This window comes from Sphaerodactylus townsendi, linkage group LG01 (genome assembly GCF_021028975.2).
Source record: "Sphaerodactylus townsendi isolate TG3544 linkage group LG01, MPM_Stown_v2.3, whole genome shotgun sequence".
NCBI classification, from domain to species: domain Eukaryota; kingdom Metazoa; phylum Chordata; class Lepidosauria; order Squamata; family Sphaerodactylidae; genus Sphaerodactylus; species Sphaerodactylus townsendi.
Genome location: NC_059425.1, coordinates 94,377,730 through 94,666,087, shown reverse-complemented (window position 1 = coordinate 94,666,087; position 288,358 = coordinate 94,377,730). Strand labels below are relative to the sequence as shown.

Sequence of the window (288,358 nt, the reverse complement as noted above, 5' to 3'; positions counted from 1 at the left end):
TCAGGGTATCATCTGTTAACTATTCTTATGATTGCCACCCAGGTTTGGTGAAGTTATGTTCAGGGGGACCAAAGTTATGGTCCCTCAAATGGGTAGCCCCCATCTCAGGTTAGCTCCCATTGAAAACAATGGGGATGGGGGCATTCCATTTGGGCGTCCATAACTTTGCTGCCCCTGAACCAAACATCACCAAACTCAGGTGGTATCATCAGGACAGTCTCTGGATGATGCCCTGAAATCATGGTGCCACTAGCTTTAAAAATGCGCTCCCTGCAGGCCGAAAAAACCCAAAAAATACCCCCCAAAACCCCAAATACCTTGCATTCGCATTTGTTCATATTTGGGCAGGACATAATCGGACAATTTTTGTCCAAATGTGCCCAAATTTGCCCAGATTCCAGCCAAATCTGCTATTTGTTTCATCTGAATCTCCAACCCTCAAAAGTGATGCTGTTTCAGGGTGGGGGAGAATCCACCCCCAAACAACATCACTTTCAATTTTGTTTTAACCGGGGACCCCAGATTCTCCCTTTAAGGTAGATTTAAAAGAAGAATCTGACCTAGTTTAAACACCATTGAAAGTGATGCTGTTTGGGGGTGGATTCCACTGGAGGTGTTTTGTGAGAGATGATGCTGACATTTGTTTGGTAAATGTTTTCCTGGGGCTGATTTGTGAGAGATTTACATGCTTAATACCCACTTGCACTGGCTTGGAGTTGTTTCTCAGGCTAACAACCTACCTCATAGGGTTGTTGTGATTAGGAAATTAGGAAAAGAGTTGGTGGGGAGAGAGCCATGTATGTTTTGCTGGGAGTGGGAGGTGTTTTGTGAGCTGGTACAAAAAATCATTGTTTGGTCATGGTGGGGGAGGGTGGCCGCCCATACGCCGGGCGGGGGGGTGGGGCGCCAAACTCAGGTTTTGTCCCCGGGCACCAGTTTGCCTAGGTACGCCCCTGCACAAGTGCGTAAATGAACAGTCAAACCAATAATTGAAAAATTGAAAAATTAGCTCCCTGTTTGCAACTAATGAACAGAATGTGAGCCAAACCAGAATGTGTTTAAGCATCCCTAACTGTGATAGGATCAAAGCCCATTATTTCCTGCATTTAAATATATATATATTTAAATATTTATTTATATATATACTCCTTATAGTGCAATTTTCATATGGACTCCAAGAAATAGAAAAGAAGTGAGGTGTTGTACTGGTTCTTATTCTCTAAAGAAATTTTGTGAAAGAGAATAATCGCTATTGGAAATCTCCAAAGCAATGATGCATTTGGCACTCTGGAGTATTTTTGTGTTTTAGCATGTAAAGGAATGCTGTGTGAAATGCATATTACATTTCAAGAACTGATAATACTGCCACCCTGCAGTTTTCTGCTTGTGTTTTTTTATTTCTACTCAATCAACAAAAACATATTCAACTTCTTTCTTATCTTGTTTTCCATAATACATGTTTCACAACCCATGTTCTGCTCTAATAATGTGTTAGATGATTTACTTTCTTGACTTGTATTATTTTCTCACCTTTTTAAAAAAGTTCTGCTTTTTTAATTTAAGCAACTGTTTTAAGCAAGGCCACCCCTCCCGCAAAGGACCTAAAAGATCCCATGACTTGGTTGCCAGAGGCCTGGATTGGTCCAGAGTAAAAATCCCTGAACTAACAGGAATTTCCAAATGATACTCTCACATGATAGACCACCAGCTGGAATGCTCTAAAGAGCAGGTTGATCAAAGGCCTTTTATCTAAGGCCTTCAGAACCTTCCTCAACCCTACAGACAAGAGTAATTGATTCAAGTTTACTGGACAATAACCTGAGAGGAATTATCCCCCCCCCAACCTTAGTTTGACACAAGGAAATGGCGGCGGGGGAGGGGGGAGTTCTTTTTCTCCTCACAGTGGTGTTCCAAGTCCATTAAGGCTTTCCTTTATTTTTTAAAAATTCATTCCCTGTGGCAGTGGGAAATCCAAACTGTTTGAGGGGAATCTAGACCCAACTTATTCAAAACACAAATATGTATGTAACCCATGCCATTTTAATATTTGTGTTTTGTTTGGATCTTTGGGCCCAGAGAATAAGTGTTCAATGAGCATGTGCAGTTGGTAAGCTTGCTTACTTATTACTTCAAGAGCCCCATCCTCCTCAGTTGATCTGGCCTGCAACAGGAGGCCTACAGCTCAATTGAGGGAATTACTTTTTTTTTTTACAGGTATGTGTTGCTCCCAATAAGAAAGAGTGTAAGGGAAGGGTGTATTAGTGATACCCGCTACAAAAATGAAATAATTGTTTTTGTTGTTATTGTATGCTAAGTATTTACTAGTTAGACATGTTTAACGTTAGTTAGGATTGTTGAACACAACTCCATTGTGTACATGACTGCTGGTGGCCTCCAGAAGCTATCAGATGAGTCACATCTCTCCCTCCAGCAGCAAGAATCAGCAATCTATCACATCCTCAACTACTTTGGATCTTCAAGACAAAAGACTTGAATGGACTCCTTGCCAGGTGATGGACTCTCTGCTCTGTCATCATACACACTCAGGACACCAAGTGCCCACCTTTGTGTGAGCTGCATAAATGGTCGAGGCGAGCGCCCCAGGCTGTGGGGTTTGCCCACCTCAGGATTCCACCCTTTGTTCTCCCCAGAGACTAGCCTTCCGTACCCTGATAAGAGTCTTCAGCTGGTGCGAAATTTCAGGACAGCATCCTGTCACGAGATTTCGCTTTCATTCATGGTTTTCTTAAAAGGTTTGCTTAAGCAATCTTTGGAGCATTGCTCTTTTAAGAAAACCATAGAGACGGGCTGCCCAAGCAGCAGCTTCCCTGAAGCCGAGTCTCAGAGCCTGCAGGGAAAGGAAAGAAAGGGTGAGTTAGTGAGGGGAACAAGCCACTGCATTCTCTGCTTCACTCTCTCCTGCCTTCTTCTCTGCTGCCCCCCTTTCAGCCACTTTCTCTGCCTTGTTCTCCTCTGCCTTCTCCTCCATCACCTCCCGTCCCGTCCCGTTCACACTCCACGGCCCCCAGCTTCTTTCCTCGGACCCACGTGCGCCGGCATCGCCCCTCCTTAGAAAGCCTCCCAAAGGCTTCTGGGGCACTTCTTTCCCCCAACTGCGGCTCCTTTGCTGGCTCAGTGCCCTACCTCCCAATGGACCTTTCCCACCCTCGACTTATACTCAATAAGGTTTCCTAGTTCTTCAAGGTAAAATTAGGTGCCTTGACTTATATGCAGGTCGACTTATACGTGAGTATATACGGGTATTTTAGGACAGTGCTAGGCAGATAGTCATTCCTTGTCAAAAATACATTTATTTTCCTTTTCCCCCTAAAATGTTTATTGTTTATTCCTTTGCTATTTAACTTCTGCATTTTTTCTTTTGTGAACATCTGCTTTGTTTACTTCCTTGTTTCTCTTTTCATTTTTAGTTGTAAAGATGTACACAAGCCCCCTGATGTTTTGCAGTCCAAGATTATTACTGCTATTCTCAAAGTTTATATTTACATTAGAGGAATGATTTTTCCCCTCTCCCAAAAAAGCTATGAAAATAATAACTGAGGTTCATCTAGGGCACCGTTATGTTTTCTCACGGTCCCTGAAAGGGGGAACCCCATGGATATAATTGATGGGAAAAGGATATTTCCCACATTTTAGGGCTAATCTGCAATTTCGTAGGGTGAGCTGGAGGCATGGGAAACATCTAAGTCTATTGAGCATTGCCACATTTTGGAAAACAAATGAAAAGGCAGAATGAGAAAAAACAAAACAGATGAGCATCAGCACAGCCATATTACCTCTCCAGAGTAACTTTTCCATGATTTGCAGAGCTGAATGCTGCTGGCCATGACGGCTGGCCATGCCATAAGCGTGGCACTGCTAGACCTCTCCCTACAGGGTTTGATAACATGGTTGCCAGCAGAAAGAAGAATCAGTAGCTGGCTTTCAATGAGTGCAACTGTGTCAGAGTTCTCAGCAACCATGCTCTACACTCCTTGAAGTGGTGTTGTGAGGTAGTGGAGCATGACTGACAGATCAGGCAGACTAGCATGGAAGCCATGCCAAGCACCCATCATAGCCCATGGTGAAGAGGAGCATGGCCAGGGATGCTGGCTGATTGTCAGCAGCATCCCCCACCCCACTTAAAGAATCCAACTTTCATTATAAGTCCATGGGCTTCTGCCAGTGTTTGCACGATTCCAAGGCAGCTCCCTTCCCACAAAGAGCGCTGGTACCAACATCTCAGAAGGGGGAAGGAAAGATGTTGTGGGCAGTCTATGCAGTTTTGGGTGGCCTGCATTCACTGTTGACTGCGCTTTCCAGTGGGACAGCCATACTACAAAGGGCACATCCACACAATCCTCTGTTCCACCCCTGCTGGTGGTAGAGCTGGAGGGGGCCCACCAGGGCAGGGTGGTGTTTGGGGTGGAACAGTGCCACCAGCAGTGCCACCAGCAGGTCACCCAACAATTTCTTGATGACCAGGGGTTGCATTTTAGATCAAAACAGCTTCACCAGTTGAAATGCTGCCTGCAGGAGATAGACCATCTCCTTAGAGTGAAAACACCTGGTGCTGATATAATGAAGGTCAGATAAGCAGAAAGGAAAGAAGGAGAGGTAGCTCTTTTTTTGGTCACTCGTTAACTAAATTGGGGCAAATAGCCCTTATTTTCTTCAGTACACTGAAAAGGTTTTTTCTAATCAGTTGTGGAGCTATTTGGAGGATTGTTTTCTTCTCTTGTTTTTTTTAACTGCTGCAAATAAAAGGTTTTGGACTTTGGTATTGCCAGCAGTCAGGCTTGCTAACTTTCCTCCATGCTCTCAAAAGCGAAAGCATTTTACAGAGAAGGTTGCTTCGGAGGAGGCGAGAGGAGAGCCTTCTGGAGAAGCTCGTGAGCCGCTTGTTGTCCAGCTTGCAAGATTGCAGGGATGCCAGAATAGACGGTCTGGGCTCATACAGCATCTCTCCGTCCTCTCCATTCCTTGTGACAATAAACAGTCCCTTCAGGTGCCCTGCTGCTGCCAACACAGTTGCCATATGCTGCTGACCTTCGAACAAGGCTTCTTGCCACTCTTGGCATTTCTCCAGCCCCTCCCACTTGATTGCTGCTCACATGGACAAGAGTGTGGGGGGATGGTCTGAGCTGGGCACAGACCCTGGGCCTGTTCCCAGGGCACAGGGCCCAGGCAAGGCAAGGAGCCGAAATCCCTGACATCACCAGGAGCATCAGATTCTGCAGGATGACAAAGCTGAGAGACATTTATCCACACAAGCAGCTATGCATCCTTTGGTGAGTGCTGATATGCCCGTTAGGGCTCACCTGAGACTCTACTTGGGCTCCATGAGGTGGTACTCTGGCAAAACAGGACACCCCCCCCCCCCAAGGAAGAGGATGGTGCCATCCAAAATACCCTCACCTATGCAACGTACATCTCCAGAACAATGGCAAATGCTGGATCCTCCTTGGCACCTGCTCCCCAGGGGATGAATGTGCTCCTACAAGGGGATGAATGTAAGTTTTGTGTGGTTACTCACTCTACTCAGCTTAGTGGGGCTCTGCTGGAGGGTGTACTTCAGCCCAAGGGTGTAGCTTACTAAATTAGCGTGTGTGTGTGTGTCCCACAGCCTGTTTGCTGCTGGCCGGGTCCTGGCTGGAAGCTTGCAGTTTAAAGCTGGCCCCAAGCCTTACTGAGGCCAGCAGAAAACTGAACCCCAAAGCTCTGTTGTTGGCTCTACCACCCAAGCTCCACCTGACTGGAGGTGGAGCAGCATCAGTTGCATTGAGGGAGGCCAAGCCATGGCCTATGTTGGGACTCAAAAAGGCCACCAGGATTGTGTTTACACTGCTACCTTGGTCAAGTGGCCACTGTTATGGCTTTTCCAAAGGCCCCTAGGTAAGTCTACATATTATCTATGGGAGCCATTTTGGGTATATAGAAAGGGATGACCCCTGCCTCTTTTTCAGTCTGGCTGCCTGCAAGTGGGTGATCATTAAGGAGTGGATCAGCTCCTGGATCCATTAATCTTGGACCACCTGTTACTTCTCCATAACCTCCATAATTAAAGACAGAAGCAGGAAATGGGTGGAGCAGCCACGGTGTGCATCCTGGGCACCACTTCAAGGGGGTGCCCTCAGCCACACAACTTCCTCCCCGCCAAGAACTTTGTTCTGCCCTGGACAGGTTCAGCTTTAAAATGTGGGCTCTGTTTCTGAAGTCCATGTGGACTTTGGAGGCAGAGTCCACAGTTTAAAGCTGGACCCAGCCAGGCTGAGTCCAGCATCAAACTGTGGACCTGGCCTGGCTGGGTCCAGCTTTATAGTACTGGCACCGCCTCTGAAGCTCCACCTCCAAAGTCACATGAACTTTGGGGCTAGAACCAGCAGTATAAATCTGGTCTGGTCAGGCTGCAGGAGAGAGAGGGAAGAGGGCTTTTCAGTGCTTGCTGCAGACAATGTTTTCCAAAGTTACGCCCCTGGAAAAAGGGAGGAGGCTTTGGGGGCTTTCCAGAAAGGAAAAGAGTGAATAGTGGGGAAGGGGAATGTGAGATCACTCACCTCACAATCCTGGAGGGTTCCTTACTATGTGGGTAGGCCTGGCTCAATGGCAAGCACAATTGGGCCATAGGTTTCCTATGTAGACGCTGCTGGGGAGAGTGAGGGAAAGCTGAAGACAGAGGAGCAAATACAGAGGTGGGATCCAGCAGGTTCTCACCAGTTCCCGAGTATGGGTTGCTAATTATTTGTGTGTGCCGAGAGGGGGTTACTAATTGGGACCCTTTTCCATCTCCATGCCCTCGCCTCCTCGAGAGGCATACTGCCTTTGAATGTGAAGGTTCCATGTAGCAATTGCGACTAATAATCTAACTCCCTGAACTGGGTTAATCCCTTTCAGGCATTGCAATTCATTGATTCTCAGCCTTTCGTACCTTTTATCTCACCAGTCTCTATCAAAGAACCTGCGTGTTTCACCACTGCTGTGTTCAGATTTGTGAGTTGGGGCATATTCTATAATGTGATGATGATTTAGAAATGACCTGGTGCAAAAAATTTTGGGGGGGTCATGGTGGGGTGGCTGCCCATGGGGGGGGCATCCAACTCAGGTTTTGCCCAGGGCTCAGGTTTGCCTAGGTATGCCTCTGCCCCCTTTGCTGAAGGGGGGCTGGCGAGGGAACCTGTTACTAAAAATTTTGGATCCCACCACTGGGCAAATATATGTAGGTTGGCTGTTGGGCTGGAAAGAAAGAAAGGAGGCAAGAAAAGGGAGAGACTATGCAGACTTTCAGGAAAGGGAAAGAACAGATAGTTGGGGGTGGAGGGGAGAGAGAAGATGCTTCCTGCAAGACTTTGCAGATTCCCACTTGTGTACATTAATTTATCAAGTTATGTTAGTTTTCCATTGCTACAGTGATAGCTTTTATACATTGGAAATGAGGGAGAGAGAAGCTTTGCGGAATGTTATGGAGTAGTGCCTTTTCTTAATTTCTGCCTGCCATGTGCCACCCAAGTGTTGCACTTACTACTACCGTCAACAAGTGATGGTTTAGTTGCATGCTTTGGGCTTGAGTTCTAGACTGAACTGATCAAAAGAAATAATTCAGCAAAAGTGTCTGAAGAATTACAGTTAACTATTTCATTGCTTTGCATTAATAACCTTATTAACCATACAGGATAAGTAGCAGTAATATGTGCAATAATTTTAATTTTGGAATAAGTGAGGAACAACAATATCCCTCAAGAGCAGATGGACTCTGAAACAAATAAACAAGATAATGAAAGGGGGAAAATATAAAATCAAACATTATCAGCTCCTGTTATCCATTAACTAAACAGTTATATCCTGAATCTCATGGGGGCAGAATGAATTTCTATCTCCTGAAGCTACTCTAATTCTAGTAGAAAGGACAACAGTGTTAGGAGGGATTTTTCTGGTAAGAAAGCAACAATGTCATTTTTACAAAGAAAACATTTTTCATTTTTCTTTTTCAGTCCTCTCTTTCCTCAGATTCTTTTCTTTATTGAAAGCCATATTCAAATTGACCTTTACCTAAATATTCTGAGCTCTCAGCTCCTCCCATTCAGAAAAACTGAAATTCTGCGCTTGTAGTGCCTTACTGAAGTAGTGCCTTACTGAAGGACTGATTTTTAGACGAAATATCTGTAATGCAGCTGTCTACACTCTTAGGTTTTGATCACGTCCGTGAAGAGTTAACTGTTTTGATTACATAATCACTCATTCTGGATAGATAGGAGGTATATGACCTTCTTCTGGGGCTGTATGTTTGCCAACGTTCTGGTGAAATTCTAGTGAAACCGTGTATAAACTTTGTGCCAATCCACAGTATAACATTCTGTGGGAGTAGCTTTGCTCTGTCCCAGCAATGCTTATGTTACTTGATTACATGCATGTGGGCTAAGGAGAGGGGGAGTGTGTGTGTGTGTATGAGAGAGAGAGAGAGAGGGAGGGAGAGGGAGAGAAAGAGGAAGAAAACACATGCAAGAGTTATAGGAAGTACAACCAGTGGTTACAGAGTTTGAGAGCTGTAACGCTGCCACCTCTTGGATTCAGCTGATTTAAAAAAAATACTGTCTACAATGCCGTCTTTTGATGCTGTTTTAAAAGAGGCAGGGGAATTTGGAAGTTTTCAAAAGAGGACTTTCCTTCTCCTTTCCCAAACTGGCATAACGTTTTCATTTTTATTTGTCGGAATTGTATTTCTTGGGCCGAAGCCAGAGAACTTCACATGCAAGCTCCCCTATGCAGCTGAAATTAGTGACCGTTGTGGATGGACCCTTGAAGAGGAGTATAATTTTACCCATCTTGTTGGAAACCTGGTGAATAGTACTTATGGTCATCAATGCCAGAGTTATGGCATAAAATGGAATACCACCTCTGTTAGCTGTGCCAGTCTGCTGGCTCATCTTGCCAATAACAGCTTGGGCAGTGTGCCACTTACTGCGTGCCAGAATGGCTGGCTATATGAACAGCCTCATTCAACTATTGCCAGTGAGGTAAGAGAATTCAAATCATCCAGCACATATTTTTACTGTTTGGACGAGACTGTAATATGCATAGGAGTATATGGCTAGAATGCAATATTCAGAGAGTTGACATATTTGATAAAAACTGTTTGATAAAAATATCTTGGATAAAAACTTTGATAAAAACATAGGAACAGCAGTGGTGTAGGAAGTTAAGAGCTGCTGTATCTAATCTGGAGGAACTAGGTTTGATTCTCCGCTCTGCCACCTGAGCTGTGGAGGCTTATCTGGGGAATTCAGGTTAGCCTGTGCACTCCCACACACGCCAGCGGGTGATCTTGGGCTAGTCACAGCTTCTCGGAGCTCTCTCAGCCACACCTACCTCACAGGGTGTTTGTTGTGAGGGGGGGAAGGGCAAGGAGATTGTAAGCCACTTTGAGTCTCCTACAGGAGAGAAAGGGGGGATATAAATCCAAAAAAACCCTCTTCTTCTTTCTATGCTCTGTTTTTGTTCCATTAGCAACTGGACAGGACCATAGGTATTCTTAAAAGGCTCTGCCCATGCTGAATGTGCTTAATAAATGAGGTAATGCCAAAAGTGTTCCCATTGTACTAACACTGAGATGGGAATAATAGGAGAAATAAGGCATTGTAGATATTGAATGTACAAACATGTGAACAAAAGATCCCAACTTAAAACTGAAGCAACCTGGTGGTGACATGTTCCATCTTACTGAGACGATCTCAAAGATAGCATGTTTGTATTAGTTATCTGGATGAGTTTGATGTAATTTCCCATTTGGCAATTCAGAATTTAACCTAGGTCAGTGGTGGCGAACCTTTGGCACTCCAGATGTTATGGACTACAATTCCCATCAGCCCCTGCCAGCATGGCCAATTGGCCATGCTGGGTGGGCTGATGGGAATTGTAGTCCATAACATCTGGAGTGCCAAAGGTTCGCCACCCCCCCCCCCCCCCACCCCCCCCCCCCCCCACCCCCCCCCCCCCCCACCCCCCCCCCCCCCCACCCCCCCCCCCCCCCACCCCCCCCCCCCCCCACCCCCCCCCCCCCCCACCCCCCCCCCCCCCCACCCCCCCCCCCCCCCACCCCCCCCCCCCCCCACCCCCCCCCCCCCCCACCCCCCCCCCCCCCCACCCCCCCCCCCCCCCACCCCCCCCCCCCCCCACCCCCCCCCCCCCCCACCCCCCCCCCCCCCCACCCCCCCCCCCCCCCACCCCCCCCCCCCCCCACCCCCCCCCCCCCCCACCCCCCCCCCCCCCCACCCCCCCCCCCCCCCACCCCCCCCCCCCCCCACCCCCCCCCCCCCCCACCCCCCCCCCCCCCCACCCCCCCCCCCCCCCACCCCCCCCCCCCCCCACCCCCCCCCCCCCCCACCCCCCCCCCCCCCCACCCCCCCCCCCCCCCACCCCCCCCCCCCCCCACCCCCCCCCCCCCCCACCCCCCCCCCCCCCCACCCCCCCCCCCCCCCACCCCCCCCCCCCCCCACCCCCCCCCCCCCCCACCCCCCCCCCCCCCCACCCCCCCCCCCCCCCACCCCCCCCCCCCCCCACCCCCCCCCCCCCCCACCCCCCCCCCCCCCCACCCCCCCCCCCCCCCACCCCCCCCCCCCCCCACCCCCCCCCCCCCCCACCCCCCCCCCCCCCCACCCCCCCCCCCCCCCACCCCCCCCCCCCCCCACCCCCCCCCCCCCCCACCCCCCCCCCCCCCCACCCCCCCCCCCCCCCACCCCCCCCCCCCCCCACCCCCCCCCCCCCCCACCCCCCCCCCCCCCCACCCCCCCCCCCCCCCACCCCCCCCCCCCCCCACCCCCCCCCCCCCCCACCCCCCCCCCCCCCCACCCCCCCCCCCCCCCACCCCCCCCCCCCCCCACCCCCCCCCCCCCCCACCCCCCCCCCCCCCCACCCCCCCCCCCCCCCACCCCCCCCCCCCCCCACCCCCCCCCCCCCCCACCCCCCCCCCCCCCCACCCCCCCCCCCCCCCACCCCCCCCCCCCCCCACCCCCCCCCCCCCCCACCCCCCCCCCCCCCCACCCCCCCCCCCCCCCACCCCCCCCCCCCCCCACCCCCCCCCCCCCCCACCCCCCCCCCCCCCCACCCCCCCCCCCCCCCACCCCCCCCCCCCCCCACCCCCCCCCCCCCCCACCCCCCCCCCCCCCCACCCCCCCCCCCCCCCACCCCCCCCCCCCCCCACCCCCCCCCCCCCCCACCCCCCCCCCCCCCCACCCCCCCCCCCCCCCACCCCCCCCCCCCCCCACCCCCCCCCCCCCCCACCCCCCCCCCCCCCCACCCCCCCCCCCCCCCACCCCCCCCCCCCCCCACCCCCCCCCCCCCCCACCCCCCCCCCCCCCCACCCCCCCCCCCCCCCACCCCCCCCCCCCCCCACCCCCCCCCCCCCCCACCCCCCCCCCCCCCCACCCCCCCCCCCCCCCACCCCCCCCCCCCCCCACCCCCCCCCCCCCCCACCCCCCCCCCCCCCCACCCCCCCCCCCCCCCACCCCCCCCCCCCCCCACCCCCCCCCCCCCCCACCCCCCCCCCCCCCCACCCCCCCCCCCCCCCACCCCCCCCCCCCCCCACCCCCCCCCCCCCCCACCCCCCCCCCCCCCCACCCCCCCCCCCCCCCACCCCCCCCCCCCCCCACCCCCCCCCCCCCCCACCCCCCCCCCCCCCCACCCCCCCCCCCCCCCACCCCCCCCCCCCCCCACCCCCCCCCCCCCCCACCCCCCCCCCCCCCCACCCCCCCCCCCCCCCACCCCCCCCCCCCCCCACCCCCCCCCCCCCCCACCCCCCCCCCCCCCCACCCCCCCCCCCCCCCACCCCCCCCCCCCCCCACCCCCCCCCCCCCCCACCCCCCCCCCCCCCCACCCCCCCCCCCCCCCACCCCCCCCCCCCCCCACCCCCCCCCCCCCCCACCCCCCCCCCCCCCCACCCCCCCCCCCCCCCACCCCCCCCCCCCCCCACCCCCCCCCCCCCCCACCCCCCCCCCCCCCCACCCCCCCCCCCCCCCACCCCCCCCCCCCCCCACCCCCCCCCCCCCCCACCCCCCCCCCCCCCCACCCCCCCCCCCCCCCACCCCCCCCCCCCCCCACCCCCCCCCCCCCCCACCCCCCCCCCCCCCCACCCCCCCCCCCCCCCACCCCCCCCCCCCCCCACCCCCCCCCCCCCCCACCCCCCCCCCCCCCCACCCCCCCCCCCCCCCACCCCCCCCCCCCCCCACCCCCCCCCCCCCCCACCCCCCCCCCCCCCCACCCCCCCCCCCCCCCACCCCCCCCCCCCCCCACCCCCCCCCCCCCCCACCCCCCCCCCCCCCCACCCCCCCCCCCCCCCACCCCCCCCCCCCCCCACCCCCCCCCCCCCCCACCCCCCCCCCCCCCCACCCCCCCCCCCCCCCACCCCCCCCCCCCCCCACCCCCCCCCCCCCCCACCCCCCCCCCCCCCCACCCCCCCCCCCCCCCACCCCCCCCCCCCCCCACCCCCCCCCCCCCCCACCCCCCCCCCCCCCCACCCCCCCCCCCCCCCACCCCCCCCCCCCCCCACCCCCCCCCCCCCCCACCCCCCCCCCCCCCCACCCCCCCCCCCCCCCACCCCCCCCCCCCCCCACCCCCCCCCCCCCCCACCCCCCCCCCCCCCCACCCCCCCCCCCCCCCACCCCCCCCCCCCCCCACCCCCCCCCCCCCCCACCCCCCCCCCCCCCCACCCCCCCCCCCCCCCACCCCCCCCCCCCCCCACCCCCCCCCCCCCCCACCCCCCCCCCCCCCCACCCCCCCCCCCCCCCACCCCCCCCCCCCCCCACCCCCCCCCCCCCCCACCCCCCCCCCCCCCCACCCCCCCCCCCCCCCACCCCCCCCCCCCCCCACCCCCCCCCCCCCCCACCCCCCCCCCCCCCCACCCCCCCCCCCCCCCACCCCCCCCCCCCCCCACCCCCCCCCCCCCCCACCCCCCCCCCCCCCCACCCCCCCCCCCCCCCACCCCCCCCCCCCCCCACCCCCCCCCCCCCCCACCCCCCCCCCCCCCCACCCCCCCCCCCCCCCACCCCCCCCCCCCCCCACCCCCCCCCCCCCCCACCCCCCCCCCCCCCCACCCCCCCCCCCCCCCACCCCCCCCCCCCCCCACCCCCCCCCCCCCCCACCCCCCCCCCCCCCCACCCCCCCCCCCCCCCACCCCCCCCCCCCCCCACCCCCCCCCCCCCCCACCCCCCCCCCCCCCCACCCCCCCCCCCCCCCACCCCCCCCCCCCCCCACCCCCCCCCCCCCCCACCCCCCCCCCCCCCCACCCCCCCCCCCCCCCACCCCCCCCCCCCCCCACCCCCCCCCCCCCCCACCCCCCCCCCCCCCCACCCCCCCCCCCCCCCACCCCCCCCCCCCCCCACCCCCCCCCCCCCCCACCCCCCCCCCCCCCCACCCCCCCCCCCCCCCACCCCCCCCCCCCCCCACCCCCCCCCCCCCCCACCCCCCCCCCCCCCCACCCCCCCCCCCCCCCACCCCCCCCCCCCCCCACCCCCCCCCCCCCCCACCCCCCCCCCCCCCCACCCCCCCCCCCCCCCACCCCCCCCCCCCCCCACCCCCCCCCCCCCCCACCCCCCCCCCCCCCCACCCCCCCCCCCCCCCACCCCCCCCCCCCCCCACCCCCCCCCCCCCCCACCCCCCCCCCCCCCCACCCCCCCCCCCCCCCACCCCCCCCCCCCCCCACCCCCCCCCCCCCCCACCCCCCCCCCCCCCCACCCCCCCCCCCCCCCACCCCCCCCCCCCCCCACCCCCCCCCCCCCCCACCCCCCCCCCCCCCCACCCCCCCCCCCCCCCACCCCCCCCCCCCCCCACCCCCCCCCCCCCCCACCCCCCCCCCCCCCCACCCCCCCCCCCCCCCACCCCCCCCCCCCCCCACCCCCCCCCCCCCCCACCCCCCCCCCCCCCCACCCCCCCCCCCCCCCACCCCCCCCCCCCCCCACCCCCCCCCCCCCCCACCCCCCCCCCCCCCCACCCCCCCCCCCCCCCACCCCCCCCCCCCCCCACCCCCCCCCCCCCCCACCCCCCCCCCCCCCCACCCCCCCCCCCCCCCACCCCCCCCCCCCCCCACCCCCCCCCCCCCCCACCCCCCCCCCCCCCCACCCCCCCCCCCCCCCACCCCCCCCCCCCCCCACCCCCCCCCCCCCCCACCCCCCCCCCCCCCCACCCCCCCCCCCCCCCACCCCCCCCCCCCCCCACCCCCCCCCCCCCCCACCCCCCCCCCCCCCCACCCCCCCCCCCCCCCACCCCCCCCCCCCCCCACCCCCCCCCCCCCCCACCCCCCCCCCCCCCCACCCCCCCCCCCCCCCACCCCCCCCCCCCCCCACCCCCCCCCCCCCCCACCCCCCCCCCCCCCCACCCCCCCCCCCCCCCACCCCCCCCCCCCCCCACCCCCCCCCCCCCCCACCCCCCCCCCCCCCCACCCCCCCCCCCCCCCACCCCCCCCCCCCCCCACCCCCCCCCCCCCCCACCCCCCCCCCCCCCCACCCCCCCCCCCCCCCACCCCCCCCCCCCCCCACCCCCCCCCCCCCCCACCCCCCCCCCCCCCCACCCCCCCCCCCCCCCACCCCCCCCCCCCCCCACCCCCCCCCCCCCCCACCCCCCCCCCCCCCCACCCCCCCCCCCCCCCACCCCCCCCCCCCCCCACCCCCCCCCCCCCCCACCCCCCCCCCCCCCCACCCCCCCCCCCCCCCACCCCCCCCCCCCCCCACCCCCCCCCCCCCCCACCCCCCCCCCCCCCCACCCCCCCCCCCCCCCACCCCCCCCCCCCCCCACCCCCCCCCCCCCCCACCCCCCCCCCCCCCCACCCCCCCCCCCCCCCACCCCCCCCCCCCCCCATCCCCCCCCCCCCCCACCCCCCCCCCCCCCCACCCCCCCCCCCCCCCACCCCCCCCCCCCCCCACCCCCCCCCCCCCCCACCCCCCCCCCCCCCCACCAGGCCCTTAGACTATTTACTAATACCATGAGTCCCCCAGGAAACATGATGTAATGTTAGGAGCCAGGAGGCTTTTCTGACCTGCATGGCCAAATTAGACATTATGGCAGCCATGGATCTTATTTGTCACCCCTGAAGAAAAGAAGAATTTGGCTATTTAAAAATCCTACACAGGCCCATGGTTCAGCGGGAACCAGGTGATCTTATCAGCCCCCCCCAACACTTTTTCAAGTCTTGAAACAGTCTAAAAAGGCAGGTGAAGGGAAGAACAAGATCACCTCATCAAGCTGCACCAGGAGGTCCTCACACTATTTTTAAGTGGCCAAATTTTCTCTAAAGTAAAATGAGCAGCCATGGGTAGGATCCATGGCTTCCATAACATCTGATTTGGCTTGTTGGCTCAGAAATCCCTCCTGAGCCGTATGTCACAAACACAGGGAACTGCAGGATGATGAGCAAAATGTGTTTGCTCCTTCTTCCTGCATTCTCTGGTGCTGCATGGCTTTTTGTTCAGGGGGTCCTAAATGGAGGGGGGGGGATACAGTGGGTAACTGCTGGAGGGGAAAGACTAAGAATATCTTTTTTGTGTAAGTTTGAATTTTACACATGTCAAATGATCAGTACTCTGATTACCCCTTGAAATTGTGCTAATTATCTCTTACAGATTTTGCTTGTTTGGAAAATTGCATCAAGGAAAATAATCAAAAGCTCATTCCTGTCATTTTTTAAAACCTTTGTATGGGGAAAAAATATTACCTTGCACAGATTTAACCTTTTCAGGAAGTGAGTCACCTTTCAGTAATATTCTCTCACTACCTAGAACCTCCTTAGTTCCATTTGGAGAAAGGACAGGTATTTTAAGATTTAAAAATACAAATAAGTATATTTATATTATCTTCCTATAGATATTGAAGTTTTTCCTTCCAGAAACTCATATCAATGAATTCTTTAGATACATTGAATAATAGTACTTTTACTGGAATGTAGCCGGGGGTCAGGGGTTGCCATTTAGAGGACAATGAAGAATGATATCTCTGATAGAATCCTGCTTTGCTTCTGTTCAGTAACATTTAGTTAATCATTAAAGCTCAGATAAGGCAGCAACATTTTCTTCAGACGAGAAGGATGGACCAGAGTCTCTGTAGCTATGTCTTCACAAGAAAAACAAGGAGGATTTTGTTAACATAGACTAATTCTGGTAAAATAGATACCAGAATTCAGGGTAGATAGCAGCAGCTGGATACCCTGGAGCCAAATCCAGTCTCCTGAGCATTGATACTAGCTCTGCAAAAGAGTTTTATGTGGAAGAAGCAGAGATGATGGCAACAATTCCTGTTGGTCATCCACCTGGGGAGTGAATGTGAGGGGGGCGGAGACATTAGCTTACTGCACTATATACATTCTTTAGAATTGTCATTCTATAAATCTTTGTGGTGCTCCATTTTGTAGAGTAATAAAAGAGCTGCGGTCATATGCAACTCAGTTTTTGATTAACTTTTTACACTTCAGTTTCAGAATGTGCTTTTTACCTTTAGTTTACCTATAGCAATGGTTACCTATACCTATGTAATTGTACTATGTCTGTTTTAATTTGTTTGTTGCCTTGGTGGCCCTTATAGGGCAGAAAGACCGGATAATGTAAAATAAACATTTAAATAGTTATTATATTATTAGCTTGGTAGTCATGTGGAAATCTGCCTTAAGCATTGATGCTACTGGGTTAAAGTATTCAGACAAGGATCTGAAATTGGCCCCAAGGGACTGACTAAAGGGGGAGCCATCCAAGACACAAATAATCAGGAATTATTTATACAGGAATTCCTCAAATCCTAATTCATTATTTTCATCAATGACCAGGATGAAGATTCTATAAGTGTGCTGATGAAATGTGTTGCCTTTGCATTGACTAGCTGTAGTTTGGTTATGTCTATGAGTTTCCCATATCCATATCTAGCTGTCTTGAAAAATCAATATTCAATAAGCTATTTATTATTACATCAGCAATGTAGCAGGAGATGTAGCAGCACAAAGACAGACAATAGTTAATCTGCACATTTATGTGATCAGTGCTTTAATTTGTTACCATATTCAAGTAGATACAGTTGTACTAAATGTTCTAACAACTTTTCTATGGACTAATTTCAACTTCGTTTCTAGTAAATATATTGTTATTGTTACCACCAGGAAAGTATAAAAAATATTTTCCTAAGACTATCACTAGACTACACTGGCTAAGGACCAGAGCAAAGAGACCAGTGTTGTCTAAAATTCTCCATAGAGTCTGGAAAGGACGTGTATATGTGGCTGTGCCAATGTTTCACATGGTTTTCTTCCTGCGTCTATTTCTTCTAAGACTTAGTGTAAGCCCCTCAGTGTTAGATTTATTGTTTACCTAATGTTTAAGTTTATGTCTTAGCTAGATTTTCCAGTCGATTCAAGGTTTATTAATGTTAGTTTAGGATATTCTTGTTCATACTGTAAGTTCTTTAGGATTGCATCTAACGTTTAAATTAGAAATGTTACTTTAGATATTTGTATCTGTTAGTAAAAGCAATAGCTTGTAGCAGCGAATATTAAGACCCAAGGAAGTTAGTCCTGGAATTCAGTTTGAGCCAACACCCGGTAAATCTCTTTAGCAAAAACAAAGACCCTTTTGGAATTACAAATTGAATCGGATGACGGCACCCCAGATATTCCAGCCGTTGAAGAATGCGCCAAGACCACCATTGGACCATTTGAACTTTCTTTTGTTGCGGGACTGAGGCCGGGAGCCTCAGGACATAACTCAAGGAAGCACCCCATCTGATAACCAGATACCTGGGTGCGTTAACAGCCTCACCCAGTTTTATGAATGAACACTCTCCGCTTCCTGTTCCTGCGCTCTTGTAAAGTTTCGCGGGAAGATGCTTGACAGCAAGTTCTCATGGTTCCATTCACAAAGTTGTAACTTTACCTTTCTTTGATGTGTTGATGTTTCGTTATTGTTGCAAGGTAAGGGGCCTGCCCCCTTACCTGCCCCCTTTCCCTCTTTTGATCTTTGTGTATAAAAGGTCTTGCGCTTGGCTACGGTGGCGCGATTCCCCTGCCTGAGCTGTATCAATTACTTTTGAATAAAATATTCTGCTTTCGAAGAGCACCGGCTTCCTGCACCTCACTACGTTGCCTGGACTAAGATCGCTTAATGTTACCCGAGCAGCAGCAGTAACATTATCATTAGGGTGTTGTGGATTTAGTGCATCTGAATGCACATAGGGGCAAAAAATCCAAACTTCACATACATGCTACAGGGGTCAGTGCTATCAGTCACAGACCAGGAAAGGGATTTGGGCGTCTTAGTTGATAGTTCCATGGGAATGTCAACTCAATGTATGGCAGCTGTGAAAAAGGCAAACTCTATGCTGGGGATAGTGGGAAGAATTGGAGAATAAAACTGCAAAGATTGTCGTACCCTTATATAAAGCTGTAGATGCGACCGCGCGAATTACTGTGTTCAGTTCTGGTCGCCACATCTCAAGGATATTGAAGAGAGATAGAAAAGAGAGATTGCAGAGAGTGACGAGGATGATTGAGGGACACCTTTTCTTCTTATGAGGAAGGCTGCAGCGTTTGGAGACTCTTTAAGTTTTGGGAAGGGAGACGTCTGAGGGGGGGGGATATGATTGAAGTCTATAAATTATGCATGGGGTAGAAAATGTTGACAGAGAGAAATTTTCTCTCTTTCTCACAATACTAGAACCAGGGGGCATTCATTGAAAATGCTGGGGAATTAGGACTAATAAAGGAAACACTTCTTCACGCAACGTGTGATTGGTGTTTGGAATATGCTACCACAGGAGGTGGTGATATTACTAACCTGGATAGCTTTAAAGGGGCTTGGACAGATTTATGGAGGAGAAGTCGATTTATGGCTACCAATCTTGATCCTCCTTGATCTGAGATTGCAAATGCCTTAACAGTCCAGGTGCTCGGGAGCAACAGCCACAGAAGGCCATTGCTTTCACATCCTACATGTGAACTCCCAAAGGCACCTGGTGGGCCACTGCGAGTAGCAGAGAGCTGGACTAGATGGACTCTGGTCTGATCCAGCTGGCTTGTTCTTATGTTCTTATGTTCTTATGTTCTTATGATTTTCCAGGTTGTATGGCTGCGTTCCTGGAAAACCCACAATTCCCTAGTGATTCTGGTTGTGAAAGCCTTCGACAATATATTGTTATCTGCTGTGAATTTATTAGCCAAGGAGTATCTGGATTCTTGAGATGATAAAAGAACACTCCATGTGATGAAACTATATAGAAAGCAGTGCCATTCCATGAAGTCAGTATTGATTGGAAATTAGAATTCTATTTCTGCTCACCAAAGGACTAGTTCTGGAGTTATCTTATAAAAGAAGCTAGAAAAGCAAATTGTGTTTTTTTTTTCATTTTTGACACTGTTCTGATGCCTAAGGTTTGGCTTCTAGGTTTGGGAATTGGTTTTTTGTAAACTGAAGGACTTGTCAAGTGTTTTAGCTTTCCTGTAAGTTATCAAGTAGTGAAATATAATAGAGCTCCTACTAACACTTGTATCACTGGCAGTCTGTAAAAATGAAAGGCAAATCATACCTTTAAGCACATGAACCACACATGACTACCAACATGCTTTAAATAGCTTGCTTTACTAGGAGCCCAGTATGTACCTGGGATAAAAAAAAAAATTACAATTCAAGATGAACATTGCATTAAAATGCTTGATCTCTGTAACCTCTTTTTAGAAATCTGGACTTCATTGTTGAGTAAAAACTCCAGCTCATCTATAAATCTTACTGTATTTTTTGTTTCTTTCCACAGTACAACCTTGTTTGTGCCAAGGATTGGCTGGTAGATTTGACACAGTCTATTCTCAATTTGGGATTCCTAGTAGGAGCATTCACCCTAGGCTATGCTGCAGACAGGTACAGTTTGCTTATGGATCTTATTCTTTTTAGCTGCTGCTAAGGGTTAGACATGATAACGGACATGATACCGGCAGTTCTGCGAATGCAGCTTTCATTATTTTTCACTTCTAAAAATCAGATGTACCATTTTGTTTTTTTAGATTGTGACTGTGGCATGAGGAGTGAGGTTAAGCCCTTGGGCTGTTTTCCAAATCTAAAACGGCCTCAGAGAGCTGCTATTTGCCCACTGCAGCAGAAACTTTAAGGTTGCCATTTATCTATTTCTAAGCTCCAGGTCTTGCTGGGCCTCTTTCCTCTTGTGGGAACAAATGGTGGATGGTGATACCATAATGTCACTTCGTTTGAACCTGGAAGTGACATAACAATTATCTACGAATTTGCACATCTCTATGACAAAAACCCTAGACTGACATGAAAATGATATAATGACATTGTGTGTCCTGTGAAATTTCTCTCCATCACCCCAAACTGGAAACTCTAGGAAACTTACATATATTAATACAGGTATCTTTATTTTCCCTTCAACAAGGCAAATCGTAGGCCTTTATGAATGCAACAATTGAAGAGAGCCTGCAACTTATGTTGGACTGTTGCACAGGGTGTGGACTCTAGACCCAGTCTGTATAATTGGTTAAAGAGTGCTAAATGCATTTTCTAATATCTGCCTCTTTTGCCCTCTTACACCAGGGGAGGGGACAAACATGCCAGTGTGGCCCTTTAGTGCATCTGAATGGTGATTGGCCCCGTCTGTTTTGGCTGCAAGAGGCTTACATGTAAACCAAGTTTCAGTAATAATAATCAACCCCTTCACATTGATGATTAAGAAGGAGATGGTAGAACTTTCTGAGAAGCACTTGTTAAATATTATTATAAATTAGCACAAGCAATGCTGAAATATCTACTCCCCTCCCTGAGAATGGTACCTTCCTGGACAACTGGTTCAAAATCTTTTCAGTGTAGAAGGGTAATTGTCCATATTTTCAAAACAACTTTTTGTTCTTTTCTTGACAGATATGGCAGAATCTTCACTTATCTCTTCTCCTGCTTTGGAGCAGGCCTTTGTGGTCTCATAGTGGCCTTTGCACCAAACTTTCCAGTATTTATGATATTTCGCTTTCTGCAAGGTGTATTTGGGAAGGGAACCTGGATGACAAGTTTTGTAATTGGTAAGGCCCATATGTTGTTCTTTCTCTACAGAGGGGGAAGCTGGAATGGCACATGGCCTGGTAGAACTGGATTACATTACAGGAATGTACAGTATGAAGTCAATGGGCTGCGTTGTGAATGCTGCTTGGTTAGAAGAGTGTAAAATAAGAAAGAGAAATTGCATGCAAAGGGCTAGTTCATGCAAGGGCAAAATATTCTATTATTGTAAGGGACATATGCATTAATATAACATACTATCTGTTTTTCTTGTGACACCCATCATTATAGTTTATCAGCATGATATACTGTTAAGCATGATGGCTGTAATAGCATGTTTTGATGTGTATTGAGTAACAACATACAAAAGGCCCTCCATGTAAAAGAAGAAATGTTGAAAGGTGGTTCTATACTGTTGCAGTGCAATGAACAGCATCTACAGAAATTCTTCCACCCGCACCACTTGTAAGTAACTGGTCAGCCGTGACTATGGACTACAACTGGAACACATTCAGTGCTGTTCTGCAGACTGTTCTTCAGACTGGGGTTCTGGGAATCCTTGAAGTCCAGTGGGTCCACAAGAGTACTTTAGTGAATCTGCAAATCCTTTGAAGGAACAGAGGGTGAGCCCCTCTGATGTTATCTTGCTAAGGTGAAAATGAAGTTCTAGGGATGGGGCCAGGAACTCTCTGCCTCAGGGGCATTGGATGAAATCAGCTTCCCACTCTTCAGAAGGGAGGGTAATCTTGGATCTGCCACCACTCACAGTCACCTAGTTCTCCGATAACTTCAGTAAACTAATAAAAAAAACATGATGAGTCCAATTACTAGCCCTATAATTTATTGACTGAGAGCCTACAATCCTTCTAGGCCATTGGTGGATTCCACACAGCATAAATATTATGTCTTTAGGACCTTATAAAAATATTTGTTTTGGCTCAGGAGAATGGATCATTTTTTCCTGCTTGCTGCACGAAGTTCTTGTCAGTTTCACAGTGGCGCCTGCCTTTTTGTGTGCTCCAGAAGATTAATTGTGAAGATTCCCCACAGAGGTTTCCTCTGCTTGCAGCTTATCTGTTCGCTATTTCACTGTAAAAAGTAGATGAATAAAGTTTGTTTAGCCTAGCCATCCCGTGCACATGTTGTTTTTCCTTTTTTCGTTTTGAGGGAGATGTCTGCGAAGCTAGAGTGACAGAAATATATGCATATTGCAGCTTCTCTAATCATGTTTCTATAGCTTTGCAGACATCCCCCTCAAAACCGCACTTGGAGTACTGTGTTCAGTTCTGAGTCTGTGGAATGTCTTCCAAACTCTCATTCTCAGTCTGCTGGCATGGTGGTTGCTCTCAGGACGGCCCTTTCCCAGGTGTGATGGCTCCTCCCAGCTGGTGTAATTGGATCTCCTGGGGCATTCTCCCAGGTGACTCTCTTGGGGTGGCTCTCTCACATCCCCCCTCTCTGTTCTCACATAGCCGGTGTGTTGATTTCTCTCACGTTGGTGCTCTTACCACCCCTGATTTTCACACCGACAGAGTATTGATTTCTCCCAGGTGGTTCTCTCACCACCACCACCCCACACTTGCAGAGTTTGTATAGTAGTCCTTCCCAGAGTAGCTCTCTCACTGCTCCCCAGTTTCCTTGCAACAGGCGTAATGGTGGCAGTCCTTCCTGGGGCAACTCCCTCTCTCTCCAACTCCAACTTGGAACCTCCACCATTGTCCCCAGCATAACCTAGCCATTGGCGAGCTCAGCGTTTAGGGAGCATAAACGTATGTCCCTTTCTGCACAGCAAATGTATAACGGGTTGCAGTTGGGATAAAGTAACCGTTTTCCTGTTTTCACTTTCACATGCATCCATGCAGGCAGCAACTGGAGCCCATGGAAACAATCTGGGTTGCTGTCACACCTTTGCACGGAGATGTGTCTATTTTTTAATTTACTTCCCACTGATGTGTAGCTACCCAGGCATGCACAAATGAACTCGCACAGCCATGCAGATGTCTCACAATATGATCATCTGCACCTGCGTAGCTACGCAGATGTAAGCTTCAAAATTAAAAAAGGAAAACGGGGGCAAATAATTTGCCTGCTGCCAGCTGTTCGCTTGCGAATGGTTGCAACCTGGGTTTTTAAAAAAGACTCTCTAATAGTATGATTCTCAAAAAACTCAGTTCGGGGAAAATAATACGGGGCAGACTTGTTTTAGGGGCGGGTTCTTTATGAAGTCCCCCCCCCCAATGTATTTTTTACCATCCTTCACCCGTGTTTGTTGGCATGTTGAAGGAACCTAAGACATGTTGGCTTTTTCTGCACAAGTCATTTAAAACGTTTCCGGGATTTAATAAAATATTTCCTCCATGGTTCCATACTTCATTTCCCCCTAGTTGTCCTATTCCTTTTTTAATTCATAGTGTTTGAAAACTTTTTTATGATGATTCTTTTGGCTGAAATGATTCCAGGCTGGCTTCCCTTGCATGCATATTCTTGAAATGTTTTAAATTTCCTGCCGGAAAGCCAGCCAGTTTCTCAAGCCCCTGTGCCCTCACTCAACTTCTCCTTCAGAGCCTGGGTCACCATTCTCTTGTGTCCCTTGTCTCACTCCTTTTCCCTTCACCTCTTGGTTTTTATGATTTCATGCATTTTATATGTTTTTCTCACTCTTCTCACCTGCATTTTCTGTTATGTGTGGGTAAATTTCCTCATGAGTAAACCCATGATTACATGAAGCAATGATTCAACTGCTTGACAGGGCATCGAATCAATGGATCAGCAAAAGAATGAAGCATTTTGGAGTGAGTAAGGACAAACATCATGGTAAATGTGTGTGTGTAGCGGGGGGGGGGGGGATCAAAAACGTTCTGGAGACATTCCAAATGATTTGTGCAGAAAGGGCCAGTAAGGCTAAAACAGGGTATAGGACTGATGCTATTACTAGGCCTCAGATTTTGTGTGTCTCTCCCCTTCCCACTTAACATATTATGGAGGCTCAAAATCACTGAGCCCTAAAATCTAACAGGTCTATAAAATATCTGAGCAACAAACTGTCCTAAAACCAGTTTATTGGGTCTCTTTCTCTCTGTTAAGTTCTGTCAAGTCACTTCTGACTTATGGCAACCCAATGAATCAATGTCCTCTAAAATGTCCTATTGTTAACAGCTTTGCTCAGGTCTTGCAAACTGAGGGCCAACTGAGTCTCTAGTGGGCCTCCAAAGATGAAATCTACTTTTCACAGCATTAACTGATTCCAACTTTCACTGAACTTTGCTTTAAAAATTCTAAGGATAGATATGAGTGGAGCAGTGAGCATAATAAAATAAGCGTTCACCATATTTTTTTAATGTTATGTTTTGTCCCAAATGGAACTCAAGGAACATTGATTCTGAAAAGCATAAATTGGCTAGAACAGTTAACATCACTAAACCACCTCCTCCTGCCTCCCCAAGGCCTTTTTTTTTCATAGAAAAAAGATTCTGCATTTTTCTGAGGGGACAAATATTTTAACCAAGATAAAAAGGCAGATAGGCCACTTAAAGCATGGAAGAAAAACCAAGCCTGTGGATTTGCCATATTTTCCCCCCAAACAATAAAAAATGGTCTTTTTTAAAGTATATTTTACTGGTAGAAGCTGATTAAACTATATAAACACTTTTGTACTGGCAATAATATATATAGCAAACCACCAAGCATGAATTTAATAGGTGAATGAAAGCCAAACTACATGTTACATTTTATATGAGTTCTCAACTGGACTTTGGGTTGCCAACCTCCAGGTGGGACCTTGAGAGTTCAACAAATTGTATCTGAACTTTAGATTACAGAAGTCAGTTCACCTGGACAAAATGGCTGATTTGGGGTGGATTCTGTGGTTTTATATCCTGCTGAAATCCTTCCCCTCCTCAAACCCCACCCTCCTCAGTTGTGCCTCTCCAAATCTCCAGGAATTTCCCAACCCGGAGCTGGCAACCCTAACTTGCCACCATATTGTAGAAGTATGTCCCTGGTGGCAACTCTGCATAAAAGTACCACAGGAGGCTGATTCAGATCAAGACTATGGCACAAAAGGAGGGGCTCTTTCTTTCTCCCCACTGCATCATTTTTCAGATCCCAAATGGCCTCGTGTTTTCAGTTCAGCGCTGTGATAGGACGCGTAACAGTCCCTTGGCAGTTTCAGTTCTGAAAAATAGCATGGGGGAAGACAACAGCTCCTACTCCCCCATATAGTGGTCAGGTTGCTGTGGTACTTTTAAGTGAATTTGCTGCTGGGGGCTTGCAGCTTCGGTATGATTACAAATCCCATGGCAAATGTGTAAAATGTAAAGTGTAGTTCAGCACTTAAGTTCTAGCAGATCAAACACATATGACACATAGCTCTCATCTGGTAACTTTTATAATTGAGACAAGTAAGATAAAGGCAAAATATCTCATGAGTAGCACACAAGAGTGAAAAGCTATCACTTGACTACGGTAATTATTTCAATAGTGAATTGGTTGTTTCCTTTCAATGCATTCTGTTTGTTTTTTAATTAATTCAGTGACAGAGATAGTTGGTTCAAAACAGCGAAGGATTGTTGGAATTGTAATTCAGATGTTCTTCACTCTTGGAGTTGTGATTCTTCCTGGAATTGCTTATTTAATTCCCACATGGCAGGGGATTCAGCTGGCCACAACGCTCCCCAACTTCATTTTCCTGTTGTATTACTGGTAACTTTGTTGTTACTTTTCTTCTGTGATAATGAATCTTATTTCACAACACCTTAGTTTTTAGTATAAGGGTTTGCAATATATATTGAGACCAAATTTTGTGTTATGATTAAGAAAAGTCCCTTTTTCTTGCCTCTGCCATGAACTCACTAGGTGGTCTTATGCCTGCAGAGAGAAAAAATGTAAACAAAGGATTCTTTCCAGCTGAACTATCAACAGGAGAATGTTAAAGGTCCTGGCTTTTCCTTTCATGTTTGCTATAAAAAATAGCTCTTGTTGATATAACATAGATTATAATATAACAATAACTTGTAAAATGACAGTCTCTAGGTCCAGCTTTGTTTATTTGAGTGATTCTTTGGGCCTGGTGAATTGTAGGGATAGACTCTATTTCAGGTGAGATGGTAGGAAAAAAGATGTACAGAAAAACAAAATTCAATTCATGAATCCATTAAATAAAAGATTTTGGAGAACACTAAAACATTAGGGCGTATACCAGCTACACACATCCTAATTCTCCTTTGTTCAGTCCACAAGTTCCTTCTACACCGGGAATCATGGGCTTAATTTTCCAATGATATTCTATTCTTCTTGGTTGTAGAGATGCATTAAAAGCGTGTGATGGCAGACTGGCCAGGTCGCTTTGGGGGTCTGAAAAGCAAAGCAGTCCACCTGTTTGATTTTGTTATTTTTATATTCTCATCTGGCACAATGTCTCTAATCTTGGGGCTTCAATAGCAATTTAAAGCACAATCTAGGAATCTATAAAAGCTCATTTGAATCCTTTGTTTTACTTGAAATCATAGCAAATGCACTGTTATAGCAACAGACTACTTGCTATGTTCTCCAGGGTTAAAATGAGTTAAAATGAGTGACTGAATTCCGAGAATTCCCTTGCATGTGGATTAGTGAGTTCCCTCTTTTGTGTGTGTCTGTTTTAAATGTGTGAGAAGGGGGCCCAGAATGAGTTTTTTGTGAAAGGATTTTGAAAGCCCTGCTGACAGGAACCAGTTGCCCGTCTGGTACGCGGAAGCCCTGCTGACAGGAACCAGTTGCCCGTCTGGTACGCGGAAGTTTTCATGAACAGTAATATAAAGCATTCAACTGGTATTATACTGACAGAGGTGTGTCCTATGATTATTGTCGATCCTGGGTCCCCGGCCATGCACGTAGGTAAGGGGAGGGGGGGTTCTCGGGTTTGAAACCCCCCCCATTCATGTCCAAAACTCCGCCCACCCGTTTGTGGGTTTTTAAAACATTTTAGTGCTTTTCGGTTTTTGGCCTGTAGGGGGCGCATTGTTTGGGCTAGCAGCACCAAACTTTCAGGGATTGTTTGGGGGACTCTCCTGATGATACTACCCGGGTGAGGTTTGGTTCAGGGGGTCCAAAGTTATGGACTCCCAAAGTGAGTGTCCCCATCCTCCATTGTTTCCAATGGGAGCTAATAGAAGATGGGGGCTACACCTTTGAGGGTCCATAACTTTGGACCCCCTGAACCAAACTTCACCAAACCTGGGTGGTATCATTAGGAGATACTTTTATAGATACCCTGAAAGTTTGGTGCTTCTAGCTTAACCATTGCACCCCTGACAGCAGGCACCCCCCAAATTTCCCCAGATTCTCCTTTTAAATCCACCCCCTTCGGCATGGATTTAAAGGGAGAATCTGAGGTCCTCAGTTTAGAAGAAGAAGAAGAGTTTGGATTTATATCCCCCCTTTCTCTCCTGTAGGAGACTCAAAGGGGCTTACAATCTCCTTGCCCTTGCTCCCTCACAACAAACACCCTGTGAGGTGGGTGGGGCTGAGAGAGCTCCGAAAAGCTGTGACTAGCCCAAGGTCACCCAGCTGGTGTTTGTGGGAGTGCACAGGCTAATCTGAATTCCCCAGATAAGCCTCCACAGCTCAAGCGGCAGAGCAGGGAATCAAATCCGGTTCCTCCAGATTAGGCTGCACCTGCTCTTAACCACTACGCCACACTGAAAGTGATGCTGTTTCAGGGTGGGGGATAACCCACCCCCAAACAGCATCACTTTCAATGTTGTTTAACTAGGGACCCCAGATTCTCCCTTTAAGGTGGATTTAAAAGGAGAATTTGGGCTCTCTAGTTTAAACACCATTGAAAGTGATGCTGTTTGGGGGTGGATTCCAGCATCACAGCAGCTGCCGGGGGTGGGGGGGGGCTCAGATTTTGCACCAGGCTCCATTTTCCCTCTATGCCTCTGCCCAGAGGGGAGGGGCAGGGGAGTGTGCCATTCCCGACCTCGGAGAGCTGCTTTTATAAGCGCTAGGCCAGGGGCGGGGCTTGGCTAGGCGTGACCATGCCCTAGGGGCGGGTGGGGGTGTGGCCCCCCCGAACCTTCCCCATAAAAAATCTATACCTACGTCCCTGTCCCCGGCTTTTTTGAGCCTGCGGGCACCTTTGGAATTCTGACACAGCACCGTGGGCACAGCCACAAAATCAGTTTGTTTCTCTCTCTTAAAAAGGCTTAATGGAGCATTAAAGAATTTCTAGCTTACCAGGAAATACTTGGCAGACACAATAATTCTCAGAGAGGTTGAAGAACTTGCATTTGGTATGTATTGTCAAAAGCTTTCACAGCCGGATTCAACTGGTTGTTGTGCGTTTTCCAGGCTGTGTGACCGTGGTCTGGTGGATCTTGTTCCTAACATTTCACCTGCATCTGTGGCTGGCATCTTCAGAGGTGTATCACAGAGAGAAGTCTGTTTCACACTGTGTCCAGACTTCCCTCTGTGTAACAGTCTTCTCTCTGTGATACACCTCTGAAGATGCCGGCCACAGATGCAGGCGAAACATTAGGAACAAGATCTACCAGACCACGGCCACACAGCCCAGAAAACCGACCACAACCAGTTGCATTTGGTATGTTTGGTAGGGTTGCCATTCTTCAGGTAGAGGCTGGATACCTCTTGGAATAGAACTGATCTCCAGACTATACAGATCATTTGGTTTGTTGGGCAACCCTGGGCAGGCAGTAAATTGCCACTGTTTTCTGAATGTCATAAACAAAAAAATCCTTACTGTCTTCTCTCTATTGGTAGGGTAGTACCTGAATCTCCGCGGTGGCTACTGTCTCGCAAGGAAGGAGACAAGGCCATGAAGGCTATGCACTCCATCGCCAAACAGAATGGGAAATGTCTTTCTCCACATTATTCAGAGGTACCTGCCATACATGGACAGTGAATAATATAATTTGTATGTTGAATGGCAAATTTCATGACTCTATTAATACAGGCCTGCTATACTCCATACAATGGAACTCCATGATGCCAGCAAAGCTGGTGCAGTTTATGTTGTTAAAGGATTCGTGTCAGTATGTATTTTTCCCACTAGTTCTTTATCAAGAAGGAATATTTTTCATGCTGCTGCTGTGGTTGTCTGGATCGTAGCAGAAGTTTCAAAGATCCAGCAGTGTAAACATGCCTTGAGATTTCATTCAGCTGAAACCCATGAATAGATTGATGCTCCTTTCCTCTTAGGTTTTGTAAAAATATATGAACTGTGGCACCAAACTGTATATGGGTTACTTTTGCATGCTGCCTGTGCTAAAATGACACTTCACCCAAATATTGATTTAAAAAGTACACTTTGCTTTGTGAATGTTGAATCCTCTGTGAATTCTCTAAGGTTAGACTCAAACTGCCCTTACAGGTAGTGTGCTAGTGTTACCGCGCTGCCTGGGTAACTTTTACTCTCCCAGATCAACCAGCTCTCAGCAGCGCAGAGGAACAGAAACAGGACCCAACACAGCGAGTATAGTAAAATAGAAATGAGTTTATTGAGATGCTGACCTACATGTCAGCACCTCCACACCACGGCAACTGCGCTGCCTAGCAGCTTTACAACAACTTTCATACATGATCTCCCACCCGGGAGTCCAGGGGAGTACCGGACAACCTACAATCATTCATTCACAAAATACACAGGAACCAATAATTCATCTACAAGCACATAGGAACCAATTAGAGTCCAGTGGGCAGTCCCTTCTTGAATTTCGCGGCAGAAGCAGGGTGAGGCGATGACGTAGGCACAGGCGGGAAAAACACAAAAGAGTCCTTTGGGTGCTTGGGGTCAGGAAACGAAACCTAACGACAACAGCACCCTTAACTGCCTGCTGGTGGGATTAAGGGAGCTTTAGGCACTTCTTCCAGGGTCCCTTTTGTCAATATCCATTCAGGGTTTTTACAAATGAAAGGGACATGCCCAGGTGGAGCAGGGGTGGATTCCTACCTTGAGCCAAGGAGGTTCCATGCAGTCACAAATATAAAATATAGCTACAATTCCTACTTTCTGCCTAATTTGTTCCTACCTAACTTATGCAGAAATAAAACTTAGTTCCATCTTTATTTGAAAGCAAGATCAGAAATGGAATAAATCATTTCTGACTCCACTATCACTAGTAGCTGTCCTTTCCTTTCTCAGCTCTTCTGCATTCCAGCCTACAGAGTTTGGTCAATAAAGTCATTACTATGATAATGAAGGCAGCTGAGGGATGGGATGACAGAGCTGCTGTACATATGTATTCCAACCTCAGTGACAAAATTGCTGAAGCCTTTTCCTTTCCTGGGGAAAGAGGATGCATTTACAGCCATTTCATTTCTTGCAGCTTTTGCTATTCAGCTACTTGCTTTCACTTGCTATATTTACAGACTGCTGTTAAGGTAAAACTTTCTCCTTCTGAAACAGGAATAAGCATCGTAGATATGAAAAAAACCCTCATGCTTTGAGGTGTAAGAGAGAGACCAGGAGAGCCTGCCTGGCTGGAAATACCTCTTAACTAGTGAGATTTCCGAAGGTTCCCCCTTGTGGCTGGATACAAGGAGTGTATTCAAAATCTGAATAGAGAGTATGACCACAGACCATCAAACTCAGTTCAATTAGTAACTTGCTGATGGCAACAGAGAGCAAGCCTGATTTGTGGAAGGGAATGAGGGGCATAAAGCTAGAGAGGTGAACTCATTGTTGGTGTCTAGCAACTTGAGATCTGGACTAGCTAAGTAAATCCCTCATAAAAGCAAGGGCTTGTGGGTGGATCATTCTACCACACTGCCCTATGAAAAACAATGCATTGAAAGTAGAAAACTTACACCGGGGACATGGGAAGGTTGGGTGTGAAGTCTTCTCTCCTAGCTGTGCTAGTTTTCTACTTTCAGGAGTTTGTTGTTGTTTTTAAATTGGGGAACATTTGGAAACATGGTTGCCCACCCATGAGCTCAAGTGGTACAGTCACTTCTGTACCTCAGGCTCGAGTCACCTTATTCTGTTGGCTATATGGACTTATTTATTGAAAAGGTCTACATAAACTAGGACTCACCCTCTTGGATTTCAAGCTTGCAACCAGAGCTTGCATTTATTTCAATTTTATGTACTGAACTGAGTTCCAGTAGTCATTATGGGACTTTTGTTATTTTAATCAATTTACTTGTTATTGCAAAATAGAAGATGTATGTGTTACAGGACAATGTTTCCATCAGTTTTTTCAAGCATTCGATGCTACTAAAGGTACTAAATGTGAAAACACATTAGGTCATTACACAGAGGTAGTGCAGTACTTTTGTAACAACTTTAACAGCAGAGTTTAAAAGAGTTTCTTTTGATGTGTGTGTGTGTGTGTATATATATATATATATATATATATATATGCTGCATTTACTGTGAAGATCATATTTTTTGAACTCAGATTAACTCTAGAGGACAAGTGGATCTGTGTACTACAGATGTCCATCTGTTCAGACTCTTCAGTTTGTTCATAAGAACATAAGAACATAAAAACTAGCCTGCTGGATCAGACCAGAGTCTATCTAGTCCAGCATTCTGCTACTCGCAGTGGCCCACCAGATGCCTTTGGGAGCTCACATGCAGGATGTGAAAGCAATGGCCTTCTGCTGCTGCTGCTCCTGAGCACCTGGTCTGCTAAGGCATTTGCAATCTGAGATCAAGGAGGATCAAGATTGGTAGCCATAGATCAGGCCATAGATCATGCCAATTGGCCATGCTGGTAGGGGCTGATGGGAATTGTAGTTCCTGAACATCTGGAGAGCCGCAGGTTCCCTACCCCTGCCATAGATCGACTTCTCCTCCATAAATCTGTCCAAGCCCTTTTTAAAGCTATCCAGGTTAGTGGCCATCACCACCTCCTGTGGCAGCATATTCCAAACACCAATCACACGTTGTGTGAAGAAGTGTTTTCTTTTATTAGTCCTAATTCTTCCCCCCAGCATTTTCAATGAATGCCCCCTGGTTTTAGTATTGTGAGAAAGAGAGAAAAATTTCTCTCTGTCAACATTTTCTACCCCATGCATAATTTTATAGACTTCAATCATATCCCCCCTCAGACGTCTCCTCTCCAAACTAAAGAGTCCCAAACGCTGCAACCTCTCCTCATAAGGAAGTTGCTCCAATCCTTCAATCATCCTCGTTGCCCTTCTCTGCACTTTTTCTATCTCTTCAATATCCTTTTTGAGATGTGGCGACCAGAACTGAACACAGTACTCCAAGTGCGGTCGCACCATGGCTTTATATAAGGGCATGACAATCCTTGCAGTTTTATTATCAACTCCTTTCCTAATTATCCCCAGCATAGAGTTTGATGGCCTCCCTATAAGAGTGTCTGTAATGTCTGAAAGGGACTGTGATCTTGAATTAGAAAGAACATTACTTTGAATTATTCAAGGTCTGAAACCCTTTCAGGCACATTTGGGGAGGCAGATTTGGTGCAAAATATTAGCCCCTGTAACTAGAGAGCAGCATGAGGCCCAGAATTAGTCAGGACAGATCAAAAAGCTACGAACCTGGCTTTCTGTTGTAACCTGGTAAACAGAGTGGCACATGCTGTATATTAAGCCCAGGATCAACCTCTAAACTCTGACAACAGATTGCAGGAACTCTGGGTTGGGGAAGTTGCTGTCCTGCCCTAAGGTACTGCAGTGGTATTACAATGCTATTTCTGAAAAACTGAGGGCTAGTTGACCAGCAATGGCACAAGCTCTACTTCCCTTTCCTTTGGCCAGTACACACTGCTGAAAGTAATTAGTAGTTTCTGACTGAAAGTCATGTCCTGTCTTCTTCTCTTCTCCTGCTTCCCATCTCGTTATTTTTAGAACCTTGACCTTGGCTTGTATTACTTTTCCCAAATCAGGTCCAAAGAACTTAACCTAAAATTTTAAGAACTATTTACAGTCATGACCTTGATGTATTTACATCTGCAGTCAGTAGTATTGAAGGTTTCTAGATACTTTTCCAGATTTATTCCAGAGAACTTTTGGTTACACAAGTTCTGTTGTTCTTGGTTCTGTGCCCAGTCAAGAGCATAATGCTCCTAAAAATGTGATAGCAGATGATCAAGTGCATTTCACATGATGTACTCACAAGATAGTTCCTTCCCAAAATATGTAGCTCTGTTTTTCCAAGTAAAGTGGGGAATATAAGAGAATTGACTACCCTGTAACTCTCATGAGGCACCTCAAACAGAGACAGTCCTCTTAGAATGGTTAATGGCAGTATAAGTATATAACTGTAGAACTATTGCTATGGCCCCTTCCGCACACGCAAAATAATGCGTTTTCAAACCACTTTCACAACTGTTTGCAAGTGGATTTTGCCATTCCGCACAGCTTCAAAGAGCACTGAAAGCAGTTTGAAAGTGCATTATTCTGCATGTGCGGAATGAGCCTATGAGTCATTTCTTTAGTTCTCTATGTGGTATAAAAAAGAATAAAAGGAATTGTTAATATTTATTGAAATGTGTTACAGATTTCTTGTACATATGTAAATTTCACATCCTCTCCTTGTGGGAAGGTTTGTGCGTACCTATTGGAAAAGGGCACCATTGACCAAGAGGATGTCTAACACAGAAGGAATTCTTAACCATTGTTTTTCTGGATTGTTAGCATATTTGGATTCTTTTCTTATTAACATTTTAAGACAATAGTTTTAAATAGAAAGATTCAACTAGAATTTTTTGTTATTTGTGGCTCTTAACACTGTAATTTAAAACCAATATAATAAAATCCTAAATACTTCCTTCCCCTCAAATATGCCACATTAAAAGCCCTAGCAAATGAAGTAGCATTGCACCCCACAAAGACCACCTCGCATGAACATCTCACCACGCAAACAAACCTGCACTCCCTAGTCATCCCTACAACACATGCACACATCACAAACAAACGTTGTCTCCACTTGCCCACCACACTCCCCCAACACTTCATCAGGTTCAGTGTACACACACACACCCGAATTACAGAGATCAAAAAGTAAAAAAAGGACACAATACTTATACAGTTCATCAGTAATTGTACTATCTTTTCTCTTTTTCTTTTCTACATTTCGCTTTTGTCAATTATATATGACAAAATTAATAAAAAATATTATTTAAAAAGTCAAAAAGGACAAAGAAAGCCTTTAAAAGCCTTTATCTCCAAAGAAACTCCCAAAAAAATCCCCACTAGGGGCCAAATTATCACACTTACAGGGTTAGACTTAGGAGTTGAACCCTGGATTTTCTTCCTGAATTCCCCCCTCCCCCTTATACCACATCACAAGCAACTCTTTAAAAACAGAAGACTTAAAAATCCTCTTACATTTCTTGAAGACAGTTGCAGGTTGGTAGAAGAGCAAGATCTGAATACAGCAGCACCTTACAGACCACTTAATGTCAATTGAAGGGAGCTCTGACTCTCAAATGCTTATACACTGGAAATCATGTTGGTCTTCAAGGTACCGCTGGACTCAAAACTTCTATTTGTTGGAGTTCAGGAAAGACTCTGCTTTTGTGCAGGAATGACCTTAACTTCTTTGCTTCTGGAAGGGAAATGCTATTGGCACCTCCCTTACCTGCTCTGTTCAGCCTGCGTAGGCATATGACTCAATGGTGTCTTCATCAACTCAAACATCAGGCAAGGGGTGGCTGTGGCAGCAACAATGGTATAGAAAAGGGAGAGATCTAGGTGCCTCTGGAATAGCAGTACTGGTTTGTATTTAGATAGGACTGAAATTCTAGAAAAACCTTAGACACACGAAACCCAAGGAAGGGGACAGTGGGTCCCCTATAGCCATTTCTGCTTGTGAAAATGGTGTGGGAGAGAAGTTGAAATGCCCCTTTGCAGCATTTGGAGCCATGTGGAGCAGATCAGTGCTCTCTGAGTGAGGTACACCAATTCTTCGTCAACAAGTCAGGATGAGCACTTGTGTGTCACATGCTTTATATATTTTGATCCTAACAGAGTGATCTGGGAAGACTTCTGTTCAAATCTCATCCAGCCATCAGTGTCTGTGGTTAAGCTATTATTTCTTGGACTCTGATTTTTTTCCTGGTGTTTGTGAATGTTTCAGCAGATTCCACCTGAGACCAAAAATCTACTTGTAATGGACCTATATTTTCATCAGTTTACTAATTCACATTTATTTATATAACCTGTACATAGTTCATGATTCTGATTTAGATGCTGATATCTGCTTCTCTTACCTAGATAGTAGTTACTGATGAAGAAGTTAGTAATCCTTCCTGTCTTGACCTTGTCAGAACTCCACAGATGAGAAAATTCACTCTTATTCTAATGTATGCCTGGTAAGTCCTAACTATGCCTGCTTGTGTCTATGCGATTTTTTTTGCTCAGTTAAGTATTTTTTGCTCTACTGAGTCTTTACTTCTCAAACTGGTCTGCTTTGAATTCTTTGGAAGTCTTATTTTTGTTCTGCTTTTTAAGGTTCACAAGTGCAGTGGTTTACCAAGGACTTGTCTTGCGCCTGGGAATTATTGAAGGAAACATTTATTTAGAGTTCTTTGTCACAGCAATAATGGAATTGCCTGCAGCTCTTTTAATCTTACTGATGATTGACCGGATTGGTCGGCGCCTCCCCTTTGTGATCAGCACCATTGTGGCAGGCATTTCCTGCTTAATTACTGCATTGTTGCCAAAAGGTAAGCTATTTATTCATTTGATTACTAGACTACCCTGTCTTTTGCTACAGACAATTTAATTATGCAAAGATTTTAAAAATATTTCAAAACAGCTAAAAAGATCCACATCCTTGAAAACTTCCTTAAATTGAATTCTGTATTGTTTGAAAATAATGGATCATATATTGGCAGCACTCAAACCTATCCAGTTCTCCTCTTCACTAAAGCCCCAGTGTCCCATGTGGCTTTTGTACATCCAGGTCCCATGGTCTTCAGCATAGCCTTTTGTGGGAGTGGTCAAAAGAGAATCTTTCTTTTTTCACCAGCAGAAAAGCTGGTTGGATCCAACCCAATAGAGACATTCAAGATAAAGACGTAAAGAGTCAGAAGTAACCACCAAGAGTGCCTTTGTGTGTGCTTGACGGTCCTTGGTTAAACATGTGAAAGGATTACCCTCAACTGTGTGCCACCACCCTACTGACCCTTTAACAAAGGGTTATTTTTCTGCTATTTACTGTGTAGTGTTATTGACTTCCGTGCTATGAAAAGCTTCAGCTGCCTATTTTTACATATCAAGCCTCTGCAAAAAGGACAAAGTATTTTTGCTAGCAACCCTACTGAGCTGTTAATAATATTATGATAGAATACAGGGAGAGTAAGGCTCCAAGGTTATAATGTCTGCCAGTATTCATTATTTCAATCTTGTCTGGATTCACTTTCCATTGACTCATCTGAATTCATTCTCCAAGAATAAGAAACACTATGTAAGCACTGCAGGATATCATTAAGGTCGAAAAGTAGCTTGTCATCAGTAATCAACCATCACCACCTTCTCAGACCTCTTGATTAACAATGTTTGCAGCCACTGAAAGATCTAACAGGATCAATAGGGTGAAATTACCTCTGTTGCACAAAATATTGCAGAACAGCCAGTCATTCAACAACTAGGTAACACTGGGGAAGAGATTGTGACTTCTCAGGTCTGCATAGTGTCATCCAAAGCAGTTCCAGTAATATTTGCTAAGTGTCAAAACTGTGTTATGACATTTCTTGATCAATGCTATCAAAAGCAGCTGAAAGATTAAACAGGAAACAAGAAGATAAAGTGCAAGTATATTAAGGCTATGGGTTTCTCTCTTCTCCTCCTTCTTATAGAGAAAAAGTAAGACTTGCTCTCATTCTGTTCTCAAATTGGGAATTTTCATTGGAACTCAATACCTTTAAAAAGCCCATAGATAAGAAGACCAATTTATTTTAAAGAGAGCTGTAATTTGGGAAAATGCCCAACTGTTTACAAATAATGATCTTATTACTCTTACCAGCTATGAAAACTAACAAAAACAGTTAAGGAAACCAAACTGTGGCATTATCCTATTGCCAAGATTTTAAAAATTAATTGCAAACTACAGCAAAACTAGGTTACTGTTGCTGAATTTGTATTTGGATCATCTATGTGTGTTCTTGTACTGTATTTGGATTTGGATTATCTATGTACTGGTTATACAAGTTTTTCTGTTTTACTGATAGCAGTTAGAGAATCTCATAGCATTTGGCCCAGTTCTCTGACTCAGTGAACCAGGTGCTTTGACAAACAAATTCAGATTCCTGAAAACTTTAGACTTTTGTCGTTGGACAAAAGGACAAAGACAAACCTAATTATCAGGCAACATTATCCATAATGCCATGTGCAATGATACCAAATATTCAGGACCTTGACTGAGTGGATTCAAAGTGAATTCTGTTGGACTGCATTCATTTGAACACACAATCTCATTAGCCACTCAGGTAAAAACCACATTTTTTTTCTGAAACAGGATGTGAGATTAGGGAGGATGCTCTATTTAAACAGGCATGGTATAAACCAGTTAATTAGTTCTGTCTCTCTAGGGTGAGTTAGCAATAAATAGCACAGCAATGCTATCAAAAGCATTTGCATTTGCAGTGCTGTCCTAAGTAGATGTACTCAGAATCTTACCTAGGTCTATTCAGTGGAGCTCACTCCCAGGAAAGTTCTTAGGACTTTGTAATTTGTGAAGCAACAGTAGCATAATGAAACCTTACAAAACAGTGAGCAATCTGTTGAATTCGTTAGTCCACGGCTTAGACTAGAAGTTAGGTGAAACAACAGTGAACAAAAAGGATGTGGGGAGAAGATTTTCTGAAAAACCCCAGACTGCAGTGGCAATTGGGACATAATCTTTGCCTTCTCCTCCCTTTGAAATTAAGAAAGCCAGCAACTAATCAGGTCTTGTCTAGCACTAATCAGAAGACCTGGATTTCTTTTAAGGGATGAAGCAGAAGTTAGCAAAATGTAGAATTTATATTGGCAAATTTCTGGATGATGTATTGTGGAAGGCCTGATAACTTTCAAGAGACCTGATTGTTGTTACCAGGATCAAAACCAGGTCTGAATACCTGTCAGCTTTTATATTTGAGCCCTTATTTCTTTGTCACAATTGCCTGTGGTGGATCTTTTTATGTACCTAGAAAAATCTTACCTAATCAGTTCTGTTTACTGTCTGGATTATGCCCAACAGCAACTAAGGACTTTCCCCCTTGTGTTCAGCAATGTAGTTTTCACTTGCAACTTGAAGAACCCCAAAATAAAAGAACTGTGCTGTTGTTACTTCCAAGTGTTTATTTTTGATGGACCAATACAGCTGCCTGGTTTTTTTTTTATATCATGAAATTAATTTTCTGTCTTTCAAAGCTATGTTTGCTTGTATGTCCAAAGCAATCTTTTAGTGCTACCTACAGGTGACTGTGAGTAATGCTGCTATGTATTTTCAAATCCAGAGATCATATTTTTGGTGGTCTTATTTTTTAAATTCATACCCCTGTCTAGCTGTTCCCTCAGTTCAAAGATGGGAAACAATAAAATCAGAATGTGAACATTTAATATTTCTTTAATTTTCCATTTTGCTTGTACCAAATTTTATTTATTTTATTTATTTATTGGATTTTATAGACCGCCTCACCCTCAAAGGGCTTGAGGCTGCTCACAGTCATAACTATTTGATGATTCTTCACTTCTGTTGGAAAGGTGTTAGTATCTTGTTCACTAATTAATCTGTGAAAAGGTTTCTTTCGCATAAGAAATGCTTGAAAGCTGTATAAAGTCCTAAATAAACAGAATCTAGAACAGTGGTTCTCAACCTTCCTAATGCCATGACCCTTTAATACAATTCCTCATGTTGTGGTGACCCCCAACCATAAAATTATTTTCGTTGCTTAGGCGACCCCTGTGAAAGGGTCATTCGACCCCCAAAGGGGTCGCAACCCACAGGTTGAGAACCGCTGCTCTAGAATATGATCTAGATACTTTGTTCCTATTGTTTAGTAAAATCTTTTCATGTTTCATTTGAATGTATCTAATTAACAGACATCTTATGGTTAAAAACATCAGTCTCCATCTTGGCAAGAGTAGCAATCACCATGTCTTTTGAACTTGTGTATCTTGTGAATTCTGAACTGTATCCTACCACACTAAGGTAAGTGGAACACTTAAGTCATCTGAAAATTTCTCAGAGGGCTCAAAAGAGGTTCAGTACTAGATCAGAAAGCATGTCACAAGTGACAGATTGCATGACCAAACAATGAAGTGCTTCACAGAGTATGAGTTCCTTTGAAGAAGGTTCACACATCCCATCTGCTGGATATGCTGTAAAAAAGAGAAGTGAAGCATCATCAGTTTGCTGGTGATATCCAACTCTGCCTCTCCTTTCATTTTAACTTAAGGGAAACAGTGATCATCTCACGCCAACATTTAAGAGCAATAAAAGGCTAGGTATGGGAGAATAAATGGAAACCTCATGCAGACAAAACTAATGTTCTATATATTCCCTGGTCAGCTTTGCTACCAGGACATAGACCATTAGTTTTGTCTGGATTAGGTTTCTCTGGATTAGTTTTGTCTGGAAGATTAGTTTTGTCTGGATATATATACATACAGTCTATTCTGGATGGGATTGTATTTCCAGTGAAAGATCAGGTGCGTGTTTGGAGATGCTTTTGGATTCATCTTTGTTGCAAGGCACTTTGTCACAAAGGCACTTCAGGAGAGCTTTTTACTGACATAGGCTGGATTTCCAGCTGCAGCCTTTTCCAGCCATGGGCATGCATGCCTTGGTGTCATCTGCATTGGACAGCTGGAATACACTCAAAGGCTGATTCCACACAGCAAATGTATAATGAGTTGCAGTCATGATAAAGGAACCCATTTTCCTATTAATCCATTCACATGCATTCAGTGATTAGAACCCATGGAAACAATCTGGGTTGCTTTCGTACTTTGAACAGAGATGCTTCTCTCTTTTAAAAAAATTCCTGCTACACATGCGTAGCTACGCAGGCATGCAGAGATAAATGCCCACAGTCATGCCAATCATCCCATGATGTGACTGGCTGCACCTGTGTAGCTACGCAGATGCTGCCCACACAATTTTTTTAAAGGGGGCCTCCCTGGAACAGTTAGGCAATGGCAGGCAGTTTTTCCCTCAATGTGGAGGGCGCAGTGGAAGAGAGGCAAATAAAGCGTTTCCTGCCTGCCGTTTGCTCAGAAGCGGCTCCAACCTGGGATTTTTCATAATAATAATAATAATGATAATGATGATGATGATGATGATGATAATAATGATAATAATAATGATAATAATAATACCTAATTAATCCCCTCCCTCCCCACCCTTGCATGCCAGCCCTCCCTCCCCTCCCTCCCCTTGCATGCCACCCTTCCCCCTCCCCCTCCCTCCGCTAGGGTGGGTGGGCCATGTCCAAATGCCGGGTCTCCTTCCTCCCCTCCCTTGCATGCCACCCTCCCTCCCTCCCTCCCTCCCTCCCTCCCTCACTCACTCACTCCCTCACTCACTCCCCTCCCCCACTCCCTTTCCTTGCACACCGCCCAGAGCCCTTGGGGATAGGGCGGTATAAAAATCCAAAGAATAAATAAATAAATAAATAAATTCCAGCTCTCCCTCTCCTCCCTCTCCCTCTGCTAGGGTGGGTGGGCCATGTCCAGATGTCCAGAGGATGGTCCCTGTGGTCTCTTCCAACTCTATGAGATCTTGGTTCAAATTTCCCACTGTGGAGCATGACACAAATGCCTTACAACCAATCAGAATCTTGTCAGTTCAGAAATCTTAGTTTTCTTTTCAGTTTTTGTATTCTGAAATATATGCATATCATTCCATGTGGCTTACATAACAGTTAACAGTTGGCTGAAGTAGGCTGTGCAGCCTGCAAACAGCAGCTCAACAGCCACGAATCTGTCAGTGTCTTGAAGGAGCCTTCTAAAGCTCAGTCCAACCATATGTGTAAGAGCACTCTGATGGACCTATGAACTAGGATCCCTGATTTCCTGACATCAGTCACAATATTCACATAAAGAAAACATGACCAAAGTAGGTATGGGGAGGAAGTAAGTGTTTAAAAGTAAACATATGCTTATGGGCAATCTTTTGTGTGTACATTTGTGTATCTTGATTAATACGTTTTCTTTTTTCCCTGTAGAAACTTTGGTGTTGCAATATGTTCAGGTTTATGTGATATAGGGGGCATTGTAGCCCCATTTCTGCTCTACCGACTAGCCGACATCTGGGTGGAACTGCCTCTCATTATCTACTGTAAGACATTTAACTGACGACTTTGAAAATCTTCCTCCTCTTACTTTTTTCCTCCTTGAAAGTGGACAATTTTTCTCTACTCACCTGTAGCCAGTGGTGGGATTCAGCAGATTCGCACCACTTTGGCAGAACCGGTTGTTCAAATGGTGCTTGTAAACAACCAGTTGTTAAATTATTTGAATCCCACCACTGCCTGTAGCCAGTGTTTCAAAAATCTTCCAGTGGTGTTGCAAGGGGAAAAAATATAGTGGAAAAGATATCTCGAGCACTCGGATTGGCAGGAAGGGAACACGGCTCATTGTTATACTGTTTAATCGGGGGAGGCTGTCCATAAGAGGCAGAGAGCCCCCCCCCTTTGGATGCAACCAGCGTGTACTTTGGAGATGCTCTTCTAGGTGGGTGGGGAGGAGGATCCAGGCATGACAAGCTAGGGGCTGGAATAGAAGGGAGGGTAAATCAGAATCACCATGATAGTTAATAACCCCAGTGATCCCAGGGGGAGGCTGTCCATAAGAGGCAGAGAGCCCCCTCTTTGGATGCAACCAGCGTATACTTTGGAGATGCTCTTCTAGATGGGGGGAGGAGGATCCAGGCATGACAAGCTAGGGGCTGGAATAGAAGGGAGGGTATATCAGAATCACCAAGATAGTTAATAACCCCAGTGAAGTGAGAATACTACAGCTTGTTTTTAAAGTGCAGGCACCAGCTCTGTATTCTGTTGTGTAACTCTGTATTCTGTTATTTTCATTAGTCTTGCAACAGACAGAATTTCATCTCAAAAAAAAAAGCCATGTCCTTGTTGCTTTTTCCAAAGACACATTCCAGCCAAGGATGTCTTGTGCTCAGTTGTGGAGAGCCACTCCATTGTAAATTAAAAAGAACTCTGTACATGCTTTTGGGTTGCCAACTGATCTGCTAGAAAATGTCCTTTTTTAAAAAAAAGTCAAGGCTTAATGTGTGGGAATGCGGAGCACAAGCGCACGATAGCCAATTGGAAGGAAGGTTTCTGAGATCTCGTTATACCCCCGCGAGAAAGCATGAGATAACGGTAGCCAATAGGAAGACAGGAGTGTCATCTTCTCATTGCCATGTCACGTGGCAACGCGTTTGAAAAGTGTCGCCCCAGCAGTGCACAATGGCCAATCAGGACATCGAGGACAATTTCATTGTGCGGTAGTGTATAAATGTCGGCTTTCTGGAATCAGATATCGGATACCTGCCATAGAATGTGGGTCAAGTGTGTAAGAAAAATCTGCGACGAAAAGTTTTGGTTGCTGCTCCACATAGCATTAATCCACATCTGCTGTACATTTTTTGCCAGTGTGGAAAGGCCCTAGGAGACACAGAGCCCTGGCCATGTGGACTCTTGCCAACCAAGGACCAGAATTTACTTTCAGCTGGTTTTGATCTCTCATTGAATTCTTATTGAGTAAACAAATGAAAGATGAATGAATTAACAAGGTTAAAAATGTTGGCAACCCATTCATAGAAATAGTTTCTTATGTGCTAACTCACAGAAATATGATCCCATGGAGATTTGGCACAGCCACTTCAGTCTTGTTTCTCATTGCCTAAAAATGAAATGTATGTTTTTATCACTTTTTCACAGGTCTGTTTTGTGTTCTATGTGGGATTCTCCTGATACTTTTACCTGAAACAAAGGGACTTTCTCTTCCAGAGACAGTGGAAGATGTAGAACAATTACAAAGGTACTTGTTGTGCATCCTTTTATGTTTCCATATGCTTTCTTGATAAATTCAAGCTTTTGAATCACAGGATTTTCAGGCTCTATTTCAGCAGCTGTTACTAGCTTAGGAAAGAATTACCCATTACCTTTAGTTCCATGATCATCTGAAGACTTTCCAGATGCAGATTTTGGGGGTGTTTCTCAGAGGCCCCTTCCACACATGCAGAATAATGCACTTTCAATCCACTTTCACAATTGTTTGCAAATGGATTTTGCTATTCTGCGCAGTAAAATCCATCTGCAAAGTGGATTGAAAGTGGATTTAAAGTGTAGTATTTTGCATGTGCAAAAGGGACCAGAGAGAAGAACAGCATGGGGAAGATGGGATCTTTAATCTTTTCTCTCCACACCTACCTCCCCTGCCTCTTCTCCACCCCAGCAATACTTTTATTCTTTCTGGAAAAAATGTATTTTTATTTTTTCCCCAGTAGGGGCAAAAAGAACTCTACTGAAAAGCAGTCTCAGTGTTTGTATCAGGGAAAGAAAATACATTTTTTAAATTTACCACAAAACTGGATGAAAAGTTTTCACCTTAGATATCAAGAGCTACAGGATCTGAAAAGCTACACATTTCTACTTCAAATAAGACAAAGTTTGTCCCAGGATTAAAGCAAAACTTTTTTTCTCCTTTTTTACCACAGTTTCAGTAATTGTGAGGAATGCAAACACCGGGAAATCAACTCATACATTTGATCTTTTACCAAAAGTTGGCATTGTTGAGCATTGTCAAGCATTGGGTTCTCCAATGGATGCCATTATCATGTGGCTGAAGGAAATCAATCTGAGCCATAAACAACTGTAAAATGTTTATTTAAGATATAAAGACACTCAAAATAAATAGTCTTTTTCTATGACTTTGAAAAGATGAGCATATTTTTGAGCCAATTGTTTCCAGATTGGGAACTGTTCTGTGTGACTCTTATAGAAAAAGTAATTGTTTCCTTTCAACAAACTGCTTCATCAGGCTGTTGGTTCTTGTTACTTGCTAGGCCTTTTGGTCATTCCTCCTCTTCTTTAATTAGGAAAAACAGTTTCGTCAAATTGCTGCTGAATTTTATAAAATTAAAATGGTCCACCATGTTGGAATGTAATTATTTATTTATTTTTATTTATTTATTTTTTAGATTTTTAAACCGCCCCATCCCCTAGGGGCTCTGGGCGGTGCCTAGGGGCTCTGGGGCTCTCATAGATTTGATGAAAACAAACCATAGTGATCTCATTGTGGGTGTCTATTACAGACACCCCCCCCCCCGAGCCAGACTGAACAGTTGAATGATGCCTTCGTGGAGCAGATGACCAAACTTTCACAAAGAAGAGAAATAGTAGAAATTGAAGATTTCAATTATCCAGATATTTGTTGGGAGTCAAACTCTGCCAAGACTACCAGGTCCAACAATTTCTTCACTTACCTTGTAGACAATTTCATGGTCCAGAATGTGGATGAGGCAACAAGGGAATCGGCTATTTTGGATCTGCTCCTAACCAACAATAACTTGATTTACGGGGTGGAGGTGGTAGGGTCCTTAGGTGGGAGTGACCATGTTCTCCTGGAATTCATTATACAACGGAAAGGGGATGCCAAGTCTAGTCGGACACGTGTTCTAGACTTTAAGAAAGCTGATTTCAGTAAACTTGAGAAACTACTGGGTGTGATCCCATGGTTAGGAATACTAAAAGAGAAGGGAGTACAAGATGGGAGTTTCTTAAAAATGAAATTTTGAAGGCACAATTTCAAACAGTTCCAATGAGGAGAAAAATGGGAGGTGTCTAAAGAAACCAGGATGGATGTCTGAAGAACTCTCAAGTGAGCTAAGATATAAAAGGGACATGTACAAGAAATGGAAAAGGGGGGAAATTACTAAAGAGGAATTCAAACAAATAGCCAAGACATATAGGGAGAAAGTCAGAAAAGCTAAAGCTCACAATGAGCTCAGACTTGCTAGAGATGATAAAAAGAATAAAAAGGGCTTTTTCGGTAATATCTGTAGCAAAAGGAAGAAGAAGGATATGATAGGGTCACTGTGTGGAGAAGATAGTGAAATTCTAACAGGGGACAGAAAAAAGGCAGAACTACTCTACACCTTCTTAGCCTCATTTTTTCCCCAAAAGAAAAACAGGAAATGAATTAGAAGATACAGTAGGGGAAATTCAGCACAGAATAAAGAGCTAGTACAGCAATACCTGAATACTTTAAATGAATTCAAATCTCCAGGCCTGATGAACTGTATCCCAGGGTATTAAAAGAACTGGCAGAAGCAATCTCAGAACTGCTTTCTATAATCGTTGAGAACTCCTGGAGAACAGGAGAAGTTCCAGCAGACTGGAGGAGAGCTAATGTTGTCCCCAACTCCAAAAAGGGGGAAAAAGAGGACCCAAACAACTACTGCTCAGTCAGCCTGACATCAATACCAGGAAAGATTCTAGAGCAGATAATTAAGGAGACAGTTTGTAAGCACTTGGAAGGGATTAATGTGATCACTGAAAATCAACATGGGTTTCTCAAAAACAAGTCATTCCAGACTGATCTTATCTCTCTTTTTTGATAGAGTGACAAACTTGGTAGATGAAGGGAATGCTGTGGATGTAGCACAGCTTGATTTTAGTAAGGCCTTTGACAAGGTGCCCCACAATATTCTTGCGAGTAAGCTGGAAAGATGTGGACTAGAATGCAACTGTTAGATGGATTTGTAATTGATTGACTGGCCAAACGCAAAGAGTGCTCATCAATGGCTCATTTTCATCTTGGAGAGAAGTGAGCAGTGGAGTGCCACAGGGTTCTGTCCTGGGCCCAGTGCTATTCAATATTTGAATTAGAGAGCATGTTAATCAAATTTGCAGATGATACTAAATTAGGAGGGGTAGCTAATACCCTGGATGTCAGGGGCAGGATTCAAAATTCTCTGTACAGATTAGAGAGCTGGGCCAAAAATAACAAAATTAATTTCAACAGAGATAAATGTAAGATTCTACATGTAGGCAGAAAAAAATGAAATGCACAGATATAGGATGGGTGACATCTGGCTTGACAACTACACGTGAAAAGGATCTAGGAGTCTTAGTAGACCACAAATTGAACATGAGTCAGTAGTGTGATATGGCAGCCAAGAAAGCCAATGCAATTCTGGGAAGTATCAATAAGAGGATAGTGGCTAGATCAAGGGAAGTGATTGTACCACTCTACTCTGTGTTGGTCAGACCTCACCTAGAGTACTGTGTTCAGTTTTGGGCACCACAATTTAAGAAGGGTATTGACAAGCTGGAACATGTCCAGAGGAGGGCAACCAAGTGGTAAAAGGGCTGGAATCCATGCCCTACAAAGAGAGACTTAGGGAGCTGGGAATATTTAGTCTAGAGACGCGAAGGTTAAGGGGGGACATAATAGCTATATTTAAATATATGAAGGGATGCCATGTCGAAGAGGGAGCAAGTTTCTTTTCTGCTGTCTTAGAGATTAGGACACAGAGTAATGGATTCAAGGTGCATGAAAAGAGATTCCACCTAAACATTAGGAAGAACTTTCTGACTGTCACGACTGTTCAACAGTGGAATTCACTGCCTTGGAGAGTGGTGGAGTCTCCTCCTTTAGAGTTTTTTAAACAGAGGCTGGATGAACATGTCAGGAGTGCTTTGATTGTGTGTTTCTGCATGGCAGGGGGTTGGACTTGATGGCATTCGTGGTCTCTTCCAGTTCTATGATTCTGTGGTTCATAGCAGAATGGATAAAGAGCAGTCCTTGTTTCAAACATACAGAAAATTGTAAATATTGATATTTTCAGATCAGCGTGGGGGGGGGGGGTGTTGTCACATTCTATCTTCACAACAATCTTGCATGATAAAATAGGCTAGAATGAGAGATGATTATTTGCCAAAGCCGTACACTGACCATCACTGTTGTGCAGAAATTTGAATCCAGTTTTTAAACTGTTATAGCATATTTACCCTGACGGGTGTGCAAAGATCTAGGTTGTACTTGATATCATAATCCCAACTCTATAGATATAATTGTGAACTGGACCTCTGCTCAGCCTGTGGCTATACAAAAGCAAAGATTCAGGAATTCTGGAGGGGCTTTACACACACCCTGAAGCAACAGTTCACACTCTTACTAGTTCCTGGATGCTTCATTACATGTATTTCTCAGGTGCAGTACTAGGGACCTGTTCTAAAACTCTTTTATTTTATTGTATTTTTATTATAATGTATTTTTATTATTATGTATTTTTATATTGTTGTTTTATTGTATTTAAATAATGTACACTGTTCCAAGCCTGCATAGCAGGGGAGAATGGTTTAAAAATCCAGGAGAGAGAGAGAGAGAGAGAGTCCTCCCCTCAAGCAGAGTAGGGATTTAGGATTTTCATTTATTTATTTGGTGCATTTGTATCCTGCCATATCTCCAAAGGCTCAGATCTCACTACAGATTTCATTTCTGCCCCCAAGCATTTCCCCTCTGCTCTAATCAAGGGGGTCACACTATACATTGTACCTTTGAATTCTTTACAAGCATTATTTATAATATCCCTCCTACCTTCTGAATAGTATAAAAGGACTTAGATCCACATTTCTGTTCTACTGTATCAAAGGAGCTTTGACTCTCAAAAGCTGACACCCTGAAACTTTTCTTGGTCTCTAAGGTGCTATTGGACTCAAATGTAACAGAGCTTATTTCAACACTTGCCAGTTTGCCATGATGTCTTAACAGGACATACATCATCCAGTTAGAGTTTGTTTTCTCTTATAAGACTGGATTATAAAGTGGAACATCTAGAGGCAGAGAGAGTTAGAAGTGAGGAGAATGTATGAGGATAGCAAAGAAGCTGTCACTGTGCGTGACAGTGACAAATCTCAAACAGTTTGTTGTGCCATCTGAATGCAGCCACTGTCGGCCAATGCCTTTATGAAGATAAGCAGAAGGCAAAATACTGCTCTCTTCTCCAAAATGAAACTGGAGAATGGAAGGAAATTGTTTGTGAGAGTTGAAATGCAATCCTGAGCATACTAATTAGAAAACAAGTCCTCTTGAACGTGCTGGGACTTGCTTCCAAGTACTGGATTGCGCTGTGATTTTGCTGAGAGCAAGGAGATACAATAGCATTGCGCTTCCCTTATTCTTGGCGGATGGCATGAAATGCTTGCACTGTCTTTCCACATTGCCTGTGCTGTGACTTACCTATATAAAAAGAACAAAATTAGAGTTATATGAGATATGCGAGAGTACTGATTTCTTATGTATAAATACATTGAAGCTCTCTCTTTTTTGAATAAGGGGAAATTCATAATAATATTTTGTGGCTCAGAGAGACAAGCAGGTGCCAGGCAGGTGCAAATTGTCGTATTGTGGTATTGTGATACGTCAGTATAGCTGTGGAGTTAATTTGTGCATGCCTAGTAGCTACACGTTGGTGGAAGGTAAATAAAAAAAATAGATATACCTCAGTGCAAAGGCACAACAGCAACCCACATTGCTTCAGTGGGCTCCAATAGCTGCCTGCACGGATGCATGAGAATGCGAAAACAGGAAAGCGGGTTACTTTATCCCGTCTGCAATACATTTGCTGTGAAGAAGGGGCCTGGGTTTTCCTGCTGTAGTGGTCCTTTGCAGCTTGGAGAGCTTACAAAGACATCAGCACAGCATCAATCTCCGGCTAAAATCATCTTTTGAGATTCACAAGGGTGTGCATGCCCATCCAGAACCATAGCCAAATTAGATCTGATTAATAACTGAAACACAAGCCCTATTATTTGCCTTTTGCTAAGATTATTATTAGTCTTAGTATTAAAGTATGAGCAAGAATGAATTTTATTGTTTCTTGTATTTGTGTTCTGTTTTCTCTGAATGAATGTTTCCTTTTGTTTAAAATACATTTTGCAGAGTTTCTTTGTGTACCATTTTCAACATTGAAATGATTTCAATCAGTACTACGTGGTTAATAGTCTTTCAACCCAATGCAGACCATGGAGGCTGCTGGGAACGGTGCTGCTGCCACGTTGCCCCACTGCCCCCAGAGGGCTTTCGGAAGGCATGGGAAGGGAGAAAACCACAAAAATCCACCGCACTTCGAGAAAGCCCCCCTTGGGGTCAATGGACTTATGCCTCCCATAAAGGTGGCAGAGGTTCAAAGCCAGGGATGTGGTACAACTGGCCACAAACACTGAGTGGGAGCCAACTAAAGTTGGCTCAGCACCTGGAAATGCTGCAGCTCACCCTATCCCCATGCCAGCATTCACTTTAGACGCAGCGCAATCCCACCACGGCTGGAACTTGCAACTTTTGCAATGACAGGGCTGAGGGGCGCCTGACTGCTGAAGGATTGGACTGGCGCATTTGCCCCTTGCACCAGCACGGTGGGCACCTGCACCAGTGCAAGGCTGCGCTGCCTCCACAAGTGAGTCCACCAACCCTCCCAGATTGGGCTGCTCAGGAGATTAGAAAACCCTTTATTAAATGAGAAGAGAGTGCACATGCTACATGTCTGCTTCAAGTTTCACACTCAGAAAATGTATTTGCTGCTTTTCAGAGACCTGGTCTAGGTGGCATATATATTTTCAAAAGTTTGTGCTAATCAGCATTCTTAGTTTATCTGAATATAAATATGTGGTACAGTGATGGACCTATCCTCATGTCAGTGTTGAATCCTCACCCAGTACACCAAAATCTACCCCACCCGCAAATTGAATCTGAGTAAAAGGCCCAAATGGAAGAAACTTGCTCCTGTCTTCTTGTATCGTTGCCAATGGATGTGAAGACACTGATGCAATTTAATTTTAAATTAAATTGTTTTATTATTATTTAATACAATTACCATTTAGATGTTCACAGACCCTTAAGTACCCTAAGTTTTTCTCAACATTTCTGGCTGCAGATCTGTTTGGAGAATACACAGATAACAGCAGCAATTTCAAAGATTATGGTCACTAGAAAAATAAGACATATTTGTGTACAGCCAAGTTCACACTAATAGTTCTTTATCCCACTGAAGCCAAGCATGTAACTGAGCATACAGTTCAAAAGCCAAAGAGAAAATCACTAGCTGAAGGCACTTGTCAACCCACAGGATAATTACTTTTTAAGTTAGACATAAGTCTGATGGATCAGAAACAGTAAATAAAAACAATTTATTTTATTGGTTACGTCTCTCAATCAAATGGTGAAATGTGAGTTTCAGCTAAAACAAAGCAGGATGTCACCCAACAAGCTCAAGCTTCTTGCTAACGAGATGCGCATGTTTTGAAGAATACAAAACATGCCAAAAGGAGGCACCGAAAACAAGGCTTTCTGGTTGAGGGTTTTACATATTTATTTTCCTTTCATGTAATTTTTTTTAATAACATTGCAACCAGAATCTCTCTTTTTGTACATGTTGCCTCCAACAGGAAATCATGAGTTTTCATTCATTATTCTTTCAATCCATGGAATAAACCGAGATACTCGAACATAAACTCCAGGTTTCATGGGCTGGGCACAGCCAAGGCCCCAAGAGGTAACTCCCTGCAGGATATATTTTCCGTGCTCTTCACAGACTAGAGGCCCTCCACTGTCACCCTAAAAAAAGAAAGAAAGGAAACAAATGAAGGAAGTTAATGTAATCCAATACATAGATTTTATTGCTTAACTCAGGTAGCATATCCTGTTCTTCCACACAGATAATCAGGCACAAGAGTTATGGACACTGTGAGATCTCTAAGGGATTGAACTGTCAAGACAATGATCCACTTTTTTGCATCCATAACATCAGCTAATGCAGCCGCAACTTGCCTTGGGGCCACACAGGAAAGGAAGGGTGGTTAACTCTTCAAACTCCTCCCAGTTTCACTGTTCAGAATCAGGGTTCCTTCTTTATTAGCATTAAACAGCAGAATGCAGATCTTTTATCCTTTAAAAAGCTGTTCCTTAAAATCCTGATTCTCAAACTGAAAAGAAGCTGATACTGTTCCTGAGCTATGAGGCTCTTCTACCTTCCAATGGACTTAGCCTTTCCTGATCTCTATTATGAAGAATGAAAATCATTCTGCATACAAAGGATCAATCTGCCTAAGAGGGGAGTGAGACTAGGTGTACTAGCTCTGCCCATCAACAAGCATATTGCCCCTGCTTCCTGCCTATACACATTCATTGCTGCTACAAACATGGTAAGGATTAGAGGTACGTTATGAGAAGTTACACATATGCAATAGTTGCCCATACAGAGTAGTCTATGCCAGTGGTGTCCAACCATTCCAGACTTTAACATCCCGGGTGGTAGAATGTGACCATCTGACCACATAATAGGAAAGTTCATGACAAAGAAACCGGAGACTCTGAACTAGTCAGGACTAAAAAAGGAATTGTCTTTACAACAGAATGACTTTGCCATGCTATCCTGCATGTGGAGACAGACATGAACCACAACACCCTTGCTCTCTGCTCATGTACATCAACAAAATGCAGGAAAAATGGAGGCTCTAAACAGGATTCATGATTCAACAGGTGGGACTCTGTGACCCAATTAAAGGTCTTGATCCATTAATTGGTTTAATTTAATATGGCCAATACAGAGTTTCCTCTCATTTGAATTCAATTAAAGCATGTACAGCACAAAAGAGAAAAGGAGAATGTAAATATGACTATAACGGAAAACAATAGTATGTCTTTCTGATAGATACCAAAAATGAGATAGCTTCTCTGTTACAATTTTGAATCCCAACTCATTTAACCAAACAAAATGCAAGGTTAACATCTACTTTCCAGTAGGTGTTCTTGATCCTTGTGCTGTTTGGAATGCTTAGCTGCCCAGACTCATATGAAGCCTTTCTAAGTAACACCCAAAACTAGTTCTTTTATGTATAAAATCAATCCTGATGTGATCAGGCATCCTTACTGTTGGAGACAGTGACTCAGCATGCCTGGACACGTGTGTGTGCGTGCATGTGTGCGCTAATCTCTCTAAGTGTATAAGTGTTATTTCTTGGTATAGTCCTGTCTTTGTCTGCACCTGGGAACTGCCCCCTGACCCTTCCTCCTTCTCTCTCCCCTCTCAGTAACCATTGCTTTTTGTCTCTCTCCACATGGGTGGATTCTACACAGTACAAATAAAACAGGTCGAAGAAGGAAAATATCCCTTTTGGGGACAAATTTCACACAGGTCTCTTCCCCAAAACAGGCTCAGCCCGTTATATTTATTTCAACCCAGGTTTATTTCAACATGTATCCTGGGAAGGAAAAAAAATCCCTGTCTGAAGGACCTGCAGTGTTTCTGCTATTTCCTGAATGGGTAAGCTTCTCATGTTTGAAGGGGGAGAGGGGGAAAGGAGTACATTAATAAAGGTTGATTCCGCACTTGCATTATCGACCTAGGTTCAACCTAAGTTTGACCTAGGTACTCCGCACAACCACTGGGTTCGGCGTGGGTTCTTTCCAGTGTTGCCCTGTTTCACCGTCAAATTTCCGACTCCACCAGGGAGGTACACTTTTTTCGGGAACCATAGTCGAAATCAGGTTGAATCCATGTGAGTGGGGAATCTCGGTGCCAGGAGTCTCCCATTCAGCCAATCACAGCTAAGTGCTTCGGGCATGCGCACAGCTGGAGACTCGCTGCGGCGAAAAGCGTGCCCTTTTTTTCCTTCTGCTGTTTGAAGCGACTGCTGGGCACACAAACAGTGTGTCGTACTATTTCCGCGTTTCAAACGGCCAATCACCCACCACCTCCCTCCCTCCATTCTTGTGGCTTCAATGTGTTGGGGCATAGAAGCAAGATGGCAGCAGACATGGCTGGTTCAGAAAGCTCTGGTAACACAGACAGAAACGCTCAGATCAAGCACTACAACAGAAATGGCGACTCGTGCCAAATTTCAGACAAGAGGCAGGATCTATGCAAATCTTGCTCTCATCTGTACAGCACTTTGTGGCATCGCCTCCACAGGGAAGCTCCTACATATCTTTTTTTTTTAAGCGGGATGCAGGGTCACGTTTCCTGCCGTAAAACAGTAGCCAATTGGGACAGAGGCACTGAGATGATCCCGTCCTCTGAGCTGGGATCCAGCTAGATGACTTCAGTTGCAGTGGGGAACAACAATGGCTTCGACCTAGGTCAGTACCCTTCTCAGGGAACCGGGTCGAACCTTTTACACTCATGTGCGGAATTAGCCAATGAGTTACACTAATTATGAATGAGTTGTGTGAAATGCACCATGGACTTGCATGGAGGCAGACGCTTCTACAGGTTCTTCCTGTGGAAGCAAACACCCCATACTTTGCACTCAAATACCCCATACTTTGCACTCACATGATGCCGCAATAGGTGGCCACTTGTATAGGGGGTTTATTCTTCAGATTAGGATTTCTAACTTTCTTTCAACTGAACAGAATCTACTTTAATAAATGCAAGTTTTACCTTTTGCAATTTTCTTCGTGGAAAGATTTGTTTTCCTTGACTCAGCATCGTGCTTCCATGACTGGGCAAAACTCAGCTATATTAACCAATATACCCAGCGCTTACCTGACAACTATCAGTACCGCCATCAATATTGCCAGCACAGAGTTCCGTGGTTCTGACTCTCCCATTCAGAAATTCAGGCCGATTACACACTTTATTTTCAATGACAGGGAAGCCAGTCTCCTTCAGAAGGCCATCTCCACCAGTCCCTTTGCAAGCAAGGCAAGAATGCACAATTACATGGAATGAACAACGTACACTTTATGTGCCAATAAGCAGGGCAAGAGTCAATTCCCCTCCTTATTTCAGCTTTATACATGGAGGCATTTATTTATTTATTTGGTTCAATTTATATGCCGCCTACCCCAAAAGGGCTCAGGGCAGTGGTGGCAAACCTTTGGTACTCCAGATGTTGGTACTCCATAACATCTGGAGTGCCAAAGGTTCGCCACCACGTGCTCAGGGTGACTTACAATAATAAAACATAACACAGTAAAACTCAATTTAGTAAACAATTAAAACTGCTGTTAATAATTAAAATCGTCCAAAACTAATTAAAATACAACTAAAATTAGAATCTACTTAAAACTCAAATCTTTAAACCAGAATTAGGGCCAGCAGCAGGTATAATTGTATAGGTTTCAACCAAAGGCCCGGCAGAACAACTCTGACTTACAGGCCCTGCGGAACTGCATGAAATCCCACATGGTCTTGATGTTAGGTGGCAGAACATTCCACCAGGTAGGGACCAGGGCCGAAAAAGCCCTGGCCCTGGTTGAGACCAATCTAATAGTAGAAGGGCCGGGGACCACCGGGAGGTTTGCATTTGCTGACCTCAAACTTCTCTGCGAGAAAAATGGGGTAATGCGGTTTCAGAAGTATGCAGGTCCCAGGCCGCTCATGGCCTTAAAGGTCAAAGCAAACACCTTAAACCTGATCTGGAATTCCACTGGTAGCCAATGTGGTTCACAGGTGATGTGCTACCTCACCGATGTCCCAACAAGGAGCCTTGCGGCTGCATTTTATACCAGCTTCAGTTTCCGAATCAGAGCTAAGAGCAGGCCAGCATAGAACAAATGACAGTAATCTAGCCTGGAGGTGATTGTTGCATGGATCACAGTGGCTAGATCAGATCAGATTGGGAGAGGTACGAAGCCAGCTGTCAAGCTTGGCGAAGTCCTCTGTGGGGTGGAGGAAATGATGGATGCAGAGAATCTGAGGCTAAGAAATGATACTGCATACCTTCTTGTCTACACAATGTACACAGGTACTGTGCTATAATTTTTCAAAAAACAGAGTCAAGTTAGGTTTGGGAAAGATCACACCAAGACAGATGGTTGATGATTAGCAGATAACATTGTCTAGATAATTTTAAAAAATTCTCCATATGGAAGCAAGACAAACCCTCCATATGGAAGCAAGACAAATCAGAAATATGAAAATAAAAATCATAGGATGGAATGAAGAGGAAATGCAAAATTTTGCTTAGGTATATTGGATTATACAATTAATTTACCTTTTGTTTCACCCCATCCTGTGACAAAACATTCTGCTCTGTCTGCTACCACGGTATTGACGGGAGGCAAGCATATAGGAATTACTTCATTGGTGAGCTGAACAGGACTGAAAGAAACATTTTTATGAGGTTTGACTTCAGCTGCATTTTTAATACTATTATAATTATCCTGAGTGGAATCATATTCTTTTGTTTTGCCATGTGGCTCTTTGGACAGCAACTTTTTTTAAAGCAAGGCATTTCTAGAACTCTTAATATACTCTAGTATATCTGTCTTATCAAAAATACCATATATGCTGCTTCCAGCATATGTAGGTGGTAAGACCTCAGAACCCTGGCACTGAGCATTACCCAGTTCTTATTTGCATTGTCTTGGAGCCTGATCACATGCATGCTTTTTCCAAAGTAAGCCCAACTTCTCAGGAAATATAAATAAAATGGGTAGCCCCATCCAAAGCAGCAGTGGCGTAGTGGCTCAGTGGCTAAGAGCAGGTGCATTCTGATCTGGAGGAACCGGGTTTGATTCCCAGCTCTGCCGCTTGAGTTGTGGAGGCTTATCTGGGGAATTCAGATTAGCCTGTACACTCCCACACACGCCAGCTGGGTGACCTTGGGCTAGTCACAGCTCTACGGAGCTCTCTCAGCCCCACTTACCTCCCCGGGTTTTTGTTGTGAGGGGGGAAGGGCAAGGAGACTGTAAGCCCCTTGCTTACAGTCCTACAAGAGAGAAAGGGGAGATATAAATCCAAACTCTTCTTCTTCTTCTTTGCAGGAGGACACAGTGCTGCTGCAAAGCTGCCCTGCCCCACTACTTCCAAGAAGGTTTTCCAGTGGGAAGCAAAAAATGCAAAAACAGTCCCCCCCACACACACACTGCCACCACCAGAAAGCCCCCCAAAGCGCTTGAGTGGCATAAGTATAAGTGTATAAGTATAAGGGCTGGGGCATCGCACTCCTGGCCCTAAACCCTGGAAGAGAGCCGACTAATGTCAGCTCCACCCCTGGGAACACTCTGACCCACCTCCCATGCTGCTGTCTGATTGGGTCACAAGTGCAGCCTGGACTTACAAGTTTTGCAGTGGCAGGGCTGAGGGGTGTGCAGCTGCCAAGAGTGTCTGCCTCCTCCGCTGGGGTAAATACCCTAGGGAGGGCAAATATGTTGGCACAAGGCCACACCGCTCCCTCAAGCCCTTTAGTTTGCTCCTCTGGATGAGTTAATAAAGACATAATGGTTTTAAAACAATGAAGCTGACCTGGAAGCACCCATACTGTGTTCTATGCAAATGTACCTTTTCCTCTCCCAAGTTATACACGTTTGCAGCAAAAGCTAGCTGTGGAGAATACCAGTACATGAAGCCTCTTTCGACTAAATTAGACCACTGGTCTATCAGAGTTAGTACTGTCCACTCAGATTGGCAGTGGGTCTCTAGGGTCACTGGCAGACGTCTTGTACATCATCTCCTACCTGAGTCTTTTAACTGATGCTGCCAGGAATTGAACCTGGAGCCTTCTGCATTCCAAGCAGATACTCTACCACTGAGCTGCAGCCTCTCTCCAAAGCACCTATGCTATTGCTTTGAAAACTTCTATTTGATGCTTTTATGAGGATAGCCTGCTAGAGATATGAAAGAAGAAGAAGACTGATGGCTGACTAAGCATTCACATTTTCTGATGCACACATGTGAAAAGCGTTGAAGCTGGCATCTCCCTACAGGTAGGCGACTTGCTGTATGCACTGCTGAAATGTTTTGCTGTCTTCACTGATACACCCCAAAGCTGTAATTATGGGAACATTTTGCTCCCATATTATTTCTACATTCAGTGGAAGTGTGCTTGGACAGAAACCGAGATGTGTTTGCTTCATACAAATCACTACTTACACCATCCCTAGGTATGTACATAATATAAAACATGTTGCAAACTGATTATTATTGCTCCAGAAAAAAGAACTGTGTAAATATTGTATCACAAGGAATGCTGCTTGCATAAGGCAGTAATTCAGCGCAGTTATTTGAATCACACCAAGCCAATACTGCCCTCCTGGTTTGACCAGACTGTTAGAACAACACTGGGAGTCCTTTCCCCATGCTGAAAACTACCCAGTCACTTATTTTCCTGGCCCTAAACCCTGTAAGAGAGCCGACTAATGTCAGCTCCACCCCTGGGAACACTCTGAACCACCCCCCATGCTGCCATCTGATGGGGACGGCAATAAACAGAATAAAAACTATGGCTCAAAGATACCTGCTCAGCTTCAGCAAGGCAATGTCTGCTCCACTTGGTTCCTTGAACATTCTTTCAACATTACGAGTTTGTACTGACTGCTCTGTAGCTCTCTCCCTGTGTAATCCAAGTACCACTTTGTAAGCAGAAGGTCTTGGGGACCTGGAAGAGAGAGATTTGTTGGGTACAAGCATATTCAGACAACCAGGACCCCTGTCTATTTATATGGCTGAAGAGGACAAGAGCCCCCTGAAAGGTGTTAGAGGTGATGTTGATTCATCTTTTGCTTTGTTTTTTGACACTTCAGCCCTCTCCAAATGGTCCAAGTTTTGTAAACTGCTAAATATTTTCTTTTTAAGTAAAAAACCCCCAAATGAACTGTAGGCAGCCAGCATCTCCATAAGGTCTTCATTTCCATTAGTTCTCCAAAGTCTACAGGCAATGAAAATACAGCCAAGTTGAGATAACTATTTATATGCTACTTTCATTTTACCTTCTATCCCTTTCTTCAAAAGCTTCATTTAGTGTGACTCATTTCCACCCTGCCCCCACCTCCACCCACTTATCACTCTGTCACCTGCATACATTTTTCTTTCGGAGGTAGCTCCTTTTATTAGGTTTACCCTACTAGCACATACGAGGAACTGAAACACATACTGTAACAGACCAAAAAACTCTATGTTCACTCCACAGTGAGCTGCTGGCTCACAAATCTTATAAAACACACCTGTAATTAATGTTTGGAATTCACTGCCCAAAAATGTAGTCAGGGCCACAAACTGTGGTCTATCAACTTTTATGATGTTTAAATAAAAGCCCTGTTGGTCAGCTTCATGGAGGCAGCTGACAGGATACAGAAACATAATGTTGGACGAGATGAACTCTTGGGTTGGCTCCAGCTCGTCTTCTTTTTAAAGCTCTGTTCTTCTTGTGATCTCAGCCAACAGATGCATTTGTGACTTGCAAAAAATGTCCGTTTCAGAATCCACATGGAATTATTCCCAACCAATAAATTTCAGCAACAGTAGAAAAGGGGTTAGGAATCTCTAACAAAGAATTTTCATAAAGTTGCAGTGGCCAGAGATTTTCATAAAGCTGCAATTGCCAGGACAGCCATGTTGGTCTGCAACAGAACAGCTAGATTCAAGTCCACTGGTATCTTAGAGACCAACAGAAATATTGTTGGTCTTTAAAGTGCTACTGGATTTGAAACTAACAGTTAACTCACTTTGTTCAAAATGTATAGTATGTATTATAAATGTTAGTGCATTAATGTACTCAGGAATTGTTCATAACAACATGCTAAGTTTGGCAGAAAAATTCTTATGTTTCTCTCAAGAGGCCATAGCCACTAATGTCAGAAAGGCTTACCGATCTAAGCAGTGAGTGGCTGTCAGAACCCACTGGGGATCTATCAAAGTGCCTCCACAGAAGTGCAAATTGAAGCTGAAAGGCCAAGGAAAGGAAGATGATTAATTACAGATGAAACAGTTCACACATCATAGTGCTCAGAGATGATGTTAGTCAAATATCTATTAATCAATTCTCTTGTTTATAGGCACTCAGTGCAGGCACACAGAAGCAATCAGTGCATCTTTTTTGAGATTGGTTTGTTCTTAATAGACCTTCTCTGGTGTTCTACAGAATGATGATGCAGCAATACGGTGCATAGAACTTAACTACATGTACATAGTTCCACACAGACGTATCCCGTGTTCCTTGCAGGGGCAGTATTTGGATAGTGCTGTTCAGCCTGATCTTTTACATTTTTACATTTTGAAGCAATTTTAGGGAAACCCTAAGTCATTTCTTTAGGAGCTTTCACTCCAAACTTACTTTCCCTCAGACACAAAAACATGCCACATCCATTCCCTAAAAACTCAGATAAAGACACTTGAAAGGTACATTGTACTGCAATGAAATGTAGTATTTAAATACCTTGTTCTGAGACTGATCTGCCATGGCCAAGAATGAGGTTTTGAAACACATCCACCAACAATCCTTGCAAAACACCGATTTGGTTCATATTTAGCTTTCCCACATTGAAACTGAGGAGAAGCTGTAGAATTAAACAGATTATGAAGCATCTCAATAATAGGTAAAAGTATTTGTAACTTTTAAAATGTCCCCTTTTGCCAGTTTCCCTACTGAACCAGTCCAAACTTGATTTCCTTAACCAGTCTTCTAAACTTCCAGATTTATTTATTTATTATATTTATAAGCCGCCTCATACTAGTGTCTCTAGGAGGCTTACAAAGGTTAAAAAACAATAAAAACCATAATAAAACATCATGAATAAAATATAGCAATTAAAACAGCAATGAAAATCACATTACAATAACTCCAACCCACACTATCACACTCATCGACCAGCAGCTGTAGACGGGGTCTCCAGGTAACCAAATGTCTGGGTAAAGAGGAAGGTCTTTGTCATGCGACTAAACCCATACAGGTTGGCATATAGCAAATCTCTGTGCGGAGGCTATTCCAGAGCCTGGGGGAAATCACAGAAAAAGCCCTCCTGTGTGCCCCTACCCACCACACCTTTGCAGGGGAAGGTACCCCCCCCCCCCATGATATCGTGAAATTGTGTGTTTCTCTACTCCCAGGAACAGTTAATAATATGGAGCTTGGAAAAAGATGATTGCATTCATATTTCTGTAACTCCAGATTGTGGGGGAAAGAGACAACACCTGCCACAAGGCTAGCACTTGTCATTTCCAGCAAAATCTCCCTGTTGATCATCAGGCCTAGTTTCAGCCTGAGACTGTGCTTCAAATGGAAACTTGCTTAAAATGCAATACGGCAAAATTGATAATTCTTAAAAGCATATTTACGGCAACTTGGGATGTCACAGTAGTCCCATGTTTTTCCAGGGTCTGTGGTATAGCACCAAGGACCGTTAATATCAGCATCTGGATTTCTGCAGTACTAGAGAGACACACAAATACAAAAAAATTAACAACAGAACATAATGATATTTGTATTTTGTGACTCATCATTTATCAATTTTTCCATTTCTATATCTCTTTTTTGCGGCCTTTGTTGTTTATTATTTTTAATATGAAACTGCAACACCTCTACCCTGACCTGGATGGCTCAGACTAACCTGATCTTTTCAGATCTCAGAGGTTAGGCAGGGTCAGCCCTGGTTAATACTTGGATGGGAGATCACCAAAGAATACCAGGGTTGTTATGCAGAAGTGGGCAAGGGCAAACCACCTCCATTCCTCTCTTGCCTTGAAAACCATATTGGGATGCCATGAGTCAGCTCAGACTTGATGGCTGTTTACACACAATCTATGTTATACCCTGCTGTGTTTTCTTTTACTGTTATATTTATTACTGCCTGGGCAGTTATTTTTCCTATATTATTATGTCCTTTGGCCTTACAGAATAAATTTTACCTACTCCCACAAACAAAAGTTGTGTGAACATAATTGTGAACCATATTAAAGCTGTTAATTAATACTGATGTAACACTGATTCTGTAACACTGATTTCTGTTCAGAAATACCCCAAGAGGAACTAGAGCCCAGGCCAGAGATAAGCAATGTTTGTGTCTGTGCAAAGTGCCACCAAACTGCAGACAAATTAGGGTGACCCTATAGGATTTTCAGGTGAAGAAGCAAACACAGATGGTTTGCTATTTCCTTTGCATAGCAACCCTGGTATTCCTTGGTGATTTCCCACCCAAGTACTAATCAGGGTTGACCCTACTAGATTTCAAAAACTGATGAGATTGGGCGAGAGTTGGCTATCCTGGGCAGGGCAGAGGTAAGCAATACAGTGGACAAAAATAGTTATGGAAAGTAAGCATCCTTTATTTTGTTTGGTGGCTGTCCAGAGATTGCATCCGCTACCACCCCAGACTTCACTACACCCTGCCCAAAGCCTCCCCAACCAAGTCCGGCTGCCCAACATGCCCCCCACTTCTTCCCACTTCACTGAAGGCATTGGAGCAGCCTGGGACAAAAACACCAGACAGAAGAATGCGTCCGCAGCCGGGTCAGCTCCCATCAGAATACTTTTGGAACAGGGAGGCTGGGAAAAAGTTGCAGCTGATGGCCACTCAAGCAGGCAGCACCCATGAGGGCCATGTCCTTCAACAGCAGGCAGACTGTGCCTGGTCTGTGGAGGGGCAGACATGCCTCACTGTGCCCACACCTAAAAGGGAAAGAGGGACAGGGAATTGGCTGGCCATCAGAGCTTCAGCAGGGCCAGACAGTCAGCCTGTGGGCCTATGGGAAAGTGGGGGAGGGAAAGGATATAAAAGGTGGGAAGGAGACAGACAGGGTGGCAGTAGTAGAGGAGGAGGGATGGATATGAGGAAGAGAGACACAGAGACATAATCAGTGAGATAGAGAGGGAAAGAGGAGGAGGAGCAGGAAAGCAAAGAGGGGAACAGCAGGCAACCCTCACTGCCAGGGCCAGAGAGACCTGGCCTGGGCTACCTCAGGGCAACAGGGCTAGTGGCCTGCCAGACACATCATGCCAGGCCACAGGGCTCACACCTGTGGCTCTGTAGACTAGGAAGCTGCACCACCTGCTTCCCGGCCAACAGGAGCAAGGATGGGCCAGGAGAGGGAAGAGCTCCACAGCTACTACTTGGATTATAGTGCAATACAAAGAAGAGATTCCTGGGAGTAAGCCCCAATGAATAACCCTGAGTAGAATTCTGAGAAGACCTGTTTAGGATTGCCTTCATAGTCTGTTAAAAGAAAGATACAATTATTTAACTTGAGTCTGGTTTGTGGTCTCTGTGGCAGCTCATGAGCCAAGGCATTTCATGTTCTTTCTCTCTTATTTATTATATTTCTAACCTATCTTCTATTTATCAGGGACTTGGCAGCTTACATAAGTTTTCCAGTAGGCTACCACTCCAAGCACTGACCTAAAGTTGTTACAGCCCAATCCAGATGGGGTGGGGGCAGAATGGGCTGTGGAAGTGGTGCAACGCCTACTGATATGTTTGCCCATCCCACTAGTGTCAGTGGCAGGCAGGCAGGCACTGTGGAGTTACATGAAACCTGACCCAGAATAGGTTTCCACCATCAGAGCTGTGTTGGCATAAACAAGGACACTGGTGTGGCTGAGGTTGCTACAGGTGTTCTCGGGGATGGAGCTGACCCAGATATGGCCCTAGCTTCAGGTCTGTAACTTATGCAACAAAAACATGTGGTGTAAATAACTTTTTTTCCAATTGAGTTTTCTGGGTTGCAGTGTGCCCCCCCCCCCTCCACTGCTTGCTGCACTGCCTAAAGCTCCATTGAAGGTGGTGTGGTACCACCTTCTCCACACCATCCCCGATCGCTGTGGAGGTCAACCCCCCCCCCCACACACACACGCACACCTGGATTGGGTTGTTTGGGTTGCTAATTCCAAGTTGGGAAATTTCTCAAAATTTTCCTGAGTAGGGCAGAGTTGGGGAGAGGAGGGAGCTCAGTTGGACGTGATATCATACAGCCCATGCTCCAAAATGGCCATTTTCTCCAGGGAAATGTATTGCTGTAGTCTAGAGATCAGTTGTATTTCTGGGAGAACACCAACCCCCACCTGGAAGTTGGCAACCTACACTGTCTGGACCCAAAATGGCTTGGTTTCAACAAGGAGCCTTTGGGGAGGGCGGTATATAAATATAATAAATAAAATATAAGGATGCACTCAAACTGTATCTTGGGACCATAAGAGCTATCTCATTTCCATGCAGTCCACTATTGTATGTTTCTTTCTGTTTCTTAATACATATTATTTGGTTCTGCTTTAGTGATACTTACATTTTTTTCCAGTCCTGAACTGGGATGAGTTTGTGGTGTGAAATCCCGATGCCTATGAGGTGTCTGTGAACTCCATTCTTGGCAAGGTTTACCTCTTGCTGTTTCTGCAATCTTTCCACGGTACTCTTTACCATTACCAGTTTTGCAGTCTTCAAAGGGAGATAGATAGATATGTTTTATGCATAAGTTAACTATTCTTTCAAACTGGTGTCACAGTCATTCCTTTTTGCTAAGAAACCTGGAATTCATGCTTCTATGGGTGAGGAGAAAGAACAGTAAGTAGAAGTAGATTATTACAGTACAGTAAAAGATGCACAATAAGTGGGGCTAGAGCCAAGTGGCCATGCTGGCAGGGGCTGATGGGAATTGTAGTCCATAACATCTGGAGTGCCAAAGGTTCGCCACCACTGGGCTAGACGCTTTGCTTTTTAAAGGCAGATTATACACTGTTGCTCAGCCTCGCGTTGAATGGAGATCCTCTTCGGGGCAGAGCTTTTGTTACAAATGCCTTTTCTCCACGCTCTCTGCAGATTCCACAATCTCTGCTGTTTGTGAGTGGCAAAGAGCAACCTTTCCCTCTACTTTGCAAGGCCCTGCATTATTCTTTGCTTTGGGCTTTTTGGTTCCACCTCACCTCCCTAACTCCACTTCTCCTACCCTGATGATCGGGAGAGCTTTGTAAGACTTTATTTCAATTTCAAGCATTTGTACCATATTAGATCTATTGAAATAATGATAGATCTAATACAGAAACATTGAAATTCCAAGGAATATAGAAATAACAATCCTCCATCTTTTCCTGCAGCAGGAGTAGCGCCAAAGTGTGTGTATGTAGCAGGGCGAGAGGGGAGGGGGGAGAGAATATCAGTTCTAGGACATAGTCCCCTTCTTCAGCACAGTATGGTTCAGGGAACTCCTGTGCCTCTTTTATTTTTATTTTTTTTGGGGGGGGAGGGCAGGATTGCCTTTTGTTATGAGCAAGCAGTAAGGTTGTACACTAAATGCAGGTGGAGTGGATTTCAGTGGATTTCAGTGACATGACTTCAAAAATTTAAGTCCATACCCTTGGAGCTTATTGTTTAAGGAATGGAGGACATGAGAGGAATTGTGAGGAGGACATAATGATGAGAATAAGGAGAGAAAGAATAAAGACATTTGCTACAAGTGAAAGCTTAAAGGAGAATCCATATGGACCAGAAATCTTAAGAAAAGGGGAAACATGAAAGATTGTGAGGAGGATAAGCAAGCAGCAGAACAAAGGAAAAACAGAATGTTTCAAAATAATCTAGACAACAGTATCACACATTAGTGTCCAGGGCCAGGGTTTGGCCTGTCCTTAGCCAAGATGCCTAAAGCAAAACTGGGGACTCCCACAACACTACAGCAGCTGAGCCAAACCCACCCACTTCTCTCATACCTCAGGCAGCCATCATTGATTCAGCCAGAACTCACAAGACAGGAAAACCCTGGGCAGCAGGTAGCTGCAGCAACTACCTCCCTCCTGGGTCCCAGAGCTTTGGGCGTTGGCTGCTAGCATCACCGTCTAATGCCAGGACAACAAAACAGATGCTGGGGAAGAGCAAGCCTCAGAGTCCAATCAGGTCAGCCATCTAAGCACAGAGGCAGCCAGCAGTACTCCAACCATGATTTATTTATTTGATTTATATCCCGGCCTTCTCCAACAATGTCAGGCTCAGGGCAGCGTACAACATGTTTAAAACAATACACTAATACACAAAAGGTTACAACTATACAAGTTCTTAATAAAATAAAATATAAAATGGCGAGCAATCAATGATGGCCTGGGGAGGAGCCAGGCAGGCAGTTCCCAGGAACAGGCCAGCAAGAGAAGGAGGGCAGCAAAGATGGAGGAGACTGGGGGAAGTGGGGCTCCATCCCCTGACTCAGATAATGGAGTGATTTTCCACTGAAGCACTGATCAGCTTAGATTCAGCAAAGTTGCTGCCTCATGTGCTAACAGACATAAAAGAAGAATTCTGGGAATGTTCCAAAGCTGGAAACAAGATTTGGGCAGAGTGTTTATCACTTCACCTAGATCATGAGCAGAATTAATAGAAGGAATAATAGTAAAACCACTAAAAGGAAAAGAGTTCATCATGCAGCCAGATCCCATACATGGCACTCAGTTCATTAAGACTTGAAGATCAAGTTTGCAGGCAGCCTTAGAAAGTTTTTGTTTGTGAAAGGAAAAAAAACTCCACTGAGAAACTGAAAATAGACAAAATGATTAGATGATGATGTAGATGAAAGATTAGAGTAGAGAAATAAAATCTTTTTGTGTAGAAACAATAATGGCTTTTTGGCACAGATCATTTTGGCACAGAATCAGTCCCTTTTTCCAGGTACAAAACACACACAAAAATATTCATCCCTTTCACCGAAATAATATTTTAAGGCCTTGCAGCTGATTTCATAATTACCAGCTCTGAAGTCAAAGCACTCTAAACACCTATCACCTTACGTGTTTCACTGCCCTTATGCACAAGCCCTATAGAATTTAATGCATAACGAGCAATCACATATTATAAAATGTTACAGAGAAAATGATAATTTGGCTGCAGATTTCTAAACAATAGCTGGATAACTGAAATCTAGTGAAGAATTTCATTTCTCTATGACATTCTACAATATTTCAGAGCAATTAAGATGTTATTTTTAATTCTGTAGCACATCTGCATAAGGGGTTTACTTTTTGCTTGTTACCTGCATTGAGGGAAGAAGCCATACCAAGGTTTGGTGTCATTGTTGTCTGAAGTTGTAGCTGTCCTGGACTGGTACATTTTTGTAAGTTGCAGAACTCCCATCTGGTACTGGGATCAGTAGTGTAACACCAGGGTGCTTTATCAGCATCTGGATTTCTGCAATAGTTTCTCCTCAGGTCACTATAAACATAGATATAAGGTCACAGCACCATACAAACAACTGTTGAAAATAACCTGCTTGAAAACAGGAGCGGAGATGTCATTGAACAATTCCCTACCAAGGGACAGTTCCCTCCAATGAAAACATGGAGCGATTCCATAGGAGCTGATTGGTACTTCATTATACACTGACTGGATTCTGAACTGCTGCTTGTTCATGGTACGGCATCTTACTAGTAAGTTGCATTATTAATAATAATTTGCACAGGAATCATTCTTATGTTTTTATAACATTACCCAGACACTTAACCCTGAACTACTGAGTATGAATACAAAACCAGTCAATTGAGCCCCATATAGTATAAGATCCTCAACACAATTTGGCTTGTAATAATTAATGCTTGGAATGAAGACATCAGCTTTGTGGCTAATTGTAACTGTTGTATGAGATGTGTGTGTGTTCAGTGCTGTCAAGTCACTTCTGATTCATGGTGGCCCTATGGATGAGGTTTAGCAGATGTCCAACGAACCAGTAATAAGTATCTGATGTGATCCACTCTACCTGAAGATACAATTATCCTAGGCATTCAGTTGACCTTAATTAAAAGATGGGAATCTTACCAAAAGAAGCTTTTTTAGCATTACTGCTATTAAAGCATTACTGTGTACTCTATCCATGGAAAACAACTGCAAACAATTTGTGAAGAAGGCTAAGTTAAACATACGCTTGTGGAAATGCAGATGGTGTTTTAGTGTGACGATGAGGCCTCATAGAGCTCCATGTTTGACACTTCTTTCCTGTGATGGTTGATGACATTGTACCCCGGTAATTTGTGCCAATACCTTCATAGCAGTCTTCAACAACTGCAGCTTGTTCAGGAACAACAACGGGAGTTATTTCTGTATTTAAAAAACAAAACAAAACAAACACATATTTACAAGTGCAGAACTGAGTAGAAAACTAAGCTGCCCTTAGTTTTTCTGTGCAGTAGGAAAAAAACTTGTCAGTCCCCAGAGGGTAGGTCACCCCAATGCTTTTCAGTGGGCAGCAGACCTGTCTTCCAATCAGCTAAGATTCTCTTATGTATGTCTGCGTAGCTACAAAGATAGCTCCTTGAATTTTTTTAAAAAGGTAACTATATATTGCTGGAATTGGCAGGACCAGCTGAGTACAACTATGTACTTTTTGGGCTGAAAAGGCACCTAGGATCAAAGCATGCAGAGCAAACGTCCTTCAGCAAATGGTGGCAGGGAGAATTCCTTTAGCTGCACACAAAATGTCAGGCTCAAGCTAAGGGTGAAACTGACCAAGAGCAAAACTGTCAGGCGGGAAACATAAGATGCCTCCTGAGTGCTGCATTCTGCACTGCCAGGCAGGAGAAGTCTTGCAGGTGGCTTAGGGGGAAAAGGTGACATTGAAGCTTTTTTAAAAAAAGAAATTTTGAACAGAAATAAAGCATCCTAAGGATGTCTTGGGAAAAAGGCTTTGTGGAGTGCCTTCCCAGGACGCCTTTATTTGTGTCCTTGGGACATCTTATTTCAGCTGTGTGGAACTGTCCCCGGTAAGTTTTCCTTGAGAGATAAGAGGGGGGTGGGTTGGATTTATACCTCATCTTTCTCTCGTGTAAGGAAACTCAAGGTGGCTTACAAGCTCCTTTCCCTTCCTCTCCCCACAACAGACACTTTGGCTGTTTCCGCATGGCCAAGGCAGCGGCTCTCCACCGGCTTAAAGTAAGCCAGTGGCTTAAAGTAAGCCGGTGGCTTAAAGTAAGCCGGTGGAGCATCAGGAACTGCTCGAACGATCCCACTAGTTGACGCATGCTGTCACCAGGTACTGCTATGTTGACGATGGTCACTTTCTTGTAACACTGTGATATCAGGTGTATTATGTGCCAATACTTTGTCTGTTTAGATTCGAAAGTCCCACAGGATCCTGACCTTCTCATTTTCCCTGACTTTCTCTGGACAATGTTCCCACTGGTTTTTATCTGTCCTAATGTTGTAACTGTTCTTTCTTTTGATGTTACAGTTAATTTCTTTTCATAATTTTTCTGGATTTCTTCCAGTTGTATCTCTGTAAACACTTTATTTTGTATGATGAATCACCTTTGATCTGCCAGTCTTTGCTCAGTGACATTTGAATCCTGATATTGCTTCCACAGTACATTCGCTTTGAGTATCCTCTTTTTTCTGGCTCTGAGTTGTAATAACAGCCCATGATGGCACGATTTTCTTGCTCACTATACTTCTTTCTTTGTGATGGATGGTCCACTTGTAGCCCACTAGTTGACGCATGCCCAGGGACCCCAGCATGCGACATGGCCCTTGTGAACCCAAACAACAACTGATGTGGTACAGTATTTTTTGTATTTGTTTTACCATGTCATATGGGTTGGTGGACACTCATAATCTGGTTTCTCAGTTGAGACCTATCTGGCTTGGAAGGCCCTTCTGGTAGTGTACACTACCTCCAGCAATGTCATCAAAGCATGCAAGCCCCTTCCCCACGAAAAGAGGGTGTCCATGAGTGGATTATTATTATTACTACTTAACTTTCTTTAATATCACAGCTGCCAGTTATTTAGCTGGTTGTTGGCCTTTCGTTACAATTCAAGCCTCACCCAGAGGCCAAGGACGGTGTAATATATCAGCATAATATTTGTGTGGATCCCATTAGGGCTGCCTTCTAAATCTGACAGATGTTGATTTTGTTGATTTGAAGATGTTTCAAGTGCCACCCTAATGTTTTTGGAATGGTGCCCAGGGTGCCTATTATCACTGGGATGACCTCAGCTGGTTTGTGTCATAGTCATGTGGTATTTAGTGACCTTCTCATGTACTTTTTCAATGACCCTACTGTCACAAGGTATTGCTATGTTGCTGATGATAACTTTCTTGTCAGCGTTGTCGTTGTCGTTGTCACCACCACCACCACCACCACCACCGTCATCATCATTATTATTATTCCAGATATCAAAGTTGGATGATGGACATTATTTAAACTGTTTAACTCCCAGAATGGTTCATTCTGTTCATACATCAAAGGTGTACACAAACAGTTTTTCTTACCAGTATGTGCTACTGTGCTGTGACACTTAGGAATAGTGCAGTATTCCCATCGCTTGCTTGGATTTGTAGTGTAGCACCAAGGCATGGTCTCTCCATCAGGGTTTCTACAGTAGTTTTCATCTAAACTTCTAAAACAGAAATAAAACCACTCACATTGTAACACTTTCTTGATGCACATGTTCTGTTTAATGATACCAGGAACAACTTAAAACACACTGTGATGTGCTATCTGCCTTGATGATTGAAATATCAGTAAGGAAAAAAATGGTACACATGGCTTCCAAGTAAAAAAAAAGTAAAAAATCTACTGACCATCATAATAAACCAGAAAATTGTATATACAGAATATTCAGTAAACACAAAAAAGTATGTCGTTTTTAACAAAATGCCTCTTGATTTTGTTACATGCTTACATTAAGAAGTAACTGAGATAACTTCTGAGCTAAGTGGACTTTGAACCCAAGTCTCCCAGTGTTATTACAATACTTTACTTGTTACATGACACTGATTTTCCAACCTCTGGCACACACATTTGTGTAACATAATTATCTGTTTGAGATTCAAATACCAGCTTGACCCGCATACGTAATTTAAGGGGCCTGTCAAATTTTCAGAAAGTAACTCCTTGTTAGGAATTTTACATCAACTGTTGAATGAGTGCGTTCAAAATTTTATGTTACTGACTGCTGAGGAAGGCCGCAATGACCAAAATGTATATGATTTTGTTGGTCATTTAGTATTTTCATCAATTATATGTGCAACAACACCTGAGTGTATACTGGAGGTTTGAGTGCAATATATGTTGGGATCTGGTTTCTACAGCCCTTGCTTTTAATTATTCATCTTCGTTGTATATAATGCGTACTCTTATTAAAAACTTATTTTGATTATAAAGTGTTCAAGTTAGTTGGACCCTTATAGAATTATTGATATACTTGGGGTTGAGCTCCCCCCCACCACTTTTCCTGTATATCTACATACTGTAGCAGCATACAGACATTAATGGCTATTGCCCTATCATTGCAACTAGATTTTCTAGACAATCCAGTTGTGAATGACTGCTGCAAAACAATGATACTGCAATATCCAAAGATGTGTGGAGGCAGCCTGTAATGTGAGATCTCCTTTGATATTAAAATGAAAGGTGGTTGGTGCATTTGCAACATAATTCTGTGATAGAAAACATGTGCAGCTGGCAGAACTGTTTCCCATTGGGAGAGGAAAATATTTATGTATTTATTTATTTTATTCGACTTGTGCGCTGCCCTTCCCACAAGGGCTCAGAGCAGCTTACAGTAGTGAATGACATAAAATTTTATTAAATAAACAATTAAAACAATTAAGAAGAAGAAGAAGAAGAAGAAGAAGAAGAAGAAGAAGAAGAAGAAGAAGAAGAAGAGGAAGAGGAGGAGGAGGAGGAGGAGGAGGAGGAGTTTGGATTTATATCCCCCCTTTCTCTCCTGTAGGAGACTCAAAGGGGCTTACAATCTCCTTGCCCTTCCCCACTCACAAAACACCCTGTGAGATAGGTGGGGCTGAGAGAGCTCCGGAAAGCTGTGACTAGCCCAAGGTCACCCAGCTGGTGTGTGTGGGAGTGGATATACTAATCTGAATTCCCCAGATAAGCCTCCACAGCTCAGGCGGCAGAGCGGGGAATCAAAGCCCGTTCCTCCAGATTAGAATGCACCTTCTCTTAGCCACTACACCATTGCTGCTTAAAACAGTTTAAAACAGTTATAGTAGTTAAAATCCAATCTAATCTACTTAAAACAATTTAAAACAGTTATACATTTAAAATACAGAATGGGTTATGTGATATGCTGTACCTTGTTAGTTATCATAAACAACATTCAAAAAGACTCAAATGATAATGGGTCTGTTTAACTTACTTGCAAGGATAGTTCTCAGGAGTTCTACTATGTTTTTGAGGTTCTTGGGCACTCCAGGATTGGCACGGAGTTCCTGATACTGTAACAGCTATTGTGCCTCGATAGTCTTCCCCTTTTCCCTCTAGGCACTGACGGCCTGGGCCAGATGTTGGTGGGGGTGTAGCTATATCAGAAACCAGAAAGCAAAACAACAACAACAATACCCTCTTCAAAAGACATAAAAATAAGCATATCTTCAGTAAAATTTCATTCCTGACTTGTTCTGTAGACATTATAAATTTTATAATTTCTGTAGACATTATAAATTTTATAACATGATAAAAGCAATTATAAATTTTAAGACACAGAATGGAATTCCCTTAAGTTGGAGGGCAATGTTGTAGCTTTCAAAGAAAACTAACTCCAGCAAAATTCATGGATTTACCACCACAAACTGCAATAAATAATTCAAATAAGTCAAACTTACTGCAGCGTGGAATGTTACAATATTCCCAACGCTTAGTCACACTGGTGGTGAAGCACCAAGGACGAGGCTCACCATCGGGATTACGGCAATAATTCTTCTTCAGATCCTTGTCTGGAAAACTAAACATTATATGTCAGAGCTGAAATCTGTTAGTTGATGTTTATGCTCACTCAAGGACAAATTAGATTTGCACATACCTAAAACATGCCCAACAAGTGGTAGTTTTTAGACACAGCATGCCCCCCAGAACTTAAGAGTTGCATACTCAGAGGACTCTTGCATAGCTTCCATTTATTTTAGTGACATGACTCACGTTGAAGCATAATATCCATGAGAGTGAGGTTCCTGAGAATCCCAGGCTTGGCATTCAATTCCAGATTCAGTTTGGGAGATTTTGCCTTGATAGTTTCCCCCACTGCAGTGCATACACGTCTCTGTGAACACAAGCACCTCTGAGTCATTCAATTTCATCTTATGATTAGTCCTACAAGCTCTAAGTGTGACGAATCTTCAACCTTCTTGCTCTATACTAATGATACACTATACTAAGAATCAGTGACTGATGTTATATGGGTGCTACACTGCTGGAAAATTTATCATTCAGTTCATATCAGCACTCCATCATTGAATATCTTTCAGCTAAATCAGAGGAAATGTACACATTAATCTATTTCTATTTCCTCCTGAATGTTTAAGTAGAACAGAATTGTCTGCTCCAGATTGGGAAATACTTGGAGATTTTAAAGATGGAGCTTGAGGAAGGGGTGGGGGGTTGGGGTGGGTGGGACATCAATTGGGTATAATGTCATAGAGACCACTTTCCAAAGTGGTCATTTTCTCAGGGGAACTGATCTCTGGAGATTAGTTGTAACGGAGGGATATCTCCAGCCATTGCCTGGAAGTTGGCAACCCTAGTGTCAAATGGTATAGTACAGCCCAATTTTGTCTAATCTCAGAAGCTGAGATGGGTTGATGCTTGTAAAGCCAGTAAAAGATCAGTAAAAATATGCTGATACAAGCACATGCACAAAACACTTAGTATATGGAACTGTTTTACTTTCATACTGCATTTTTTAACAATGTAGTTTCTGTATTTGGTTGTATATATCTTATTATTGTAATTGTCTTTCAGTTTCTGATTCATGTCTCTGATTAGCCAGCCAAAACAAACCAACCAACTAATCAGCTCTTTCCACCCCCAGCATATGCTAGTGGAACAAGTAGAATTTCCAAGAAAATTCCAGGATGGAATTATGATTCAGTAATAGAAGCTAATGTTTTCTAGCAGTTTAGTATGCACACTCTAGAATTTTTGGGGTATTAGATTTAAAATCATTTATGCAGCACAGTTGGTGGCCAGAGTGAATATTTTGATTATTCACTTTGTTAGTGTTGTCTTCATTTCTAACTACACATCATTGTCAATATTCTGAAAAAATTCAAGCATTTAAAAAATCCCAACCCTCCCCATCAAGTCTGATCAGTGGTGTAGCTAGGAAAAATGGAGCCCGGGACAAAATCTGAGTTTTGCGCCCCCCCCCCCAATATGGGCAGCGTCCCTCCCCCACCACGACCAAACAACATTTTTTTGCACCAGGTCATCTCAAAGTCACCATCACATTATAGAACATGCCCCAACACACAAATCTGAACACCCCCAGGGCTCCCTAGTTTAAACAAGATGGAAAGTGATGCTATTTTTTGAAGGGGGGGAATCCACCCTGAAACAGCATCACTTAATGTTGTTTGAACTAGAGAGCCCAGATTCTCCTTTTAAATCCACCTTAAAGAGAGACTCTGGGCTCTCTAGTTTAAACAACATTGAAAGTGATGCTGTTTCAGGGTAGTTTTTCCACCCATCCACCCCAAACAGCATCATTGTCAATGTTGGTTGTTGTGGGTTTTCTGGGCTGCGTGGCTGTGGTCTGGTAGATCTTGTTCCTAATGTTTCACCTGCATCTGTGGCTGGTATCTTCAGAGGTGTATCACAGAGAGAAGTCTGTTATACACTGGGTCCAGACTTCTCTTATAACAGACTTCTCTCTGTGATGCACCTCTGAAGATGCCACACAGCCTGTAAAACCCACAACAACCAGTTGAATCTGGTTGTGAAAGCCTTCAACAATACTCTCAATGTTTTTTTTAATCTAGGAAGCCCAGATTCTCCCTTTAAATCCACTCCAAAGGGGGTGGATTTAAAGAGACAACCTGGGGAAAATTTGAGGGTGCCTGTCAGGAGAGCAATGTTTAAGCTAACATTACCAAAATTTTAGGCCATCTTTAGGAGACTATCCTGATTATACCACCCAGGTTTAGTGAAGTTTGGTTCAGGGGGTCCAAAGTTATGACCCTTCAAAAGGGTAGCCCCATCTACCATTAGCTCCCATTGGAAACAATGGGGGATGGAGCACCTCTTTTGGGGGTCCATAACCTTGGACCCCCTGAACCAACCTTCACCAAGCCTGGATGGTATCAGCAGGAGACTATCCTTATGATACCACCTAGGTTTAGTGAAGTTTGATTCAGAGGGTCCAAAGTTATGGACCCTCAAAATGATAGCCTCATCTACTATTAGCTCCCATTGGAAACAATGGAGGATGGGGTCACCCCCTTTGGGGGTCCATAACTTTGGACCCCCTGAACAAACTTCACCAAACTTGGCTGGTATCATCAGGAGAGTCACCTGACGATAGCCTGAAATTTTGGTGCCACTAGCCTGAACACTGCGCCCCCTGCAGGCCAAAATTGAAAATAATACAGTTAAAAATACAGAAAGCCACAAACGAACCTGCAATTTTTGCACCCACCACAAGGTGGCGCCCGGGGCACTTGTCCCCGGATGTCCCCATGGTAGCTACGCCTGTGAGTCTGATCTAAGATCACACTCAACAGATGTTATCAGTATATCCAATAAGAACATGTAGATTATGAAAGCAGCAAAACTTGGCCACCCACAGCTACAATAGCAGATTTTACACATTTAGGAGATATCTCAGGTATGTAGAAGGATGCAACATTGTAAATTAACAAAAGGAGAACTAGAAAGAAAGCCCTCCCCTAAATAGCTTGATGATGACTGAGCATGCTATGTAAGTGCTGAGAGCCAGTAAAAAATGGCAGGATGGGAGGGGAGCCTGCTGAAAATCTTGAGAACTTATACAATCCTGGAGGACACTGTAGCTAGAGAATAGAATTGGGAGACAAATCTGCGTAGCTGTTTACATAAAGCACATCCAATTTTTGGATCTACAACTCAGGATAATGTTGTCCCAAAGTCTTAAAGATTTAATATCTTTTTAAAAATAAAACTGGTTGGAAAAATATAATGCAAAGTTGATTAGAGCCTGGAAGTTACATGAGCCAAGTCATCCTTTGTTTGAATCCCAAGTCCTAGTCTGATTCTATAACTCACACAGACCTACTTCTGAAGTCAAGAATTTGCAATACTATTTAAAGACAGTTCTTTTTAAAATGTTGGCTATACTGAAGGACTGAAGATTAAGAAGAGGTCCCTGTGGAAATATTTAATTAAAAAAATGGTACTACAATGCATCTCCCAAGTCTTATGTGGAGAGCTGGACAAAAAAGGGCTAGTATATTATTTACTTATTTATTTTATTTAGAATATTTCTATGCCACTGCTTCAGCTTGAGGTGGCTTACAATAAAGAAGAGCTTAGGCTCATTCCGCACATGCAGAATAATGCACTTTCAAACTGCTTTCAGTGCTCTTTGAAGCTGTGCGGAATGGCAAAATCCACTTGCAAACAGTTGTGAAAATGGTTTGAAAACACATTATTTTGCGTGTGCAGAAGGGGCCTTAGATTTATGCCCCCCTTTCTCTCCTGTAGGGAGACTCAAAGGGACTTACAATCTCCTTTTCCCTTCTTCTCCCCACAACAGACACCTTGTGAAGTAGGCGGGACTTAGAGAATTCTGAAGAACCGTGACTAGCCCAAGGTCACCCAGCAGGAATGTGTAGGAGTGCAGAAACAAATCTGGTTCACCAGATAAGACTCTGGAGCACATGTGAAAGAGTGGGGAATCAAACCCAGTTCTCCAGATTAGAGTCTACCTGCTCTCAACCACTGCACCATAACGTTACAATGCTTAAATAAAACTATTAGAAACGAGCTACTGGAGATACACAGCATAAAATCACTATGAATAAAACAGAATTAGACAATTAAATGGCTGGATATAAACCCCCTAATTAAAAGTCTGGATAAAAATCTGTGATTTGGCCTGCCATCAAAAAGAATGTAAAGTAGGCATCAAGTGAATCTCAAAGGGAAGGGCATCTCAGAGGCAAGGTGCCACCTATCTCTACCTGCCCTTTACTTCACAGAGCAAGGCTTCAGAGACAAAACTCTGAACTCTGATAGTATAGGTGGAGGTGGCCTTCAGGTACCCTAGTCCTAACACACTTGTTTGTTTGTTTAATTCAATTATACTCCATCGTTCTGCCCACTGGGGACCCAAAATGACTTACATCATTCTCCTTTACTCCATTTTATCCTTACAACAGTGCTATGAGATAGTTTGGTCTGAGCAAGTGTCACTGACTCAAGACCACCCAGTAAACTTCCATGGCATGAGTGAGGATTCGTACCTAGGGGCTTACAGGAAGAAATCAGCACTTTAAATTATTCCCAGAAACAAATGGGAAACTAGTGTAGATCTTTCAGCACAAGGGTGATACCGTCAGTGGTGGGATTCAGCAGTTTCGCACCACTTTGGCAGAACTAGTTGTTAAAATGGTGTTTGTAAACAACCAGTTGTTAAATTATTTGAATCCCACCACTGGTACAGTCCCCGCAACCACAATTGCCTGACCATTGCAGTTTGGACCAACTGAAATTTCCAGATCATTTTCAAAGGCTGCTCCACATAGATTGCATTATAATAATCTAATGTGGCTGTCATCAGAGAGTGAATTTCCATGGGTAGAAAATACTTTTGGGGGAACAGATGTAGATGGTGAGCCAGCCAGAGTTAGAATACCAGTAGAATACCTGAGCCTCTAACTAAGGCCAAGACCCGGTAGCATCCCTAGCTACAAACATGCTCCTTCAGGAGAAGTGTTTACCCCTCCAGGAAAGGCTGATTCTGCAGTCCCTGACCAGCTTCTCCACTGGCCCACAGCACTTCAGTCTTGTCTGGACTCAGCTGGGATTAATATCATGTTATTATGAATCTTGCGGCATAACACATAAAGATGATTTATTTCTTATTAAAAATATTACTAGCTGGGTATTTAAATAGCCACACAAAACTAAAATTCTGGCAAGTACAACCACACCTTCACATTCTGGGATGTTACAATAATCAAATCTGGTTCTGTGGTCTGTTGTGTAGCACCAGGGACCTTTCTCATCATTATCAGGATTTCTGCAGTAGTTTTGCTCCAACCCAGCTCCAGGGTTAGCAGTCGGTGAATAACTGAAAGGGGAGGAGGAGGAGGCAAAGTCAGATTTTTTTGTAGGTCACACATTCCCCAGGGATTTCAATTATATTGTACTAAACATATCCATTGGATTATTTGGCCCATATCCAGCTAAATTTACATCTGATTAAATGCTGTTTCTCCTGAAAATAGTGGAAGAAGTTCTAGCTGTAATTAAATTAAGTGCCTTTACTTTCAATGGGACTTTAGTCACAACTAACTTTACCACTAAGCTATGGTACCTCCCAGTTCAGATTGAGTATACATTTAGCACACAGTTCAATCACCAGCAGTGACTGTTGCCATCTGAGCCTTCCTTTCATTTGTTTCTATCCGTTCTATAGCAGATTTAGTGAAGGCACAGCTACATAAGATATTTTCTTCAGCTTTGTCCTGAGTCTGCACAATCAAATCTGTATTGTGTATTCTCTGATAGGAACTTAATTCCTGGACATAAATTGGCCTGATTTGGATCAGAACCATGGCATGTGAGGTAAAATGCCCCTGGAAAGCACTATTTTCCTCACTGGGGAAATATATGTGTACCCCAACAGTACATGCAGTTCCTTCCCCCAAAACATTTTCATAGGGAATACAAACTGTGCTAACTAAACTGTGCTATCAGCCATTTCAATCAATGTGGCAGATGACGGATTCAACCTCTCTTCAATGTCTAATGCAACTATGACAAACTCAGCAATGAGAAAACTCAGCAATGAAGGAATAAGAGGGGAAGTCCTCCTATGGATTAAAAACTGGATTGAGAAACAGGAAGCAAAGGGTGGGTGTAAATGGGAAATTCTCGCAATGGAGAGATGTGGGGAGTGGTGTCCCCCAAGGATTCGTTTTGGGACCAGTGCTCTTTAACCTATTCATAAATGACCTGGAAGTAGGGGTGGGTAGCATGGTGGCCAAGTTTGCGGATGATACCAAATTATGTAGGGTGGTGAGAACCGCAAAGGATTGCGAAGAGCTCCAAGCGGACCTTGATAAATTAGGTGAGTGGGCTAAGAAATGGCAAATGCAGTTCATTGAAGCAAAATGTATAGTGATGCACATGGGGCGAAAAATCCAAACTTCACATACATGCTACAAGGGTCAGTGCTATCAGTCACAGACCAGGAAAGGGATTTGGGCGTCTTAGTTGATAGTTCCATGAGAATGTCAACTCAATACATGGCAGCTGTGAAAAAGGCTCTATGCTGGGGATCATTAGGAAAGGAATTGATAATAAAACGGCAAAGATTGTCATGCTCTCATATAAAGCAATGATGTGACTGCACTTGGAGTACTGTGTTCAGTTCTGGTCGCCACATCTCAAAAAGGATATCGAAGAGATAGAAAAAGTGCAGAGAAGGGCAACAAGGATGATTGAGGGATTGGAGCACCTTCCTTATGAGGAGAGGCTGCAGCGTTTGGGACTCTTTAGTTTGGAGAGGATACGTCTGAGGGGGGGATATGATTGAAGTCTATAAAATTAAGCATGGGATAGAAAATGTTGACAGAGAGACATTTTTCTCTCTTTCTCACAATACTAGAACCAGGGGGCATATATTGAAAATGCTGGGGGGAAAGAATAAGGATTAATAAAAGGAAACACTTCTTCACACAACGTGTGATTGGTGTTTGGAATATGCTGCCACAGGAGGTGGTGATGACCACTAACCTGGATAGCTTGAAAAGGGGCTTGGACAGATTTATGGAGGAGAAGTCGATCTATGGCTACCAATCTTGATCCTCTTTGATCTGAGATTGCAAATGCCTTAGCAGACCAGGTGCCTGGGAGCAGCAGCAGCAGCAGCAGGCCATTGCTTTCACATCCTGCATGTGAGCTCCCAAAGGCACCTGGTGGGTCACTGTGAGTAACAGGGTGCTGGACTAGATGGACTCTGGTCTGATCCAGCAGGCTCGTTCTTATGTTCTTATGACATTGCTCATCGGATGTCCCACTCCTGTTGATTTAATTGTCTTGCACTGTGTAAGTCTCAGAGAGAAAGGCAGACTATAAATAAATAAGCTGCTGCTCTGGGGGTGGAGATGAGGGAGCAGGAGTTAGGGTTATTTTAATGTGATTTTTATTGTTGTTTTAATTGTTATATTTTATTTATGATGTTTTCCTTGTGGTCTTTTTATTGTTCTTAACCACTGTAAGCTGCTGGCATGAGGTGAGCTATAAATATTATAACATAAATAAATAAATAAATAAATACAAATCTGTAATATTTAGTCACTGAGAGTTTTATCTTCAGGGCAGGTTCTGGTCAGTCTTTCTGTTGCTCATCCCTGCCATTGTCATTAGGGAGTACATCAATGCTAACTGGCATGAGTTCGGGTTTTTTCATCACTTGTACAGCTGTGAGACACATTTTTACTCTTAGAAAGAAGAGAAAATGAGTAAAAGGCAGTTGCCTATCCCCACCCACCCCCACCCCCTAGAGCTAACAGCAACTTAAGGGGGGCAATTTCAATAGAGATACTAAGCAGGAGTTAAAAGGAAAACTACCCTGTTTGCCTCCCCAGCCCACCCTGATTGGAACTGGGGCTGTATACACCAGAAATTTGCTTTTAAAAGAGGCCAGAGGACCTGTGATCATTGCCTAAAGCTGCAATCCTATGGGTCCTTTCCTAGAAAAAAATTCCACTGAATTTTTGGAATTTACTACCTATGGAATAAACCATTTACTCCTATACATGTTCATCCAGAAGTAGGTCCACAGACCTCCAACAGACTTATTGCCAAGTAAGCAAGTGTATAAGCATAGTCATGATGACTAGCTTTTGATGAATTGTGCCTTCTGTGTTTTACCACAACAAATTGTGGCAATACCACAGGAAGTGGGAAGTAGACATCATATAGATGGAAAAGGATCCTACTTGGGTATGTGAGGGCTCCTCTCTGCCCATTTTTGGCATGTTATATTGTTTCGAGTTTTGGATTCAGTTCCTCTGTAGTCTTGTCCACGTCCAGTCTGACATTCAAGAAGGTAAACTAAAAAGAAATTATGATTATTATTGCTGTTACATATCATGACTACCAAGATAAAATAACCAATGTATACATACACACAAAGCCTTGACTGCTTGAATGTTTGTTTATTAATTTGTTTGTTTGTTTGTTTGTTTGTTTACCGCCCTCCCCTTGAAGTTCTCAGGGAGGTGTCCAACAATCAAATACAGACATTTAAAATCCATTAAAAGCAATCAATCACCACTAAAATAAGGAACCATACATACATAATTTACATAATTTCAGACGGCATTTAAAAGTTCTCCACCCCTTCCTTGTGTTCACGGGAGGCCAGATGTTCATTATAGCAGATTTTCAATGTTATCCCGGCTGGCCAAATGCCTGGCGGAACAGGTCCATTTTACAGGCCCTGCGGAAACTCTGTATGTCCCGCAGGGCCCTGATCTCACCTGGAAGCCTGTTCCACCAGGTAGGGGCCAGGGCTGCAAAAGCCCTGGCCCTTGTAGAGGCCAATCGGATCGCTTTGGGGCCAGGGATCACCAGGAGGCCCACCTTTGAGGAGCGGAGGGGCCTAACGGGGTGATATAGGGAGAGATGGTCCCGTAGATATGCTGGTCCAAGGCCATGAATGGCTTTAAAGGTCAAAACCAAAACTTTAAGCATGACCCGGTACACAATCGGCAGCCAGTGTAGCTGATACAGGACCGGTGTGATCTGGTCCCTAACAGATGTTCCTGAAAGGAGCCTGGTTGCTGCATTTTGCAAGAGTTTTAATTTCCGGATCATGGCTAAAGGTAAGCGTGCGTATAGCGAGTTACAGTAGTCCAACCTGGAGGTGACCGTGGCATGGATCACAGTGGCATATGAATGCTTGAATACTCCCCAATTCACTTAACTGGAGGGGACAGCTCTGCATGTCCATAAATCTTTGACATGACTCTGCTTTCTCTTCATTGAAGTGAGAACAAAAGAAGTTTCATGTACATTAATCAGGGACTCCAAACCCACAGATCACTGTTAGCGCTGAGCAATAGTATTATTTTTCCTCCATGATTATTACTGCTCCAAAGATAGATGTATGTTTTAGGTAGGCAATATCATAATTTCTGAAGACACCTATGTACCTAGTTTTAAAATAACTGTGGTCAGACTGATTCATTAGGTTGAAGCCAAGCAGCTTTTCCACTTATGAAAAGGGGAGGGAGGGATCTACAGTGATCATGAAAAGGATTATGCTGGGGATAACAGAATCTGCATAAGCAAAAGTCATGTGAGATAGAGACTACAGTCAGAAAAGGAATCAAGTGAGAGTGAGTGAAAATTTGACTGGCTCCAATCCACAGTGTTGTGTCTGTGTAAACTGGACATTTTCTGCTTCCCGGAATGTAGTACCTTTTATCAAAAACACATGTGCTTGCTAAGGGCACATTCCTATGCTAGACAAAATGTATGACTGGTTCTGGTGGGTTTTCCTGGCTGTGTGGCCATGGTCTACTTATTTCTTTTTTCTTTGTTGGCCACACAGCCGGAAAACCCACCAGAACCAGTTGCATCTGACCGTGAAAGCCTTTGACAATAAAATGCATAACTTTTTCCCTAGCTGTGTTCATTTATTTATTTGTTTTCTAGACTATATCTAGAGCTATATCTAGACTACCTTTCCAGTGTACAAGACAATCAATAATGATGGCATAAACTACAGTGGTTCTAACTGGATGTCATAAATAAACCAAAATTTATGAAATGAACGAGCCTTGAATTGTTGGACTTGAACATTAACCGCATTACATTTAATACATACGTTTCTATCATGCCTTTCCTCTAAGAAGCCCCTTGGAGAAATATATCATTATTGCCGCCTCCATTTTATTCCTGCAAAAACTCTGTAAGGTAGGTTAGGCTAAGTGATTGGCCCAAATCTACCCAATGAGCTTCTTGGCAGAAGTAGCTATGAAAGATCAATCTGAGGCAATTTACTTACTTCTTTTTTCAAAGAGAACTACATCTGACCTTCTGAACATCACTGTTGTTTTGCTGTTGTCAGCTAATGTAATGCACTGTTTTTCTTTGTTGGCAAATAAAAAAGACCTGTTCAAATGGCAAGATGTAAAACAGGTATTAATTTTATCTTAATAATTGACATTTCGGCTATTATTTCATCTTCTTTTGAATAATACAACAGCAGGACATGGGAAAATTCATGGAGGAGAGGAAATCCCATTCTTTCTTGCTGGCTGCTATTTCCAGCTCTACTTTCCCCATTCTTTGATTCTCCTTACTAACAACTTTCTCACTCTTTCTTGCTCCCTAGTCTATTTGCCCCATCTCCCCCCTGCCACCCATTTGACTATTTGCACAGTCTTACCTTCCCTTCCTCCCTGTTAACTTTTCTCTCCAACTTAACAGTAGAGAGGGGGGGGGGAGGGTACAGCAGCGGGCATGTGAGGGAAGAAAACCAGAGCTAGCACTAGATTCTATTTATTGCCTGTTCTCAAGATATCCAACATTTCTGGTATAATTTGTGGGGCTGTGGTTCCCCCATAGTTTACAAAAATCAGATTTTTCTGCAAATCTGGGGGTTCCCCTGTGAATCTACCCCAGGGAGGGCTCACTGTGTAATGATCAGCATGGCATCCACTGTGGCTAAGGATTGAATACACACAACAAAACATATTTACAATGTATGTGAAGGCAGGATTTGCTGTTATTATGAAAGTGGGGAAATACCTAGGAAGCCATGCTGGCTGTCAGAGCTGTATTAAACTCATAGGCCCCTTCCGCACACGCAAAATAATGCATTTTCAAACCACTTTCACAACTGTTTGCAAGTGGATTTTGCTATTCCGCACAGCTTCAAAGAGCACTGAAAGCAGTTTGAAAGTGCATTATTCTGCATGTGCGGAATGAGCCATAGTGAATATGTGGCTGTATCAAACTTCCCTATTTATTTCTCTTGAAAACATGTAATCACACCTTAGCTGTACTTCTGAATGTAGCTCTTACTATAGGCAATTACACTTAGCACATTATATCAAGCGTATATACGAGCATTATACATAAGTATAGGCAGGATTCAGCAGGTTCAGCAGCAGGTTCTTTCTGTACTTATAGCCATGCTTGGCCATAGTTAAACTTCAGTAGATGTGTCAGCTAAGGAAGGACAAAAACAGTGCCAGTTTGAATAGGAATGGTTCCTGCATGTAAAACTGGTGCTGGTTTCACTCTGTGTCATCATCACACCCAGTCTTGTCTGAATGGTAGGTAGATGAGGGCAACAGGCAACATAATGCAATTCGCACAAGGACAACACACACTGAATCATTTGATTTTTGCTGGCTAAATGTGGAGACCTTATAACAAAGGGGTTGCTACACAAAACCCAGATTCCTTCTAGTCATCTCATGCTCCCCTGGAGTAGAGTTCTCACACAGTTTATTTTTCCTATTACAGCATTGTAGACACTTAGCACATAGAACCATGTGAGCGTCTCACCCAACATTAAACCCTGCAGGCATTCTTTGCAGAATATAACAAGGGACACTGACCTGCAGATGAATTTTTGTTCAGCTTCACATTTCTCAGCACATTCTTCTCTGTTGAGTGTTGGGTAGAACTGGTTTTTCTGACCCAATATCCAAGCACCATCAGTTCTCACATAGTTATCCAGTATATCTCCTTGAACTAAAAGCAAATTAGCAAACATGAGACATTTTAAAAAGTGATAATGCTGTCATTAATAGAACATCATCTCCTAAATCTCAAGTGACTACTCACCAGCAACAATGACTCACCCAGGGAAGATAGAGAGCCAGAGACTAGACTCTGCAACATACCTCAATTTGAGCTCTGTCCCACATCAACTCAAGTGACCCTCCTCGCAGGATCCAATATGATCAACAGCTCGTTCACCTACACATTCTTTAATCTGAACCCAGGTATTAAAAATGAAAATCTCCAAAAACCAGCAGGGCGGCATTTCAGCTTCCTTGGACATTAAGTAATTCACTTAAAGGGTGCAGGAAAAGTTTCAAGAGAATGCCAGTGAGAAGCTGTTGAGACGGAATTCCTACGTTGATTTGTTATTAAAGGGCTTTGACTCAACAGGGGAATTTGTTCACAGTAGAAAAAAATGTCCTTCCTTAGAGCTTTATGTAAACTATTCAGATTCATCGGCAGTTGGGAGTGGTGCACACACACTCAGAGTAGATAATTTATTCACGCTTGACTAGATCTTTATCTCTGCTTTGATATTCATCTGATGTAACTAACATACCTGTGTCCTGTGAAAGTGGACCTTCTGGTCTATGTAAACTGCTTTTCCTGTTTGTTTTGCTGTTCATAGCTTAGGGAAAACATATAGATGCTAAATGGATATAAAACGTACTGGCTTATGAATGTTATGCCACAAAAATATGTTAACTGTCTGTGTTCTTTTGGCTGAAGCAGACTAACACAGCTACCTTCTGGAATTTACCATTTGCTTTGTAGTAATGATTGAGAAATTTCTATTCCTCATGTTCTTAAGGGTGGGTGGGACTCACTACAAATTGAGTTTTCCGGATAATTTTCATATAGTAAGGCAGTTTTTTGAGATGCTCCTCCAATGTTTAACAGTTTGTAACAGTTTGACTGAAGGATGGGACGGGACCAAAATGCACCCCCCACGTTACCCAGATGAATGGCACCTGGGTTGTTTGCCGCCTCTGCAAATCCACCGATAAAGGAATCTGCTGTCTCCACAACTCCCCCCACCGACTGGGCTGTAAAACATTGTAGACTGCTTATTAAACACTGTGCAAAAGGGAAACATGAGGAGATATAGGACATCTGCTTCCATACTGGCTATACTGCATACTGGCCATAATACCAGTCTTAGCTAAAAGTGACAACTACATTTACTCAAGGATTTCAATCCAAAATGATTCATCTAATCCAATCTCCAGCAACAACCACTTGCTACTTCATTTTATTATCAATTTAATGTTTAGTGAGAAGCAGCAAAAGTCAGTGACCAATACACAAACTACACAAAAGAATGTCACAACAGGCATAATAATTGTCTAAGCAGGAAAAGTTAGTGATCAATACACAAACTACATTTAAGGATGTCACAACAGCCATAAAAATTGTTTTAATAGTCCCTCTCCCCAAATCTAATTTGATTGAGGTTGCTCATTAACAATTCAAACAGAACCATAAACATTTCAACAGATAAAATCTTGGGCCTGCAGAAAACTAGTCACAAAGGAAATTTTTTTCAACACTAGATAAATGCAGCACAAGCAGAAACCCAGACATACCGGTACTTATTGGGTGTGGGTGTGTGTGGAATCTATCCATGGCATGAAATGCATCATCTAGATGGATCTAGCATACAAGTAACAGATTTCTTTCAGTCTGATAGCAGTTAAACATGACTTGGCTGGCTCACTAAAACATATATTCCTAGTACCATGATGTGAAAGAGACTCACTCAGAAAAAGTAATTTGTATCAGATTGAATGGGACTTGCTTGAACATGGATTACAGCATATGTTCCCTATCTTTTTACTAAAATAGCAACATAGTGCTATGTATTATTTTGCAAATCATAATTCAGCCGTCAATATAGTCATTATCTTTTGAACAGTGCATATAAGCTATAATCTAAGAGCTGATTTGAGTTTTGTATTGGATGGTAGACATGCATTGTTCTCACACTATTAATTAAGTCTGGAATAGCAATACTTCATTCACTCAACTTTATGGGAAAACCAGATAATGTCAAAAACAACTGTTTACATCCTGATATTTTACCTATGACCTTCCCTTTTTTCCAGGCTTGCACTGCAAGAATTGTATGGAAATATAATATATTTTATGGAAATATAATATCCTATTTAAGTATTGCATAGAACGCCTGCTTCAGTTCTGGATGCTCATAACTGCATAAGAAGAAAGGCTAAGGAACACAAAGTATTGTAGAATGGAAGCGGCCATTATGAGTTCAGTTGCAAGCTTACTGCAGCCCTTTTCAGTCATGTTTTGCTAAGAAGACGGGGAGAATGTGCTACACGCAATCCTCCCAATATGCACAATTGCCATTTTCTCATAAAGAGACAACCTGCATGTTTTCATCTTCAGCACACATATACCCAGAACCATGGTAATCTAGGGTTCTGGTTCAAGTGAAAATATGTGGAATTCACTGACAATATATGCATTACACTTTTGACCACATGGTGATCATGCATGTGGCAAGGAATGCATGTAGTACATCCTCTTCATACACCTAAAAACATAATAACTGAAAAGGGCTATTAACAGATCCTTAGTTTGTATTTGTTTCAGTCAGTATCAGCTAATACCTGTCTGCATTACCCTATACCAGGGGTAGGGAACCTGCGGCTCTCCAGATGTTCAGGAACTACAATTCCCATCAGCCTCTATCAGCATGGCCAATTGGCCATGCTGGTAGGGGCTGATGGGAATTGTAGTTCCTGAACATCTGGAGAGCCGCAGGTTCCCTACCCCTGCCCTATACCCATATGCCCCTGACCATGATGCAAGCAACATTGTAATCTTACTACCAATATCACAGGCAACCCTATAACTCATATTGTCTTCAAAGCAACTTAAAATTATCATATCAAAAGATCTGAAATGTAAAAACTGTAAATTAAATGCTAAGCGGAAAAAGAGAAAGCAAGAACATCCGGAACATACCAAATGGTTTCAAAATTCCAACTTATCTCCATAGGGACAAATATACTCTGGAACATCATTATTCCTGTCATTTTGCGAAAGGCAAGGAGAGAGTTGACCTAACTATAGAAATATGTCTATTATTATTTTATATTTGTTGATGATCTTCGACGCTGAGATTTTACTCCTGAAACCCTCTATCGTTTGTTCCAGTTCTCTACAGAAACTGCAGACCTTAATGGAATAAATCTATTTTACAGAGATTTAGCATACAGTCAAGCATTTTTAAATAAATCTTCTTACGCATTTTTGGAAAAGTAATCTTCTAGTGTCTAGACAACTGCAGATTAAAATTTTAATCTGTTGGAAATGATGTTTTGCCCTGTGTCAACCAGTAGTGAGAAAGCTTTCAGAGGCAGCCAGCCACTGAAAGCAGAAACATTGTCTATATGACTGAATATTTTGAGTTTGAGCTTTGAAATGAAAGGCTGGGCAGGGAGCTGTGCAATAACTTAGTATACACTTTGTATGAGATCAGGTTTGATCAATATCACCTTTAAACTGAAAGATCTCAAAAACAAGAAAGATTTACTGGCCAGGATTAGACTGACCCTTGGCCAGTTCAGTATAGGAAAATTCAGTACAGATATACAATATCTGTCGAAACCAAATAGTTGCAAGATATTTGGCAGTGATTTTTCTGGATAATTTGTTGAACCAAACTCAAAGTGCAACAACACTTTTTTTTATGACTGTAAGAGCTTTTGAATCAAAGTAAACATTTTCAAAGTGATAAACAGCTGTAGCGGCCTATGGGTCTTAGAAGAAAATGTGCACACTCAGCTTGTTGTAAAGATCATGCCTCTTCTTCCATTTTTAAATGAACATACATAAATTGAGATATTAAGAAATTAAGATACATAAATAAACTCATATTCCAGTAAGGGTGAAAAAAACCTCTAAAATTAAGCACATAGTAAAATCTCTTGTTGCACATTATTTAACACAACAGGAGGACCTACAAGGACTAGTAGGTAGCATCTCATTTCCCCCTCCACCACTATGTCATTTTAGTTCACATAGCCTCTCCCCTTTTCTTGCCTCCTTCTATTCCCACTCACCAACAAACTTACCTTTATCTACTCTTCTGTCTTCAGTTGGCCCTCATTCCCTACCATCACCAGCTTCTTCCCAGGAAAACTCTATCCCAGTTGTGTGGTGCCAGCTGAGCTGGAACCATTTGCACTGGAGGAGGGGGGGGAACCTGCAAGGACTTGTGGGGCACATCACTTTCTCCTACATCTCCCTATACTATTTCCTCTTTCCCCCTTCCTAGCAACTCCCATATCCTCATCTTTCCCTACTTCCTTCTCTGTTTCACACCCACCCACCAATCCACATTTTATATGTTCCACATTTTATTTGCTTACTTCATTTATCCTTTCTCCTCAATGAGGACCAATGAAGCTTATATCATTTTTCTCTCCATTTTATCCTCCCAACAACTCTGTAAAGTAGATTAGGCTAAGAATGTGTAACTGGTCCAAGGTCACCCAATTAGTTTCCATGGCAGAATGGAGATTTCCAAGCCTGTAACTCTAACCACTACATTGAACTGCCCTTATTGGGGTGGATGTTGCTGAACAATAGCAACCAGCAAGGCATGGGTGAGTCAAGCAATTTGGGTTGAACTTGTAACAAGTTGTCTGGCGGTTGCTGCAGGGCCTGGCTGCAATGAGCTCTCCCTTGAAGCCCAAAACAATCCCCTCCCCTGCCTTTTACTGACAGAAACCAAGCACATACTAAGCCTGAAATGCTGACCAAGCTGTTATGCTGACCAAACAATAGCCCCTGAGGGCCACTGCGGGCCTCTGTTTATTAAAGTTACAGGTACTCCTTTTATAATTTGGGTTTTTTAAAAAGATTTTTCTCTAAACCTGAGGCATTGGGGGTGGGTGGGTTGTCACAACATCCATCTTATCCATTCACCATTCCATTCTCTGGATTTAAGTAACCTCCTCTAGATTTAACTATCCTCTTCTGGATTTAACTATCCTCAGATTTGGCCAGTTTCGCTATTGGAATGTACAAATGGGAACCCTCAAGGACTTGAGGGAGGCATCTCATTTCCCACTTCCTCGGTATTTCCTCTTTTCTTTTCCTGAAAGCCCTGACAGCCTGTCCCCTTTTCCTGCTCCCTTCCCTCCTTCCCACCCATCAGCCAACCTACATACATCTGCCCCTTAGACTTCCACTTTCCTTCCCCCACAGTAGACTCTACCTAAGAAAAGTATGGTCTAGTTGTATAGTGGTAGCCAGGTCCACTTGCATGATAGGGAATCCTCAAGGTCTTGACGTAGGGGGGAGATGACTTCACTTTCCCCTGTATACCCTCCCCACACTATTTCTTCATTTCCTCCTCCTGGCAATCCCCATATCCTCTTCCCCTTCCCTGCTTCATTCTCTCCTCTCAGCCATTCACCAACCAATCTTAAGAAGAGGAAGAGGAGGAGGAGTTTGGATTTGTATCCTGCCTTTCTTTCCTATCAGGACTGTAAAAATGACTTACAAGCTCTTTCCCTTCCTTTCCTTACAACAGACACCTTGTAAAGTAGCTGGGACTGAGAGTTTGACTAGGCCAAGGTCACCCAGCAGACTTCATGTGTAGCAGCAGGGAAACAAATCTAGCTCACCAGATAAGAGCTCACTGTTCATGTACAAGAGTGGGGAACCTAACTCGGTTCTCCAAATTCACCAGCTCTTAGCCTCTACACTCTGTTGGCTCTCGATCTGCATCCATCTTCAGTAATATTTATTTATTTCATTTCTACCTCATCTTTCGCCACAAAGAGGAACCATAGCAGCTTACATCATTCTCTTCTCTTTTTTATCCTCACAACATTCCTATGAAATAGGTTAGGCTGAGAGTATGTGACTGGTCCAAAATCAACCACTGAGTTGCCACAGCAAGATCAGGATTTGAACTTGGTTGTCCCAGAGCTACTCTGAAGCTCTAACTCAGTGATGGCGAACCTTTTTGAGACCGAGTGCCTAAACTGCAACTCAAAACCCACTTATGTATCGCAAAGTGCCAACACGACAATTTAACCTGAATACTGAGGTTTTCGGTTAGAAAAAATGGTTGGCTTACTCGGGAGTAAGCTTGGTGGTAGAAGGTGGCTCTGCTTTGAAGCAACCATGCAACTCTTCGAACGGGTGAATCACAACCCTAGGAGGGTTTACTGAGAAGCAAGCCACATTGCCAGCAACCGAGCTTACTCTCAGGTCTTTGTATTTAGTTCACGCTTTAGTTCTTCGCATGAAAATCATTGGGGTTTAACAACACTTAACAGGGTTACTTACACTGCTTCTCCAAAACTAGGTCTTAGGTTTAATGCTAATAATCGAGCCCAGTGGCCTAGGCCAGCCTAGATGTGGGGGGCGGCAATTTTCCCCCCACATGATGAACTCTGTTTGTGCTTGCCCACAGAGAGGGCTCTGAGTGCCACCTATGGCACCCCTGCCATAGGTTCGCCATCACTGCTCTAACTGCTGCACCACACTGACTTTCATAGGAACAGCAGCAAGCAGCAAGCAGCAAGGCCTAGTGAAGCTGTACAAATCAAGTGGTATCAAGTCACTCAGTGGCTGCTTCCATGGCTAGGGTTGTCAACCTCTAGGTGGGACATGGAATTCTCCAGGAATTACAACTGAATTCCAGACAACAGAGAACTGTCCCCTTGGAGAAAATGGCTGCTTTAGAGGGTGGACTCTATGGCAATATATTTGGCTGAGGCCTCTACCTCCCCCAAAACCATGCCCTCCTCAGACCACCAGAAAATTTCCAGGAACTTTCTTCAGCAACAAGCCTCTCTTCCTTTATATTTAATCCCACTAAGTAATATCAAATTATTCACTGAAACTGGTACAACCAAGTTTCCAGCAACAAAATATTAGTGCTTTTATTTGTCATAGCCATAAATGTGACAACAACTTACACAAGAGGGCATACACACATAGACAAATTACATTTTGCAAAATAAATGGTCTCCAGCATTCATACAGCAATGGCTGTACAAAACATGTTATGGATTAAATGAACTCATACTGTGTATCTGGATACTTCTTAGTGATTCTGAACTTTACAATTTATGCTTGATTCTGCATACCATGTTGGCGCCTCACATAATGAGGGAAGCCACAACACTGAAACCTTTGCATATCAGATATCTCAGCTAATATGAAAGATTTATCACCTGTTCCGACTATAATATATATAATATTGAACAGAGGGTGGTCTGAAGGCGCTTGGATTTAGGGCTACTACTGAAGTTAAGCAAGTCTGACAATGTACACTATATGAATAGGTAACCCGAGCTCTTTGGAGGTTGGAGGTTTTACAGATAAGTATAAAGATTACAAAAAATTATGGAAATGATACAATGAGTTAATCATGAATGCCGAGTAAAACAGGGTGACCTGATTAAAAATTAGCTCATGTGCCTTGGACATTATTATACATCACAGTTTGCGAACCTGAGTCTCAGTAAAAATGGCCTAATGTACATTAAATGTGGCTACAGAACTACTAAGTCACCCCTTTAGTACCATAGTTCTAGGGGGTTGCACAACCATTTGGAAAATCCAATGTGATTACAGTACAACCTTTTCTAAAATAAGAGATTTTGGTCTCCAGCATTTAACAGATAGCATCTGTATAACAACACAAGCTATTCCTGTGGTTCAGCCTATTTCAGGTCATGTCAGTATAAATTGGTTTGAGGATTAGTTATACAAAGTTCTTCCATAAGTTCAGTTTCCTTTTTAAAAGTAATGTAAAAGAAGCCTTACCTGAATGGATAAATAAAAGTAACACAAATATATCTTTGCTAGCCCCCATTTTGGACTGGCAGGCTGTGTGCTGAAAGCTCAGTGTCTCTTTGGACAGTTGTATTGACAGAGTTAGACAACATCAAGCAAACAAGATATCCCCTATCAAGTAAATCATTCTCTCAGTACCCTGGCCCCTCCACTCTAAATGTTCAAACAGTACCTTGAGTTCAAAATCTTGCAAAATAACCTTTAAATGTTTGACTTAGATGGTAGGAAAAGGTGAGAGACCTTTCCCGGCATGTGTAAGGAGTATAATTCTTAGCTTTCTTTGATAAAACACTTTTATGAAACACAAAAGTGGGAATCTTGAGGATTCGGGGGGGCATGTCATTCCCCCTCCCTGGATTCCCTCTCCATGCTATTTTCTCTTTCCACCCCCCTAGAAGCCCCCAGGGGAGGGAAGGCAACATGGTATAGCCTGATCTGGTCAGAACTTGGAAGCTAAACAGGGTTAGTACTTGGATGGGAGACCAGGAGGCTCTGCACAGGAAGGCAATGGCAAACCACCTCTGCTTCTCACTTGTCTTGAAAGCCCCTTGTTGGAGCTTTTAGAAGTTGGGTGTGACTTAGCACATAATACATAGAAGCTCCCATAACCTCTCTACTTCACTGCATCTTTCTCCCTCTCTCACTCACTAACCTTTATCTGACCACCAAGTCTTCTGATTTCCCTCTTACCCTTCCCCAGTCAGACTCTCCATTTTTCTTGTCTTCTATGCATTTAAGGTTGCCATTTAAGGTTGCCATCTCTAGAGAGGGCAGGGTTCGGACTAGGGGGAGACTTCAGTAGTATAAGGCTGAACACCACTCAAAGTCAACTTAAACAGAAGAACTTTATTGATTTGGGTCACCCTAGCTACAGGGTGCTGGAACTGAGGATTCTTGTCCTCAGTTCCAGTATTTATTCTATTTACAAAAACAGACAGCAACCAATCAGCTTTCCTCCTCCCCCCAGTTCCTGGTCTCTCATTGGTGCTGACGGAGCTACATAGTTTCGCTTTGCTGTAGCTCCCCAGCCCTGTTTCCCGCTCCAACGCAAAAAGGCGGGAACTGGTGATTGCTGGGAATTGCAGTCCTGACAAGTAGGGTATAATGCTACAGAACCCACCTTCCAAAGCATCTATTTTCTTCAGGTGAACTGATATCTGTTGCCTGGAGATTGTAGTAGCATGCGATCTCCAGCCATCACCTGGGCATTAGCAACCCTACTCGCACCAGTCATTTTCTGCTCTCTCCACTTTTGCTTCTTCTCATTCTCTCCCTCTTTCTGCCCTTTACCTTTCTTAGACTCCCTGCCTGGCTCATCTCCGACTGAAACAAACCAAGGCTTTGAAGGCTCAGCAATATTATTGTGTTTGTTTAGTAACCCCCTAATGGCCACTGAAATCTCATGAGATATCAGTGTGTACTCATCTCTTAAAGCAACAGATGTTTTTTCCTATTATTTTAGGATTTTTAAAAAAAAAAACACACCACAATGTGTGATTTTTTTTAGGTTTTTGTTTTTTCTGCAAAAATATCTAGGGCTACCTCAGGTCCCACCCCACCCTCACCCCAACGGGCATCCCTGGTTCCACATTCTAGAGCCCAGTTCAGAATCTGAAATAATGATGTCTCCGGCTAAAAAAGAAACTAGTCTAACAACCGATTCAAAATGTGACTGCCACAGAAAAAAACGTAGTTCACATTGACCTGTAGTGGCTTCAGACACTGATAAAGTAACTACATGCAGCTATGTGCTGTATTTGGCATTTGGCACAGTACCAGTCACCACTCTGAATGTCAGTGAGCAGTGCTGCACCAAAGGCCACATCCAGCATGTGGCAGTAGATATGCATAACCAATTTGTTATTATTACTATTATTTAATTTTGTTTAATAACACAGCTGTCAGTTCTTTGGTTGTTGGCCTTTCATTACAATTCAAACCTCACCCAGAGGCCTAAGATGTCGTAACGTATTGGCATGGTATTTGTGTGGATCCTAGCAGGGCTGCCTTCCGACAGAAGTTGATTTTGTCGATTTGAAGATGTTTTAAGTGCTGCCGTAGTGTTTTTGGAATTACTCCCAGTGTGCTGATTACCACTGGGATGACCTCAGCTGATTTGTATCGTAGTCACTGAATCTTGATTTTCAAATCATGATCTTTAGTGGCCTTCTCATGTTCTTTTTCAATGACCCTGCTGAGATCAGGTACCTCTATGTTGACAATGGTCACTTTCTTGTCCTCGATCACTGTGATATCTGGTGTATTATGTGCCAATACTTTGTCCATTTGAATTAAAAAATCCCACAAGATCTTGACCTCATTTTCTATGCCTTTCACTGGGCAATGTTCCCACCTGTTTTTAGCTGTCCTAATGTTGTAATTCTTGCATAAATTCCAGTGGATCATCTTGGCCACTGAGTTGTGCCTCTGTACTCAGTCTGGGCGATCTTTATGTAGCTGCTGAGTATATGATCTACAATTAAAAGATCACCAGACTGAGTACAAACAGAGGCAAAACTCAATGGCCAAGATGATCCACTGGAATTTATGCAAGAATTACATTAGCACAGTTCTGTTATTAATCTGTTATTATTATTGTTTTTGTTAATTTTATATTATTTTTGAACTGGTCTTCTCTTGTCAGCAGTGGCCAAGTCTGTTGCTAAAACCATTGACTTTAGCTTTCACTTACATGAGCAATCCTAAACTTGCCTAAACATAAGCTGCTTTCACATGGAGATGATTCTAATATGTAACTCACACCACTGCTGCCACAGCTGAAGTATGGCAAAAGTGCATTCACAAGACAGTTTTCCTCAGCCCCCTGTGGCTACCATCACTCCCTCCCTCCACAACATCACCAGATGGCTTTTCTAGGCATTTTTTAAAAAGTGACAATTGACTTATTGCCATGAAGTATGCCCACAATGAAAAGGGCTAGACTACAGGCGTGGCTCAACCTATGAGCCATACAGAATAAACATCAGATCTTTGGGAACCACAAGACTTGAACAAATATTACACATGTCTTTATCATTATGCACATGCACACTTTGTTACAAACCTTTATATAAATATTAAGAAATACACCTATGTCATAATAATAATTCATGTGTGTAATTTTTATTAACATTAAATAAGACAGCCAAAAATAAAAACAGAAAGGTAAAAACAGATATTGCTAATGCTCATTATTTGTTTATCTAAAGTGTTCTTAACCTTCCTAATGCCGCAACCCTTTAATACAGTTCCTCATGTTGTGATGACCCCCAACCCTAACATTTATCCATTTTACAGATGGAGAGCACTGATGCAGAAAGTCTTAGGCGACCCCTGTGAAAGGGTTGTTCGACCCCCAAAGGGGTTGCGACCCACAGGTTGAGAAACAAATAATAATCTGGTTTATGGAGAAAAATATGTAAATTAGAGATAGTTACTAGCTATTACTGCTAGTAGAAATATTGTGAGTCTCCATCTTTGTTGAGTTGTTTACAATCTGGCTGATATGTTGTCAAGATTGTATAAATTAACTCCATCAGTTTTCAATTTGTAAGGATTGTATGATGCTTCGACTTCCACTTAATAAACTTCATTACAGAATACAACGGTCTTTTAATAAGAAAAGAAAGGAGGAAAAGAAAAACCTGTGAGTAAGCTGAGAGTGGGGGAGAACCAAGAGTTGCATACTCTGTGGCAAAAAGCCGGATGCAGCTCCTGAATTGCCATTTGGCCACCCCAGCCTACTTAGACATAGTTCCACCTGTGCAACTGGGCACATTGGGCAAGAAGCGATCTCCAACAATTTTGTTGGCTGTGACGAGTTCAACTTCGTCACATGAGATGTGGACCTCATTAAGGTCTTATTTGAAGGTCTGGCACCATGTCTTCCATGGTCTACCTTGCTTTTGCTTTCCTCCAGATGGTACCCATCACATCATGGTTTTCGGGTGATGGTAACCTGGTAGGTGTAGGATGTGCCCAGCAAGATGCAATTGTCGCTCTGTCCCAATGTCTTCAGCCTCCATATACCATTTCTGCTGAGAATTTCCTTGTTTGTAATGCGGTCACGGTAAGTGACTCCAAGAATCTTGCAAAGGCACCGCTGCTGGAACAAATTCAGCTTTTGGGCTATTCTTGTGGTGATCTTCCAAGTTTCACTGGTGTAAATTGCAGTTGGCATGGTAATGATGCTGAAGGGTCCTATTTTCAACCTAGTACTGATAGTAGATATTGACCAGATTTGGCACAGACTACAGAGTAACCAACACAACACAACACACTTGATCATGAAACAAATTACACATCAGCATAACAATTATTTCACTGTTCTCAGTAACAAAATACTGGATCTCCAGTTTGCTTCCACCATAACTTTGTACCCATGCTGCCTGTTGGAAGACCAACTCTGAATGTATACACTCTACTGGGTGGCATTTGTTGCACTGTCAGATAATAATAGATAACTTTTTCAGTTTGTTTCTTCTTTCAAGGCTTGTGTGTCATTTTCACCTTGAGCGGACAGTTTTCAGCACTTGAAGGATGCTTTCCTTTTATGAGCATGTCATGTATCTCGTTTAAATCCCATCCCTCTTTCTGCAGCAATGTTGATCTGTTCATGTTTGCCCTCTTGTTTGACATTCTCAGGCTTACCTAAATAAGAATTTTTATCTAAGGTGAATGAGAATTGGGGTACTTTAGTTAGTACAGTGGTTAAACAATAATCAGCTCCAAGGCACCTATGAAATAGCAGTTAATCATTCAAGTTAATTTACTTTAAGGTAAGAATCTCACATTACAGTGAAATACTAAAACAATCACCCTAATTTGGTCATTTGTGTGTATTGATTTAGTTTTATTTAAAAATGGCAGGAATCCCTAAAAACTGGGGAAAATCACAAAATTGCAGCCTTAAGGTCATGTACTAAGCATAGCTGTAGAGGCTAAAGTTCATGTGTTTCAAGGTTAATCCTCAGATATGGAGGTGGCTGGGCGAGAACTGATATGCAGCAAATGGGAACAACGCCAAACTTGGGAAAGTCCATAGAGTAAAGGTGAATTTATGGTAACTGTACTGGGAAAGTATTGAATAAGACCAGGGATAGTTTGAGAAGTCAAAGTTTGGTTTATTAATTCCATCACAATTAGGAAAGGAAAGCAAATGAGCAAGTTTTTGGAGAGGGAAAGAGAAAATGCACAAAATTAAAAATTACTGAAAGCAGGATAAAGGAAATTTTACAAAATAGGTATACTTTATGTGCATGGAAGATATTATGACTTGCAGAATAGCCAGAGAATGATTTTCAGTGTCACAAAACACACTTGTAAGTATGATATAATCTTTTCATGGTAAGCTTGTAAACCTGTTGGCTTTAAAATTCTGTGCAGTTCTTGGCACATTTAGACATTTATAGACATATTAAATTATGACAATTTCTGAGCTTTCTTGCCTTCAGAAAGTCTGAGAACTTCTTTAGAAATAAGATTACTATTCACCTGACAAATTCTGTATTTTCAGTATGTACTTAATATATTCTTCTCACAAATGATAAAACTGATGCAGTGTATTGTAAGTGTAATAATTGCTTGTTGTAAAACAATAACGAGAAATTGAAAGTTTAAACAGTAGTTCCATTTTGTTTTGATGCATTTTGTCCATCATTGTTCCAACATTGCTCCTTGATCATTTCCAAAATCTCACATATAAATCTCTTTTATGTAGGCTGTTCTATGAGTTGACACTATTTTGAATGGGATATATGTTTAATGCATGTATGCATACAGCAATAGGTGGCCAAAGAGAGAGAGGGTGGGGCAAGAGAGGAGAAGAAAAAAAAGAAAGTGAAAGACAGATCTTACGTAGATACTAGTGTATTAGATTTGACAGTTACATATACCACCAGCTCCCCAAAAGCAAGGAATAAAAAGGAAACGCAGAGAAAGTTTATATTTGTAGAGGTGCCTGAATAGGAAAACATCTACAAATCAGGTTTTTTTAAAAAAAACTAATGGGGAAAATGTTCTTATTAAGGATTACCAAAATACTTGGTTCTGTTATAAAAGTATGAATATTAAGTAGAATGCCATCTAAGTACCTCAGAATTCAAGAGTGGATTCCAGACATGTTTAAAGGACAGTTAGTGAAGACACTGATCTCTCACTTGTTGGAGGTCTGCCAACCTTGCAATGTGGCAAGACCTAGGCCTTTTCCTCACGTTGATCACTACAGATTTTGCTGTCGAATGCTATTTTTTTTCCTTTGAATTCTGCACAATTTTCCTGCATTTGTTTCTGGAAACATTTTTCCTTCATTTTTTTCCAAGCACTTTTACTGCAATATTTTAATCTGTTTCCAAGCCAGCTTCCTTTGAGCATGTGATCATGTTGACAACAGTCTTTATTTCTCCACCCCACCAAACACCGGGCCCTTATCCATACCCGTGTAGTTCCCCAACCTTCCATCAGCCATGTTCTCCTCCTCCTCCTCCTCCATTTTTGAAGAATTTTAAAAATATTTTTCTCTTTGTCATAAGGAACTAGCAATGTAATGCTGAGGCAGAGATGAGAATTACAGGTGATGGGACTGTTAATTTAATTTAAACCTTGTAATGTTAACATTCAGACACAGATGCAAAATAGAGGTGACTGGATCAGGGGAAAAGGAGATGTACAGAATGATTTCACAGAAAAGATTGTGGCTCCCAACTTAAGGAATGGACTGTCTAAGAAGGTCAGGAAAGCTCCCACTTTCCTGCAAATTATGCAAAACTGAATTCTTCAAGAAAGCTTTTCTGTGCAGATGATAGGTTAGAACAAAAGGCCTCACAAAATTAGTTGGAAAAATGATTCAAGAGCGTGGTCTATTCTTTGCCTCAGACTCACTCAATCCTCACAACTCCAACTACAAATCTGTCTCTCTAGCTGTCAGCCACTCAGAAGGTGCTGAGATTAATTCCTTGTTACACTTAACAAAGTCTTGGAATCTGTCACACTCTTCTTGTAAATGAAAAGCTGTGTGTTTGAACCAGCTTGTCTTTGTTGAATGGACCTGAGAACCAGTGCATAAGTACTCTAGTCTAGGGGATACTACAAAAATCACCTGTCTAAACACAGTCCTGTGATAAAAACAAGAAAACCACTGGAGGATTTAAAGTTACTGATGAACACAAGTTTCATTTGAATCCAGAAGTCACTTTGTTTGTAAATAGGGTTGACATCCTCCAGGTGGGGCCTGGAGATATCCTGGAATTACAACTGATCTCCAGATTGTACAGATCTTTTCCCCTGGAGAAAATGGCTGCTTTGGAAGATGGATTCTATGGCATTATACCCTGCTGAGGGCCCTCCTTTCCCCAAGTCCTCCCCTCCTCCCCGGCTCCACCTTTGAATCCCTAGGAATTTTCCAACACAGTGTTGAGGACCCTAGCCCAGCCTAAGCTCTTTACAGATGTGGTACTATTATTATTATTATTATTATTATTATTATTATTATTATTAATAATAATAATAATAATAATAATAATAATAATAATAATAATAATAATAATAATAATAGGATTTACTATACCGCCCTATCCCAGAAGGGCTCAGTCAATAGTCATGTAACCCTGAGGCAGAATTCTTAAGCTCAGTCAATAGTCATTTTTAATGTGGCAGCAGTTTGTATTCAGATTGCAAAATAACTTATGGAATGATACTATTACTTGCTTGGAGGGCATGCAATTATTGTATTTGACTCAAGTTAACTGTCTTTTTTGTGATTTATAATCAAATAAATATCATTATTTATGTGCCATGTGGATTGACCACTTTTGAAATGTGGATTAAGACACTACTATAATTATATATTGCATAAATATAATGTAGAGGAGTATGACATTATGGAGGTATCCGTGCTTTGGGAAATTTGACATATCTTTTAATTTCTGGACTTGTTTGTTTTTTCAAAAAATTAACACTGGTAGGGCACTTCACTCCCTTCTTTATAAACAAACAACAATAATATTATTTACTGTCAGCCTAATAACATATCACTGGGCTGAGAAAGTAGCACCCACAATCCACATTTTGCCTTCTACACTTCAAATCCTTGATTTGCATCATGGTGAGTTTTTGTTGATTGAGAGCCAAGAAATAATTTAAATTCATCAGAGGAACAACATGGATTTTTTTTCCTTCTCAACCCAAGCAGTATTATAGTGACAACCTTTAGTGGTTGAAGAATGCAGAAGAAAGTCATTCCAATCTGCAATTTAAAAGATGTCACCAGAAGAAAATTAATGGGCATTACGTTTCATTTGCATTGAGGTCTGCCACTTCTGGGTGGAATGCCACTATTTCTCACATAGTCTATATACACTTGAACAAAGAAAGCAGTTGTCAACTGACCTTTCCTTTCACTAGGCTTAGTTGATTGCCAGTCTTGCTTCTCTGTTATTCCTTTATTTCATTCTGTTTCAAGTAACAGAAATAAATGCCATCCAGCTGAAAGAAAGATGGTGTAAGAGGACAAAAGGAAACAAAATTTCTTAGTTCCACTTTGCAATAAATGCTCATCATTTTGCATCCTCAGCCACAAATGAAAATAGGATAACATAAATATTTCCTCCTAGTTGGACTGTGTGTGATTTACACACACACACACACACACACACACACACACACACACACACACACACTTATACATACGTTTGTGTATGTGTGTGTGTGTGCGTGTGTGTGTGTGTGTGTGAGAGAGAGAGAGAGAGAGAGAGAGAGAGAGAGTGCTAATGGGTTATGAATAATATTGCATCATATCCTCCGGAGTTCCCAAACCACTTCTGAATGTCTTTTGCCTTGAAAACCTTGTGGAATCACCATAAGTCAGACTTGATGGCACACACACAAAAAGGAACTACAGTTAATTGGGAATCAGCTTACTAAAGAGCATCCTTGATTCTGAAACTTTCATATCAGGAGGTAGGAAGTTAGAAGAAGAGTTAGTTTTTGTACCACACTATTATCTACTGTCAGGAGTCTCAAAGTGGCTTACAAACTCTCTCCCCATAACAGGCACCTTGTAAGGTAGGTGGGGCTGAGAGAGTCCTGAGAGAACTCTGACTAGCAGCCCAAGGTCACCCAGCAGACTTCCTGTGTAGGACTGGGGATCCAAACCTGGTTCTCCAGATCAGAGTCTACTGCTCCTAACCACTACACCATGCTGGATCTCAGAATAAGGACTTACTGTGGATAACATGGTGCAGATCTACTTAATTTTAGTGCTGCTGCCTATAACTCTTAAGATGCATACATGAAAACCTTTGTTCAACAGCCTCTGTGATACTTAATACAAACAAGCTCTATATTCAAATGCAACAGTATTAGAACTACATTGCCCTAAATTCAGCTGATATATTAGCTGCAAATGCATATGCTGAAATTAAATGAAAGCCAAGTAAATGTCAGCTAAAACATTTATGATTTTGAATTGGCAAGATAGTTTTCTTGATTATCATCTCATTCAGTGGTTCTCAAATGTTTTGAAGTGAATGTAAGTCTTAGGAACAGCATCCAAATTTAAGAATATAAGCAGAACCTGCTAGATCAGACCAAGGAGCCTACCACAGGACCCCCCCCCCTTACTACCAGATAGAAAACTGTTATTTGCTCTCATATAAAGTCTGTTTTGTGACAAATTGCTCCACTGAGGTTTGCAAACAACAGGTTTCTACAGCTGGCAGAAGACACTTCAAAGAGGAGCAGTTTTGCTGGCAAGAGAGAGAGCAAGGCTTGTCGTGTGTGAAAAGGCAAAATAAAGGTTCTCTCCTGACAAGTAAATGTCCTCTTTGGGCCAAGCCAGATGTCAGGCTGGGGGAATCATGAGTGGGTCTTTACTGTATTTTTAAAAGGGGGAATAGTTGTCAAGTGGAGCCCCAATTTGGAAAGAGAGAAGGGTTTACAGAGTTTCACCAGTTGGTTTCAATGGACTGAGTTTAGGATTGCACTGTAAAGAAATTTATCCTATGGAGTTATGAACTTTGCAGGTAACCCCAAGTGTTTTATTTAGCTTTCACTGTACATGTTGTACTTCATATCTGCATAACTCTTTTCCTGCAGTTGCCTGCAGATATAAGAGCAGACGTCATGTTATTTAAAGACACCAAAATGGGGTTTTTTTTGCAGTGGGGGCACCATGGCAACTGAAATTTTGGTGGTCATTTTGAATCTCAAGTTTCTAATCTTTCAGTGGAAAAATCCTGTTATAACATCAGTGCTCAGGAGAGGGCAGCAGCTTAGAAGAATCTCTTGCCTATAGAACAACTGGCCTTTGAGATGTTTCACAGCTGGTAGAGGCTTGTCTCTGAGCCCATCTCTGTGTGTGTATGCTTGAGTACTTTCTTTGACACCTCTTTGCTCAGTCATCTTGGATGTTACAACCCAGTCCTTCCTCCCAGCCAAGAAGTAGAAAGAGGCAAGTCCTACAAACTGGTATTTCTCCTTGTGATAGATACAGTGGAAGGATACAGCTGTTTTCATTGCTACAAAGGCAGCTTGGAAACACTATCAGTGACCCACCCCATTTATTCTCCAGAATTTCCAAAGCCAGAAGAATATGGGAGTAATGTGGACACATTATTTTTCCAGCAGTTATTCTGATCTTCTGTGACAAACTGGATAAGAAACCAGCACTAGGAACAAAATTAAATTCATTTTGATGAATCACAGATGATTTATGATGACTCCAGCAAGAGGCTTTCAAGGGAAGTGAGAGGCAGAGGTGATTTGCCATTGCCTTTCTCTGCTGAGCCTTCCTTGGTGGTCTCCCTTCCAAGTACTCAGCCTGCTTAGCTTTTGAGTTCTGATGAGATCAGGCTATACTATGCTGCCTTCTTTCTCACCCCCTCCCCACAATGACTTCTTTTTTTATCCTCCACAAATGTTAGATTGCTTATTACAACTTCGCTTCCATAAGTAACAGTTGTGAACAGATACTTCTCTTATATACCTCTGAGTTTTGCATAGAAATGTCACAAACTGTGGCAATGTATTATGGGGGGTGTGCTCTGTTCGCTGGCACTCAACTGCACCCCTGGAGAATTTCCTGGAGTTCAAGACAGGGTGCAGTTGTAAGGGGGGTGCTGCTCCACTGTATATCCCTAGAACAGGGGTAGGGAACCTGCGGCTCAAGAGCCGCATGCGGCTCATCTGCCCTTGCACTGTGGCTCCACGAGCCGAGCCGCCAGCCCCATCCTTGCCCGCCTTCAGGCAGCAGGGCAGGTGCACCAACTGCCCACGGTTGGCTGGGCTGCGCAGCGGGCTTTCCTGGTGGGCGGCGAGGCTGAGCCGCTGGCTTCATCCTTGCGCGTCTTAGAATGAGCGGAGTAAAAGGTAAAAAAACCCCTACATATAGTGTTATCTTTATTTTAAATGTCAAAAATTATTTGCGGCTCCAAGTGTTTTCTTTTCCCGTGGAAAACAGGTCCAAATGGCTCTTTGAGTGTTAAAGGTTCCCTACCCCTGCCCTAGAAAGTGGTGCCCAGGGCTCTAGCCCGCCCCCCCCCCCACTCCTAGCTGTGCTACTGCTGATTCTTCAATAAATCTGCTATCCCTCATTCCTTTTTTTCCTGCAAAACATATTATCTATAAAGTGTGTCATACATATTTTGGTTTGAAATAGTTGCACTTAGAAATTTAAAGTAGATAAGATTATACATTACTGAATAAGCTTAGTAAATCTATATAGATTTACCCTAAAACACTTGATCTTAAAATCTTCTGCAATTTTACTAGGACACTCAGTGGCTTTTCTTGTGAGTAAGTATAAGATTGTAGCTTCTCTCAGGGTTTAGTCAGATGTAAGTCCCTTGATTTCAGTGAAATTTACTTCCAAGTAAACATGCATTGCCCTGACCTTGATGGCCCAGGTTAGGCCAATCTTGGGCTTTTGTGCCAGAGGCGTAGCCAGGGAAAATGGAGCCCATGGCAAAATCTGAGTCCTGAGGGATGGGAGGGTTGGCAAAGTGAGGCTGGGGCAGGGGAGCGTTAGAAGGTAAGGCCTGGGGTGGGGAGGATTGGAAGGTGTGACTAGGGGGAGGTGGAAATATTAGGATTGGGGTGGGGGAGGGTGGAAAGTGGTTGGGGGGTTGAACTCAGCATTCTCTGCCGATTTCAGCAGAGTGTCCTTTCCCTGAGACTTTTATTTGTTTGTTTTAAGTCAGGTATCTTTGAAGCTTTGAATACTCGATATGAGAATCAGCAGGGATTCTCATATTGAGTTAAATGTGCACTTACATCTATGGACATGCATTATTTTGGCAATACTTTAGATAAGTAAGGTTAACATTTCAGAATTCAAACTGGCTATAGTAATTTTCACAGAAGCGTTACAAGGTATGTCATTATTATTGCCTTCATTTGACAAATAAGGGACTGAGTAATAGTAGTTTGTCTAAAGAGCAACCTAGTAGGTTCATGGAAGGCGAAAGATTTGACCCAGATACTTCCAAGTCCAGTATGCTAGGAGCTTGCGTTACATCCCATAAAATGGGAGGAAAGTTGCAGCTGAGCAAGATGTCTCCTTTCAATGCACAATGAAAAGCATATCTGCCAACTGGCAGCTCTGAGACTTATGCATTTAAAAACAATTTTCCATTCTTTCCAGAACTGGCTGGCATTTATTCCACTGATAGGAAAGAATCCTACACTTAACAAGCTACTTTGTAGAAGGGAGAAGGGGAAATATCAAAGGGAATTTTGTGAATGGAGAAATTGTGCATTTATTGCTATAAAGACAAGACAGATTTCAATTCCCCTTAATATCCTTTGGCTCAGATGCGATATAAGTTATGGTCCTTTTATGTATTCTTTTCATGCTTACAAGCATTTTGACTTCGATTGAACAATATGTTACATTGATAACTGGGTCACTGCTGAATGTTACTTCCTTATCCAATGCAATAAAAAAATTGTTTTGCTGTTCCAGGTTATTTTTTTTTCTCTGACATGTTTCCATAGATTGAAACTCAAGCACCCAATATTGCCATGCCCTTGTATAAAGCTACAGTCTGAACTCATTTGGAATACTGTATGCAGTTCTGGTTGCCATATTCCCAAAAGGATATTGCAGAGATGGAAAATGTACAAAGGTGGGCAAAGAATGTGATTAGAAGGTTGGAACACTTTTCCAAAGAGGAAAGTCTGGACAGTCTGGGATTTTTCAGTCTGGAGAGGGCAGCTAAGGGAAGACATGACAAAGGACTATAAAGTAGGCATGAGGTGGAGAAAGTGGGTGAACAGAAATTCTTATCCGTCATCCATAATAATAATACTCAAGGGCACACAATGAAGTCGTAGGGGAAAAGGCTCAGGACAGACACAAGGAAATACTTTACAAACAAGTCTTTAAATTATGGCATTCACTGTCAGTGGAGACAGTGATGGCCACAAACATAGACAGCCTTAAAAGGTAGATTCATGGGGAAGAAGTCAATTAATGGCTACTAGCCATGGTGAGTAAATGGAACCTCCATATTCAGAGGCAGTAAGGGAAGTCCTGGTTCCGTGCCACAGCTGGTTGAAACTCCAGGCAACTGGTTGGCTGCTGCATGAAAACAGTAAGCTGGACTAGATGGACCATTGGTCTGATCAGCAAGGGCCCTTATGTTTTTCTGTTTATATGCACAGAGGTATTCATGCCTCTGCAAATTTCTGCACATGGTCTAGGCCAGGCAGATCCTAACAATGAAAACTCGCCATGATGAGATGTGACTACAATCACACCAGTCACACTTCAGATCCTCTGAAGATGCCAGCCACAGATGCAGGTGAAACGTCAGGAGAGAATGCTGCTAGAACACGGCCATACAGCCTGGAAACCCCACAGCACCCCAATCACACCTTACTTTAGTCATGCCAAAAGGATATTACTTTTTAATATTGTTATTTACATTTTAAATCCCGGTCCTGATCATGAATTTAAAATAGGTTTGAGTATCCTGAAGACACTGACTGTTGTGGGTTTTCCAGCCTGTGAGGCCATGGTCTGGTTGTTTTAGCTACCAACATTCCACCTGCATCTGTGGCTGGGATGTTCAGCAGCATGTCATGGTAAGGTGTGTGTCTCAAAATGCACATAACCATGACATGCCGCTGAAGATGCTAGCCACAGATGCGGGTGGAATGTTAGGAACTAAAGCCACCAGACCACGACCACACAGCCTGGAAAACCCACAACAATCAGTTGATTCCAGCCATGAAAGTCTTCAACAATACATTACTTATTGCAGAATGTGAATTTTGTTTGTCAAATTAAAACAAAAATGTTGGGCATGTTCCCTTTCCCTCTTCCATAGCAGTAGTTTTTCACAATTATATTTAGCTTTTTAATTTTAAAATGATCAAAATATGGACTCTGAGGACATAGTGTTACTTAATGGGAAAAGTGAACATGTTTGTTTATATCTGTGTATTTTAGAAACTGGATTAATAATCCACTTGGCATATAAAACATGTATCTGAAGCAGTTTAGAATGTGTTTGCTAACAGGTTTCATCGCCCCTTATGTAGCACAATTACTGTATCTTTAGAGCTTACAGTTTAAACTTTAGAGTTTGGAACTGAGCAGCTTCTCTTCAAGAACTGATTAAAAGGTTAGTGTGGCTAAACTTAGGATGACTCAAATTTAAAATACCTAATTACGGAGCTGGATGATAAATAGTTTTATGACCTCATGCAGGCAAGACACAGTTATGTAACTTCAGGACAGGACTCTGTAACCAACAACTGCTTTTGATTGAGTAGATATACTTGTCAGTATTCCCATGCCTGCTGGAAGAAAGTACTCCCATTAAAAATGATTCATGAATTTATGACTACCAATTATTTTGAATAATTATCTATTGATTTTTTTTAGCGTTGGTGGTGAGATTTGCTAGGGTTACATGTAAGGTTTTATTCATTTCAATTCTCCATCTTCTGTATTCATCAATTTATTCATTTTTGTCATTTTTATACTTTCCTTTTACAAGCTTTCAAAAGCAGTTTACAGAGCTAACGCTATTATGATTTATCTGCTAGCTTTCATTTTAAAAACATCTAGTCCTTTTTATTGCAGAGATGCACCTGTCCCCAAATGTATATATATCAAAGAGGGCTAGAGAATTGTTTTTTTTAAGCTGTGAATTCAGGGAACTAGAACGGAGATCATTATAATGTTGTAATGCAGTATCACTATATCAATAGCTGATTTCTTTTTAAAAAATCCTGTAAAGGCTTTCTGATTATTTGAGGCAGGGCAATGATAGGTGAGCCAAATGTTATGAGGAGACTCCCAGATGGATACTCCATATTGCCACTCTGAATGCAGAAAGTTACACAGAAAATCATAGCATTGTGGAAGCAGCCTTAAGCAGAAGGGAGCTTTTTGGTAGGGTTGATGAGGGTCACCACAGCCCCTTCTCAGAATCTTTAAACTATGTTTAAGTTTTAGGTATGTTTTTAAGAATTTCTATTTTATCGTAATGTGAAAAGCATTTTTAGATTGTTGCAACCCACCCTGGGATGCATTTGAAGGGCTGGATAGAAACCAAATCAATCAATCAATAAACAAATAAAGTTACATGAGGCGTAATACTTGTGGCTTTTTCAGTTGTTGCTAATTGTGAATGTGGCTTTCTTTGCACCATGAAGTTACTACCACTGCTCAAAATAGACAAAAAATGTAAGAAGTAGTGTTAAGTCCATAGGAAAAAAAATCCAGAAACAACAGTAGTGCAATACCTTTTCGAAGGATGGACAAAGATTCACAGTTAGCAAAATTTTGTGTTCTGGCCTGGGCAGCCCAATTCAGATGGAGGGGCAAATCTGCAGAGGAAATGGTGGAGGGCTGTGCCAATGCAATTGCCCCTTCCACTGTGTCAGGAGCAGCACAGGGAGCAAACAGCATAGGTGTAAAGGATTCAATGGTGTTGATGAGAAGGGCAGCCGCCTGGCCTTGAGTACATTCCACAGCCCGGGCGATGGGCCAGCTTCTCCGGCGGAGACCTTATCTCTGCGAGGGAGATGAGACCTCCGTTCCCATGGGAATCCGAGAGGGGGGATGGGATGGACAGAGTTATAACCTGTGTTTCTGGCGGGAGATCTTATTCCTGCCACTGCGTGTACTTGAGCTTTCTAAGATGTCTGAATAAACGGTCTTTTTACACCAAAGAGCCTTTTATTTCTGCTTCTATGGAATTCCTTACATTGTGGCAGGAATCCTAAATCATCTATATTCCTAGTGCAGTGGACCTCTGGTGCCTCGGCATGGAGAGGTTGGATGTTTCTGGGGAAGGTGCGGTAGCCCCCAAAGAGGGCTCCGACCTGTCCCTTCTGGATCTGGAGGAACCGGCGGGAGAACGGGTCTCGCTGGTGACTCTTTCCCGTCCTCGTATCAGCACGAGTCTTCCCTTACTGCGCTGGAACGAGGGACGTGAAGACGACCATGGGGACTTACATGAGTCGTTTGGGGCGCTGTCTATGGATCGAGCGCCTGTGGATCGGATATCTACCCGTTTTCGTATGGATTACAAACCTCAGATGCAACCTGTCACGGAGGAGGCGGGCCTGACCACCTTTCATGCGGCAACCCAGGAGTCCATTGAACGATTCCTGGCCGCGTATTTTGGTGTTGCTCCCAAAGATCCACCGTGGCAGAGGACTGGGGCCCGGCCGAAGGCCGCCGGTGACACTGGGAGTATAGCGGGGAGTGGGAGGGGTATCCGTGCCGTCTTCCGATCGGACCCCTGATCCCGGAGCAGCGGCTGCACCTGAGATGCCCCGTGGAGCCACCGGTGGAGCGCGATGCCTCGCTGGTCCAGGCGACGAAGGAGTCCGAGAAAGCCTGCCCTCCCAGCGGATCTGTTCCCTCTCCCATCGAAGAGAGCGGGGATGAGGAAGTGGGCCGACTGCGAGATGCCCAAGAAGCATGCGCCCGTGAGCGCCAGTTATGGGAAGAGGAACGGGAACAGCTGCGGCAAGAGCGTGAAAACCTGCAGAGAGACTGGGAGCAGCAGCGCAAAGAAATCCAACTCGAATTGGACCGTGCCAAGGATGCGCTCCAACGGCAATATGCGCAGAATCTATCAGTCCATGATAAAGTCCTGGAACACTCCAAACTGAACTTACAGCGTCAACGTGAGAGTGTTCAGGCCTTGCGCACTCAAAGTGAACTTACTGCAGCTGTTCAGCGGGACGAACTGGCTAAATTGGAACGAGAGAAAGCAGCTTTACATGCGCACCAGGATGCATTGACTCGCAAGGAGAGAGAGCTGTCTGCCTTGGAGAGGGGATCTGAGGAAGCAGCAGACCAGGGCAACCCAAGTTGGAGTCGCTGTCACGGGTACAGCCGGCGCCCGAGGCGGCGCTGCTGGGTCCAGCCACCTTCCAAGGACCGGCTCCCACTGGAACACCAGCGGCACCGGCGTTGATACCTCCACCGATTCCGGCCCCCCCTGCGCAACCGCTGCCTCCAGCCCGCTCAACCTGCGCAACCGCGCCCTCTGCAGCCGCCAAGGGCCGTGGAAAGGGGTTACTACAGACCTCAATACCGCCCGTTTCGATGGGACCGCTTCCAAACTTCCCTACTTCATCTTGCAACTCGATGCCCACATGGAGGACTATGATGATTTATACCGGTCTGAGCGCCGAAAAAATACGGGACATCGGCTCAGTCCTGGATGGGGCAGCAACCCGACTGGTTTGTGACTCTTTTGAACCTGCAAGATGAAGATTCTCGCGACGGGTGCCCGCGATTCCTCCAAGCCTTGAGGGCTCGCTTCCAAGATCCAGGTCGCGGAAAATGAAGCTATCCGCACCATCAAAACTATTCAGCAAGGCAACGCTTCGTTTGCAGAATTTGCCCGTGAATTTCGTGCGGCGGCTGCTCGACTCCCTCCTGAGTGGCCTGAGCGCATGAAATGCGAATACTTCTCAGATGCTGTCGGCGGCAAGCTGCGTCGAAACGGTGTTTTTAATTCGGGTCCCTCGCACTATTGCTGATTGGATTGCATTGGGATCCCAAGTGGCGTCTCAGCAGATGCGCTTCGTGCCGGAGGCATACGCCCGAAGCCGACCACTGCGTCCACCAAGCCAAGCCCAGCGCCCCTACCGAGACCACCTCCGAGCGCCGTCGCCGGCTGGGATTGTGTCTTTACTGCGGAGGTCCCGGTCACCTAGCCGCCAACTGCCGAAAAACAGAAGCCAACCACTCCGGCCGCGCGCACCCCATCTGCCAAGCCACCGCGCAAATCTGGAGCCACCCCAACGGGCTCATCTAAAGCAGTCATCGAAGGCGACCCGGAGGAGGGGGAAGCAGCAGTTTGCCTTTCTTCAGCCCCAATGGACATGGGTTCGACTCCAGATGCGGTGAGTGAAGGCAGCGCTCCCATTACAATCCAAGCGTTTCTGGCCAACCCCGCTAAGCATACTCGTATTATAGCCTCAGCCCTTGTGGATTCTGGCTGCTCCCATTGTTTAATGCGGCCCCAGGTGGCGGAGGAGCTAGGTCTAGACCAAATCCCCCTGGCTAAGCCCATACCCTTCACCCAAATGGACGGCAGTCCTCTCGGGAGCGAAGGACCAGCCCAGTTTAAAACGCAACCGGTTCTCCTCCGCTGCGCCGACCACTGGGAGAAAATTAGTTTTATTCTGGCGCCAGTGGCCAAACACTCCATAGTTCTGGGCATGCCATGGTTGTTGTTACATGAACCAAAATTCCTTTGGAAAGAAAGGATCTTGGAATTCACTGACCCTCCCTGCGGGGAACACATGAATTGGGGGGAAAACTCGACTTCTCCTGACACACACCCTCCCCTGGCTTCATCAGCGATTGCTCCCGATTCTACCGGCATCCCACCGGCGTACCAAGATCTAGCCAGGGTGTTTCAGGAGCGAGAATGCGATCAGTTGCCACCCCATAGAGACACTGACTGCAAAATCGTAATACAGCCAGGGGCGCAACTGCCCAAAGGTAGAATCTACCATATGAGTCCCAATGAGGAGAAGGAACTTCGTGCCTTCTTAGACAAGAACCTCGCTCGCGGGTTCATACGGCGGGCTACCAAACACACACACGCTGCTCCTGTTTTGTTTGTAAAAAAGAAAGATGGGTCTTTACGGCTCTGCACAGATTACCGAGGTCTCAATGCAGTCTCCCTGTCCAATAAATACCCTTTGCCTTTGATCAAGGACCTTTTAGACGCATTGGGCAAAGGACGCATCTTTACTAAGTTGGACTTGAGAGAAGCTTACTACAGGGTCAGAATTGCTGAAGGCTATGAACACTTGACTGCATTTAACACAAAGTTTGGACAGTTTGAATACTTAATAATGCCATTCGGGTTAAGTGGGGCCCCCGGGGCTTTTATGGCCCTTATCAACGAAGTTCTCCATGATTTATTGTACAAGGGAGTAGTGGTATACTTAGATGACGTTTTGATTTATTCACAAACCATGGAAGAGCATGAAGCATTGGTTGAAGTATTGAAACGCTTGCTCACAACTCCCTCTTTGCCAAACTTTCCAAGTGCTGTTTCCACCAAACCTCTATTGACTATTTGGGTTACCGAATCTCGCCGAGGGCCTAAAATGGATCCTGCTAAGATTGATGCGGTCCTCCAATGGCGGCCCCCACCAACCGAAAGGAACTCCAATCTTTTCTAGGTTTTGCTAATTTCTATCGTGACTTTATACCCCAATTAAGCTGAACTGACTCTCCCTCTCACAGACCTCTTACGCACTAAGGGTAAAGATCCACTGTCCGCCAAGCCCGGGGCCCCCCTTTCCTGGTCTGAAGAATGTCAAACAGCCTTTCAGCTCTTAAAGTCTGCTTTTACCACCGAACCTATCCTAAAGCACCCTGACCCAGATCTCCTGTTTGTGGTTCACGTGGATGCCTCGGACAAAGCGCTTGGGGCAGCCCTGTTGCAGAGAAATAAAGATGGTAGGCTGGTTCCGTGTGCTTATTTATCAAAGAAATTCTCCGGTGCTGAACTCAACTGGACTGTGGGGATAAAGAGACTGCGGCCATTAAAGTAGCCCTCTCCACTTGGCGCCACTGGCTGGAGGGGGGCTAAACACCCTTTTCAAGTTTGGTCGGATCACAAGAACTTGGCCGCCTCTCCACCCCTCAAGATGTCCGCAAAGCAACTTCGTTGGGCCGATTTCTTTTCTCGTTTCTCTTTCACGGTCCATTTTTTCCCCGGAAAAACCAATAAACTGGCTGATGCGCTCTCGCGCCTACCCGGGGAGGAGGGTGGAGCCGGCTTACGGGACATTCCACGCACTGTTCTCTCCCCCTCCCAATTGGGGCTGGCTGTCACCCGATCTCAGACATCCACTCCTCCTTCTCCGCCCATTCCCAGCCTGGTCTCTCCTTTCCTACGGGAACTTGAGGAGGCGGGGCGACGCGAGCCTCCGGGCGGAGGAAGGCGACTCCCAATTGCGCTTGGAGAATGGCGTTTGGCGGCATGGGGATAGTTGGTATGTGCCTCCCTCCTTCCGCAAGCAGGTTCTCGAGGCCTGCCACGATGCCCGCTCGGCTGGACATTTTGGCTTTCTAAAAACTCTGCATTTGGCCCGCCGTCAATTCTGGTGGCGCTGATCGCAAGGACATTGAGACGTATATTAAAGGTTGCTCTGTTTGTGCAGAAGCCAAAACCGTTCCGGGAAAGCCCCATGGTCTGTTGAGACCTCTCCCGGTGGCCTCCCGCCCCTGGGAAGTCATCTCCATGGATTTTATTACAGATTTGCCAGAAAGTCATGGCAACACGGTCTTGTGGGTGGTGGTGGACTTATTTTCTAAACAAGCCCATTTTATTCCATGTGCTTCCATCCCCTCCTCTCCTAAGTTGGCTCGTCTGTTCATTCAGCATGTTTACCGTCTGCACTCCGCCCCCGTTAAGGTGGTCTCCGACCGCGGCCCCCAATTCATTTCAAAGTTCTGGAAAGCTTTTCTAGGGTTGTTAGGGGCTGCCCTGGCAGTTGCCGCCCCTACCACGTTCAAAGTGACGGTGAGTCGGAGAGAACGAACAGAACCCTAGAGCAGTATTTACGTTGTTACACCAACTACCACCAAGACAATTGGTGCGAGCTCATTCCGTTTGCAGAGTACGCCTATAACAATGCGGTTCATAGCAGTACAAAAAAACCCCCCTTTGAAATTGTGTCTGGTCGCGACTTCCCACCGTTGCGCAACTACCCGGCGGAAGCATTGGATCCTCCAGAGTTTCAACAATGGATTTCATCTCTAGCCGAGGGGTGGAAATCGGTCCAGACTGCCTTACAACAGGCTAAAGACTCCCAAAAGCTGCAAGCGGATAAGCACGGGCCGGATTTCCCTCTGCGTGTGGGCGCTTGGGTGTATTTGTCTACCAAAAATCTCAGAGACGTGCATAAATTTTCCAAACTAGGCAAAAGATTCGTGGGACCTTTTCAGATTACTAAAGTGATTAATGATGTCACTGCCCGATTGGATTTGCCTAACTCTCTTAGTAACATTAATCCTGTCTTCCATTCCAGTTTACTCAAGGAGGCTCCCGTTTCCGATGCCCGGCACCACCCGCCGGAGAGACCCCCACCGACTATTATTGATGGCCACAAGCATTACGAAATTGACGCCATCCTGGACTCTCGCTTTAATCGCAAACGCTTGCAATATTTAGTCTCTTGGGTGGGATATTCCTCTGGGTATAATCAATGGGTTTACTCCGAAATATTGACGCCCCCGCCCTTATTTCTGCTTTCCACCGCGCCTTTCCGCACAAACCTGGGGGGGAGGGGTCTTCTTTAAGGGAGGCAGAGTGTAAAGGATTCAATGGTGTTGATGAGAAGGGCAGCCGCCTGGCCTTGAGTACATTCCACAGCCCGGGCGATGGGCCAGCTTCTCCGGCGGAGACCTTATCTCTGCGAGGGAGATGAGACCTCCGTTCCCATGGGAATCCGAGAGGGGGGATGGGATGGACAGAGTTATAACCTGTGTTTCTGGCGGGAGATCTTATTCCTGCCACTGCGTGTACTTGAGCTTTCTAAGATGTCTGAATAAACGGTCTTTTACACCAAAGAGCCTTTTATTTCTGCTTCTATGGAATAGGGAGCAGAGGCTGCCCCTCTGCTCCATGGTGCTGAAACACAGAAGTTTAGGGTGTCACTAGGGGGACAGGAATGGAGGGGTGTTCCCAGGGGTGGAGTCGACATTACTTGGCTTCCTTTAGTTTTCCAGCCCTCCTAATCAGTTAGTCAGTCAGTCAATCTTTATTATGGTCACAGGCCAGCATGAGATAAATAAAGGATAAAACATATTACAGAGTAAAACAGTAGATATGTATCTAAAGAATAAAAGCAAAACCTACTGGTAAAAGGAAGTTGGGACACAAAAGGTATGGGAAAATAAAGGAAACAGAATAAAAGTATAAATACTAAAGGAAAATAAAAAAATTTAAAACTATAAAAGGGACACAATCATAACAAACAATAAAATTGTTAGTTTGAAGGCTATAACTATCAAACTGAACAATTGAGCCTACTTCATTGCACAGATCATCCTGGTGTGTACTTCAAATGCTGCTGCACAGAACTTGGCCACATTGTATGTTCTGTCAGGATTGGCATCTGGGAGCATAATGGAAATATAAAATTGTTCAGAGTGGTCTTGGAATTTATACAGCAGAGGTGAAATAAAAAGACAAAGTACATTCTAATAATACTGACAGTGGAGAAGAACATGTTCTATTGTTTCTATGTGCCCAGATCCACAGGAACATTTTCTATCCCAATAAGGAATCTTTCTGTATTGGCCTTCCAGTACAACTGAAGGGAGAGCCTAATACCAAGCCAGAGTATAAGCTCTCCATTATTTAGGTACTTCAAGTTTAGTTAGGCACGCCATAGGAGAGATACAGTGTACCTATTAGATTCACTGGCAATAAAGGATAGAAATCTGGCTAAATCCAATTGGCGCTCTACATCTGCTACATGTTGTTCAACTGCTTCTTTGGCCTGTTGATAGCCCATGCTGAATAGGAGTTGTGGAGAAAGACCCAAAGTTAGGAATTTGGTTACCACTTTCTGCTTCCACATAGACTGAAAGTCATCATTCATAGTCAAAGGGGCAAGGCCAAGTGGGAGAAAAAATAACCTGAGTCAATAATTAAGTATAGCCACCCATATTCTAGCCTCCACTCTCATGAGGCCTGTTTCTAGTTGCAAAGTAGCATTAGAGACACATTTCTGGAACCCTTCTGATCTGTTCCTGGGGGGTCCCTTATCACCCAGGAAAAATTTTTTAAGATGTTTTAGGCTGCTGTGGAAGGGGAAAAATGAGAAAGTTGTGTTCCATGGACAGAAGTCCTTTGCCCACAGAAATGGTTCCAGGAATCTAAACTATTATCTTTAATCATTGGGGCTTTTATCTGAAAAACAAACAACAGAAGATGGAAAAGATCCATCAGAAATTCCAGTAGCCAGCTCAGGAACTAAATATTGGTACATAAATGATTAAAATAAATAATGAAGTGCTTTGGTCAGAGTATGTTACTTTATCCATATCTTACGTGCTTCCTCATGACTGAACCACTCATGCAGTTTCCGATCTATCTCTGTTTACGTTACAACTCCTCCATATCACATGATGAGTTTCTCTTGCTAGCAATGGATGCAAGGGTTTCAAGGAAACTCTTTACAGTAGGAAGGAATCATGTGATAACTGGAGCTAGACATTACACAATGAGGGGGTGGAAACTCACCACAAAGAAACACCTGGCCTGTTGCATTACAAACATTTATATGTTCAATTGAATCCCATGCCAAGGTTTTATTATACAAATCTGCATTAACGCTGAGTCCTATGACTGGTTTAATGGGGTGGTTTTATGTTGAAGCCATGAGTTGTAGATGCAGTGACCAATCCTTCTAATATTCTAACTATTGTTGAGATTGTAGCTCAGCATGTCCTGCCTCACATTCTGAAGTGAATTTTTCCTTCCCAGCTGTCTTGAGATGCTTCGTGATATTCACAAAAATAATCAGTGTGGCTCCTCTGATGAAGGTCTTACTAGCCCTCCCATATTGCTGTTGCAACAGTTTCAGTTGTATTATTAATGCTGAAATATCCAGCAAATCTCTTTTGCATTTCTGTATTATCTCAGTCTATAATAATAATATCAAGATCCTGTGGGACTTTCGAATTCAAATGGACAAAGTGTTGAAACACAATATACCAGACATCACTGTGATCGAGGACAAGAAAGTGACCATCATCGACATAGCAGTCCCTGGTGTCAGAAGGGTCATTGAAAAAGAGCACGAGAAGGTCACTAGATACAAGGATTTTAAAATCAAGCTTGGCGTCTATGGCACAAACCAGCTGAGGTCGTTCTAGTGGTAGTCGGCACGCTGGGCGCCATCCCGAAAACACTAGGGCCGCACTTGAAACATCTTTGAATTGACAAAATTAACATCGGTCAAATTCAGAAGGCAGCCCTGCTGGGATCCACATGAATACTACGCCGATACATTACAACTTCCTAGGCCTCTGGGTGAGGCTCGAATTGTAATGAAGGCCAACAACCAGCTAAAGATCTGGCAACTGTGAAATCTACAACAACAACAGTGTATTATTTAGTTTCCATCTCCTTTCTTTCTTGTTTCCATTTTTCCAGATTAATTCTATTGGATTGTGATATGCCAAAGTCTTCAATAAAATTCCTGCTTTCTCAGTTTTTGTAATTAACATTTTTGATATCCAGCAGATGTCTATTCTTGAATATGATTAGTGTCTATCAGAAAAAAAATGTAAAATCTTTTTCATCTGGATGAAGAGCTCACCAGGTATCTTCCTATCCTAAAATTCCCATATACCTGAACACATTTTTGAGAGTTTTCCTTCAATATTTTTAGATTTTTCTTTTTTATCATGACTTCAAATATTGAATTCTTCCCTTTTAGAAAGTCTGATAATGTTTGTTAAAAATGTTCAAAAAAATTAGTTTTAGAATTATTTGGAGCATATACTGACACCAATGTCCACACTTGTTCTTCTGGTAACTTGATTTTCAAAATCTTTTCTTTCTTTCTTCAAAAATCTTCAAAATCTTTTCTTTCTTTCTTCAAAAATCTTCAAAATCTTTTCTTTATTTTCTTCAAAAATATATTTTTTTATTTTTCAATATTTATTTTTCAATATTTGGATTATTATATATTACAACACCAACTTTTTGTCTGCACTGATGCAGCATATACATTAACCATTTTTTAACAATTTAATATATGTTCCTGTTCTTTTTTTAATGAATGTGAGTTTCTTGGACACATATCTGTTTTTTTGCTTTTTTATTATTAGCAATAGTTGCAAGAAAAAAAAGAGAAATAAGAATTATCAATAAGGAAAATAACAGACAAAATGAAGATGTTAGAACAGGATCATACAACTACCAACAGTAAGAAAATACTAAAAAAGGAATCAAAAACAATGCAAGAACTGGATTTGCTAGAAATAAAAGTAATACAGAAAACAAACACATTTAATGTTTAAAACAAAAACATTTCAAATGTGCAAATAAACCCAGAAGATGTTTAGCATATTGTCTAAGAAAAGAAAGAGAAAAAGAAGAATACGTAGGACCAAGAAAGGAAATCAACCAGTTTATAAAAAGCAAGAAATACAAGAACAAATACAGATTGTTTTCAACAAATTGTTACCAATAAACCTCTACAGATGTTGAAGGTATGGAGAAATATTTAACAGTAGTACCTATTAAAAGATTTACATCTGAGCACAGAAGAATTCTAAACCAAGTAATAACAGTACAAGAAATGAATCATGCCATAAAAAAACTCAAGAAGGGCAAAGCACCTGGACCGGTTGGTTTGACAGCAACTTATTATAAATGCTTTTAAGAAACATTAGCAATGCACAATGAATGAAATACAAGACAGAAAGAATATGCCACCTACTTGGCAAGAAGTGAATATAACTTTAATAAATGATCCATTATTACCAAGATCATATAGACCAATCTCATTATTAGATGTGGATTATAAAATTTTCACAACAATCATGGCAGAAAGATGAAGAAAATGTATTCCAGAGTTCACCACTGACATCTCCAGTTGATGTTTACTGTAACAACAGTACAAGGAAGAAAGTTGATTACATAACCTGTGAAAATATGATTGATAATCTAGGAAAAAATAAAATCTTGGCAAATAGTAAAAGATGAATAAATATTCTGTGGTTATGTCATCAAATGGTATCAAAATTCAGAGAACTAGCCAAATAAAGTTGTCAATTAAGAATGAAGATGACTTTCGAACAACTAATAACTGAAGACTCAAGACATTTATTAGGAAAAAATTATAAAATGTTATTGCAATATGATACCAAAACAGAGCAAGTCAAAGACTGCATGATAAAATTGATGAAAATTTGGGAGAAAACATTTGCATGAGTCAATAGAAAAATCTTTGGACAAAAGAAATTAAGTTCACAGAATGTCAAATATTAAGAGAGAAGTGGTATAAAATGTTATTCAGATGGTACATAACACTAAGATATAGCAAAAGATAACAGAAAACAATGGAAAGTGTTGGAAATGTAAGAACACAGATACAACATTTTATTGTATGTGGTGGACAAGCATGAAAGCAAGAAAATACTGAATAATGATACCTGATAAATGCAAAAGATATTTAACTGTAAATTTGAGATTAATTCAAAAAATATGCTATTAAATATCTTGCTAAGTAATATTTTAAAAATATATAGTGGAGTTTTCAAGTACATGGTGATGGCATCAAGAGTAACATGTGCAGCAAAATGGAATGCAGAGAAATACCCAGATTTGAATCAATAGATGAGTAAATTAACTGAATATGGGATTATGGCAAAACTAACATTCTTTATACATAATAGGCAAATTTTGGAATTTGAGGAAAAAATTAATATCTTTTTAATTACATAGTTGAAAATTAAGAATAAAGTTAAATCAGAATAGAAGAAAAAGCTTTTGGTAATAATAATAATAATAATAATAATAATTATTATTATTATTATTATTATTATTATTATTTAACATGCACCCTACTCGGCCACCCTACTCGGCTCTGCACGCATTATTCGTCGATACATCACACAGTCCTAGATGCTTGGGAAGTGTCCGACGTGTGATGTAATACAAAATCCAGCATATTGATCTTGCTTGCTGTGTGTAACTGTTTTGTATAATAATAATAATAATAATAATAATAATAATAATAATAATAATAATAATAATAATAAGAAGAAGAAGAAGAAGAAGAAGAGGAGGAGGAGGAGGAGGAGGAGGAGGAGGAGGAGGAGGAGGAGGCTGGATTAATATCCCACCTTTCTCTCCTATAAGGAGACTCAGTGTGGCTTACAAGCTCCTTTCCCTTCTTCTCCCCACAACACCTTATGAGGAGGCAGGGTTCTGAAGAACTGGGACTAGCCCAAGGTCACCCAGCAGGAATGTAGGAGTGCGGAAACACATCTGGTTCACTAGATAAGCCCCGGACACTCAGGTGGAGGAGTGAGGAGTCAAAACCAGTTCTCCAGATTAGAATCCACCTGTTCTTAACCGCCATGCTTCATGTTATTAGACATGAAGGTATATTGAAAAGATAGAGTAATGCAAATAAAACAGAAATGAACTATAAAAATGTAAATTTGAATAGTAAGCTCCATATAAGCTGTATGAACATGAATGCTTATATGTTTGTGTATTGAAATGACTCTTTTAAAACTTAAAAAAGGAGAATAGTCAATGTGGCCAAAAAGAACATTTCATGGATAGTACTATGGCCACCTCAGAAAGGTTGTGTCAATCAATGCCATAAAACTAGAGATGAAAATAAAGTTGGCAAATTGGATTCCCTTATTTGAAATTGAAAAGTAGAAATCCAAGCAAATGACTTCAAATGATGATAAATCATTTTCAAGTGACTAAAGGCAGAGGGGTTGAGCACCAGGAAGGTTTATTGTGTTTAGCATACAAAGAGTGAAAAGCTGTTTGCAGGCCTGCAGTATACATACTTATGTTTGTCAAATCTGCATCTTAGTGAAACAAGTCATTCTACACATGCTCAGAGGAACTATTCCTTTGAATTCTTTTTTTTGTAGCACAAATCCATGTTTCATTCATATATATTCTAAGGCATTCTGTCCTTAGTGACAGAATTTTGAAAACATAAAGCAATCATCAGTTAGAACGTCATCTATTAGCTTAGTGGTTCCTTTCCTGGGGTACATATACCCCAGAGGTATGTGCAAGAGTGTTTCGGGGTACTCAAAAATAATGTCATGGGTTTGCTAATGTGGAGGTACAATTTTAGGGAAATGGGTTGCCAAAGGGTATATGAGTGGAAAAGGTTGGGAACCACTGGATTAGTTGATTATGCTTACAACAGTTGTCATTCCAGCTCAAATCAGTTATGAATGAAAACACTTCAGACACCACATTATCAAATAACTGATATAAAGTATTTTAAATCTTACTGGAAGCCTTTCCTTTTCTTGTGTGAGGCTATCTTATACTAAGGTGGTTCAATATTCTCTGCTCTGATTGGCAATGGTGATTTCAAGGCAAAGGGCTTTCTCAGCACCTGCTGTCTGAGATGCTATAACTGGGGATGCTAGGAATTGAAAATGGGATCTTATATGCAAAGCAGGTTCTCAACTGCTAAGCCACTTCCTCTCCTAGCCCTGTGATCAATATGTAATTTAATTATATGAACTCGTAATTTAAGAACTCGTAATTTACAAGATATGATGGGTTTGGTGAAACCAACTCTGTTTTTGTTTTCCAACAAGAATGACTTTTGTGTTTAGTTTTCAGAGTCACCAGCTTTTATTTACTGGCCTTCCTTAGGGTTGCCAACTCCAGCTCAGGAAATTCCTAGAGAGTTAGGGAAGGATTGGGAAGAGGAGGAAGAACAGCAAGGATACTTTACATTTTCTCTCGGACTGTATGGTATGCCATAGAGTTTGCTCTCCAAAGATGCCATTTTCCCCAGGAAAACTGATCTCTGTTGACTGAAGATCAGTTCTAATTCCAGGAGAATTTCAGATCTCACCTGAAAGATAGTAACCCTAGCCCTCTTTCTGAACTTTTAAGAGCAGCGCCATTTGACATACATTGTTAGGATTTTCTGGCATGATGACAAAATTATGCTTGATTTTGGCATGTCAAGCTGCCCTAAAAAGAAACAGAAGTTCCAGTTGTCAACCTGTTTTCAGTTCTAGTTTTTAAAAAGGAGAAATTGCTTGACTGGGGGAGCAAGCCTAAGCTGTTCTACTTGGAAGTAGGACACATGACTCTTAATGGTACTTACTCCCAAGAATTGTGAAGCGTGGGTGTGGAAAACTTGATTCTGCTATAACAATATCAACCTTGTGTTCTGATCACACACCTGACACATGTTTTGCACATGAGAGCTATTATTCATACCACAAATTAAGCAGAGACTCATAGCCTGACATCGACTGTGCAGGACAGAAAAGTTTATGCCAAAATAATTACTAGTCCTGTTTCTAACTGTGGAAGTAATGTATGATTTAAAAGAACACATGAAAGAGGTCCATAGCACAGAGAACATTCACAGATACTGAACACTGTACGTGTTCATTTTTTAGATGTATAGTACGTTCTGGACAAAGACAGGAATAGTTAGATGTTTCTGTACCTATCATATTTCTGTCCCATCTTTTATTGCATTTTGCATTAACATTTACTTTCTTAAAATTAGGGGTAAATTTTTCAAAAAGCTTACATGTGTCAAATAGGAAGAACAAGGTAAAGGAGTGCACTGGGACCCCTATCTATGCAACCACTCACAGGAATAAAAATGTAAATGGTCAATAAATTTATAATCTTGAATAGCTATTGTGAACTCATGCTACAAGTTCCTAATGAATATCAAATTCAATCTCTAATAACCAATGGCATATAAATTTAACAAATATCATGTCCGGGGGTCGCCGCGACAGCTCGCCCTGGACTCACCCAGCTGGGAGGCGGGGCCAGCGGTGGGCCGGTGGCGGGACCCAGCAGCGGCCGGCCCGACGGAGGAAGCGCCGGCGAGGTTGCGGGCCGGCCGGGGGACAGCCGCTGAGTGGTGCAGCTGCGGCTTGTCAGGCCGCCGGCTGCCGACGAGGGAGCAATGCAGCTGCGGCTTGTGAAACCGCCGCTGGCAGGTGGCCAGGCCGAGAGCGAGGCTGGGAACGCCCCCGACGATCGGGGGAGTCTAGATAAGGGCCGAGCGAACGGGAGGCCGAGGCTGGTCGCAACGGGTCGTGGGAGGGAGTTGCGGGGGCCGAGGGAGGAGAAGACAGGCATGGGGAGAGAGCTGAGAGAGAGAGAGAAGGAGAGCAAAGAAGTGGATGAGAGAGGGGAGAGAGGGCGCAGGGAAGACGGAGGAGGAGGGAGACGGGAGAACAGAGGAGCGAGCGAGAGAGGAGAGAGCGAGAGCGGAGGAGACACAGAAGAGTGAGAGGGGACGAGGGAGGAAAGGGAGGCCGGTCAGGGGGATAGATGTCCCCTCACGGCTGCAGACCCCAACCGCGTTTAGAGCAAGCTTCCAGCAGGAGGGGGAAGACTCTTTCCCCTCCTCCCTTGGCGGCCACCCTGTGGTTTCGGCAACTGACAGTGCGAGCCCCAAAAACCGGGGCCACTGACGAGGAGAACAACACCTCGGATAGGGACGGTGGGACGGCTTGTCAGCCCGGACTGCAGGAAGGGGAGGGGGCACGCCACATATCATTTATATTAACTGTCAAGTGAGTTGAAGTAATGTTAACATACATGCTTTTACATTATGGAGTGTGAGATATGTTCACATGCATGCACATGTGGTAACAATGATACTAAACCATGATACTAAATCAGAGGCAAATGCGATGTCTTGTTATCATAAAAATTAACATTGTTATTCCTAATATTTAGTAAAACACATGCTAAATACGTATTTTCCAATAACAAATATAGTATAGTATTTATTTACTGACAGCAAGTCACAATATACACAGATTAGGATAGTTTTGCTTGGAGCAAGACCTTACCTGACAACAATATGTAAGTAACTAAGAGCTACGGGTGTGTGTGTGTGTGTGTGTGTGTGTGTGTGTGTGTGTGTGTAAAAGTTTTCAATTTTTCATAGCTACGCCTCTGCTACTGTATGAGACCACCAAATATATAACAGGAAATGAAAATGAATTCCTCTGTTGGCAGAAGCAAGAGGGCATGAATCTTAAGAATGTTGCTGAGCTTATGGTACAATGACTTAAGTAGTCCTAGAATAGCAATGACTTAATCACACCAAAGACTAGAAGGATCTGACATGCAGAATGTAAGCTGACATTGCTGAGACAGAAATACCCATCTTTCTGTCAAGTCTTTGGGTTCCTAACAAACCTGAGCTGTTGAACTCTACAAGTCTGGCAACAACAAACTTCAGAAATGAAGGTATCACAGCAGAAATCTCTGTACAAAGATTTAAGCAGTAAGGTGCAATTAACTTGTTGAGATCACAATCACATATCAAATGAAAGGCAGCGAATATCAAAATATTCCCTGGTGCAGAGTGACTGATACCTTTTGTCATAAAGGGGATGTATGCTGGTCTTCTGTCATTGGACTACAATGAGGGTTGCCAGGCAGTGCCTGGAAACTAGCGGGAGAGTGGGGGAGGGGAAGTGTCCTGGGAGTAAAAATAATTTTTTAAAATAACAACGCATCAGCTACAAAGCCTCAAGAAGTTCACATCACAGAGTTTCTAGCAATTCCTAGAGCTATCCCTTGTCACTTCTGAGGAGTTAGAATTTGCCTGAAACTCTATGGTAAGGTCTTCCTATAAATAAATAAGGTCTTCTTTTTCACCTGCCTCTGCTTCCAGAAGAGGCCTTTCCATCCAGACTGGGAATGGGGAATCCCCCACCTCCACTTGGGGTTTGGAACCCCAACTGCAACTTATTTATATCCAGCATTTCTCCATAGCTCAAAGTGGCTTACAAAACACAATTTAAAAATTCAGTAATAGTTTTCTCTTTCTGTCCCTGGCAACCCTAATTACAACTAGTCCAGAATGCAGAAGCAAGATTTCTGACTAGATCTTTCTCTCTTCCCCCTTTCTCTCCTCCCCCTTTTCTCTCCCTTTCTCCTGTTTCTCTCCCCAATTTCCCACACTTTCCTCTTTCCTCTCCCTTTCTGCCCAATTTCTCTTCCTTCCTTCCTTCCTTCCTTCCTTCCTTCCTTCCTTCCTTCCTTCCTTCCTTCCTTCCTTCCTTCCTTCCTTCCTTCCTTCCTTCCTTCCTTCCTTCCTTCCTTCCTTCCTTCCCCCCCTTTCTCTTTGGATGGAGAATACACTACTGAGTAGTAATGTGTGACAAGATCTTGGGGTATGGGTGGACATTAAGTTAAATATGAGTATTAGTGTGATGCAGTGACAAAAAAGGCTAATGCGATCTTAGGGTGTATCAATAGCGGCGTAACCCCCATATCACAAGAAGTGTGTGTGTGGGGTGTGCGTGTGTGAAGTTTGAGAACTTGCCTTGGGTGCCATTTGCTGTACATAGGCCCCTGGGATTGAAACTACCTTCCTATCCCTTCAGGTGTGGCAAGCCTATTTATGCCAGCCTATGGAGACTAATGAATCTGTTTGTGTTCCAGAATGCTTTGCTGGATTTATTGAGCAGTTCTCTCAATGAGCTGACTAAGACCAGGAATAAAAGTTTTCAAGAGAGTATCAACTGAATTGTTCCCCAATACCTTCTATGCCCTTGGACTTTCCTGATAGTTTGGTATACTAATGAGCCTGTCGCTCTGAGGGTAGGGGCACTGCCTTGAGGTTGTTCTCATTCCTCCAGGGATATTCACGGAGGGTTGTTATCAAAGGAAAAGGTGTCATCTCCTCAGGCTCTGTTGTGGGGTCCCATAGGGGTTCTACTTGCCCTAATGTTGTTTAACATCTGTATGTGCCCTCTGGTGGAGATTGTCAAAAGGTTCCAGTTTGGGTGTCACCAATACACTGATGACAGGAATCTGAGGCTTGTTCTCATGCCTGGATGCCATGATGGATTGGCCAGGAAAGAGCTGACTGAAGTTGAATTCTTCAGAAACAGAGGTCATGTGACTGGGTGGGTCAGGAACTCTTTACTGGTGCTCAATGGGCCCACCTGATGTCAGTGGACTCCACCAAGAGCCTGCGAATGTAGCTCATCCCACAAGTAGTCGTAGTGACAAAGGCAGCACTTTACCATTTATACTTTGCCTGCCAACTGGCTCCTTATTTATCTCGTTCAGACTTTGCCAGTGTGAACCAAACAATGGTCATTTCCAGATTAGCCTACTGTAATGAGCTCTTCATAAGATTAACTTGAAGATGCTTTGGAAATTACAACTGGTCCAGACTGCAGCAGCCAGATTGCCGACTAGGTCTTCCTGGTCAGCTCATATAGTTCCAATCTTTTGGCAGCTGCATTGGTTTCCAATTAGTTCCAGATGTTAATTCAAGGTGCTGATTTTACTTATAAAGCCCTAACTGGTCTAGGATCCTTAAACCTTTGAAATTGCCTCTCCCAATATTATGCTCCCCCCCCTCCTTTCTTTTCAGTCTTCATCATGGAGCGTGCTGCAAGTGCCTGGTCCATGAATAGCCTATTTATCATCCACTAGGACTAGGCAGTGGTGGCGAACCTATGACACTCCAGATGTTCATAGGTTTGCCACCACAGCACTAGGGCAAGGGCCTTCTGAGTGACTGCCCCTGCTCTCAGGAACCAGGTTTGTGCCTGGAGGGATCTATTAGGATTCCATTGGGCATGTAAGGCTGCCTTGTTTTGTGTAGCATTTAATTAACCAATAGGATGGGTGAGCTTTCTTACTGTCCAGGTTTGTTTTCAGAGCTGATGACTGAATGTATTTTATCTAAAATTTGTTTCATTATATTTATAGGTTTTATTATCTATGTAAGTTTTAGTGCTGTGTTTGTGTATGCTGTGAAGCACCCCACATCCTCTGTTGAGGAGAGGGTGCAGACTATAAATGTGATGGAAACTGTTGTGAGTCCCCACTGAGGAGAAAGGTGGGGTAGAAATTATATAAACTTAAACCTGCAAAATGTATATTTAGTCAGAAATCAGATTTTACAGAAGAAATCAGTTGTAGTAACTGTATAAACAGGTAGTTAATGCTATCTTCTTGGTTAAGCCATATTTCATCACACTTGCAAATAATTCCATAGACATTACTAGACCACAATATGTTTAATAGCTTACCCACAAATATTGGTCATTTGTGACCTAAAGAAAGCCATTAACTTTTGTAATGCTCCTAGTCATCCAGAAGAGATTCTTACCACTGACAATCACTATTTACAAGCTGATGTCATGCCTTGATTCTTAGAAATCTTTCATGGGCTTGAGTAGCTTTTACAGGTATTAGATCATCAATATGCAGGGATAAAGAAGTTGTATTGGGCAAGGGACGGAGAAGTATGACAACACCAAAGCAAGGATTTTGTTTAAGTACATAATTGCTTAGTGAGTTTAATACAAAGCAAGAAAGGCAAAATTGTTGATGATACTAATTTCTACTGGTGAACTGCCAATTTTGGATGCTACAACCCTACATTTGACTTCACTGACAAAGCTCCCACGGTGTAAAGTTATCACTTCACATAACATTTACCATTCAAACTCTGGGACTAATACTGTAACAATCCAGTGCCATTTACTTGAGTGAGGAGAAATTACTAGAAAATACTGACAGATTCGGAAACAGTCATTTTCTTTGCATAATGTTTATTCTTAGCCTGCTGTGGTTTGTCTCCACAATGTTGATAGTAGTACTATGTGAGAAAGTCCCACCTTTGGTTTAGCGTGTATTAGCAAGGGGAAAAGTAAAGCTGTCCTGGAGAAACTAGACCGAAAGTGAAAAGATGTAGAATGGGTTTTTGTCTCCAATTTTTAAAAATTGCAACATGTACGATGCCTGATTCTGGAGTGCGAACCAAATAATCTTTCTGAGGGATGCTGGCTTTTCCTAGTCTGCATGCCACATCTGGGGAATATACAAGCATTTGCCTATGTATTATCAAGGTTGAGCTTTTTGCTGTTTTTCTTCATGGAGATATGGATAAGAGGAATTAATTCTCATAAATTGATGTGGATTTGAATGAGGTGGAAACTGATGAAGGACATGCCGAAAGTAGCTAGTATTATTCCACGGCTAGCACTATTCCACTGATGCTCCACTGATGGTTTTTGTTTCTGCAAATAATTTGAGTAAATGGCTTTGCAGACTTCGTTGGTTCCAAGACTTTCAGCTTTCAGAAGATGACTCGACTATGCGTCATTCTATTAGAGAAAAGAAGACTATTCAGTGATCAGCGTCAGAGATAAATATTGCTTTGCATTTACTTGTTGGATTTCTGTCTGCTGTCTATGGATACATATCGAGTCCTTCTCCGTGGATGAAATAAAATTATGAAGAAAAAGTCACATTACTGGAGTTGGATACTAACATTGGATTACACTCATCTGTTGAATTTCTGATTACAGTTCATTGGTAATTTTTAAATTTTTTCCAGCATTTTCTCTTTAAGGTTAGCTATAGAGTACGAGAGTATGCAGATTACCTCATGAATAAATTTGAACATTGAAATTATATTATATTTGCCTGTTGGATTTGACTGCAATTCACAATATCAAAAGTATTTTTCTATGTATTTATTTGTTATGTTGGGGGGTTGTACATATTCACTTTTATTAAGTTGTATTGGTTCACACTGTTGTATTTCATATTAGCGGGAATTGTTCTTCTATTACTGAATACATGTTTATTTGTATATATCACTTTGGCATTTTTCCTTCCTTTTTTGTGCCAGTTATGCAGATATTGATCAGATAGATTGTTCTTTTTATTGCGAATAACCAAGCAGTCCCTGTTCCTTATGAGATACATACATGTGTGCAGCTCCATAAAGAAGCACTGTGTGTGAAAAAGAATTTCAGGAATATAGTTGTTAACATTCTTAAGAGAGCTTCTCTGGATTATTTTGGTTCAGTGCTGGGATTATGGGAAGGAGACTTTCAATGCAATTCCTTTGAGCATCGCACCGGCCATCGTCATTACTCAATCCCCACTCCCAGCGTTTAATCGCTTTTCTTCACGCTGAGGTAACCCCGAGAGCTTTCTCTGCAGGATGAGATATGCCACCAGTATGCGAGACTGGTGATGCTATAATAACAGCCACACTGTAGAAATGACGCACGACAAGCTGAATCATGAGCTGGAAGAGAGAGGAATCCCGATAGGAGTGCAATTGCAGTCCTCCCTTCGTCCCGCCCTTCTTTTTCTTCTGAGGACCGCCTCTCCTCTTCAGCAGCTGCAAACAGACCCGACTTTCGGCTCGCCTCTTCCCCTCCCTTCCGGGCGCCGCTCCACTCCTTTCCCCGGAGGAGCGGGCGAGAAGGCCTGTGGCTCGCTTTTGTCCCTCGACGCTCCCCGTACTACCAATGCTCCCGGCTTCGCTCCTCTCGGAGCCTCTTTCCAAGATGGCGGCCGCCCGGCTGGCTCTGCGCGGCCGGGTTGCTGCAGCAGGGTAGTTGGCGACACTCGCAGGCCCCCGCTTCCGGACCTCATCCGCGGCCCTTCCGTCTCGTCGCTGACCGGGGCTGCAGAAGGGGTCCCGCCGACGTGATGCCCGCCCCGATGCACGCATGAGAGACGCCACGGTCCCCGCCTCCGCTGCTGCCAGAGCTATGGAGGAGCCGGAGCGCAGCTCTGCGGCCAGCAGGTCAGATACATTGATAATGCATTGATAGTAAGGGAAAGAGGGCGGAGAGGGAATGTCAAATTGTTTCTCCCCTCCTGGTCCCGCTTCCGTTTGCAGCTGCCCTGAGGTCTTTGCTCATTTAGGAGGCTGCCTTCCCTTGACAATAATAGGCTCTTCTGATGCAGCTTCCGCCTGCCCGGCTACTTTTGCAGGCGTCTTTTTTTGTGGATGCGGGTTTGGCTGGACAAATGAGCGAAGGTGGCTTGTTGTTTGAGACCAGGCTTCATCATCATCAGTGCTTATAGCATCGGCTTCTCACCCGCAGGCTGCAGCACACCACCCGTTTGACTTGCTAGCAGTCCCATTAGTTTTGGAAGGATTGGACTGCTGCCTCACAAGTTTCGTTCTTGGGCTCAGACGGCAGTCCTTGCAAAAAGAAGATACAACGAAGCATGTTTCAGACCTTTGAATGTTATGGTGCAAACGAGAATCTGGAAAACTGTGTTTGGGTTTAAGGAACGGTTGTTAAAACATCAAACTGTTCCAGACACGTTGTGTGCTGCACTGTTTCTTCCTGGCTCCAGAAGAAACTTTTGAACATCTTCATCTGCGGCACAAGTGAAAACATTTTTTTAATGCGGGATAACTTGGTGTTATTCATACCCAAGAGTAAATCCCAGTACATTTGGGTCTGTTGGAATAAAATGTGTTTTGGATTGTAACCTAAGTTTCTCCCTTCTGTGAGAGACCTCTTGTGGGCTTTGTTGCTGCTTCATCCTTTTCTTCTCCAGAAGAGAAAGTTGTGAAGACAATAATTTTCTGATGGTTGTGGCAGATGGTTGCTGCAGTTGCAGGGATAACAGTAGTTTGATTGTGCAACTTTTTAAAAAGTTTGTGTTTATGCGATCATTAAAGCATTGATGTTGCATTTTTCAGTTTCATTATCTTAACAAAACAGAACTTGGTGCTCAGTTTCAGGCTAATTGGGAAAGAAAAACTGTGCATAGGGAAAGAGGTGTATTTTATAGATGGCTTTTTATTTTCAAATTAAAAAAGACTACCGTGGTCTTTGCCCATTGATTCCTCTTACAAAATCAGGAGGGGCAACTGTCACTTGATTACTGTTTTGATTTATCACGGGTCGGCATGAGAAAGTACTGTAAATGGGAATTTTAATGACATAGCTGTTTAATAACATAAATGAACAGCTACACATTTTTTTCCTCAACATTAAATTTGTAGTAAAAGAACTGTGGCTCAAGACATGTTTATGGCAATCTCTCACGCGACATCTTGCAGTGATTTTTGATCTCGAGTTTTATATGGTTATCCAGATCGCAGTGGGCTCCATGCCCCTAACCCCTGCAAGGGTCAACTGTAAATGTATTGTGTCATGAGCCTTCTTCTGTTGCTAGATCAGAATGGAGCTAGCTGTTGTAGTTTGGATATTTCCAACAGTGATCTTGTGGGCTGCCTCATAAAATCCAATCACCTCAGTTATTATCTTTCTTCTTCTGCTGCACTTATAAGTGACATGACAGATGGAATCCTCCGAAGAAACAAGTTATGTAAAAGTGTTACTGTTAAGACCCCCCCCCCCACACACACACACACACTGCTTCCTGGATCTGTTCACATCCAAGTTGTTCCCAAATAAGTTATGGCACCATAAATATAATAGATTAAATTATTTAACTATCCCATTCAGTATTCTACTTGTTCATAAGTTTGTTTGTAGTGTGATCCACTTCTTTCACTGCTGAGGTATTAGAATGAAATGTAGTATATGCATTCAGATCACAGTTGTACATTTCAAGTTTGAATAACAGTTTGCTGTCCTCACACAGTTTCATATAGGAGGAGAAACATCCAAAATACAATGTAGTGTTATGCTTGAAAAATGAGACAACCCAGTGAACAGTGGCATACCATGGCCAGCTCCTGCCAGAATCCCCCATCCTGCCACCCCACCGCCACGTCCTGAACTCCTGCCCCTCCATCCCCCCACCGCCACTTCCTGAACTCCTGCCTTCCCCCTGTATTTGTTCCATCCCCCCAGCAACCCCCCCCAAACCTTTTCTTCTGCTCCGTCCAAGTGGCACCAATTGGCAGCACACTAAGGGCAGTGCCTGCCCACCGCTAGTGTGTTGCCAGCTGGTGATGCTCAGAGGAAAAGGTTTGGGTTTTTTGTTTGTTTTGGGGGGGGAGTTGTAGTTGTGGGGGCAGTGAGGGGAGTTCTGTGTGGTGGCAGGGAGTTCATCTGCGAGCTGCAGAAAATGCGCCACCACTTGATGCGCCTGGGTCTGATGACCCCCCCCCCGCCCACCATAAATAAGCCACTGCCAGTGATAGTGAAAATTGTTGACAATACCATTGTGGTGTTTAGTTTTCAAGGCCAAATTGACCCTGTGCTTGCTTTCTGTTGGGGGTGCTGCTGGTGCTGTGAACAACTAGAACCTAAATGCTTCCTCTGAAAGTATGGACTCTCATACTGTTTCTTTTAGGTTTTTTCCCCCTTCCGGTTTCTTGGGACAGTGCCCTGCGTTCTTACCTTGCACTAACCCCTGAATAAGCTGGATGACAGTGGTTTGCAACAGTGTTTGTGCATCAGTAGGGAGATGAACCTTCATTTTTAATCCTAGGATCAGGTAGGCCTGCTGAAGCTTAATAAATTTAAACTGAAGTTTGGTGTATGTAGTGGGGTTAATTGCCTGAATGGTCTTCTTATTTATATGCTGACCACTTATGGTGATTGGTGCATCTTGCATTGCTGAACGGACAACTACATCATTACTAGTTGGAATTGGCCTTTAGAAATGGGACTGAAATAGTTTCATAGGTGTAATACCTTCAGATTTCCAGCTGACTGTCGTACTACAGCATAACTCTTAGTAATTCCCAAGTAATTATTTCTCTTGCTTAGATAACATCCTGTTGATTCATTTTACTTCTCACTGTAAGGCATTCAGGAAATGCCTCCCTTTAAACAACTAGCAGTAAAAAGTATGGATTACAGATGAAGAAGCACCATTTCAGCAGCTGGAAAGGAAAGCTGAATTTACATTTATAAGATTCTTCTTGTAATAACAATAATGAAAGTCACCATTGATAAGCACCCCAAAGGAAGATATAAAGGACTGGAATTTGCTGAATTCTATTTGTGGCAGCAAAGCATCTAACACTTACTGACTGAGCCAGTGTGTTTGGGGAACAGTGCTCTCAGAATATTTGTGGTCTACCTTCTGTGATTAAAAGTAAAGTTTTCAGTTTGCCTGGAATTAAAACTTCACACAGGCCCTTCAGACAGAACTACCTTTGCACAAACATCTGAGGAGTAGAAATCGGTCCTGGGGTGCAGGAAAGGAGCGAGATGACTTAAGGAAGGGTTCAGGGAAGGCACAAAGGGTTGAGAAGAACCAGTGAAAGAAGAGTAGCTGAAAGGGCAAAGGAGATGGGAATTCGGACAAGAAGCAGTAAAGACATTTTATATTATTTATGGTCATGAGAAACTGAGTGTCAAAGAGGGAGAGAGGCAGGAGTTCTAGGGAGTCCAGCCAAACAACTGTTTGCCTTAATGGTACGTGATGGACAAGGACTCAAAGGCAAATTCTAAGGAAATGTGGCCGAGACACAGAAGAGAGGAGCCAATGAGAAAGCAGGACTTAGCCTAAGTCTCACATAGGATCTAGAAGAAAGGGGCTACTGCATATTGTTGTAGGGCAGGAAAGTGGCAAGAACAAATCTGTCAAGGCTCACTATGGACTCTCAGATAAAGAGTCCCTGAGAGTCCCCCTTTATGTGTTGTTGATTTAAAATATCCTGATCTTACTTTGAGTATTGTAATGTCACTTTACTATAAAACCCCTAAGCTAGATGTCTCATAACAGGCAAAATAATTAAAACAGTGACACTGTTAAGGTGTCATGAACTTGTGAGGCACAAACCTGATGAATAGTCATGCTTGCATGCTTCCTCCCTCCTTTCATGTGCATGGTGTGGTTGAAGATGTTAATGCTTCAGAAGTCTTTTGACTAATTCTGGCTTGTCATGATGTCTGAATGCAAGTGCTTGGAAAAGTTGAGAGTTGGTTTCTTCCCAGCTTCTGAACCACAATGCAGAATCTAAACCTTTGCATGAGAAAGTATGTTTAAATGAATAAGTGTGTCAAAAAAAGTCTGTGCCTGTGTTCAAAACATTTAATATATGGCTTGTTATGAACATGGGAAGCTTGTTTTATACTGCCGGGTTCTTGAAGGATGTTGATTTTACACAGTATGATCATATAAGTAGGTTTTAATAAGTCTAATCTTTTTACACAATGCAGCAATTTTGATCCCATCCTTAGCTTTAGCAGTTGTGGAGTTATCAATTGCTTTTGTACTATGTAGCTCAATCCTAAGCATGTTTATTCACAAAGAAGTCCTACTGAGTGCAGTATAATTTACTTCCAAGTGTGTGTACTAGGAAAGGAATCTTAAAATGCAATCCTGTGATTGCACTGTAGTCTAGTATAAATCTTCTGATCAACAAGGACTTAGACTAGAACAGAGTAAATCTGCACTTTTACTCTGTTCCATAAAAAGATGACAGTAGATTGTACATTCCTCTGGCACAGAACAAATGATCTTCTTTATTGTAGAATGCTCTGCCTGGGGCCTAGTGCCTGCCTAGCCCTGCTGCCTCTGTCCGTTTGAAAGCAAAAATACATTTTGACATAAATGCTTCTGTATCAAAGTACTATGTTCAGTAATGCACAAAATAATGGTTTTGATAAAGGCAGTGCATGAAAATGAATGAAAATTCTCATATTTGGGACTATATTCTAATGCGAAAGCATACAATCTTCTCAACTGCTGCACCTCAACTGACTGAACTAGCATGTTTATGCGGAACATGTTTATAGTAACGTTAGTGGTGAAGACCTGGTTAATTCTTCTTGTTTCTGAAAATCTTGACTACAAACACACACACACATCCTTTGTTACACCATCACTAGTGGAATGTGGCTGTTCTTAGAACTTCATGCCAAGTGAAAAATCTGCGAAGAGTTCTGTTGAATCAGACTAAGAGCCCATCTAGTCTAGCATCCTGTTTCCAGTTGGCCCGTTATTTTGGTAAATAATAAACAGGCTTAATGACAACGTTGTTTGCTCCAGCAACTTGTGTTGCCTTTGAATGCAGAGCTTCCATTTAACTGTAATTGCTATTACCAATCAATGTGCCTCTGCTCCACAGTTTTATCTCATTGGCTGTTAAAGTCATTTGCTCATATAGTGTTTCCATCTACATAAGCTAATTTTGCATGGTGTCAAGAAATATTTTAATCTTTCTGTCCTGAATTTACTGTAGATCATAGAGTTGGAATGGACCATACAGACCATTTAGTCCAATCTCCTGCTCTATGCAGGATCATTCTACAGCATACCTGACAAGTGTTCATCCTGCTTGAAGACTGCCAGAGAGGAGGAGCTCACACCTCCATAGGCAGCTGATTCCAATGCTGAATTATTCTTACTGTAAAATGTTTACCTAATGTCCAGCTGGTATTTTTCCACCTGTAATTTATACCCATTATTGTGAGCCCGGTCCTCTGCTGCCAGCAGGAACAGCTCCCTGCCCTTCTCTAAGTGATAGCCTTTCAAATACATAAAGAGAGCAGCCGTGTCCTCCCCTTTGTTAACGTCCTTTTTTACAGACTAGCCATTCTCAAGACCCTTAATCTTCCCTTATCGGGCTTGGTCTCCAGGCCCCTGATCATACTCTTCACTCTCCTTTGCACATGCTCCATTCTGTCCACATTCTTTTTGAAGTAAGGCCTTCAGAACTGCACACAATACTCCAGGTGCAGCCCGGGCCATGCAGTGTATAGTGGGGCTATGGTAACTTGCAGTTGGGATGTTATGACCTTGTTGATACACCCTAAGACCTCATTAGTCTTTTTTGCCACTTCATCACAGTGATTGCTCATATTCACCTTGCAGTCAACTCATCCCCCTAGATCTTGTTCATGCACAGGATTCAGGAAAAGCAAATAGGTCGGTTTAGTTCTCAGAGGATCCCTGAGTTCTAAGAAAATGAATGCAATCTGAGGCAGAAGTTAAAGGAGGTGGGGCTGTCATATTACCTTCCCTTTCTAATGGTATACCCAGGTATACCCTTGGAAGTTCCATGGAACACAGTTTGCTTGCGTGATCCCGAATTGTAGTATTCAATAGTGATTCAGGTTTTCTAGGAAAGTTTGAATTGGAAAAATTTTCAATTCGAAAAAATAATTTAAATAACATTAGCAAAATTTAGATATTGTTAACAAAAGGAGGTAACCATACCACATATAACGCATATCCTACATTTAGCTCATCTATTTGCAGCACAGTAGACCTGACAACTATAGATAAGCAGACTATATTTACTTATGTGGGGTGGAAGATTTTGCACAGGAAACTATAGCATTGGAAAAAAATTTCTGCCGCACATCCCTGGTATTCAGTTCACCTATGCTGTGTAAGGTCCATTCCCAGTTCTTGCACAGCAGAGCTCACTAATGTGACTGAACATGGGGTGGAACTAAATGATACAGCAGATCAAAGAGTTGTTGCCAAACAAAACATAGTCTCAGCATAATAGCTGCATATTGGTTGCTTCACAGATAATTCCAAGTATTCTTTTATGGCGTATGTGGGCAGCCCTGACCTGGATCACTCAGGCTAGCCAGATCTTATCAGACCTTGGAAGCTAAGCAGTGTTGGCCCTGGTTAGTATTTGGATGGGGGACCACCAAGGAATGCCAGGGTCACTGCCCAGTGGCAGGCAGTGGCAAACCGCCTCTGAATGTCTCTTGCATTGAAAAACCCATGGGTTTGTAATGTCAGGTATGAATTGATGGCAAAAAATCTGTTGATGATTTAGTTAATAAGAATTTGGAGTCCAATGAATCCAGTGGAAGTCAGTACTGCAGCCTGGACATGCATCAAGTGCATGTAGAAATATTTTCAGAATGTGAAAAATACAGATAGCATTTGATTGAATACTGAGCAAGATGCACTTGGTTTAAATCAAATCAATTTAAATCATGATTTAAATAATTGTTTTCTACATAAAAAACTCATTCTTGCTGGTATAATCTTTATTTACAACTACATTAAGGTTTCCTTTTTAGAATAATGCTTGTCTTTCCCATAGGTACAGAAACATAATTAAAATATTCCCAAACTTGTTATTTTTCATGGTCTGCTGCCATTTTCGATTTTCTCCTCTAGGAAGAGATTAATATGATAGGTATACATACAAAGATCCCTAGACTTGTGGAATAGTCTGCTCAAAGGTTTCACTTTCATTTTTACTGATTGCCCCTTCTTCCTCACACTTAGCTCTTTTCAGATCTATTTCACTCCAAACAATCTTCTGTTCATTGAACTTCTTTAAATTTAGCACTTAAGAGGTAAGGGATTCTGTGTCCGTTGATTTGCAAATGAACAGTGGGATTAAAGTCTTTTTTACAACTCTGTATGTTTATTTTATAACATTTTTACTGTGAAGAAGAGTCATGTCATCTCTGCAGATGCGCAGTCAGTTTTGAGAATTGCAAAACCAAGCATGTGTGATAGTACAGAAAGTCTGCCCAAAACAATCTTACAGAAACCTCTGGAACATTGTGAATTCCTTTACCAAAAAAATAAATTAAATTGAGTGAATATTCAGTCTCATTTTACACAATTAAACATTAATCCTTATTTCAAGATGAATAACTTTTGGATTATAGTGTATCTTAATTGGATCTGTCTATCTTTAGATAGATTTTTTCTTCAAAATGCCTTTTATTTAAAAAGCCCAATTTAAATTTTAAAAATCTGATTTTTAATTTTTTTTTAGTATTGATTTTTATCCACTCTGATACTCAGTGGTTATATTTCTGTGGAGAATACTGATACAAATGAAAAAAAGTGTGTGTTTTACTATCATAGTGATAGAACTGCAAAATAAAACTGCCCAAGTTTTTGTGGGAAGAGATATACCATGGAATATTTTATAAAGTGGATGATATGAATCCATTAATTTCTTGATTAACAAGCAACAAAGCAAACCAAAATAAAAAAGAGGGGCTCACAAAATCTCTGAAGAAACCTTTCAGTGGAGAGCCAGGTGGTTAAGAGCAGGTGGATTCTAATCTGGAGAACCGGGTTTGATTCCCCACTCCTCCACCTGAGCGGCGGAGGCTTATCTAATGAACCAGATGTGTTTCCGCACTCCTACATTCCTACTGGGTGACCTTGGGTTAGTCACAGTTCTTCAGAACTCTCTCAGCCCCACCTGCCTGACAAGGTGTCTGTTGTGGGGAGAGGAAGGGAAGGGAGTTTGTAAGCCACCTTGAGTCTCCTTACTGGACAGAAAGACGGGGTATAAATCCAAACTCTTCTTCTTTTTGCTAACTTGGGGGAAGGGCCCAGAAAAAAATCTGAAATGTTTAATTGCTCCCAAATTAATTTAAAAAAAAATTTGAAAAGGAATTTTCTGTGCATGTGCAGACAGCACAGCTACTTACTTCTATAGGGGCAATTGAGAGCTGTGTTGGAGCTCAGTGGGCAGCTGGGGCAGAGACATGAAGCCTGGCTGTGATGGCAGTGGACATCAGGAGCTGCTCCATGCTTGACCATGGTGGTGGTGAATGCTGAGAGCTTTTCTGGACATGACTACAGCTGTGGTGCATACTGGGAGCATTTCTGGACCTGGCTGAGGTAGAGAGTTCTGGGATTATGGTTCTGGCTCCAGCAGCAACAGGACCGCAGAACCAGTTGAGGCTTGGAGCAGCTCCCAGATGCTGATGCATCTGGGCTCTAAGGGGAGTGTTTGAGCCTTGACTCACTCCAGCTTAGCAGTGGGAAGGATGGGATTCCCCCCCCCCCCAAGTTTTGTTCCCCGTTTGTTTTGGCATAATTATGAACCACAGAAGCTAAAATTCTATTAATACATGTTTTACAATATAATGTATGGAATATTTTTAGTGCTTGAAAATTGTGCTTACAACTGTCTGGTGAGAGGGTGAAAGGGAACTCCATAGTTGTCTGTCACTGCAACCATAGTGTGGGAATTTAATAACTTATCAGATTGTACTGTTGTTGAAGCATTCTGTTGCAGTTTTGTTATTTGTTGAATTCTGTACCTGATCAAAAGCTAGCTGACACAATGTTGAAGAATTTAGTTGAGAGGTATGAGTTTGTAGTGAAAATGCTTCACTACTTTAATTCAGGCTTTGTCACTCTTTATTTTTTACCCCCAATAGTAAATGTGACATCACTGGGTGAGCATAGTTAGGGGTGGGACTGTACTTCATTTCATATTTATGACTTGTACTGCTTAGTATGCAAATTACCTCTCACATGGATGTGTAGTAAACAGCTAGTACAGCCATGACTTTTGCACGGAGTGAATGAACACGCTGAAGGGATCAATTCTAAGCAGTTCTACTCAGAAGAAAATCTTGTTGTATTCAGTGGGGTTTACTCCCAGTATTTATTTCGATTACAGTCAGAGACCATCATATACAGATAAGCACACTGTTTGATGTGGGTTTACTCCCAGAATTTTTTTTTTCTGGTAGGAAGGATTATCTTTATAAAAGCTGTAATAATGAATTGTTGTAAACACGAACACTCCTTGCCTTACTTCCAGAGAATTACTTTACAATGGTTATAGCACTATTATATTGCCAGTAATGTTTGCACAGTCAAATATCACAGGAAGGTACTGCAATGCATAGAGTTGCCACTTCCTTTTGTAACTTACTTCATATGATAGTTTCCTCAAGGGATTTCTCAAGGAAGTGAAATATACGCACAGGATAAATGAAAGAAATGCACAAGAGGAGAACCAAATGCATTTAATGTGAGGAAGCAACCATAAGAGAATATTACTATACATGAAACCAGTTGACCTTTATTGCATTGGCATTTGTATTACCAGACTTCACTCCTTTAGCAATAGAATATGATCACTATGCTGGAAACAGAAAATAACTGATGTGAATGCTTACATGATTATTGTGTATATGAGGCTCTGCTTCCACTGACTTTACTACTTTAAGCATTTGTCCTGACCTAAGCTATTATATTATGTATTGTCTTGCAATATTTAATAAGGGAATAAAGAAGGTCATTAGCCATCTGTCCTATTCTTTCTTCTGGATTTTGGAATTGGAGCACAGGATATCAGCTTAACTTGCACCTGGTTGCTTATAACCATCTTTCCTTTGTTATGTATTGCCTCGAATGAATGGGCAAGTTACGAATGGGATGGATTAGAACCATTATGCAGTCTTTGTACCACTTGGTGAAATTCCTAGAGGCTAGTTTATTACTCTTATTTGCTGCTGGGCAAAATTAAGCCAGGCTCTGATTTATTGAAAATTGTTCCAGGAAATTAAACATATGTAGATTACATAACTTTAACATGCTTCTCATGTTAATTTATTCAGAATATAACAACACATGATTAGTGAAAGCCTCATGATCTGCTGCAGGTCATATTTCCAAATGGAAAATTAACTTAAGCCAAAATGAATTCTACAGCTTTCTTACTTTCCATGCATCCATTGTTTCTTTACATTGTGGCTTGCTGTGCATGCATATTAGATGAATGAGTGGCTGTCTTCAATGTTAGAAATGCACAGAGTGTGGTATGAGTTTGGCATTCATATCATTTATAGCAAAAGGGATTAGTTTGCAATGGCTAGCTAACTCAGCTGTTTTCTTGTATGTTAATTAATGTTTTCAGTGTCAAGGTTGATTATATTGTTATGTAATCAGGCAGTATTGGTACGTGTGGAATGCAGTTCATGCTTTTTCTGTGATGAAGAAAAAGGCTAAGACCAATGGAAGATTGTATATCTGTGAGCAGATGAGATATATTTATAATTGATTGGTTGTCATTATTTGCCCTACTGAATTGTATCAAGTTGCATTATTAATTTACTTTGCATAATTGGAATATGTTCTGAACCTAAAATTGTTAAAACAGAATGAGTAACTATCAATTACAGAACAAAATAAAATGTAAAGGTTAATATTTGCCTCATGGTGTCCTCCTGGAGTAATATAAATATTATGCCTTTCATTTATCTTGAAATCATTTGATTGGTCTTTTATTCACATAGTTAATTAATTTTACCTTTACTTCATACTCTGTTAGTTTACTTTCCCAGTGACCTTGTCAGCCACAATCTTTTCACCTACCATTTTGCCAACACTGGTATAAGGGGAACAGCCTTATAATGGCTGGGCTCCTACCTTTGGGATTAGGGTCAGAGGGTAGCATTGAGGGGACAGGACCTCATTGCACCCTTCTTTGGTATATGGGGTCCCCCAAGGAGCAGTCCTTTCCCCAATGCTCTTTAACCTCTATATGCACCCTTTGGCCTAGCTCAGGGGTAGGGAACCTGCGGCTCTCCAGATGTTCAGGAACTACAATTCCCATCAGCCTCTGTCAGCATGGCCAATTGGCCATGCTGGTAGGGGCTGATGGGAATTGTAGTTCCTGAACATCTGGAGAGCCGCAGGTTCCCTACCCCTGGCCTAGCTAGTCTAGAGTTTCGGGCTGGGTTGTCACCAGTATGCTGATGACCCAAAACTGAATCTGTTGATGAGTGACTGACCAAGTATTACCCAATATAATTTGGCCAGTTGCTTGGGGGCCTGGTGGGATGGATGAAGCAGAGCCTGCTGAAGTTGAATCCAACAAAGACAGTGGTCCTGTGGCTTGGCCAGGGGGATGTTGGGTTGGGGTGGCAGTTCCTGGCTTTTGACAGTGTGCAATTAATGTCTGAGCCAACTGTCAAGAGTCTGGGTGTGATCCTGGATGCTTTTCTTTCTTTGGAGGCCCAGATCACAAATGTTGCCAAGCTAGCATTTTTTCACCTCTGCCAGAACAGACAGTTGGCACTCTACCTGTCTTGTCCTAACCTCGCTACAGTGATCCATGGAATCCACATTGGATTATAGTAACTTGATCTACACAGGGCTGCCAATGGGTCTGATCTGAAAGCTCCAGTTGTCTAGGATGCTGCTACATAGCTCCTTCCAGTTCGACTCGTGCTCAGTCAGCTGCATTGGCTCCAAGCGTAAGCACTGAATTTGATTCAAGGTTTTAGTGCTGATGTTTGAAGTCCTTAACAGTCTGGGACCAGTGTACCTACAAGACTGATAGGTCCCCCAAGGAGTGTTGGGTTGGGTCTGCTGGTAATAACTTGCCCAAAAAGTGTTTGGCTGTCCTCAGCTACAGTTGGGGGAGGGGGGGTTGCATCCCTCTAACCATAGATGTTTTAGCTTGTTCTGTTTCTGTGTCAGATTGCTGTAATAGCTTATACATTTCTTGTATATAAATGCTCTTTTTGCTGCATTATCACCTTTCAAATTCACTGGAGAATTTGCTTGAATTCCATCTTTTCAAATTGGAAAAATTGTGGAATTTTTCCTTTCAACCCCCCTCCCCAACACCCCCCCCCCTCCAGCATGATAGTAACCGATCCTTTCTGTTCTGCCTCTTTCACTCACAGTAAGAAATGTATTTCCACTTATTGGAATGAGTTTCATAGTCCCACTTAGAAATTTTGAAGCTGGGGAGAAAAGTCCCATTTTTCCTTTTTTTTCTTTAGCAGGAAAAATGTAAATGTAAATACTTATTTTCTTATCAAACCTTAACTTCTTTTACTGGTTGAACAACAGAGCATATTAATGGAATTTAAAAGACATATGCTCATTTTCTATAAGAGAAATTGCAAATATACCTTCCCTCCCCAAACTTTTCCCTCCTCTGGCTCTGCCCTCAAATCTCCAGGAACTGTTCAATCTGGAATTACCAATCCTAAGTACATCTGAGTTTTCTACTCAAAATTCATTATTAGTATTTTTTGTGTGCCAACATTATGCAAATATCCTGATTGTTCATGAGAGGAAGTAGGGAGGATACATGTTTTTATTTTCTAGTCCAGTCTTGGATAGAAGTAAAAAAGATTTTGTAGATAGAAAACTGGGAAGGCAATATATAACCCTTTCCAGAAAAGGATTTCTTGAGTGGGCTTTTCTGCTGGTCTCCGGAACTGCAGAATCTTGGGCAACGAATTGATTCTGGAGTACCAAGCAAGGACAACAACATGGTATAATTCAAGAAAAAGAAAAGGCATCCACTGTGAGTAGACTAAATTGAATACCAGGAAGGATATATAATAAAGTGTTTTCTGCTTCATGAATAAGTTTTTTTTCCACATTCAACTTAAATTTGTTACTTCACATTAGAATAATTGTCTAAACATCCTTCCTGGCATATACAGTGTAGTCTCCTCATGGTGGATCCCTTTTCTTGTTCTTGATCCTGGAAAAGGTATGGGGTTACTAATATTATGGGTACTTGCTCCCTTTTTGCTATCATATATGGCAAGAAAGAGCAACCAGTTTCTGCACAACTCATTTCAGCAAACCATACGGTTCCTATTACTAATTAATGTATTGTTTTGTGTATTTTCTTCTCTCATTTCATGTTTCTTTTCAACTTACCTTGCTACAGTTTCTTTTTGCGTGTGATCACTGTTTCACATTCTGTCATGTCCATTTTAAAAATCATAATGTTTGATACTCTTTAGTCCACGAGTACAGCTACATCAACAGTCAACAGTCTTACATTTGAGTTTCCTAACTCTCTGCAGAATAATGTATTTTCAATCCACTTTCAACGCACTTTGCAGCTGGATTTTTCTGTGTGGAATAGGAAAATCCACTTGCAAACAATTGTGAATGTGGATTTAAAGTGCATTATTCTGCATGTGCGGAAGAGGCTACAGGTGTATCACATTTGGACCTGGAGACATTGTTTTTTATTTTTCCCAATACGTCTAGTACTTCATCTCACATCACCTCATTTTGACTCAGTTCTTCAGACTCTTATCCAGAAAATAGTGGCTGTGGCATGGGTACATGCCCCACACTTTCTATAGTGAACACAGAAGCAAAATATTAATTGCTTTTCTCTGCCATCTTCATTTAGCAGTCCCTTTATTCCTTGTTCATCCAAAGCTCCAACTGCTTATGTGACTGGTTTCCTACTTTTGCCAAACTTAGACATGGGAACCCAGGTTCAGATCTCCACACATGCCATGGCTGCTTGCTGGCTGACCTTGGGCCTAAAGATAAGGGGGAAGCAGGAGACAGGGAGAGAGAGGCTGATGGCATGATGTCACGGTGTCATAATTGCATCAGTGCACAATGTTTGATTGCATAGGTGGGCTTCTAGTCATGGGAGCAGTGGTAGTATGCTATTCTATCATTGGTGGAGGTCAGTGGGGTCATTTATAAGCTCCAGTGAGAGCATTATGCTAGGGTTGTTTTCACATTCCCCTTTGTGGAAGAACCATAAGATATGTGGTGGCACTGGGGAAACTGCTTGGGGTGGGGTTATCTGGCTTTTAAACTCTTCACAGTTTATATTGTCGTAAAAGGACTACCTCTGATGACTTTTGTATTCCAGAATTCTGTGAATACTTTCCTGTCTCCCACCCCCAACCTCGTTAGTTTTTTTAAACCCCAATAAACCAGGAAATTTTATTGACTGTTTGCTAGGTTTCATGTTCATATACCACTCTATTTAGCTTAGAGAGAGTTATTCTTCATGGTTTGCTTTTGAAAATTTTAAACAGAAACAGGCAGAAATGAACAAAACTTTTAAGTCCAAATTACAACAGAAAGGACCTAGAATGTACTGTTAATGTACCTAGAATGCAAGCTGTTAACACGATAACAAAAAAACTTTCCTTTACTGGCTTTTTCAATAGTCTGTTTCTTTTGTCTTGTGATATTAAATCTTTTGTATGTTGTTTCTACTAAAGTTCTGAACTGCATTAAAAATCTACTGTGAAGAATTTATCATATTTATTAGTTTCTCATTGTTCCACTTAGAAGGAACTAAGAGTTCTGATTAAATTTTCTGAGGGTTGTGAGAGTTATGAAGAACTGCCAAAAATGCCAAAGGACTTTATTTTTCTAGTGATATCAAAAGAACACAAGTTTCTAACAGTGCAGACCCAAATAGAGTTGCCCCCTTCAAAGTTTGTTAAATGTAATGGACGGAGTTGTGACTCTGCTTATATAAATTGCTTGTCATCTCCATTTTGTTTATGATATGCATTAGGTGGAAACTGTGTTCTCTTCCATTTTTTCTTGCCATCAGCTGCAAAGCATAAGGTTTTTTTTACTAGTTCTCTTGCCATGTCTTTTTCTAATGACTTGCCTTGTAATCATACCTAACTGCTCTTTTCTCCACTGCCAGTTCTAACAGATAATATAGTATAGGTCTGACAGCAAACTACCCTAAGTTTATGTGAATTAAGTTGAAAATGGAAGTACCCTGTTTCCCCCTAAAATAAGACATCCCCTGAAAATAAGACATAGCAGAGGTTTTGCTGAAGTGCTAAATATAAAGCATCCCCTGAAAGTAAGATGTAGCAAAGTTTTTGTTTGGAAGCATGCCCGTCGACCAGAGCATGCAGCTGTGGAGCGGAAAAAGAAGACATCCCCTGAAAATGAGACATAGCGCATCTTGGGGAGCAAAAATTAATATAAGACACTGTCTTATTTTCGGGGAAACAGGTATGAATCATTCAGACATACCACATGCAAAGGGAGAGAGGCAGGAATTGTTGTCTTGTTTCCAAATGTACTACTATTTTGCCCTGGTGAGTAACAGTAGGAGATAACATGGTAGTCTACTGATTCCCTGTGTTTTTGTACACTTGTCCTAGTATGTTGGGCTAAGTCCCACACTATATGCTGAATGTAATTTCACTTTCTGGTAATCATTAGTAGCTTCTTTAGAGACGACACATTTATTTTTCAGGACAGTCTGTTTCTAGATTGTAAATATACAATCCTTCTACATTCTTATCGTTTCTGAGCTGACTTTGCCATGACAGAGGAGACGATTGTTCCTTCCTTCCTCATTAGCCTGACAGATGGTGACATTAAAAGTCAGTTCATTTTTCCTCAGACATAAAATGAGCTCTTGCTCTTTTATCGGTTTCCTTTGGCTTAGAGTGTGTAATACATTTTAAATGTCAATAGAGGTACTCTGCAAAGATTACGAATTATATATGGTAAATATTTAGAATAACTTTTAGAGATTTTGTTTTGCAAAGGAAGATACATTTTGTGCTAAATTAATCAGCTCATATGTCTAACACATTGTAAATGCTTGTGTAAATACTCAGCAAACATTTACTTTTGAGCATAGCTTGGCCTAAAATTTCCTTTTTAATCAAATAAATAAATCCTAGACATTCCAGAGTTCGTTTAGACTTACCAAAAAATCTTATTTTTTAAAATTAGGATGCATTATTATATAGCCAAGAGGTACTGTAACCAGAGGTCCGAATGTGGTGGGTGTTGATCTGCTGAGTTGTGAAACTATTACTCCTGCCGTTAAGAAAAAAATAGAGAAGCTTAGTGCCTAATATGTTTTTGTTTTGAGCATGTGTGTTTGTCATGCATTCATATGGGAGAAGGAGGTCACTGAAAGTGTGGAGAAAGTGTAAGAGTGTAAGTGTGTCTGGCGAGGATGTGTGTAATGAATAAATGGCTTCTAGAGGCATAATTGATTGTATGCATGTTTTGACTTGGGGATTTTTGATGTGCTCATCTTGATCCTAATTTCCTTGGCAGCCCATTCACAAGCATTAGAATAAGTTTGGGTGCAGTTCTTCTGCACATCTGCCCTTCCTTTGCAGTATCACAGTTGTGGAGTCAGTTTATTTTTTCCACATGTGTGTTAATAAACAAGATGTTCAAGAGAGGGTGCTATAGTCATTCGTGACATCTTCAGTGGCGTCACAGCACCCACCTTTTATTTTTGTAGATGCTTATATTGATATATCAATGTAGCATCATAACGATAGGTTTAGGACGTCCACTGAATTTCCATCTATCATTTAAAGAAAAAAGTTTCTGTTTCCTTCTCTTGTGGAAATAACCCTTTCTCCTTATATCTTTATGAAGGGAGAAGTAGAGATTTTAAAAAGTGAAGAAATCTGGGAATTCAGAGTGTGTGCTAAACCTATTAATAAAATACTGTATTGATATACTGATATTCTTTAAAATCAAAAATGAAACTCCCCTTTTTTTGGAGCAGAGCAATGTCTTTATTATATATAATGTTTTATTTAATGCTTTTAGATAAAGAAGTTACAAAAAACAAAAGATTAGATGCCTCATACATTTTAGAATAGAAGGTGAATAAATGGTACATATTCCATAAACTTATATATATAAGATAAGTTTACAATTATTGATAAATTCCATAAAGAATACTAAATTATCCCAATAACCCTTCTATCACGAAAGCAAGCCTGCGAGAGCCAATACTTGTTTCAGTAAAACCTGGGTTCTTTTCTCCAATAACTCCAACCAGCTGAAGTCTCAACGATTTTTTATTGAAAAACAGAAATAAAAGAAACAAAACTTAAATTCACGGAGGTCGCTCAACTGGTTACATTCCTTTTGGTTCTTTGTCCCCATTCCGGGAATCCATGGCCCAGAGATGCTTCTCTGACCACGTCTCAAGATGGAATTCCAAAAACCTTTGTTTTTCCCCTCTCAGGAAAACTCTGTTCAGCCCATGAGGTAACTTAGGCCTTTGAAGTTTCATCCTAGCACCTCTGCATAGTTTCCTGTCCTCCCTCCAGGAGATCAAAAGGCAAAGATGCTTTTCACAGTCATATGTGACTTCCCTTTACTGTAGCGATAGCATCATTCCATGACACGCCCCCTTTTGGAGATGAAGTCTGTAAACTCCATGTTCACATACTTCAGCTTCCTAATAATACTGGTTGCATAATATCAAATGTTTCTAGCTAATACATAGTTCAGCTAACTATTTTCCATCACACTTTCTAAACTAACAAAAAAGAAAGAGACAACTTTTAAAATCAAACCTCCCCTCCCTCCCTCCCTCTGCTTTTTATTAGAGACTTCCCCTACAAAATTGAAATTCGTACGTAACTTTAATCTCATAAAATGCAAATCCATTAAAATAAGGAATATACTTTCTCCATACCTTATCCCTTGGAACTAAAAACACACACACACAAAAATCAATTTACTACAAGAATTCTATAATAAGTACTAATCGTATTACCATATTAATCAGAACCTTTTCCAAAGGAGAATAACCTGAAGCAATTTCAAAGTAAGTTAATAAAATAAACAGAGTTGAATCTCCTGTACATAAATTCATGAGTATTCTACTGCCCTTCATGGAAGGAGGAAGAGAAGAAGTGGTTTAATGATGATGACAGTCCAGTCATTGAAAAGTGAGCTGTAGGTAGGTGGGACTGGGTAGGACAAAAAAACCAGAAATGTTACACATGAACAGAAAGGTGACTTAAATCCGCTTCCTGAAAAAGATCGAGGTAAAAGTGGTCTCCGAGGAATTGGAAGTAACCTTGGGGAAAGGTGGGGGTGGTAAAGGCACAAAAATACATGTGAAAAATCTGGGAATTAACAAAAGCAGATCGGGGGGGGCAGAATCAACAGGAAAAAAAATGTAGAACAGCTGTTAATGTTCAGTCTGTGGCCAAGTTGCCTTACTCTTGAGTGTTCTGCTTTCAGTGACTTTTTATTTCTCTGCTGTCTACTTATGTTTTGTACTATAGCCTTAGTGTGTCTATCTGTCAATGCTTAAATACTTTTTAAATGACTAATATATTTTTAACAATCTGTGTATGTAATATGTAGGGATTGGTGTGTACATTGTGCTCACCTGTTTGAGTTACAAACTTTTAGTTTTTGGTTTATGGTGATTTGGTACACTCAGAGGCTCATTCCGCACATGCAGAATAATGCACTTTCAAACTTCTTTCAGTGCTCTTTGAAGCTGTGCGGAATGGCAAAATCCACTTGCAAACAGTTGTGAAAGTGGTTTGAAAACGCATTATTTTGCGTGTGTGGAAGGGGCCAGAGTTTGAATTATGTTAGAATGGGTGATCTTTGTTGGTCCAACAGAGTGTGATTAGTATGCATTGCAAACATGAAAAATATCTGTGCACCTTAATATAGGATTTTCTTTTCCATTCCAGGTGCATGGACCCTATATTACTGGACTTTGCCCCAAGCGCATAATATGTTTCCCTATTATGTGTAAATTGATATGCCCCAGAATTTAAATGTCAGTATCTTCAGTTTATTTTGTGTAAATAGCAATAACTTAAAAGTGAATTTGGGATGGGTTTCACTGTTGAGAAGTTGCAGAACACTGCTGTCAGCTATCTACAAAATTCATCTCATGCATTTCCCCGGTAAATAACGACACAAACAAAATCAGTTCCTTGGTTCTTTCCAATTGTTTTTCTCAGTTCTGACGTTCATTTCGCATCTGTTCTCCTTGTTCGGTCTGTGGAACATTTGTTACTCAGATCTCTTTTTTGCCAGTTAAGACAGCACAGTTGCTAGTTGATCTGCAGAGAAATGCTCAAGATGGCTACTTAGAGATAATAGTGGTATTATAAAGAATGCCATTCATACCCGCTGAATGTCTGTCAGTGTGAGCATGAAGCTTTTCCTTCCTTCATTCTGTAGCTGAATGCTAATCCTGCTGATGTCTAGTTTTTGCATAAGCCCTCCCCCCTCCTTGGAATATTTGGTTATGCTTTGGCATACTCCATTCTATGCTGTCATTTCAGCTCTTGCAGCAGCGAGGGTGGTAGAAGCCTGCATAATACCATAGCAGGAAAGATTGCTGTATGAGCAGTGGAAGTCTTGGGTTTAGTTTTTGCAGTCTGACTTTCTGCTTCTACCTGATGCAGATGTGGGGCAGCACCTTCAAGAACTTCTCTTGCCCTTCGCTGCAGCTGTGGTGCAAGCCATTCTTGGGCTGCTGCCAAGCAGTAGGATTCTGTGGTCTCACAGCCGCAACAGGTGCAGCAGGGGGCCTGAGCCCTGCTCCCTCCATGTATCAGCTTCTATGCTTGCTGTAAATGGTGCACCTAAGCTGACAGCCCACACTGTCACTTGTCTTACAAGCTCCTAGGAATGGGAATGGTTGAACCTGAGGCATAAATGGAAATAATGGTGTCCTACTAGAGTTCTCTTTACATTGCCGTGCTTGTGGTTTTTTATTGTCTCAGAAACTGCTGAAAGTTGCATGGGTTGAAGTGGAGTGTATGGATTCCATTTTGCCACTTTTAGCCATTGCTGCAGTTAATTAATTTCATTTCTTATAAGTAAGGTTGATAACTTACTGTTAGAGATATAACATTTACCATGATAACTGATATACAACCATGTACCAAGTACAAATACATTTGATATAGTGTTATTTTAGGCAACTTTGAAATCACTGTATATAACAATTCCCAGCACTACCTAAAACATGAGTGATAAGGCAGCCCATTATGCTTTCCATGTAAAGACCAGCTAGCTAGTGTTTTTTTTTATTTTAAAAAGCTATTAGTTCTTAAAAGTATTAGTTATTAGTTATCACTAATACTAAAAATACTAATTACTAATACTAATTACTAAAAGTTATTAGTTATTACTAATACTAAAAAGCTATTAGTTCTAAGAGTAACTGGAAATTTTCCAGATGATCAGAGTGTGATTAGTTCACTGAGGTATGAGAGGAACACATAATACTGCTATTTCCCTGTAGTTGAATTCTTTACTTTGATTTGTAAGAATGTTAGGCAGTGACTTGGCTGTCAGCTGTTATCTATAAGTGCTAAATCAGAATAAACATGGCAGAATAAAACTCTGTCTAGATTACCTTGCAGGGCAAATTAAGTAGCAATGAATTATAGATAGCATTGTCATCATTTTGAATCTGGAATGAAATAGTAGAAGTAGTCCTGGTACAGTGTTGTTGATGTTTGTCTAAGGAATGGAATTCATCTGCCCCGTGGTTTTGCCCTTGCAGAAATACTTACAAAAGTGAGTTTGATTTCAAACAGATGGTTAGAAACTCTAGTTAAGAACTAGCTGATTAGGCATGAGGATATATAGATCTGTATTGCATTACAGAGAAATGTTGACATAGCTATCTGGGTAAGAGTTTGTCTGCTCTGCATGTGATTTGCTACTGGACATCAATATAATGTTTCCTTGTATGGATTTCCTTTTACCCTATAAATTCATGACATACTGTATCATAAATGACTAATTAGGTCCCTTGTAACTGCAACATTTGGAATACTTAAGGGCAGTGGTGGGGTTCAAATAATTTAACATCCGGTTCCAGTGGTGGGATTCAAATAATTTAACAACTGGTAGTTTACAAGCCCCACTTTAACAACCGGTTCTGCTGAAGTGGTGCGAACCTGCTGAATCTCACCACTGCTTACTAATTCTCTCTTCTCAAATCAGACCTCCACTTTGCACCCTTTGCTGTTCTTGAATGTTCACTGACCACCCTCCTGCCATGGAACAACATGAGTGGGCTGCAAGTGGGCTGAGGGCTGCAGTTGTAGGGGAAATAGGTAGAAATCCCTGCCCCCTTTTCTGAACATATATGTGCCCTGAAATTTTGAAGTGTGTGGTTGCAGCTTTGCACTTTGATTTGCTTAGTGCCAAATGCTGGCAGTTGCATGAATGAAGAGCCAGTTTTTCCCACTCTTCAAACCAGGTGTGGCAGAGGCGTGATTCCCATCAAGACTTCTGCAAAAGGTGAAGGGAGAACCACTTGGGAGTAATATTATGTCAGGCTAGAACTTGAAATACCTTGATTCAGATTCTCATTAGCCTGTGAAGTTCACTGGGTGACTTTAGGACCAATTGACTTCTGTCAGGTTGATATACTTTGCTGGGCTTTTGTGAAGCTCAAATGAATGAGGGAAAAACGATATACTGAAAGGGCAAGATAAATATGTTAGATAAATGGGAATGGGTCAAGTGTTCTCTATGTGCCATTTTTTCCTACTTGAAACTGCCACACTACGTCAGTTTTCCTTTAGCTGGAGCAGACATATGGGTTCACATATGATTGCTATAACAAGGTAAGTAGCAGCTTTGTGCAGTATGGAAACTGGGACCTTGTGACTTTCAGTGGCCATTAGTAGGGATAGATATTTGACTTGCCAAAAGAAGAATTTTTTAACCGATCTTGATATAGTGGTTAGAATGTTAAACAAGGAATGGAAAAAGCTACGTTCCAATCCTGATTCTGCCATGAAATACTTAAGGAATGGTGGGATAAAAATGTAATAAATATAATATTTAGAACAGTAAAAATGAATACTTCCATGGTGAATAGATTTGATATACTAAATACTAAAACAAAATAGTTAACTTATATTATGAAAAAATAGGTTTGATCCAGAGATCTGCAGTTCTTGTGCAAGTGGATCTTCCCTACTTTCCTTTTCCCTTAGCAGTTATCTCTGAACCCATGAAAATTAACAACCACGTTAAATAAGTTAAACAGAATTCAAAGCAATAACAGTTATTTAAAAAACACACAAATAAAACATTGGTTTAGAGAGGCTTGCAGTTTAAGTCAGTAGAAGAAGCTGTATTTTACTACTAGATCTGCCTCTAACTGCTACAGAGATAGGGACGAACAGTTTCCATTTCTGTCCTTGCTAACAAATGACACTGTAGTGAACTAAAAACATCTCAGTGTGGACATACTTAGCCAGCATGGTGTAGAGAGCCAGCATGGTGTAGAGAGCCAACATGGTGTAGTGGTTAAGAGCAGGTAGACTCTACTCTGGAGAACTTGGTTTAATTCCTCACTCCTCCACATGAGCGGTGGGAGTTTTATCTGATGAAGTGAACCAGATTTGTGTCCCCACTCCTGCATACCTGCTGGGTGACCTTGGGCTAGTCACAGTTCGTTCAAAACTCTCTCAGCCCCACCTACCTCACAAGGGGGCTGTTGTGGAAAGAGGAAGGGAAAATGAGTTTGTAAGCTACCTTGAGTCTCCATACAGGAGAGAAAGGTGGGATATAAATTCAAACTCCTTTTCTTCTTATTTGTCTTGGTCTTCATCTTCTTCCTGAATATTTGATATTGTTGAACTGAGCTAGTCCATTATCCAGTGAAGTGATGGCTGCCAGGGTGTGCTAACCTTGTGTTCTACACTTCTGTGTATCACACAAAGGAAGCGCTGATTGTATTGTCGAAGGCTTTCACGGCCAGATTCTGTGATACACCTCTGAAGATGCCAGCCACAGATGCAGGCGAAACGTTAGGAACTAGATCCACCAGACCACAGTCACACAGCCTGGAAAAACCACCACAACCAGAAGCACTGATTCTTCAAAGCTTGTTGGTCTCTAAAGTGCTACTGGATTCAAATCTCAATGTTCTACTGTAGATCAACAGTCTTCTACTTAAGTTATTATTCTTTCTAGATGGGGGGCTTATGTGTTCCGGATATGTTGTACCATTCTGGTGCTGGTGCACATCTGTCCTGTGGTTAAATATCCTGTGATAGCCATTTCTTTGCTTGAATAGAAGGGAATGTATGCGGTAATTCAATTATGCACATCTTTGAATATCAACATTTTTAACATTCTAATGTGTTTTGGGAGGAATTTCTTGCAAACTTAATTTTACTGTTAGAATAATACATAAAGTAAATGATGCATGAACAATTCATGGCATTGTTCAGGAAAATACAGAAAAGCATTTCCCATTTGAACATAGGGGAAAGTTGGGAGTTTTTATATGTTGCATGGGAGTGGCAAGAATACACAAAGTTCACAGTGTTGGGGTGGAGACACATTAATGGACTGCCTGTTCTAAACTGACCTTTATTTTTATTCCTTCTGCTGCTCAGGCAAGAGCGCAAGTCAGAAGATGCCACTTGCAGAATCTCTGAATCTGATTCTGAGTTGTCTGATGAAGCAAATGCTGAAACTTTCTATGGCACCTCTCCTCCTAGCACACCACGGCAGATGAAGCGCCTGTCAACAAAGCATCTGAAAAACAATGTTGGGAGACTTACTAGCCGTTCCACGTTGAAAGGTATGTGTGGGAATTTTTATACTTCAAAAGGACAGAAAGGCTTCAACAGTCAAATTCTAGTTGTGTGTGTGTGTGGGGGGGGGGGGGTTGGTGCTGTCGGATTTCTCAGTAGACTTGTGTTGGGCAATTAAGTTGAAGCCGTCATTATTTCCTTCTAGTATTTCTCTGAGGAAGTAGATGTCTGTATTGAGGAAGTAGATGTCTCTATTGAGGGAATAGCGAGGAGGGGAGAGTAGGTATAGTTGGTCTTCATTCTCTCCCTTCCCCTCCCCTTGTTCACCACTTAGTAATGAAAAGGAACACATGAAACTCTTTTATACCAAGTCAGATATTTGGCCTAAGGCCATTATTGTCTTTTCTGACTTCAGCAGCTCTCCAAGGTCCCAGGTGGAAGTATTTCACAATCTCCCTCTACTAGATCTTTAAAACTGGGGATTCCAGGGGTTGAACCTGGGACTTTCTGTGTGCAAAGCAGACGGTGCTTTGTGGAACTGTGACCCATAAGTCTTTCACTTCCTATTTAATCCTTTTAATTACGGATGCCAGAATTTGACTCTGGAACTTTTTCCATGCAAAGTAAATGTTCTGCCACCAAGCCAGAAAGCGTACATGTGCCATGTTGGTCCAAGACCTTCTGTCCTTACCGCCTCAGCCTTAAATGGTGAGGTTTTAGTGTATGGGCACTTGCTTTTCTCTTTCAGTGTCCATAGTTGGTGTGGGATGACTAACCACCAGATGTTCCAGTGGGAGGGACAAAAGGTTTGAAGTTGCTGTATTATACATATTGCATTTCAGTGCACTTGAGAAGGTGGAACGTTGGATTGGGGCCATTAAACAAAGGGCATAAATAGTAATAACATTCAGTTAAAAGGGCAAAAATAGAAATCCTGTTGGTATTTTTGCATGATCTAACAGAAGATTCTGACTGCTCTTATAAACATTTGGGAGAGTCTCTTTTTCTACAGTTTATTATGCTTCTGTTCAAACACTTTTTAAAAGTTGACTGCCATTGAGTGGATTTATATGCACAACATTAGTGTTAACATTTTTTTCTATGCTATATAGTAGTTGAGGATTGTTCCTAAATGTCATACTGCTCCGTCTAATAGTGTGGCATCCCAGTTGTTCTGGTGAAATCCTACATGCTTCAGTTGGTATAACTGAAGTTTGGGAAGTGTATTCTATTTTAAAAGTAGTGTAGCAGTAGTAATTAATAGTTATAAAGTGCCTTCTGTGTAGGGTTGTTATCCCTTTATTATAAAAGTGACTTGCCTAAGGCTATCCAGGGACTTTATGGCAGAAAGGAGATGGAACTGAGGATTTTTATGATTCATAGTTCAGTCTTCCATCCATTGTGCAACACCAGTCCTTCATCTTGACTTTGCATATCATTTAGCCTATATTTATTTGGGATAAAACAAAACAAAAGGTCAGCAGCCCCAGCAAAAGAGGTTCAGGGCTGTCAGTACATTACAAAAATATTGCTTAAAGTTGATATAGCTTGATAGCAGTGGCATGGATTACCAGGATGCATCACTTGCACATGGGAAGCTAAGATCGGGGAGGCTTCAGGATAGTGAAGAGGACAAGTGCTGGGTGGTGGGAGACAAGGGGTTATACTGGACTGAATCTTCTGTTTCCTTGAGGGCATTATGGCAGTATGGTTGAATTTAAGGATACTGCTGTCTGTTGCTTATGTTTCCAATTCCTTTCTTGTTATTTTTGATCCCTTTCCTCAGCCAACCTGAGCCTGGCCTGGCCTGACCTGGCCTGACCTTTCCCAGGCACAGAGTAAAAGTCAAATAAAATAAATATAAATAAATAAATAATCCCTGACATGTAGTTGTTTTTCTTGCTGCTGCTACACACTGAGTCAACATTTTTGTGAGTCAGTCCACTACAACCTAAAGATCATTTGTTCTCAGTCATTGTCCATCTAGACCAGTGGTTCTCAACCTGGGGGTCGGGACCCCTTTGGGGGTCGAATGACCCTTTCGCAGGGGTCGCCTAAGACTCTCTGCATCAGTCTTCTCCATCTGTAAAATGGATAAATGTTAGGGTTGGGGGTCATCACAACATGAGGAACTGTATTAAAGGGTCGCGGCATTAGGAAGGTTGAGAACCACTGATCTAGACACTGTCATCTTAGATTTAAAATTAAGATTCTTTTCCTCCTATATGTATCACCTTGTACTTGTTGCTTATTATTACTCCCTTCTGCCAATGGGTTAAGTCTTTTCTGTTTTTTTCGGCATTCTTCATTGACCTTCATTCCTATTCATGTGTATGTATTTATGTATTTGTGTTTTAATAATTTTTTAATGGTTACTTATAAATGCATTTTGAAATTTGTTGTAATGTTTTTACTGTTCACCACCTGATCAGCCTGACCTAGATAGAAGGTGGTGTACAGAGTTTTAAATAAATGACTACGTGGAACATTTGCCATATTGTTGGCTGCACGCCCAATTTGCAGAGATGATCTCCGAGGTCTTCACATTCCATCCTGCCTACTTTTAAAGAATTTGTTAATTTTCTGATAGCCTAATCAAGCCCCCTTCCCCCCCTCAGGTCTGAAAGCCTTCTTCTTTGTGCCATCAGAAATTGTGCCCTTTGGATCACTGCTTAGTCACTGATTCTAGTTGTCATGAGCTGCAAAAGAGATAATTACAATGAGAAGTCAATTCTTATAATTACAATTAGTACCACAGAATGTTTCCATTAGTGTGGTTTGGGAGTGAAACCTGTTATTGTAAAAGCTTCATAGTATAATTTAGTCTACCCTAAGTTGCAGAGTGACTCAGCATTGTCTTAATGTTTGAGAGTAAAAGGTATTCCAGCGTTTTCATATGTGTCGCTTATTCAGTACAATATTGTAATCATTACAGTAGGTTTTAGTTTCAGCTGAAGAACTAGAAAGATCTGAGGATGAGAATTATACATTTGTAACCCCTTATCAAATCAGCTAAAATATTTTACATTGTAACTGCAATATCGTAAAGTTACTAATTAACATATGGGCTAATTTGACAGGTGACACCTTTGTAATTGAAATTTAAAAGTGTGGTTACAATTGGAGACTCTCCATGAGACAATTATTTTGATGGCCACATAATATGTTTTTCAAAATTTACATCCAGCTATCATGCCCTCACAAGAGCCATCAAGGCAGCTAACAAATTAAAACATAAAAAATAAAATCTCATTTTAAAACCATTAGACCAACCCCCCAAAACCCAGAGTTTAAACCAAAGCTAAAATACATTAGTACAGAGACTGGGCAAAGTATTTGAATATTTCCTTTTGTGTTTTACAATCTGTTGACTTGTAAGTTCTGTACATAATTGAATGGATCGGACAGAAATACATATATACAGGAATGTGTCTAACAGGGATTTATGTGTCAGATTTAGAACTGAAAGTTTGTGAATAAAAGAGTAAAGATAGTGGATTTAAATAGTCAATAAAAATGACCTCTCATTTTTTAACATGATTTTTCAGAGAAGATGCCCTCATCCAACCAGCTCTCTAACAAAGACAATGTCAAAACCCCGGAGAACTCAGAAGAGCACAGCTATAAACAGGGGAAAAAGATCAGAGCCACTCTAAGGACAACAGAGCGGGATCACAAGAAAAATGTACAGTGCTCATTCATGTTGGACTCTGTTGGTGGGTCCTTGCCAAAAAAACCAATTCCAGATGTTGATCTCAATAAGCCTTACCTCAGCCTTGGCTGCAGCAATGCTAAGCCTCCAGTATCTGTACCTGTGCCTATAGCCAAAACTACACGACAGACTTCTCGTACTGATTACCCTGCAGACCGTTTAAAGTTCTTTGAAACCCTACGGCTTTTGTTAAAACTTACCTCAGTTTCCAAGAAAAAGGACAAAGAACAGAAAGGGCAGGAAAGCACCTCTTCTGTTGAGTTGAACCGATCCAATGAACTCATCTGGCTTGAGCTTCAGGCTTGGCATGCAGGCCGGAGTATTAATGACCAAGATTTCTACTTATATACAGCCCGCCAAGCCATCCCAGATATTATCAATGAAATTCTTACTTTCAAGGTAAACTATGAAAACCTCTCCTGTGTAGTTAACAGAACTAATCTTAATGGTACATCAGGAGGACAGTGTAAAGCAGCCCATGGTGCAAGTGCTGTGGGCTACGCAAGCTACCATGAACACCTCCATCGCCAGCGAGTCTCATTTGAGCAGGTAAAGCGGATAATGGAGCTGCTAGAATATGTAGAAGCACTTTATCCATCTCTGAAGGCCCTTCAAAGTGACTATGAAAAGTATGCTGCAAAGGATTTCCAGGACAGGATGCAGGCACTCTGTCTCTGGTTAAATATTACAAAAGATTTAAATCAGAAGTTAAGGATTATGGGAACCGTTTTGGGTATCAAGGATCTGTCTGACATTGGCTGGCCAGTGTTTGAAATCCCCTCTCCACGCCCATTCAGGGACAATGATCCAGAGGATGATCGGGAAACCTCGGGGACATGCACAGAGGAGAGCGAAGATGAAGAACAAATCTCACAAAAGAGTGTGGAGGAACTCAGACAAGCCATCCAGAATAATTTTACCAATAAGCCAAATTTTGACTTTCAGGCACAAGACTATTTGTCAAGGAAAACTGACAGGCTTGAACCTGATGATGACTCAACCTGTTGGGTTGTTACAGAGTGCAGCGGTGAGACAGGCTGCAGCAGACACTGTTTGACCTCTATTTATAGACCGTTTGTAGATAAAGCACTGAAACAAATGGGATTGCGAAAGCTAATTTTAAGACTGCACAAGTTAATGCATGGTTCCTTGCAAAGGGCTCAAATGGCATTGGTAAAGAATGATCAGCAGTTGGAGGTAGGTTTTCTTGGATGCCTTAGGTTTGTGGGTAAGAAGTTTGTAATCAACAGTTTCTTCTTTCATGCATTTTCTCTTCAACAGTTCTTCTAACTCTGCACAAATAGTTGTTATCTAATTATATACTCTATTAATCAGCCCTCTTTCTTGCACACTGTGGCATAGTTAGTGGAGTATTGCGTCTAAAAATACACTATGGTACTTCTCTATCATGTTGAATTTTCAGTATTCACCAATCCTGATCCAGAGAAGCCATGGTGAGTTCACTTCTGGCTTGTTGAGACACCAGACTCTTTGTTATCCTTAGTCTGTGACTGCACAGTCAAAGAGTTGGGGTTAGGGATTCACAGAATCATAGAGTTGGAAGAGACCACAAGGGCTATTAAGTCTAACCCCCTGCCATGCAGAAATACACAACAAAGCACCCTTGACAGATGGCCATCCAGCCTCTGTTTAAAAACCTCCAAAAAGCTGACTCCACCACCCTTTGAAGCAGAATATTCCACTGTCAAACAGCCCTGACAGTCAGAAAGTTCTTTATAGTGTTTAGGTGGAATCTCTTTCTTGCATCTTGAGTATTACTCTAGTCTCTGGAACAGTAGAAAACAAGCTTGCTCCATCTTCAACATGACATCACTTCAAATATTTAAACATGGCTATCATTCTACCCCTTAACCTTCTCTTCTCCCGACTAAACATACCTAACTCCCTAAGCCACTCCTCATAGGGCATAGATTCCAAACCTTTTGCCAATTTGGTTACCCTCCTCTGGACCCATTCCAGCTTGTCAATATCCTTCTTGAATTGAGGTGCCCAGAACTGGACATAGTATTCCAGGTGAGGTCTGACCAATGCAGAATACAGTATTACTATTATCTCCCTCAATCTAGACACTATATTCCTGTTGATGCAGCCCAGAATTACATTGACTTTCTTGGCTACTGCATCACATTGCTGATTCATGTTCAGTTTGTGATCTCCTAAGACTCCCAGATCCCTTTCACATGTACTATTGTGAAGCCAGGTGTCACCTAACTTATATCTGTACATTTCATTTTTTCTGCCTACGTGTAAAATGTCACATTTATCTCTGTTGAAATTCATTTTGTTAGTTTTGGCCCAGCTCTCTAATCTGTCCATTTTGAGTTCTGATCCTGTCCTCTGGGGTATTAGCAACTCCTCCTCATTTGGTATTATCTGCAAATATGATTAGCATGCCCTCTATTCCATCTTGGGATGGAAGACCTCTGTTCTCAGGTTCTCATCTCAAAGATCTTTCCCTCCCACCTCCCTGCTTGCTCTTATCAGATGCAAGATATATAGTGGTTCAGAATAGTAGACTGATTAGAAATGGGGATAGATTTTAAGAATGAAATGTGATGTGACCTGTCCTGAACCCGACTATAGTCAGGAAAGGGTAGGCTATAAATGAAATAATTATTAATAATAATGCTTTGTCTGAAAGTTTTTATTTTGACTGCTAGAGACATGATACATTATGGCTTTAGGGATGCAGTACCATGGTAATGCAAAATAAAGTTTCTGGTCTTTTATGAAGCGTGGGGGAGTCATAGGCCTTTCCCACACAAGTCATCTAGAATGTTTTCAGTCCCCTCTTTACCATGATGTTTGTCTGCACTTATCTGCTCCAAACATTTCATAAACTCCATAGGATTTTAAAAAATTGTTCTTGCTTTTTTGTTGAAATGATATTTTATTGATACATCGCTTCAATGCTCTGTTGCTCCATTTAATCTATGCTTCATTAATTCAACCAAACAGCAATAAAAAACCAACAACAAAATGACTAAAGTAAAGCATCAAGTGGGGAAAGGGTGAAGTCAGGAATGCAAAAGAATCATACTGAGGAGAAAGTCTGGCGATGACACGGGCATGGAAAGCAACAGCAGGAAAGATAAAATGCTTTAAATATGTCTGCACTGTGAGGGAAGCTAGCTTGGAAATGTTTCAGTGAAAATAAACACTATAAATCGGTGTTCAGAAACAACAGAAAAAAGTGTTTTGGAAATATTTTGGAAACCTAAGAGGGGAAAAACAATGCAGAACTCTGTGGAGGAAATGTTTATATTCAGCCTGAAAACGTTGTAAATTACTTGTGTGGGAAAGACCGTAGTCTTCATGAAGTACTTCTGAAACAGAGTGTTAAGAAACATTCTTAACATTCTACCTCTTCATATAGCTGAAATAGAATACCTAGAGTGTGGCCAGTTTTGAGAATTCAGTGTGTGGGTTTTGTAATATAATTTGGCACAAACAAATTACAGAATCTGAGGATCCTTTCTCAATCCCCATTCATTTCCTCTCTGTGACCGATTATGCAGGGAGCACTTACCTCAGGGCACTTCTCTGCACAGTGGGCTTGCAGAGGACTCTCCTTGCATTTCTCTGTTTACAAGGCGAGGAGGCAACCCAGTGCTTGCCCCGCAGTTGCTTGCTGAAGTCTCAACCGGCCTCTCCTTTTGCTGCTTCTCTTAGCTCTTCCTGTCAACAGCCTTAAAGGCACAAATCTCACTGATTGCTGACTCACTCTTTTGTTGCTGCAAGAGAGAGAGGCTTGTTTTTTAAATAGAAGCTTCTCTGAAAGGAAGTTTTGAAAATGCCCTCCAAATCATTGGAGAGATCAAGCAGAGCGAGGCAGGTGGAGTAAAGCCAGAAAAAGCCCCTGCTTGTTCTGTTTCTTTGCAAAAGCCAGCTCTCACTTATTACTATATTGATGTAACGATACAAGCAATTAAAGAGGCAGGAAGGAATCGACAACAGGGAGGAGGGCAAGGGGAAAATGTGCAAATCAGGGTGAGGGAATAGAGGGGTGTGTGAGACTAGGCAGGCTGGCTGTGGGAGGAGGGAAGAGGTTCAGAACAAAGCTATGTTCACTGGCAACTCTGCCTGTTCTGGGTGCAAAGCAGGATTAAATTCATGCTAGAAGTGGTCTGCTTGCCATGGGGAGAATAGAAAGTGAAAGCAGGGCTTTGAGGAAATACATGCAAGAAATCTTGTGATGACTCCCATTTGCCTCCATCGAGCAGCAGATGCCTTGTGCATAATCGGTCACACAAAGGATCTAACAAGCTATTCTAGAATGTGCATATTCCTCACTGGGGAAAATGCCAAAGATAGTATAAAGATGTGCTTTTTGGACATTTGATATCCAAGAGAGGATTTCTGACTTTTGAGGTAAATGTTACTTGTTTGATAAAACATTAGTGTAAACCATGCATAAGGAGCAATGACTCATCTACTAGGCAGCCCTAGGCGATTGCCTGGGATGCCTGTGGTGGAGGGGTGCTAATCAGCCCTGCCAGGCCTCTTCTCCCCTGGCCAGGTGCCTGACATCAGGGTCTGCCCCAGTATGCACCTCCAGTCCCGGTGAGGATCCTGTTCCCTTCTTTTTTGCCTCCATTGGGAGCCAGGTGGGCCTGGCCCCAGCCTCCTTCCCCTGCCTGAATGGGGTGGGGTGGAAGGCCAGTAGTGGGGGCAGCTTTTCATCGTGGTGGGGAAGAAAATGGCTGTCTTCTTCCTGCCAGCCCTCTGGTGTGGGGTGAAGTCACCTTGGGTGGTCAAGCCAAGGGCCAGCCCTGGTAGCAAAGAGAGTATGAGTAATAAAAATGTGGGGATGATGATGATGATGATGATGATGATTATTTATTAGATTTTTATACCGCCCTATCCCCCAGGGGCTCCGGGCGGATGGTGATGAATGATTGTGGTGGCTGTTATGGAATTGCTTTTTAAACCTTATAAGAAAGTGTTTCAGATTGATTTGAAAATCATAAAGAAAGAGGATTGTGTCATTGGAAGGCATTTCAAGTCCTCTGTTATGCTTTGAGGCAGTATTCATTATTCCTGAACTCTTAGACTACGTTGTTTTTTGGAAAATATGTATCGTCCTGTGCAACTTGCTCCATTGGCACAATGACAACATTTATCTTAATGTTTAAGCTGGTTTCTACAGTTCAGTTTAAAATGTGAAAGGAAATGAATATTATTGTTGGGCCTTATATTTTAACTGTCCAACAATAATGTGATAATTCCAGTAACAGAATTTTTCCTGCTTTTTCTATAAAGAATCATGGCATTTATAGGAAATGATGTGGCATAAGAAATCCATAGTAGTGCATTTTGGAAATACAGCTATGGAGATAAATAGCAAGATTTAGGAAAGATTGAGATTCTGACTGGATCCATTTTCCAAACTAGCTCATTTGTGTCTGGAATTAGGATGGAAGCGAATTATATTTTTATATAAAATGTTATTTAATTGACAGAATTCTACTTCGGATACATTTTTACTTTTCATTTCATATTATAGGTTTTTGTTTTGTATTTTAACAAAAGCAGTAGTTGAACCTGTCCACAAGTGGATTTTTCCCCTTTGCACGCCATCTCACTAGACTCATAACAAATATAACCAAAGATAGTAGGAGAAAATTTAGATTTTAGGACTGGTTACTTCATACTATATAATTTCCAACAGGAAAGCCAACAGGCATCTCAGTCTACCTTTGCAGATCACCTGGGAGATGAGACTCAAACAAAACATAGCCTCCCCGAACAAGAGGTCAAATGCCACTGGAAGAACAGTGCTCCAGAGAGGGAAAGGAGCCTTTTTTAACAAGGCAGCGGCAATCCCACCTAAGAACAACTGGAGGCATGCTGGTTGCTGCTACTGTTACTTTCTTCATGATGTGTACTGCACTGCACTGGGAGTAGGGAGAATCCTTGTTTCCGTAGCTGTTGGATGGTTGCCTTGACTCATCCAAGAGAAGCAAAGAGTAGTAGTTCACATCTGCAGTACGCAGAATCTAGACTTAAGTGGTAGTGAGCAAGTGTGTGAAGTTCTCTTCCAGTTGCCATTCTGCATCTGTATCTCTGTTGTTGTTGTTATTATTTTGGCTTGTATACTGCTCTCCTCATGTACAGGTTCAGAGTGGTGAACAACCATAAATATACAATTAAAACAATGTATAAAACAGTTATTAAAATAACGGCCGTCTAAATACATTTCAACAAAGGTTGGGACAACAGCATTGCTTCCACAATCATCAATAATCAATAACTGATCAAAACCAGAGGAAAAAAAAGAAACACCAAATAAGAAGCAACACAGGCAAAATAAACCCTTAAAAGCTGAAAAGTGAAAAGGTCTGAAAAAGAGACTAGCTTAAGATGCAGATGCTGTTGCTGTTGGCTTTGAAGGAGTTTGTTGTGGTTTCTGTTCATGCTGCTTCATATATCCAAATCGTTGGTCTCAAGGCAGTGTATTTAACATGTCCAAGGGCTTGCATATACCTAGTGGGATTTGGGCTTCTTAAAAATGTTGACTATCAGCATCTCATGCTATATTGCAAACTAATTTTGAAATTTGCCCATCCTTAAAAAGGAGGCATTATACTGTGTGCGATAATTCTGTTATGAAGACTCTGAAATACTCTGCTGAAAATGCAGAGAATCCGCTTCTATGATCCTCTGCATTATGGACTACCTAGATGACTTCCCAGTAAGATTCTCTGTAAATATCTGGCAGTTTAAAATCAGACATGTAAGTAATCTGAAGGGAAAATGAACTAATTTTAAATTGTTTATTTCGTTGTGTCTGTTTCTTGTTACAGTTTTCAGAGTACCCTGATCCCATTTTATGTTCAGATTACGTGCAGTTGTCAAATTCTCCGCCTTCTTCAGAGCAAAAATGCAGTACTGTGTCATGGGAAGAGCTGAAATCCATGGATTTACCGTCTTTTGAACCCGCGTTTCTAGTTCTTTGCCGTGTCCTTCTCAATGTCATCCATGAGTGTCTTAAATTAAGGTTGGAACAGCGGCCTGCTGGAGAGCCATCTCTCTTGAGTATTAAGCAGGTTTGTCTGATGTGTTTTATTCACACCTTCTCTTAGTAGTTAAGATTGTACTCAGAAATCCTAAGTACTAATGCTTAACAATACCTAAGGAAGATATTGCATGTGGATAATTTTAACACCTTGCACATAATTTTCTAATGATGGGTTATGCCAGCATTAATAATTGCATCATGTACCTCTTCTGCTAAACTGCCTACAATGGTAAACCTTTTTTTGTCTAGTAGGAATAAAGGTCATTTGTTTGTCTGTTATAAAGCTGGCAGAGAATTACATTAGCTAGCAAAACATGTAGTCTAAGATACTTATTTAATGAGATTTACATCCTATCCTTTTCCAGCAGTTTGATGGAATTATAATCTAATAAAGAAAGGAAAAATTTTCCAGTCCAGGAGGTTGCAGTCTGATTCATGCACACTGCCACTTTACTATGTGAAGCTATCAACTCTGTTCTGCTTCTGGTTTGCAGGCCATAGATGGTTTCTGAGAAACTAGTGTGCCAACTACATTTGCTTGAATTCTATACACACAGATTTCATTTAAAGAACAAAACATAACCCTTCTTTACCCACAATTCCTAGAGTTCAGTGAGATAAAATATGAAGGAAGGCTGGTACAGGGTTTTTTTAAAAGGAAATTCTATGGGATTTGAGCCCAAGCTATTTGGATTCAGTTTCTGGCACTGATCACTGTTTTTTCAGTGTCCATTACACCTGACCCAAGTTTTAAGATTGTTGTGAGGATGAATGCAAGAAGCCTTGCAAAATGCTTGGCAGAATAAACCATTTGTAGAAATAAAAATTAATTAGCTGTGCACAGCCACCAGTGTAGTTCATGTGTTGCATGATCCTGTTGTAAACAGGCCTCACAGGCCATGGGTGAGCAATCTTTGAGATCCTAGAAGACCCTAGGATCCATTAAAACCCATGAATAAACTACATTTTCTCATTGGAAAATTCCAAATTGATTCCTGTTTTGGATTGTTCCCTTGCAGCTAGTGAGAGAATGTAAAGAGGTCCTGAAAGGTGGCCTGCTAATGAAGCAATATTATCAGTTTATGTTACGTGAGGTGTTAGATGATTTACAGAAGAACAACCTCAACATTGATTCTTTCGAGGAGGACCTGCATAAGATGTTAATGGTAGGTAGTAATTGATCATATATTATAGCTGTTCAGTCCTTCCTACTTTGTGTGTTACAGTCATTTTCAGTTCGTCCATGTTAATTAATGATTTCTGTAGCCTGTAACATTTTTTTCTTTTCTTTTTTAGCTGTATAGCATATTATGGGGGATTTCCATGTTCTGTTCACCAAGTAGAATCTGTAGATTCTAGAGAGTCTCAGTTCAATGTTCATTTCTAGTCTTCATTGACAGAGGGCCAATTTCTGCTCGTATTCTTAAAAATGGTTTACTCAAAACATCGATTATTTCAATCAACAAAACTTCTTGTCATCGTTTCATAGTATGGGCATATTTTTGTTTACATGTTCTTGGAAAAGTCTTCCCAAAGACTTCCCAAAGAATGATTATCAAGATGTAAGTCCAATTGAACTCAGTTGTGCTTGCTTCTGAGTCATGCTTAGTGTCTATCTGTAAAGTACCTCTCCACATGAGGGTATCTCACCATAGATACATCTGGATTAGATCCCCTCTATAAAATTAACAGATAAGTGAGAGGATACCAAACATATAGTATAAGTTTTGTGATAACTCTAGTTTGTGATTAACAAATGTTATGTTCCCCTAATATAGCTGGGGGTCAGATTAATTCACAGTCCATCATCTGGAGGGACTTTTCATAGTAGAGGAGGAAGCATTCCTACAGTTACTTTTATTTTAAGATCTCAGCATTTACTTTTTAAGGCTGTGGCCTGAGCTGGATTGTGCACACACAAGGCTGATGTGGGAGGAGTCTTGTTTGAGGAAGGGCAGGGGCCGTGCCTAACCAATTTGTTCTGTTCATCAGCTGTGCCTGAAACCACTATCATAGGGAGACTCAGGTATTTTGTAGGTTTAATGTAACACAGCTGTATAAATAGCTTTCTCTCCTATTTCAAGGTTTATTTTGATTATATGCGAAGCTGGATCCAAATGCTACAGCAGTTACCTCAAGCATCTCATAGTTTGAAAAATCTCTTGGAAGAAGAATGGAATTTCACCAAAGAAATAACGCCTTACATACGGGGAGGTGAAGCTCAAGCTGGAAAACTGTTCTGGTATTACTTTTTATTACTATCATTTTGATGGACATTTAGTTCAGATCAAGTGGGAACCGTCAAGGACTTCCAAGGTGTTTCTCATTCCCACCTCCTCACTATTTCTTCTTTATTCCCTAAAAGCCCCCATCGTTTCTCACTTTTTCCTGCTTCCTTCTCTCCTTTCCACCAAACAGCAACCCTACCTTTGTCCGTCCCTGTGTTTTTAGCTACCCCCTCTGCCCCCAGCATCATCTACCTAGGAAAACTGTGGTTCAGTTGTGTGGTGTTGGCCATTAGGACAGGCCTGTGTTCATGGTAGGAACCCTAGACAAATTGTGAGAGGGCACCTCCCTTTCCTCTCTATCCCTCTCTCCAGATTATTTCTGATTATTATAGGAGCAGCAGTGGCATAGTGGTTAAGAGCAGGTGTACTCTAATCTGGAGAAACCAGGTTTGATTCCCTGTTCTGCCACCTGAGCTGTGGAGGCTTATCTGGGGGATTCAGATTAGCCTGTACACTCCAACACACACCAGCTGGGTGACCTTGGGCTAGTCACAGTTTTTCTGAGCTCTCTCAGCCCCACCTACCTCACAGGGTGTTTGTTGTGAGGGGGGAAGGGTGAGGAGTTTGTAAACCCCTTTGAGTCTCCTATAGGAGAGAAAGGGGGTATATAAATCCAACTCTTCTTCTCTTTCCCTTCTCCTAGCAATTTCTATATCTTTTTCTCTTCTCCTGCCTCATTCTCTTCTAAACCATTCACCAGACTACTTTTTATCTGCCTCTCATCTACAGCAATATTATTTATTTACTTCCTTTATACCCCAACTTTCTCCACAGAGGGAATCAAAGCAGCTAACATTATTCTCCTGGAGGTGGAGGCCATCTTTCCTGGGTCCTCCTGATCCTTCAGTTAGGGAGGCAGGAACTCTAACTTTTAAAAACTTCCTGTCCCGGCTCCGCCTCCAACAGAACTCAGTATTGTTCCTGCCTCACTAGGGATTGCATCTCCAACAATTAGCTCTTCTGGCTGGTATACGTGTACTGTTTTTGTCTAGCGTTTACATTTTGTGTGTGTGTGTTTAGGCAGTTAAGTATGGATGCATGGACAAGAGAAGTCATTTCCACCGAGTATGCAATAGAACTGTTTTCTCAACCAATACCAAGATTCTTCCCTTCCCCTCTCAATCTAGACACCGAAAAGGGCCACAGAAATCAAGCAGCAATCCACCACCTGCTACAGATTCGGGCCATAGAACCAGTCCCAACACAAGAATAAAATTGTCCCGAGTGTATTCACACTTTTTCACCATCCCCAAATGGACAGGGATTGGAGGGTGATATTCAACCTGCGCTATATGAATCAGTTTATCAGGCTGAGACGTTTCTGGATGGGGTCCCTACGCACTTCACCCAAGGGACTTCATGGTGTCACTCGATCTACAGGAAGCTTACTTACATATACCCATTCACCAAGGCCACCGTCGCTTTCTCCGGTTCACAGCAGGGGAGGAACACTTCGAGTTTCCAGTGCTCCCATTCGGCTTGGCAACGGCACCTCGTGTCTTTTCAAAAATACTACTAGCTCCTGTCATCTTACTACGGCAGATGGGGATACACGTCCATTTGTATCTGGATGACATACTGATTCGTTCACGATCGAAAGCACAAGCCCAGAGGGACGTGGAACAGACTATCCAGGTGCTGCAACATCACGGGTTTATCGTGAAGAGGGAGAAGAGTCACCTGTCCCCGACTCAAGAGCTAGAACACCTGGGGGCCATAATTTCATCTGTCAAGAATGCTCTTTTCCTGCCAGTAGACAAGATCCTGTGTATTCAGAGAAAGACATCTGTGCTCATCACTGCCAAGCATGGTTCCATCATGACGCTCACAAGCCTACTGGGGAAATTCATTGCGGCCATGGGCAGGGTACAATGGGGACAATTTCATGCACGACCCCTGCAGAAGTTTCTCAGACATTTCCAATTAGAGATCATGAACAGGAAGGACCGGACAGTGACCATCCCAACTCATGTTAAGGTCAGCTTGAGATGGTGGACCATGAGACACAACTTGACACAAGGGAAGATGTAATTAATCAGAGAATACATCCAGATATACACAGATGCAAGCCTGAACAGGTGGGGTGCCACCCTCAATACTTGCTTCATTCAGGGAACTTGGTCCAGTCAGGAATCTGCCCTGCCAGTCAACATCCTGGAGACCAGAGCGATTCTCCTTGCCTTACAGGGATTCCAGTCGACCATCACTAATCAACACATCCTTTTCCACACAGACAACATCTCCATGAAAGTCTTCATAAACCATCAAGGGGGTTCCAGGTCGTCACAACTTCATTGAAAGGCAGCCACGATCATCCACTGGGCGGAGAAACACCTCTTATCAATAAGAGTGGATCACGTTCAAGGCAAGTTGAACATTCAGGCCGACTGGCTGAGCTGGTCACAGGTTCAAGAAGCGGAATGGGCTCTCAACCCAAAGGTCTTCCATCTCATCATGTCGCACTTTGGCCTTCCGACAGCAGATCTGTTTGCCACAGAGGAAAACAAACAACTAACAACCTTCCTCCTGAAGTCCTTTGCCACGAATGCCATATCAGCTCTGTGGCCCACAGGTCTATTATACCCTTTTCCAACATTTCCCTTCCTACCGAGAGTACTCAGAAGGATTGCACTAGACCGGGCACAGGCCATCTTGATAGCCTCTCATTGGCTCACACGGCTTTGGTTTTCCAGAATTCAGAAGATGGCAGTAGGTCCAGGATACCCCCTTCCGCAGACGCTGGACCTACTACACCAAGGACCACTGTTGCATCAAAACCCACAATGGCTTTACTTGACCGCCTGGCTGTTGAAAGGGACAGGCTGACCAAGAAAGGATACTCTGGCAGGGTTACGTCTATGCTTCTGGCATCTCATAGACCATCAACCAACCGCATATATAATTCGACATGGAAAGCCTTTGTCAGGTGGTGCCTTAGAAGGAAGATAAACCCTCAAGCTTCATCCATTAGTCACATTCTGGAATTCCTACAATAGGGTCTAGACTTGGGACTCAAATGCTCCACTCTTAGAAGACAAGTGGCAGCTCTTGCCACAGTTTGTCCTGCTATACAGAACAAGCAGCAGATGAAACATCTGGACATTGTAAGGTTCCTCAGAGGGGTGAAACAACTACAACCACCAATCGCATACAGGTTTCCTACGTGATGCTTATATTTGGTTCTTTCAGCACTCACTAAATCACCTTTTGAACCAGTACAGTCCATATCATTGAAGTGGCTCCATATGAAGGTTCTGTTCCTGGTCACTGTAACCTCCGCCAGACGGGTATCTGAGATCCAGGCACTATTGGTCAATTCCAATTTTTTCACCTTCTTCAAAGACAGAGTGGCTCTTTGTACAGATCAGACCTTCCAACCAAAAGCAGCGTCTGGTTTCCACTTAAGGCAGGAAATCACAATCCCTACCTTCTGTCCACAACCTAGGAGCAGCAGTGGCGTAGGAGGTTAAGAGCTTGTGTATCTAATCTGGAGGAACCGGGTTTGATTCCCAGCTCTGCCGCCTGAGCTGTGGAGGCTTATCTGGGGAATTCAGATTAGCCTGTACACTCCCACACACGCCAGCTGGGTGACCCTGGGCTAGTCACAGCTTCTCGGAGCTCTCTCAGCCCCACCTACCTCACAGGGTGTTTGTTGTGAGGGGGGAAGGGCAAGGAGATTGTAAGCCCCTTTGAGTCTCCTGCAGGAGAGAAAGGGGGGATATAAATCCAAACTCTTCTTCTTCTTCTTCTAACCATCCAAAGGAACACCTTTGGCACAACTTTGATGTAAGGAGGGCCCTCAAAGCCTTCATCATCAGGACTGAAGGCTTACACAAGACTGAATCCCTGTTCATCAATGTTGCTCCCCCAAATATGGGTTATGCTATGTCCAAGGCAGCCGTCATCTCCACCCTAAAGGCTTGCATCATTGAGGCACACAAAGCAGTTAACTTGCCTGTGCCTCTGGGCACCACAGCGCACTCTATCCGCAGTGCAGCCATCAATGTTGTGTTCACTAAGCATGTATTGGTAGAACAGATTTGTAGGGCGGCCCTTTGGTCTTCGCCTTCATCCTTTGTAAGGCACTACGGGCTTCAATCCTGGGCAGCAGTTGAGGCAGCATTTGGGAGAAGGGTTCTGGAGCACGTTTTGCCACTGATGACTACCCACCCTACAGGGACACTGCTCTGGGAGGTCCCAGACAAGATGGCCTCAGCCGTGAAGGGGTCTTCTCCTGGGGGGATGGCGGCCATCTTGGCTCTCCCTATTGATGGGTCATCAGTTCACACAATTTGCTCCAAACAACCTTACCAACTCTATTAAAGAAATCACTTAGGTTTTCCAATATTTTATGAGGAAATGTTTTTTACTATTATTCTTATTACTTTCTGTCTTTGTTATTCTTGTTGATCATTTACTGCTATGCTAGTAAAATGCTGAGTTCTGTTGGAGGTGGAGCTGGGACAGGAAGTTTAAAAAAGTTGGAGTTCCTGCCTCCCTAACTGAAGGATCAGGAAGACCCAGGCAAGATGGCCTCCGTCCAGTGGTGGGATTCAGCAGGTTCACACCACTTCGGCAGAACCGGTTGTTAAAATGGTGCTTGTAAACAACAGTTGTTAAATTATTTAAATCCCACCACTGGAACCGGTTGTTAAATTATTTGAATACCACCACTGCCTCCATCCCCCAGGAGAAGACTCCTTCACGGTGAGTATCCAATGGGTCGTTCTCCTCTTTTCCTTTTTAAGCACACAACAACCCTGAAAGTATCATCACCCAGTGAGCTTCCACAATAGGATGTGGATTCAAACCTTCGTCTCCAAATTCAGAAGCAGTAGTACTCTCAAACCTAGAGAAAGGAGGCTCTATTAAGAGAGAAGGTCCTTGCCTTTTTGCTCTTTCTGTTGGCCGGACTAGGGCAGCTGGGCAGCTGCTGTGTGAGTCAAGATGCTGGACCAGATGAACCACTGTTCTGATGCGGCAGGATTCTTCTTATGTTGTTATGACCAGGAGAAGAGAAAGAAGGCTTTGTTTGTCTGTGAACCTACCATCTTGCCTCTCTTCTCATTGTTTGTGCAGAAACATTTTTTTTGTTTTTCTCCTTTCTATTTAAAGCTGAAATAAGGACCTTCCAGTTAGCATTTAAAATAAAGCCCTGGAAGAACTCATTGTCCGCTTGAAGGACCTGACCCATTGTTCAAAGACTACTAGCTCGTGCAGACATTCTATTTATTTAAAGTAGTTTCTATTCCCTTATTCTAAAGTATTTTCTCTTCTGTCTTCTTCTTTGTTTAAGGAAAGCAATGAAAAGTCAGTATCTCAAGGTTTGCCTAAATTAATTTGTGTATGGCTCACTATTTTAAATTAATATTAATTGTTCTTTAACATATCGAGATGTTTTGGTTCTTAATCATCAATAACTTTATTGCTTCAGCACAGCCATAGTAAACAAGAAGAAAAATACAATAAATTATAATATCAGTATCAGCACAAACTATCACGTGATCTGACCGATAAGTAATAATAGAAATTAACATACCCCTTAAATAAATCTAAATCCATAAAATCATATGAAATATTATTACTCATATCTAATATATTATTAAATTAATGTCCTTAATGTACTTCAATAATCTTAATTATAGGTACAGCTGTAGGGAAAGAAATAAGACACTTATAAAGAGTAGCTGAACTCATGGTGCAAAGTAACCCATAATCGGCTTGCTTACTGATATCCAGTAATCTTTGTTTAACTAAACAACTACAGCTACATAATCAAAACCCCTCAGATATTCTTTGGATAATCCTAGTTTTGGCCAGTGAAGACAATACTTGTGATCTGCATGATACATCTTTCATCTCTATCATATGCCAATGTTATCAGGAGCGATGCTTGAGAAGACTCGAGTTAAACTGAATGTAAAGAAGTAAAAGTTTGTTTCAATTTTCTTTCAGTGACATTGCAGGAGTGCTGCTTAAATCAACGGGAATCTTTTTGGACTCTGGCTTACAATACAGCTGTGATGAATTTTGGGCCAGTGCTGATGACAGTGCTGCTTCCGATGAAATCAGGTGATCCCAAATTTTCAGACTTTTCCTCTACATCTGATTGTCTCTGACTTGCCACTCAAGATACGCTGTCCCTTTTAAAATGTCTTTACGTGCGTGAAAGGAACAGTTAAAAAAATTGCAGCTGGAACTTTTTGTTCCCAGATACTAAGTCAAGTGGTACAGGGGGCATGAGAATAATCTGGGTGCATTGTTTCTTGATTTTGTTTTGTATTTTTGTGAAGGATGGGTCATTTTAGCTAGGCTTAGTTTGTTTCCTATGTCTATTTCCCTTGTAATTTTTTACTTCTTTTTCACTCAGCTATTCAAATAACTGCGATTCTGTTCCATTTTTGTAGGAGGTCTGTTATAGAGATCAGCCGAGCACTGAAAGAACTGTTTCATGAAGCTAGAGAGAGAGCCTCTAAGGCTCTTGGCTTTGCCAAGAGGTTAAGGAAGGTAAAAGTTGAAACAGGTTGTAAGTAACATCAAAATTCAGTCTTGACATTCTTAACAGTGCAATTGGATAAAAATGTGCTTTCATCTTGTTGTTAGGATCTTGAAATAGCTGCAGAGTTCATATTGTCTGCCTCAGTGCATGAAATCCTCAGTGCCCTGAAAACACAACAGTATATGAAGGTAACATCTGACTAAAGATTTAGTGATGCTAGAAATCTGAAATGATTAAATGTGGCAGTAGGCCAGATATATTTCATGTGGGTTTTCATGTGGGTTTTGTTACAGAACTGATAAACCTGTGTCATACAGATTGTATGACTTCATACTGCAGGCTGGGGGTCACATCGATGAATGATATGCCATTTTAAAAGTTCATTGTATGTTGAAAGCTGCCATGCCAGTTTTCTACATTACAGGAGGTTTGAAATAAAAGTTTGCCACCGTGGGCTGGTGCAAGTCAGCAACTGGCCAAAGTGATACCTTCCAACTTATGCTTTTAGTCTTGCAAGAGACACAGTCCCAATAAGAAATTTAAGTTATTCCTTTGTGTCATCTCCTACCTGGAGCCTGAAGTGGTTCACCTCAAACACAGATCAGTACCACTTTGAGAACTATTACTATCTTTTGCATTGCAGGGCATGAACAGCACCCCCCAACATGAATAGTTTTTTTGAAAAGGGAATTTGTGATAAAATATGGCTGTTTTGTTCAAAGACAAGATAAACTTTAAAGCAAGTGCTGGTGACAGTGTTTTCTAGGCAGATTGTGTTTACAGGGTGTTTACCATTGCTTTCCCCAGGTATCTACACTTTACCCCCAGCAAGCTGGGTACTCATTTTACTGACTTCAGAAGGGTAGAAGGCTGAGTCAGTCTTGAGTCTGCTACTTGAAACCGACTTCTGTCGGGATCAAACTCAGATTGTGAGCAAAGCTCTGACTGTAGAAGTGCAGCTTGCCATTGTTCCTATTCAAACTTTTGGTTATCCTAAAATGCTCTTTTGATCTCCTCTCAAATATTTGAACTGTGGAGGAAAAAATGAGCTAAAGCTACTAAGCATTTGTTCAGATAGTAATTTGCCTTATGTTGTATGTTGCCTGTGCTGAGTAGCTTTCAAAGAATGAGACTTAGTGTCTGCAATTCTGGGAAAGAAATTAATATAAGTACTGTTTGGTAGCATGATCTGTGACTTCACTGCTGAAGTTTAAATAGCATCCCCTCTTTGAGTAATTTCCTGTGTGTGTGTTTGTGTATGTGAGAGGCAGCAGGCATGTACAGGAATTAGGAGCTGGTACTCATGCACTGAGCAGACCCGAGCAGAAGGTAGTTATTTCAGCCCTGTCTCAGAGGGCTATTCCGCATGGGTGGGTTTTGTTGGTTTTTGCCCCAGACTGCTTTCACTCCTTTCTTATACACACAAGTTACGAACACTTTTGCCACTATGTTTTTTTCCCCCTCAAGCTGATTCTGAGTCAGCTTCACTCAACACGCAGTACTTCTTTGAGTTTTTTCGCCACCCATGATGCACACTCATGCCTTCCATCCCCCTTCCCTCCTCCCGGGGCTTCCTCACTCTTTTAGTAAAAACATTAAGTGTGCAAGAGTAGCTTTCAAACGCTGAGGAATTTGCTTCCACGCAATGAGGAAAAAAGCATATCTTAAAGGAAGAAAGGGATGGAGACTTGCTTTTTAAAAAGCGATAGTCAAAAATTCAAAGGACCTGCTAAGGCTATTTCTTCAATGCTCTAGTAATCTAGTGATATTTTATTGCCTTTAAAAAAGGAAAAGAAATTACTTATCTTTAGGGAAGGGGGCAAAGAAACTCTAAGGGCACTTGCGCACATGCAGAATAATGCACTTTCAATTCACTTTCACAATTGTTTGCAAGTGGATTTTGCCATTTCTCACAGTAAAATCCAGCTGCAAAGTGGACTGAAAGTGCATTATTCTGCAATGTGTGCGAGTGCCCCAAGTCTTTATGTACTATTTAAAATGGACAGTTAATGCTGGCTCAGGAGCCATTTTCTGTAGCATTTTGTTTCCTGTCTCTGCCACCTTCCCCTCAGCATTCTATCTCTAAAGTTGCCATTTAAAAAAATATTGGGGTGTGTGTGTGTGTGTGCTTGCACCAGCTGCTCTGTATGGAGACTGCTTCTGCTGATTGCAACTACTTGTTGAAATAGGTTTTTTTCCACATATTATTTAAAATGTATCCAGTTAATCTCATATGCATGCTGATTGTTCAGTAAGTAAATAGAGAATTGCCAGTAAGAGTAGTTTTGGTGGAGAAGAAAAATGTGTCTAGCATTTGTGCACAGTAGTTCTGAACATCATGTGGATTTTTAAAAAAAGGGTATTGGTGCGATGCCGCTGTGATGGCATCAGTAGCAGCTAGAACCTTTTCTGGAGATTACGGTTTTTTGGCACGGGTGGAAGTAATAAGCTGATTCCACAGCAGAAGGGATTTAGAGGAAAGGGCATGCATGCGGTATGGCTTTCCCAAGCTTGTGGATTTACTATCTAGAAAATCAGGAGCATGTTGTGCATGCAGAATAGGCTGAGGTCAAAACAGCATGATCTTTCTCAGTTCCTGATCCTTGGGAGACTAAGTATTGAGAGAGAAGGTAATGTTGATGGAGTGGGTAGCCGTGAACATGGTACCTGAACTGGACCCAAGGAGAAATTAACTTGTTACAGGATCTGTGGCCAGATAAAGGTGGCGTAGTTCCAACGGGGCAAGGGGGCATGCCGCGGCAGGGGCGTTCCAGAGCAGGGCGGGGGCGGGCAGCGCTGCGGCAGGGGCGCAGGACACATGTGTGCCCCGGGCGCAGTTCCACATTGCTCTGCCCCTGAGAGAAACAAAGGATTTTTTTGACCACATGTATGGAATTTTTATTTCTGAACGGTATTTGCAAGAGAAAGAGCAACAGTGACTAACTGATTCAAACTAAATGAAACATTTATTTATCGACACACACACACAATTAGAGATACACCAACATTGTCTTCGACCTTTAATACACAAATAAAACCCAGAATAAAACCACCCCCTCTCTCTCAATTAACACATGCGCAGAGAAAATTGAGACTTGAGTGAGGACGAGGGGAAGTGACAAGGACAGGAGAGGAAAGGGAGTTTGAAGGATAATACTACCTGATCCAAGGTGTGTGAGAGGCTTGAGAATTGTGTGGTGTCCATGCAGCCAAGGTCCATGGGGCAGAGTTTTGAGAAAAAAAGGGGTATTCAGGTAGTGGAGAACCTGGCACCTTTTTCACTGACCAGGGCTAGTTCTTTTGTGGGGAAAATTCCAACGTTCAGCACAGGTCTCTTCATTACCAAGATTGGGATCGCAAAAAGTGGGGAAAATTTGATTTTGATAGGGTAATCTGAAGATATCTTGCCATCCAAATTCAGCAGGAAAATTAGGAAATGACACCTGACATCCCAAGCTAAGGAAATTGATAGATGTTTTTAGCATATTGACCAAGATCCAGCGAGGTTGAAATTATGGTTATCTTCTTGATGGCCTATGCTGGGTGGATGAATAGCAGGATTGGAGGTGATAGTTTTCCCATCAACTGGAAATGGCCCATATTTCTTTGAAGAATCATCCCTTGAAGTACTCCCTTGAAGTAGGGGATAAGATCATCTTATGCATATCTTGGAAAGAGTAAATACTTCATGCATATGTGCTGGAATGTGCTCTGGATATGTTAGGCCAGATGTGTTCTCAGAAAATGTCCCCCAGAGATCCACATGACAGTTATTTTGAAGGTCACCCTCTTGAAAGTCTAAGAGGAGATTGGAGATCAAATTGGGGTGTCTCAACTGAGGAGGGGACAGCAGCCTTACAAACATGCCCTTTCCCTATTGAAAAGTACCTCGTTTGGATTGTTCTTTTTTTTTCAAGGGCTCTGGGGAACATTTTGAGATCCATGAACATTTTCAGCAGTGAAACTGAGCTCATTTCTAGCTGCTAGTAACTTGAACCATAATCTTTCTTCAGGTGCAAATCCCTGGACTTGAAAATGTACAAATCTTTGTGCAAGAAAGTCTCGCAGGAGAGAAATGTATTATCTTGCAACTCCTTAACACTGCTGCAGGAAAAGATTGTTCAAAAGACTCTGATGAAGTTGCAGGTGAACCCTTTTTACTGATGACTAAGTATAGTGATAAAGATCATGAAGGAGACGACAGTTGGAGCAGGTGGGAAGGACAGCTTGTCAAACTAATGCCTCCAGTGGAAACGATTGATACTCTGAAAAATATGCAGGCAAGTATTCTCTGTATTAGTAACCAACCATTGTATTTCTGATTTGTGGCCCACAAAAGTTAAAAGATGCTCTTTTTCACAGCTGGATTGTATGAAAAAGTATTGTCAATATGACACTCTGGATACTGAGAATTTGTCCTTCTATTTACTGATGTCTAATTTCACACGCTTAAAATGGGTTTAGTTTGCATAAAATTCTGATGTTGTGAAATGAAGGGTAGTTCTTTTTCTGCATTGTATGGATTTTTAAAATAATGAAAATCAAGATGCCTTGGATTGCATTATAGAACCTCCAGTGCCTTTGAATTATAGAACCGCCAGTTACCATTCTGATTGAGTCCCCTTGCCCCTAGATAAAAAAAATCCAGAAGTTTCCAAGGTTTCTTTGTTTCATGTGTATGAGAGAAAGGATGGAAGGAAGAGATTGGAATTTATTTCATTCACATTCTGTTCTCCCCCCCCCCCCCCCACACACACACTGTGTATCGAAAGTGGTTTACAGCATTTTCTTCATTTTATCCTGAGAACAACCCTGGGGGTGGGGGGTGGGGGGAGAAATGGGCTACCTGAGAGTGGGAGACTGGCCCCTGGTCATTTTGTGAGTTTCCTTAGCAAAGATGTTCCGTCTACTAGTGTGTTTTTATTGTAAAGGTGTGTGTGCTGCTTGGGTCCAGGCATGACAGACTTGCAGAGGACTGAGGCAGCCAGGAAGTAGTTGCACAAGTTAAGCAGTTCAGTTGCCTTGGCAAGTGGTGCAAGGTAGTGTTGGTAGAACAAGGTAGCAGCGGTCCAGCAGTGAGGAGGTCAGGCTGGTAATGTCTGTAGGCAGAAGTCAGGCAGTCCAGGGGTCAAGGCAGGTGGCATTTGCAGGCGGAGGTCAGGCAATCCACAGGTCTAGGCACGAATCAGAGGCAGTGGCTAATGGGGAGCCCAGGCATACAGTACTTTTCCGGGAATCACACTTGTTGGACCCAGGCTGAGCCAAACACAAGTCAGGGCTTAAGTATGGTGCCTTGCAAAGGACCAGGCTCCTACGGAGATTTGGTCTTCATTAGAAGCAAATGAAGTAAATAAATAACTATAACTGAAGGTAGAAGGCAGATAAAAGGGAATTTGATGAATACTGAGAAGGAGAGCGGGAAAGAAGAGAAGATATGGAGATTGTCAGGAGGAGGGAAATAGTATGTGGAGGGGGCTAGGGGAAAGAGAGGTGCCCCCTCACAAGTGGCCAGGCCCAGTGGCTGACACCACACAACTAGGCCACAGTTTTTCCAAGTTGAGGGTGTCCCAGGGCAGGGGGAAAGCTGAAGGGGTGGACAAATATAGGTTGGCTGTTGGTTGGAAAGGAGGGCAGGGAGCAGGAAAAGGGAAGAGGCTCTGGGGGCTTTCAGGGAAGGGAAAGAAGAAATGGTTGGGAAGGGTGAAATAACATTTTTCCCAGAAGTCTTTGAGGGTTCCTCCTTGAATCACATAATAAATGAGGCTGACTGTTGCAGGGAGATCATTAGAAAATATAGAATTGTAATTGTAGAAGCTATTCAAAATGTTAACCATTTTGTTGGAACAAAAGCTATAATATTTAAATATGTATTTTAGAATGTAGTGAGTATTTTACATTTCAAAATAGTCACGATTGAATCCACTGTTCACAATGAATACTTTGAGGTCTTTTTTCTAGCAGCACCTTCAGATAATGTAACTTTGTATATCCTAGATTGACAACCTCCTCCTTGTAGTCATGCAGCCTGTTTATCTTGTAAACCAGAGAAAAGCTTTCCAACAGTCTCTTGAAGGACTGGTTTCTTTGCATCAGGAGCAAACATCCAGCCAGCCGGTCGTTGCCAAAGCTTTGCAGCAGTTGAAGGTACTTGTCTTCGTCATCTTGTGGAAGGTTCTCAGTCACAGCTCATTTTAGTTTTTAAATCACGGCAGGGCTCATTTTGTTGTTTGTTAAACTAATAGCAAGTGACCATTGAAGATTATTTTAACGTCCTGATAGAATATTTCAATTGCTTCCCCCCTTTTCCAGAGTGATGCTTTGCAGCTGTGTAATAAGATAAGGAGTGCAATTGATAGAGTTGATCAAATGTTCACATCTGAATTTGATGCTGAGGTGGATGAGTCAGAATCTGCCACATTGCAGCAATATTATCGGGAAGCCATGATTCAGTGTTACAATTTTGGTTTTGAGGTAGGTGCTGCGAAAATCCCTTTCCTTGTTTCCATCGCGTTGAAAGTGTTTAACTTTCTTCAGAGAAAATAAATATTTCAGCAAATTGTTTATAATGTTTCACAGTCTGGGGCCTAGATCAGGGCACTTCTGGAAGAGTTGCATGGAGAACCTCGGAATGCATTGAATCAGCTCAAGCTGTTCTTGGCTTCTTTGCTGGTTATTGGTACTGAGGCTTCTGACATTTACCTTCTGTTTGGTGGCGGTGAAAAAGGGGACCCTTGACAGTGTGTGTTCCTACATTAACTCCACAAATGAGATACAGGTTGTCTCGTTTTTATAGATAACAGGTTTTGGATTCAAATTTTCACACATCTGTATTGCAGCATTATTCTGTGGCTAATTTTTTTTTTGGGGGGGGGGGGTGTAGCCTGATACTGCTTTGCATTGCTCTTTAGCTGGACCATGGATTGGGACACAAATCTCAGAAGGGGTAAAAACAGCTCAACCTGAACTTTAATTTTAATATATTACAGTACCATAAAGAAGTCATTCGTCTGATGTCTGGAGAATTCAGGCAGAAAATTGGAGACCAGTATATCACTTTTGCAAGAAAGTGGATGAATTATGTCCTTACTAAATGTGAGAGTGGTCGAGGCACCAGACCAAGGTAATGATTATGTGGACACTCCTTTCCATTCTTTTTATTGAGATCTTGCATGCTACCAACACGGAGCATTGTTGCTTCCTTGATTGCTATGAGGAAGTTTATTCAAAATGTCACAGTGTGGATATGGGAATAAAATACCCGAGGTAATCCAAGGGCCAGACTACTCAAGGATTTTGCTGATTTTAAGTGAATTTATCATGCTCTTGAAAAATCAGCGAGGGTAATTGAATCCTAAATTATTTAGTTCACCACAGTAAAACTTAATTTAGAAGTCATGTTTAGTGATATTTCAGGAATGAATATTAAGAAATTCTGGACATGGGAGGGGGGGTTAGCCCTAACATTTCATGGAAGTGTAAATTCATTTTGAGTAAGTTAATTGTTATGACAAGCCTAGAATTAGTACTCTCCACACAGTCTAATAGTGCAATCCAGATTGGGGGGGGGGGGGGTGACGGATGACTGTTTCTGTGGCTGAAGAAAGTTCATTGAAGGTGGCACCATGTTGTGGCTAGAGATGGCACTGTTTTTGTGGCATAAGTCTGACAGCTGTGCTGGTGTCCAAAAGGATATCAATGCAGCTGTAGAGGGCAGGCTCTCCTCTGGCCTGCCTGCCTCCCAGCACACCCCACGGGCATAAGTGCCACTTACACTGGCAGGGTAAACGTGTTGGTGCAACCCCACAATGGCTCCTAAAGTTGCTTGCCTTCCCATCAGGATTGGGCTGTAACTGTTCTTAGTTAAAAGTAGAAGCAGTCTCTTGTTAATAGCAGCTATATTAATTATTTAGTATTGTTGAAAGAATAATCGTCACCACTTTACTGAATCATTTTAACCACCCTCTGGGAGTCTCTAGTGATTCAGCAAGTATTTAAAGTTTGGACAATTTAGTTTTGATTGGGATTGGCCTGAGGATTTGGGGCACCCAACCCTTCAGTACACACAAGAAGAAGGCAGGAAGATGGCACCCCATCCATGCCACAGAAAGCTCAGAGGTGGAAAATGACATCCAACTGCTTCACTCCTTATGTGCTTCTGGGAGGTGGCAGGGGGTAGGGAAATGGCAGGGTGGGGAGAAATGCAGATGCCATTTTTACACCTCGCTGCAGTGTTGGGGGAGGGAGGGGAGGAGTGCAGGTGCCTTTTCCTCCCTTTTGTGTATCCCAGCAGCATGGGGATAAGAGGAGCATGGCATCTGAATATGATTACAGTGTTCTCTATTAATGTTCGTGCACATATAGCTTCAGGGGACATGGCTTTGTTTTGTATTTGTATAATGTTCAAAGAAGATTTTTGGGTTATATGGTAACAGGGGTAGTTCTCCCTTGCTAAATGTTATATAAATTTTGGCTAACGAAGAACTTTCTTCTGATCAACAGATGGGCAACACAAGGGTTTGATTTTCTTCAAGCCATCGAGCCTGCTTTTATTTCAGCTCTGCCTGAAGATGACTTCCTGGTAAGTCCTCAGCCATTCTTACATTTAAGCTAACCACTATTGACCTCCCATGGGTGGGTTTGAGACAGTCCTGCTGGGAAAGAAAGACTCTTTTGAGGGCTTATCCACTTTTGGCCTTCTTGACTGGCACATGTTGATTAGAGATACAAAACTGTGGCAGTTATTGTTTCAGCAGTTCTTTCTGTTTTCCAGAGTTTACAGGCTTTGATGAATGAATGTATTGGACATGTAATCGGAAAGCCTCACAGTCCTGTTACAGGTTTGTACCTTGGTAAGACAACAGCTACAATCTCTTCCTCTGGAACGTTACAGCTGTAGTTTATAGAAATGTAAGTGTTCTAGACAAAAAGTGAATTTGTTAATCTGGAACTCTTTAAAGTTGCAGTACATGATTTCCAGTGAATTAACTAGATGCGTCCCTGTATATGGGTGGCTTGGGCTAGCTCAGGGGTCTGCAACCTGCGGCTCTCCAATTGGCCATGCTGGCAGGGGCTGATGGGGATTGTAGTCCATGAACATCTGGAGAGCCACAGGTTTCAGACCCCTGGGCTAGCTTGATCTCTTCAGATCCTGGAAGCTAAGCAGGGTTGACCCAGGTCAGTAATTGGATGGTTGCTGCCTAGAGGCAGGCAATGGCAAACCACCTCTGTTCCTCTCTTGCCTTGAGAACCCTACAGGGTCGACGTGAGTCAGCAGCAAGTTGATGGAACTTTCCACCATCATCCTTATGTAGGTTAGTTGTCTAATATACTGGGTGGATATTGATCTTTGTGTAATATCTTTCCCAGTTGTACTTTCCGAGATAGCTCATGCCTGCTTACTGTTTATTTATTTATTTTTTGAACTTCTATACCGCCCCATCCCCGGAGGGCTCTTTGTGACCCATCCAACCACACACCCATCAGCAATATGGAGTGATCTTCCGAGTTCTTGTAAAATAACACCTCCGTCCGCTTGCAATTGTTGCCAAAAAGTAAAAACAGCAAATCTCGCTACATTTGGCTGGTGGACTGTAAGAGGTTTGTGTGTACACCTTTATGGACTGGAGAGGCTAGCAAACAAATGCATAGAATGTGAGCACAGCAGTGAGCTGTGGATTCTCCTGCAGAGTGTATGAAAGCAAACAAGTTTCTTTTATAAAATGACTGGGCAGCTTCAACGGAAAGATGCTTCAGTCACATTAACAAGTGAGCATACTCATCATATATTGCTGAGCCTGAAAGGTCCTAAGTGGGGCTGTTGTCTAGTATGTGGAAGAAACCTTGGCTAAAGGAAATTATATCTGTACTGTAGCTATTTGGTCTTCAAAGGTAGACTGGAAGAGTGATTTCAGCTCATGCAAGTCTAGGTTCATTTTGAAAAGTATACATCCATAGTCAAGACAAATATTTAGTTTTGATTGTATTTCCAAAGGTGAATTTGTCTTAGTTTGGCTTGTAATTTTTGAACTTTAGGCAGCCTTTTTTTAACCAACTTATTTTGTTTCTTGCAGTATTTTTATACCAAACAGAACTTTAAAAATTGGGAATACTTCATGTATTAGTGTTTATAATTTCATTTAATAAGTCAGTTGTCTAGAATATTTTGCTGCACCTCCAGACCATTAGCCAGTTTGTTCATTTATTTGATTTTTACTCCACCCTCTCCCAATACATTGAGCTCAGGACAGATTATCTGATCCATTTCTTAAACCTCACTTGCGTTGGACTGACCACCAACCTGAATACACCACAAATCATTTCAATTGCTATTACTGTTAGCTAAAGAATACCTGGGTGTATTTCAGCCCAGATGCTTCAATTTCAGACAAGTTGCATGAACTGGACCTCAGTAGCAGTGATCTTGCATCAGTGTGGCATGCATATGTTGGGTGTTTTCTTAAGCCATTTGAATTGTCTCCTATTTGTAGCTATTCACCGGAATAGTCCTCGTCCTGTGAAAGTACCACGATGCCATAGCGATCCCCCAAATCCTCACCTCATCATCCCAACGCCTGAAGGGTTCAGGTATTAAGAGCATATCTGATCCTTGTTATTTGTAGCTGAAGGAGAGAAAGGGACAAATGATGTTTCTGTAACAGTTCAGCGGTGTTACCATCTTGAACTTTCCAGTCTCTAGATAAAAGGATATTTGCAATTTCCCAGCATTGATTCTTACACTGTTTTGGTCATTGTTACCTTGCAGTAGTATCTGTTGCTACCTGTTTTGTGAAATGTGGTTGATTCCATGGGATAGTGCCTGTGGAATCAGGATTGATGAGTGACACAGCTCTACTCTTCCCCCTCCCCTCACATGCCTGAGCCATGTTTAATATTCCTTATGTTTCTTTCTCTTCCATTTTCTCTGATGTGTGCTTTTGCAAATATCCTTCTGCAATGGTGTAACTAGCTTTTCTCCTTTTTATTTAAAAGACAGCTTTAAAAGGCTGTAGAAAAGAGCAACAGTCCAGTAGCACCATAAAGAGTAACAAAATTTCTCGTAGGATAGGAATTTTCATGATTCACAGCTCACTTCTCCAGATATAGATACAGAAGTGAACTATGACTCTCAGAAGCTAAGACTATTCTATATCCTGTACCTCAATGTGCAATCATTCATACACGTACCCTGTACCTCAAAGAACCCCAATGTGGAATCAAACCGTAGCTACATCCTGGACCTTCATGACAGTGGAAAGCTCCACTGTGGTCCGAGTGCCTGCCCAGTTCTGTCCTCCCCCCAAGTCCCAATACTCCAGTTGCATTTAAAAAGCTATTTTAAGCACCGGTTTGGTCAAAACCTTTTTTCCCTGTGCACTATTAAGCTGGCTACTTTGATAAAAGAGCATTTTTAGTGCATCTAAAGTCCATTAGCAGAAGTTGCCTTTTGCAATCATTGCGCCCGCAATGTAGCTTAATAGTGAACAGAAGAAAGGTTTTGACAGAAGCAGTGCTTAAAAAAGCTTTTTCAGTGCAACTGGAGAATTGTACTTCTTTGAACTGTGGAAAGATGTGATTGTAATTTCCGCTGCACCACGCACGATCACATTTCTTTCCTTTGTTGAGATAGAGTATAGAAATGTTGTTGGTCTTTATGATTCTACTGGACTCTTTGGCCCTTTCCGCATCGCAACGGTGCGGGGGTGCGTTGGCATAAATAATGCCGATGCACCCCCCTGGGACCATTCGCATGGATGAGCCCAGGAGGGTGGCAGGCGGCGGCACAGCCTTCGCACAGGCTGCGCCGTCGCCGAAGACCTACCTTGTCTCCTGGCTTCCAGCTCGTCGCAGAAGCCAGGGTACACGCCCCTGCAGCCTGGAGAAACTGCTCTGGAGTCGCAGGCCAGGGGGCGTGTCCCCTGGCCTCTGCGACAAGCTGGAAGCCAGGAGACAAGGTAGGCGTTCGGGAAAGGGGAGGGAATGGCACCTTCCAGCTGCTGCTGTTCGCATGGCAGCGGTTGGAAGCCGCTGTTTCCGAAATACCTCGCTCAGGGATGCAGCGGCAGCGGCCGTGCGAACCCCTCCCCAGGGACGCTGTTTTTAGCGTCCCTGGGTCACTGTATTCTGCCTGTGCGGAGACAGCCTTTCTCTTTTCTATTACTACAGACAGACGAACATGGCTACCCATAATGATCTAACTTCAAAAGGCAATTAGGCTATGGTCATGATACTATCCAGCTGTTCCAGGAACTATCACTTGATTTCTTTTTCTATTCACAACTTTGGCTCCCTTGTCTTCCTCAACAAAAGTGGCAAAGAGCAATATAGCTATCCTCCACAGCATACATTCTTAGAGGACACATTGGCCTTGGACCCATTTTTATCTGCTTCTGATCTGGCCACGGGACAAAGACAGCTTAGGTCAGTCTCAATGGCAACTGGACCAAGGCAGGTCAGCGCTGCTGTTACTTCTTGATTTGACAGCAAAGTTTGGCACAGTCAGCTATAATGTTTTGGCTCACCATGTTGCTGTCACTGAGATTTGTTGGACAGCCTTACAGTGGCTGATCTTATTTCTCCAGGGTCAGTGACAAGAAGAGGACGTTGTTAGCTCAAGGAAGAGGATGCTACCATGTCACACACTGGTGTGTGGCGTGCAACAGGGAGCAATCCTCTGGGATTTTTTTATATATCTATATGCACACCCTTGCCCTTTTGGTCTGGAGTTTTGGGGAAGGGGGGCATCACTAGCACACTGATGGCACCTAACCGATATGGTGTATCTGTTGATGGGTGGCTGGCTGTATTATATCCCAGATGCATTGGCCAGTTATTTGGGGTCTGGTGAAATGGCTGAAACACAATTGGCTGAAGATAAATCCATTGAAGATTGACATCCTGTGGCTGGGCCAGAGAAACTTAGAAATGAGACCAACTCCCATCTCTATACGTTGGCAACTAACATTTGTGTCAACCATTAATAGTTTGGGTATGATTCCTTTCTATGGAGGCCCAGGTCACAAATGTAGCCTACGTTTTTCCATCTTCACCAGGCTAGTCAACTAGCACCGTACCTAGACCTAGTTTCATTAATAGCTTGAAAGAACCTCAGAGAACTGAAATGAAGTCAATAAAGGTTTTGAATGTAATGTGCGTGTGTGCACATGCATTTACTTCTGAGGGTGCTGTTCCTGTTTAGAGTAGATTAAGAAGGATATCTGAATATTGTGGAGTTTCTGCATCTAAGATATGTGAGGGTTACCACACTAACTAGTACAATATTTCACACCTCCAAAATTAATCCAAAATCATCTTAAAGCTAACCATTCAGAGTGTTCTTATTCGTAATGAAAAATAGCAAGGAGATTTTTCCATTTTGATTTTGGTATTTATGGATGGATTATCTCTTGCATGTCAGAAACCATCAAAGTTTATTGCTGCACGCAAGTTTTAGAGAGTAGTCTGGGAATTTTTCTTGCTTTAAATTTGTACAGTTAAAAAAATAACTTTTCACCAGATTTTTAAGACTCTGTCTAAGTCTCTGTATTTTAAAAATCCACTAAAAAGAACACAGACAGACCATTTTTCCTGAAGTTTTTCTTCTTGCTGCAGCACAAGGAGTGTCCCATCTGATGTACGGAACCATTGCAGCGTTGCACTTAGTCGCCCCGCTCCCATGGGTAGTGACTCAACCCAGCCAAAACCTCTCAGCAGTGCAAATGACATCAGGTAGCTCCACTCCGCAGTGTGGCAGACTCATTCCTGTTCATGTCACTCATCCAATCCGCTTGCATTTAGATACCAGTAGTTCCTTTTGGTTTCATTGTGTGTTCCGTGTAATTTACCCATTCTCTTAAAGTTTCTTTAAACTGGCACAATGCATGTTATGTGTTCAAATTTCCTTGTTTTAGAATCACAGATGCATGCAGTTCCTTTTCTCTAGCTCCTCTGCAGTACCTGATAGCCAATGAACTCATAATAAAAATGGAGGCTTTTATCTGTATTTTAGCTGGAGCTATACTTTCTACTCATTAGGAGTTTTGAAATTTTCCACTGAACCCTTTTAAAACAGTTATCAAAACGTGTGTTTGGAGCTCTGAATATTGTGCAGTGGACAAATGCTACCATAATTTATTTTTTACTCTTCTTTCAAGTATGTGGTATTACAGATAAGTAGAAACCAGAGCAATCAAAGCATTTATATCTAGAACACTGACGGTGTTCTAGATGGTGTTTCTTTGCACAGGGGCTTGGATCCCATGGCCATTCCCTTTCATACTTCTCTCTGGCTGCTGTGCTCTTTCTTCGTCTACTGCTAGGACTTCCAAATATACAAGATCCGGGGGGGGGGGGTGTCCAAGAGCTCCTGGAAGTGCTAATGGCAGAGGAAGTAAGTGTCACAGTGGAGGAAAGCCTCTTCAGTGGCCAGAGAGAATAACAAAGAACAATTTCATTGGATGTACTGGGTTCCACAAACCTAATATTTTTAAATTCCATCAGGTTCTTTCTGTCCTTGTTCTCTCTCTCTCTCTCTCTCGTTTATATTCTTTCTCCCAGAACTTGTGAAAGGCACATTACCCTCTTTGCTGTCTCTGATACCTATCCATTTTACAGAAGGAGCAGTGTGATTTTGTATTTCTGTCCCGAAGGATTTCAGATCTCTCTTTCCCAAATGCACCCTAAGAGGGGTTTCTGATGGCACCTGGGTATTTATCTATCCTAATAGTAGCAGCGGCTTTGTATAAAACTAATAATAATCCATATTGCTTAGGGAATCCACTACAGTTGCATAGCTGTACAAAGATTCACATCATTTTTACTCTCCCTCCCACTCCATGTTGATTTCATTAACGTGACCAGTTATAGCTACTTCCTCTTACTTGAAACTTTGAGGGCTGTTATACTTTACAAAAGGGGAGATTGAGAATGCTGACTAATACAACAGCAATTTGCATTCTTTTCAACAGAGGTTCTAGTGTCCCTGAAAATGATCGACTGGCTTCAATAGCTGCTGAGCTGCAGTTTAGGTCTTTGAGCCGCCACTCCAGTCCCACAGAGGAACGTGAAGGTGATGACCTTTGAAACTATGATAACATGTTGCAAATAGTTTTTGGTGGTTTTCTTGAAACTTTTTTTTTTTGGCTTCAAAATGAGATTCTGCCAAATGTGGTCTTGTGTTTTACCCTAATGCATGCGGAGAACTTGGCATGTTAGAAGCAGTTTTTAAAAATAGACTTTTTACATTAGGAAGGTTTCCAAACGGATTTTACTCTTCAAGTTATTGAATTATTCATTGGAGTTACTTTATGGGCCACATTTACATCAAACTGCAAAGGGTAGCATACAAACAAAATGTTAAAATTTGCAATTAAAATAATACTTGTGAAATCATAATCTAATAATGAGTAAAATCGCTCAACCTTGTGAGAGACCAGATAATATCTAACTACAAGCCTAGTTTATCTTAATAAAAAGGTCTTAACTAACTTTGGAAAAATAAGAAACCAGATGGGCATCTAGGGGAAGCTACATTTGTGGAATAAATATAGGTGCTAGTATTGAGACTGTTCATAGTGGTACTAATAGTGTGAATGCTAAAAAGTGTTACCTGTGATTATGGCATCTCTACCAACATGCTGACAAATTCATAAAAGATCCAGGGCAGAAAGGAAGGAAAGCCACTGTGCTGTGGTGAAAGTGTCAGACAAAGATTTGGGAAAATAAAGTGCTGTGATCTCTACTCTATCATAAGGCTTGCGGAGTGCCCTAGTTACGGATTCTCACAGCGCTGTTGCAGGGATATTATGGAAGATAATATTGGAATGACATATCCTGCCCTGAGTTATTTGGAGAGTGGTGGGACAGAAATGTACTGAATGCTAATTACAGAAAATTTGCAGAAACAATCTTGCCTGTAGCTGATAACCCAAAGGAACCTCTCTTTGTCTGAAAAGAAACACCCAATTTGTGCAACAAACGCTTAGAGTTTTATATTTTTCCCTGTATGCATAAATATTCATATACATTCAAATTGTGTATTCTTGTGTGGCACTGACAGTTACTTCCCATATTATCTTTGGATAATTCATAAAGCAAGTATTCTTGCATGTGACATATTTGTAAATTCTTATAAAATGATAATTTTGCAAGAGCATATCCACCTCCTTGGAAGACAGTATTATGTCAAGTCAAATCCAAAGCTTGGGCATTTCCAAATCTTCTCCTTCCATTCTTTTTTTTTTCAGTTTTCAGAAAGTAAGAATGTACCTGAGTCACTTAACACATGTGCCATCACTGAGTCCCCTATATAGAAATGTCCTCTGATGTTATATTTGTGATAGTCACAAGAAGTATGAATATACATGGTTATGCATAATTGCCATGATTCCGACAACTTTTTATGGGGACCACAATAATTGCATGTTTGTATTGTATTTTAAAAAATAATTTGCTAGTTTTCCCCAGACAAGTAAAAGTAAATGTAAAGTAAAAGAAGATATCCAGGGGGTGAAACTGGCTTTGAACTTGGCCTTATTCAGATGATTTGAATTTTTGGTGATTGATCAGGAAATAGTATGTTCCAGACATCACTTAATTATTTTTTGACGAGAACTTAGAATATTGCAAGCTTGATATAATTTTCCTGCTTATTTAAAACAAGCCTTTTGCTTTTCACCTTTTCTGAAAAATGTTCTCATGCGGAGTTATTTATTTTCCTGTACAATCTTAAAATTCTGTAGAGTGAATGCTCTATATAGGACGGTCCAATGGTGAGGGACGCAACACTTGGTTTTAATAGCCCCCCCCCCCCCCCCCTTCCCTCATGTCTGTTTCAGTCCTTATGGGCAAGTTTGTTTTCTGTTTGTTTTGTTTCCTGCTTGTGAATATTATCTACCATTGTAGGGCCATTTGCATATTTTAAACATACATAGGGACCATTACATTGTGGATGAAAAAAATCAAGTTGCAACTTGTTTGGGACCAAGGTTTTTCACAGTGCTTTATTCTTGCAGAGCCGTCTTATCCTAAAGGAGATTCTAGTGGGACAGCCCGAAGGAGCTGGGAGCTTCGAACTCTCATCAGCCAGACCAAAGGTAAGGAACAAGAGGTAGTTATTTTGCTAAGAGAAGCTTTGTAGATTACCATTGATATTACGTATGATTTTCGGAATTCTGTAAATACAAATTATTATACACTGTTATCAAAGTCCAAAGGACAGCAATCAATGCAGGGTTTGTATCTTGGTTAGTATGAATGCATGTTAAGCTGATGGCTTTATTATCACATAGAGAGCCCTTATACAATTTGCTATTAGAACTTCATCAGGGGATCAGAGTTCTTTTTTGCTGAACCTTTCCACAGCAGCGGTAGGAACTCAACTGCTGTAGAAAGGTGCAGCAAAAGAACTCTGATGAAGCTTTAATAGCAAAACACATAGGGGCTGTGCATGACAATAAAGTTGTCACCAGTCACTTTGCATATTTTTTCCCATTTTGGTTTGAAAAACTGATGGCAATTTTTTTTTGTCTATTTCATTCATGGCCATATTGCATAATGCCAGATTACAGAGTGTGATAAATTTTGAATTAACAGGAATGAGACATCTGCTGTACAATACAATAGTGGTTTAGATTGCAGAAGTTTGAAAACGAGCAGAAATTTGAAAGCAAGCATAAGAATTAAATGACACATTAAATGATGCAGAAATTACGTAGTTGGATTATATTGCAGCCATAGCACCTACTAGACAAATAATATGACAAGTTCTTATCCCTTTTCTAAAACATCTTTCTGAAATGTTTCATAACAGTATAGTGCTATTATCTGGATAAAAAACTCCTGAATACTGGTTCTGGTGGGTTTTCCGGGCTGCGTGGTCGTGGTCTGGTGGATCTTGTTCCTAACGTTTCGCCTGCATCTGTGGCTGGCATCTTCAGAGGTGTATCACAGAGGGAAGTCTGTTACACACTGTGTCGACTACCACCTTTTGGTCTAAGCTTTTGGAAAGGCGTGTCCAGACCACAGCTACACAGCCCGGAAAACCCACCAGAACCAGTTGAATCCGGTCGTGAAAGCCTTCAACAATACATCCTCCTGAATAGTTCATTTTTGCATATTTTGGTGAAAGCTAGAAGGGTTGGGAGAATTCTTGATCTCATTGGACAGCCTGTTCTATAAGATGGGGGGGGGGGGGCGCACAGCATGTGTACTTGTGTACAGAAGCATGTCAGGCAGTTGTTGTTTTTTCCCAGTTGAAGGGTGGTACTTGCAGAAAGACCTCCAATGGGCAAAGAACATGGCAGAAAGTCAGTCCCATTGATATCATCGGCCAGGAGACGAAGGACTTTCTATTTTATGGCTGTGACAAATACAGACACTTAGGCACATTCAAGCAAGTAGAATGTTGAGAGCTCAAAGAGTAAAAATGTAACTCCACAGGATTGGCTGGGAGAACTTGAGAGAGTTCTGTAGCCAGAGCACAGGGAGTTGTTGAGTGAATCTTGTGTGAGAGCTCCGAGAGGGTTCCTTAGACACACAGCTCACAGAGTTAGATACAATGGAAAGTTGTCTTTTATTTATGAAGTTAACATAAGAGAAAGTAAGGTGGAAGTTACAACGTTTTGCTTCCATTGAGCTTTTGAACTGTTCCCTCAGCTGGGATTCTTTGGTTAGAAAGTAATGATTTTCAGCCCACAATAACCATCTCTTCTCCACAGTTTTACTTAGAGATCTTTCCCTCTCAACTCCGCAGCTGCCACTTTTCAACTGCTGCTGTTATCCAACTCTCAACTCCCCAACATTCTGTCTGCTCTCATTGTTCACTGTTAGGGAGAGGTGAAACCAGACCTTTTAATTACAGCCTCAGTATGTGAATATGAGCCTCAGTACCATGTGGTGATTGAATTTTCCACCAAGATGGGATGCTTATATGCATTCAAATGAGTATCTTGTAGTGTGCAAAGGAAATATATGCCCCATTTAAAGCAGTGCAACTTGAAATTAATCATACAAGCTTTTACCTAAATTCCAGGTTATTCAAAGAATGATTTTGCAGGTCAGCTGTTACTCCACTCCGTACCTGTAACAAACCTCCCCTGCCCTTCCAAGTAATCTGATTGGCCTCCAGTTGGTTTTATTCCATTTAAAATTTTTGCCAGCATACGGGGAAATTTTCAGTGATCTCGTGGCAGGCCTTCAGTTTGCTCCCCAAATGGCTTTGTATTCTATTTTAGTAGTGCATGAACAATATTGTGGTTCACATGAAATGAATGTTTAAATAATATAACTGGTCCACAGTTTTTGCTTTTCCTTCATGTTTTAGATTCTGCTTCCAGGCAGGGGCCAATGGAAGCAGTTCAGAAATCAGTTCAGCTATTTGAAGAAAAAAGGTATCGAGAAATGAGGCGGAAAAATATCATTGGCCAAGTTTGTGATACCCCCAAATCTTATGACAATGTCATGCATGTTGGCTTAAGAAAGGTGACTTTTAAGTGGCAAAGAGGAAACAAAATTGGTAAGTACTTATGGTAAGCTGCCTCTTAAGTTTTCATAAATGCAGCCCCGCCTCTAGTATCCTGAAAGGATTTTCCCTGATTCAACTATTCACAAAAAAATTAGTATTGTACACATTCTAGTAGGGTAAAATGTTAACGAGACAATTGCACAACACATTTAAAGTAGCCTAGTACAGACAGATGGGATCCATTTTTCAGTGTGTCTTTCAAATAGCATCAAGTTTATGCCAGTGGTTCCTGATACAGGAATTGACATACTTGTGGAAGTTTGCTTTTGTTTATTGATGTCCTTATTCAGGATTGGAATGTGTATTTTTAATCACCAACTTGTGTGTTTATAATTTTACTTCATATGTTCACTTAAATTGTAGAACTCACTACCGGTGGACCTTATCGAAGTCCACAAGCATAGGCGACTTCAAAATGTGGGATTTTACAGATTAATAAGAATAGATCCCTCAATGGCTACTATTCATGGTGAGAAAAGGGAACCCCCATATTCAGAAGCAGTAAGCCTGTAAAACCCAGCACTGGGAGCAATATCAGAGAAAGCCTTGCCCTCTGTGCCCTGTTTGTTGGCCCTTCAGGAGAACTGGTTAGGCATTGTGTGAAATAGGTTGCTGGAATAGCTAGACCACTGGTCTGATGAAGCAGGAATCTTCTTACATTAACCTCTACATGTTCCAATTCCTAACTGTTTACAGCTTGTGAATAAAAATTATCATTGGTCAGTTAGAAATAGTTCTATGCATGCAGTTATAGAAAGTAAGCACTTTGAATTCATGCACTGTTTTTGCTACTCTGGCACTCAGTTTCCACAGTCACAGGCGTGTTGCAGATAGTGAATGGAATTATGGTCTTGCTTTGCATGGGGGAATTTCATTCAAACATAAATTTTCCTCCCATGCAGCCTTAATTTATTGTTATCATTGGTGATAGTTAATTTTATTTCTAAGATGAAAGTATCTTTTTCTTGAGTCACCTGCTGTTTGCAAAAGATGTACAGTTGTCATTCTGAGCATGAACAGGAATTAGAACAGGAATATAATCTTTCTTACCAGCCTGAAGAGGAAGGGTTTTTATTTGTGTCTTGATTTCACTGGAACTTCCATCCAAATAGACACATGGATGACTGCAGTTGTAATCTCATTGTGTAGCATGTCATACTGTTTATGCTATTACACTGTCACTGAAAATTGTATGGCCTTTATGGGGAAAAAAGGTTTTGTATAACTATTTTCAATGCAGTGATGCAAAAATGCAAAATGTAACTTTATTTTTAAAAGACCTATGACATTAATTCATAAACACAGGAAAAATTGCTTTGGAATTAGTAATCCACATGCAGTGTTTTCAATATACAAGATATTTCTTGTATATTGTTTTCAATATTTCAAGATACAAATATTGGTTCATTCTGCCACAATTTTGAACCATATTTTCATGTTAGTTAGAACACTATTCTTGTAATTTTGCAGGAGAAGGTCAGTATGGGAAAGTGTATACCTGTATCAGTGTCGACACTGGTGAATTGATGGCTATGAAAGAAGTAAGTATTGTACTCTGCATTTGCATATTAAAATAACTACTGCTTATAGGAGACTGCTCCTTCTTCATTTAATTGTGCATAAATTGTTCGCTGTATTTTGTTGTTTTGTTTGTAAATTAAGCATTCTAAACCATGGCTAGAGGATTTTTGGGCTGGCATCTTATGTGGATTGAAGGAGATTATATGTTGTTCTATTTCTGTTATTTTTTATGTTAATATCTCTGCAGAAGTTACCTTGAACTTGAAAAAGACATTAATCAATAAAATAAATTTGTCTTCATGACTAAAATAAAATTGGCCATTCTGTCTTGCTGGCAATATTTAAAGAGACCTGAAGGTGGCTGACCCCCCCCCCCCCCCACAAGGTTTTTTTTTTTGGTATTCTGTATAATTTGTTGGCTACAGCATTAATGAAGAATACTCTTTTTGGCAGATAAGGTTTCAACCAAATGATCACAAAACAATCAAAGAAACGGCAGATGAGCTGAAAATTTTTGAAGGCATTAAACACCCTAACCTGGTTCGGTACTTTGGAGTGGAGCTCCACAGGGTAAATCAGTATTGGTTATTTCGGATCATAAATAGTAAGTGCTCCAAGCTGACAGGAATGTACAGAACTGTTGGGCCCTGTTCTGTGTAACCAGTTAATGTTAGTTTGCCAGTGCAAAAAGTTCCAAAACTGGCATCACATCTGCTGTATGCGTAATGTGAAGTAGCATTTGACATGTGATTAATGTGAGAATTATGTTTGCCCTTTTAGTACTACAGCAGCTGATGTTTGATGATATAAACTTGTTGACTTATTGTACATGTTTTGCATAGAACCCCTATTTGTGGCCCTGCAACAGATGATCCCTTGTTGGTAGAAAATGCCTTCTGATACCGCACATATAATCATTGCATGCATGTAGTTAAAATATCCAGTGTTTTGCCTACAGGAGTTATGGGGTATTTTAGTAATATTTTTTTGCTCATAAACTACAGGAGGAAATGTACATATTCATGGAATACTGTGATGAGGGAACTTTGGAAGAGGTGTCAAGGCTGGGTCTCCAGGAACACGTCATTCGGCTGTACACAAAACAGATCACTACGGCCATCAATGTTCTGCACGAACATGGTATAGTTCATCGAGATATCAAAGGTAAGCCACTCTATTTAATGACTGCATTTTCTTTTTTTAACGTTGTCTAGGAGGCTATGAGCTAACTTACAAGCATATGAATAGATACACACAAACACAAAGTGGCCTTATGGTTAATCAGATCATTTGGTCTGTCGGAGATCGGTTTGTCTACTCTGGTGGCAGTGGCTCTCCAAAATTTCATGGTGGACTTCTTTCACATCTCCCACTCAAACTAAGATGCCAAGGATTGAACCAGGGACTTTGTGCACGCAGAGCAGATGCTAGACTGCAGAACTGTAGCCAAATAAAAGACGAAAAACAGTAAGAAAATTAATATAATAATAAAGGATGAGATTAAGGTGGGACAAACACCAGAAGATTAAATTATCCCTACTAACGTGTTCTGTCACCTGTGTGCCTCCTTTCTGACTCAGGAAGGGCATTTTAGAGTTTCTGCAAGATATTCCAGCTTTGTCTTTTCTAAGGCAGAATGTACATGTGGTAGTTTTGACAGTTCTGGGGCTGCCACAAAGAATTCGCTTGGGAAGTAAGTTGAGAGTGCTCAAAGGGGTGACATATAGAGAGAACATGGGACAGTGCCTGTCTCATGTTCTGGAAGGGAATTGGGGGCTGAGGTTGGTGAATGTGAGGTTATGTTGCCTCCTAGCCAGGTTAACTATAAAATATTCATTCTTTTAGTTGTCAATAAACTATCAGTTTATTAATTGAGACTGACCACTCTGTAATAAATGGTCTTAATTTAGTTTCAGTTCTTATCTTAACTGGGTATCAGTGTTACATCGTTTTTTAATTTGGTAAAATTTCAGGAGCAAACATCTTCCTTACTTCATCTGGGTTGATTAAGTTGGGAGACTTTGGCTGTTCAGTAAAGCTAAAGAATAACACGCAGACTATGCCTGGTGAAGTCAACAGCACTTTGGGGACTGCAGGTAAGATAACAGCTTTAAAAACATTCTTATGAATAGGATTAGCTATTGGCCAATAAAATATTCTATTTTGTTTATTTTCTAAGAACAACGTGCCCACACCTGAGCTTCTTTTCTGAGATGTCTTTACTTTGTACCTTTAATTGAATTCCATGGAGTCTCAGTTCACCTCCTCCAAGGCCCATATTTATTGAAGTACACAGTGATATGATAGGACGTGTCTTGCAAATTATGTAGTCATCTTTCCTTACACCAGGATCTTTCATGCTCTGTCCCATTTTATATACCATGTCCTAATTCTTTCTACAGACAAAAGAGCACAGTGCTGAGGAACATGCAGTGGTTTATCCTGAATTTTCATACTTAGCATTGTTTTGTAAATTTTATGCTTGGTTCAGAGTACAGAGGATCTGCAGCCTGAACCCACGGTCAGCACTTAGATCAGCTTAAGTGGTCATGGCAACTTCTTATCTTGGAGCTTCTTTTTCTGCATCTCTGGAATCATTTTTCATATTTAGAGTCCCACAGATGGATAGTTATACCTTGGTTCCCTTATGATGTTCTCCTGTTTGTATGGTTTGCTTTTTAATTGGAAAAGTGTGACAGTTTGATGAGAAGGTCTCCAAGCCTCACTAGGCTGTAAAGCAGATCCCCTCCAAATAAAGACGGACATCCAATGGACCGCAGTGCTGCAGCCTCACTGCACCCCCACTCCCCCACCCCAAGGTGTTCCCCAGCAGAAAGCCTCCCAACCACCAGGAAACCATATTGGGCTAAATAGACTTATGCCACCATATTTGTGGCATAAGTCAGTCATCCCAACCATTGGCATAACAGGGAATGGTTGGGGCTGGGGATGCCGGTGTAGTGTCCCGTGCCACATCCTGCTGCCAGGGAGGGTGGCAGCTCATGTGGGTAGATATGCCCCTCTGCTGGGGCAAGTGCCCCAGGGTGGGCAAATCCGCTGATGCAGCTGCACAGCACTTCCACCAGCAGCACTTGCCCCCTTCCCCCAGGATGGAGCCGTTAAGCCTTAAACAAAAAAAACCAAATACTTTTAAAAACAAATGTAAATCAAACATATATGCCACTCTGTCCCTCAGTAAAGGACTATTGCCCAACTGAGGCTTTAATAGTCATTTTCCTTACTAAAATTTTAAAAGCCAGGTTTTCCCACTCCTGCTCCCCATTCAGTATGTCATTGGCTTCCTGATGGCCCAATTGGACTGGCAACTTCTTGATGATGTTGATGGGGGACTGTCTCAGACTGCTTCAAAGTGTTCCCTTTGGTCCTGTTGACGGAGTCTTCCTCTCTCTTCAAGCAGACATCGCCACAGATGTTCTAGGCTCTTCCTAGGCTACCTGTGCCTTTTGCTGCGCCTTCTCTTTGATGGCGATTCCTCTTTGCTTTCAGCCTTTTTTATCTGGCGCTTGGAATGCTGAGGCTGATAATTTTCTTCATTTCTTCTTCCTGGAGATCTGACTTCCAGCTGCTTCTCTGCTTCCTTTCCTATCTGCCTCTCAGCTGCAACTTATGTACCTTTTCAGGAAAGTTCCCTTAATTCAGCTCCTGACATTTTGTTATCCCTTGTTGTCATTGGTCCTGGAATTCCAGACTTTAGGAGCCTCCTCAAAGTTTCCCCCCTCATATAAAACTCTTCTTTAGTGGTCTTTTAACCTTCATTTAGCAACGGTCACCTTCTTCACTAACTGACATTGTGACACTATGTACTTGTCAGAGAACTCATTTCTACACAAAAGTAGAATCTTAAACCATTTTAAGCAGGAAATGCTGTTCGTTATGCTTCTTTTTGATGTACTTTTTGTAACTGCTGCTTCGTGATGTATCTGAGGTAAATGTAATGTAATCACTCCCACTTAAGCCCTTAGGCCCTAGATAGTTTTTGTCAAATTACATAAAAATTTGTTTTACCACTGCTGTTGCATCTGTCTCATGGACAAAACCATGTATGTGCCCCCCCCCCCCCGCCAGCCATACACATATAGTGAGTCTATATCAGTAAAGATAAAAGAGCAGTCTTGTAGCACCTTACAGACTAACTGGTTTTTATCCAGTCATAAGCATCTTGGGGGGCAGCTTCATTTATAAGAAGTGAAAGCCTTTAAAGGGGTACTAAAAAAAACACTTCATAGGTCGTAGTCAAGTAATTCTACACCAACAGCTGCTCTACTCTGATTTGCTATATGTTATAAAGTGCTATTCCAGCTCTTGCATGTTCCCATTTCATCTTGACTTTTCCACATGTGAGACGTGTAAGAATTGCTTACATTGGCTTCTTTTACAGAGATTGATTTTTGCTTCTGTAGCCACTGTGACTTTCTCTGAAGGTATTTCTTTCTGGAACAAGTATGGGAACTATAACCATTTCGTAAGGGGCTTAGTTATGGTAAAAATCAACCCTATGAGAATATTTTAAACATTGCATACAGAAGATCTGAGGATAGGTCAACTTATGTCTAGCTTGTCCTTGCTAGTAAGAAAATGGTAACAGGTAACTTATTGTTCATTTCTAAGAAGAGTCCATTTGTATTGTTGAAGGCCTTCACGGCTGGAATCAGCTGGGGTTTTGTGAGCTTTCCAGATGGGTAGTTTTCGCTCCTAATGTTTCACCTGTCTATGGCTGGCATCTTCAGAAGCAAGTCATGGTGAGTGACTTGCCTCTAAAGATGCCAGCCACAGATATAGGTGGAGCATTAGGAGTGAAAACTATGAGACCATGCCCATGTTGCCTGGAAAACCGACAATGACACGATTCCATTTGCTTGGAAGTTTCCTGCTCCTTCTGTACATAAACTGATGTCTCTGTGTACATTGTTTTCAAAGCATACATGGCTCCTGAAGTAATCACTCGAGCTAAAGGAGAAGGCCATGGACGTGCAGCAGACATCTGGAGCCTGGGCTGTGTTGTGATTGAAATGGTCACTGGTAAGGTAAGTGTATTGTGTGAGATCAAGCCAGCAGTGGGTATTGGTGCAGTTCGAGACATTCTGCTGCAATTGCTGAAGAAGTATTGGATTTAGAATTTTGAATGATTTGAAAATGTATTGAACATACTATTAAAATGGATCGGGGGGTGCACACAAGGTGGAGATACATGAAAACACCTGAACTAAGGGTAGTGCAAAAGTTGTTTTGTTTCAATGTATTGCCGAAGGCTTTCACAGCTGGATTCAACTGGTTCTGGTGGGTTTTCCGGGCTGTGTGGCTGTGGTCTGGTGGATCTTGTTCCTAACGTTACGTATTGTATTGCGGGTGGTGCTTATCAGTCCAGTGATTGTGAATCACCCTGGACTGATAAACCTTGGACTGATAAGCCCCACCCACAATACAATACTATCAACCACATCTTTGCATAACAAGTTCCACCTGAACACTTACTGATTGGTCCCCCACCCTGGGACATGGACAATATATACTCCAAACATTTCCTCTCTTTCTGGACTTCCTTCTGAGATGGACCTCTGAAGATGCCAGCCACAGATGCAGGCGAAACGTTAGGAACAAGAACACGGCCACACAGCCTGGAAAACCCACCAGAACCAATTGTTTTGTTTCCTGCATAAGAAGTACACACACACATCTCTTAGATCAAATTGGACCATTGTTCCTCTTAGCTCAGGAATGTCTGCTCTGACTAGCAACAGCTTCCCAATTCTTTCTCAATTCTTAACTCCTGCAGAGCCTTTAACTAGAGATGTCAGTGATTGAATCTGAGACTTTCTGCATTCAGAGTATTTGCTCTGCTATTTTAAGCCACAGGTGGCTTGTGTCAGTGAAGATTTAATCCTTCTGACAAAAATTATAATCTGTGAAACTGCTTTCATGCTCTTGTTCTGGCTGTGCAAAATACTAGGGCTCTTCACCAATGGTGAGTAGGAGTATAGTTTTCTGTTACGCAGTGGTTAGAACAGCAGGGTGCCCATGAACACCATGGCTCTGCCAGCACCTTTCCTAGTGCCCCCCCCCAAGTATTTTTGGAAAGTGGGTTGTGCCAGGGGGGCATTTGCCCAGCAAGGATTCCAAATAGACCTTGGAAATTTGATTGGCTATGCAGAATTTGTAATTGGAAGGAAAAATGGAGCAGGAGAGAACAGTGGTGTACTTTGGATTGCTATTGGGCACAGCATTCATCATTGTGGAAAGGTAGGATATTAATTATTTTAAATAAATAAGGGAACGGCAACATATTTTGAGCAGTGGAAAATTCTAACAATGAAATACACGATAATTGAATTACAGTTGAAGGCCTCCGTTTTTATTTTTAACACAAAAATTCACCCCTGAGAATATGCTGGGTACAAAATGTTTTGATTGCTGCCAGCAAAGCCCAGGCAATATTGAAAGCTCTCTTCATTTTTGTTCTTAACTTCTGATAATTTCTGATACATATTCCCTACCCCTTATATAATTAGAAGATATTTTATATTGTCAAATTACATTTTATGGTATACTACTAGTCTCCTTGAATTCCATACAGAATTGGCTGTGTTACAAGCAATAGTCAAGTCAGTCTGGCTGGCCAGATGGAAATGCCTGGTGGAAAAGCTCCGTCTTATAGGTCCTGGGGAAGCACTTTAAATCCCGCAGAGCCCTGATCTCACTTGGAAGCTTATACCATCATTGGGCGGAGATGGGGAAACTGTGCCCGGGGTGCACCCTGCCCTCTGCCATGGTGCGCCCCGCCCTGGAATCCCCCATGCCCCAGTCACGCCACTACGCCACTGACCACCATTTCACTTTTTTATCATTTCAGTCATTTGCTTTACTCTTTATCTTGTATAATAGTTATCTACACTACTTCCGTATGTGTACTTATTCAAAAGAATAATCTGGGGTGGTCCATTTTTTGTCCATACTGTACTTGTGGCCATGACATAGAGCATATTCTGCCTCTCAAGTTCTGGTAGCAAGATTGGTAGCAATCACTATTAAGCACATTAAGAAATCCGAGCGCAAACCTACCCTTTCAGCACTACTGTACTTCATTGCAGAGGCCGTGGCATGAATATGAACACAACTTCCAGATTATGTATAGGGTAGGAATGGGTCATAAACCTCCCATACCAGAAAGGATAAGCCCTGAAGGAAAAGACTTCCTTTCTCACTGCCTGGAGAGTGATCCAAAGATGAGATGGACAGCGAGCCAGCTTCTCGATCATTCATTTGTCAAGGTCAGTTAAGTTTGTTTGGTTTTGATTATTACCCTGTTTCCCCGAAAACAAGACATCCCCTGAAAATAAGATGTAGTAGAGGTTTTGCTGAAGTGCTAAGTATAAAGCATCCCCCGAAAGTAAGACATAGCAAAGTTTTTGGTTGGAAGCAAGCCTGTAGAATGGAACACCAGAGCATTCAGCTGTGGAGCGGAAAAATAAGACATCCCCTGAAAATAAGACATAGCGCATCTTTGGGAGCAAAAATTAATATAAGACACTGTCTTATTTTCGGGGAAACACGGTAATAGGTGTGATCCTGCTGCCAATCCACAGACTCCAAGGCTGGGTTAATTGGATGGTGCTCTAGGTGGGTCTGCCCTCGAAGATAACCTTGAAACTACACCTAGTACAAAATGCTGCAGCTGGTTTGTTGTCTGGAACAAGCCATCTTATTTTTATTTATGGCATCTTTTGAATGGTTTGGTTTGGTTTTGACTTTATTTCTGGGATCTATTTAAGGTGCTTTTGTTTTGTAAAGCCATTCACAGCACTGGATGCACATACCTTGAAAGCCCTTCCCTCCCAGTGAATGTCCACTTGCCATATTACTCTTTTCACTGCAGCAACTTATTGCCATCCCTTCATGCAGGGAGGTGAGGTCACTAGCAGCCTGTTAAAAGCCTTTTTTCCCCTTGGTGACCCCAGTACTGTGAAAGGGGCTGCAATTGGAGACACGCAGTATATACTTTCAGCCTATGTTTGGGAAGGATTGTAAACCATTTTATTCCAGAGTGCTTTTAAACTGATCAGTTTGTTTGCAATTCTGAAAGTTTGTTTAGTTTTATCTCATGCGTTTTGGTTTCATGTTATTTTGCACTGCTTTGAACCATTTTGGCAAGTGGTGGTAATTTTTTAAATGTTTTAAGTAGAGTAGTAGAGTAGGACCCAGATATAATAGAATCAGTTTAAATCAAGAGTCCCTGTGAACTACAGCCATCATAAATGGTTTCGACATACAGTGTTTCAAAGACAGCAATAAAAGTCATTTCTGCAAATGCACAGAACACTTAGGACCAATCATTAATTAGAACATCATTAGCACTTGGCTGCTAACTAAATTTGGGGCTGGTGGGTTGAGAGAGAAGAGCCTATCTAAACTTGTGCTGCATCTAACAGTGAAGAAAGGACATGTAAGCATTGCTTTGGAGAGGTGTAATATCTCTCTCCTTTCTAGCACTGGAGAAGTGGTATATTTGTAATGAAACCAGAAGTATATTTTCTATTTATGCACTTGTAAGCAGAAAGAGGTGACAAATGGCCCATTTGTGTGGGGCCTTCTTGTTGTCTCCAATCCTGACAATATGGTACTAGTAGAAAAATATCTACTGCCAGTACTACTGAGTGGACTTTAACATCACATTTAATTTGTGAATTGACACTTGTAAGCCTCTGTGTTACAAGCAATTTAGAATTCAATTAATTCATAAGTTCTCCTCATGCAAGAGGACTGAAATCTCTCCTTTAAAAATAAAATTGTCTTAATTTTAGCATGGGAAGAATGACTCTGACTACTAGTCAGTAGTGGGAGACTCAGTAGTAGTGAATGAGAACCTCTAAGTTGCATAGCCTTTGGGAACCTTTATTGAACCTCTGCATAATAATATTCTCTTGCTGTTTAATCCGTCTCAGGTGTGCACAGATGAGGAATGAAGTTATACATATGTGGCCTCCTGTACTCTGGTGAAGTATCTCTTAATCACTACTGTATGTAATATTTACATAAAGACTGTGCTGAGAAAAGGTATGAACCTCCAAACTTCCCGTGACTCAAGACTGCACAAGTGACTGGTGTCACTTCTCCTGCTGCTCTCGAACGTTTTCCTCAGCACGTGTTGCTCCTGCGACGGCGCCTGCGAGTTTAAAGAAGCTGCATGTTTCAGTGAAAGTGCCATTACTACTGTATAATGGACCATGACCCTATTTTTGTTCGTCATTCACAGTTTCTCATATGATTGAGAACTGTCATGTTAATATGTAGTATTTTTGAACTTTCTAGGTTCGAAAAGAAAAAACAAAGGTTAGTGTTATATCAGGCATTCTGGACCTTATTTTTAATCTCCTGTTTGTTGAGTGCACTGACTGTGAACTTTTACCTTATTTTTTTTGTTCTGTTTTTTTATTGGCCAGCTTCAGATTTGTTATGCAAAAGCTAACTGATGAAATTTAAAAGCTTTTTCTCAATAAATGGTCTATTTTAGGAAGTATTTTGTGCCTTATTTCAATGCCAACATTGAACTTCATCTAAGGGTGCAGTTCTACACCTATTTTGAAAGCAGGTCTAGATTGGGGAACTAGCTTATTATAAAAGATCAACAGACCTCCCCCCCCCCCCCCCCATTTCATAGAAAATTATGTAACAACTTCAGGGCTTATTCACACTTGTGATTTACCTCTATAGCTCTCTATAGCTTCACTGTCCAATCTCAAATACCTGCAAGTAACTAGTACATGCACTTAAGTCTTAAAGGCATTGCCTTGCACATAATTTAACAATCTTTTTTCCTGAAAAGTTTTCAGACAGCTGTAACCTTAGCTTAGATGTAACTTGATTCCATATAGACTAAGAGGTTTGCATTTATTTGATTTGTTTAACTTTCAAGCGCAACTTAAACATCAGTTACTTAAAATAAAATCAAAGTGTTTGTGAGAGGGCATAAACCACATGAGGTCTATGGGTACTATAGTACTGGCTAATAGATTTCCTAACACTCGTTTGCTTATCTGAATAAGCACCTCTTCTTTAAAGCAAATAGTCATTCCTGGCTTTCCACCACTTCACTGGAGCAGGTGGTGCTTCTGATTTCCCTAGAATGTATCCCTTTGAGGTATGTAAAGAACACCCATTCACAAATAGCTTCCTTTATCATAGAAGATGCTTGGCCTAGCACTTCCATACATTTTGTGGACAGTAGCACCTACTGGTTATGGTGGGTTTTCCAGGCTGTGTGGTTGTGGTCTGGTGGATCTTGTTCCTAACGTTTCACCTGCATCTGTGGCTGGCATCTTCAGAGGGAAGTCTGCTATACTCTGTGTCAGCAGCCCCTACGTTTAGCCTCAACATTTCAAAAAGTGCCCACAGGCTCAGCAGAATTGGGGACCCAGTGCAGAGGCCTCAGGAAGACTAGTGTGTCTATTTGCAAAATCTATATTTTGATTTGAAAAAGGTGGGTACTAAATAACTCTTGTAGAGGATTCACCTGAATAATTTCAGAAATGAATATAATAAAATGTTTGAATGTAAAGAAGTATGATTGCTTAGGTAACAGTATGTGAACAGTTAGAACAGCCACTTGGCAATATTAATTATTTGTGACACTGGTTTGTTGAACTACTGAACTGTCCAACAAACTATTGTTATCCCATTATAAGTCTCCACTGAATAGTTTCATATTCAAGCTGGCTCTCCCATGTTGGCAACCATTGTAGGGGTTCAGAAATGCAATTTGTGAATAATTAACTCTGCAATCCTAAGGATGGGGGAAACAGTCATGGAGGTGTTGCAGGGGTGTGCTGACGCCAGTGTCCTGTACACCATTTCAAGGGGCAAAAACTGGCAGGGGGGGATGATTTGTTTTGGAACTGTGCACCATGCAGGTTCGCAGTGCCCAAATGCAGAAGCTGTCCCTATAACAACTTTCCTTTGCTGCAGGAGCCCACACCAATGCTGGGGGGTTGACTTTGTTCAGCTTACAAAGGGCTTTCAGCCTAGGTATGTCTCCTATGCCAGCAGCTGACTCACAAAATCAGCTGACTCACAAAATGAAAAATTGTATCATAGCTCATTTGACTGCTTGGAGTTTTCCAGGCAGCCAGGGGTTTATCTTGTTTTCTCTGCTTTCTGTGCCACCCAAAACCCCATTCACAGCGTCGGCAAAACTGCCCCCCCCCCCCCAGTGGATTGCACTGTAAGGCTGGTTTATCCTTTCCAGCAACCTCCACCACAGTAATTAAATCATGAGCAGCAGACAATACCGTCTGTCCATATCGATGGAGTCATGGAATTATAATTTTTAAAAAACCTTCAAAACTTAGGATCTTTTTAAAAAAACACAGTGTTTATATCACATTTTGAAGTGTCACAGGATTTACCAGAAATTACATACATAGCAGTCTTTTCATTTTAACTAGTCTTTATTTTCTTATAAACAAATGCAAGACTACTTTTTTGTTAAGGCAATTTTAAAACACACAGTTCCTCATGGAGGGTGAACACTGATACGTAAACAGGACAATATGAAGTTGCTTTACTACACCAAATTGGAGTTTAAAATTTATTTTGACAAATATTCTTTTACTGTCAACTGATCTTATCTGTCTATATTTCCTATGTTTCTAAAGGTATAGCTCCAAATTTAGAAAGTTTTCACAATGGCAAAATAATTGTGTGTGATAATTACTGGAAAGCTGTAAATTGTACCGTTCATGCTTTCAATTCAGAACAAGGAATGTATCAGACATGAAAATAATTTGATGCAATTATTGTGTACTTCCCTTCTTTAAAAGATGCTAGTATTTTAAAAGCATAATTGTCCTTATTTATCTGCCATTATTCCCTGCCAAATTTTCATCCTCTGACTACTTCTCCAGGGATTTGTGTGTAGTCCTAGATTATCCTTTCTGTGTTCTTGGACATGATCCAAGATAGTACAACAGTAAACCACTGGCATACGTCCAATCTGTTTTTTAAACTTCCAGAGTTCTAGAACAGTATTTAAACTGTTTGCACCAGAGCTGCTAATAGAAAAGCTGCCTTGGGCGTTTGCATGCTTCTTTTCTACAAAGAATTTCTACAGCAGTAGCTGTCATGCCAATCGCTTCCTTGTGGCTCTGCCTTGTGAGCATTGTCACACAGAAGAGAGGGGAAGAGTCACTCAAGCTCACACGGAAAAGATTCTGGAGTTTTAGGGTTAATAGCTTTATATATCCAAGGGATATACTTTTACATGCATTTTATCAGGTGGTCCAGAATTGTATTTGGAATTCAAAGCGCTGATTCCCTTTTGGCTTATCCCTGATTTGATATGGTTTTATTTAGTGCATTAATTTATGCTAACAACACAAGGAACTGATACTTTCTAAGAGGACTAGGCAATGATTTTTAAGCTCTTCACAGCTGCTTATTTCTCCCATAGCTATATTCTTGTAATGTGCTTTTCTCTGCATTGTACCATTCTGTTCTAATAATTTAGGATATGTAGAATGCCATACTAAGCAGAGTTACTCTTCTAAGTCATTCTCTTTAATGGACCTTTAGTTTAATATGTGCGAATTGCAATAGGAAATCTTTGCTTTGTACTACAAATGGATGCTACACTCTATAATTTTTTTCTCATTCATTTCAGTATGACTTCTGATTGTGTATTGTAAATTAAATTGCAGATGTTTCTGGCAAAAATTCAACACTTTCTCACATACAACAACCTGAGGAAACAGCAAGACAACATGATTGGAGAGGGGTTGTTACCTAATCAAAAGTTTTGCATTTTCAAATGCTATTTCAGACAAGACGCGTAACTGGCTGCAACAGGAAAGTGATTAGCTTTGTGAAGACCTTCTCCCTAAGTTACAGGAACATCACTGAGTAAAAAAAAGGGGAAAGTTACTGAAGAAAGTCCACTCCCAAACCACATACCCACAGTGGTGGCAGTTTCTAAACCACAGGTGGTTCTTGTGCCGCACAGAAAGCAGGAGCTGGGCAGGCACAGCTTCTCATATTGGACATCCCTGCTATAACACTTGCAGTTTAAATCACCTGATTTTTCAATAATGGTTCGCTGATCAGTGAGAGGATATCATACAGGTTCATTTCTGTCATGGCACTTGATTGCACAGTTACCATGGCAATAGCCAAACTACTCTGAGTATTTTATAGTTACATCACCACCATCCCTGCCACACACGCATCCCTTTCCTGCTATCCAGAGATGTGAACTGGGCATGCCTCATGACAAGGTATCACATTCCAACTTACAATGACACCTCGGGTGAACTGATACTTCTGTATAATCAGCTTTGTTTCGGACTACTTCCTAGAGACATTTGTCACTACAAGAGTATTTACATGTTCTGTAAATACAACAAACTAAAATAGATACTTTACCAAAAAAAAGTATATTTGATCAGTGAGAAGGATTTTTCCCTCAAGGGGACAGAATGAGAAAAAATGAACACATTTGCTCAAAAGCATTCTTTGATAAGACTGCCCCTTTGCATATTTTTTCCTAATTATTAAAGCCACTTCCTGTGAAAAGCTAGACGTGGGATGGGAAGGGGGGATTGTACAGGGAAAAATGAGAGAATCACCTAGCAGGGTGAAGGGGAAGGAGAGAAGAGTCTAAATTCTACTGATGTCTGGCTTGCCCTCCGATGGGCTTCTTCCTCATGTTTGAAGAAAAATAATCTGCACAACAGTTTGCAGCAGGCGTGCATGGTCCTTTGAGGTATGAAGCAGTCTCTGGAGAGTTTCACTTTAGTTTCCCTTTGTTACCATGGTTGCCATAAGTTGAACCTTTGTTAATTTCTGTAACTCCAATCATCCATCGAACACCAACAGAAGCTGAAAAAAGAAAAATCACATTAGGGTATGTTTGTTAGGCACAGCAAAACAAAATCTTCAAATAGCACCGAGAAGAGCATCTGTTAACCAATGCTCTCTGTGTTACACTTACTGAATGTTACAAGACAGCATATAAAAGAGAACAAGCATCACTGACCCATAAGGAAAGGATACAAATAAATGCTTTGTTTGAAGTCATACAACTGGTCAGCAAGGGGCCCATGCCCAAAACAAACGAGCAGAAGACAACAATCCTATTTTGGTGCTTACAAGACATACCTGCCTAGTCATTTACAGGCATTTCTCAAACCATTCATTGGGCGTGAAATTAGACAACTTGGTTGTTCCCAAAACACTTTAATCAACCTGAAGCTACTTTTGAACCTTACCAGGCAAGAAACACAACTTTCAGAGCATTCACAGAAGCTTTACAAATGGCAGTGCACCAAATGGTTTTTAAACAATATCCAAAAAACAAAACAAAGCCCCGGCCTCCATTTAAAACATTCTCAGTAAAGACAGAGGGAAGGCAACTGCGGGTGTAGTCTGCCAGTAGCGCACATTAGTGGTAGTCCCAGTGAAGTCCCAGTGAAGAGAGAAAACTAATTTTTTTCCATCTTGCAGCTGTCTACTTCTATGTCTACCTGACTTGTCTGAACATAACATGCTTTAATTATGTGTGCCTGCATTGCAGGGGGTTGGACTTGATGGCCCTTGGGGTCTCTTCCAACTCTATGGCTGTTTCCGCTTGGCCAGAGGCAGTGGCTTCCCACCGGCTTTGATGAAGCCGGTAGAGTGTCGGGACCATTCGCATGATCCCATGCGGGCAGTCCTGACGCCACCCCTCCCTCGGGGGTCACAGGGCAGTGTGGGCGTGTCGTTCCAGCTGCCCGGAGCTGCAGAGGAACACAAGGTAAGTCCCTCGCAGACACTGGAGGGGCCAAAAGCGGCACCTGCACACCTGTGTAGTTCGCACTGCGCTAGTGGGAAGATGCTGCTTTTCAAAAACCGCTCAACAAGCGAGGGGGGGTGGTGGTGGCATTTTTTCCATCCCTGGGGCGTTGTTATTTGGCCATGTGGCAACAGCCTATAATTCTATTAATCTAGGAAGGAAAGACACTTTCCATCACTACATTTGTATGAGTGGAGGAACTAGATACCAGCAACATCTGGCATTCACCGTGAGAAGAATGCAACCCCAGCCAGAAAGAAAAGAGCAGGAATAATTGTATTTTGGCAATTCCCATGTTTGCAATATAAAGACTCTAGTCCTCATCTCTGAATTATGATATTTTTCTTACTGCAACATGTGAAGAATCACTAGCATAGGACCCAGTCGAGCTCACATGCAGTTTTAACAAGTCTTGGTTTCTATGGAAGAGATTCTAGCATATTCCTGTTGGAATTCAGGGGATGAAAAGTACCTGAAACTATGTTATGTAACTCATAACCAAATGTTGATGTTCAGCTGAACAAAATCCAGCTAGGATATACTCCTTCAGTCAAGTGCTGGCTACCCATCTCTCTCCTAGGCTGGGATGGGTTCTCAGGTTTTCAAAGACCCATATTACACATTCAGTGCAATGTATTTCTTCTTTCTTTAATGACTTAATACAAAGCATTTCCCTAGAATCTTTTCGGTGACATACAGCAAATCTCAGGAAACCAAACACAAGTAACTGAATGCTCTCAAGATTCAGTCTTGATTCAAGATTCAGACTCAGAGCCCTTTGGGGATGGGGCGGTATAAAAATCCAATCAATCAATCAATCAATCAATCAATCAATCAATCAATCAATCAATCAATCAATCAATCAATCAGATTAGCTGCCTCATGTTTCCTTGAACCATTTGTCAATAAATTCAAACCATGCTCACAAAATGCTATTTGGATGAACAGAGGCAATGAATGCAAGAATTGTTATAAAGGTAGTATAATGTCTTTTTAAATCTTATGTCAACAACAGTTTCTCTTTCTTCCCCATTGGAGGAACCCTGAAGTTTGTTTTCACAAAATAGCAAGTGATCTAATGAAGTTTGCAACATTTTTAAAAAGTTTCAAAGATTTTGGACTTTCTGAGGTATGATGCTGAAGTTACTCTAGCCCTTCATTTTTACATTTAACATGAAGCTTGATGAAGAGCTGTGAAGGATTTAAAAGCTTGCATTTGCTGTTTTGTGAAATTTAAATCAGTTCTACTTCAAGTAGAATTAATGCGACTAGAATTTTTCTGTACTTTATTATTCTATAGGTCAGACCTACTAAAACTTCATTAAAAATTATCTCCATGGCAAAAGCAAAAAAACCCCAACCATATGGCTTGATAAGCTGTTATTAAAATCTGTAATTATTCCTTTTTTGGTTGTCAATTTAAGTCTACAATAAATCCTTATTTAGGGTCTACAATTTCCCCTGGCTTTCAATGGCTCTCATCCACACAACATCAAAGGATTCATATCCACATTTCCTGACTAGTAGGTAAATGTTTTAAAAATATTGACCCCAAGTGCAATCCTGATATTGCTCATTTCTTGCTTTAACTAACTTCATTCAAGCACCAGGGAAATTAATGGAGCCACAGACCCTGAGGATTCTATTCCAACTTCCCAACTAGGACTTGATCCAACACCTGCCTCCCCACCCTCAAGGTTCTTGTTATTGCTGGTCTATTGGACTTGAAATAATTGCAGCATATGAAAAAAATACTATGGAATTAACAAGCTTGGGCAGAGGCCACCTCTAATATATCAGCTTATTATCTAGTTTAAATAATGTCTTCTTCCAAAAGCAGACAATAAAAAGGAAAAAAATATATGGAAAATGAAGTTACTTAAAAATGTTAACTAGACTCTGAGCAGCAGCTTGGAGGAGCAAAAAGAGAAGTGCAGACTTCACGCCATCTAGTGCTGCATCCCATTGTGATTATTCCCCTTGGAGACTTTTTGGCTGCTGGGAGAGCTCAAATAATTTCACTTACTAGCTTTAAGCCTTCTTCAAGATCCTTAACCATTAGTCACCTAGCAGAATCCTAAAAGGAAGGAGGGGAGAGAGAAACAAAGAAGAAGCACAGACACATCCACACATGCACAATTCATCAAAGATAAATGCTCATGCTCTTATACAGCCAAATCCTATTAAAACTAATCTAGTTGCTAAAGTTGTTGAAAACAGTTGCATTCATTTTAGTGGCCTCTAAGGCTGAATGAAAAGCTTTTAAAGTAGGAGCCAATGGGAGAGGCTAGCGAAATGTGGTCTCCTTACTGAGAATGACTTGCGCGATAGATTAGCAACCCCAATCTCCCACTTGCGCTTGCTCTGGCTAGAAACAGGTATTTGAAGTAGCAGAAACAGAGACAATGGCATGCAAGGAGAGGTGAGATTTAAGTACCATCATGAAGAGTGCCTTTTGAGCTTTAGTTTGTAAGAAAGAAGATGGATTAGGAGGTAAGAAAAGAGGTCTTCGTCCTCTGCTCCAACCCTGTGTCCAGTCCCATATGTGCACATACCCTCAGACAGACAGGAGATGAGGCAAAGGTCACAAATCCAGTTACAGGCAATAAATAAAAAATATGTACCAACAACGTGACTTGGGTCAATTACAACTTCTTCCAAAAGGACTAAGTCACAAGTAAATTCAACTGGATTCTAGATTTGTGAGGCAGTTTTCACAGTAGCAGTTGAGCAGGCCATTCCAAAGAACGAGGAGCTGATCCCAGAACTTGACTCGGTTGCCTCCTTGAAATTACTCACCAACAAAGCAAGCTGAATATACCTCTGATGTGGTTTCATATTGTCTAATCTTGCAAGTTTGTATTTAGATGCGATTTAGATGTGATTTTATACTGTTTATGCCAAATAAAGGCTAAATGAAATGATAATATTGTCTAATCCAAGATCAATGAAGTTTATACTGTTGTTGCCTAGACCAGAATAACCATTGGAATGAACTGGTATGAAACCCTTTGTATCTGCAGAAACCTATTTCCAGAAACTCCAAACATTTCACTCATAACCTGTTTCAGTATTGGTCAAATTGAATTCAATGAGCAGAAAATTCAATGAGCAGACTGTAGAAATATGGCATTGGCTGATATTTTGATTAACTTCTTTTCCCTAGTTGCTCCATAAAAAAAATACTTATCAATAACTTGCAGCAAAACAGTTTAGTAGTATTTAAACACAAGCAATTAGGGCGGATAATGATAAGATTCTGGAGTCTCACTGAATGGAAAGTAGGTTTGGTTTTTATGACTTTAGCCATCAATGCTTGCTGTATTAGATAATTTTGTAGCTTATCTTGCAAGGGAAGGATGTTTTCTTAGACTGGTTCCTCAGAAATAGTCCACATCATCAGAAAGATACTCTGACACCTCTTGCAAGAACAGACTACAAGGGCAAATTATTGTAATGGGAAAGATAAAGTTAATTACTGTTCCTAATGTTGTAACTTGCTCCCCACTGCTGCTGTTATACCAGTGGGGGGTGGGGCGGGGCGACAGGGGAGTCTGCCATCCCTGGCCTCAGAGAGCTGCTTTTATAAGCATTGAGGCCAGGGTGGGGCTTGTGGGGGTGTGGCCCCACCACCCAACCCCATAAAAATCTATACCTACGTCCCTGCTAAACTCAGATCTTTAATCAAAACCACATATAGTCTGGCCATAAAAGCCTCTTTAAGATGGTTTCTCAAGAACAGGGCTAGACAAATCAGCTTCCATGCTGATGCACAGTGCAGCTGCTAATCTTCTAATTTCCAAGTAAGTAAGGATACCAGACCAGCATAGACAATAGTAGATCCAATAAAATATTTGGTTTCACCAGTCCAGTCCTACCATACCATTTTACCTGCCCATGTATGAAAATCATAAACAACATGCAAATATCATGTATGACAAGAACTTGTCTGAATGACAAGGAACCTTAAGTAATCCTTGGATAAAACTGAGTCACATAAACCAAAGTGACATTTATTTAGAAATTTAACACAAAATTAGGCATACAACTTAAAAAAAAATAGTGCTGAATCCCAAGTATCATGAGCAGCATAGGGTTCCCACCCCCTCAAGCTTTTTTCTGAAACTTGGGAGTCCCATGGGAGTGACTTCAGATGCCGACAGATGAGGCTTCTAGCTGGTTCGGGGAGCTGGTGAAATCTACTCTTTCTCAAGTACCTTGCCTTCTTTGGACAGGAGCGTTTCTTAACAAAATGACACCCGGGGCTAACCTTAGGTGCCCCCCCCAACAGCTGTGTCCCAGGGAGTTTGGGAGGGCGCACAGTTGCACATGAGCAAAGCTCACCCCATCCTGAAATTCCATGTGGCGATCGGGAGCAGGGCCAGAGGGGCTCACCCTTTCCCTCATCCACATGATGAAGTGGGGGGCAGCAAGGGTCCGTTTGAGCCTGGCTGAGGCCAGATTCTGACTAGGGTGCTCTTGAGCCTCTAGCTTTATACTATTGGCTCAGCTCAGGTAGAGCTTGTGGGGGCAAAGGCAATAGTATAAAGCTAGAGGCTTGAGAGCAATGGCAAACCACCCTGGAAACACAGTCTGCTAAGTAAACCTCATGTTGTGACATCACCACATGGGTCAATAATGATGGTGCTTGCAAAGGGGACTATTTTGACCTTATACGAAATGTCTAAACTTCGGAAGTGGGTAGGAAGTGGATGACAAATTAATATGGCTTTCCCAATACTTTGCACATATTAAAACACTGAAAATTTTAACATACACAAAATTAAAACTGGTTTTTTCAGGAACCATTGCCAAAGATCACAGACAAATAGGATGAAGCTTGAGTCATTATGCCAGAACAACACATTGTGTGTATTTCAATTCCATCACTAAGAATTAGTTTCCTTCACAACCACAAATGAGTATAAAACTTAAATTAATGGATGTGAACAGGCTGCAAAGACCTGAACAGCAATTCGACAGGCTGGCTGATCACCACTGGTAAACAAGATGTGAAACAAATTGTGTATCTCTTATTTTTAAAAAAATATTTTTATTAGTTTTTTAAATCAAGTTTACAATCATCACAAACAAAGAGCAAAACCTGAGAAAAAAGAAAAAATGAATAAGAATCAAAACCTAACAATATGAAAAAGAAAGAAATGGAAGAGAAGAAAGCAACATTTCCTACATACATTTCTTAAAATGAAATTGGCTTCTAACTAAGAGTTCTAATTTACTTAAATAGTTAACATAGTTGGTTACAAACTGTGTATTGAAAGTAAAATTAGAGCACCTAAAATTAGAGCACCTAAAATTAGAGCACCATTGAAAGTAAATTAGAGCACCTAATATACCGTAATACTTCCATCATCACAACATTTCAATGAACTGAATACCTTTTATAGCTAAACTGGGTGGTGTCTGATCTGTAAACAATAACATAACACATAACTGTTATCTGTTTAGTCCTGAATTTTCAAAATGCAACTCCCACTGTAGTGCATAACTATGGCAAATTTCCAAATTTATTTTGCCATTTTCTTTTCAACTCTGCAGCTTTGGATTGTACACCTTGCATGCGTTATGTGAAGATACATTACTGTAGTCAAAAAAATTCATCGCTATTTGCTTTTCGGCAAATTTTATTGGGAAAAAACTCAGTAATTAAAATCTACAGTTGCTTGAAAGTTTTAAAAGCCAGCTCTTTCAACAGTGTCCCAGCTAACCTGCATGCACTAAGCATGCAACAACACATGCAATACGTGTCATTAATACAAGCAGCATTCCCTCGCTCTGCAACTGCCTAACAGACCACTGCTTGCAGCATTTAGCTCTATTGACTGCAGAGATGATGGCTTTAAAAACTTTGAACAGACTCTGCTAGAACATTAATTTTATAGCACACATAGGAGTATTACTGAATACACTGAACACTAACAATAATGCTCTTTCCATTTCACCCCCGCCCCCAATCAATAAACGCAGCTTTTATTGCAGGATATGTACTAATTTTACTGTAGGCTATGTACTAATTGTAGTCATGCAGAGCTTTAGACGTCTCATCATTATTCATGCTTATTTTTTACATTAGCTTCTCTTGCCTGTAAAATGAATGGGTGGGAAACATTCCACAGCATCTCAAGATACTCTTATCATTAAATATTGAAAAGCACCACTCTGAATTCCACCTTAAAAACCCAGCACCACTCCTCTTGGCCTCTAAGGTATGGCATTCACCAAAATGCTGCTGATAAGTCAACAGAAGAATAATTTCTGATGCAACTTTGCATGAGAACACAAATAATTGTGCTCCCATCTTCCACCATGTACCAAAATTTAAAACCCTTTGGCCTTGTAAGGTCAGAATAACACTGTTGTTGCTGTAATAACTCATAAACATTCTCAGTTTAGTATTTCCCTGTGAAAAGAGGAACTACCTTGTATTGACAGTTGGTTCACCTGCCTCAGTGTGTGGTTGGCTGCTTTTTCTTTCTGCGCTAACACTGCATTTATGTTAAGCCAATGGACCACAAGCACCATCCAAGATTAGATACTCTACAAGAGGTCCACGGGGGACCTATTTATGTCTACAAGTAGTCGCATGAAGAAAACAGTACCATCATTTCGGACTGGCAGCTAATCTTGTTTCCTCTGCAGCCATGTTGAATATGACTACAGACAGATGAAGAAGAAGAGTTTGGATTTATATCCCCCCTTTTTCTCCTGCAGGAGACTCAAAGGGGCTTACAATCTCCTTGCCCTTCCCCCATCACAACAAACACCCTGTGAGGTGGGTGGGGCTGAGAGAGCTCCGAGAAGCTGTGACTAGCCCAAGGTCACCCAGCTGGCGGGTGTGGGAGTGTACAGGCTAATCTGAATTCCCCAGATCAGCCTCCACAGCTCAGGCGGCAGAGTGGGGAATCAAACCCGATTCCTCCAGATTAGATACACGAGCTCTTAACCTCCTACGCCACTGGGGTATAAATGTTATTAATAAATAAATCTCAGAACATTTTATCTAACCATTTCTAACCCACTTTATCTAACCATATCTCTTCAATTCTAACTGCAAGTACTGGAATAAAAGTCTTCCATACAACAGCTCACACACTGGTACTAGATTGTGGCTTCTGCAACTATAGACAGAACTGTACTATTTGGTCCAAGCAGGAAGGTCTGGCCCCAAACAAGCACATGCAAAAACCTTTTTACCTGCTGTAAGCTTGAAAACTTGTGAGCAATAACTAGTGACCCCTAATTTGCCTCAGAGCTCCAGCACTTTCTCCACTGCACTGCATACTTGAAGCAACCCCCTCCCCCCCCACCCCCCCCGACCTCTGTTAATCTGCACCTCAGGGAAAGATGTGCAGATATCCATAATGAACTAGTTTGTTTTGGAATGCACATGTGTGTATTAATGAGAGAGATTTGCATTGGGAAACCAGCATACGGAAATGATTAAACCCTGTGTGCCATGGCACCGATACAAGTCCCTCCCCTTTAAAGGCTGCTGTTGCCTTTAAAGAGAAAAAAACACAGACTGGGTTGCTTTCCTGCATCAAGTATATACTGGCCCTAAGAAGCCTAGAGTATGGTTAGGGGGTATACGTGTAAGCAGGCTTTCCAATGGCTAGTACTTTAGTAATGTGGACTGTTCCAAACAAAAGGATATTATCGCGTGTGTGTGTATGCAACTGTGAATCACTTGCCTGACTTATGTGAATTCCAGGACTCTGCTTTCCTTGGTGCAAAAACTGTACAAAATATCATAAAAAATTAAACTTCAGTGCAGACAACTGCACACAGCAGTGCTTACAGGGTCATTTCCAATATAAATTTCTAGAGTCCAGCTACATTAACAGCTACAAGTAGACACTTATTCACTGTATAGTAACCCAAGTTACTTGGCTATACTATTGTTCTAGTTTAAACAGAATGCCAACTACCTGCTCCTAATAGAGGTTGAGACCAAGTATTGATATAGCATAGATACTATACATTAGTACAGAATATGATGGCTAAGATTAGAGGCACCTTGAGAGAGAGAAAATATGGTTTGAAAAAGAATTGAATATTACAGGCAAGAGAAATGAACTCCAATTTCTCGCAGGATGCTTGCAAATTACACTGGATGTCTTACCTGAATGAAAAGGCATGGGATGACCAAATCCTGAAATCTCTGGTTTGACAAAGTGAACCAAGTTTTGTAAGCTAGTGCTGTGAACTGGTATGGTACAGAATCAGGAAGCCCCACAGGTTATATGCATTGTAAAAACCATGTACCAACTGAAGCAACTTTCTGTTTTAAAGGCTGCTATGCCATGAATTAAACAAAATGCCTTCAAGGACATATTCTTCTCATTTCAGTTTGCTGCTGCAGGAAAATTCTCCATGATCATAAATCAAGTAACCCAGGTCAGAGGATTATGAAATGGAACATTCACTTTTAAAAGAGATCAACAAAACCAGGGTTCTGAAATCTCAATAACTTCATTTTTGAGAGCTGTATGAAAGCAAAATAATGAATTGCCAAAAACATAAGTCTACTGACTAACAAATAGCTGCTTACATGCTTCAAAATAATCTGTGACTAAAAAGGCAAAATCTTGGTGACTGCAATAGGCAAAATTCTCACATTCATTTCTGACCCAGTGAAAAAAATTGGATCTCACATATACAACTTAATGGAGTTAATTTGTCTGAGCTTTTCTCATTCTGTTTGTTTTCTCTACATAGTGGAGTTTTCCATGCCTTTTGGAATGTCTGCATTATACAGCATTTATTGATGTGAAAATGACAGATGAGTTTTTTGGCAGCCCCTAAACCATACTTCAGAAAGGGATGCGTGGGGATTTCTTCCCCAGCGGGCTTCCCTCCGTCATTCATTTGCTTCAGTTTTCATCTCCACAACCCATTCTCCTTCCCACCATTACATGAAGCATCCTTAGTAAACAAAAGAGCAATCAGCTAAATGTGATCTCAACTGTTGGTCTATAAACTGGGATGCTTACTTTCAGACTTCCAAGTAGCAATAACATGCATATCTTGTTGCTAGACAATGGCTGTGAGTGCACAGAATTTGTAATGGAACAAGAGGTGGTAAGAACAGGAATGGAGCCACACCATACTTCTGTGGAGTAAAGGGAAAAAAGCCGATGGCTGACATTGCAAGGGGGAAGAGATCCTCGCTGGTTGGCCATTTTAAGGAAGATACCTCAGATCATAAAAGAATAGCTGCCAACCAGGAATTGAAAAGGTTCATAACAATCAGGCTTGTGCTCATACAGCTTATTTTTCTTATTAAATGAGCTACTTCATGCTTTAATTTTTATGGGGAAAAAACTTGTATTGCTGTTTTACCAAGTTACAACTGGTGAAGTTTCAGTTGCTCAGATGATGTAACAGAAGAATTAACTGCTGTTAAATTCAAGAGCTAAACTGAGATAAAAGAAGGTGTTGACTAAGATAAAAGGTGTGTGTGTGTATACACACACACACATGTATGTATGAATACTTATATGTATATGTGTATGTATGTATGTGTATATATATATATGTGTGTGTGTGTGTGTGCATGTATAAATAAATAAATAAAATTAGCAACAAAGGTCACACTATTTCCTCCATACTGAATACTGCCAAGGAATCCTTCCCTGCCACTAGCCACTACTGATTTAGAAATAAAAAACAAACACAGTGTTGTATCCAACCAACCATTACTGAAAGGAACCAGCAGGTGGAGATTTCTCCTGCATTTCTTTTCTCTCAGCTATCCATCTCCCAAGAAACACATCTTTTCTCTCAGCTATCCATCTCCCAAGAAATGCCTGGAACTGTACTGTTGGGGGGTCCTTTCAGTCTTGTTTTATGCAGAAGAGCAAATGGACTAACTTCTCCTCAGTTCTCCTCAGACGGTACAAAGTTGTGAGATCAAGCCTGCTGCAAATCTAACATTGCTCAGTCCTTAACCATGGTTATAGGACAAGCTGTGTTATATGTTCATTCCCATTCACTTGTAAGTCACCTCTGACTGCCCCCACCAATGTATGTTTGTGTTATTAATGGGTGAACGGAATGAAAGGTCCTATGCCCCATTTCCAGTCCCCCACCTGTGAGTAAGGGATCTGTGTTGTTATTCCTGCATCAGTCCCAGAAATTACTACCATCAGTGCCACTAGTTATGACTTGACAGAAATGTGAGCAAAAACACAAAGATCCTAGATGTAAGGCATTAAGTGTTTCATATTCCATTGTAATTTGACATCTTTAATGAATGAAGTGCTGTTGACTGATAAAAATAAGAATAGCTCCCCTGACTTCCAATGGTAATACATTCTCAGCAAGGAATCCAGATGGTTCAACATGCATTCCCTTCTAAATGGAAAAAGATACTGAGAGTACTACTAAGGAATGGGAATATCATTAAACATCTGAATATCATTAAATATCTGAATATCATGAAACATCTTTATAAAGAATATTCGTTATAAGTCCCATTTCACTCAGCATATCAGCTTTAACTAAACTGGTAGCTTGGGAAGTTTTGTGGTGCATTCCCAGTTGCCATATGTTCCTTAATTAAAACAACTGAGCCTTTCTACTGAAAAAAATCAGCTTCAATGAGTATTTTTGGGGCACCATAGTGCCAAATGACAGTGGCTTGGGTTGGCATTCTGGGTAGTTACAACCGCAATGCAGCATCCTAAATGTCATTCCTCTTATCCCCAAGTTAAGACTTTAGCTGCAACAAGATGTGATTGCGCATGAAGACGTCTGATTTCCTGCTCACCTTTTTTCTTTCTCTCACATACAGCCTGACTAAGAACTCCATGGCTTAAACAAGCCCCAATTGGCCATGATGTTTATATTCACTTTTGGTTGTTATGGCTAATTGGAGATCAAGATGGAAAGCTTTCAGTCGGTCATTGCAAAATAAGGGAAGTGCAAAAAACATGGTAATGGGGTGCATTCGTGCCTGATTGCAGTTTAAGCACAGCTTGCTATGAGGGATTAATTCAAATCTTCATTGCATGGCATAGTAATAGGAGACATCCTTTTCTGACTGCTTGGTACATAGCTTAAATATCAGGCAGGACTGAGAAGGTAGGTATGTGAGGGAATATCAGACTTTTTTTAGAAGGAAAAAAATAATAATATTGAGGCAAAATCTCCTCAGGTTTAAGGAATATAAGCACATTTGAAAGCTTGAAAGTTCAGTCCATTCCCCATCCCACCGTACTAAATGATTCACAAAGTTAAAAAATTATTAGGTACTGAGGTCTGTACTACAGTGTACAGCTTGTGGAAACAAGCATCCTGATATGGAATTTTGAATCGTTTAATGTGTCATGTTAATAGTTATTCTTTATTTTTGTTCTGTTTTTAGACTTCTGGTTGATTCTACAACCCTAATCCTACTGAACTGTTTACTGAATGTCCCATCCTGTTGATTGTATTAATGCACTCTGTAACCTGTCTTAAATCCAAGTGAGAAAGGCAGACTATAAGCAACATGAATAAATCCAGAAAAATATTTTTGATGCCTAACAGTGCAGTGAAAGTGCACCTAAGTGAGTTCCAGAGCCATCAGAAGCATAACAAAATGCATGGCATTCCTCTCTGCCTGTCCATTACCCATTCCAAATGAATGTATATATCTAAAAGCTCTGCTAAAGACAGAATGGAAAGAGATTCTTTCCTTTGCCCTTATTCCAAGATGTAATCTCTCTGCACAAAACTTACCTGCAATGAAAACAAAGGCGAAAGAAGCAAGAGTCAGTGATGAGCCACTACTGATCATGTTGATGAGTAGTTTGAATAAAGGATATAGCAGCAATAAGGCCCAGAAAAACCAGTTCAACAGAGTCCATGGCCGCCGGGGCACCACTACTGGAGTGCCAGGATATGTTCCTGTTCTATAGTATTCCTCTTGAAAGGAGTCCTGATTGAAGCAAAAAAGGGATTGTAAAACATTGTGATTTCAATTTGCTATCATGATAGGTGATATTAAAGGAGAGACCAGAGCTTAGAAGCAAAGGAAAATGTCGTTTAGTGACAGACCATCTGTTTCTCATGCTGAAAGTCCTGGATTTAGTCCTTGGCATCTCCAGTTAAGGGATCTTTCTGGGTCTATTTCAACATAGGTCAGGATTTGGAAAACAGACTGCTTTGATCACCTCTATTGATGGCCTCAACTGAGAAATCTACAGGGGGAGTGTGACATTGCTAGTTCTGTTGAATCCCTCAGCAGCCTTTGATTTCATCAACCATGTTATCCTACTGGGTTGCCTCTCAGCACTGGGACTAAGGGAGCGCCATGTTATGGTGGTTTGAGGCAATGGTGGGATTCAGCAGGTTTGCACCTGTTTGGCAGGATCGGTTATTAAAATGGCACTTGTAAACAGCTGGTTGTTAAATTATTTGAATCCCAATACAGGAACCAGTTGTTAAATTATTTGAATCCCACCACTGGTTTGAGGCCTATCTGGGAGGACAGTCCCCAAAGGTGGTGCTAGTGCAGTGGTGGCAAACCTATGGCATGGGTGCCAGAGGTGGCACTCAGAGCCCTCTCTGTGGGCATGTGCAAACAAAGTTTGTCATGTGGGGGGGGGAATAGCCCCTCACACACACACATCTAGGCTGGCCTAGGCCGCTGGGCTCAATTATTAGCATTAAACCTAAGTCCTAGTTTTGGGGAAGCAGTGTAGGTAACCCTGTTAAGTGCTGTTAAACCCCATTGACTTTCATGCAAAGAACTAAAGTGCGATCCTTTACATGGGAGTAAGCTTGGTCACTGGCAATGGGGCTTGCTTCTGAGTTAACCCTCCTAGGGTCGTGATTCACCCGTTCGAAAAGTTGTATGGTTGCTTCAAAGCAAAGCCAATGACTACCACCAAGCTTACTCCTGAGTAACACACGCCTCGGAGTCAACCATTTTTTCTAAACTAAAACCTCAATATTCAGGTTAAATTGCCGTGTTGGCACTTTGTGATAAATAAGTGGGTTTTGGGTTGCAATTTGGGCACACGGTCTCAAATGGTTCACTACCACTGTGCTAGGGGATTCCTGCTCTGCCCCATAGCAGTTGGCCTGTGGAGTTCCTCAGGATTCAATCCTATACCACCATGCTATTTAATATCAACATGAAGTGACTGGGAGAGGTCCAGCAAGAAGCTTAGGGTGGGGTGTCACCAACATGCGAATAATACGCAGCTTTATCTTTCTTTTCCATCTAATTCTGAGGAAGCTGTTGAAGTTCTAAACCAGTATTTAAAGTCAGTAATCAACTGGATGAGGGTGAACAAGCTGGAACTTAAATCCTGACAAGGTAGAGCTTCTCTGGGTTAACAGAATAGTAGACTAGGAACTTGAGATCTACCCTTTCTTGGATGGAGTTACACCCCCCCCCCCCACCACACCTGAAAAGTCAGGGTTGCAGTTTGGGAGTGCTACTCAACACAGAAGTCACCTTAGAAAATCTGGTAGCTACTGTGGTCAGGAGTACTTCCACAGCTTATCTGTGTGCCAGCTGCGCTCATTTCTGGCTCAGTCTGATCTTGCCACAGTGATTCATACTTTAGTTACATCTGAACTGGATTACTATAATACTTGGGATTACCCTTGAAGATTGTGTTTGAAAGCTGCAGCTAGTGCATAATGCTGCAGCTAACTTGCTGGTCAGGGCCAGTTATCAGGATCACATAAATTGCAGCCCAGGTACTAAGATCACAGGCACCTTGATAGCCCCATGGACCAGAGAAATTCCCCTTGTACATACAGAAGGGAGGACATGGCTCTCTCACTCTCAACCTAGGAGACAGCTAAATATTTTATTTAAGATGGCAATGAATTTTAGTTCTTCTGCCCACCAGCAGTTTAAATTATAGATTTTAAATAAAAGGCTTTATGTGTTTTATTGTTTATATTTTAAGCCATCTTGAATCCCTGCAGGGTAGAAAGGTAGCTAACAAATGTTTTAAATTAAAAAAACCCCCACAAAAATCTTGCCAGGCAGGTGACAAGAGAAAACCTGAACAGCTGATACCAGTCAGAAAAGAGCTATAGTCATCAAAGGTTTGACCCAAAATAAAGCAGTTTCCTATGGCCAACACACAAGGTATACCCATCCACACATATAACAAACAGGAGTCTTGAGGCACCTTAAAGACTCACCAATTTTTACTCCAGTATAAGCTTTTGTAGATGACAACCTGCTATAATCCTTGACATATTACAGCTATTCCCAAATGTCCCTATGCAAAGAACTGGAGAGGTTTGCTGACTCTGAGCCAATGCTTCCCAGTAATACAAGTACATCAACCATTAGTTAGAGCAACACTGGTAAAGTCCTCCAGCAGAATTGAATTGTACACAGTTTGAATTCTGTCATGTGTACAATTTTTTTCAAACAGCTACCTGACAGGTGCGTGTCAAAAGGAGGTCTTTAAACAAGAATGATCTCCTCAGAATTTCTCTAAAAGTTTCTGTTTTGTTTCCTTTTATTCTCCAACCATTTCACCAAGGAGTTGAGTGTACTTGAGATCCCCCCCCCACTTTATTCTCAAAACAACCCAGGGAAAGAGGGAGAGTGAATGGTCCAAGGTCACCCAACATGTTTCATAGATGAGTATGGCTCTGGACCCCTGCCTACTGCAAGATTTATGTTCCGGTGTAAAGCAATAGCATGATGAGATCAAGTTCTAATCAAAACATGACAGCCAATAGTCTGATTATACAAATTGATTCTAAGAAAGGAATAGTATATTTGAAAAGGGGAATGCAAAAGGAAAAGGGAATGCTGCCGTTCCCTATAATGACTTGCACCTGACACAGGGAACATGTCATTAACAGATGGAAGTACATATCCTGCTAAGGAAGTGAGCAGCATTTCTTTTGCTCTTTGTACCCATCACTGTCTTCCTACACATAAGAAATTTCTAATGAACAGCTTTTTTAGCACAGTTGGAAATGTACCTTAATACAAACATTCCTGGAAAAGCAAAACTGCCACCTACGTGCAGAACTTTAATCATAACAAAACCCACTGAACAATGAACTAACCTTCTCCTGATAGAGTTTGTAAAGCCAGTTAGAACATTCCTGCTCATCTTCTGGAATTTCTTCTAATGGAATCCTCCTACAAATGATAAGAGAGGAAATATTACAGTGAAAACAAAGTCATCCACACTTATCTACTCTCAATTACAGCAACAATCCAAGAAAAATGAAAGTATTACTGGACAAGGACATATCTGCGTGGAAACTTAAAATCTGGGGAAGCATATTAAGTTTATTCTCCAGTTGGCCTGTTGTACAGTTCAATTATAACTGCAGTGGGGAGAATTTTATTCCTGCAGCTCATGTTTGTTAACTTTTTTATTTAAAAAAACTAATTTGATGTAATTTATTAATACTATTCAAACTTCCAGTTTGAACATTGGCATAGGATGGCTGACCTCAAATTTTCTCTGGGAGTCAAAGTTCCAGCTTGCGGTTTTAAAGAAAGCCACATGCCTCTCAGGAATAAGGAAAGAGCAAGAGAAAGCCATACATTTTCCTGGGACAATCTCCCTTGGCTGGGATTACACAGAAACTTAAATCATGGAGACCAACAGGGGTGGAGATGTCGGAGCTCACACTTTCACCAACATTCCCATAGTGCCTCTTAGTGGCCATTAGAGACATTAGAGATACCAATGGCCTCAACCAGAACAGGCTCGGCTTCGTTGAAGATAATAGAGCTATCTGAAACATGAAAGCTATGTCTGCTAATATACAGATTCTGCAGACTGAAACAGACTGTCAAAAAAGCAAAATTGGAAATATCACAATGCTGGCAGAATTTTGAATTTAAAGTTTAATTTTGAGTTAAAAAAATTAAACAAAGAGAAAAAAACAGAGATTTGGGAAAAAAAGTACTAACTATACAAATGGAACTCAAAACTCATGATCAGGCCATACTTCATCTCAAATATCAGACCACAGAGAAGATCTTAAGGTTGAGATGGATACCAAAAGAAAAATATTATTCAAAAGAAAACCTTAAAAAGAAAATTGCCTCAGCACTAGCCAATTTTTGAAGATGGAAAAGGAAGAGATGGCTTCAAAGACTGAAAAAGTCTCCAGAGTTAACTCAAAACTCAAAAATCACAGGGATTCTGCAGAGATATTGTCATCTTCTTCTTTGCAAAAGAAACTGCTGATCAAATCTTAGTGACTCATCAGAAATCACCACTTAAGATGGAGAAAGATGTCATAGTGATGAAAGAAATACCCTTGAGAGTCTTACAAAAGAAAAAAAGACTTAACTTTTCTAGCTGATATGCTAAGGAAGAAACTGATCAGATTTACTTGGCTTAAATGGGAGGGCCTTCTTTTTACATACAAAAAACAGCAACAGAGAATCACCTTTACAGCAAGTGCTAAAGGATTTTAATGAAGACAATAAGTATTTTACTTTAAAATATCTAGCTGTTGAATTATTGAAATATTCAATTAAAGACAATAAAACAGATTAAAATGTCAGATATGAATGTTACTAGACAAACAATGGATGTAAGTTTTAATTGTATAAAAATCTGTGGGAGAGATGCTTAAATAGAAATGGAGGATTTTCATAAATGTCTTCAATTTTTGAACTAAGGGAAACAAGGTTATAATTATATCGGCATTAACTTTGCTATTTTTTAGAAATGGAATTTGGTTTAAAGTACTTACTAAGATCCTAAAGCTTTCTGGTTTTTATTTCAAGCAAAAGTTTATTATATTATTAATAACTTCAACAACAGGTGATAAGTGGGAAGTCAAAGTAATTATTTGTAGTTTTACACCTATGTTGTCTTTGTGGCATAGAGTGACTGGATCACTATTGTTTAATTGTTCCTATTAGTTTTGTTGTAGTAGTTATAAAATCAATAAAAATTATTTAAAAAGAAAGTGTACATGCACAAAAAAGTTATATAATTTTCATACATACTTCTTCAAGCATAAAAGCACATAAATCAGTTGAATATACTGTAAAATGTGTTTATAAATTGGAAATGTACCATGACCTACTTTATTTACCATCAAACCACCATTCCATTATAAAAAGGAACAAAACAGTAAGATTAATATACTTGCCTTACATACAAATCTGCATGATATTTTTTCCCATTTAAAACTCCCAGCAAAGTTGGATTTTCATTATTCCTAAAGTTCAATGTGGAATCATACACAGCTGAAACTACAAAGGAAGACAAGACATTACACTGTGATAGCAAATATATATTTCTTTTTATTAATTATTGTACCCATCTAAATCGGCATTGTTAATAGTATGCTTGCCCTAATCAAGCTGACAAATTATGGCAGAAGATAATCTCTCAATAAATACGAAAATAAAGTCTCCAGCTATAATAAAGTCTTCAATATATAATGAGAGAAAATAAAAACAAATTCAGAGAAACTCATCATTAAAAGTTCCATTTGAAAAGTAGAACCAGTGGCAGAGAGAGAGGAAATGAAGGGATTAGCAGCTGCCACCAAGTCCAGCTATGCTCTAGTCAACATGGCAAAACATTCTGGGGGTTGGTTGTTCCCACATTAGGTAGGCATCCCAGTTTGGGAGCTTCTTCTTCTCAAATGGACATTGTTCCCATTAGATTAATAAAGGTAACAAAGATGTAGGTAACGTCTGAATAAGCATTAACATACAAACCACGTAACCCACTGGCAGCCAATTTAAGTTTGGTATTTATATATGAGACGGTTTTCTGCTTGGAGGAGAATCTCCCTGAAATTGCTGTAACGCACAAAAACGGAGGAGATTCTCCTCACATGAATTTAGACAGAATTATCCTCCAAGCAGAAAACCGTCTCATATATAAGTTTAGAACAGATTCCATTGGATTAAACAGGTCATTGGGTTTTTCTTGTCATCTTTAATACTGTGTCTTTAAAAACACTGAACAGGTGTTACTTATCAACTGTGCACATAGCTTCAACCAGAGAGAGTCAGCTACCAGAGGAAGGTGTGGTAGGATCTAACAGCTTCTTGGAAAGCGTTTTTAAGTGGAACTAATAACATTAGTGAGCTTAATAATTGCTCATTTCAGTATATATGTATGTTATAATTGTATATATATATATGTGTTTAATAAGTGATGGATTCAATAAGACATTGAAATGAGCTACGAATTGATATGATGTAATATCCATTGACAGATTACCTATAGAACACCTCATGTACAAGTAAATGGCAAATTGGCACTGATGAAGGCACCGAAGAGCGCAATTTCGTGCGATGCGTTCCTGCCAGCAATGAATTGAAGACTGCAATATTTATGACTGAACTTTGTTATCAATTGCAAGAACTTGGATTTATATGAATGTGGATACACCTTTGAAAGGACTATTGAATGAAAAAAGAGAAAAGGTTTAGTTTAGATTATTGAATGAAAAAAAGAGAAAAATAATTCATGTGATGATACAACAGTGAATTATATTATTGTATGTGATGAGCATTGTTCCTTATTATATAAATAAGAAATACCAAACTTAAATTGGCTGCCAGTGGGTTACGTGGTTTGTATGTTAATGCCCATTAGATTAATGACATAACATTAGAGCCATATGAAGAGTCTGACTGAGGGATAATTGGTTCCACCCTGGCTGGACTCCAAAATGAGGACCCAATTTGTGTGTCCTTCCTGCCCATCCCCTAGGAACACCAGATGGATCAAGTCCTGCCACTTCCCCAGAAATTCCAGGAACAGGATAGGGCAGCTGAATGGAGCTTGGTGCTTAAGTGTGGTGCACACACAATAATAGTGGCACTGTTCCCCCATACTCCCATGTTCAAAGCTAGGAAGTGCAGGAGAAGGGATGGGGCCCTCAGATGACTAGCACAGGAGGGGTCCAACAGTTCCTAATTTTTCAGTGGAATAGCTGCTCTAATTTGACATATAGTCATTGTTGCACATGATCTGAAACACAAAATCCTCATTTTACTCAGTTCTCTTAAATACCTACTGACAGTGTTAATTTTAAATATCCAATAAAACATTTATGTGTCAGAGAAGAACCACATGATGCATGCCCAGTGTCAGAGGTGGACCCATGTGCCTATCACCATCACCTATCCAGTATGTTAACCTGGTAAAAGGCAATGTCCTTTACCCAATCTCAAGCCCCAGGCCTGTTCTAATAAAAAGGGAAATCAAGAAACATCTCCAGTTGGAGAAAGTACTGAATTTATTCCATGATATTCACTCAGAATGATTATGGGTTTTCTCACAGTGGTGGCAGGTGGGAGGGCAGTAATGCATAATATGCACTGGTCATTTCAGAGGAAACAGTTTCTGCACACGACAGCCCCTCCCCCCCCACCATGTGCTCTGTACTGTTTATTTAAATGAAGAATAAGTATCTGGTTGTGTAAACATTATTGCAAGGAAAGAACATCTGTGATATGCTTGTTCATTTATTCAGATTCCAAGATTATTTTCATGTAAGAAGCATTTTGGGTCTTTAAGTGCTCCCACAGGCTTATGCAGCCTGTCAATTACTTAGGAGAAGCAACATGGAGGGGGAAAGGCATTTTTGAAAGGTCCTGGCCATTTGCAATCTTTCTCTATACCCCCAAAGTCTGAGCAAATGCTGAAATAAGGTATGCAGCCCTAGAAATTTACCATGGCTAAAATACTTTGAGTGAAATTAAAATGAAAAAAATGCTTCTAGAGATTGTACTTTTACTCTCTGCAAGTGATGTATAATCCAATAAGAAATATGACATTAACGTGCAAGGTTGCAATATAAGATGAACTGGTAAATGAAATTAGAGATCAGAAGAAATTGTATGGACCTTCATACACCAGCTGAAGTTGTCCTCTGAAATAAAAAGAACTGCCAGTCACCAAGACTAGTTATGCTAAGTCAATCCATATTGTAGATCGTCAATTCTTACCTTTCTGCACCTCACAGGCCAAATGCCTACTTGCTATCAATATCTGGGTGAGCAGGATTTTTGATAAACATTTCACTCGGGGAGAAATGCCTGACATTCTCTAACTGTGAGCAGCTATGTCCCTAAATAGTTCCAAGTGACTTAAGCTCTCATCTCAACACTTCACAACAGGTAGCATTGAAAAGAAGCAGTAGGAAGATCAATAGTAAAGTAATGAATATGCTTTGAAATATCAGGACACATATTTCCTTCCAAAATCTATTGGAAATGGTTTAAGAAATAGTATGGGTAGCACGGAAGAGACCTCCAAATTCAGAAGCAGCCATCCTTTCAAGATCAGTGTAGGTGTGAAACAAACAGGGAGGCTCTGGCATGTTTCCATGTTCTTTATTTCTCTAGTGGAGAATACCCAGTTATGAAGTAACTGAAGTTAGCCACCATATAGGAATACATGCACGCAGGTTATCCAAAATGAACCCCACCCCAACCAAGATTTAAAACCTCGATTAAATCCTTACATAATATTAAAGTTGAACAAGTTCTGAAATTGAATAGAGGGTCTATTGAAGGATATGCCAAATTCTTTGGTTCTTGCTATTATAATCTATGGATTTAAATTTCAACCAAAATCACACATCATTGAGCTAAGAAGGAAAGCATCAAGTCTAGCAAAGTTCAAAGAAGTTAAGACTGAGCCAGAACTCCTGTCTCTTTGGAAGAGAATATTCAGATTTTGAAAAGAATTTGCCTCTTCACCCCGAAAAAAAGAAACCACACCCACACCCACAATGTCAGAAAAGGTCCTATCTCTATGTACCAGGTAAGAGACAGAATGGTGTAATGGTTAAAAGCAGAGGACTAATTCAGAAAATCAGGTTTGTTTCCTCACTCCTACACATGATGCTACTGGGCAACCTAGCTAGTCACAGTTCTCTCAGAAGTCTCTCAGCCCCTCCAATCTCACAAGGTGTCTGTTGTGGGGAGGGGAAAGGAATGATTGTAAATCTCTTTGAGACTCCTTAGGGGAGAAAAAAGCATGGCATTAACCCCTTATCTTCTCCTAAGACATTTAATCAGGACATCTGATTAAACATCAGCAATTTCAACAAGTAACATAATTTCTCCAGTTCTTTGTACACACATTGCTGTCAGGAAAAACACATGCAAAAGCAATAAAGACACAAGTATTTGAGAACAAGTTACATTCCACGTCTCCCTAAGAGTGACCAATTACTTATATAAATAATTAAGTTGCATAAATTTCAATTGCCAATGAGAATTACAAGAATCAGCCAAAGACTTTATGACCAAAATAGTGTTTTGAGGAGGGATTTGAATAATCACATTGCACTGAGATTATTGTGTGTCACTCAGAAGTGAATAGAATTAGCACAAAAATCTGTAGATGTATCTTTTTGATTCAGCCGCTGGTCTAAGTCAGTGAGAACTGCTTATTTTCAGACACACTGCCAAAGACAATTAGTAGCCAGCTATGAAAGCAGGAGACTTTATGTGACATCTTAGAGTTGGCTCCCTGTGACTTTCCTTACCTACATTTCTCAAACACTGGACGGTGACAGCAAATCCCTTTGTCCGTGGCAGCAGATGATATTTAAGTTTGGGGAGGCCTTTTGCTTCAGCCACCTGCATGCTGATTTGGTGTTTTTGCTCCGTGAACCTTGTCCCTTCACAGTGAATCAGAAACTGAAAACAAAAACAAATGTTTGACCAGAAAGATAAATGCACAAAACACAGTCACATTATTCTTACATTTTGTGTGCTAGTGGAGGTTTTGCACAGAGGAAAACATATGACCATTAGTGACCCAAGTATGTTAGGGCAGCATTTCAGATCATTCATAAACGTACACCTGACTCATTAGCATTAATCCACAGAAAGCCTGGACTTTAAAAATATTTGTTTATTTAAGAGGTGCCAGGCAGCAAAGAGCATTATAAACAATGTCGCACATGCTCACCTGGTCCTTACACAGAAAAGCCCACCAGAGTCACATAAGCAACCATGATCTTTCTAGCCAGTGGTGCTTGTCTTACCCAAACGACTCAGAATATTCAGCATTCTACCAGTTGAATAGTTTCTGTATCATCATGATGATTTAACACATTTATTTTTCATCTTTTCCCCTTTCAGAAACTCAGATGGATCAGCTCTACTGAACTATCAACACTTACCCAGAAGTTTTCAGGATAGTCTCGGAGATTAAGCAGGCCTTGCATGACTGTTTTCCGATCCTCCTCCCATTTGCGCTTGCAGAAAACTATCTCTAGGAAATACCACATCCAACCAATGATTGGCATGTAGGAAAGTTCCTTCTTTGCAAGTACTTTGGCACTCTGAAAAAGAGACACACAAAAATGGCATATGAGAAAAACAGAAACTTCCACAAGAACAGTGAAAGGGAAAAATTAAAGAGATCAGACACCTATCTCCTTATTCTTTATACTCATGCTTCTATTTGGAGAAAATGCTGCTAGTTTCAGGAGAAACAGTCGTGGAATAAGAACTTAATGCTAATACTAAGTATGCAGTCCAGTTTTAAGGATTCATATCCACCATAAGTGACAAATGAACAAACAAAAGCATAAGTGAACTTAGCATTGTTCTGCTTGTTCAAGATCTTGTGCAACATATAACACACTTATATCTGTATATTAAAGTATTCAAAGGTTGGCTGCATATGATTTCTTTAAACAGAGTGGTTTACAGCAAATTAAAAGCAAAAATTAGAAGAGGTCATCTTTAAAAAACTGTTCTCAAAGTTTGCAATGGAAAACTTGGCAATAAAGTTTGAGGGGAGGGAGCAGGTTGAGGAAAACAGCAACTGAATAATGACTTTTGAAGTATGCTTCAAAAATGAGTGGGGATGTACTCCGGTTGTGGACAGTATAATTATCGGCACAAAACCAGGCATCACCCTCAATTTATAAGGCATTTTAAATCACCCACACACTACAGCCTGCATCAGATTTTAAGAATTCTCTTCTTTCAGTAGTAGAAGGCAGTGCCATGAAGTAACAAGGACGTTTTGCATCAGAACACTGTTGTTTCTCTTCTTTCCTTCTTTGTCAGCTTACACGTTATTAAGAAGCTTTACTAAGCAGACAAAATGGAAATTAGAACTACAAGCTGTGTGAAATGTTTCAGCAACAAGTGAGAAATAAACACTTCTTGTATTGGATGAATGTGGTTCCTTTTTCATTTGTTCCAAGTGTAGCACTTCAACCTCCTTCTCCCAAAGACATTATATGTTCCCATCATATGGGGGGAGCGGGGTAGCCAGATGCCGTTCACATTTTTAATGGGTTCTGTTTTTATGTAATTGGTGTTTAAATTATGTTTTAATGTATGTTTTAACCTGTTGTGAACCACCCTGAACCCTCAGGGGGAGGGCGGTATATAAAACTAATAATAAATAAACTAATAATAAAATCAACAATGATCTGATTTAAACATTCAGGCCACAGAACAAAGTGAAAGAGAGGAGCTCTTGTAGCCAATTGTAATGTATGGCAACAGCAAGCATGGGGACAAATGGCTTTCCACACAGGAACTATCTCAATCTCAGGGCTGATTCGGTGTTAAATAATAAAGTCATCTTGTTAGTTACTATCAAGAGGTACAGTGGCCCTTTTCTTGCTTTTACCACCAAGGCAAGGAAGATTGACCTAGTTCCTGTTTTCACGTTTTATCTTTCTTTGCAAAAGAGCGGAGGGGGCGGGGGTGGGGGGGGGGTGGGGAGAGCTTAGGAAGTGCTGTGACCCATGAATAAGAACACCAATGGTAACAGCACTATCTCTTGAAAATCCTCATGATTTAATCCACATGAAGAAGAAAATAAACTGACTCCACAACTGTAAGAATGCACAGGGAGGGCAGACATGCGGAAGAACCCTGCCCAAACCATTTCCAATGCTTGCGGATCAATTCCCAAGAAAAATTAGGAGTAACACTAGCATGCAGGAAAGGTCAACAGAATACAGTAACTGAAGTACAATCATTTTGATACTAATAGCTAGTAAAATAGGTTGATGAGAAGTAACGTGTGCATTTAAGACTACCTGATATTCACTAGCTTGAGTTCATTAATGATGAGTGCTTGATTGACATGTGTTACAAAGGAGAAGGGGTGGCCCATAGCCCACGTCACAAACGCAATGATTATGAACAGATGTTCTCTCCTCCAGTGTCAACCTGGCATATGACATATGAATGTCACATGGGACAGTTCCTCCAAGCCCCCTGGGATGGTTCAGAAGTCTCCATATGGAAGGCTGTTTCCACACGGGCGGAATATGGCGGCCTGGGGACGGCAAAAACGCTGTCCCCAGGCCGCCATTCGCACAGGGGGTGCAGCTGCTGCGCAGCCGCGTTGCCCTCGTGCTGCCCGACCGGCGCGAAGCCAGCATTTCCCAACCTCGCTCGGGGAGCGAGGTTGTTGGGAAATGCCGGCTTGAAGCCGCTGCCGTGCGAACGGCAGCGCCTCCAAGGCGCCTTCCCCCCCCACTCCCTCCCTTCACTTACCTGGTCTCCGGCCCTCCGGCGCGTCACCGGGGCCTGGAAACACGCCCCCCCCTGCTCTGCAACGCTGAAGCAGGCATGCAGGGCAGGGGAGGCATGTCCCCAGGCCCCGGCAACGCACCGGAGGGCCGCAGGAACGGTAAGTCCACTGGGCAACAGCGGTTCTTTCTGGGACCGTCCATGCGGACGGTCCCGGCATCATCGGGTCGGCGTCGGTTATGCCAACCCAAGTCCTTCCGCCTCCGTGCGGAAGCGGCCGAACAGTGATTAAATGGGGGCAATTGACCATCAGGCGTACTTTCACTTTGTGTGCCTCTGCTGGAACTGGTTTCAGTGATTTCAAAGCATATACAACCAGGTGCCACTGGCAGCCAAGGATCGACAATATTTTCTTTCTGATTGACTAAAAATACAGGAGTACCAATGGCCATCTTAATCTCTCAGTCCAATCTACACTCGGATTGTTGCAGCATAAAACTGAGTAGGAGGAGAGAATGAAAGCCAAACTGAGCTACTTGAAAGAAGGGCAAGATAAAACAAATACTTAAATAAAATACCTTGATTAAAAAGCGGGGATTCATATATCAATCAGTCAACATTTTTTATTGGCATAGTTAAAAGAAAAGAAAATTTTACAACATCTATTGCATTCTTATGTAATGCTATAAGACTGCATTACGAAGGAATTCAGTTCTTCTGTGACAACTACTGTAGTAGACCACATTCTTCCCCATAACTCACTGGAACAATACACTTGTATGGAAGTAATAAAGACAAATTATATTAACTGACAAATGGCATGCAGACAGGCTAACTGCAATGCATTTTCAAGGAGACTTATGTTGTCACGGTTTCAATTTTATGCACAATCTTGAGGATTTACAAATTAAATTGATATTCTCTAGTGTTACTACACTCTTGCAGTTGCAGCCTTAACATGCTCACACCAGGAGACACTGATACAGAACAAACTGATTGTTCTGCATTTTATTCAATTTGCTTGACTCACCATCAAAACAAAACCACAACACACCCTACTAGAATTTTCCAATCATTCAAACTAAGACAGCTGATCTACACACCCCAAATAAATCATAAAGCACTGATACCATTTCAAGTGGTACTGATTTTTTTTTAAATCTCCCTTCCTATTTTTATACATAAAGGGAATTGCTTTCCATGGACAGGTGTCCACCCAAGCAAACCTCACATGAACCCCAAAATTGGATTAGTCCACTAACGCTGTATTGCATTATAAGTCAGTTTGCAGAAAATGTGCTGCTCCAAATTATACTGTACACTACCAACTAACTTTGGAAATATCATTTCCAAAGAAAGAACAAATTTATTCTGCATGGCAGGGATAATAAATCTTTCTGGCTTTGTATAATTTGTTCTAAGTGAATTTGTTCCACACTTCACATATTGTACTGAGATATTGTTGAAAAAAGTAGGAAATCTGGAATGTATCTTCCTAATCCTAGTTTTCCTTTGATGAGATGCACTTTGCTGAGACTGAGATTAGGGGAGAATGTAGATGACTAGGCCCTGATACACACTATTCAGCAAGGGACCAGGATCAGCCTACATCAGTGATGGCGAACCTTTTCAAGACCGAGTGCCCAAACTGCAACTCAAAACCCACTTATTTATCACAAAGTGTCAACACGGCAATTTAACCTGGATACTGAGGTTTTTGTTTAGAAAAAACGGTTGGCTCCAAGGTGCGCGTTATTCAGGAGTAAGCCTGTGGGCACCTTTGGAATTTTCACACAGGGGCGTTTTTTGAACACACCATTTAAAATGTTTTTCATGCAGGAAACAAAATGTTTCTTCTGTGGGGTTCCACACTGTTTTTTCCCTCTTTGGTTCCAAAAACATTTCCAAGCAGATTTGGGAAAGCACATAAAGGAAGATTTAGAGGTCAACAGTGATCATTTTCTTTTTCTTACAAGGTTTTACCTTTTGTTTTTTGTTGAACTTCACAAGAAGAAAAGATGTGTGTTTTCTTGGAAATGGTCCGACTCGTCTCCCACTCCTAATGAGAGGCCAGCATGCGGGGGGGGGGGGGCGGTGCGCGCACCCAGGAGAGGTAAGGGAAGCCACTTGCACTGGCACAGGTAGCCCGCACTGCACACTTGCAAGCTGCATGCAAGCCAGCCAGGCGGGAAAGAAAGTCTCATATCTCACGTTACTTCCGCTGCGCACGCCGGGTGCGGGGAGGCACGCAGCTGGGGCGCAGCCTCAAATTCTTTCTCTCTGAAAACAATACACCTGTAGATGGGGTTGAGAGGGGGGTTGTTGTATTTGGCAAGGCTGTGGATGCCACCCATGGCGGTGTCAATTCGGGTGGAGAGGGAGAGGACTTGCAGATAGCAGCCAGGGATGGCGGTGCGGAGTATTTGTGTCTTTTATGGGCGATTTAAGTCCACCCCACACACACACACCGGAGCGACTTAATGATGGGGCAAGATCTTGCTGACAATGACATGTGCTCCCTACTCCCCCGCAGGTCGTTGCGCTCCTTTTGCTCTTTTAATATTGCTTTTTTTATATGGATTTGCTCTGTCTTGCATCCTCTTTTCCCGAGGCGTCTTGGCCCCTGTGCAGAGTGCTGCTTGTCCACAGAGTGCCATGACCCGGAGAGCCTATGGACGGGGCTTTGGAGGAAGCTGCCCCCCGTGGGGGAACGGCGTACAGAGAAGCGGGTGGGCAGCACGGCTGTCAGGGAGCAGGGTGGGGAGGAAGAAGCTGACTTGCCCAGAGGGGGCTGACAGCTGGTGCCAGAGAGGGGCGGGGGCTGCCAGGGAGGGAGCGCAGGGGGCCGACATCCGATGTGCTCTCTGGCCAGCTGGCAACTGGAGCCCATGATCCCCGGCTGCGGAGCCTTGCCCTGCCTTGCTGCAGGAGGGGAGCGGAGGATAACCACAGCTGGCGGGGTAGGTGTGGGCGCCTATGATGGAAGGGTGGGGGGGAGAGCACACACCGGCCAGCCCTGGTCCCTCCTCTTGCGAGCTGCTCGCCAGTGTGCCAGTTCCTTTGTGGGGATGGTGCCCGCATTTTCAGGATACTGCAGCCCGCTCCGTGGGAGAAAATGGTCTGGCACAGCTTTGTTTTAACTCTGTTTTGTGTCACTTAGGCAGCGGCAGAGAGCAAAAGTGAAAACAAAGGGCTAATACAGCATGTGGCTGCCGAGCTTTGCAAGTGGAGGGAGGAGGTTTAGAGAGTACTGGCGGCTTGAACTCTGTTCTCTGACCCGGTGGTGCACTGCAGCCGAGCTGGGGGAAAGAGGGGCATGTCATTGCATATCAGTTGCTTCTTGAGCACTTTCTCGCGCGTGTGTGTGTGTGGGGGGGTTAAACTATAAATGGCGCCCACAGTCACTCTTCTGTGGAAGGCACCATGCTGTGCGCCTGGAAGAAGGGAGGCATGTTGGGTGTCTCCACAGGCAGGAAGTGTCTCCGCCGGAGTGGATTGTCCCAACAGCCACACCCCCGCCTTGGGGGGGGATGGACCCCATGCACCTGTTGCAGGGCCACCGACGGATGTAAGATATCAATGGAGCATTTTGCACACCATTTGCCCCCTTTCTCGTGCATCCCTGGCTGCGAGCCTAGCAGGGGTGAGGGGGGAAGGGGGAGATTCAGCACTCGCGTGCCAACAGAGAGGCCTCAGCGTCCCACTTCCGGCACGAGTGCCGTAGGTTCGCCAACACGGGCCTATATGAAAACAGCACATGAAAAATAAACTTTTCATTCAGCTGGCAGAAGCATTAAGCATGGAAGTTTCGCCAGTTCAGAAAGTTCTAAACAGAGTTCAGAGCATCAGCAGATAACTTTCTGACCACTGTGGAATAGTTCCTAGGTATAAGATGAAATCTCCCTGCAATAGCTGAAGGACAGTGATGTCAAAGCCAAGAATTGTAGCTCCAGAGATCAGAGGACAAGTCACATAAGCCAAGAACCAGCATGGGTACTATATGGAAGCGCAAACCAAGAGTCAGAGCTGGGATGGCACCCTTTCCCTCACTTAGTTATTTCGCCTACACCCATACTGCTGCTTCTTTCACTGTACATAACAATGGAGGGGATGGCAGGGGACCCTCACTATCATCACATACATACTAGGAATGGGTCCCTCCAAAAAGATGGGAAAACTGGCACTGTATAGTAACTGCACAGGGCTCATAATCCAACAAGTCAAGCTCTGAAAACCACCAGAAGATCTTGACCAGAGGATTTAAGACTGCCCCAAAATGAAAGATGTGAAGCAGATGCAACAGCCATACAAATGGCAGCCCAATCAAGTTTACTCGGCAAGCTTCAGTTCCACAGAATGAATGGATTTTCTGCCTAAACTAATTAAGTTTATGGCTGATTCACAGAGGCACCTTTACTCTTTGCTGAGAATCAACCCTACACAATAAAGAAGTTCCACAAGTAACAATCTGCAGTGGCTCATTGTCAGATACAATTCATCACAATGCTATTGTCTACCAGTGATTAACATAACACGTGATCGTGATGTAACCCTCAAATACTAGTAATTAATCTTTATTTACTACCACTGAAACTAAGTGGCTAATGGTGACTAGATCTCTCCTGATGTTCAGGACAGAGGTGTTGCTACCTCTCTGCATCTCTCTGCATCAGTGTTCTCCATCTGTAAAATAGATAAATGTTAGGGTTGGGGGTCACCACAACATGAGGAACTGTATTAAAGGGTCGTGGCATTAGGAAAGTTGAGAACCACTGTTATAGGCTGTTTTATCACCATACTATAGCAGCTATACACAAAGCTTTGGCTTCACCCCAGAGACAAATGCCATTTGTCATCATGAGTGCTTGCCCCTTGAATCAGATGATCAACAAGACAAGCATCACTGATAGAGTTAAGAGCTTTCCAACCCTGAGCAGCTACAGAATGAAGGTGTCAGACTTATTAACAGCAGTGTATAATTTAATACTGATATCTATATATATAAAAAGCTAACAGTGACTTTGTTAGTCACACCCTAAAGCCGAAACGGCTGGACGGATCACCCCCAAATTTTCACATGATGTTCCTCCCTGTTCTGGGCAGGTAATCGGACTTTCAAATTGCCGAAAGTCCATACCTGAGCCAGGTAAAACGTCTTTTTCCTGGCGCACCAGGCCAGGAAGCTGGCTGTGTTTAACTGTCACCATTAGAATGTTCGTGCAGCCTGTCTGTCTGTGGCCTGAGGGCTTGGTATGAGGGCTTAGAATGTTCGTGCAGATGGCCAGAGATGATCAGTGAAAACAATAAATAGGTAATACTGTTAGGTAATACAAGGAGAAGTGAAACACATACACACTTTGCCATGTGAGACGTCAGGTGGGGTTCACCCCCTCACACACAGGTAACTTTCACTCTCTGTGCCTCACCCACTTCTACCACACAATACACATCCAGCTCATCCTCACACACCTCACTCTGCCCTCCCTCACATCCAACCACCACTTACCCACTTCCTCACCCATATTCATCACAACTCTCTTTTACTAAAAGCGAGCTGGAGTTTGCCTTTTTCTTCTAAGAAAATCCATGGGGTGGGGGTGAACCAACACTACTGGCTCCGCTTCTTTTGCACATGGCCCTTTAAGAACCCAGAGAGCTGGCCTCAATCTGAGCCCCTCACCACCCTGCTTCTGCTGCCTGACTGGAATAGCCTCCTTGCCCCAGTTCTGCCTTACCCAAGCCAGGACTGTGCGTGTCAACCAGCCTTATGAACTGCAGGATTTGCACTCTGGACAGTTCCGTTGTGGAATGGAAAGGGTTACATTATACTAAAAAAACAAGACACCACCACATAACAATGTGAATTGAAAAGGGAAAGAGGGATTCCATTTGACCACCCCAAAAGGCTATGCTGCGGATCACTGGCCCTGCATGGACATCTGTGTGGGTTGTGGACTGTGATGAGAAGGACAATTGCCACAGCAACGCGTGGCCAGGACCCGCTAGTATTATTATAATACTAATAATTTAGTATTACTACAGGCACTTTCCAGTTTTACCATTCTAGAAAAAAGCTTTTGCTGCACTAACTACTGCTATACTTACCAAGGCTGTATAACTTGTCTTTGTTAGGCCAGCAGGAACCTTACAACATCTGTCATTTCTGCTGCTTGTGGAGCCACAAAATGCGTGCTGGGCCAGGCCCAGTCATTTGCTAGTTACACAAGATTGATGCACATCAACAAAATTCCTTCTACCTTCTCTGTCCTCTAAAACAATACTAATAGTTCTATGTCAATAGAAAGCAAGACTGTAATAGACTCAGAGGAATGTGGTATTCAAACAGCAACCAACACCATAGCTGCTCAAGCTATGGGTGAAAGCTGATTTGTTATGTAAACATTTGAAACGCTAGTCAAAAACTCACCCCTAAAACCCCAAATCTTTCACAAAAGTTCCAACCACAGAGAAAGTCGATTTCAAAGTTGTGATTAAGGATTACGATGGCATTTTCTTTCCCGTACTTGTGGTAATTCTGTGGGTCAGTGTAGAGGGTGCAAGTAGTGCCTGACCACCATTCCAGCAACATCACCAGCTCTGGAACAAACAACAACACATCAATAAATATAAATAGTACAAAAGAATCTACATACCAGTTATTTGCCAGAGCATATTCTCATTTCCATGGAACAAAGTGGTTGTCCCAAACCACCTGCAAAGTAGGACTTCCCCATTTCCCCTTCTTGCCACTCAGAAGCCCACCAGCTTGGGCTCTGGGAGGAAGGAGAGCCTCATGAAGAAAACAGGAATCAAAGTTGTGGTCTGCAGTGAGAGAGTGACAAAATAATGTTTTGTCAAAGAAACTGTAGTTGGATACAGTCCAGTGAAAATAGTTGACAGAATTCTAAAAAACTTGTAGCACTAATGACCAGGGACTCTTGTGCTCCCCTCTAGGAAGAAGTAAGGACAACAGAAACATACCTTTTGAAGCCTTGGTTTCAAGAATTTGCTGGTTTTAATTCACTATAGGTTTATATTTTATGCAATTAGGGAGATTTAGAGAGTGGCACCTGGAGAGAGTAGATTTTCAGAGAATGTGACATGACTTCCTCCATTCTGCCCAATCTTTATGGTAAAGACCACAGAGATTGGGGAAATTCCTAGAGCAGCACAGAAGTCCTGAAGTCACTTGTAGATAAGCATTAGTGGGAGATTGTCTACTGTCAGGGGACAAATGGCAAGCCAACTTATATTGTGCTTATATTTAGCATTTAAAGTGAAATGTATAGAACCTAAGGACAAATCTCTTCTGAAAAATAAAACCCAAGAGACAGTTAATATAGTATAATGTGCTTGATAATAAAGATTTCAACCAAATATGTTAGTAGCTTTACTGCGATTGTATAAAACTATTTCTGTTCAAATTACTTTTACATACTACATTTCTTCTAATTTCAATTTTAATTTTCCTACCTACCAGATAACAAAAATTAAGATAAACAGGCTGAGGTAGCATAGGGCACTGAAATTCAAAGTTTTTTCTCTCCCATGCATTAAGTATACTGGCTGTTATGCTGGTAGACAATTAAGGTATTTATATTTTTATATTCCATATGTACACCAAATTGTACAATTTTATACGTTAGCTAAATTGTACATGATGCATTTCACTTTATATAAACTAGTAAATATATTTAGGATTAATTAGAAATCTTGCTGACTCTTCATTTTCCCCACCACATTTTTCCCAATAGGATTTCAAAATTTCTTGATATTTACGTTTCTAGATAGCTTGCGCTCTGGTTTGGATAGCCTGGCTTAGCTTGATCTCATCATATCTCAGAACCCTGCCTTATTTATCAGCCACTTTAGGCCTGTGCAAATTTTAGGGTCTACAAAAACAGGATTAACAAAAACACACACAATATATACATGCATTTGCATCACTGTGGGAAAACATATTGGCACAGCTCTAACTGGAGGACAGAGCTTTCAGTTACCTTTTTGTGTTAAAACTTTACATTAGCTTTGTTATTTTAATTGATTTGGCAGTTGTGTCCACAGGTCTGCAGATGGGTCCGTCCTCCTCTTTAAGCCACAAAACTGATGTGTTAGGAGCAGCAGACAGAATTTGAGCCTCAGTACTATTAGGATTCTGGAAGGTTTATTCAGTCAAAGAACATAAGAAAGAGCTTGCTGGATCAGACCAGAGTCCATCTAGTCCAGCACTCTGCTACTCGCAGTGGCCCACCAGGTGCCTTTGGGAGCTCACATGTAGGATGTGAAAGCAATGACCTTCTGCTGTTGCTTCTCCTGAGCACCTGGTCTGCTAAGGCATTTGCAATCTCAGATCAAAGAGGATCAACATTGGTAGCCATAAATCGACATCTCCTCCATAAATCTGTCCAAGCCTTTTTAAAAGCTATCCAGGTTAGTGGCCATCACCACCTCCTGTGGCAGCATATTCCAAACACCAATCACACGTTGCATGAAGTGTTTCCTTTTATTAGTCCTTATTCTTCTCCCCAGCATTTTCAATGTGTGCCCCCTGATTCTAGTATTGTGAGAAAGAGGGAAAAATTTATCTCTGTCAACATTTTCTACCCCATGCATAATTTTATAAACTTCAATCATATCCCTCCCTCAAACGTCTCCTCTCCAAAATAAAGAGCCCCAAACGTCTCTTCACTATTAGAGAAGCTCCTAATTGGCATATCAACTTCTGAGTTAACTGTCTGCCAAAATTAGAACCTTTTCTCAGGAAAATAGCTTCAAAAGGTTGTACTTCATTCCTTCACCTGAAAAATTCTCACTTAGCATCATAGTACCTAATTCAGCTCCTCCAGAAATAGATGCAAAACTTTTAATTGAATTATGAATTCCAAAGCACATTTATTTTCAAGGTAGTTACACTATGCCTTAATTATTTTATTACTTTATCAGTTATATCAGCATTTCAAATGCTCAAGTGATCTCCTACACATATTTTTCTGAGATCAGGAAACTATTCCACAAATTTACACACAACCCCAATGGATGACATTTTAAGATTCTATATAAGGAAGCAATTGAGGGAGGAGGAAAAGGTGAAAGACACCTTTTGAAAATTTCCAGGATTAAACTCCCGAAAAAGCTATGCATTTTAAAAACATCTTATGAGATTTATTTTGTATCTTTTTCACTCATAACTGAAATAAGAACAAACCAAAAAACAAACCATGCATGCATCGTACACATGCCTCTTGACTGAATACTACAATAGTCAATTTGTATATAGATTTAGAAAGCGGGTCAAAGATTTAGTTGCTTCTGTGACGTCTGAAACAGAGTCTTCCCCACTTGCCAAAACTTGATACCATGATCCCCCTTCCAAACTAAATCATTTGTTTTAGTTGCTCAAATGCCTCTGAAATAGGCAACTGTAACATTCACGGGGTGTGATGGAAAGACAACACTGCAGCCCACCGATCTCCAGGAAATGTTGCTCATGGGCACCTTGACAAATTACAGGGCAGCCGGGGGTGGGGGCTGCGCAGTAGGAAGAAAGAACAGGTGGAAGTGTCCAGTTCACTCTAGATCCAATCCATGGTGATTTTCTCTATCAGTATATTAATGCTCAGATCTAAATATACCAGTCATTAATCCAGTGCAGCGCTACACTCCATGCAAATGATATTATTCTGGTTTTGCATAAACACATGCCAGTATTAATTTTAGGACTGTATGTAAAAGCAGTCAAATCTGGCAACATCTTGTACAAATTACACAGCTGGGAAGAAAACAATATGTGCATGTTCAGTGTAAAGGGGAGAAAAGGGAGCTGAAAACATGACTTTGTATACTTTGCTGCTGAATTAATCCTTTGAAAAAAGAATGAATTATTGAGGATGTGTAAACAAGTTCCACCTTTTCGTCAAGAGCATCTCATGTTAATCCTGTGGGCTTGTTTCTAAGCATAAAACTGAAGTTAGGAAATGAATAATTCATCAAATTACTGATTGTACAGAAAGTCTTTTTGCATCAACAACACTGATTATATGCTTGAAATTCAAAGGCCCTCCAAGACTTCACCTCCTTTCGTTCAGCAGATTAAGTTGGATACTTGCCCATGACAAATCTAATAGGAGATACTTCAAGTTTGTTGCCTGCCTTCTCAATCTGAATTATTTCTAATCTGCTCTCTAGTTTCAGCTCCAGAGGGTTTAAATTCAAACTTGGGTCATATGCAGCACATTCAGGATATCTGGCTGCAATACTTTGATGTCTTCTTGTTATATCTGTTCTAACCCCTCTCTTTGTTGTTGTCAAGGAGGAATCAGCCGTGCTTTGTGCTCTAATACCAACATCTTGCTACCAGAGTACTCCCACAGATTGCCACAGCAATTTATTACCCAGCAACCAGGAGCTCAGCAGCATGAGGTCAAGCAAAACACCTTCTTTTTTGCTGCCTCTTCTCCACTTGAGTTGACCTGTGCAGAACAGCTCTCAGTTGTTCTGGTAATTAGGCCTGCCCAACTAACTCTTTTTAGCTACCTGAAAATATCAAAACCTTGAAATTTCAACCTCCAGATTTATTTAGGAACATTATAGTTAATAAAAATGCAAACATCTCAGATCACAGTTTTATCTGCGTAAATATTTTAAAAGATGAATAGATCTTCCTTTAAAAAGCAGCAAAACATGAAGTAACAACCACTACAGCAATGTGAAAAAGAAGAAACAGCTTCCATTTTGAATACGGATCATTTTGTGGAAGGAAACTGAGAACTAAGATTAATGAGTTATCTGGATCTTAAGAACTGGTGTTCTGATTAGCACTACTAATGGCACTGCCAGTATTTGACCAACCCCTCTGCTACAAGAAACTTTCATTTTTTGTCCGACATACTTTGGATGTTACTAGCAAAAAAAGAACATGAATTGTGAGGCACTGAAACACATAGCATAGAACAGGGGTAGGGAACCTGCGGCTCGAGAGCCGCATGCGGCTCTTCTGCCCTTGCACTGCGGCTCCACAAGCCGAGCCGCCAGCCCCATCCTTGCCCGCCCTGCAGGCAGCAGGGCAAGCGCACCAATTGTCCACAGCCAGCTGGGCCGCGCTGCGGGCTTCCCCTCTCGCCCGCCCTGTTGGAGCGGCAAGGCCGAGCCGCTGGCCCCATCCTTACCCACCCTGCAGGCAGCAGGGCGGATGCATCCATGCGCTTCTCAGAATGAGCGGAGTAAAAGGTAAAAAAACCCAATATATACAGTGTTATCTTTATTTTAAATGTCAAAAATTATTTGCGGCTCCAAGTGTTTTCTTTTCCCGTGGAAAATGGGTCCAAATGGCTCTTTGAGTGTTAAAGGTTCCCTACCCCTGGCATAGAAGAACAGATAAATGAGTGACCTCTAGTTTTAAAATAGACAAAGGGTTTTAATGATTTGCCACACAGGGAAGTGAGATTCTAGCACACATTATTTTTTTAAAAAATACACAGACTGAATGGTTCTCAACTTTCAAAGTTAGCAAGATGCACTGCTTAAAAGCTTCTCAGTTCAGTCATGAACTGAACTCACAAGATGGTCAGACAAACAACTCTCTCCATCTCAGACCCCATCCCTGATATTCAGGTTCACCTTAAGAGCAAGTTTGCAAAGTGTGCACAAGGTACCATTTTTATACTTAGTCCATGCTGAAGCACTTGCTTTGAGTACAGAAGATCCCAAATTTAATCCCTATCAGTTCCAGTAGCAGGGATCTCAGTAAAGATATTTCTCTGCCCAAGACCTTCAACAGCTGCTGTCCATCAGAGCAGATTCCACTAATCTGGAGAATCAATGGTATGACTCAGGGCTAATTCACAAATTTCAAAGTCCATATGGCATGCCTTAAGTTCCAGACTGGGAGTTACCAAACATGGTGGAAGGTCGATTTGGACTGGGACCATAGGGAGCGAGTGTCATTCCCAACCTCAAACAGGCCCATTGGGGAAACATAATGCACAGTCTATGTACATTTCCCCAATGGGGCAAAAACTGGCTTTGGGTCAGGACAATGCACCATGTACCATGTATCAAATTCAAATCAGGAACCAACCAAGTTAACAACACAAATACATACATAAATATATGCATCTATATACATAAAAATGGAACCATGCGTTTGTTGCTTCGAGAATAACCCCGTACCTGCTGGCCCAAACGCTCTGAAAATTTCACAGACACAGACACTCATTCCCCCGACTGTGTTCTTACGTACCTCCCGCTGTCAAACAACACACCTGAGCCAGTTAAAGCATCTTTTTCCTGGCGCACCAGGCCATGAAGCTGCTTGTGTGTAACTGACACCCTTAGAATGTTCGTGCCTTTAGAATGTTCACTCAGATATGAACAGTGAAAACAGTACATAGGCAATAACTCGAGTGGACGTGAAACACATACACACGTTGCTGTGTGAGACGTCAGTTGGGGTTCCCCCCTCACACGCAGGCACCTTTCACACTCTGTGCCTCACCCACTGCTACCACACAACACACCTACTCTCATACACATTCAGCGGAGGGAGAGGGAAGGGACAGAGGGGGGAGGCATGCAAGAGAAGAGAAGTGAGGGAGGGGACAGAGAGTGAGGGGTGGCATGCAAGGGAGGGGAGAGAGCAGGCCCAGCATCTGGATATAACCCACCCAGCCTAGCAGAAGGAGTAAGAAGGGAGGGGGGGTGGCATGCAAGGGAAGAGAGGGTGGGAGAGGGAAGGGACAGAGGGGGAGGCATGCAAGGGAACAGATGTTAGGGAGGGGAGAGAGTGAGGGGTGGCATGCAAGGGATGGGAGGGAGGGGGCACAGCATCTGGATATGACCCACCCACTCAAGCAAAGGGAAAGGGGAGGGAGGTAGGGGGAGAGGTGCCATGCAAGGGAAGAGAAGTGAGGGAGGTTGCGGTCACACACATCAATGACATCGCACAGTATCAGCCTGCGCGTTTCCATGAGCACGTACTGCTGGCCTCTGCAATTGATTTGCTGCTACTGTTCCTTTCCCATTTCACCACAATAAGCCACAGCAACGCATGGCTGGGCCCTGCTAGCAATAAATAAATATATAAATGCATAAATACCTAAACAAATGCCTTAACAAGGCTCACTACTCCCTGGAACTGAGTTTCCAGCACAGAACTGCAGGTGTACGTTCCCTATTCACAAGGTACAGTAATACAGAGACATTCTGTATCTGTTGGTAAGAAAGAGCCAACACACATTCACTTTACAAATGAAACAGGTGACTAGTACTCAGATTAATGTGGGGTTAAAATCACATAATACATGCACTGAATGTAACATGAGAATTAATTTCATTCATTTATTTAAAACAGTTATTAGTTGCCTTTCTGCCTCACAGACCTCAAGATGGTTTACAATATAAAAAGAACATTATAAAAACACAATTATAAAACAATTATAAAACTCATCAAAAGCCAATGGTTTAAAACCTCCAAATGGGATTGCCAATAATATAGGCTAAATCAGTCAAAATGCAGTCCTAAATAAAACTATCTTCAACTGCCTCTTGAAGATTGACAATGAGGTGGTCCGGCACATCTCCCTGGGGTGGTTTTTCCATAATTGTGGGACTGTACAACACCTCCCACTCCCAGAAGAGAGAGAGGGGAGGAAGCATGTTGCCTAGAGCCTTCCGGGGATGAGGCGGTCTACGAAATCCAAATAAATAATAATAAATAATAATAATATGCAATCAGGGGGAGACCTCCATAGCCTCGAGCGATGATAATGGCTGGGCCAGCTGTGGCCTTGATGCAGATGTGCTATTTGCCAGGCTGAGAATGGCGAGGCCTGAAACCTAGGCACTCCCCATTCATGCACACACCCAAGCCCCTTTAGTCAAAAATCCTGTCAGGAAGACTAATAATAAGATGCCACCAGTTCTAAGGGAAAAAACATGGAATTTAGAGAGGCTTTTTAAAGTTAAAACAAAGTTAGGCCGCTCTGACACAGCTCCTACTCGCCTCCCACGTGAGGGCAAGAATTACCGCCCGGCGCGGGAGGCGAAGGCCGCTCGCCAGATGCACGCATCGCTGGCGGCCTCAGCAGAAGCGTCGGCAAGCTGACGGCAGGCGGCTCCAAGCGCCGAGTCCGCCTCTTCTTCCTGCCCCGGTCCCTACTCCCAGGGTGGGTCGGAGGACAGCGTGGGTGGGGCTGCGACGGCCAGCAGGCCGACGACGGGGACACGGTGAGTGGGACGGGGAGGGGAAATAGCGTGTTCCCGGCGGTGCTGTTCGCACCGCGCCACCGGGAAGACGCTTTCCCCTCAAAAACAACCCTTTCAAGGGTTGTTTTTTAGGGCGGCCTGACGCCGCCCTGGGGGAGGGGGAGCGCAGTCAGGTTGGCGCTGCTGCGTTGCAGCAGCGCCGCCTGTGCAAACGGCGACCTGGGGGCGGAGTTTTTACCGCCCCCAGGCCGTTGTTTTTGGCCCGTGCGGAAAGGGCCTTAGATTTTATTTTACAAGCTTTCTAATTTGATGTTACAGAGAGGTACTTAAGCGTTTCTGATTCCTTTAGGCAGATATTTGCTTAGATGTTACAGAGCAAATGCAGTTTCATTTAAATATGGGTGTTTGTTTCCAGATAACTTCATACGTGCACAGGTGTCTCTGTTTAGGGTAAATCTTTTCAACATGGTTCTGAACACTCTTCTGAAAAACCCACCCTTAACTCCAAAGGGAACTCACACTGGCTTGGGACAGATTAAGCTCTGGGGTTTCACTAAACCAGGGGTAGGGAACCTGCGGCTCTCCAGATAAGCAGATACTAGTTAGTCCGCATATTCTATCAGCTCTACCTCCAGCATGGCCAATTGGCCATGCTGACAGAGGCTGATGGGAATTGTAGTTCCTGAACATCTGGAGAGCCGCAGGTTCCCTACCCCTGCACTAAACCCACACTTAACTCTGCCAGTTAAGCTAAACACACCCTCATGGGCTCTCCAGCTCAGTATCTAGGTGTGGTCACCTCATGAAACAATAGCCAAGCCCTTTGTGTGGTTTTAGGAGTGTCCCCGTGAACTAAGTTTCCCTCTTGTTTTCCATGAACACCAGGCCTCCTAGCCCCTGGTGAAAACAAGGCTCTTTCCTCTCAGTCTTTGAGATCTCTTTGAGTCCTGCCAGGATTGGGAAGCAAGGATCGGGAAGGGGAGAATGCAATCCTTGGTGCAGAGTTGAGCAGAGGCGTACCAGCAGAAAATGGCACCTGACTTAATTTTTTTGTGGGGTGATTTTGCACACACACACACACACAAACACACACATGTGATCAGATGGGTGGCACTCGGGGATTTGCAACACCCCATGTCCCTCTGGCAGATCTGCCCCTTGAGTCAAGCTATCTTGGCTCTGTACTGGGGATCATTTCCCCCTCCTTGTTTCCCAACTCCTGCTGGGGTTGGAAAGCAAAGAAGGGGAAGGAGAAAACGAGATCATCTAATGATTCCCTCTTTTTGCTTCCTAACTCCAAGGAGGAGAATGCAATCCTTGGTGCAGAGGAACCCTTCCCCCTCCTTGCTTCCCTACTCCTACTGGTGTTAGAAAGCAAGGAAGGGGAAGAGAGAACGCAATCATCAATACAGAGCCAAGCTAGCTTAGCTCTGCATGCAGGATCACTTCCCCTTCCTGGCTTCCCAACTCCTAGTGTGGGGGAGCACACTCCTGGGGGAGAGGAGGGAGGAGGAGGCGGTATCCCCCCTAGATTCACAACTGCATCAGCTTCTCTCCCTGGCTCCCCTTCCTTGGGTGCTGGATGACACAGATTGCATGGAGGAGGGAGGGGTTACACCCCTCAGTGTGAGCCTTGCCCCCCAACTATTTTTCTAGGACCCATTGTATTTTGTTCCACAATGGGCTTTATTGCTAGTCAATCATACTAGTTGTTTTAAAGAGCTGTCCTTGTTTCTTTATGCTGCAAGGCAGAATTAATGCAGTGTTAAGTGTCATTATTTTTGCATTTTTAGATATGATAGTATCTACATAAGTACACTTTAGTTCAAAATCTGCACTGAAAGTATCAAAAGTTTTTTTAAACTATGACTGATGATGAAGTATCATGCTCATCAGACTTGGGGAGAAGACAGACTTTTACTCATTGCATTCTCTTACACAGAGATGTCATACAGGCAAACTAACTTGTGGATTGGAACACTATGTATTCCCTTACAAGCCTCTTTTAATTCCTTTAATTAAGAATAGTTAGCAGGATACAAAAAATTGAATTACATGTCTGCTCCAGCAGCAATATAGTAAAATTCTACTAACATTGTTAAGGGACAGTGTCTGAATATTCTTGTCTACTAGCTTCTCTCTCTGTAACCCCAATGACACAAATAGCAGGTACAGATGTAACATCTACTAGCATGTCTTAACCTATTTCTTCAGCATGGGTAACTCTGCCTACATACACAGGAAATTTAGCTTGAAGAGTTTCCTCAATCCAGTTGTTCGGTGCATGCTGCATCACATGATTCAGGTTTCAGACCACATATCTCACTTGTTCGTGCCTTTCAGAACAGCAGCTCTTCCTGTCCTAGAGAGACTCAGTGCTGCCAATCACTGAGAAAAACCCACATATTCTATTCTGCTGTATATTACTAAAGACAGATGTTTAATATTAGCTGAAAAAACCCTAATACTTTCTTTAAACACCTCTAGTACCTAGTCACCTACAGAAGGCAGGATTCAACCCATAACGTAACATAACTGCTTTTATAAAATGTCCTTCAAACAATAGATGGAAATAAAATATTTTCAAATCGACCATTTGGAATTTCTTGAACCAAAAAAACTTAAAAGATTTGTGATGGTAAACTTATTTTCCCAAGACCACTTTCCAAGTAGTAACAAAACAAAAAGTCAAGCTGTGAAGCAATAACGAGGGTACACAAACCAGCCTAACTGCTCTAACACTACAGCTATATCTGATACACAAAAGGAAGAAGTTGTATGGAATTTCCAGTTCAATTGAGGTCAGAAGGTTGTTTTCATATGGATAGGCATAAAAATTATCACACAAGTGAGCCATGCACTCATACACAGACATGAATATTAATTCATTCTGACTCCTACAGCAAACACTTGTTTCATGATGTTACATCAATGCAGAGACACACCCCTTCATTCCATCAGTTTCAGGTTTCCATCAGTTTCAGGAAGGCGCAACTTTGTAAAGTGTTGTAAAATGATTTCCTTCAAGTTGGTAATTAGCCTCGCACACCCTTGAAATTAGCAATGCCCAGTCAGGAATAATGAATGCTAGGAGCCTTGCTACAATAATAAAAACTGGCTTTATCCAATTTTTAAATTATCAGGTAAAATTCATTCCCGTTTTGAACAGGAAAAAATGCTTCTTCTTTTTTAAAAAAGAGATCTTTTAAAAATCATGAAACAATGTTATGAAAGCAACCAAGTAGCTTGAATTTTTTTTTTTACATTTGAAGTTGCACAGGTGCCATGATATCTATATGTTCTTTCCTATCACATCAGCAAATTTTAAAAAAAGGATTCAGAACATACTTTAGAAAAAGTTGGAACACCACAATCAAAAGGAAAAGAAATCAGCCACTTTATGCCTTTACTACATTGCACTACAAATTGGCTTCTGCCACTGCTTCCTTTAACCCAAGGGAATTCTCACCTGCTGCACCTACAGGAACACTCTTAAAAGAGAAAGGGCATGTTCAGACATCTTCCTGGAACCTCATGGACAAACAGTCAGGGCACTGAAGGCAATAACAAAGGGGGGGGGGGTTGTTCTTTTTTTAATGAAAGCATTCTGTGTCTTACCTCTGGCTAGATTTTTGGGTTCCACACTATTAGAAATATTTACCAGAACGTTAGCATTTTCAGAAGGTTCCACATGCAGGGGCAGCTGGACAGACACAATGCATGAATGCAAAAGTGGTGTTGGGAGGAAGGGTTTACATCTGTTAGGCACTTAGGAACTTCTCTGGAACAAGTCAAACCTGTACAAAAGAGATGGAGTTCACCTGAACTGAAAGGGAATCATTTGCTGGCATTTTATATCAAAAAGGTAGAAGAGGGCTTTTAAATTAACTTCCAGAGGAAAGCTGAGAGAAGTTGGAGAGCCTCTGGTTTGGAGCATTCCCCTAAAGGGATGGTATAAATTCTTAGGAAAATACTGGAAGGAGTGAACAGGGGAGTACCTACAGGGGACAGACTTCCTAGGTGCCACTTTGAAGTAACACGTGGGGAGTGCATTTGGCCAATCCCTCTAGGAGGCTTCTGCGTCCGCACCCACCAGCTACCTCTGCCTGCCACTTCTGTTGCTTGACCGCTACTTCTGTCACACACACACCACCTGCCTGTGACTTCTGCCGTTCACCTGCCATTTCTGCCACTGGCCCGCCACATCTGCCACCACCCAGCTGCTTGCCCGCAGCTTCTGCTGCCCACCCACTGCTTCTGCTACCCCACCAGTTGCCCACCGCTTCTGCTGCCAGCCTGCCACCTCTGCTGCCTGCCACTCATCCACTACCTCCATCGCCCTCGCTCCCTCCTGCCGCCTGCCCACTGCTTCTGCTACCCCCTAGCCATAATTGGGTGTGTGTGTGCGTGCGCAAATTCAGTACTTGCCCCAGGCACCATTTTGGGCAGGTATGCCACTGGGAGAGAGTCAGAACTTCAGAATGAAAGTAAAGTAGGACTATACGAAGAAACAAGACAGCTGAAGGAGGCAGGGACAGACAGAAAAATCAGACACATGTGTCTGTATGCAAGTATTAGAAATCTCCAAATCACAATCAAGGAGCTGGAGGGCTTGGTGCTAAAATCAATACAGATATAGTGGGCATTTCAAAAAACTGGTGGAATAAGGAAAATCAATGAGAAACTGTTATCCCTGAATGTAAACTCTAGACACAGGCCATGGAGGGATGTGTTGGAGTGGTGTCGCTCTGTATATCAAAGGGAGTACACAGTCAAATAAGCTAAAAAACATTAGGAGAAGGATCCTGGTGGAATCATGGTGAGTGGAGAGAGGAAGATCTAAGGGTTACTTTAAAGTATGGGTTACTATCACCTCCCATCAAAACCAGAAAGGTGACCTTGGGATGGAGAAGGAGATAAGGGAGGAGATCAGAGGGGAAGAAAGCTGCAAAACTATATAACTTCAACAACCCCCAAATTCATTGGAAAAATATGTACAGACATCATCCCACTGAAACAAGCTTTCTAGACACAATAAATGCCTGTACATTGGAGCAGTTGGCCACAGAGCCATCTCAAGGTGTATCTGCAGCAGACTTGGTTCTGACTGGGGATTGAGATCTGGCACAAAATGGAAATGTATTACACCAATTGGACAAGAGCATTCCTAGTCAACGACAGCTAGACACGTTTCAGGCCAGGGATCACCAATAGGTTTTTGTTCACAGAGCATCATGCCCTTTGGGGGACATATACGAGCATCCTTGATCTGTGGCCTTCCTGCCTGGTGAAAGCCCCCTTTAAGTTATTGTCAACTTAAGCCTCAGTTCAGGGATCAGCTGAGGTCCCTGGTTTATAGAAGATAAATGGAATCAGAATATTTTTAGTAACAGGCCAAAAAACCCTTGCAAATAAATTGACTTATTAAAGCATTAATTATCATTAAAGACTGAAACAGAATTTAAAAAGCATATAGGTTATTTTATTTCAAATCCACAACATCAATAATTTTTGTCAGCATTTCATAGCTGCTACAATGCAGGTGTGTAGACATAAGACACAGACATAGTAAGTAGAATCAATTAGTTGCTTTCAGATGTTATGCAACAGACAGAATTAAAATGCTGCTACCGGGAGATGTATTGTTAATATAATCTTGAGTTGATCAGCTATCACTATACTCTTAAGCAGTTACATCCTTCTTAATATACAGAATTTAACAGACTTAGAAGAATGTAACTATATTTTATGTTGTCACTGTGCAGTCTTAAGCAGCCTCACACTAGCGCTACCAAATTTATCAAGATATGATTATACACAAAGTTGTCAATAATACACAAAGTTGATTAAACAAGGTGCCTATTCAATTTCTAAAGATATTCTTCTCTTTCAGTTGTGAGAAATGCCTCAGCAATACCTGAGCATTCATTTCCTAATGGTAATCTTACTAATAGGTGGTGAAGAATTTACTATGAATAAGCCCCTTTGAAGAGGCTGTGTTGTGTGCCAGTGGTTCTAGGCCCTGGGCTGCAAACTATAAAGTGAAGGAGCCCTGAGAATTGGTTGTCCCGATTTTTAAATAGTCTGGACTTCTGATATAAAAAAAAAACCCACAGGAAAAGATAAACTGCAATGCAGTTTCAACCTCTGCTAACTGCAGTAGTCAGAGAAATAAATGCACCCCCATTTCTATTTATAGTTCCAGAAAGAAAAAATAATGTTTCAAACTAATCTGGTGTCAGATTAGATTCTTTTTTTCATATGGAAGCCCTTGACATGTTGCCCTGGATTTGTCAGAAGTTCCACAAGGCAATCGGTGTTTTTTTGCACAAACAAGCCAAGTGTTAAGGCAACCATAATAAACTATCTCTGACCCTGAGAGCAGTTAAAAGCTTTCTCCACACTAAATTAACTCGACTGGAATTGTAGTTTCTGACATACAAACAAACCATCATTGAAAGCAAAGTGAAGCACTTTTAGTGAATACATTAGAATTTGAAATTCCCTCTAAATACAGTTAGCTAGGGGAAAAAATTAGGTTCTCAAAAATGTTTGAGACTTAAAAACAATTTTTTGGAATCTTGTCCAACATATAGCTCTTGCTCAAACTGAGTGAACTTCTGTAATATCAGACTATTGAAAATTGTTTTTAGCCCCACAAATTCCATGCCTAGGAAACTACAGACTTCATTCCACGAACAGAATGCTCCCAACAACCTATAGTTTCAAAATCAAGTGTTTGGCTTTAGCCTAACCATGCTACAGCACAAACCCAAACAAAGAATAAAAATCTACCCAAATAGTTATTTACATCCACAAGTATAGCTGATCCAACATGGGGATTTCTGAGCCGCACATAGTAACAGCAGTATCCAGACAATGTTATGCCCAATTTGTGCATGACTTGTCTCGCTTCCATTTTTTCTTTTCACTCTGAAAAAACTGGTTCCAGCCAAAGTGCCATTGCATTGGAACATCGCAAAGATGGAAGGGGGGGAGCACAGGCAGTAATGAGTTGCTTGGGAACGGGGTGCATGCAGTGGTGGGATTCAAATAATTTAACAACTGGTTGTTTACAAGCACCAGCGCTGCGGTGCTTCCAGAGGCAGAGCTGGGGTGGAAGCTGACTAATAACGGCTCAGTCTCCACAATGCCCCCACGCCACCAGTGGGGCAGGCAGTGGCATTGGCGAACTGACGTGGTGCCGTTGAACCGTTCCAAGAAGCTGCCCACCAAAAGATTCACCCCTCCACTGGGTTAAGTGCCCCAAGGAGGGCATTTCCACCAGTGTAGGGCCAGGCCCCTCCTCAAGCCCCTTCAACCCTCTACTCTGGACAGGGCTGTAGGTCGCTCATGTTTAAATAGTCAAATGCTGGAAAGAAACAGTTCCAGTGCTTCACATTTGCTATTGGCTATTCTTCCCACCATTGCCTCATTTTTAGGGGTTGGGTTACTTAGTCCTCCAGCTAGTTCAAACTAGCTCTCTCTGCCTAAAGAGAAGGAGGGAAAAGACATACCAACAACAGAACATTATTTCCTCTCTTTTCTAATATAGACCAAGTAGATTCTCTAAGCACTGTAAAGTGTTGTTACATCGTCTCTCTAAAAAGTAATTCACAAGTAATAATTTGTACTGTGTAACTTTATCCAGAAGTGTAACAACATCCCTTTGAAGCACACAAGAAGTTATTAGCATTGTCTTTATTTATTTATGGAGAAGATTAGGAGCCAGGACAACTAACCTCCCCAGCTCAAGCATTTGTTCACACCAAGTAAGTGGTGCTGTCCTCTGATTTCCTTGGAATGTTATCAAAGCAGTTTGGAGAGGAGAAATATCTTAGCCACCAGCAAACTGCTATACTGCTGATTCTTTGGCCTTCACTCCAGCCTGTCTCATTACAAAAGAGAAATTTCAACTACAAGATTGCTTTGTGGCTCTTAAATTATTGAAAATGAACATTTTGGGTAAACTTGCTTTTAAAACAGAAATTAGGTGCCTTGGTTAATCCACATATCTAATTTAAGGCTGATGCAAATACCTTACTTTTAATTAGGCATACTAGATTCTGAGGCAGCTATGAAAACATGTGCTCACTCCTTTCATCTCAGCAGGGAAATCCTTTCATTGCAGTTAACGCTGAAAGCGGGTAGAGAAAGACATATCAGGAACAACCTTCATCACTGTCTATATCAGGGATGGCTAAGTGGCTCATGAGCCGCATGAGGCTTGCAGCTGGGAAGACGGGTCAGTAGAGTGGGTCTCCCCTCTCCCCGGCCTGTCTCGCACTGAGCACATCCTCGTCCCTGGCCATGCAGCTGCCCCTTACTGTGGGGCAGGGAGGCTGGAAGGGGCAGCAAGAGCTTGGACATCGAGGTCAGAGGTAAAAGTGCCCAAGGCCCCTTAGCCCTGTAATTCATACAGCCTGATTTTAAACAACTCAAAGCAAAGATGGAAACTCGCAATATTTCTCCTAATACTAACAATCTTTTTTTTTGCACTCCTTTTGGTTTTACTTTTGGAAGTCTCATTTAATTTTACTCATTTCATTTTAATTTGTCAGTCTCATTTAATGTTAATAAAATAATAAAAATACATACATGAATAATAATTATATATGTGTACTTCTTAATATTTATATAAAAAGTTTGTAGCAAAATGTGCATGTAACAACAAAAACATGTGTGTAATATTTGTTCATCCCTTGTTGCTCTCAAATATCTGAAGTTGGCTCTTACATTAAGCAAATTTGGCCACCCCTGGTCTATATGCTAAGCAGGATTCTTGGGGCTTTCATGCATACAGTGTTTATGTTGTAGCTGTGTGCTTCACAGGAGAAAACCGGTTTTTCCTGTGGTTTTCTGTTTGAATGGAACCACCACTGTGCCATGCGGCCATTTGGCCTACCTCCCACTTCCTTGTTCAATCCATGCAGGAGGAATTGTTGTGTGGCCAAGGAAAGCCAGGAGTGAGGAACCTGAAGAAATTGGAAGACATGTTGATTCCCTTTGCTTTCCCTGAAAAGTCACACTTTGACAGCATTCGAAATCTGTGAACATTCTCAGATCTGAGAGAATGTGAAGGAGACCAAACATGCGTAATTGGCCTGGGTCAACCAGGAAGTTTCAGGAACCAGCATCCTGGGTCACAAAAGTTACCACTAAGGCAAGAGGGGTGGAATTCACTCCCAACAGAAGATAGAGAATGAACATCTCTAACTCTGTCCTCTATTGGGAGAAAGGAGACTGCACAACATTGGCTTTGACCTTTTGTTTCATAATCAGATCTATGAAGAAAACACTCAAACTGCTTTGAACATATTTCTAGGAGTGTTAGTTGCTTATCAGTCAACTTGAATATTCCATAAGCACTGAGAAAGTAGATTCATGCAACTGGGATCCAGTGAGAGGGAAAAAAAACTTGTGCCTTTTGAGGCACTGTGCCAATTTCCTGGAAAAGACCCAAAGAATGCTTTGGTGACCTGGTCATTTAAAAAACCTAACAGCACTTCAGGAGAGACTTGTAAAGTAAACATGTGGTTTTCATGTAGCTGAAAGAATGTGTAAGGAGCATCTGACTGCAAAATCTGACCAAGTCTATCTGCTGATCAACACAGATGGGAGTGAACTGTATTCCAAGGAAATCAAATTGCTTTATCCCAATTTATTGAATCAAATAATTTGCATACAGTTTACATGACATTCACACCTTTCGAGTACATGTAACATATTTGCTTTTGCTAAGAAACAGGGCTCCAAGGAAACAGGTTTCTTCATCTATTCCGATGTTGGAGGACTCTCAATCATTGCTTTCAATTACACAAGGAAGACTACAAGAGAAATTCTAGCTTGTAAAAAAATCTGAAGGGAAAAGACTGCAGGAACTAAAACACTGGGGAAATCCCATGGCTAAGAAGAAAGATATTGCTTGTAATGTTCCAAGTAACATTTCAAGAAGCCTGACTTCCATTTCAGCAGGCACATGTTTTCACTTATTTCCAGTTATAAATCATACAAGAGGCTGCTACTCTGACCTGATGACAATTTTTCATTTTGCTCTATTACAGAAAAAGCGAAAATCTCAATTTTCTTAACCTCTGGGGCTTCCAAGCAATTCAACCCTGTTGAAAGCACATAGCCTCATTGAGAAATGGTTTGTCATGCTCAGATACTGGACTGTAGGCCCTACTGCAATGAAAATGTGTCCGTAACATAACAGACACGTCAATTCATGGGGGGGGGGGGGTGGGTGGGAACCCCTGGGAAGCATAAACTCACTCCAACAAACATTTGGGGGTAAAAGCAATGCAGAACTCTATGAAGGAAACCTTTTATTTCCTGTCTCAAGTGGTTTTAAATGAATTGTGTGGGAAAGCCCAGTACTGTGCTAGAGGGACAAATGATCTGCCTCAGAATAAGGCAGCTTCATATGTTGAAGTTGCTCACTCCAACAATGACCCTTTCTGCATAAACCTTTTAAAACATTTTGGGACAGAAAATAAAACATTTCCTCCATGAAGTTCCACATTGTTTTTACCCCAAAATGTTTTATTTCCAGCCTCAAAACATTTAAAATGAATCCCCTTTTAAAACAATTCCCTGGCTGAAACATTTTGAAAACATCTTCCTGGGCAATCTATTTATTACATTTCTCCCACTCCTCTGCTTCCCTGAACTTCCTCTGTGGTGCCATTTTCTGAGCTCATTCAGTTCCCCCTTGACTGTTTATTTGCAGCATTTCTCTGTTTTTTTTTATTTTTTGGGGGGGACACCAATTTTTAAAGCATTGAATATACAAGGAGTATAGAATGTAGCACAAGGCTGTGAAACACTGAAGCATCAATTAACACAAAACTGAAAAAAAATCACATGAACCAGGAATCATTTTGTGGGGGTGAATGCAGACATACATCATTGTAAAGGGTACACTGAAAATGTTTTAGGAACATTAAGGGATCTGTGCACAAAAGGTCAATGTTTCCAAAATCCTATACCATCTAGAACAATACAGTAACTATATGGCTCTTGGCCTTCTGCCTAAATGAAAATACTCCTCTAAAAAGCAGTTTCATATTTTGGGCAACTCATTCTCAAGAAGTTCTATAAGTCACTGCTTGAACACAAAGGAACATTCTAGCAAGGATGGCTTAGATCCTAGGAACAAGCTCCACACACGCTAGATAACTGCTGCCACACAGCATGCTTCCTATTGTGCCAGTAACTTCATTCATAAAATATAAATGATTTTCTTTTTTGTATATGTATATATTAACAAAGAAGCAAGAAAAACAGAGATAGAAATACAAGAAATAAAAGTATACGGATCTGCAATCATGATCTAACTTTATCATTCAAAATAGTCAATTTACTGAAGGATTGCAAATTATAATTTAAATCATAAAATGAGAACATTCAATGAATAATCAGTAAATACTTAAAATCTCAATATATAAGAAATATAAACTATTTTCAATAAACCTTTCACAAATGGAAGTGCTAGCACAAGTTAAAGCATGCTCAGCAACAATCTAGCATGAATGCACGCAACTTGTTGATGAGATCCAAGCCAGTAAATTTTCTTGGAGTCCATTGTTTTTGTATTTTGGTAAACATGATGGTTCTTCAGAAAGAGCAGTGTAGGTGTAAAAATAAGAAAAAGGGGAGAGTTGTTTGTTTTGATTAGGAAATGGGAACCTCTGTCCCTCCTTGCCAAGCTCCTTTTCTAGAGACAGGGAGTAAATATGCTACAAACTCCATTAAGAGTGACTTTCTCAAAAGCGAGAGAGGAGTCATACTGCACCTAGCACTTCAGAAGGATACCTGTAAATAATTGCCTCTTTTTAAATCTGTGTACAAATGCCCTCTGAAAGACAGCAAAATGGAGACCCCTGTTCACAGGGGATAAGCCATTCCATGAAAAGTATTCCCATATCACATCTCTACACTAATGTATCCCAGTGCCATCCTTAAGAGAGCCAGTGTGATGTCATGGTTAAGAGAAGGTGAATTCTAATCTGGAGAACAGGGTTTGATTCCCCACTCCTCCACCTGAGTGGCAAAGGCTTATCTGGTGAACCAGATGTGTTTCCTCACTCCTACATTCCTGCTGGGTGACCATGGGCTAGTCACAGTTCTTTGGAACTCTCTCAGCTCCACCTACTTAACAAGGGGAGGGAGGGAGAGGGAAAGGAGCTTGTGAGTCTCTTTATAGGAGAGAAAAGTGGGATATAAATCCAAACTCTTTTTCTTCTTAAGGAACCAGTGGCGAAGCCACCAGGAAGCGGGGGTGCGCAACGCACTGGGCGCACCGATTCTGGTCACATGGGGGGCGGAGAAATCCCCCCAGCCCCCTGCACTCCCCCCGCAGCGCCCCCCACCCCCCTTCTGCAGCGCACCCCCACGGCGCACCCCCCACTTACTTTTAGGAATGGAACATTCCAGAAAAGAAGCCTGCCTGCGTTGCCTGAGCCTGGTGGGCCAGGCAACGTAGTTCCCACCAGGCCCAGGCAACGCAGGCAGGCTTCTTCAGCCTGCTCCTTTCTTAAAAGTAAGAAGAATAAAGTGCCGCGGGGGGGCTGCTGTGGGGGGGTGGTGCTGTGGGGGGGCAAAAAAGCCAGAGTGTGCATCAGGCGCACTCTGGCCTAGCTACGCCTCTGTAAGGAACACTTGGTCTTGCTTATGTAGTAGTAGGAATTCAGTGCTGGTGAACATAAGCATTGAGCAATATGAATGAGCATTGATTTACATCAAAGCAATTTGAATTCTTTATCAAAAGTTAAACCACTTTCTGAATAAACATGCATGCAAAATCATAGCTACAATATACAAAATATTTGTGTACAAGTAAAAAGAGCTTTAATACTTCCCAAGAATGTTACCCAAAGCTCTGGTAATACAACCCACATGTCTTCTCCACTACAGAATTGAAGATTTCTGTTCGGCTTTTTTCATACACACATAAGGGCAATAAGAAAGATCTTTTTCTTTAGGACTATTACTGCTGAGCACGATGACAGGGAAAGCACACATGCTGTTTTGATGGTCGCCAATTCATTCATTTGCGCAATAATAAATACAATGCATGTCCATCCGATCATTTGTAAATTGCCCGAGTCAGATATTGCTGCCCCTAATTAAGTATTTTATGTAGACAAGCAAGTTTTAATTCAATGTGTTTATCATAGGCTTGCCAACCTCCAGGTGGTGGTGGGGATCTGTTATTACAGCTGATCTCCAGGTAACAGAGATCAGTCCCCTAGCAGAAAATGACCTATTTGGCAGGTAGAGACTATGGAACTATATCCCATTGAACTCTCTCCCCTCCTTAAACTCCATCCTCTTCAGGGTCTGCCCACAGCCCGGAGCTGGCAACCTTACTTTAACAGAAAATCATGGATTCCATTTTAAGACTTAATAGTATATATACTTTAATATATTACAATAAGAGCAAAATACTGATTTTAATGCCAATCTGAAATGTATTTCAGCTTCTTCCTTATACTTCAAGGAGGCTAAGAAATTTTTTAAAATCTATTTTTGTTTTTTGTTTCTAGAATATCAGTTTTTATCCACAATACGATTTATTACACAAGTAAAACTGAGTTGTTCCACCGGGTCTTTGGGGAGGCTGGCGTGGATCTTGCCGCCACTGTGACGTCCTCCCCTGATTTCATCAGTACCATCTTTGGCCTTCTGCCAGGTCCCCTCCCAATTCTGTGTTTTGCTGCTACTGTGTTTTAAATAATGTTCATGGTTTTTATGTTTATATTTTATTATTGTATATTGTATGGTGCCTTTTTGGCCTTATTGTTCACCGCTCAGAGCCCTTGGGGGGTTGGGAGGTATAGGGAAATTATTATTATTATTATACATCTCTTTTGGCTACAAGCTAAAATCCTCCAACAGCCTCTCTTCAATTGTTAGAATCTTTTATTAATAAGTCTCCTAATTAACCACCACAAATCTCTTAAACAAACAGCAACCCACCTGGATTTGTCTTGCTTGCCAGAAACAAGAGAAAAAGCCAATGTTACAACACGACATGAGTTTAAGGACAGAACAGATGCTACAGAGTTAATATGCCTTTTGAGGCTTTTAAAAATCATATTACTGCCCATCATTCTCTCTTTTGCTTGCTTCACTGTAATGGCCTAGATGAAATCAAGTCCTGAGCATATTAAATACTTTTCTAAAGCCATCTAGGACCCCAATGGGGGTGCGGGCAGAAATTACAAGTGATCTGTAATCCACTTAAGTACCAGAAATTCTTCTTGGACAGGAAATGCTAGTACAAAGAATAAAACCTGATGTTAAAATCCTGTCTTGTGTTGTCTCTTTGCCTGCAGTCAGTTACAAAACAAATGAAAATATTTTCATTACTGCCAACTTTCCAATTAAGTATCATTATCAGTTTCTAAAAGATGGTGGTCTTGAAAATGTATGGAGCTGCACAGAACGTAGCTGAATGGAGCTATACTGTTTTAAAACATTTATTTATTTATTCTTTAGAATATCACAGTCCCAGAGGACTGGGGGAGGGATTGGAATTGATTCAATATTTTATATTAGTAAGATAATTGTTTCATTCTATGAATCTTCCTGTAGGAATGTGGTGCATGAGATTCAGATCTAGACTCAAGAACAACTTGGCATTTATTCAATGACAACCCACATAGATCAGAAGAGATTGCAACATAAGATGTAAAATTGAGACCTATGGATGGCTCACATACACCTTTTACATATTACAACCCTCCACACCACAGAGAACCTGCACTATTCAAGTTTACCCTATTATGTTATCATTGCAAACAAAATATCACAGTTTGGCCAGAAGTGAGAAAGTTGACAGAAATTATCAAAAATCAACAGTCGCTCAAGATAAAGACAATAGAAGAGGTATATGGGGTATCTTTATGAAAAGCTTAGTATTTGATGGAAAAGTCACACTTTAAATTGTTGAAGCTAATTATTTCCTTTACCACAGAATAACAAGCCTTTTAACCTATGTTTGGCTCACAGTTACACCACAGATGCTTTTTAGAGGAGACGGTAAATAGATTCAGACTTATGGTTCTCAAAGTGATATCACTGGCTTACAATTTCAGAGCATAAATATGCTTTACCCTTGGCAGCATGATCCTGTGCATACCTTATTTTGGGCAAGGGAAACATATTTTGAAACAGAAAATGAAAAAGGCAGGAAATAGATCTATGCCCACCTTGGATTAAAAATGTGATACATTATACTGATCAGGGCTGTGAAGGGCTTGTTGCCTACTGCAACTCCAAGTAGTGGCAGAAGAACACTTTTTTAAAATATGCAGCCTTGTGTACTTGACGGAAGTATAGTTCAAGGAACTGTCAGAAACTACATGGTTTTACCATAGAGTTTTCAGTGATTCCTAAAGGTACCCTTTGGAGTTTTCTGCACAGCCAATATATCCTGGGATAAAGAGGGGAAACATCCCAGTTCCACATGGCTTCTGGGGCTAAATTGGGCCCACCCCACAAGATTCCATGGCTTTCAAAAAACGATAAAGTTGGAGGTTCTTTTTAAAAAGCTGGGCCGATCCCAGTCCCATGCAAACACCGCAGGAGACGGACTGGTTTATTTTTCCCACCTCGCACCCTGCTCTCCCTGCCCCACAGCTACAGCCAATCAGAACGTCAAAAAAAGGGAATGTTTGCACATGCGCAGAAATCTACATAAGCTGCATAAATGTAAACTATGTAAACATATGTAAACATAAACATTCATGAGGAAAATGAAAATAAACCGGAGGCTCACGCATAATTCACTGGAGTTCTTCCTCCCATCCTGAACACGCTGACGGGGCAGTTGGGCGAAGGGAGAAACCAAGATACAAACAACCCGGTATGTTTGATCCCAGTTTTCCCTTGGGATATTATGTCCGTGGGGAAAACACTTTTATCAAGGCTTCTTTGTTAAAAAAAATCACATGATGCTGCACCCTCCTGTCACTGCCTGGTAACCCTAATCCTGGTACATTTCAAGACTTCCTAACATCAGCAAACCATTTATATATTCACCTGCTTGGTTTTGTGTAAATGCCATAGGGCAGTGGTGGCGAGCCTTTGGCACTCCAGATGTTATGGACTACAATTCCCATCAGCCCCTGCCAGCATGGCCAGCTGGCAGGGGCTGATGGGAATTGTAGTCCATAACATCTGGAGTGCCAAAGGTTTGCCACCACAGCCATAGGGTCAATGTTCACTTATTTTTGCCATAAATCGTGGGGCAAACTCTCAGGTAAGGAGGGACACGACACCAGTCAGGTTAGTTAAGCCTAGTGTTTACTTCTGGGAAACTTCATTGTGCCCTAGGATGCTGAGGACTCCAGGGTAAGTCACTAATAGTGGGCAAGGTATCTCCCTGCTGAGGCTGCCTGCAATTTCTGAGCTTACTGAATTTGCCAGGAAAGCTTGGGATGGCCAAGACACAATTTGAAAGCCACTACTATATGCCCAAAGCCTTTGATAATGCACCATCTTGTTTTAAGCATCAAGTGTAACTGTCTTTTGATCATCCTCCCTAAACACCACAGACGTCTGGCACAGCTGCACAAATACTTTGAAAAAATCTTATCTTCCACAAAGAGGGGCCAAAAGGGAGCTTCAATCAGCAAATGAAAAAGATGCCTTAGGTCCGTTCCGCAAAGCAAAAAAAGGCATCTGTGTGAAGTAGTAAAAAGAGGGGACTGCTTCTTTTCACTATGCACACCCAAAATAAGAGGTGGCTTCTAGTTTGGTTCCAGACAGCAAAGGCATCAGAGGAGAAAAGAGGCTTTTTCCCACCCGACCGTTTTTGCCCTCTGGTCAGCTTCTTCTTCCACTTTCACCTGACATTTTGTGTACAGCCCTGCCTACATTTGCTGAAGGTTGCCTCAAGATGTTTGCTCCGCAGGCTCTGACCGTGGGTACCTTTATAGCCCCCAAAGTACATAGTTTTACTAAGCTCATCCTGTTGGTTCTAATAGAATATAGTTTTCCTTTTTTTGATTTTCAAGGAGCTATCTATGCAGACACGCATAAGAGAATCTTAGCCGCTTGGAGGTATACTTCTCAATGGAAGGTAAAGCAGTCCTCTGAACAGCTAAGATTTTCTTATGCATTTCTGCATAGCTAGAAAGACAGCTCCTTGAAATTTTTTTAAGAAGAAAAACTATATATTGCTGGAATTGGCAGGACAAGCTGAGTACAACTATGTACTTTTTGCCTGAAAAGCCACCCAGAATTAGAGTCTGCAGAGCAAATGTCCTTCAGCAAATGGAGGCAGGAAGAATCCCTTCACCAGCACACAAAATGTTGGGTGCAAGTGGAGGGTGAAACTGACCAGAGGGCAAAATGGTCGGGTGGGAAAAATAAGATGCCACCTGAGCTCTGCATTCTGCACAGGTAGGCAGGGGACATCTTGGAGGTGCTTTAAGGGGAAAAAAGTACACTTGAAGCGTTTTCAAAAAAAGATGCCTTGCACTTTAATAAGGCATCCTGAGGACATCTTGGGGGGAAAAGCTGTGTGGAATTCCTTCCCAAGATGCCTTTTTTAGGTCCTCAGGACTCTTATTGCTGTGTGGAACAAACCTTACACTCAGGTTTTCTTTTAAGAATTATTTCTGTAAAACAATTTGAATTAGCATTCAAACACAGCAATATAGAATACTTATCACATTTGAATTCCCTCCATCCCCCAACACAGACATTTAATAAAACAGAAAGATAAAAGTATCTTACGGCTAGAAATGCAGTAAGCCAGCCTGCAATTGACCTTCCTGAATAGTTGTTTGTTGAATGGCCAGAGAACTAGTGTGAAGAGCTGGATGAAGTTGATAATAAGTCCTGATACTATAAATATATAACTGACAAGAAGGTGGCAAATGAACTGAGACTTCAGGAACCCAATGATGTCCATGGTTTAAGGCAGCAAGGCAAAGCTTCTAGAATGAAGGTAATCCAGGAATTCCTAAAAGTAACTGCAAAGAGAAGAAAGATAATCCTACAATTAGAAAACTGTTTGTTTTAAAAACATTAGATACTACAGCGAATCTTCTTCTTTACCAGAGGTCATTAAAATATTCCCATTTAATTCCCAAGGCAAAGAAAATCTGAAAAAATTTATTTTTAGCAAAGCTAATGAGATTCCACGTTAAATAGCAAATATTATTACAGGGTATCTACCATTACTAAGCGACATCTTCTCTGTCTATTGACCCACATGCTATTATCTTCAAGCCCGCTGTATTTTTTCAGGTTAAAGCAATTTAAAATTATATATGGTCACGACGACAGGAATATGAAGAAGAGAAAGGTTGAAAGAGGGAAAAGGAGCAGGTGGAAGGATGACATTGTAAAATTTTACAATTTGTTAGAACTAGAAACCTTGATTTAATGGAAAGAACTACATTTTTAACGATTCAGCACACCTATCTTCACACTCATAGTCAGCTGCTTTGCTATGTGAACAAAGAACTGAATGTCTAAGCTCTTGCGTATATCGTTCTCCAGCCTATCCTTTCCTTCCATCTAAGTTATCTCCCATTTCCATCTTCTCTAACTTTAATTCTGCTTTGAGTGAATCTGCCTCAATATATTATTTAATGCCTTATTAAGGGGTTAGCCAAGAAAATTAAAATATCAGACTTCCTTCACCTTCTGGGGAGTTACAGGGCTGAGTAAAAGTGCTTTATTCCACCATTCACTACCATATCTGAAGCAGGTCAGTCCCTGGAAAAGGCAGGAGGAAATCAGGCAAGGATGGTCAAATAGTGGTTGCCCACCTCAGTGAGTTGAGAAGGTGAACAGATCCCTCTCAGCCCTTTAATAGAAATGTTTCAAAAGCTAACATAAACATCAGAAGGAAGTCAAGGATGGCTCTAAGACAGAAATCTGTCAGTCTTAACTATTTAGGACTCAAGAGAAATATATTCAGTTTAGGAGAATTCAAGAAAAGTGCATATGGATCTTAACTGATGTTCTAGCGGGTGGTAATATATTTATTGTAAACTTATGTAATAAAGCTTTCTTTTACTCAATTTATTTTTGAGATTGTTCTTACTCCTGGCCTTCACTCTTGACCTTCAGTTCCAAGTTAAAACCCTCCCTTCCTCATTGCACCAGTTTCCTGTCTTCTGGAAAATGTACACCCGTCCTAAATATCATAACAAACTGTTGGTGGAATTCAACCCTTAGACAGCTAGAGGATGCTCTTTGGATTTCTGAGTAGAAGAGAATAGGTTCCAAATGGATTATCTTTTTAATGGGACAGGAAGCTCTCGTTTACAGACTGTTTGATATTCTATGAATTCTAAAGTTTTGATTGTTAGGAAAAAGACAGCCTGATCCAAATCTTTTGAAGAAATTAATTCCGAAGAAAATGTGAAGGGGAAGTTACTGTTTCTGTCAGGCTTGTATATTAGAACACCTGAACCTCTTTGAACTAATTATGCTCCTAAGTGAAACAGAAGTTTTCAGACACTAATTCAACCTTGAACTTTTTAGAGAAGAGAAACCAGACTGAAGATACACTTAACATACAAGACTTCATTCAGTAGTTTACTGGTTCGTCACAACACTGCATACTACCCACTGAAAAGGATAGCAATAACAAATAGACTACAATTTCTTCATGTAGTTTTATTTATCATTTATAAATAACCTCCTAACTTATTTGAGCTTAGTAAAAAACCTTGTTTACCTTTGTAACTGACTGTTCATAAAAGATAATTAAAGAGATACATTATGGCTTTTGTTCATAAAGTTGCCTGAACAATTGAGCCCAACTCTGTTAAGAAAGTCTAACAAGCAAATAAAACATTTCAAAGAACCAGGGGGAGGGGGATCCCCAGAGATGTACTTCCTGGAGTTTGCTTCTTTCTTCTTGAAAGCAAAGTGCCCATCCTGTCTTTCTTTCATCTTACTAAAACAGGAGATGCTTCAAAAGACCCCAGAAAAGATGCTTCTGAAAGGAGTACTCATCTAGAAACAGCTACCTTCATCATAAGACAATGCTTGGCTTGGAAGCTCCCAACATTCTGTGACTGGTTCCATGGCAGCCAGTACCAGTTTTCAAAATCTGAAAGTGCCCACATGCTTGATAGGGTTGGAAATTAAGACAGCCCATGTAACACCGAACACTGTCCTTTCATACTATTGGTGATAGTGGTGGTGGGGGGAACCCTCTTCTATTAAAACTCAAAGCACAACAAGTATGTTATACTCAGTGAAACCACCTACTACCATGCAGGGTCAGTAATAGTCCAGTCCTCAAACTTTCTGTACATTAAACTGGATAAATCATACAGCTCCAGTTTTTTCACTAACTTTCAAGAAGTGCAGCAGATGGATATCACAAACCAGCTTTAAAAACTCAGAGGGCCCAAGCAATTAGATACCTGCATTAAGAACTTCTGAATATGATCTGAATGTTTAAAGGGTGAACCAGCAGTTGAACCAAAAAATAAAGTTAGTTACCTTTAACCGGATGAGAACTTTTAGATTCACCTTAGCAAGGAAGAGCAATCGTGTAAAATAGTATCTGTGGTATCTCTGACAAGGGTAGTCACTCTTTTATACAGAACCATGCAGCAATTTTGTGAATGACTCATGATAATGATTGAGGGTCACTGGGCTTGCCCACTGGGGGTAGGGAATTTCCCTAAAAATAATGCAACACCATTGCCCAATAGCACCCGCCCCATGTCCCTACTCTTCCAGACTCCCATCAGTAACTGACAACCTTACTTAAAACATTCCGGAACTTCCCACCCATGTAGACACTGTTATTTCAATCAATCATGATACTGCAATTACCGTCTCACATATTAATTAGAACCTCCCTTCTCTGTTAGTTTACAAACGTTCCAATTGAGTTTACAATTATTCCAATTGTTCAAGTGTCTCAACCTCTGCTTACTTCTAAATCTGAGGTTTTATTGACCCAGGAACAGACCATGTGATACTTCTGCAAAGTTTTTTGCTGATAAAATATAACAAATGCATTCTGATCTGGATGCCAGTTTTAACATAAGTCAGTCAGAAGAAATTCCTGATCCCACACCTAATCTTTTTTTATTTTCAGAGGGTATCTGTGTTTGTCTACAGCAGAACAGCTAGATTTGAATCCAGTAACAAATTTGAGGTGAACAAGATTTTTTGGGTATAAAGCTTTCAAGAGTTGTTCTTGTAGTTAACTTTAACAAATACTTGTTGAAACCACAATGGACGTCCTGCCATCCATCACGACCAGCACCATCACTGCAGTGGGTGTAGTTATATGGACATCATTCTCAGATCATATGCTGACAAGTACCCCAGTTTTGTGCAAGACACCACAGACTTCCTGAGAAAAGTAAAATCTGTTAACAATCTTTGGGAAACACTATTTTGGCCACCATGGATGTTAAGAGTCTGCACACCAACTTTCCCCACAAAGATAAACAACAAGCTAATAGAAACACCATCTTATAAAACCCCATGGCCAACCTTGCTACAGTTTGTCCTCCCCCACAGCTACTTGGTGAAGATTTATTCATTCAGATCAATAGTAGAGCCATGGGCACCCACATGGCACCACAATATGCCAACATTTTCATGGCTAAACTGGATAAGGGCTTCCTCAGCTTTTATCTGTTAACACCCCTCTTCTACCTGAGATTTACTGAAGATATTTTCATCATTTGGACACTTGGGGGGGGGAAAAGCTCTGTAGAAATTTCACTAGGCCTTCAGCGGTTCCTACCCCACCATCAACCTGACTATGAACCAATCCGCAAAAAAAAAATATTGTCGAAGGCTTTCACGGCCATCAGATCCTCTGAAGATGCCAGCCACAGATGCAGGCGAAACGTCAGGAGAGAATGCTGCTCGAACCCGGCCATACAGCCCGGAAACCACACAGCACCCCCCAAAAAATATACTTTCAATACACACTGTACAAATCTATATATATAAAAATGGAACCATGAATTTGTTGCTTCGAGAATAACCCCACACCTGCTGGCCCAAACGCTCTGAAAATTTCACAGACACTTACTCATTCCCCTGACTGTGTTCTTACATACCTTCCGCTGTCAGACAACATACCTGAGCCAGGTAAAGCATCTTTTTCCTGGCGCACCAGGCCATGAAGCTGCCTGCGTGTAACTGTCACCCTTAGAATGTTCGTGCCCTTAGAATGTTTGCTCAGATATGAGCAGTGAAAACAGTACATAGGCAATAACTCGAGTGGACGTGAAGCCCATACACATGTTGCTGTGTGAGTTGTCAGGTGGGGTTCCCCCCCTCACACGCAGGTACCTTTCATTCTCTGTGCCTCACCCACTACTACCACACAACACACCTACTCCCATACACATTCAGCGGAGGGAGAGGAAAGGGACGGAGGGGGAGGCATGCAAGGGAAGAGAAGTGAGGGAGGGGACAGAGAGTGAGGGGTGGCATGCAAGGGAGGGGAGGGAGCAGGCCCAGCATCTGGATATGACCCACCCACCTTAGCAGAGGGAGCCGGAAGCAAGGGAGGGGGAGGGGTGCCATGCAAAGGAAGAGAAGTGAGGGAGGATGCGGTCACACATACTGCTGGCCGGGCCCCGCTAGTAGATAATAAATTGATTTGCTGGCAATTGATTTGCTGCTACTGTTCCTTTCCCATTTCACCACAATAAGCCACAGCAATGCGTGGCCAGGCCCCGCTAGTAGATAATAAAAGTATAAAAAAACTTATACTGAAAACCTACTTATTGCCAAACCTATCTATATGCCTTCAGTCATTACCCTAAGAACACAAACCAGTGGCGTAGCAATAACGGGGAAGGGGGCCCCACTCTGGGCACACACCATTGGGGTCATGTGGGGGCAGAAATTGCCCCTCCCCCTTCCCTCCTTGCCTCGCCCTGCCACAGCAGCCAGGCCCCAGCAGCTGGAGCAGGCTGTTTTTCAGCTGGCTGCCATCTGAAATAAAGAAAGTGGGTGGGGGCAGGGCTCCATGGGGGGCAGGCCCTGAGCACCATTTTGCTCCAGGCACCACTTCCCCCCCCCACACCCCTGACTGTCTATAGCTCAGCTCAATGATACAGCCACTTTTGTTCAAACAGAGATTCTTATCTGTAGGATCTACAACAGACATTCTTGGAATAATAATATCCACCTGATGTAGAAAGGAAAAGTATCTGCAAAGCCAGAATGATACCAAGGGATAACCTGTTACAATACAGCCCCAAACAAAACAAAAACAGACCACCACCCATGATCACATACAGTTCTCACCTCAAACCTGTTCAATACATCACTAATGATTACAAATTATGCTAGACAATTACATTCCTCTCTCACAAGCATTGGAAAGCACTTCTCTTGTCCACAGACAACCTGCTAACCCTAAACGATTCCTCACCCACAGCAATACCCTTCCAAACATGGACAAGGATTCTCAGATCCGGGCCTGCAGCAAACCAAGATTCTAGCTCTGTCCTTGTATCAGCTCTAATGACACCTGCCATACCATCTCAGGTCCATTCTGTTGCTCATCTTCCAACATTATACCTATGCCATCAAACATCAGTAATGTCCTTCCACTGTCTACATCAGACAAACAGGTGAGTACCTATGCAAAAGAATAAATGGACATAATTCCAACATTAAAAACAACAACACTCAGAGTACAGTAGAAGAACATTTTAAACTTCCAGGCCATTCCACTGCTCACCCAAGAGTGGCAGTTCTGAGAAAAAAAATGAAAAAAATTCTAGGGGAAATTACAACACAAGATTGCTGAACTGGAGTTCATTCACAAGTTCAAAACAATGGATCGCCTCAGGGGTGAAGAGGAATTAGGATTCTTCTTTCACTACAGATGCTAATTATATGTCCTCAAGCATTTCCTCTCTGCTCTAACCAAGCTGATTACAATATGCATGCACCATTACAGGCATTCTTTACTTGAGGGTGTGTAAAAAAGACAATTCAGGAAAATTCAGATTTACATATATTGGAGCGAAAAAATTCCAGTATTCCTGAAAATTCTGAAATTTTCATACAGGCATAGTTCCCCTGCCCCCAATCTGAAAAAAAAGAAAGAAAGAAACAAATTGGCTCCATTGTAGTCTATGGAAAAATTTTCCAGGGCTCTGAGGGGACCTTTAAGGGAGAAACACCAAAATTTCAACATGCAACGGTCACCTCCAGATTAGACTATTGTAACTCGCTCTACGCGGGTCTTCCCTTGCGTTTGATCCGGAGACTAAAACTGGTCCAGCATGCAGCGGCGCGCTTACTCACAGGCAGCGCCATCTACGATCATATATTCAGCTTTCCGGTATTATGCCAGCTGCACTGGCTCCCAGCAGAGTTCCTCGATCATCTTCATAAAGTGCTGGTGTTGACCTTTAAGGCCTTTACGCTGCCTGGGATTCCCTGGTGATCTTTCGAGACCGTGATCACCCCATATAACCTGCACGGCCTCTCCGCTCGGTGGAGGCTAATCTTCTAGTGGTCCCTGGCCCTCTATGATGCGGGTGCTGGCTCTCCCACGCTGGGCCAGGGCTCTTTGAGCCGTACTCTGGCTCCCCGCCTGGTGGGAACACCCTTCCTCCGGTGTTAAAGTCTGGTTCCAAGCGGGACCTCAATGAGTTCCGCAGGGCCTGTAAAACGGAGTTGTTCCGCCGGGCCTTTGGAGAGACCAGCCGCTGAAATGGTGCCCCCCCCCCCAACTGGCCTTTCATCTTGGCCACTATCAAATGTGACTCATCACCCTCCTCCCCCTTTTGGGGGGAGAATTTTAAAAATGGGGTTAGTCGGACGCCTCTATTATTACTTTTACTGCTACTGTTATCGCTGTTTTAAAGATTTTATAATACGTCTATTTATATTTTTTGTTGTACACCGCCCAGAGCCCTCCGGGGATGGGGCGGTATAGAAGCTGTAAGAATAAATAAATAAATAAATAAAATAATTGCTGTTGACTTTCCTTAGAAGAACCCATTAGTTCAATAAAAATTGGATCATAGGGTCCAATTTTATGTGCCTCCATCCTGTATTGGAAACAATGGAAAAAAAATTAGGGTCCCCCAGAGCCCTGAAAAGATTTCCCATAGACTATAATGGAGCCCAAGGGGTGGGGGTTAAACTTTAAAACTCTGCAACCCAATGTGAATGTGTCAAAGCAGTTTTTTAAAGTGGATTGCTTGCTTTCCACTGCTGGGGATCCTGAAATGATCTTGGGAAATTTTCACTGGGGCGGGGGCGGGGGAGAGGGGGATCAGGATTGCTGGTTACAACTTAAATTGCCATTTTTTTTCAGCCAAAAGAAGCCTTCAAATACTGACGAGGAATTTTCAGTTTTTTTCATTTCAAGTTTACTGAATGCACCCCCCATTCTTTACAACACCCCTTCCAACTTCAGGCTGGAGTAAAAAAAAAAAACTCAGAGGTCTCTAAATGTAATTCCAGAAGTCAACTTCAGAAGTCAGGAAAAGTTTACAGTTTGCAAGGCAACAGGAAGATGAAGAAACCTGGCCCAGTTATAGCATCCCAAATCAGATTGCCTCATTTGTAGGTCAATAGATCTATGCAAAATAATAATTAAACCTTGCTCACTGTTCAGAGATGTATCACACCCCGATTATGAGCAGAAATGGAATTTATTTGTTATATTTATACTCCACCTTCCTTGCATCAAGAAACTCAAGCTGGTATCCAGAGGGCTCCCAAGATGTCTCCTATCCAGGCACTGATCAGATTTAAACCCGCTTAGCTTCCTGAAGGTGGTAATATCATTAAATGCCTACTCTGAGATAACACAGTAAATACATTTCTGTGCATGCACTGAAGCAGAAAAAAATTCATGTTTCCCTATTCCAAGTAATTAAATAAGAGAACCCTATAATATTCCATCCAGGCAATACCTCTAGTTTTTGCTTTTCTGACTATGGCTCATCTGCTGTGATTTCTTATTTGGCAACATGCAGCCTATCATTTATTTCTAGTTAAGCACAATAGTTTTTGAAAGGATTTTCCACACCCATTTCCATACCCACAATAGTTTTTGAAAGGATTTTCCATATTCCATCTTGTCCTGGTCTCCAGTATCTTTGGGAGTTCTATAGGATGCAGAACTAAAGAACTTCATATACAAAGTATTCCAACACACAAGTTCTTATCTTCCCAGGTAAACAGATAAAGTAACTTTGGCCCTCTCCTGAACTGAATATCAAATACTGGGAGAGGCATCAATTCCATGTATGTAAAGTTCTTTCTGATAAGCCAAGCAGAATAAAGTTGTTCCCCAGCACACCAAATATTTTGCATGCAAAAATTCTGTTCTTCTAATGTGGAACTGTAGTGTTAAACCACAAGTGTTAAACCACAAGTACAGGAAATGTTAAATAAATATACTATGATGCAGATAACTGCCAGCATCACAGAAGACATGTTTTTGCTAGTAGCTGACAGAGATCAACATTGGCTGGAGGCCTGGTACACCTGACTTCCAAAAACATCCACATGTAGCTGAAAGGTACCTTTAATCTCACCTTCCAGAAAATTCCTCTAATTACTTAAACCTGTGCATTTGCACTTCAGACAGTTAACAGCTCTATCCTAGGCAAAATTAGGCACCACAGATTTAAGCATGCTTAACTCCATTTCAGATCTGGTTAGAATGTGATCTAGAGCTTATTAATAGCTAAAATCATATTTATTTGGAGGGATCTACATTGCATCTCACCCTGATTTGAATGGCCCAGGTTAGTTTGATCTCATCACATCTCAGAAGTTAAGCAGGGTTAATCCTGGCAAGGATTTGGGAGACAGCCAAGGAACACCAGGGTTGCTCTGCAGAGGCAGGTAAGTGAACATCTCTTGCCTTAAAAAACACAAGAAGGGTCACCATGTCAACATGAAAGATTGCCAGCCACAGAGGCAGGCAAAATGTCTGGAGAAAATACTACTGGAACATGGTCATACAGCCCAGAAAATCCATAGCATGGTAGTGATTCTGGCCATAAAGGCCTTTGGCAAGGTGTTATTTCTCCCCTTTCCTAATTAAATTGTGAAAATGAATAAAATTCTCTAATAGTCATAGTTAACATTTCAGTCTGGTAACCACAGATAGTTAGAATGCCACAAAGAAATGCCCTGATGAAAAGGGGGAAAAACATATTAAGGGGTCAACCAGTTTGGGTCAGGTCATACCACATACCTTGTCAAGAAAAAAGTTTGGCAGGTAGACTACATGCACTTGAGGGGTTCAAAGTATTTTACCTTCGTGAGAAGGATAGTAAGTCATGCTTGTAAGGATGTTGTCAGAAGGATGAATGAAGTCCAGTCTTCTTAGTTCTAGTTTATTAAACAGGACAGGTTGCAGCTTTAAGCAGCAGGTTTATCTGGTAATTCCCCCACCCCACCCCCTGCTCAGTAAATCTTATTTCCAGGTAAATATCAACAGCTTGTAGGTGAGTAACTATACATAAAGAATGTGGACCCGCAAGAACTTGCAGGAGATGTTATCCCATTCCCCCACTTTTGCTTCATCCCCTCTCCCCTTATTTCTGTCAGACTCACTTTTTTCTCCCTCATGCCACCCTTTCTTACTCCCTCTGACATGCCTGTCACTTTCTCTCTCTTTCTGTTCCCAATCAATCTCTGGCCCTTTCCGCACATGCAAAATAATACGTTTTCAAAACACTTTTTGCAAGTGGATTTTGCCATTCCGCACAGCTTCAAAGAGCACTGAAAGCAGTTTGAAAGTGCATTATTCCACATGTGCGGAATGAGCCTCTGTTTCTGCCCTCCATTACCCTCCCAGCCTCGCCACACTTCCCCCTGGTCCCACAGCAACAGCAGCTCTCCTGGAATTACAACAAACCTCCCAGAAATCAGTTCCCCATAGGGTTGCCAGCTCCAGGTTGGGAAATTCCTGGATGTTTGGCAGTGGAGCCTTAGGAAGATGAGGTGTGGGGAGCTACACTACATCAGAGAGTTAAAGTGCCATAGACAATAGACACAAATTTAAAAAAAAAACATTTTCTCTAGGGGAACTCATTTCTGTCATTGAGCAATCAGCTGTAAATCCTCATTTGGATGTCAGCATCACTTGTTTAAATGAAGGAAATGGCTGGGTTAGAAGGTGCAGTCTATGACATTCTACCCTTCTGAAGTCCCTCCCATTCTCAGACTCCACTCTCCAAAGGCTTCACCCCTCAAATTTTCAGGAATTTCCCAACCTGGAGTTGACAGGCCTACCTTCACACCCAACCTACCTTTATCTTCCCCTCTGCCTTAAGCTTTCCTTCTCCTCCCCTGCCCTCCCCTCTAGCCTCTACCTTGGAAAACTATGGTCCTTCTTCATAGTGGGGACTACACCAACTCACATTAGTCTGCTATTCTCCTTTGTATCCTCACAACAACCGTGTGAGGTATGTTAAGCTGAAAGTACGTGACTGTCCAAAATCTCCCAGTGAGCTTCCGCAGCTAGATGGGGATCTGAACCAGAATCTCACAGCTCCTGCTCTGAAACTTTAACTGCTACACCATACTGGCTTTCACAGTGGATGCTGTTGAAGAGTAGAAAGCAGCCAGGTCTAGTTGACTCAAGCAAGTCAGGTGGCATCTGACTTGCCAGAGCTTGCTGCCAGGCCTAGGGTTGCCAATCTCCAGTGGGATCTGGAGATCTCCCAGAATTACAACTGAATTCCAGATGACTCAGATATGTCCCCCTGGAGAAAAAGACAGCTTGGAAGGGTGGGCTCAGTGGCATCATATTCAGCTGAACCTCCCCTCAACCCTGTTCTCAGACTCCACCACAAAATCTCTAGGAATTTTCAGACCTGGAGCTGGCAAACCTAGCCAGGCACCTGACCCCAAGGGGCCTTCTCTCAAAGACCAAAATAGGCATGGAAAAGGTTTTGCTCCCTCCCCCTATCCTTTACTCACGGAAAGCCTACAATGTTGTGGTTGCCTAGGAAAAGCCACTGACCAAATCCATTGTTTAAAGTTACAGGAGCTCCTTTTATCATTTTGTGTTTTTTTTAACCCCCTGGGCATGTTTTTTTAGGATTCTATATTTTTCTGCAAACCTGGGGCCAGTTTTCAGGTTTATAGAAAGATCTACCTTTCCCATTCACAGTTCCAGTCCCAGATATAAGTATCCTCAGATTTGTCCAACTTGTCTACTAGTAAGTAGACAAATGGGAACCTGTCAGGAAGCATTTCATTCACCGCTCTCCCACTATTTCCTCCTTCCCTTTCCTGAACATTCCCATATCCTCTCCCCTTTTCTTGCTTCCTTTTTAGAGTTGCCAGCTCCAAGCAGGAAAATTCCTGGGGATTTGAAGTGGACCTTGGGAGAGAAGAGACCACCCTCCAAAGCAACCATTCCCTCCAGGAGAATTTATTTCTGTTATCTGGAGAACAGTTATTTTGGGTGATCTCAAGCCGTCACCTTGAAATTAATAACTCTAGTTCCCATGGAGGAAATGGCTGTTTTGAGGGTGAAATCTAAGGCCATATTGAGGTCCCTCACCCCCCCCCCCATTCCATGTTTTTCTGCAAGCCTTTGTAGAAAGATCACTCTTGCCTGTTCACAGCTCCAACCACCAGATTTAGGTACCCTCAGATTTGCTCAACTTGACTATTAGTATATAGACAAAGAGAGACCTGCAAGAAATGTGCAAAGAGGGTACATTCCTTCCCCCAACCATTCTGGTTTGTTTCCTTCCCCTTTAACCGTCTTCACTCTCTTTATCTGCCTCCTCATATATGTCAACCTATCCCTTATTTCCCCCTTTCTCACAATCCCTTTATCTGACAACTTGCCTGCAATGTCTTCTGCCTTTCCCTGTCTATCCCACCATTGCTACCATTCCCACACATTGCCCATTTCACTATACCTCACTCACACTTCTCTTCCAACCCACCCTTGCAATCAGATGACCTCCACCTATGCTGTTCTTCCCATGTCCCCCACCACTGACATTTCACTAGCTCCTACCCCTGCTGCTCTCCCCACTAATCCCCACCCTTATACTCCACTCACTCTTTCTCATCTCCCCACCTTTCCACATCACTGGCATTTCATTCACTCCCACTCTTTCTGCTCCCCTACCCACCCACCCCCACTCTTCTCCCCCAACTTACAGCTGCTGGCTCAGCCAGGTCTGGAGCAGCTTCCACTGTCCCTGCACCCCTGGCCCAGCCATGCTGGCCAAGGATGGAGGCAACTGCTCAGACTCCAGCTCCCAGGCTGCACTGCCATTAGGTCAGTGCTCTTGCCAGGCTCTGTGGACTCCACCAATGGTAAGTGCATTCTCTGTGCACACACAGAGAAAACTTCAAAGTCTCCAATTTTTTTAATGTCAGGTTTTTATGCAAACCTACAATGTGTCTCAAGTTTGCAAAAGCACCTGTCTGGGACAAATACGGCCACAATCCATGGATTTAGGAATCTGCAGATAGGAGGAACACTTGCGAATTAGATATATAGCTTATGAGAGTCCACAAGGGCACATTGCTGATAGTTCATTTTAAGTTTACTTTTCTAATGACTTCTTCAGTTTTCTTATTTGTGCAAACAAGACACATAACACCTTCTAGGAAAGTACTTTGAGAGTTCTCTTACAACCTAAAGTTAAGCCATGCAATGAGTACCAACAGACCTATTGCTTACCCATCACGAGAAATACACATTTTATGCGTTTATATATTTTAGTTGGACTCTATCACACACTTGCAGAGACATGCCAATGGAATGGGCAATGGAGACTTGAGTTCCTCCAAGCCTTTACAAAAATGAAAGCCAGCTTCATACCCTCTTGCTAGTGCACACACTCTAATCGCAAAACACCAGTCTATACAGAAGCAAGAAATGAAGTTTGCAAAAATGCAGAACGAATCAATACATTTAGAAGCCAGGTTCTCATGTCCGGAAGACACAAGTCCACACCTAGTTTTTTACGTGCATCAGTCAATTCTTGCTTGTGAAAACCAATTCTTCCTAAAATCCTCTCCAGTAAGAGAGGTGGCCCTGCCTTGCTCTAATGGCCCTAATTTTCATCAACAGCCTCAGTGTCCTGGACTGCAACACCTCCATCCATATGCAACTGTAACCAATAGTAGCTAATGACATCTCCTCACCTTCCCCCAAACGTTGAAGCAATCTTGGGAGCTTTTCCAGACAGCGTGTTAAATGCAGCGCAGATTTGAGTACTTTGTTGCATCTCATGAGCAACAGCTCATTATTGAGCCTACAACATGGTTCACTCGGTGAGTAAAGCACATTCAGGAAAAACGACTGTAAATAGAATGTCACAAATGTCTGTTTCCTAGGCAACCTGTTCCTTCCCCTACCTCCTCTTTGTGTGTGTGTGGGGGGGCGACCAAAAAAGAACGTGCAGCAAAAAGGCAAACGCGTGCTGCAACGTTGCACAAATAAAATATTTCCGAACACACAACAGACATTGCTAGATGTAGTTGAGGATAACACGGCTGGAGGGGAGGCTGTTTCCATGGAAACAGCGAAGAAAGAGCTTGTTGCCTTATACATGTACACAAAGAGCCGAGATGTAGCTAGAAGATTTCTCGTTGGCTTCGGGAATCAATTCAGAAACGGAGCTTTAGGAAGGCAAAGCAGAGGGGCAGGAAAACAATTATTAAAGCAAACAAGTTTCAGGAGGCGGCGGCCGCAGAGGGGGCTGCTCTAGCCCTTTGCATCCCACCTTACAGATGGGTGGTCCCCCATACTAGGCGCCTTTCAGGACTACAACTCTCTGAAAGGGAAAGTGGGAGAATGAGACGATTAATTGCATGGAAATGCAAAGTTGCTGAGAAGTAACTGCAAGAAGACTACACCTACCTCGTGCTACCCAGCCCTTGACAGAGATGCTCCGGAAAGCAAAAGCAAGGAGACCGAAGCACGGGGATTGCCACTACTTTGCACGAGCTGTAAGTCTGCCAACACCGTGAAAGAAAGCCAGACTCCACCCTAGGGGTGGGTCCTTAAAAAAAAAACACTCCCGGCTCTTCTGCTGACGTCTCTCCCCACCAAATGTCACTTCCTTTTAAAGCTGCAATTCAGCAGTGGCGGGAAGAGAAGGATGCTTCCCGAGTGTAACCTGATCCTGGCCTTCGTCAAAGACCCGCCACTTCGTCAGAGGAAGTCATACCCCCAATTCCCTTTTTGCCTTCAGCTGTTACAGAAACCAACCTTCAGGGGGACAAAAGCTCTTTATGTAGCATCCTTTTCTTCCTCTCTTAATCCTTGTTGCCTCCTTTCATGCAACAGCGACTTCATTTGGCCTCTCCAGGCTGGCCCTGGGTGTCATGCCTGGAGCAGGTTTCTTCCAATTAGACCGTTATTAATTTAAACGAAACATGACTGATGGCTGTTATTCTGAGATGGGGCATGGACTCTTCCCTTCTTGCACGTTTATTAATAAATCAATAAAAGAGCACTGTAGGAAACAGATTTGAGCAGGATATAAAACCAGTTGGGTTATTTGTTACTAGTAAATGGTGAATGTCAAAAACTGTCAAAAACTGATTTATTTCTTTTGCACATCATTACTCTTCTGATTCTTTCCCTGCCTGGAGATACAACATAGCCAGGTTATGGATGGATGGATGGATGGATGGATGGATGGATGGATGGATGGATGGATGGATGGATGGATGGATGGATGGATGGATGGATGGATGGATGGATGGATGGATGCTTGCTTGCTTGCTTGCTTGCTTGCTTGCTTGCTTGCTTGCTTGCCTATCTCTCTCTCTCTCTCTCTCTCTCTCTCTCTCTCTCTGTTAACAATTTATTGTTGCTATTTATAGTCCATCTTTCTCACAGGAACTCAAGGCGAATTACACAAAGTGAGTCAGCACAATCAACAACGTGGAACATTCAATAACCAGTGCATTAGGATATCAGAAGTCTGGAATCACCAGAAAAAACCTGAAGCATAGCTTAAGTATTAACATGGCACATGAAAGTACAGAAATTACAGACTATGGTCGTTTCCCCACTTACCTGTGTGAGTGGTTGCTGCGCGCTACTCCCAGTGCACGTCATTTCTGACATGCGCCCGGGCTTCCCCACAGAGTCATCAAAAGGCGCCATTTCAAAAGGCGCCAGGAATGTCGGGTGCTGAGGGGGTGCGACAGCGGCAGCGTCGGGGCGGCTGCGTTGTCGCCGCCCCTGTAATGGGGAGTGCTGGGGGACCCCGCGCTACTTGGGGAGAGTAGTGCGCAGCAGCAGGTAAGTGGGGAAACGCTCTATGATCCTGCTTACAATAAACTCTACACAGCAGTATATACCACAGGTCCCAAACATTTATCCAGGTTTGTGAAGCATTTGGTATGGTATAGCCCTAATACCTGTGCAGAAAAGCCCTCTTGAATAGTTCAGTTTTGCATTGGTTGCAAAAGGCCAGGAGCATGGGAGTTTTCCTGACCTCCTCAGGAAGGCCATTCCACAAAGCAAGAGCCACAACAGAGAAAGCACAGTTGTGCATTTTGATCATTTTCAGGCTGTCACCTGCAAAAAACCCCACTGACATGAGTGGAGTTGTTGTGGAGGGGCATAGGGAGAGAGGCCATCCCACAAGTAAGAGAGGCCAAGACCATGAAGGGCTTTGTATGTGATAGCAATACTTTAAACTGAGCTTGGCAGCAAACGGGCAGCCAATTGAGAATCTGAAGAATGGCTGCTCATTTGTTACCAAACAGTTTATTGAGGTATAAACCTTTTTTTGTCCATTGTATCTGCTCAGACCTTTGTTTTTGCCACCTACAAAAGCTATGCCACATTTGTTATTCTTTGAGGTGCCATAAAATTCTTTCTTCTGGCTGCATCAGGCTAAGAGATATAACTTTCTAGAAGTGACAGAATGTTAAATTAACTATATGATTGTTTCTGTCTACATAAGGGTGACTCTCAAGGAGGACAAAATTAGCAGGCCAGACCAGATATTAATGTGAGGTTATTGAACTTTGAGAAAACATCCTGAATGCATATGAAGAATTGCTGCTTAGCTTTGAAACTTGCTAGGTGTTCGTGGTTGTTTTTTCTAAGCCTAAATGAAATTGCTATAAGAAAGAGGGAGTTACAAATACGGAGTTGGAGGCAAAGATCAAAAAATGGTTCTGCATTCATGAAATGGACACTTCCCATCTCACCTTGTTTTTGATAGGCTGCCCTACATCATCCCAAAAGCTTCTCTTGAGAGTCAGAAGCAGTGTGGACAGCCCAGGAGTGTGTAATTTAAGTGAGAAATCCACAAAATTTGCAGACTCATCTCACCACAGTATCTAGTAGGGCCAGAGGAGAAACATGACCCTGTGACTTTTGTCTCACTTTAACAAGAAAGAGAAGGAAATCAGTAAGTGTTTGGCTTTCTTCAGGTTTTCCGCTTCTCCCTGTCTTTCACCATCCATGTAGGAGCAACTCTGCCCACTTTTTGGACAGCATTTCAGGGAGATCAGTGGGGCTTCTTTTTCAAAATTTTAACTCTTAGAGTCCATCACAAGAACAATAGAGTTTTGAACACACATCCCCACTCACAAATAAGTCTGCAAGCAACCTCCCTGCACGGAGGTTGCATAAACAACCCCTAAACAGGGGGGGGGGGGAGCTCAGCTTGGCCAGAATCAGAGGGGTACTTCCTCACATGTAAATAAATAAACATAGGGAAACCCCACTGTATGTCAGGGTACAGTATTATTATAAACCACTGATTTTCTTCACTAATCCATGCTTTCCACAGGCTTCTCACACACCGCCCCCCCCATCTCCAAGTATTTACCAACTTAGAGTAGACAACCCTAATCCTATATTTAACTATAGTGTGTTCATAGCTCAGCCCTCATAGCTCAGCCCTTCAGCCACTACATAATACACCAGTTTTCACTTCTTGCAACAAGGAAGGGAAATTAGTGGGATTTACTTACAAACTTTGATGTTGCTTCCCTGTAATTTTTTGTTTTTTCCCCCAAGTTTTATGCATAAGTAAATGTTTCCCATATGTTAATTGCATATTCTTTTGCCAGCAACTTTGAGGAATGTCAGGGGCCATTCCTCAATGGCAGAATAATTACGATCACACAAAAATAAACACAGTGAACATGCTAAAATTCTCAGTCTGACTAGATTGCAATCCTCTTACTCTCAAAATAAAATTATTCTCCTCATTGGGAAACCCAGCTTTAACAAATTCCAGAGGGTTACCCAGGACACCTATTTTAAAGGGAATCAGTGATTCCTTAAAGATGCTTGCTATGGCATAAGCTTTTGTAAGCCATGGTCCACAATCCAGCTGGTGATGAATTGTCAAAAAAATGCACAGCGTACTTTCCTCCTATGGATAGTTGTTTCTACAGAAAACTAGCTGCTTTGAGTCCCTCTGGATCCATTTAAATCTGTGTTCATTATTATTATGAAGCCCTTGGGGATGGGGCGGTATAAAAATCCAAAGAATAAATAAAAATAAATAAAATAAATTATTTATGTTTTTATCTCACTCATTCTTCAGGTTGCTCAGGGCACTATGTTTCGTTCTCTTTTTCCTCATTTTATCCTTATACCCACCCTGTGAAGTATTTCATGGCTTAGAGAGAACAACTTGCCTTTCATGGGGAAGGGAGGAATTTGAATCCGATTCTCCTTGTTTCTAGTCTAGCACTCTAACCACTACACCACTGTCATACATTGTTTTCTGCTATCAGAACTCATTGTTCTTCAGCACTTTATATAATGGCCCATAACAATCTCTCAGTCCCGAGTGTTGTGGAGCTGATGTGACCCTGCTACCAGTTCCAGTCCAGTCATCGTAAGTGGCAAAGGCATGAACACTGCTGCTGTGGTGGCTCTTCTCCTGTGTTGTGCTGGTATGGATGGGGCTTTCCAGGGGTGTTCTCAGGCCAGAGCCTACTTTAGTCAGCTTCCTGAGGCTTTCAGCCTAAGATCTCTCTCTTCAGCTGCAAAACTGCAGGCATAGCCCTTTGACAAACAAAGACGAGTTTTAAGCCACAGGCTAGGTTTTTTGTTTTTTCCCTCATTTCTGTATCTCTACATTCGTCTTGGGAGGTGAAGACATTGTCTCCAGCTGCTGTGAAACTGCCCCCTTCCCCTGGTGGATTTGTAGGCGCAGAACAAGTATTGAAAAATCTATTAAGTTTCCATACTGATATTTTCTCTAATTGCATTGCCTTTATGATTTTATGCTTTAATTATGATCAATTAAAAATGAACCAAAGTAGGCCTTTTGCTCTCTGCCTTCTGTTACTAGCCAGATCAGCAAAAGCCTTGAGATTATAAACTAAGTTGTTTTTGAGGTCTTCTTGTCCCTAACCGGCACCATGAGTCTGCTCTTTTCTGATACAAAGCAAGAACATGGCTAAATGTTTAGGTTCTTTGTCTAGAAAAGCAGGACAGTAGAAAACAATAACTGATAAGGAGAGGTTGGGCCTAAGTTCATAAGATGTCAAAGGCAGAGTACTGACATCTTCCAATAAGGGCACCAGTTTGCCCCAAATGTTTTGAGTAAGGAGATGATCTCCACCCTTTCAAATGATTGATTGATGATGATGAACTTTAGGGTGTATTCTTGTTACTGCTATTCTGATGTAACCTATTAAAGTAAGTGACCATAGCCATTTTGGGTGTGGCTCCCCTGATACTGTCTTGCCCGTTGTTGGCCAAATAAAATATCTCTTTGATTTTATTCCTTTGTCGGCTTAAGCTTTTTGGCTTAAATATTTTGAACCCGTTACCCTGCGGTAACAGATTGGCCTGCAAGTATATTTTCTCAGTAGAAAGTCACACAAAACTGCAGTCAGGTTCTCCTTTTTAGGTTTGTTGATACTAGGTCATGCGTCTTCTACATTATTGAAATCCTTTAATTAGCCATTTCCTTTTCTTTCTGGGCAAGTCAGCCTTCAATTATTTTTTTATCTTTGTAATCAGTAAACTCACAGTTTTGTTTTTAAATGTATTTTAATTAGCGCACTTTCAATTTAGTGACTGCAGGGCAAAATTTCAGCAACGAGGAAGCTATCCTATAATAGGACACATAATGTCAGTACAACCAGGATATGCAGGTAAAACATTGCAGAAAGACAATTTTTCACTAACTTCTTCACCAATAGCTTCCTGACAGAATGTTCCCATGTAAGAACAAACGACACAGCAAGAGGTAGCTTTTGGGACATCAGAAGGGATTTTGAGGCCCTGGGAAGGAAGCTGAAGGATCTGGATGTGCAAGATGCCATTTCATCTTTATTCCAAGTTGAAGGACATGGTCCAAGGAGAGAAAGAAGAATAGTGTGGACGAATAACTGGCTTCGCAAGTGGTGCCGCCAGGAATGATTTGGGTTTCTGGACCATGGTCTGTGGTTGCATGAAGAGGGACTGCTGACAAGGGATGGTTGCACCTCATGCCTGTATGTAGACCATCTTATGTAGGGTGGTGAGAACCACAAAGGATCGCGAAGAGCTCCAAGCGGACCTGGGTGAGTGGGCTAAGAAATGGCAAATTCAGCTCTTCACATACACGCTACAGGGGTCAGTGCTGTCTTTTTTCTAAACAGCAAAACCCCAGACCTTTTAGCCTTTAAGTGATTTAAAGCCCCTAGTTTTGTCAGCCTTTGTTAGACTAGATAGAGAATTCAGAACATAATTTTTGAAGATTCATAGAAGCACAAAGCATTTTACATGGCAGAGATGAAGTTCAACAACCATTCACAGGACTTAATGATTTGTGTTAATTGCAGAGCTTATACAGTCGCATCAGATGAGGCATCTGAAAGGGCAAATGACTGAAGGGCTAATAGTGGCTTTGTTGTGGGAGTCATGAAGTATATCTTTATCATTCAAGGCAGGTTAATGGGATGGGGTGGATGTGATATTAATTTGGCCAGTGAAAATACAGTGCAAAAAGCAATAAAATATACTTCCGATGTCTGCCTGCTCAGTTGTGAGTATTCTGAATCACAGCATTCACCGTCCATAAATAAAAAAAAACATTTTCAGTCGCTGGCTGCTGAGTGGAAAGCAATATTTAGGAATGAATCAAGTAAGAACTTGCCAGAAGGTGGGTTTATAACAATTTGGACTCTGACAACAGTCCAAGTCAGAAGTTCTTCTGCTTTCAGCCCTACCCCTTTAATTGAGCAGATCAGGCCCCCCCTCGTATGCCACTCTTGTCCAATTAACTGGACAGAAAGAAAGCAACAGTGAATGAATCAAGCTTGTATAGTGTAGGAGGCTATCATTTGCAGGAATCTACTTCCTGTTTATTTTAGAGGTAGGAAGGTATGTAGGATGAGAACAGCTCAACTTGAAAAGTGAGAGGAAAGTGGGCAGGTATGCAACAAGCAGGAAAGATATTTTTGAATGCTTTATTATTATAAAAACTCCTTGTTCATTCATTTATGCCTAGTATTGATGAGAAAGCAACCCATCTACCTACAGGTAAGGAAGGGGCTGCTAATTATATAGCTTGGTATTAAGTCCCAAAATTGGAAAAAAAATCTGACACTGGAAGGGCTGAGTTAAAAAATGGAAAGGACAAAATGCATACAACTGGCCATGATCACTGTAACATTCCAGCACTTGTGACACAGATGCATATGATAATGCTGTTTCTTGCTCTAGGTCTGCATTTCAGACTAAACAAATGCTAATATTGCAGGACTTACAGTGAATTAGAAAAATTAAAGAAAGCTGTAAGTTCAGGCTGCTGCTTTAACTAAATGCAGAGAAAGTACCTCCTCACTATTAAACTCTGCATCTCTTCAAACTCTTTGCATCCTTTTTCTCATGATTAAGAACCTCTGGACACAAGATGGGAAGGGGCAGAAAGTAATCTGAAATAGAGTGCAGGTTGCCCTTATTACCTGGATAGCCCCAGGCTAGCCTGATCTTATCAGATATCAGAAGCTAAGCAGGGATAACTCTCACAAGTATTTGGATGGGAGACCTCCAAGGAATACCAGGGTCTTTCTTGACATAGAGGCAGGCAATGGCAAACCACCTCTGAATGTCTCTGAATGAATAACTCCAGGAATTGCTGGAAACTCTGTGGTAAAACCAAACAGTTTCTGGCAATTCAAGTGAAATCATCATGCTCAGGTTAGAACTCTTCTTACTGAGAAGCTAGTTTTCCATAGGCAGAAAATGGGGAGCATTCCAGCATATGAACCTTCCAAAATATTGTGGCACAGTTCTAGGACAGCTTTACCTCATGTCAGTTTTGAATCTATTGACTGACCATGAGTTAAATAGTAAAAACTATTAGCAACATATCTTTGCATCTGAAATAAATATTTTTTTCTAATCCAGCTTGAATCCATAGCACTTTTCTGTACAGTGAGTGCATGGTATATTAATCCTATTGCCTTTGTGATGTGTTTGAATTTTGTTCCTTCTCCCCGTTCTAGACCAGTCATAAACAGATGATGAGCATCCCAGCCTTGATTTCTTTTTGTACTGGAAATAGCTTTTCTGTCCTTCCTCAACAACAAGTGCTCAAAAAGCACTATAGAAACCAGGAAGTGGGCCTCAGTCAGAACTTGTAAGGGAAAATTTCACCTCCTTGAGAATATCTGTACAAGAATTTCATTCTACCATCTCTCTTATTTAAGAAAATGACAGATATTTCTCGCTATCCTGGACGTGACAGGGATGTATCCAGATCCTTTTATAAAATTCCTGCCAATCTTGTCAATTTGCAATCCTTGCTGAGGAACACAGATCAAAACAAAAAACTGCAACTACTTCTTTCTCTGTGATACCAAATTACTTTGCATCTGGGATATGAGACTGCAGCATACGCATGCAGAAATGTAATTTGCAGGCAACCATTAAAGGGGTATCTACATTATCATTCACACAAGATTTTGTGATAGCTTATTCCCATGAACATGATTCCTCTCCCTCCATGATGATTTCCTTGGGATCAAATTACTTAAAATCCCTTCGCTTATTAGTAACTTCCTGAAATATTGAAAAACTCCAGATTTTAAAATTGGACTTTTGACACACAGGAACCATAACTGCATGTGCCATCAGCTAAGAATGGCTCACTTGTGCAGTAGTTTAACCATACAAACAATTTCCATGTGATCTTTGAGTAGTTGGATGATGTAATGTATGAGCAGGCAGTCCACTGATGAACCCCTCCTATTATCTCTCTGTAGGGGTTGCAGTTTTAGAAGCTGGATTTAAATTACAAGTAAAACAACCAGAACCTTGACAAAATGCATGGGGCAATCCTTACCCAAAGTACTCTCCCAGGGAACACATACCCCCTCCAATTTCTGCCAGCTGTCAAATAATCTTTTATCATTGCAGATCATTGCAGATCAAAAATATTACAGTTCATAGACATTATGAACACCTGATATTATACTGACTCTTTGGCTAAGTCTGTGGTTTATAGCCTGGATTTTCATATGGGACATGCAGTGAGATGAGGGCCAACCCAAGATATTGTTTCTTTATTCATTGTTCACTATTTTGTACAGTATTTTGTCTGCTGTAAGCTAGTCCCTGCAGGGAGAAAAATGGGGTATAAATCTTTCAATAGATGAAGAGATATAATGTATTTATTTATTCAAATGCATTATGTCCTATGATCAACTTGACATCGAATATTTTTGGCCCATTAACTTATCTGGTCAGAGGAGATTTTATGACACAGTATTATCTGCACAGTCTTCAAGAAATCAAATCCAAGAATAATGACTTCTGGCACCTATGATGGTTTAGCACTAGAGGGCATTGTAAAAATAGTACCTGTGATTTGTGGGAAGTTAGCATTATTACTAATACGTCTCCAGCAAGTATTGCATGATAAATCTTACATAGCCTAGTAGCAGGTGTGTAAAACCACTGATGTAAAATCCAAGAAATTCTCATTTGAGTCAATGCAGATAAAATGTAATATCCTGTTCTGCATAAAAAGAACCACTTTCACTATATTAGAAAATCTTTCCCATATCATTTTTGTTTTGTGCTCCTATGTACCTAATTCCATCCATTTGTAGATAGCAAATCTTTCATCTTTATGCAACCGAGTGAGATCTGTCCAGAAGCTGTTTAATTTCTATGCTGTACAAAAATAGATAATCTTTCATTGGAAATGATCATCATATCCCAAGGAAAGCATTGGTCTTTGTACAAATAAGTCTGTTCTTGCTCCCAAATGTCAAATTTGCCATTTACTTTACTGAGAGAAATTGGGCTTGAGTCAATAACCTTGACACAAACATCTTGCTTTGATTCTCATTAAAAAGTGCAGATAATAGCATTTGTAATGAGGTACTGTGCCGAATGGTTTTCCACCACCAACCAATTAACTGAAGTCAATGGCAGCACACAAAATAATATTTTACAATGTTTGGTGCTTCCAGGTCATCTTTCAAGCCTTTTACACTGTTGTTTCTTTTTATTGCTGCAACATTTTTTCCCAGAGTAAAGTTATAAACTTTAGTTTGTACACTGTTTAACACTGAGAAGTATATGAGGAAGAGCCAAAAATTGGAAGACAATTTTGAGCATGTATTTATTTTAGCAGTGCAATTCTTTTTTTAAAAAAAAATATTTTTCCAGGCTTAGTTACTTCTAAAAATAAAATGTTAGAACTGCTGCTAAATCACTCACTAGAATAGTTGAGAGATGCATTACCAGTTGTTCAGTTTTTAATTTTTTGCTAAGGTAGGAGACAGTTTTCAATTTGACTTGAACTTTTAAAGGAATATTTAAACTCAACACATTCAGTCAATTGCACAACTGAAGCGCATCCATAATTTGCAATAAGGATTGCGCCAGGCCAGATATTGAGATGACAGTATTTTAAACGTAGGGTCATATATTATTCTCTACTTTTTAAAAACAACAACAGGGCTTAATCTCAAACCACTAAGGGCAATACCTCAACAGAAAAAGAATTTGACTTTATTTCTGAAGACTTTCTGCAATTTCCTCACAACTACTGTGTAAGGAAGGTTGGGCTTCAAAAAAGAATGTGTGGGCTAGGAGTGTTTCATAGTTGAGCAGGGGTTTGCATCACCTTAGGGCAGTGGTGGCGAACCTGTGGCACGGGTGCCAGAGGTGGCACTCAGAGCCTTCTTGCACGCACGCGCAAACAGAGTGCCCCCCCACATCGATGCTGGCCTGGGCCGCTGGGCTTGATTATTAGCATTAAACCTAAGACCTAGTTTTGGGGAAGCAGTGTAGGTAACCCTGTTTAGTGCTGTTAAACCCCACTGATTTTCTTGTGAAGAACTAAAGCGCAATCCTTTGCTAAACTAAAGCTCGTTGTTGGCA

General features: G+C 42.4%; 4 protein-coding genes and 1 non-coding gene across 12 annotated transcripts; 2 read left to right on the top strand and 3 right to left on the bottom strand.

Moving 5' to 3' along the window:
• The first annotated feature begins 8,530 nt into the window (after positions 1–8,530).
• Positions 8,531–43,866, top strand: SLC22A3 (solute carrier family 22 member 3). Its single transcript, XM_048507234.1, has 11 exons — positions 8,531–9,008; positions 19,762–19,865; positions 20,880–21,034; positions 25,544–25,712; positions 28,773–28,890; positions 35,202–35,299; positions 35,439–35,653; positions 39,015–39,123; positions 41,141–41,253; positions 42,863–42,962; positions 43,642–43,866. The coding sequence occupies exons 1-11, from the start codon at positions 8,592–8,594 to the stop codon at positions 43,691–43,693; spliced, it is 1,650 nt and encodes a 549-aa protein (XP_048363191.1). The 5' UTR covers positions 8,531–8,591; the 3' UTR covers positions 43,694–43,866.
• A 5,892-nt stretch (positions 43,867–49,758) lies between these two features.
• Positions 49,759–91,294, bottom strand: PLG (plasminogen). Of its 3 annotated transcripts, none has more exons than XM_048507205.1 (19): positions 91,183–91,294; positions 83,193–83,328; positions 81,629–81,735; positions 79,554–79,668; positions 76,536–76,675; positions 71,548–71,668; positions 71,235–71,353; positions 70,769–70,931; positions 68,880–69,007; positions 66,536–66,710; positions 65,653–65,831; positions 62,929–63,077; positions 59,989–60,082; positions 59,090–59,210; positions 58,523–58,597; positions 57,173–57,313; positions 54,929–55,035; positions 53,476–53,621; positions 49,759–50,543 (listed from the first exon to the last, which is right to left on the bottom strand). In XM_048507205.1, exons 1-19 carry the CDS (start codon positions 91,229–91,231, stop codon positions 50,379–50,381), a joined length of 2,430 nt encoding a protein of 809 aa, XP_048363162.1. In that variant the 5' UTR covers positions 91,232–91,294; the 3' UTR covers positions 49,759–50,378. The 3 variants fall into 3 exon arrangements, with proteins under 3 accessions (XP_048363162.1, XP_048363171.1, XP_048363180.1); XM_048507214.1 differs by having other exon boundaries at positions 65,677–65,831; XM_048507223.1 differs by lacking the exons at positions 71,548–71,668; positions 76,536–76,675.
• Positions 56,408–56,479, bottom strand: TRNAS-GGA. The gene has a single exon. It is a non-coding gene; the product is annotated as a tRNA-Ser (tRNA).
• Positions 91,295–127,769: 36,475 nt separating the features above from the next.
• Positions 127,770–202,057, top strand: MAP3K4 (mitogen-activated protein kinase kinase kinase 4). 4 transcript variants are annotated; one of them, XM_048487712.1, is made up of 27 exons: positions 127,770–128,028; positions 151,811–151,998; positions 155,500–156,860; positions 162,491–162,733; positions 163,725–163,871; positions 164,790–164,947; positions 170,949–171,065; positions 171,401–171,500; positions 171,597–171,680; positions 175,506–175,772; positions 177,487–177,636; positions 177,802–177,963; positions 178,479–178,612; positions 179,992–180,070; positions 180,263–180,329; positions 181,980–182,076; positions 185,101–185,217; positions 186,456–186,556; positions 188,502–188,582; positions 190,811–191,002; positions 192,482–192,552; positions 192,986–193,102; positions 193,537–193,696; positions 194,506–194,628; positions 197,471–197,577; positions 199,639–199,818; positions 201,490–202,057. In XM_048487712.1, the coding sequence occupies exons 1-27, from the start codon at positions 127,952–127,954 to the stop codon at positions 201,508–201,510; spliced, it is 4,701 nt and encodes a 1,566-aa protein (XP_048343669.1). In that variant the 5' UTR covers positions 127,770–127,951; the 3' UTR covers positions 201,511–202,057. The 4 variants fall into 4 exon arrangements, with proteins under 4 accessions (XP_048343669.1, XP_048343659.1, XP_048343685.1 ...); XM_048487702.1 differs by having other exon boundaries at positions 127,771–128,028; positions 180,263–180,341; XM_048487728.1 differs by lacking the exon at positions 185,101–185,217 and having other exon boundaries at positions 127,771–128,028.
• A 1,839-nt stretch (positions 202,058–203,896) lies between these two features.
• On the bottom strand, positions 203,897–278,082 carry AGPAT4 (1-acylglycerol-3-phosphate O-acyltransferase 4). Of its 3 annotated transcripts, XM_048487759.1 has the most exons (10): positions 277,895–278,080; positions 263,788–264,026; positions 238,262–238,431; positions 229,509–229,670; positions 228,867–229,020; positions 224,493–224,595; positions 222,432–222,507; positions 219,114–219,312; positions 215,512–215,550; positions 211,984–212,472 (listed from the first exon to the last, which is right to left on the bottom strand). In XM_048487759.1, exons 2-10 carry the CDS (start codon positions 263,963–263,965, stop codon positions 212,453–212,455), a joined length of 1,101 nt encoding a protein of 366 aa, XP_048343716.1. In that variant the 5' UTR covers positions 263,966–264,026; positions 277,895–278,080; the 3' UTR covers positions 211,984–212,452. The 3 variants fall into 3 exon arrangements, with proteins under 3 accessions (XP_048343707.1, XP_048343716.1, XP_048343698.1); XM_048487750.1 differs by lacking the exons at positions 211,984–212,472; positions 215,512–215,550 and adding an exon at positions 203,897–206,416 and having other exon boundaries at positions 277,895–278,078; XM_048487741.1 differs by lacking the exon at positions 211,984–212,472 and having other exon boundaries at positions 214,339–215,550; positions 277,895–278,082.
• Positions 278,083–288,358: the final 10,276 nt, after the last annotated feature.

Coding starts and splice junctions, on each gene's coding strand:
- PLG (XM_048507205.1), bottom strand. CDS start 91,231: ATGGGGGCTAGCAAAGATATATTTGTGTTACTTTTATTTATCCATTCA. Junction 79,669..81,628: donor AGTTCTCTTTGAAAAAAGAA/GTAAGTAAATTG, acceptor ATTTCTTTTTAG/TTTACCTTCTTGAATGTCAG. Junction 53,622..54,928: donor AGGATGGGGTGAAACAAAAG/GTAAATTAATTG, acceptor TTGCTTGCAAAG/GGACTGGTGGAGATGGCCTT.
- AGPAT4 (XM_048487741.1), bottom strand. CDS start 263,965: ATGGACATCATTGGGTTCCTGAAGTCTCAGTTCATTTGCCACCTTCTT. Junction 229,021..229,508: donor ACTATCCTGAAAACTTCTGG/GTAAGTGTTGAT, acceptor TTTTGTTTTCAG/TTTCTGATTCACTGTGAAGG. Junction 224,596..228,866: donor CCAGTGTTTGAGAAATGTAG/GTAAGGAAAGTC, acceptor CTTCCTTTGTAG/TTTCAGCTGTGTATGATTCC.
- SLC22A3 (XM_048507234.1), top strand. CDS start 8,592: ATGCCGTCTTTTGATGCTGTTTTAAAAGAGGCAGGGGAATTTGGAAGT. Junction 21,035..25,543: donor GATGACAAGTTTTGTAATTG/GTAAGGCCCATA, acceptor TAATTAATTCAG/TGACAGAGATAGTTGGTTCA. Junction 42,963..43,641: donor GATGTAGAACAATTACAAAG/GTACTTGTTGTG, acceptor TTTTTACCACAG/TTTCAGTAATTGTGAGGAAT.
- MAP3K4 (XM_048487702.1), top strand. CDS start 127,952: ATGAGAGACGCCACGGTCCCCGCCTCCGCTGCTGCCAGAGCTATGGAG. Junction 128,029..151,810: donor CGCAGCTCTGCGGCCAGCAG/GTCAGATACATT, acceptor TCTGCTGCTCAG/GCAAGAGCGCAAGTCAGAAG. Junction 197,578..199,638: donor TTGAAATGGTCACTGGTAAG/GTAAGTGTATTG, acceptor ACTTCATTGCAG/AGGCCGTGGCATGAATATGA.